Genomic DNA, 224,282 nt, shown 5'->3' on the forward strand with positions numbered 1-224,282 from the left:
CAATGGCTTCCCGAAGTTTTTCATCAGCTCTTCTGAATGCCAAGCAGTTCCAATTAATCAGAGATTGGCCCTGCAGGGAATACGCTGCTGCACAGCTTCCTCTTGGCTTTGCCAAAACACGATCCAGCCGCTTGTGTTTCTGATGAAGTTCTGCTTTCGGCTCTGGGTGTGGGGCTGTCACCAGGAAACACACGGCAGGGCTCTCCCTCTGCACGTCCTGCTGGGAGCCACAGCGGGCACGGGAGCGGGGCCACAGCTCCTCGTGGTGCTCTTTGACGGGCAGGATGATCAGTAAACATCGATTTTCCCTCTCTGCTGCGAGCTCAGCTGGGGATTTCAGTGCTCCTCTGCCGACTTGTGTGGAGCTGAGTCTTGATCAGGTTCTGCTGCAGTGGCACCGGCACTGCCCTTACCAAAGAGGAAATGAGCACTGGGAAGACAAAGCTGAGATTATGACAAGTAGCCTCTGATTTTGGGTCGTGAGTGCTCAGTTTAAGGAAATTTGAATGTTCTTTTTCTTGTAGATTACAGGATTTCTCTGGTTGTGATTGTTCCTCAAAGACTTTCCAAACTCAGCTCCCTAAAAATCCCTTTTCTGGGAGTCACAGGTTGCAACAGAAACAGATGTAACTCACCTCAGATATTTAGGAATATATTAGAAAGTAAGCCCCAAATCTTTGTCAGAATATTACAATAGACACTTGGTGGTTTTCTTTTTAAGCCCCAGCTCTGATAATTAAGCAGTAAGTGAAAAATTCAAATACTGCTTTTTTGAAAAATAACTGATAATACATAGTTTGTAGAGATCAGGCTTGTAAATTGTGAGAAGTCAAGAGGTTGATATTTCTATTTGATTGACTACTGTGTGGTTTAACTGGTAACTATTAATCAAAAATGAGCAATACCTTCCTTCCAGGGAGCTGGTTCTAATTGAAGTTATTTGTCAAATGTAGTTATTTGTCAAAAATATGTCCCAGCTACAACCTTTACACATTACACTTGGATCTACATAATCGTCCTTTTGGGAGGGAAAAGTGTGCTGGATTTTGTGACCAGCATCTCAAGGGACTTTGTCTTTGCTGAAGAGATCAGGGATGGGAAGTCAATGGAGATTCCTGTGCACAGTATTTATGGAGTTTTCATACTCCATGGAGTATTCCAGCAGCAGGAGGGGCCCGTGCTGACATTCCCTGCAGGTTTGCTCTGTGTACAAAGAGGACTTTGTCCCTAGATAGCTGCTCTGGTCACATCCCACTGTGGTTTCGCTATAAGCAGATAAAAAGTTTGCTGTTCATGTCACATGCAGCTGAGCTGAGAAGTGCCAAGCAGGGTCCAAAAGCCACCCTGGCTTGCTGGGATTCCAAGCTGAGGTGTGCAGGTCATTCCAAAATAACCCACGGTTTGTTGCAAGCAAGACACCTGGAAAAAGGAATTTGGCTTTATGTTTCAGCTGAGTGAGCTGGTGGCTGAGCTTCCACTGCAGGGTTATGGCAGCACTTAACAAAATCACAGAGTCATTCATGTCAGAAAACACCTTTAGGATCATCAAATCCAACTATCAGCCCCACACCACCTCCATGGTCACCACTAAACAGTGGCATGAAGTGCCACATCCAGACGCTTTTCAAACCCTCCAGGGATGGTGACTCCACCACTGTCCTGGGCAGGCTGTGCCAAGGCTCAACAACCCTTTCTGGGAATAGCTTTTCCCTAATATCCAACCCAAACCTTCCCTAGCACAACCTGAGACCACTCCTCTTGTCCCATCACTTGTTACCTGGGAGAAGGGACTGATCCTTACCTGGCTGCAGCCTCCCAGTTTTGCAGGGCTCCTCCCTTGGACAGCACTGTGTTTATTCCCTACATCTGGTTTGTTCCTTCCACAGCACAACACAGCACTCACTGGGCAGGCTGGGTACAGGCACACTTGATTGCAAGAATCAATCCAGTTAGCAATTTTTAAAGGCCACAGGATAAGGACACAAACTGAGTGACTTACTTGGGTTTCAAAGTCTCCTCTTCCCCAAATTGCAGTAGTCTATAAAATCATAGAACCGTGCAATGGTTTGTGTTGGAAGGGACCTTAAAAACTGTCTCATTCCACCCCCCTGCCATAGGCAGAGACACTTCCCAGGTTGCTCCAAGCCCCATCCAACCTTCCAGACAATTATATATATTAAGAAATGGTCATTCATATTAATTATATGACTATATCTATGTCCAAATGTGATGATTTATATGAATACATATGACAAATAATGACACAATATATTAATAAACTACCATTTTCATGTCCATTTCTCTCCTTCCTCAGTCCAGAGGGAGGGCAGGAAGGTGAACAACATCACATCTGTGCTCCTGCATCTTCGACAAGACCTTGTCATCATACTGGGGCTGATTCTTGCTGGACAGTGAAGCCAAGGGCTGGAACACCTCTGCTAAGAGGGAAGGCTGAGAAAGCTGTGGTTCAGCCTGAAGAGGGAGAGGTTCCAGGGAGACCTTAGAGCCCCTTCCAGTGCTTAAAGGGGTTCCAAGAGAGCTGGAGAGGGACTGGGGATAACAGTCTGGATTGACAGGACAAGGGGGAATCGCTTCCCACTGCCAGGGGGCAGGGATAGATGGAATACTAGGAAGGAATTCTCCCTGGGAGGGTGCTGAGGCCCTGGCCCAGGTTGCCCAGAGCAGCTGTGGCTGCCCCTGGATCCCTGGAAGTGTCCAAGGGCAGGTTGGATGGGGCTTACAGCCACCTGGGATAGTGAAAGGTATCCCCCGCCCAGGGCAGGGCGTGGGACAGGGTGGTGTTTCAGGTCCCTTCCCACCCAAACCATTCTGGGATTTTGTGGGTGGCAGGATCCCAGGGCCAGGTGTGCAGGGCTGGTGTTACCTGGAGCAAAGCCCCAGCACAGGGGCTGAGGGAGGCGGCTTTGGGAAGTGTGGGATGACCTGGGGTTCAGACCGGGCTGTGTCTGTGGGGCACGGCAGGGGGCTGCCCTGGGCTGCGGCTTTAGGCACCGTGACCAGAGCCCACTGTGCCTCTCACTGCTGTTCCCTTGGTGGTCAGGCTGAGCTCAGCTCTCACTCATCCCCTGCTCACACTGGTGAAGCAGCAGGGCTGGCTCCGGGACGGGGCGTTGGGAACCCCTCTGCTGCCAGCACTGCAGATGTGGGCTTTGGAACAAATCTCAGATGGACAAACAGCGCGGGACTGAGCCCACACAGCTCCAGGCACTTCGGCTCTGCTGTCGCTGTCAAATGCCAGAATGTGGGGTCTTGTTGCGAAACATCCTGAGTTCCGTGTCCGCCAGGTGTGCGGGATCCCCTGCCTGTGCACAGCCTCTCACCTTGTCGGGGAAACCTGCCCCAGGTTCCTGGAATCCCTGCTCAGCTTCCTGCGAGGCTGGGATGCTCCGAGCCCTCCCACGGGGTGGGCAGCAGGACACGCTCCCTGCGCCGGGCACGGCCCCAGCGGTGGAACAAGAGCAGAGGAAATCCCGAGAGCGCGGTGCAGAGCCCTGCGGGGGCTCAGCTGTCCACAGCTGCTGTTGTGCAGCCTCCCTTCTGGAATGTCCCCTTTCATCCCAGCCTCTGGCCTCCACTTGAACCCTCTGAAATCCCGAGCAGCCGAGAAGCTCTTTGCTCTTAGAGGCATTCAGATGGTCTCAGCTGAACCCCAGCAGCTGCTGCCTGTGTCAGGCACTTCTCCATCGTTTCTGCCCGGTGCTCATCCCCTGCCTTGTGAGGAGGTCGGCACAGCTCCGTGTTCCCCTGCCCGCACCTCCTCCGAGCCCCTCCCGGAGCTGCAGAAAGGCCGTGGAACTGCCGTGCTCGGTATCCTCCGAACACATCTCTACCTGGCTACTACATCCCGTTCCCAGGTTCCTGCCCCACTCCAGGCTGTCACCTCCCTGAACACCTCTGCCGCCACCTGGGATCTCACTGGCACTGTTTACAGTTCTAATGCCAGTCATCCATTTTCTCTGATTGGAAATACGAGAAAATGTTGGAAATACTCACAGTTTTTCTCCTGTTTCTCATCTGTGGTGGAAAAGGCTAATGAGAAACAGAAACAAAACAAAACCAAAAAACAGAAGCTTTTTCTTTCTTCTCAACTACAGTCCTGCTAGAGAAATTCCAGCTCCAGAGCTTTAGTCAATGTTGACTCTGGGTGTCCTGTCCCTCTCCTGAGGTCCCCAGCCTCCCACACAGCTCCTTCATCTGGTGACACCTGCCTTGGTGCTCTCTCCCACAAGTCTGCTGATCTCCTGCTCTTAAAGTCTTAGGTCTATCCACCATCCATCCATCCATCCATCCATCCATCCATCCATCCATCCATCCATCCACCATCCCTCCATCCATCCATCCATCCCACCATCCATCCACCATCCCTCCATCCATCCATCCATCCCACCATCCATCCATCCATCCATCCATCTGTCTCTCCCTCCCTTTATTTCCCAGTGACCTCCCTGCCCACAGACAGAAGGCCCTCACAAACCTCAGAACTTTAACTCTTTGTGATTAATTTTTAACTTCCCAGGAGAAGGATGATCTTGGTGGAGGGAGCCCAGCTTGGCATGATCCTCATTTCTGCTGTCATGTGTGAAGACAGATGGAGAGAAATACATCCAGAGGCCCAGAGCAAGGCCACAGAGCTGGAACACAGATCCCATGTCCAAAGTAATCCTGTCTGCAGGAGCCTACAAGAAGCCATTCCTTCTCGAGCCTAAAAAGGAGAGTGATTTCCTTCACCAGGTTTGACAGCAAGATGTGGGGTCACTGGGGAAATATCCACAGACAGATCCATCAGGGCTGAAGGCAGAACCACAATTAATATGCAAACCCCAACACCTGCAGAATCTTGAAGCACAATTAATATTATGTTGGAAAACCCAACACCTAGAGAATCTTTGATTTCCTAACACCAAAAATGTCCCTTTACCAAAGAGCTTACAGGCAGCATTATCTGGGCTGAGAAATGCAGGGCCTATGAGGCACCTTCAGCTGCTGTGACAGTAAATCGTGGTAAGAACAATTCAGCAAAAGCCTCGTCAGCCAGAGCCCGGGATGGAGCAGGGGAGTGGCACAAAGTCAGTTTTACACAGACCCCTATGGCAGCAGTTCTCCAGCAATAGGAGCCAGCTCAGCCTTTGCTTTGGGAGTTTATTAAGATAAATCCAGTGTCAGAGACTGGAATTTCTAATGAAATTGAATTAGACTAAAAAGTGTGTAAAAATGGAAATGGGCTAAAAATGCCATCAGACATTTGGTATTAATCCAACAGAAAAATGCCTATGATGCTTTAAAGGGAATTATATAATAATCTGGTCAAAGTAACAAAGCCTTTAAAGCATCCCGTGGGATGGGGATTCCGTCTGGATGTGGGATCCGTACAGAGATGAAGAGGAAATTCAGCTAAATGGCAAAGGTCACATGGAACCACCTCCCTGTGCTTGCCCCTCTGGGACTGCCCCTCTGAGCCTGCCTACACCTGGGCTCCCCCAGCCCCACACCTGGGCTCCTGCAGCCCCACACCTGGGCTCCTGCAGCCCCACACCTGGGCTCCCCCAGCCCCACACCTGGGCTCCCGCAGCCCCACACCTGGGCTCCCCCAGCCCCACACCTGGGCTCCCGCAGCCCCACACCTGGGCTCCCCCAGCCCCACACCTGGGCTCCCACAGCCCCACACCTGGGCTCCTGCAGCCCCACACCTGGGCTCCCACAGCCCCACAGCTGGGCTCCTGCAGCCCCACACCTGGGCTCCCCCAGCCCCACACCTGGGCTCCCGCAGCCCCACACCTGGGCTCCCATAGCCCCACACCTGGGCTCCCCCAGCCCCACACCTGGGCTCCCGCAGCCCCACACCTGGGCTCCCACAGCCCCACAGCTGGGCTCCCGCAGCCCCACACCTGGGCTCCCGCAGCCCCACACCTGGGCTCCCACAGCCCCACAGCTGGGCTCCTGCAGCCCCACACCTGGGCTCCTGCAGCACTGGCACAGGCTGCCCAGAGCAGCTGTGGCTGCTCCATCCCCAGAAGTGTCCAAGGCCGGGTTGGACAGGGCTTGGAGCACCCTGGGATAGGGGAAGGTGTCCCTGCTGATGGCAGAGGGGTGGAACTGGGTGGTGTTTAAGGTCCCTTTCCATCGAAATCATTCCATGATTCTATTCTCTGATTCTCATGCAGTTGAAGTTGTCCCTGCTCTTTTCAGGGGTTGGGTCCTGCCTGTGGTGGGTTGGCCCTTGGCTGGACACTGGGTGTCCCCAAAACCACTCTGTTGCTCCCCTCAGCTGGACAGAGAGAAAACAGAGCTAAAGGCTCATGGGTGGAGATAAGGACAGGGAGGTGTCACACAGCAAGGACCATGATGGGCAAACCAGACTTGACCTGGGGAAATGAGTTTAACTTGCTACAAATCAAATCAGAAATAAAAGCAAATGATAAAGCATCTTCCCCCCACCACTCCCTTCTTCTCAGGCTGTACTTCACCCCTCAGTTCTCCATCTCCTCCCCTCCAGCAGTGCAGGGGCGTGGGGAGTGGGGGTTACAGTCAGGTCATCACATGTTGCTTCTGCTGCTCCTTCCTCCTCCTCAGGGGCAAGATTCCTCACACTCTTCTGCTGCTCCAGTGTGAGTCCCTCCCAAAGGAGGTTCCTACAGGAACATCTCCAGCAAGAGTCTTTTCCACAAGCTGCAGTTCTGCACAAACTGCTCCAGTGAAGATCTCTTTCCACAGGGTCAGTCCTTCAGGAGCCAGCTTTTCCAGTGTGGGTCCCCTCCAAGGTCACAAGTCCAGCCAGGAAAGCTGCTCCAGTGTGGGTTCTGCCCTCCACAGGACCCTGCCAGGACCCTGCTCCTGCATGGGCTTCACACAGGGCCTCTCTTGGGCATCTCCCTGCCCCGGCCTGGGCTCCTCCAGGGGCTGCAGGTACATCTCTGCACCCCCATGCCCCCTCTGGGCACAGCTGCCTCGCCACAGGCTTCACCGTGGGCTGCAGAGGAATCTCAGATCTGGTGCCTGGAGCAGCTCCTGCTCCTCCTTCTTTGACCTGGGGGTCTGTTGAGCTGTTCCTCTCACATGTTCCCACTCCTCCCTGGCTGCTGTTCTGCAGGTGGATATTTTTCCCTGCTTCTTAACTCTGTTTTCCCAGAGGTGCTGCCACCATCATTACTGGCCTCAGCCTTGCCACAAGGAGCCCTCTGGCATTGGCTCTGCTGGACATGGGGGAGGCTTCCAGCAGGTTCTCACAGCAGCCACCCTGCAGCCCCTCACTACCAAAATCTGTTCATGCAAAGCCCATGCCATGACCTGCAAAGGTCCCTTCCAGCCCAAATCTTTCTGTGATTCCATGGCACAGCCCAGGCACATTTCAGCACAGCCAACACCTGCCAGGTGGATGTGATGTCTCCCTCTTTGGAACTTTTTGATTCCTCCACTTGCTCTCTGGAGCTCAGGTGAAACATTCTGCCATTGGTGGTGGGAGCAGTGTGTGCACCAGAGAGGTGATTCCATGACCTGTCATGCTTCCAGGGAAGCTCAGGGCTGGGCATGCCTCTGAGGAAACACGGAATCACAGAATGGTTTGGCTTGGAAAGGAGCATAAAGGTCACGCAGGTCTGTGCCCGTAATGGGTTAAAGCTGCAGCATTCCAGCCCACAGTTCCAGTCCAGCCCAGACTACAGTTGATTTCCCACAGCACACTCAGGTGAAGTCACACCTTTCCCTCTGTTCCCAGCTTTGCAAAGCCGGGGTGTTTGTGTTCACAGGCTGTGCTGCTCACCCGAGGAACCCAGTAGCAAGAGCAACAAAACAGTAATGGGCTGGAAAAACACTACAAGGACCCCCGTGGTGAATCTGCTGGGTCTCCAGACAAACAAATTCACACTCTGCACAGGACAGAGCGTTGGCTCCAGGGCTAAACCAGCCCATTCCAGGGCTTCTGCTATCCTAAACCCATGTCCTTCTGGTTAAACACTCCTCCCCTCCCCAGGGAGCTTTTGGTCAGAAAAACATTTCCATCTGTCATCAGGAGGTTGCCTGAATTGTTTGTTACTTAATAAATGCAGGAAAGAGTCAGCTCAGACTGTTACAAATCTAAAGTGTTCAAGTATGGAGCCAGGCTGGGAGAGCTGGGGGTTCAGCCTGGAGAAGAGGAGGGTCCAGGGAGACCTCAGAGCCCATTGCAGTGCCTAAAGGGGCTACAGGAGAGCTGGAGAGGGGCTTTGGACAAGGGCCTGGATTGACAGGACAAGGGTGAATGGCTTCCCACTGTCAGGACAGATGGGATATTGGGGTGAAATTAGTGGGGAGGCCCTGGCACAGGGTGCCCAGAGCAGCTGTGGCTGCCCCTGGACCCCTGGGAGTGCTCAAGACAGGAGTGGAAGGTGTTGCTGCCCATGGCAGGGAGTGGGAACAAGACCTTTAAGGTCCCTTCCAGCCAAACCATCCTATGATCCTAGGCTGAGTTTAACTAAAAAAAGGGTAAGCGTGACTCGATCATGTTCTCCAGTGGAGATTCTGATGTTAGAGGATATTTATTTTAACAACAGAAACACCAGTGCCAACAGCGAGGAAGGAGGCAAATCCAGGCTGGCACAAAGAGCAGGAAAGGCTCATTGAATCCATTTTAACTCCATCAGTGAACCAAAACTAAGTGTCTGTCTCAGCTTGACAATCTCCCACAGTAATTCCTGCATTAAAATAAACAGCTCCTGCCACAACACGGAATTGCAGCACAGGATAAGCTCACGGTTTTGTCCCCTCCCCACCCGTGTCGTGTTACGCTGTCACTGGTTGGACTCACAGACGAACTCTCCAGTTTGGCTCATGTAACGCCGGACACAAAAAGAGCTCATTCATCAACGGGATCCCAAGATGCTCTTGCAACATCACGGGGAAAAGCTGCTGCTTTGCCAAGTTTAGAAGGGGACTTGGTTCTCTTCTCTCTGCACCAGGCTCAGACATGTCTTAACAGATCAAAGAATTGTCATGGATAAGAACAGACACTCTTGTATTAGATAGAAGCAGCTCCTACCCTGTGAGGTTAAGGAAAAGGTTCTTCTTTTTTTTTAATGTAAATGCACAATTTAAAAATCACTTCTAAAAATAATAAGAAATCAATGTCTTTCTTAAGAAAAATGGGTCTGAGGAAAATCTTTCATCCCCTCCTGCTCACAGGACACTCAATTCTCTCCCCTTCCAGAAGCATTTGTAGACAGCTGGGTAAGGAGCCTGGACAGGGCTGTGTCACCTGGAGCCACATGCATTGTCCCATGTTCCTTTAGCAGCATACAGAATTTCCCTGCATGTCTCACCAAAGCTGCACAAGCGATTTCCAAAAATTCAAAGATCACTTTTGCCAGTGGTACCGTTTTTAGGACTGTGCCCTCAGCTCCTGGGCACTGGGAACAGCATCTCTGTTATCAGGTCTGTATTTGTCCAGTTAAGAGTGAACAGTCCAGCAAATACCTGCAAACAGCTGCAGCCATTAGAATGGATCCTCTTCCCACCCTCCTGCAGCATCATCCACCGGGATGTGTTCGATTCATGAGCTGGTCTGGGAGCCTGACCCTTGAATCACCTGTGCTGTGACCATTCCAACCTGCACGTGGCACAAGGATTTGTCCAAGGGATACTTTGAGTTTTCCTCAAAGAACTGTAGAGGGTTCCCCTTCCAGGGAAAGCATTTCAGAAAGCTCCTGGCCTGGAGCCCCAGGAGCAGCTGAAGCAGCTGAGAGAGCTCAGCCTGGAGAAAAGGAGGCTCAGGGGGGATCCTGTGGCTCTGCACAACTCCCTGACAGGAGGGGACAGCCCCAGGTCGGGCTCTGCTCCCAGGGAACAGGGACAGGACAAAAAGAAACAGCCTCAGGTTGTGCCAGGGAAGGGGCAGGTGGGATGTTGGGGAAATATTCATCATGGAAAAGTTGTCTGGCCTTGGTCCAGTCTGCCCAGGGCAGGGGCAGAGTCACCGTGCCTGGAGTGACTTAAAAGGCGTGTGAATGTGGCATATGGAGACACGGGTTAGTGGTGGCCTTGGCAGTGCTGGGGGCACAGCTGGACTCAGAGGGCTTTTCCAACTGAAACGTTTCTATGGTTCTGTGATCCTTAAGGAAGATTTGGGCAGGATGGTGCTGGAAAATCTGCCCAAGCTTCTAAGATTGTGTCCACCCCAGCTGTCAACCACAGGTCAGCTGGAGCCTTCAGGGCTGATTCAGCTACTGCAGGTTCATTTAGTGGCTGGATATTGAATTTCTGGACACTGCAATGGCTCTGGGCCAGAGAGAGGAGAAGGACGGCTGGTGGCTGTCCTAGACATGCTTCACTATCTCAAGCAGGTGAGAACAAACCCATCCAATACCCTGGGAGCTGTGGGCAGAGGTGGATTGGGGGGCTGTGCCCAAGTTCATATTCTTTGACATTAAAATGCTCATTAATGAGGCAGCTTGAACCGGATTCATTAATGGGGTAGATCAATGATCATCTCACAAAGCACCTTGGCACCAGAGCAAGGGCTCCCTAGCAGAACCTTGTGGAGCTGAAGTCACTTCTGGAGCTGCTGTCCCTGGACTGGTGTTGCCCCCATGGTAGCTCCTGGTTTGGGGACAAGTGCACAGCGGGGACTCATAGGTCCCTGTGACCCCCATGGGGGACACCCCTGTGGCACTGCCCCACCAGTCCCTCTCAGCCATTTCTGCAGGAATTATTGATGCTGCCAATGAGCATTTGGCTATTTGCACCCAGCAGTGCCTGGGGGTGGCCGGGCTGGTCCTGGTCACTCTTGCTCCTGCCCCACATCCCTGTGTGCCTGACAAACCAGCAAACCCAACCAGAGCCCAGGTCTCTTCCAAAAACAATTACCTCATGTTGAAGCCATCGAGCATGTGATTTCCCAGCCCGGCACTGAGAGCCTCCCTCCTCCAGAGGGAGAGGAGCTGTGCAGGAGCCAGCCGGGATTCAGCAGGAAAGGCTTTATCCTCTCTCCAAGGACGTGGTGTCCAAGCAGGACTCTGCCCAGGAGATGAGACTGCCAAGGCACCGTGCAGGAGGCAGACTGCACCCTTCAGAGAAGGAAAGCCCTTCAAACTTCAAATCTGTCTGAATTTTGAGCACCTTAAAACTTCAGATCTGCCTGGATTTTGAGTTCATTTCCTGGGGAATTGGCTTATTTCTCTCAGAGCTGTAAAAATATGGATGGATATTTCCAAAGAGGGAGTTTGAACTGGGGCAGAGGGGCTGCACCTGCCTGGTTTGGCACATTGAGGTGAGTGAATGTGAGGAAATCTCACCTTGGTGAGCCCCAAACTCCATAGAGCATCTAGCACCTGGCTCTGATGGGGACAGGCAGTGTGGCTGAGCTCCATGGCAGCAGGATCACGCTTTGTTCTGCTGCCAGGTTCTCGCCAGCTCCTCATTCCTTGTCCCATTTTCCCTCAGCCTCGTGATTCGGGGAGGGAAGGGGGGAGCAGTTCTGCTCGGTCACTGAGCTCCTGGCCCAGCTCAGGTCCCACATGGATGTCTCACAAGGATCCCCTTTGATCCCAGCACAGCCAGGAGGCTCCAGGAACGAGGACAGAGGCCACGAGCACTGCAGAATAATTAATTCAAGAGAAGGAACCTACTGGGAACTGCTGTCTGAGACAAATCCTGGTCTCGGGAGTCTCAAGTGTGCTTCTCCAGCCGGGACAGGCAACTTTGTGACTCGCAGAGCCTGGCTGGGAGCAGAGTTTCCCTGAAACCCTCAAGCTTCTCTTTCCTGAAAGCTTCTCTCTGCAGATTAGCAGATGTCTTTGTTGGAGCCCTGGGTCCCTGCCAAGGATTACTGTAAACACTTGGCGAGGTGCAGCCTCTTGGCACCCGCTCCGTGTAGGGGGAGCACAGGTCACCTCTCAGTGGCACTTGGGTGTTCACACTCACACAGAAGCTGTTAACTGCAAACAGCCCAGGCAGAGCCAACACAGCTTCAACTTGCATCCTGAAACAACACCAATATTTTGGTTTTTCCACCTTTCTTACCAAGGAGGAGTGAAAGGGTTAAGTGGGAGATGCTGTCCCCATACCTGTGAATTCCAAGTACAGATGGCCACCGGTGTAAAGACAAGGTCTGCTGGTGCCAAGTGTAAGACATGTGCAAGACCACAACAGAAATTGATGTATGTCAAGGGCCAGGCCTGAGTGGCCAAGAGTTCCTGCTGTGGCACTGGGAACTGCAGTGTGGGATCAGGAGAGTGAGGTGAGAGAAGCTGTCGTGGGATCCCAGAGCAGTCTGGGTGGGAAGGGGCCTTAAAGCACATCCAGTGCCACCCCTGCCATGGGCAAGGACATATTCCTCTATCCCAGGCTGCTCCAAGCCCCATCCTTGGACACTTCCAGGGATCCAGGGGCAGCCACAGCTGCTCTGGGCACCCTGTGCCAGGGCCTCCCCACCCTCCCAGGGAACAATTCCTGCCCAATATCCCAGCCAGCCCTGCCCTATGGCAGGGGAAAGCCATTCCCTGTGTCCTGTACCTCCATCCCTCATCCCTCCATCCGTTGCCCTCTCCAGCTCTCTTGGAGCCCCTTTTGGCATTGGAAGGGGCCCTAAGTTCTTCCTGAATCCTTCTCTTCTCCAGGCTGGACACCCCCAGCTCTCCCAACCTGTTACTGGGTAAGGATTTGATTGCAGCCACACAGGGACTAAGTGAGAGCTCCAGAGGATTCCCTCTCTTGGAGATGGTGTAAAGACCTGTTCGCCCAGAAGCCATCACTGGAGGACGTGGCCCTCCCAGGTGTGACACCTGCAGGACCACCATGATCAGCTCCAACTCCCCAGCTCCTAAGGCCACACTTCAACCCAACGCTCCAGCGCAGGACTGACTCTGAAGAAAACATTGGGCGATGCAGGAGAGCGCTGAAATCACTCATATTTGAAGAAAAACCTCTTACAGCAAAGGCCTGGAGCCCCACTTGTGACTGTCAGTACTGAGTCTGCCAACGCCTTAATGAGCAGCTCCAACAATTAATTACCTCCCCTGTAAAGAATGTGCTGTTTCCCAGTTCCACATGTCTCTGTTGGCCAACAGCTCTGGTGTGTTCTTCCTTTTCCCTGCCAGATGGAAGAACCCTCCCGTGTCAAACTTCTGCTGCCCCATGGAAACTCCCAGGGTTCCGGTCTTTCCTGAGCTGTGGGTGGCACCACAGGTGTGGGATCCCAGTCTTGCTCCAGGTTTCCCAACGTACTGATGTGAGCTCCCTGAGGCTGGCCGTGGTACCTCATCCCATTTCTAGGTCCTGATTTTCCCATCCTAAGTCAAATTTATAACTCTGATCCTACACATATGAACTGTGTGCAGTTCTGGGTCCCAACATTTGAGAAGGATGGGAAAACCCTGGAATGTGTCCAGAGGAGGAGAACCAAGCTGGTGATGGGCTGGAAGACATGGAGAGAAGAGGGCTGAGGGGTGACCTTGTGGCTCTGTGCAGCTCTGAGAGGGCGTGGAGATGGAGGTGCTGAGCTCTCCTTCTTGGGATCCAGGGACAGGATGCCTGGGAATGCTCAAAGCTGCACAGAGAGAGGGTTGGACTGGACATTGGGAAGCATCTTTACCAAGAGGGTGGTCAGGCACTGGGATGGGCTTCCTGGAGAGGAGGTCAGTGCCCCAAACCTGTCAGTGTTGAGGCATTTGGACAATGCCTTAACAATGTACTGTAACTTCTGGTCTTCCCTGAAGTGGTCAGGCAGCTGGAGTGGATGGTCCCTGTAGATCCCTTCAAACTGTCCTGTCCTGTCCTGTCCTGTCCTACCCATCTTCTTTTCTGAGTTGCAAAAACATTTGTGTGACCCTCTCAAACACTTTCTCTTCATTCACATCCAGCTCCCAGAGTGACAGCAGTGGCACTGGTCTCATGTGCAACCTCTGGCTTCCTCCCAGCATGGATTCAACCCCAGCCCCAGGCATCCCCCTCCCCACTGCCCCATCCTGCCCTGAGCTGCAGCCCCCTCACTGGGGCTGGGCTGGAGAACATCCCAGGGCAGGAGCCCAGCCCCATTCCCTGCTGGAGCAGCTCTATCTCGTGCCGTCCTTGGCCAGGTGGGACAGCATGAACCAGCCCTGCCCCGGGGCTGGTGTCAGGGTGGGGTGGCCAAGCCCAGGACTGGAGTCAGGCCAGGACCCATTCAGCACCTCACCCCCTCAGAAGGTCCCACTATCCATGATTTCTGTCCCTGCAGGCATCAGGGGTGTCACAGCAAGCTGGTGCCAAGGAAGAGGCTGCACAAGTTTGTCCTAACCCTTTTAGTGAGGAAGGCCAGCAGCCATGCAGGATGCTCTCCTGCTTCCCTGAGCATGGAAGAATGTAGGGAGGGGAGATCAGACCACTGTGGAGCAGTGAGGGGGTCTGAGCCTTTTCCAGTCGTTGCTGCCTGGTGGCACCAGGAAATAACCTGAGGAGAAACTTCCTGCGTGTTTGTGTTGGGAGTTAATGACTTCCTGAGCTCTTTGGTTGGCCTGCACTGACCAGAGCAAAGCTGTAGGCAGTGAGCAGGGATGGGCACACCAGGAAGAAGTCACTGGTGGCAGGGTGTCACTGTCGGTGCTGCCATCACAGCCCTGTGACCCCAAACACCCCTGGGAGTCACAGGGAGGCTGCAGGAGCTGCTGGCTGAGCCCTGGTAGGAGTCACTCACCAAACACTTGAATGGGTCTGGCTTTGTTTGGAGACCAGCAAGTCAGTACCTGCTTCTTGACTCCTTCCATCTCAAACATGTACCTGCTGCTCTTCCTCCTGTGCTTCCTGCTGGGAAGGTCTCTTCATTAATGATCTGGGGATGGGACACGGCATTTACCTCTGACACAAACCCGGGGGAGCCACAGATGGAGCAGAGGGTTGTGCTGCCATCCAGAGGGACCCGAGGAAATGAGCCGGCAGGAACTTTGTGCAGTTCAACATCTCTTTTACTTTCGTCTGGCCTTTGGGTTTTTCTAGATCAGACTCACCGTCCTTGTGTCTTTTCTGTGCCACACTGTTCTTGCTTTACCTTACTTCAGCAAGCTCTGGCTGCCTCATGCACACAGAGATCTGGGGAGGTTGAGCCCAGCTCCCTCTCAAACAACTGCCCTTGATCACTTCACTTTAAATCCACAAAACCCTTTTCTGCCTGGGTCCATCAAATATTTGCTGTTCGTGAATTCTGGTAGTGGGAAGTAAAGTCAGACAAGTTCTGGACTTTAGGGTCCAGGCAAAACCTTTTCCAGCCAAGCTGATTGGAAACCACTCAAGTGGACATCCAGGACCTCTGCTTGGCTGTTCTGTTTCTTTCCAATCTCTGCTGAGCTATGCCCACAGAATCCCCAGATGATCTGAGCTGGAAGAGACACTAAGGATCAGCAGTTCCACCCCCTGCCATGAACAGGGACACCTTCCACTACACAGATCAGTCAAAGGCCCATCCAACCCGGCCTCGAACATTCCCAGGGACAGGGCAGCCACAGCTCTGAGCACCCTGTACCAGGGCCTCACCACCCTTGATCTTGAGGCGTTTTTGGCTCTTCTGCACAGCCATTGACAGTTTTCCCAGGAACTGGAGCACAGAGGAACTGAAGATTCCAGTGCACTTGGCCATGTTCAGCTCCTTTCTGGGACTGTTCTTAAACAGCCAGGAGAGCCCCAGGCCCTGGATGCTGCACTGAGGTTAAAAACTGAGGAAGAGTTTTTAACATTTGCAAGACATTTTTTAATGACTGGTTGGGAAAGTTCGTGCCCTCAGGAGTCCTTTGGCTCAGATAACATGGTGTTGGATGATGAATGGATCGTTGTCATGCTGAGTTCTGCTGATCCCACACAGCTGAGCTCAGGGTGCCAGTTCGTGTTAGATCCAGGGATTTTGAAGATTTTGAGATAAAGAAAATGCCTATGTCAATTTTTGACATTCTTTTGGCATTGGCAGCCCAGGTGTCTGTGAGGGATTTTCCCAAGCATTTCACTGCATCTTGGATAGCTGGAAACCTGCCCCTCAAATTAGCATTCCCACTTGGAATGGCACGTCATTGCCTAGCCTGGGATGGGATGGAACAGAACACAATAAAATAGAAGAGAAATAAAGAAGAGTAAAATTAAAATTAAAATTGGGACGGAATGGAATGGAATGGAATAGAATAGAATAACTTTCAGGGGGGGAAGCAATACAGGGAGACTGTAATTATTCTTCAAAGCCTTTTTACTGATAGATAAATTTGAGCTGATAATTTTTTTTAATGGTCAGGATAAGCAGCATCATGTCCAGGGGCCATGGTGTGGTCTGGCTCCTCCTCCCTTGGCCCAGGGGAGGGCAGGGAATGTGGGGGCTGCTGCAGGTCAAGGTGTTCTGTGTTATTGCTTGAGACATCTGCAGAAGTAAGAGAGCTGATGGACAAGGAAGACCTAATAAATCACCTATTTCATGAAAACCACCAAGCTCAGAGTCCTTTAGGTCACATTGGTAGGGATGAGGAATTCTGATGGAACTGGATATTCATATGATGCAATACTCTTGGTTTCTGAAGCATGGACAAAGGTGGTTGGTCCTTCCAGAACTGCTTTGCTGCCTCTGCTTCTCATCCTGTGCTTTTGCAAGCCTCACACAATGCCAGGTGAGTGCTGAATTCCTCAGCAGATCCCAATGCAGGTCCCACTTCCAAGCACTGGGATGGAAACTTGCTCCTTCCTTCTTACAACATATCCTGAAAAACCCCCATTGTTTTCCTAGCAGTGAGGATTAGAGGAAATCTAGAAAATGTGATCTCTGAGGGAAGAGTGAAAGAACTGGGTTCTTTGGTGCAGAGGAGCAGAGCCTGGGACAGCTGGGGATGAGCTGACCTCCAGGCTCCCCTTTGCAGCTGCACTTCCTGCCCTTCTGGGATAACCCTCCTCCAACAAATAAAAGGCTGCCATGGAAAAGAAGGGAATAAACTGCTCTGTGTCTGCCTGGAGAGGATGAGGAACCACAGAGTGAGGCTGCAGTGAGAGCTTTAGTCAGACATTGGAGGCTGGCTGAGTGTAAACACAGCCCTGGGCCAGCACAGAGCGGCCGTGCCGGGGTTCTGTCAGTGAGAGGTTTGGGAGGGAAGAGCACAAATTAAACAACATCCACCATGAGGGGTTTAAGCTGCACTTACCCTGCATTGGATTGGGGTGAGCAGGAATTGCTCCAGGCACCCCTCCAACTCTGCTTGCTCTGCTGCTCTTCCCAACAGTCTCGTGGCTCCAGGCAGGTGAAAACTGCCCTCGGCCTGGAGCCCATCCTCCTGGACGTCTGGAGAAGGCATTTGCTCCCATCCCTGTGACCTCCCAGCACCCTGGATGCAGGAGCAGCACTGCTGGGCTGCCTCAGGCCCATGGCAGGTGGGGAAGGATGAAGAACCATGCTGAGGCCAGTGAGGAGGGACCATGGAGCTGGGTGAGTGTTGTCAAAGATCTTTGCACTGTAAAAACTTCCTTATTGCTCCTTTAAGGAATTTTAATGGGTGTTATGCACCGGGCTATCAGGGTAACAACTCCTCAACACTCTGCTTTGAAGCCAGAGTACAGGAGCCTGAGATTTCAGTGCTCAGCCTGGGCTTCTATCCCTTGTCACAGAATCCCAGGATGGTGTGGGTTGAAAGGCACCTGAAAGATGATCCAGTCCCATCCCCTTGCCATGGGCAGGGACACCTTCCACTATCCCAGGTGGGCCCAAGCCCCATCCAGCCTGGCCTTGGACACCTCCAGGGATCCAGGGGCAGCCAGACACAGTTTCTCTGGGCACCCTGTGCCAGGGTCTCCCCACCCTCACAGGGAACAATTTATCCCAGTATCCCATCTGACCCTCCTCTCTGGCAGTGAGAAGCTTTTGTCCTGGCACTCCATCCCTTGTCCAAATTCCCACTTCAGTTTTCTTGGAGCCCCCTTAGGCACTGGAAGGGGTTTCTAAGGTCTGCCTGGAGCCCTTTTCTCCTGAGCAGCCTGGTTTCTGCTGTTTTGGGCTGGCCATGGCTCAGGAGAGCGGGGATGGAACAGGGATGGATTTTTATCCAGGAAGCTGCAGAATCAGCTGCAGTCAGACCTGGTGAACATCTCAAGATGTTTCCCTTCTGTTCAACTGAGTCTGGTGGTTTTGGCTGGATTCCCAGCCCTCAGCAGCCTGGGGAATCACAGACTTGGATGTAAATAGAAGTGGCTCATAGTGAAGCTTTGCCATGGGGCAATTCCTTCCCTGAGAGGAAACAAAGCTGTCAGATGCTGCTGAGGGACACGGCAGCTCCACAACCCCTGATGCTGCCTCAGGCTCCTCCACCCTCTGCTCCCAGGAAGACAAACATCCTCAAGAGGATTCTCAGGAACAACCTTGGGAAAGATTTTCCCTTATGAGAAGCAAAGGCCTTGAGGACTCTGCTTCATCTGGGTTCTTTCACAAGGTGTCTGGTTCTGCACACCCTGACCTTAGAGGGGATGTTAATGTTCTCCAACTCTAAATGTTCATGTATTTGTGCAACAGGCACAGTGCAGTCTTGGGAAGTCTCATTTCAGTCTTCATAAAGCTTCCTGGAAAACTCCATAAAAGAAAACACTGTATCCACTTAAATTACAAAAGCCTGGGAAGTGAATATTCAGTTTGTTTACAGTTGGATATCCTCCTCCTTGGCTCCAGACCATAACAGCAATGTGTGTGTGTTGGGCTGGAAATTTTGATGTGTTGTCTAATTTTCTTTATTACTTCCCTTTTTGAAAAAATAGAGAAGAGGGAAGGGCACAGTTATCCCCTCACAAACGGTTACTGCTGGGGCAGCCCACAGAGCCATTTACCAGCAGGGGAATTGTGGAAAGGAGGAAGAGGCCCTGCCTCATGAAATAGGAAAAAAAAACCAGAGGAAGCTAAGAAAGAAGAAATGAAGAATCAATATAAATAACCAAAAGCAAAATTCATGTATTTAAAGAGAGACCAGACAGATGAGCAGTTAAAGCATCAGAGAAGAACCTGATAAAATCCCAGCACGGTTTGGGTTGGCAGGGACCTTAAAGCCCATCCAGTGCCAACCCCTGCCCTGGGCAGGAACACCCTCCCCTACCCCAGGGTGCTCCAAGCCCTGTCCAACCTGGCCTTGGACACTCCCAGGGCTGGGGCAGCCTCAGCTTCTCTGGGCACGCTGAACCCCCTCAGCTCTCCCAGCTGGTCTCCAGAGCAGAGGAGCTCCAGCCCTCAGAGCATTTTTCAGAAAAACCTGTGTTGATCTGTTTTGTCCTCATTTCCATCCTTCCATGCCAGGCAGAAGCTACCCCCAGAGATGTCTGTGCAAACCTCATGGTCCAGAGCTGTGGTTTGGAGGTGCCCAGACCCAGCTGGGTGGCCCTAGAGGCTGATGTACCACCCGAACTCGGGCACACCCTGGCACAGAGCTGCCACCGTGTGCCCAGCCCTGTGCTGCTCCAGGGCCACGCTCACCACTTCCAGCACCTGAACCTGGTCTGGGGGATTTCAGTGATCAGGGGTGGGGGGGATGCTGGAGCCCCCACAGCCCCTCCTTTGGCACACAGCAATGGGGACAGGGTGCCCTGGCTGAGCCAGGGTCTTATTTCCATTACCTGGACATCAGCCATGTCCCTTCTGCTGTCCTCGGTGACCTTTCCGCCATGCCACAGCTCTGTGCCATACCTGGAGCTGGCACATGGCCAGCACACACCCCCCACACCGACCTGCTCTGGCTCCCAGAGCAAGCCCAGCCCCAACCCCACCCTGCTGGTTTTGGGGGTCAGGTAAAGCTCAACCCAACACCTAACATCAAACCCTCGAGGATCTGGACACCTGGCAGGTGTCAGGCACAGGGACGTTCTCCACAGCCCATTTTCAGTTCATCACTGGCAGCACCCCAGCAAGAAGAGATCTTATCCCTCCTCACACTGGGACAAGAAGCAGCAGCTTCTAATGGGCTTTTCCTCCATTTTGCACAAAGCAGCTCCACTCCTTGTTTTCCTAAAGCTTTTAGGATTGTGTACAACAAGGTCTCCAGCCAGAGCTGTAAATCCCACACCTGTGCCCTGCAGATGAGAGATTTGGTTTGGGTTCAGATGCGGGTTTTGGAAAGGCCAGGAAGGAAAGTTCCTCCTGGGGGGAACAGCACCCTGAGCACAGGCAACAGGAATGGCACAAGTCCACCCCTGAGGACGGCAAACTGTGAGAGCCCTGGTCCTCCTCCAGGGCTCCCAAAGGACAGAAGCCTTTGTTGGTTTATTCTGGATCCACAGATGGATAAAAGCCCCAGCCCTTCCACTTCCTCAGCCTGTCTGAGCTTCTGTCTTCTATTACCAAGAGAGCTAAAAAAGATACTAGAAGAAAGTAACAAAAAATATCATCCTGAAAAGCCCTTTCAGGCCCAGCTGCTTCTGGGTTCATCCTCCTGCTTCTGCCAAAGCTGCCTTTTGGGATGACAGATGAAGGCAGTTTTTGGAAGGGTATCCACATGGTGTGTGCAGCCTCAACAGGCATTTCCCCTCTGGGAATAAATCATCATTTTCAGTTTTTTAACCCAGGATTTTAACCCAGATGTTTACCACAGGTTGGAGGAAGAGGTTGAAATTGTGAACAGAAAGTACAAGTGCTAAAGAAACAATAAATAGAGACTTTTATGGGGGTCTGGTACAGGAGCTCCTGCCCATCCCTGGGTGTTCCAGGAGGTGAACATTCATAAGAAATTCATGATGCACTGATCCTGTGGCAAAAGATTTCCCTCTTCCCCCAAACTGGACTCTAGAAAAGCTTTTGAGAGGTCACTTGATTCCTCTTGTGCTTCACATCCTTATTTAGTAACATTTAGATTGCAAAAGCCCTCTCAGATCATCAGGTCCAACCATGCCCCTTGGCACTGCCAAGGCCACCACTGGCCCATATCCCCAGATGCCACATCCACAGGGCTTTCAAATCCTTCCAAGGAAGAGACTCCCTCACTGCCCCAGGAACAGGATATTTCTTACACAAGAACTCTCAACTCCAAAATCAGTAGGACTATCAGGACAAAATAAAGGGGAGAGGCAGTGCTTGTGTGGGGAAGGAAGGACAAGATATAAAGGAAAAAAGACCAAATAAAGATACTGAAGAATAGATTCTGGAGAGCTGAGGGTCCACTGAGTCAGTGGTGAGACGGAGCAGAGATGCACCTGAGACACCACAGAACCCCAGCATGGTTTGGGTTGGAAAGTTTAAAACGCACCCAAGTCCCACTCCCTGGGCAGGGACCTCCCACTGTCCCAGGGTGCTCCAAGCCCCATCCACCCTGGCCTTGGACACTCCAGGGGTCCAGGGGCAGCCACAGCTGCTCTGGGCACCCTGTGCCAGCCAATATTTTGCCTCTCTAGAGCGCAATTGAACCACAGGTAGGAAAAGGTCTATTGGCAACACCAAATCTCCTGCCCCAGCCAGGAATCTCATGTGGTGACAACTCCCAGCACCTCCTTTGCTCTGTGATGGCTCGAGGCTCAGTTTCCCTTCCAGGCACTGGTCCCACACAATTACTGCAGGGGTTAAGAAGTCAGACAGCCACACTGCACAAGAGCAGCTCTACGTATCGCCCTCCCAGCAGCAGCTGGGGCTCCAAACACAGAAATAAAGAGAGAAGGAAGAGGTCAATAGCTCCAGGCTTTCTGCAGGGACAAGAAGCACTGGATGAATGCTTGTCTTGATTTTTTCTTGCTGTAACACAAGAGAAAACAATGACAGGATCATGAAGCTCCCAACCAGATATATCAGAGGCACAGAACCCTCCCTGAGCTTTTGGAGCAGGTTGAACAGAGCCCAGCCAGGAATGCTGGCGGTGAAAACATCACCTGTTCCTGTGCAGGAGCCTGGGTTTGTTCTCAGGTTCAGCTGCAGTTCTTCTTTCTATAAAGGCTAGGACTTTCCTACAGGATTTGGCTCCAAAGCCTTATATTTGAGCCAATCCTAATGAACCTAAAGAGTCAGGGCTGCCAGAAGAGGGACTGGACTGAGCTGAAGCTCCTCATCAGGGGTGTGACAATGGGGCAGTGCAGGGACATCAAAACTCAACCCTCAGTCCTTGGGCAGGACTTGCTCCTTAAGAGCAGCTGTTATCCTGATATTTAACAAGCAAACAGCCAAAGGGCACTGGTAGGTGACAGTCCAAGCACTGCATGGCTCTTGGGTACACCCAGGACAGTGAAAAGAACAAACAGGAGCAGCTTGGGGACAGAACCAGAGCTACCAACAGCTGCAGCCAGGAGCTGCTTCCCACCAGTGACACCCACGGTTCTGTGTGGGTGTCACTGTACCAGACCTGCCACCACATCGTCCGGCAAGTCCCCCCAAAGCCCAGTGGTGCCCACCAGGTGAGGCAGCCCCCAGGGTGAGCAGAGCCATCACCTCTGAAGGTCCCTTAGAAGGGCCCTCACAGCCTTCAGCTCATGCCAACATTAAAAGGCCCAATCCCCGTGGAAGGATCCATCCCTTTTCCAGCCTCCTACCCATGCCCCTGGGAGGGGAGGTCTGCAGCTGCAGAGGCTGCCCCAGGGGAGGTGTCTCAGCGCTGCCAGGAGCTGCTGGCACTTCACCGGGAAGAGAACCCTCTCTGGGCCAGCGGGTGGCTGGGCACTGCCACATGCCCTGCTCATCCCCATGGCAGCATTTGGAGCTGAGAGCAGGAAGCTGGAGCACCTGGAGCCCTCCCTGGGACTGGCACGTGCAGGGGCTCCACGGAGAGCCTGGAAACAAAACAGGGCATTCAGTGCCAACACCTGGCACAGCAGCATCAGGAACACTGCTGCATCCAAGGCTGGCATTCCCCCAGGGCTTGGAACAACATCCACCTTTCCTCCTTCTGCTTTTCTTGGCCAAATAGGGTGCAAAGATGTACCCAGCTGCCCAACAGCCCCCCAACCCCTGCTCCCGGGGCTGACTGGGCTGGCAGAGCCAGGAGGCTCCCTGTGAGGGTTTCTTGAAGTGGGGGTGTGTGACCACCCTCATCCTGCACCCCTTCCTGGGACACACAGGCACCCAGCCTCACACCTGCTGCTCTCAGCGCCAGCCCCGGGAAGAGGCTCCACTAAACTGTGCCAAAAAATACTTTATTTACAAACCACATTAAAATGCTACAAAGAATGTCCCATCGTGGCTCTGCTTATGGCTCAAGATCCTGGAGGAGGCTTGTAGAGCTCCCGCAGCAGCACCAGCTTTGTGGCCAGCAGGACTTCACGGTGGCCAAGGTGGCTCCTCCTGCCGTAGCGGGACAGCCGGGAGGCCTCCAGGGCCACGTCCCCGAGGAGCTGGGGGCTGCCCAGCCACGCCAGCACAGACGGCACCAGGCAGGAATCCCCAGTGGAACACCTCTGCGGGGAGAGCAACCAACAGCATCAGCACAGCCATGGTAGGGCAGCACAGCCGGCACTGCCCAGCTTCACTTTGGGATCATGGAATCATTCAGGCTCGAAAAACCCATAAAGATCAAACCCAACCATTCCCCCAGCACTACCAAGGCCATCATCAGCCCACCACATTCACACCTCTTTTAAACCCCTCCAGGGACGGTGACACTGCTGCCCTGCTCAGCCACCACCCGGCGTCCAGCCCGGGATACGCAGGGGAGCGGGTGGGATCGGGAAGCAGGAGGCTGTACCCCAGCCCAGGAGGACTCACCTGGTTTAGCAGCTTGCAGATGTGAGCAGAGTAAGCCACTTTCTTCTTCTGCCGGTGGAGGCGGAGGCAGCGGAGGCTCTGCCAGGCACATCCCCCTGCAGCCTTCGGGGCCTCAGCGAGGGCGGGAGGATCTATGGGGCTGTGCAGGGCAGGGGCGGCATCCATCGCTGCCATCTCTCTCACTGCTGGGGCCACACACGCTTCCCGTGGCTACAAAACCTCTGCTAAGAGAGAGCCGAGCAGGGGCTGAACACGCTACTGCCCCCACTCTGTCTTTGCCAGGGCACTAATTAGCATCAGCCAAATTACACACAGTAACACCAAAGCCACTCAGCACATTGCATAAACAAGGCCAGAAACCACCCCCTCTACAAAGCCAAACACTTCAGAAAAAGCAAAGCATAAATAAGGCATTTTAAGAGATGCCAGCTTTTTTTTTTTTTTTTTGGGTGGGGGGGTCTATCTTTCTGTCCAGCTCACCTCCGAAAACTCCTGCAGTCTTGTCCTCCCCCAGGAGCTGAGAGGGCGCTGGGATCGGCTGCCTATAACCAGGGGATCATTGCCTTCAGCTGGGAGGGGAGGGGCAGCTGCACAGGTGGGGACAAGGACAGGGATGGCCACACCACCCCACACCTGCACCCTGTCTCCTACGCTCAAACCAGCCATTCTTGCCCAAAATTATTCTATGTGAGGCTGCGTTTGCTTCCAGCCTCATTGCCCTAATTAGTATCATTAATGTAATTAGGCTGTGATGCTGAATCTGGGAGGACTTTTTGTGTGGTTTATTCTGCATTAATTAGAGGGGATTTCAGGGTTTCACCAAGCACCAGAGTGAGCAGAGTTTGGGGGACACCCAGGACCCAGGAATGCCGGGGGCAGGACCTGACCCTGCCGGGTGGGCCCCTGGGGTGGGGTTACCGTGGGCTCAGGATCTGCCTTCTCCCCTCTGTCCTGGTGGGGATCTCGGTGCAGAACCCTGTTCCGTGGTCTTTGTGGCATTGGGGTACAGCAAAAGAGGGTCAGTGTCTTCTGGATGTGGCCCCATCCTCAGGGGGATGAGTTTTTGAAGGTGGGATTCCCTCGGGTGCAGCCCCAACCCCACAGGGTGTTTGTGGGGGGTCCCTGGGGTGCAGCATCTTCTCCTGCAGGATACAGGGTGGGGCTCGGTGTCCCTGCAGGACACTGGGGAGAGGGGAGGGGATCCTGGGATACAGGATCTGTCCCGCAGGGAGGGGAAGGACAAGGTGTCCCCTGAATGCAGGATCCAGCCCTGCTCTGGGATGGAGATTCCATAGGCTGCAGGATGTGGCCCTGTGGCACTGATGCAGGGCCTGCCCCTGAAGGAGGAAGGGGGCGTCTCTCCAGATGAAGAATGTGACCCCTTGGCACCCTGTGAGGGGGGTGTGGGGGCTCCCCTGGGTGCAGGACACACCCCAGGAAGGAAGATTCCTCGGGGGGGACAGCAGCACCCTGGGGGTCTTATCAGGGTCAGAAAGTGGCCCCTTAGCACCCTGTGCTGTGGGGAGAGGGTCTCTCAGTGCAGGATGTGACACTTTCAAGGGCTGTGTTGGAGAGGGGACGCTCCTGGGTCCAGGACACAGCCCGGGAAGGAATTGTTCCCTCGCAGTCACATCCCCCCCGGAGCACCCTGCCGCCCTCCGCCCTGGGGTGTCCCGTGTGCAGGGCAATGGAAGTGGCCCGAGGCTTGTTCTGGTTCTCGGGTGCCTGGGTGTTGCAGGGGGACTTCTCGTGGGTTTATTCTGCATTAATTTGGGAGCATTCTGGGGTTTCAGCAAACACCGGCATGAGCAGGGCCTGGGGGAGCAGCCCGGGGGGTGGGAGCAGGACTGACCCTGCCGAGGGTGGTCATGGCGTGGGGGTTCCCTCGGGTGCAGGATCTGCTTTCTGCCCGCTGTCCTGGCAGGGGGTAGAAAGCACCCTGTATTTGGGGTGTGAGGAGGGCTGCTCTGGGTGCAGGACACACCCCAGACAGCATAGGGCACACATCACACATCCCCCATCCCGGGGCTCCCCAGGCAGCACAGGGCACACATCCCCCATCCCGGGGCTCCCCAGGGAGCACAGAGCACACATCCCCCATCCCGGGGCTCCCCAGGCAGCACAGGGCACACATCCCGGGGCTCCCTGTCCCGGGGCTCCCCAGGCAGCACAGGACACACATCTCCCATCCCGGGGCTCCCTGTCCCGGGGCTCCCAAGGGAGCACAGAGCACACATCCCCCATCCCGGGGCTCCCCAGGCAGCACAGGGCACACATCCCGGGGCTCCCGGTCCCGGGGCTCCCCAGGCAGCACAGGGCACACATCCCGGGGCTCCCGGTCCCGGGGCTCCCCAGGCAGCACAGAGCACACATCCCCCATCCCGGGGCTCCCAGGCAGCACAGGGCACACATCCCGGGGCTCCCCAGGCAGCACAGGGCACACATCCCGGGGCTCCCGGTCCCGGGGCTCCCCAGGCAGCACAGGGCACACATCCCGGGGCTCCCGGTCCCGGGGCTCCCCTCAGCCGCGATCCCCGCCTGCAGCGCGGGGCTCCCGCCGCCAGGGGGCGCTGCCGGCCCGGGGCGCGGGGCCCGCTCTGGCCGCCAGGGGGCGCTGTGCGGCCGGCCCCGCCCCGCCGCAGGTGACACCCCCACGCCCGGCCGGGAGCGCTCCCGGTCCGTCCCGGTCCGTCCCGGTCCCGCTGCCCGTTCCGGTCGCGTGCCGATCCCGCTCCTGTCCCGGCCCACGTCCCGGTCTCGGCCGTGCCCCTGGCCGCCATGGCGGAGCAGGAGAGTTTGGAGTTCGGCAAAGCCGACTTCGTGCTGATGGACGCCGTTACCATGCCCGAGTTCATGGCGAACCTCCGGCTGCGGTGAGTGAGGGGCGGGCGCTGCCCTGGCCCGGGGCTCGGCGGGTGTCCCCACACACGGCCGGGATGGACTCTGAGGGGGAGAAAGAACCGAAACCCTCCTCCTGCCTCCGCCTGCCGCCCCTCCCGGAGCGGGCACACCCGCACCGAAGTGTGCCTTTTCCTGTGGCATGGAGAGCCGGGTGAGGGTCAGGGGCTCGGGGTCCATCGAGCCCTGGGGCGGCGGCGGCTCTCAGTCCCGCTCCTGGGAAAGCTCCGTCCAGAGTCACCTGCTCAGTGCCCACCTCCCTCACGGCGCCGTGCAATGCTTTAGGAGCGAGGAGAACTTAAGGACTTTGTTTTAGAACAGTATGTTGTTGATCTTTGCCCGTATCACAGAAACGCAGGGTGGGTTGGGAAGGACCTTAAAGCCCACCCAGTGCCACCCCTGCCGTGGGCAGGGACACCTGCCCCTGTCCCAGGCTGCTCCAAGCTCTGTCCAGCTTCCCGGGATCCAGGGGCAGCCACAGCTGCTCTGGGCAGCCTGTCCCACTGCCCTCGGCCAGCTTTCTCGCCTGTGCTGACATTCTGCAAAGTTGCTTTGGAGGGGAAAAAAAAAAAAAAAAGGCAATAAAAGTCACCAAGTCCAAGGTTGCTGCATCCCATGGGGGACATTGCAACCGCTCGCTGGTGTGGATTTGCTGTGTTAACATTTCATGATTTTTTTATGGTTTTATTTCCCTTGTAGACGTGGTAGGTGCTGGGAAGATCCACATTTTCCTGCCTGTTCCCTCTCAAGCACAACTAAATCCTGGGCAGCACTGATAGAGGACAGCCGGGGGACCCTAAGTCTGCAGCTGCTTTCCACTTTCCGTTATAAAACATTCATGGGAGCTCCTCCTGATAAACTCCTATGCCCCTGCTTGTGCAAGGATTTGGTAATTGCCAAAGGGAAGCCTTTGGGATAAAAACGTGACTTATTGGCCATGTCCTACCCTGTTCTGCTCAGGTTTTCCTGCCTGGTCACTTGTGCTCTGGTGGGCGTTGGAATCAGTCCCTTGTCAGGCCCCTGGTGTTGTTGGATGCACTTGAGAGTGGCTCTGGCAGTTAGATGGGAGGTGTGCTAAGCTCCTTCAGCGGGCTTCAAACTATTGAGGAAGGAGAATACTAAGCTGTTTCAGTCAGTTGTGTTGCCTCCTCTGGATGAAATCTGCAAATCTTGAGATCTGGCTGCTTCAGCCACTGAGTGCTCGGGAATTTCTGTGCTACACAGCTCCAGGGTGTACCTGTGCCCTGGGATGCTGCAGGGTGAGGGCTCAGATCCTGTGGGGTATAATAAAAACCAGCATACTTTATGGTTTTTCTTTTCTTTTATATTTTGGATTTCTGTTTGGGCAGAGTGTTTGAATATAAGAAAATCATAATGAGAATGGTTAAGCTTTGAACGTGATTTCAGATTTAAATGAATTTTGCAGTACCTCTAAAAATTTCAATTTGTTTCTCATTTGTACACTCCATGACATTGTAATTGTATTAGAAAGGGCTTATATGGAATATGTTTGTAATTAGCAGGAAACTTATGTGTCACGATTTATTCCTGGGGTTTTATTCTTTAGTTAATGTGTACTAGAAATCTAAATGAAGTATTGGAAATGGATTGACAGCTTAAAAATCAATGTGGCACGTTGGTTGCCTTTAGGAGTCTGTTGAGAGGTGCCTTGCAGGGACAGACTTTGCTAATTTTCTATGAAGGGATGAGAAGAACAAGCCAGCAGTCCTGGATCCTTACAATAAATGTCCAACTTCATTTTTTTCTCTGTGCTGTTACTGATGGTGCCTGAGGGTGTTGCAGGACATCCCTGCTCTATCTGATACACGATGGAGGCCCCATTCAACTGCAGTGCCTTGGTCACTGGCACTCAGACCTACCCAAACCCAGGCTTGTCCTGTGACAGCAGTTCAGACTTGGGTTCTTCTCACCCAGCCCTGAGCTCTGCCTCAGCTTCGAGGTCAGCTGGTGTCTGTGCTGTGGACAGAACAAGCTTTTGTCAAAAGCAAATTGATACTGTTAATTTTTCTAACCTTGGTGCTGTCATCCCCTGCCTCTAGGTCTGTCTGTGCTGGGACATTTGGGAAAGCTGATGTGAATTTCCCAAAAGTGTGGCCTTTCAGTGAAGCTGCTGAGCCCTGCTGGCGTTGGGCGCTGTGTGGTGTTTTACAGCACTCAGGCAACACCTGCTGCCCACATTTTACTGCTCTGGAGAGGGCAGTTGGCTCTTGGTGCTGACCCAGCTGGGGACCTGCTCAAGGGCTGCTTGTGTCACTGTGAGATGGCAGCGTCCCCTTTGTGCTGGCCCTGTGCTGAGCAGAGGGAAGGAGCTGCTGCTCCTCCATCCCTGAGTGCCCGTGGAGGGTTTGTTCAGTTTACACTTGGATGGGCTCCACCCTATTCCATAAATCCAGCTTTCTGCCAGAGCTATTTTGGTTTGGGGTCACTGGCTGACCCAAGACGGGCTGTGCTGGATTTAGTTCCCTAGTGAGCCCAGATGTGGGTGGAATTGAAATCATACCAGTTTCGGTGCATGCAAGGATATTTCCCCAAGGATGTCTCTAGTGGGAAAAAGAGGAATGGTGAAGCTGCACTTTTCATTAGTGTAGTATTTGAATTTAGTGGTGTTGACATGGGCCAGATGAGTGTGCCTGGGGTAGGTGGGTGGGTGTAGTGTGAATTTACTACCTCATCTCCCAGCCACAGTGCTCATGCCCAATTATTTGTAGATTTGAGTGATAATTCAGCAGGGATATCACCATGTCAGTACCTTTTCATGGCTGTTTCTTACAGCTACTTAATGAATGTTTCTTTGGACACTCAGCAGTTACTGTGTGTTACACTTTATTGTAAATAAAAAGTCATCCTGTCCTTGAATTCCTTAGTCTTGAGTGCGCTTCATCCAAATGTCTGGTTGCAATTCTTAGTCATGAGAATAATTAAAAAAAAAAAAAAAAAAAAAAAAGGCAGGACTATGGGAATGGTCTGTGTGGACTCAGTAGCTTTATTTCTTTATAATAACCTCCCAAACTGTAACAGACAATTGTTTCTGGAGTGCTCATAAATCAGAATTATTAAAACAGCTGTATTTTTGTGGTTTGTGTGTCAGCAATTGCCCATCATCCTTTCAATGAGTGCCTGCTCATCTCTGCACTGCTGCAGAAGTAATTGGCAATTCTAATCCCAGGACATCAGATTAATTGAAGGACTCCTTAAAACAGGGAATCTTTTTGTGTCCAGCAGCTCTCAGGTCCTGCCACTGGCAGGCAGGTATTTATCTGTAGTCAAGTGTTACCTGCCATGAGGGGTGGGAGACTCTGGACTTGGTAAAACTCTTTATTTCACTGCTCTTGACTTAACATGACCATGCCTAGTCCCTGGCAGGTGGAGTGAGATGGTACTCATGGAAAAGGAGTGTTGATCTGGCCAGAGCTGCCCAGCTTTTGCAGAAATTGTGGTGTTGATGAAACAGTTGAGGAAGAGAAGCAGGAAACTGCACCGCCTCATTTTCTTCATGCCATAGTGAAAATTTCAAGTAGTAAAAGTTACAATTTTTAATTTACTTCCTCATAAGGAAGCTTATTTTTCAGAAGTATGAAATATTCTGGTTTATCAGGCGATTTCAGTATTACAGTGCAAAGACCACTCACAGTTCTGTGCAGCTTGCATTTGTCTTGACAAACAGATCAAACCTCAGAGTGTTAAAAATGGGATCTGTGGAATGCAAAGAGGGAGTTCTTGAATTATCTGTTGTGCAGCCGTAGCAATGCCCTTGGCTAACTTTGGCAGTGCAAATACTCCTCCCAGGGTCTCAGGTGTGTGCCAGGACAGTCAGATATGACCCATCCAGTCTGTGCTGGGCAGTAGGATCCTGTGGGGGCAAACCCAGCACCCTGAACTGGGAGTGGGAAACCACATGGAAATGCAGGGAAAAGCAATTACACAGGGCAGCATCAGGGCAGTTGGGGAGGTCTGATGTGAGCTGTGTGCTCGTGGTGTTTATTTCCCACATCTGCATCGTGAGCAGGTGTTACCTGACTCATCCTCTGCTGGTTTCTAGTGAGTTGCTCATTTTTCATAAGCATTGTGCAAATCCCCCTGGGAACACAATAGATCTGTGTCGCTGATATTAAAGAATTCAAGGATGTGTGAAAGGAAGACAGTGAGAGCACCTGAGGTAATGTGTAATGATTGGAAAATGGATTTGGGATTGTTTTCCTTTTCTTTTAAGTACTTCCAGCATGAAATCAGCTGTACTTGCTGGTGTACTGGACTCAGTTCCTGGTCATCCCAGCCCACCTGAGCCTGGAGTGGTATGAAGAACTATGGGTTAATAGTCCTTGCAGTTGTCTCCCTGTACATGTGGTGACTTCTGGCCTCCTGAAGCAGCATTTCATAAAAACAGAGTTCTGTGTTCACTTAAAAACACACAAAAGTGATTTTTCTAATGTTTCTCAACTATGTCACAAACCCCAGCATTTTCAGATTAAGGCAACAGTTCTTGAACTGTATTTATTGCAGGTCCATTTGAAACACAGACATTTGCTATGATTATTAATAGTTTTGGCATCAATAACCTATGCTGAAATCTGGTTCTCCTGAGAAAGTATTTGGTGCTGAGGGAAGTGTTTGCTCTGCAGGCTGGGCTGAGGCATGTGCTGGAGTCCTGGAAAAAGGTTGGAGCAAACTGAATGGGGAATTGGGCTTTAAATGCTGCAGAGAGATATCTCGAAGGGGTTTTCTTGAGGTAGTTGTCTGGAGGTTGTACCTTTTGGGCCTCTGTCAAAAAAACCCTGTTGTTTTTCTGGATGATGTGGTGAGTTGAGGCCATTCTTTAGAATCCTAAAATCACAGAGTAGTTTGGGTTGGAAGGGACCCTAAGGTTCCACCCAGTTCCACCCCCATGTCCCTTCCACTGGAGCAGGTTGCTTCAAGCCCCTGGCCTAGGACACTTCCAGGGAAGAGCTTCAGGTTCTGAAAGGCCAAACTTCTGTTCTGCCATTCAGTGTCCCCTAGACCTGCAGACTGGGTTGTTTTCCTTTTTCAGGTCTGGAAAAGCAAGCACAAGTTCTGGGGTTGAGCAAATGCTGTAATTTGTCCCCATCCTCAGGAAATGGATGTCCCTGTGACCCATTAGGAACAATTCCTAGCCCCGCTGTGGGTCCCATTTGGTCTTGCTTGGTGCCATGCCCTTTCTGCTCTTCCCTTGCTGAACCTCAGTTGCAGTTTTGGAGTGAAGGGTGCTGTCTGTGTTACACTGATATTTTTACACTGATTCCTTAACTTTTGAGCACCATCTTAAACATTCATATTTGGGGTTGAAATTGTGGTGGGAGAGGTTCGGCTTCCCATGAGGTAATAAACTGTATTTAATCCCAGCAGAGGAAATATTATGTGAATGCTTGGTTTCATTTGTGCTTTTCCTAATGAAATATTCATGCTTCATAAACAAGCTTTCATGCCTTTAAGCCATTTTAATTTCCTCATTTTAAATAGTTATAAATATTTGAATTGTTCATGTGGTGTTGGATTAAAGAGCTGCTGGGAGGAGGCTGCTTTCTCCCTGGAGAGGGGCATCTGCCTCTGGGCACTGCAGGACACTCCTTGCTCTACTCAGGCCAGCAGCAGAGTCTCATCAGCCCTTCTTGGCTTCCTCAGAGTTGCTCAACCTGCAGAAGCCGTCTCGTGTCACAGTTGGGAATGAATGGAATGAAAATTCCCCTTAGTCCATCAAAATCTGACTTACGAGGTTGGCCTGGGGCCAGCCTGATCTTCAGAGATGGAAAAGGCCATGGATCTCACTTAAAATGCAAATCCCAACCAGACAAGTAGCAAAGGAGAATCCAGGCCAGCTTCCCAACTCCACAGGGACTCTTCAGCCCATGGACACCTGGAGCTGCTGCAAGTGTGCTCCGGGATTCCTGACTGAATTCCCATGAACCAGGCTTTGAATGAGGCGATGTCCAGGCTGGAGTTTGTTTGGCCTCCATATGTGCTGAGTTTATCTGGTTTCACTGGACCTTCCTTAGCACATCTGCCCTCCCTGCCTGATGAAAGCCTCCTTAGAGGGAAGTTTTACAGGAGTCTTTTTATAGCAGCTGGGTGGGGGAGTGTTTAATAATTTTAGCACCTGGGTGTTGAATAATATATGAGGTTAGATTTATGAATGAGATCAGTCTTTCAGGGTGCCTTGTATTTCTGAATTCCGGGGCTGCTGCTGCTGCTGTGCCCCAAACCTGCTGGTCCTTCCTCCAGCTGCCTGTGGTCCTTGCCAGAGCACAGGTGACAGCATTCATTGTGGTAGGTAGCAGCAGCCTGGGGAGGGACGTGCATGGCACGTGGCATCACGTGTGAAATAAAAACCTGACAGAATCAATGAAGTAACCAGAACTGTGAGGGATTAGCTCAATAGGAAATGCTCTTTCTTGCATTTTTTTAAGTCTTTTTTCCTGTTGTTTACACAAAGTATATCTACGAAAGTCAGCTGGTAATTTAGGAATTCCTCAGCAGCCTTTTGGCTTTCATCCTTACTCTGCAATAATTTTGTAGATTCTGATGAAGTGCTGTGGGTCCTGAAGCTCCTCAGAGCTGCAGTACATCTGTTTGGGATGCTGTCAAGTGGAATCCTGTTCTGGTTTTTCACTACTCCATGTTTGAGGTGGCTTGTGTAACCTGCATCATCTTAACTGAAGTGATTTGTCATCATCTGCTGAGTTTCACCAGCTGCACATTGACTCCAAGATCTGCTAAACTCCTGCAGTAAATATTTGCTGATACTTCCAATAAGTCTCGTGGCCTCCTTTAGTCAAGAGTCCTTTGCATTGACTTTTGTTCAAAAATCTGCCTCTCCAGGTGGCTTTACTGAACTAACACTCACCAAGTCCTTGCATTTCTTTGACTCTTTGCATTTCTTCAGGCTAAGCAGGCTTGGAACACCACCTGAACTTAGTGATCTTTACTGGAATTCCTTTAGAGATGCAGATCTCACAAAGTATTTGGGGTTATACCATCTCTCTCTGCATCACTCAGTCATCATTGCATCTTTTTATGGAACGAAGCAATTCTGAGGAGGGGAGAAGGAAACAGATGTCTCCACGTAGTTTTTGCCTTCTAAGTGTGAAACAGGGGAGCTGTGTGTCTCCTGGTGGCAAATGCTCATTTCCAGTTCTCTGAAGCAAAAATACAATTTGTAAACAAGATTTCTGCTTCTTTGAGGGATTTTTTGGTGAGATGTGAGATGAGATCTCAGCTCCCAGTGCTGCTGTCACATGCTGAAGTTCCTGTATTAGACCAGGTGTAAAAGTGTTCTGTTGTGGTGTTTTCAGGTTCTGAAAGAACAGCCTAGCTGTGAGGCTGTTCTGTCCTTGGGAGTGAAAAAGGAGCATTAAATAGACTTAACTTTTTTGAAAATACTTCATTTTTCTTCAAATCTAAGCCATGAAACTGTTCCTGAGACGACCTTTGTCTTTGGCTTAGAATGAGGTTTTTCTGGTCTCTGAGCTGTTGTGTGTGGCACCCAGAGTGGTTCCTTTGGGTGGTGGTTTAGATGGACACCAGTTACTGTCCTGTTAGAGCCCAGCTGAGGTAGGGGATATCTTGGAAAGACCTTTTAAATAAAATAGCTGTTAATGATAAGCCAGAGGACCCAACCCTATCATCACTGATGGTCTTGCAGTGCTCAACTTCTCAGGCTCAGCAGCAGAACTGACTAGCACATAGCAAGCCTCCTCGTGCTCTAGCTCTTGGTGGTGGTGGTATTTTCCATTCTGCCCCCAAGAGCTTCTGAGCATTTTTTCTGTGCAGACTTCAAAATTTCTCCTTGAACAGGGCTGGAATATTTGTTCATCAGTTCTGTCCTGTTCTGCTGAAGCTGCCCATGTTTCCTGGCTGCCAGGATACTCCTGACCTTCCCTTCTGGCTTTAAAAATTGCAGTGACCTGCCCTACGGCTCCTACTTGCCCAGTAACACTTCAGAGAACAGTCTGTGTGACCACTGGCCTACTCTGATCCAGAGCTTTATTTCCAGAAAAATGGACCATTGGGTGAAAATACGGCATTAAACCACTTCCATGTCCCTGGGCAGCCACGGTGTCATTTCTCAACCTTGGATGTTTCCTGCTCTACTCTGGTGTGTCAGGTGCTGACTCCCACTGTCCGTCCAAGAAGTGTTCTGCTAATTGACCTTCCTTTCTCCTGCTGACTTCCCATATTTCTGTAATTGCAGTACCCTCCTGGTCATCCTGAGTGACGTCTCTCTCCTCTTTTAGTACATTCTGTGTGCAACTGGACACCTCTGCCCGGCTTTCCCCCTTGCTGTTGATGTCCCTTCAGCTCCCCAGTGTCATCTCTGATCTTGGGCTGATCTTCCCAGCCTTGCCCTGTCTGTCAGCTGGAGCTCCCTGGGGCTGGAATTCCCAGAGGAGTGAGTGAGCTCCTCTGGACAGCAGTTCCCTTGTTCCACCTTGTTGGACTCGATCCTTTCCAGACTTTTGCATCCCAGGTCAGGTGTTGTTATTCCTCTGTGGTGTGTCAGGCCCAAGCCTGAGCCATACACAGAGCCCAGTCTTGCCCAGAGTCACCTCACACTGATTTTTGTGCTCATTCCTTCTCTTGTGCCTTGACAAATCCCCTTTCCCACAGAGCTTGTTCAGAGTTATCTACAAAGATTGCTTTTGCTCTCAGTTCTATCTCCTTCACCTATCTCCTTGCCTCCCTCCTTTCCCACCTCAGAACAGCTTATCTCCTCCCCGTGTTTATCACTTTCTCCCACAGGACTGATCTGTGCCATGTCTGTCTGAGAACTTTCTGACCAGCGTTCCTGTGCTTTTCCCTCAGATGCTCCTTTTGGCATGGAAGAAATATAACTTCCAGCAAAGACGCTGCCTCCTCCTTCCATGTGTAATTTATGGAGCCCACACAAAAAGTGTGCCATGGCAGGAGGTTTGGAGTGCTGCAATCACTGGTTATCGTGTTCATCTGCTCAAGTCATTTCCTGGCTCCACGCTGGATCCCAGCCCACCGGAGTTCTTTTTGTCTTGGGTCTGGACAGAGCCTGCCCCGATGTTATCCTGCCTGAGGTTGTTCAAGCAGAAAATTATCTGATCAGAGTATCTCGATATGTTCCTGCTTAAGGTTGATGTGACTTAACTTGGGAAACCTGAACGCTCATTACATCTTCCTGGGAAACGAAAACTGGGGGTCTGTGGCAGGACTCAGCAATGTGCGGGATGCATGTGCTGCTGGAGCTGGATGTGCTGTTAGGGGTGGTGGGCTTAACTCCATCTCCAGAGACAAAGGATTGTTGGGAAAGATGGGGCAGGAAGGGCTTATGGATATGATTGTCTGGTAAGAAATACTGGAGATATAAAATCTGTGAGTGAAACAGCTTTGAGATGGAGGCAAGGCAGGCAGGAAGATGGTCATTAACTGGAGATAGGGTGAAGGACAGAAAACGAAAGGACCCAAGAATGCAGCCCATCTCCACCCTGCCAAGGCATCAAGGAACAAGTAGATAAGAAGAGTAATCTTTAGAGTTTAGAATGTAGGATGATATGGTAATTTAGTAGTTCTCATAGGTTGCATGCAAAGTTTGTAGGTTTTGTATCTTGCACCAGCTGGTCACTGTAAATTAGAATATTCAACACAAAAGGAGATATCATGTGTTGGAACAAGGTCCTTGCTCTCTTCCCTCTTCACCCCTTCTCTTGCCCGCTCTCTCCCTCTGCTGCTTCCACCTCCCTCTCTCCTCCTGCCCTGACCCCGGCACTCTCCTTACCTCCCTCACCTCATCCCCCCTCTCTCTCTCCCTCTCTCTTTGGGGCTTCCCTTCAGCCGAGGCTGGTGGCTGAAAGCAGCCCTCTTTACCCACGGCCCTTGCAATAAAACCACGTGTTTCTAGAATACCTCAGGTCTGCAGAGTTCCTTGTCCCTGCTGTCCACGGATGGCCCTCCAAAGGATTTTTGCCCTTGCCCCTGCATCTGTATTCACATCAAGCCAACTCAAGCCGTGTTTCACTGGAAGTTCTGACAGAATTAATCTCTGTTCTGGGGTCCCTAACAAGATTTTTGTCCCATTTTGATGGAGAGCAGGTGTGCATGGCTACTCCTCCTATGAATTATACTTTGAGGCACCAGCTGAAACTTTCAGCATCGGTTCCCTTTCAATATCTGCCTCCCATTACAGCATCAGTGCCTTCATCATTGCCCTGGGGTTTGTTTGTGGTGCCCAGGACAAACTCCCAGCGGGGAACTAAAGGGAACTCCAGCGCTTCACTGCAGCCCAGGGAGCTCAGCAGCCGGGTAGGAGTGAGAACCCATCTTTTAACAGCTGCTGGATGGCAGAAAAGGCTGTCTCACTATGAATAGCAAAGAAAAACAAACTGAAACAAAAAATCCCCTTTCCCACTGTAGGAGCTGCGCAGCTTTCTGTGGGGAGAGTTCCTCCATGGCATTTGGAGGGGTAAAAACTGCGGCCATCAAGGGCACAGTGAAGCTTTCATTCTCTTCATCACATCGCTGAGATGTTTTCACTAAAACTTTTGCTGTTATTCCGATTGCTGAGCTGCAGTAAATAGGTTATTTTGTTTACAAGAATGAATGATAAAGTAAATTTCACCTTCAAAAGAAAACTCCAGCTATGGTTCTTTGAAGGCTTCCCCTCCTCTGCCCTGTTTATAAAGGAACTGGATACGGAGTTTATAAACTTCCGAGGTGGGAAATGGGGCCTTGCACTGCTCCTTAATACCAGCTTCTTTGTGTGTTGGTGCTTCTTGATTCCGGGTGTAAAGACCAGGGGAGCGAATGAAAACAGGCTCAAAGAGCTGTAAATACATTTTAGGCCCCAGAGGAATCCCAAACCACCAGACTTGGAGCACCGGAGTTTCCAGTGAATGTGCTTAGAAAAATTTTTGCCCCTGCACCCTACAGAGAATGTCCTCCCTTGTTCACTTCTCAGACTGTCTGAAGGACACCGTGCTGCTTTTCCTTGTGCTTCCAGGGACAGAAGAACCCCGAGATTCTTTCAAAGCTGGATGTAAACACCTCCTTGGAACAGTAGCTGTTAAACTTTGTTGAAAAGTGCTTAGCAATGACAAAAAAATGTTATTTCCGAAAGGATCTCTGTAGCATTGAGGGGTATTTTTTTTTTTTTTTTGCAAATGAAAGTCCAAATTTACCACAAAAATGTCCCTGTAACCTCTTATAATTCAAAACATATTCCTTGCTTTTCAAAAGCACAGGCAAATTACCAGGGAGCCTTTCTAAAATAAGCCCGAGGTTGGATGTTTGACTTTGCGGACGGTGCTGCTTGATAACCAGCGTTTCCTTTTTTGAGTTTGCCTCTGTCGCAGGCAGCAAGGAGCTTTGCTTTGGGTGGTTTCTGACCTGTTCCAGGTGAGGAGAACACAAACAGTGCCTGTGCCGCAGTACTGGGATAGAAACAGGAGTATCCCTTTCCCTTATTTTCCTGATAAATGCAGCGTTTGTGTCTCCAGCAAAACAAACAGTGGAAATCTTGTCTTTGTTCTTGTTTTTTGGGCCGTGCTGCATCCTGGCTTTCAAGGATGCAGACATTCCTGAGCTAGACATCTCCAGTGTCTGGCAGCTGCTTCTCTGACTTCGCGTTGGTTACGGAACTTAAACCCCTCTGAGGAAACGCCAGGGAAAAGCAGATCTGTGTGAAGTGTAAAGCTTTTAACCCTGGTATGAAACCCAGAGAGCTGGGCTTCGTAGGAAACTGAAGGAAACCTAAACAGTTTTGAAATTATTGGGACTATTTGGCTTCATTTTCCCAATCAGTCGATAGAAAACATGTTTTCCATTACGGACTTACATTTTTGGAGACTTAAAGGGGCGCTGCTTATTGTCAAAACAAGTCTTGTTTTTCACCAAATGTCTTGTCTGCCCGGTTTGATTTTTGGTGCTGTCCTGCATCCCTGCAGGCAGTGGGGGCCAGCTGGTGCCAGGCTGTCACCTGGAATGCTGGAGTCATGGGTGCTGTGGAGTTTGGATAAGAGTGCTTTGTGCCCTGAGGAGCAGTGCCAAGCTCCACGTGGCTGGCAGGAGTGGGAAAGCCAGGAAAGAGCCATGGGGGACACCCAGCTCCTGAAAGATGCTACGTGTATCATGTCCTGCCCTGCAGGAAACCTCAAATCTCAAATCTTGCATAAACCTAAAGAATGCCTGATTGTTTCTGTCCTGTTTTTCTCCTGGGTTCCTGGATCTTGGATGCTCTCGTGGAGGAGCCAAGGCGGCACCCGCTGCTCTCTGGATGAGCCATTGGAGCAGGAAGATGTTCACTGTCCCCAGAGCTGCTCTGAGGGGATAATGTGGGTCTGGGGCTCTGCTCTCACACCACGGGCTGTGATTGACTTCAGGGCAGCCCAGATGTGTTGCTACTAAATTTAGGGAGAAAACTTTTGTCAGTCTTGGTCCTCTCCCAGGAGTTCTGTCCCTAACTGATTGGTCATTGGCTGCTCAGCTGCTTTCCTGAAAGGCTGTTTATGAGTTAGTGAGCAGACCCAGTGCACATGGACAGATCAGTTGCTCTAGAGGACAAACAAAAATGTGTTGTGTTGCAAACTTTGTGGCTGAATCATGGAAACCGTGGAATCGGGAGATAATATTTCAAAATGTTAAATTCCATCTGATACATTTTAACCTTCTGCCTTTCCCAGATTGTCCTTGTATCTAGAAAAAAACCCGGAAGTTAAATGCAGTAAACTCGGTGAATTTGAGGTTCTGTGGCACCTTGACCAAATGAAAGGAATCATTTGCTAGGGGTACATTTATTAATGTGCACTTAAACCACGATAAATCACAGGAGGGATAAGTGAACAGGTTCTTACAGGAAGACTGGCTTGGTCAGTTGTACAAGGGATGTGGGAAGATCAAACAGTTAAGTAGTCGGATCAGTACAGTATTTGTTGGGGTTTTTTTTATCAAGATGCCTTTACTGCGGCCTCTTTACCTGTCCCTGGTTATGTGACATCAATCTTGTGCTGGCAGTAATTCCCACAGGACTTTCCCATCCTTTGTGCTGTGCCAAAGGATGTTTCACCTCAAGTGCCAAAATCTTTCGTGTCTTGAAGAGCAGGGTAAGCCCCAGAACCAATCTGGGAAAGCTTTCAGGGGAAAATATCCCTCCCTTTCATATGCAGATGTACCGGCTTGTTTAAGACAAAGGAGCAGCCTCTGTTTATCCTAAATGAGGTACTTGATGTGGAAACTGATAGCACTAATGGCCAGATCCCAAATAATTTGCTGTGTAGGAAAATTGCCCAGTTGTACCCACCCATGTGGTCATCCCTGGGTGTCACATGGAGAGTGGGAGCCTTTGATTCATTCCCGGAGTAAGGGAGTGCACTGGATATTTTGCAAACTAAAAGTTTCTATCACTGAGGACAGAGATTTCTTTGTGTTTTGACCTGGGTTTTGATACTCTCTGTACCCTCCACTGCTATGAGTGCCAAATAGTTTATTTTTTTTTCATCGGGGGAGAAAGCAACTTGAAAAAGCATCGAATCCCACATCAGCTACAAACCATCCATTTGTCCATGAGGACAGGGCAGGAACAGTGTGATGGAGCAGCACGGGCACGTGCAAGCATTTCATGGTTTTGTTCTGCTCTCTGATGTGTAAACCTTTCAGATATCCTGTGGTTGTTTCCAACTTCACAGTGACGAAAGCTAAAAACCCCTTTATGAGGGTGAGAGTGGTTGTATTCTTTTTACTCTAACAGGGTGTATTTTAAGAAAAAAACAATAGTTATCATGATACATATGGAATAAATCACAAGTGGTGAGATTTATTTCTTATTTTTATGACTTGTTTTTTCCTCCCTGCTCAGTGTTGCTGTCGCTGCCACTGTCCCCTTGGGTTGTCTGGGATTAACTTCTCCTGCCATGGAGTTTCTACACCAAGGATTTTGACTTTGAAATTGCATCTTTCACTCAGAGGGGGAAAGTGGAGTAGTTTTCATTCTCACAGAAATTTTGAATGAACACTGGGAAAGTAATGGCAGCAGATGGATCGTTATGGAGTGAGGAATATCAGAATTGCCTTTCACAGGAATTGTATTGTCACACAAGAACTGAAGGGTTTCAGGAGGAATGTCCCTGCCCTTAGGTGCTTTCAGGTGCTGGTGTTAATGCCTGGGAACTGATTTGGCTGGAAAAATAATCTTCTGCTTCTCTGCTCAGGATCCCCAAGCACCTTCCAGGATGGGAACTGGTGGCACGAGGTGATGCTGGGGGTCCTGCTGGCACAGGGTGACAGAACTTCCTCAGCATTCAATTCCCACTGACCCCTTCCCTTCTCCTACCTGTCCCATTAGAGATCTTGGAGAGGCTCTCAATGGACACCTTCTTTTCTGAGCTGTTTTATCATAGAGTGTTAAGGGGTTGGAAGGGATCATTTAGTCCCATGATGGGCAGGAACATCTCCCACTGGACCTGATCACTCAAGTCCTCATCCAGCCTTGAACATTTCCAGAGTTGGGGCATCCACACCCTCCCTGGGCAGCCTGTTCCAGGGTCTCATTATTCCCAAATAAAAACATTTCTTCCTAATATCTAACCTGACTTTCTCTTTGTTCAATTTGTACCCATTCTGCCTTGTCCTGTGACTGCAGTTCATGACAAAGAGTCCAAATCCAGCTTCTCAGTAGCCGCTTCAGACACTGGAAGGTGCTGTGAGGTCTCCACACAACCTTCCCTTCCCCAGGCTGTGTTAATTGTGTTAAAGTTTCCTTTCCAGCATGATTTTCTTGGTTCAGCCTTGGAGGGCTGAAGGGCCCTGCTCTCAGCCACCCTCTGCTCCTCTGGGAGCCAGAGAGACCCAGCAGTCTAACCCCAGTGTCAGTCCTTGCTGTGCTGTTCATTCTATAATTATGCTAAGGATTAATCACTTTCTGGTGCTTCTGGATGCCACTGCTGTGTTTGTCACTCATTTGCTTCGGGGGTTTCCCATTTGCAGTGTAACTGGCCACTCTTACACATGCCTTGGATTTTTCTTGTTAGATTTGCCTTGAGTGGCATCACAGAGAAGTTGAAATAGCAACAAAAACCACTTCCTGTTAACTGGATACCATCTTGTCTCGCTGTGCCCTGCTTTCTTACCTGGTGTATTGTGGGATCTCACTCATTTGGTAGATCCCACTTATGAAGATATTTTAGGTGCTTTGTTCCTCTAATTCCAAATATAACCATCCTGTGATCTTAATCAACATTTGCTTTACAATTTTCCAGCTGGAAATTACCTCCCTGGCAGATGTGGCCAACACCAGTGGCAATGTGAAGGTAGCTTTTTTTCTGGTTATGGGCTTAGTTCCTTATTTTCTGGGTACAGATATGACTGTGGTAGGGGAGCACTTTGGGATTTCCTCCAAAGGTGACTCATGTTTGTCAGATCCACCTATAGCAAAAACAAGCCGGGCCATTACGGTGTGTATTATTTGGGCTACTGAATATTTTATCCAGTGGTCAGTGAACTTTCCGTGGTGGCCTCTATGGGTTAGTTTGCTTTTCTTTGCTATTTGTCCACCAAAGAGCATCAAAACCCGGGTGTGAGGGTGGAGGGACGTCCCCGTTGCGGGTTTTGAGGCTCTTGTGTTTGTAGCTGGGAGTGGAGATTGCCCAAGGTCACCTTGGAGAAAGCAGCGGCCTGTGGGAGTCCTGGTGCTTCATGAGCGCTAATTTCCTAGATAGTGCCGGCTTATCTCCATTTCAGCGAGAGTTTCGCCTTGCAAAACCCCGCTGCAGCCGGAGCTGGCCGTGGGTGGTGAGCTGGTGGTGGGTGCGTTTCACAGCACCGTGGAGCTGGTGGGACTGAGAGAGCGGGGAAGGCTCCGGGCTGCAATCCGCGGTGTGCGTTCCCCGGGGACAGACGGCTGCTCTCGGTCGGGCAGACACTGTCCCGCAGCTCATGGGCACTGCACCTCCTCTGAGAGCCTGAACCGTGCGGAGGTGGAGGGCAAAGTCCCTCAGGCCTCAGCCAAAGCAAGATCCTCCTGCAGGAACTTCTTCAGCGGTAGCAGATCTGCAGCTGGGCCTGTGATGGCAGCTGTCAAATACTGCTGTCATGAACTTCACACACATGGAATAGAAGTTGAACAGATTTGTAGCTGCAGATTTATTTTTTTTTCAGCTCAAGACACTCTTTCCGCTATTTCCACTCTTTTCTATTCTCCAGCATTTTGTTGCTGACCTCTTTGTCCACCAGCCTCTGGCCCTTTTTTAATAGTTTGTGTGGAGCCAGGAGCAGTTGCTTTGCCGTGTCTGTATCACGGGAGTTTACAGAGTTCCTTTTGAAATAAATGCAAGGTTAAATGGAAGACAGTGGTCTCCACCTACGGATTCTGTGGGTGAACTTAAACACTTGGATCTAAACAAAAGTGTGAGCTATACATTTCCCAGGATGAAATTGCCCTGGTTATGGTGCTTCTTTTGCTTCCCCCCTCCTCCCCCTGCCAATTTATAGAGTGACTTCCTAATATTTACAGGTATTACTTCCTAAAAGGAGATTGTTATCAATGCTTTAGTGCCCCCTCAGGGCTGCAGCAACATGGTGACCTAACTGGGTTCACCCTCCCAATTCAAATTCCTTCTGTCGAAACAGGAATAATTCCGTGGCTAGGGGAACGTTTCTGTCAGGATCCCACCTGCCTGGTGGTGGTCCGGCTTCCCTGGGCTGCGGAGATGGAGTCGGGGCCAGGAGGAGCTCTGCAGCCCTGGCACTGGGCTCCACTCCACCCTTGGAAGCTGCTGCTGCCCTTCCCTGGCTCTGGCAGAGCCGGCTGGGTTGTGTAACGCCCTGCAGGAGAACCGGCTCCGGGACACGGCTCCGCGGCAGTGATTAATCCGGGAAACATCTAACAACCTTAAATGGCAGCAAATTTATTTTGGCAGGTGGAGACTGAGAAAGTCCCTGCTGCCATGGAGGGAGTGTAGCTCTGAAGCGCTCGGATCACATTTTGTTTGTCCTAACACTTTCTCCAGTCTCAAACTTCTACCGCTGCACTGAAATCTCATTTTTACACATCTTTTTTGCCACGATTCCCACCCCAGGTCAGGGGTGATGTTTTTTCAGCCCCTCAGTGAACAGCAGAAGTACCATTGCCTCCTGCCCCAGAGGATGCAGCGCTCGTACCTGTGGGTGAGTGAGGGCTGGAGTGTCCCTCGGCAGTGACATGGGGACAGCCACAGCAGTGTGCTCACGGTTGTCTCTCCAAGCCTTACCAACTGGCACTGCAGATAATCCTGGATGTCCTCCGCGACACTGGGCAGGATGAAGTCATGTACCAGCCTGCCAGACCAAATACTTCAAATATTCTTGTTATAATCTTTCTGGAGGTGAATAAGTAATTGGGTTCATCTGAGAGAGTTCTTTAGGAATGCCCTGGATTAAGACTGGGGTTTAGATTTAGTGAGATAATAACCCACCTTTTAAAAGATTCTTGATAAGGCAGTGATAAGGGAGAATTGATTACTCTGAAAATTTTAATAATACTCAATATGTGAATTAATTTTTATTCAAAAGCTCCAAATTCTCAGCAGTTTTTCTGTATATTGTGAATTGGAATTTAGTTTTAACTTGAGGAATGGTTTGCTGGATTTTCTTCTTTTTTAATCTTCTTGTTTGCCAACATGAGTTTTGTTGGTGTACCCATAAATTTCTTGGAAGTTTGTTTATTTTACTGAGGCTTTGTTCAGGGCAGAAAGTACATACCTAAACCTTAATTTTATGTGCTCTAGAGAACTTTCAGCCTCTCTTTCAGATTGCAGTGGTTAGGTAGGACTAAAAATGGCTGTTTCTGTCATGTTGCCCAAGATGTCTGTGGCCCACACTGGCTGTGGTTATGGGGGTGTTCTTAATAATTAAATTATTTTTCTCTTTACCAGCTGGAGTGGTACTGGTGTTGTTTGCTTCCAACCCTGTGCTAAAGCAAAGACATAAGCAGGCAGGAACTGCACACCACTGAAAACCCTGAGCTGGTGTTTGTCTTTAAAAAATCCAGCAGCACAGATTTGAGACAGTCAATCTCTCTGCACACAGACGAGCTGTTAGTCTGGCAGGATGTAATTCCATTTTCCTGAGTAGTTTGATTTCCTTTTGGCCTGTCTGTGCTTCAGCTCGTCGCCGCTCTCGTGCTGAATTGGTGTTGACTCTAACATAGTTTTCTGAGTAATTCAAGCAAAGGATATTTGTGAAAAGATTGTGATTTGCTTTTATCTGTAGCAAATGCATGCTATCAAGAGAACTTATGAATGCTAAATTTCTAGGCCCATCTGTACATAATTTTCCAAGTCACATTTTATGGCTGCACATGATGGCTGCAGCTCCTAGTGCAGAGAACCAGCTGGCAGACACTGTTCCTTGGGTTTTAACAGGGTATGGAGGCACAGCCCACGTCTGACACAGCCCACAGACTGTCATGGCTTAAGAGTTCCTTCAGTTTACTTAAAATCCTATGGCAAGTCTCATTTCGGGCATGTTGATTTCCTCAGAAAGCTTTTGTTAGTTTGGCTAGTGGCCACATTATGTAAGTTATAATTATTTGGCCTCAAAGTAGTGATTTCACAGGGGAACAGTGTAAAGCTGGCTGTGGGCTGTGTGGTGGCAGCAGCATTGCAAGTGACACAGGTGAGGTGTGGCCATAAAGGCTCTGGCTCCTTGGTGCCTGTGTCCTGTTCCCCTCCAGGGGCCTGTGACTGTTCTCAGTGCAAACAGGCAATTCAGAAAACAACCAGGAAAACCTTTTTTCATATTTTCTGAAGGGCGTTGTGGCTTCACTGCTAAGTTCCTTGCAATTCTTCTTCTCATGGATTTGCTCCAAGAGGTGCCACAGCCTGGGCTGACTCCAGAGCAGCTCCTGGGGGGTGTCTTGGATGTCTTGCCCCCCTTTTTGTCTGGGTCTGACCAGAGCTGTGTTCAGAGAATCAAGCACTCTGGTTCTGCTGGCACAGTAGCCACAGCTGAGGTGTTTTTAAATCTGTTTTCCTGATATTGAAAAGAATTATTAGGGACCTCCTTAAATTCCCTTTAAGCAGCTATTTCATTTTCCTTGGTTTTTTTGGGTGGTGGTGTTGTTTTTTTTGTTGTTGTTTTTTTTTTTTTTCCTTTGCCCTAGATGGAGTCAGTTGAGGCAGTCTGGAATAATGTGTATGGAATCGACAGGCCATGTTCTGTCACACACAGCTTTCCTTTGAGATGACCTTTAAGCTTTGCATTAGTTGCATTTCCATTTAGGGAATCCTTGAGCTATTGGATATTATTGTGGAGGGAAGGCTGAGATAGAATCAGAATTTTCAGTGTTTGTTTTCTCATAGTAAATTGCCTTCTTGCGTGTCATCCAAGAGTTCACACAACTGATACTCCACAGTGGGCTGCTCTCAGAGGTGGCAGCAGCAGCTCTTGCACTGAGGAGCTGTGTGGGACAGAGTAGGGACACCCTGAGCACAGGGACAGGGGACACAGGAGTGCTGCCCTGCTCACACCCTGCTCAGGCTCTGGAGAAGGCAGGTCCCTGTTGGGTCATTCTGTCCCTTTCCCTCAAACATGGAATTCTGGGACAGCAGAGCTTGGCAGGAGCTTGATTTTGTCAGGAGCTCTGGCCTGTGGTTGTCAGTGCAACTCCGAGTTTCACTTTAGTGTCTAATCCTGTTTTGGAAACTCACTTCCTTTTCCTCCTCTTGTGCCATTTTATGGTTTAGATGCACTGTTCTCATGATGTTTCACTACTGTGTTCAGCATAAACTGTGGTTTCCTCTGAGTTCTCCAGCATTCACATCCCCAGCAGTGGGATGGTCCTGGGGCTCTGTGCTGCTCTCCCTGCAGCTCCTCTCAGCCAGCCCCTCCCGTTCCTTCACCTTCCTCCCCGGCTCTCCTGGCAGGAGCAGTCCGGGGGGATGCTCTGGCACAAAGATCCCTCTGTCCTGACAACAAAGAGCAGTCCTGCATTCCTGTGGGAACGTTTGAAGCTTCTCAGTCCTAAGACAAAGCAGGGAATCTTACCAACAGTGCGGGAATTAACTCGCTTTAAAGTGTCCAAAGCTTTTTGTCCTGTCTAAAGCTTTTGTGACTGGGCGGTGGCATCAGCTCTCATCTTGGGAAAGCTCAGATTAGTATTATGTGGTCTAAATACTTGTCATGTGTTTACTACTGAATTACCAGGTACTGTAGGGATGTGACTGCTGACAGACCACATTGGCCAAAGTGGCTGAGGGGTTAATTTTCAAAGTCATGTCCCTTTACTGAAGGTGCCAGCCTGACACTTGTTTTGCAGTGGAGGAAGGTGCAGGTCTTTCTGCTGCAGGGTTTTGTGGTCATAAGTCACTGAACCTAGTCTACAGCTATTTTTATTGTCTTCATTTCCTTCATCTATACAGGATGCTTGTGCTCTTAACGTCCTAGTTTTTGTTGTGATTCTCTGAGTGCCAGCTGTGAGGGAGGCACTGCTGTAATTGCAGCCCTGCCTGGGAGTTGCCAGCACCTTGTGTCCTGCTGCCGTGTCAACCTCTCCGTTTGAAACAGGCCCTTGTTTGGATGCCTCCCTGAATGATCTGTCAATAGCTGAAATAATACCTTGATCCCAGAGCGAGTGGCGCTGCCAGAAATGCCTCTTGCTGGCCCTGTGTCACAGCTAATAAATAATCTGTCCTGGTGCTCCCAAACTGCCCTTCCCGTGCCTCCAGAGGGCTGCTGGTTCCCTCTGCTGGGGTGGGCACAAACCACGGCTTCGTGATGGGAGCTCCAGAGCAGACAGCTGCCCAAATCCTGGCTGACTGTGGCCGGACTGCTCTCGTCACTGCTGTCAGCTGTGGTTTGAAGACAGTTGTCTGTAACCATTTCCCCCGCCTTCCCCCCCTCTCTTTTTTTTTTTTTTTTTTTTCTTTTAATTAAGCTTGGGTACAATGTGAAAGAGAGAGGCGGGAACATGAGGGGGCCATGAACCAATTCAGGGGTCAAGAAGCAGCAATAAAAGTGCTATTATGAATGAGCAATGGCTTGTAAAGGGCTCCAATCTGCTAATGTAGGTTACTGGGTTGATACCATTGCTTTAATAACGGTTCTTTAGTCTGGGTAGATGCTTTGACAGTCCTTTCAGCTTGACTGTGAGGGATTGGTCCCTTGTGAATTTTGGATTATTTCTCCAGGTCTCTTTTTCCAGTTGTAGAACCTGTGTAATAACACTGAGCTGCAGAGCACGCTGCTGTTCCTGATCAAACTGGGACGATCACAAGCTCAGTAATTGCCGTGGTGTTGATGTAATTATCACCCAACAAGCTGTAATTTGAAAATGGGCCCCATTGCATGGCCAGTGTGGTGCTGTAGTTTGGAAGCTTTTAAAATACTGATCCCTTTGTTTTGTTATGCAGTGCTTATATCTGATCAGCCTGCGATGAAAACCTCCCACGTGCCCTTTGCCTTGTAATTACACATTTACAAACAATCGATGCTGTGGGGAAAGTGCAGCAGGAGGCTGTGTTTAAATAAGCAGGACTGCACAGTGCAGTTTGTGCACGTGCCGTATGTGTGTGCTGGGCTGTGTATCAGCAGCTGGTCAGTGTTTTATGAAGTGCTGTCCCAGCACTCCGGGGTTTTCCCTGTGGAGGCTGCTGGAAACAGAAGGAAGGACTTTGATACCTTTGGAGAGACGCCAATGTTGCACAGCCAGGGCAGTCTCACCTTTGCTGCTCATACCAGAGCATCTTAGGTACCTGTTCCCCCAGGTCTCTTTGGGAACAGGGTTCAAACAGGTGATCAGGAAGGACTTTGGGAGCAAAACAATCTGAACCCACTCAGTTAAACCAGGGATACGAGTCCTGGCCTACACCTTAAAGCAGTGATCAGTATGCGAGGAGGCAATAACTGATCAAAAAGGATCCCACATTTCTGCAAGTCTCCCTGGTTCATGGAGCTGATGGTTTATGTTGTGTGTTGTTGGACTGTTTGAAACTGAAATGGTGCTTTACATTCCCAGTAACACTTGAGTGTCAGCACCCTCTTCTTTCCTGGCGTACTGGGGAGGATGAGAGGCTTAAAACAAGATAGTCCAGCAGCAGGAAGTTAATGTTTAGTTGTAGTAATATCTGGTTTATTTCCTGTACAGTTAGTCCTCAGCAGCCCTGGAGTGGGTGAGCTGGTTGCAGATTAACCCCAGTGCTGATAAAGGTGCACATGACCTCCATTCAGAGGCAGCTGGCTCCTGCCAGGGCACAGCAGCCCAGGTGTGGAGCCCGAGAGCGTGCCTCTGCTGCTTCCCGCTGGGAGCTGCTTCCTCAGCCTGTGCAGCTCCAGTTTGTGAGACTGCAGAGCTGAGGGGGCTCTGGGCAGAGGTTTTGGCCTTTTGCCACCATATTCCCTGAGCTGGAACCCTGGAGAAGAAGCTGCAGGGATCTGTCAGGAGGTGACCCCACTTCCACAGTGTGGGTACCATATAGGAGTTACTGATGTTGAAATCTCTTTATCCAGTCAGTGGAAACCTGGTCAGTTCAGGTGATGAATCAAGCCCAAAACTTGAGCTGCCTGAACGCAGGTATCCCAGGGAGGGTTTGTGGCTGGTGAACCGGGGCTGGCAGCTGGGAATGCAGGGACTTGGCAGTGGTTTGGTGAACCAGCTGTGGCTGCAGGGCTGCTCAAAGGGGAGAGCTGGAACCTGGTCTGCACAGGTCCCCTGTGGGAGCAGAGGGTGGGGCTGTGAACAGCTCTCCAGCGGATCCCTGTCCAGGACTGCTGCAGGTGGCTGCTGAAACCTCTGCTGGCCAGGGGCTGGTGAGGACACTGGGCTTGTGGGGGAACAGGAGCCTCCTGCAGCGATCACAAAGCTGAGGTAGCTTTTGTGAAAACAAGGTTCACAGCATCAGCGGTGCCCGGCGGGGGAAGTGGTGCCCCTGCCGAAGATGCTGGATCCCAGTGGATACAGCCCAATTATCCAGAATGCTGAGCCATTCATTTCCAGCTGAGTAGTGGGCTGTGAATGGCAGGGTCATGGATCAGCGCAGAGGGTGAGGAGAGGACACCGCAGGAACTGTGTGACACCAGGCACCGGCTCGGGGAGCTGCGTGAGGTGCCTGGATGCTGTGGGAGGAAATGTTGCTATGACTTCATAAGATACAAGCAGGTTTCGTTAAATAACTATAAACAGGTTTGTGTCTCTGTGTTTAACACAGGATAAAGGAGAAGAAATGGAGATAGTTAATGGGGTGTACAGTTACGAGTGGTTTGTGGAGGACAGTAAATCAAGTCTGATTTAATAAATTAAAAGTGGAAGCAAACCCCCAAACCTGAACTGATGGAATTACACAGTGTCTGTTATTTCCTCTCCCCCAGCCTTCCTTCCCTCCCCACTTCTGCTCCCTCCCTGTATCCTCACCAAAGAAAGGGAAGGAGAAAGAATTTAAGGCCTAACACTGGTGAAGCAGCTCTGGCTGGGAGAGGAGAAACGCTGAGCTCTCCTTGCTGGTTGGGCACACCGGTGGGTTGGTTGTTTGGACAGACTGACCCTGTGTCCTGGGGCTTCCACTCAGTGCTCGCAGAGGTCACACAGGATTCCTTCATCCTCAGCTAGTGAAGGTCTGTTGTTCTCTTCTCTGGAGCTGCATGAGCCACAGCCCAGATGAGATATTTCCAGAGTCCTCTTCGAGTGGTGTTAAACTCTTTTGGATCCCTGGTCTGTCTTGCTTGAGGTTACATCAACAGATCTGGACTAAGGGAAGGATTTTTCTTGTCTCAGGTTACTGGACAGTTTAGGAGGGTTTTTGCATGGCCCATTTCCTGGAACTGTTGGCATTTCTACTGCTGAACTGTGATTATTTTAGGACTGAGACAGACATTTCACTCCTCAAGCAAATACCTTCAAAAGATGACTCATGCATGCATGAGAGAGAAGGAGGAGGGACAGTTCAGTTTTACCTCCTCTGGCCTGGGACTTTGAAAGAAGTGTAGATAAGGTGATGGTAACTGTCCTTATCAGTATAATGACCTGTGCAGCTTATCAAAGCTGCTGATTTTCTATATGTAGGAGCATTTCTGTGTCAGTGTCAGTGCCACTCTGTACCCAGTTAGAGGCCAAAGAATGGTGTTTAAGATCAGTGTAGATATGAAGTGTCAAATTCCTTTGTTCTCCTGCTCAAAGGACAGAGATGTGAACAGGAAATAACTGAGCTTTATTTCTTTTCCTGTAAGTCTCTCTTCAATATATTTAGGAGGAAAAGAGTAATTTCATAAATACATTCCACTCTCCTTTTGACAAAAGCAGGATTTGTAGTAATTTTATTGGCACTGCATGAAAGTGCTGTGACTGAAACACTTGAACCCTGTCTTTATCTTCAAGTCCATCAGGCCAATGCCATTGGATCCAAAGCTACAGATGCATTTTCTGACTGGATTTTCGAAGTGACCATTTTATTCCTCAGATTCAGTCAGAAGAGTGTGGACAATATTTGTTAGGAGGAGCCTTGTGTAAATGTAAACTTTTAAAGTAATTTTACATACATATGTATAAAAAGAAAGAATCATGGAATCACAGGATGCTTTGGGTTAGAAGGGATCTCAAAGCCCATCCAGTGCCACCTTTGCCATGGGCAGGCACACCTCCCACTGTCCCAGGGTGCTCCAAGCTCTGTCCAGCATGGCCTTGGACACTGCCAGGGATCCAGGGGCAGCCACAGCTGCTCTGGGCACCCTGTGCCAGCCCTGCCCACCCTCACAGGGGAGAATTTCCTTCTCATATCCCATTTAACCCTGCCCTCCTTTACCTTACTGCCATGGCTACATTAAACAAAAAGAACATGAAAATACTATAATCCTTGAGGATTGGGATATGTGAGAGAGTCATGTATTAGTGACTATTGCATTACATTTTATACAACATCAAAAATGCCAGTTGTGTATGTTGTGGGTTAAAATTCTTGCATTTAAAGCAGAATTTCTTAAGTTCACCAAAGGCTGCTTTGGGGTGAGGGTGGCAGTTATTCTGCTCATGGATAGTCATGGATAAACTGATGTGTGCTGATAGATAATGATTGGCAGCTGTATTCCACTGCGGATTGCCACCTAAATGTATGGATTGTCAGTGCTTTCCCACTGACACAGCAAAATATTCTGAGAACTCTGAAGCACTCCATTGTTTCCAGAAGTCCTTGGAAAAGTGGCAGTGGAGCCATTCCCCTCATTTGCTATTCCCTGCTGGAAGCTGACCACTGAGTGTGTGAGGAGCTGATAGTGACCATTCCTATGTTTGTATTTATTGGTAGTTCAAGAAGATCTTAATTATTCCAACGACACGAGTATGGGTGAGATATCCATTCGTCTTTTGTGCGGCAGGGATGAGTGTGAGAAAGGTAACACAAACCACTTAATTTAAAAAAAAAAACTTAGAAAATAACATAGAAAATATGTTTTCCACCTAATAGATGACTTTCTGTTTGTAAAAAGTGTAAAGAGATTAGCAGTATGTGACTGCCAGACTTGTTGATTCCAAGTGTTTTTTTGTGTTTCATGCTGTTCTGTGGGGGCTCAGCAGCTGATTGCTCAGGGGAGAGAAGGAGAGAGGCAGAGAACTGTGCTTGGAGGAGGATGTGTCAGCTCTGAACTGTTAATTAAGCCAATTTATTAAAAAAAAAAAAAAAAGAAGAAAAAAACAACTAAATAAAGCTGATAGCAAAATGAATTGGAAAACCTGTGCTGCTTTTCCTGGAGATGCCAGTCCTGCTCGGCCGTCTCCCGAAGGTGCCCGTGTGTGTGTGTCTGAGAGCCCCTGGGTGCCCTGTACCCGGGATGTCATCGCCCTGAGCAGGGACAGCGGCTTCTCTCCCTGCTGCTCTCGGTGTGTGACTGCCTCTGCCACAGCTGAGGGTCACTTCGCCGCCACCCCAGGCTAAATCAGTGCTTTCACTAACGAATTAGAGGCTGAAATATCTTCATTAAACTTTTTGATAAACTGTGGTCACTGGTCTGACTTTTGGAGATTGTCATTAACTAATGCTCATTACCTGGCGATGGATACGTCACAGAAGCAGAAGCCTGCCTGAATCCTCGGGCTGATTTGTCCTTCAACAGATCCTGTTTTAAATAATTTCACAGGGCTCTGAATTCCACTGGCCTGGGATTAAAAATTTGATGGTGTGGTCAAAGCCAGCTTGGCTTGTGACAGATAAATTGAAGATGCTTTTCAGTTTAGCTGCAAGTTAATTCTGATTTGTGTGGTATTTGTGCTGTCTCACATGATTATTACTTGAATAGTCGTTCAGCTTCTGAGTGGGAGCTGTCTTTGACAGAAAAAAAAATATGTCAAATGTAAGGGAAGTAAATGAGCCCAATCTTTCCGGTGATAATTTGAACCGATAAACCAAGCAGCATGTAAATCAAGTAATCTGTTTTACTAATCAAACCTTTTAAGTTCTTTTCCATCTTGCTAATGTTCCCCTGGGTTATCTGTGTACAGTTGCCATTTAGGAATTCACTCCTTTTGCAGTGGATGATGAATGCATAAATAGCTCCTGCTGCTCAGCTGCTTTTCCATGCAAAGAATGTAAAGTGAGGTACTTCGGGCCACTGTGCAAATTCATTTGCTTATCTTGCCAGTTCTGCCCTGCACTTCCATACCCCATAAGGGTGTTTGAAGCATTCCCTGTGCTGTTCCTTCTCTTTTTGCTCTTTTGAAGTTGACTTTGAGTGAGAGGGAGAAAGCTCCTGATACTGAATCTGCCAGTTCAGTCACACTCAGGAATTTAAGTGGACCTGCTGCACCTGGTTGTAGTTAAAACCCCTTTTGTTTCCCACCCAAACTTTCTGTGAAATATTAGTTGCTCTTTAATTGGAAGAAGAAACCTTGTGTGTTTATTGGGCCTTTTCACCCTGACATGATCTGATCCCTTACAGAGCTTCAAGTTTTGTCTTCCTGCTCCATTCTTGGCGAGGGGGAGACTGGGAGATGGAGAAGATGCAGTTCTGTTCACATCTCCATTAGGGACATGAAGCTTTTCCAGTACAAAACAGAAAATACTTGAAAGAAAGCCCCAGAACAAACCTGAGCCAAATGTATATCCAAACTGGGAAGCTTTTCCTGACTAGCCATGCTTTCACGGGAGCACGAGGAAAAGTCCTTTCAGCCTGAGCAGTTCACGGACACCTTGTTGAAATGCACTTGCTTTGTGATTTGCGAACTTAATTTTCCCCTCCAGTGCTTGTGATTCTTTGTCCGTGTGCTCTGGCTGAGGCCGTTGATGTCTGAGAGGAGTTGGTGACAGTCTGGGGGTGGCCGAGGATGGCAGCTGTCCCTCACTGTCCCCGCAGCAGACCCGGCTGGAGGTGCAGTGTCCTCGTCTGCTGCCTGGAGGCTCCGTGGTTTGTCCGGCAGAGCCCTGGGCTGGCGCTGGAAGGGCTGGGACAGCTTCTGGGCCAAACCACGGAGCTGAGTCACCGCCACGTGCTCTAAGAGCACGGAGAAGCCCAGTGTGACAATCCAGTGTGACATCCCGGTGTCACTCTCAGCCCCGTGTCACAACCCAGCGCTGCAGCCAGGCAACTCACAGCCTGTGCAAGGAGTGTCACCCTTTGTTTTGGGGTGCCGTGGTGCCGATCACTGCAACAACCCCGAAGGAAGCCTCACGATGCAGAAACACGAGCCATTATTTGCATGTTTTGCATTATTATTTTTGCCTGCTTTGTGTGGCCTGTAGTTGTATAAATAAGGCACCTGGTTTATTTTAAATGTAACGTTACCAGAGCACGGAGCCGTTTTTTGGAGTGCTGGCAGATGAGGCTCTGTATCTTAATGCTGCAAGATGATTCTTGGGTTTTCTGAGCCCTGTCCCAAACAATGCTGCATTCAGGGGCTCCAGTAGCATCCACAGTGGATCAACAGTGGCCACGAGCTTAACAAATCAGAATATTCCTTCCCGGCAGAACAATGAAGCAGCTGAACATCAGCAGCTCCCGGCCAGCTGACTGCTAAAGGAGTCTCCAGGCATTCCAAAAACCGGCGGAATCCTGGGACTGTACCTTGGCACTTGGGCTTGTGGAGTGAGAAGAAGTGTAGTTATCACCTGTTAAGGTTCTGTTAATTGAGCAACACTCCAAGGGCTCAAGGGACAACTGGAGGAGAAGGGGCTGAATCTGTCCAAGGCTTCATGCAGTGCCCTCCCCACCACCCAAATCCATTCCTCCTTCACCTGCCCACCATGGCTTGTCCTTCCTTTTCTCCACAGCTTGGTCCTTCCCACAGCTGAAGATCTGTCAGGGTTTCCCCTTCATCCCCTCTAAACCAGATAGTTTAAAACCAAACACTCCTTCCCCGGTTTAGCCAGAGTGTGCACAGAGTTGGGACAGTGTAACACCAGGTATGTGTTAGAATATGGCTTAGAAAATAAGGTTGCAAATCATCAGTGCAGAGGCTGATGCAGTTTCAGGTGATGTTATTTGTGAACGGTTGTTGTTTCCTGAGTTACTGGAGAGTTGGGAGCAAGGAATAGGGACTCAGAGTCATGGACTTTGTTTTTCTGCATGTTTCTGGCTCTTTCTGCTGGGTTGAAGGATTTTATAGCCCTTCCAGCATCCCTCACAAGAAGGTGATTTAGAAGCATCAGCTTGCCTGGACACCACTGGGACAAAGCCACAGCTGCAGAATCCACACCCCACTGAACCAAGGCGAGGGAATCAGTCAGGATCTTCCTCATAGTGCAAATCTATTCATCCACCAGCCAGTGCCTGGTGTGTTTGCCCTCTGGGCAGGTGTTTTTGCAGTTTTGTCCCCTGAAATGCCTGAAGGTAGCAAATCCTTTAACACAAGGGTGTACAGTCCAACGTGCAAAGCTGAATTCCCAATACTGAAGGCTGGGATAATCATGGTGTGGCAGCTTACAGTTAATATGGACACGAGGTTTGGAAAGAGGAGGTAAAATGTCCTTTTAAAGTACCTGAGTGCTGTAACATCAGAGTGGAAGGAAAATAATGGATCATGGAGTCAGTTGTTGGTTGGTGCAGGAGGTCAAGTCTTCTAAATACATCCATAAAATAAGCTTAGCTTTATCCATCAGGGCTCCCTGGTCCTTGCAGCTGCCACTGAACTGCTCTGCAGCTTTCTGTCTCCAGCCTGTGCTGGCCAGGGTCCTCCATTCCCATTTTCCCTTTGTGTGGGCCTGTGTTGTGTTCTGTTTAATATTTTCTTCCGCCTGCCTGGCAGGATGATTCTCATCTCCCCAGATATTTATAGGTGAGCACTTCCACTTTTTCCTCCTCCTCAGTAGTTTTGTGAGTCTCACTGAAATGAGTTCCTCTGCACGACAGGCTCAGTGCTCCAGCTGGCTGGAGGTGTGATGGGAGCAGAGAGGAGAACCTACCTGACTGCTGAGCTTTCTTTTGCTTTTTACTGTCCCTTTAGAGGTTATGTGCTTTTATTTGGCAGATAAAAGGTTAGAGATTATGAGCAGGTGGCAGCCTCTTGTTTGCTGCTATCCCAAGCCTGTTCTGCTCTTTCCTGGTTAAATCTGGGCACCCAGGATAATTCCCCCTCAGGAATTCTCAGCACTCAGGTCACCATCCTGCCCAGAGCACAGCAGTGTGGTCACTGCACTCAGATTTTACCATGTCCTAGGCAGATTTTCAGGTGGAAACTGGGAGTGTTTCACTGCTCCACACGCAGGGAGCAAACTGCTTCCCTTACCTGTGCTGGCAGCGACTTCCTCCCTTGTGGGGGTTGGAATAAACCACAACGGGTTGTGTGGAGGCTTTCCAAAGAACTTCCCTTTGACTCATTATCTGTCTGGAGTCTGCTTGTGCCTTCTGCTGTGCTCCAGAGCTGGAAGAGGAGTGTGCAGGGCTCCCCTGCTGCAGAGAGCTCAGCCCGTCTGACGCAAATAGAAATGAAAGTTCAGTGACTCCTGTGTTTAGTGGTTTGGCATTTTTTCAGTGCAAGGTTAGCGCTTTATATTTAAGGAGAGGGATTTTAATATTATTCCTGATCCTACATCTCCTCGTTTTAGACTTTTTTCAGTGTTCATTAGGGCTGGCTTAGCATCCATCTCCCATTTCTCTTCCCCTGACCTTACCCAGTGGGTTTGCAGAGCTGGTGGTGACTCAAGGGTCAGCTGAGTTGGAGCTGAATCAGTCCCATCAAATTACAGACAATTTGCTTAAACCTTGGTTTCTTGAGGAAGATGTGGCAGTGGTCACTCGTCGTTTGCTAATTTTATTTAGAAAAAGGTGACATCATTACAAAGAACTCTTTTAACCTAATTGCCAAGCTGGCTGGAGGGACAGATGAATGGAGTGTTCCTCACCCTGCCCTGTCTGCTTCCTCCGTACAGGAAAGGAGTGGTGCAGAACACGCTCCAAATGGCATTTCCTATTTTGTTCAACTGGCAGCATCTGAGCACCAAGTCCATGCAAGCCAGCTGCAAGCAAAACCCTCACCTGCACCCGACATGAATTGAATTGCAGTTTTTCTGGCCCTCAGGGTGGATCAGAACCTTGTAGACATGCATATTTTGAATATTGGAGACTTGCATATTCATGATCAGGACAGACTTGGATCGTTTTCCTGGTGCAGGGAGGTTATACTGACTGGACAGTTTTTGGTCTGTTTTTCCAAGAGCAGCAGGGATATTTTAGCCATAGTTCTGCCAACACAAATCCTGTTTATCTGAGTGCTCTTGTGAGAGGCTGATTCGCTGTGAGACAGTTTATGAACAATTTACCCAGAGACTTGTAGTCCTGCTGGACAGCTGAGTTCATTTTGAGATTTACATAAAATAAAGTCTTTAAGCAGCACTGAACTCTCAGTAGAGAGACCTGGTATCACACAGGAAAGGCCCAAGGACCTGATGCACAGTGTGAACTTTGCTTTAGGAAAGTCACTCGCTTCCCAAAGCACGAGGAGAATGAGACTGTTCCCTTGGGTGAGCACAGGCTGCCCATTCTTGCACTTACAAACCAGGTAAATGTGGTTTCACTGCCAGAAGTCTGCTTAAATTCCCTTCCTTAGTGAACACATCCTAAAGGCCCATCCTTGGCTCTTCACGAACACAGGTTTTAATTAAATGTCTGTGTGGAGGTTTGCAAAGAGAATGGACTCAAATCCGGCAGTCATGGATTTTTAATGTATATATTTCATGGAAAAAAATGAAGGCTTGTTACCCCATTTGGGAGAGTAACCCAAACCACGTGGGGTGTTCACAACAGGAAAAGGAATTGTCCCTGCTCCACATACTGGGGGTGTGCAGCTCCTGGATCATTCTTCCCAAGCACAGTGGAGGAAGAAAAAGCTAAAAGCTGTGTGTTCATACTCAGTATTTCACTTTGTGTGTGAGTTCAGAAATAACCTGGAAACAGAGAAGAGTTTGAAACCATCAGTTTTGATTCTCTTACTCTTCAGTGGGACTAGCTTTGCTGCTGACTGGCACAGCTGAGGCAGCTGCAGCACTCCCCATTCTGTCCTGAATTATTTGCTTTTCCTTAACATTTCCTGTCGTTCAAGGCAGTGCTGCAGAGCCAGACCAAAAGCCATCTCAGTGGGTGTCTGTGCTGTGAGTGACTGAGCAGGGGCTGTCCTGTGGGTCTGTGAGCATCAGGAAGGACAGAGGAACACCTGCTCACAGGTAGAGCTTTGGTGTGCCTGAGGAGCAGAGTGTGCTGCCAGTCTGTGAGCAGTGCTGAGAACGGAGCAGTTCAGGACCAGAGAAGGGCTTTTTCCAGTAGAAAATGATCCAGAATATACCGATTCCTACCCTTCAGCTCTCCTAAAGAAGCAGCCAACCGGTGACGGGCCGTGTTTCTCCAGCAGATGCTCTGTCTGGATGTCGGACAGATGGGAGTGGCAAAGTGGGTTAGTGAGGAGCTGTTTGCCCAGCTCGGGGCTGGCATCGCTCCCCCAGGGACTCTTTGGCTTCTGGAGCAGAGGAGTTACGTGTCGATGATTAATTAGGAATTCCCTGGGTGCTGTCACCCGGGCGGGGTGGCTTTGTGTAAGTCCCGTCCTGCAGGTCCTGCAGATGTTGTTTGGGAGTGTGGCTTCCAAGTCTTGCCAACTAACTTTTCTTTATTTGTACTGAGTGCATTTGAAGTTGCATCATTTCCTCGGTAAGAAGTTTTATTTTTCACTGGAGTTTTTGTCAGGTGGGGGAAATCCTAAATGTGAGTGCTCTCTGGTGGTGGAGATTTCTGCTTCAGTGTTCCCATTTCTGCAGTGTATTTTCCAGGAGCCACTGCATGTGAATGTACCTTGTCTGGACTTAAAGATACTTTTTATCCCAACTCCTTTCCCTAAAAATAAAAAGTACAAAACAGAGTAAAAGCTTTTCTCTTGCCTTAGTGGACTTTTTTCCTAGAGAAGAATTTGTCTCCCTTAAAATGATTTATATTCTGTGACTCACTGGTTTTTATTTTCTCATTATCAATTGATCTTTTAATGAGGTAATAAAAACTTCTCATGAAAGAGCTGATGTTCCTTCTCAAAATAACCCACAAGGATTAAATGCTGCGAATGGCTTTTTGGCTGCCGAGCTGCTGGAGAGAGGGGAGTGAGGGGAGACTCTCACTGGGGTGCAGCTCTTCCCCGGGGGCAGCTCCAATCTCTGCTGCCTGTGACAGTGACAGGACCCAAGGAATGGCTGGAGCTGTGCCAGGGGGGTTTGGTTCGGTGTCAGGGGAAGGTTCTTCCCCCAGAGGGAGCTGGGCACTGCCCAGGCTCCCCAGGGAATGGTCCCAGCCCGAGGCTGCCAGAGCTGCAGGAGCCTTTGGACAGCGCTGCCAGGGATGCTCAGGGTGGGATTGCTGGGGGTCTGTGCAGGGTCAGGGGTGGGACTGGGTGATCCTTGGAGGTCCCTTCCCACTCAGCATATTCCATGGTTCTATGACATTGATACTGAAATGTTTGGAAGGGAACTATTGCAGGGAAATGTTCTGTTGCAGCACAAGCTGATGTTATTTCCAGGAGATACAAAGCAAGGTTTGACCACAGGGCTGTCACCCCCAGTGTGGGCCCTGGGGTTCATTTTCTTAAGGAACTTTTTTTGTTCAAGGAACTGCGCTGTTGTTGCTTTGAGTAAGGAACCCGCAGTTGTACATGGTACACCTCAGCACTGAAATGCCTGTGCTGGCTGTGGAAAGCACCAAATGGATCAGTGGTCTTGTTTTGTGACCTTCCCCTGCAGAGGAACCGTGGGTTTAACACAGCTCAGAGCTTCCCGTTTGCACTGCTTTCGTGGGTTGTTTTCTTAAGCTTTGCTGAGCTCTCCATGGGCAAGGCAGACCTCCCAGCAGAGCTGTGCAGCCAGGGAGAGAGCCCTGCTGTTCTTGGCCCGCTGCTGTGCTGAGCCATGCTCAGGGATGAAAAGGGGCTTTATCAGCAACCAGGGCCGAGGAGCTGGAGCTCCTGGTGGGAACATCTGAGCACGGCTCTGCAATTTTAACTCTGGTGCTCGGAAATAAAGAGAAATGAATTGGGATGTAAACGGGGGCATCACTTGTTCAGAAACTCTGTATCCCCAAAGGCAGGCTGCAGAGGTGCCTCTTTGTCAAGCCTGGAGACAGATCCTTCTTCCCCCTCATCTCCATCTGCCTTCTGCCACAGAGCTGAAGACACAGCTTATCAGAACCCAGTAAAACCTTTTAGAACTTGGCTTGGAGGCCCCGTGTGGGATCTGCCATCTGAGCTGAGCTGTGGGGAAGTGGCAGACAGGATGTGAGCCTGCTGCCTGTGCCAGCATCCCATCTGGAACCCCTCTGGAGTCGGGCTCGGCAGGGACAGGCTGGCAAGGGCCAGATCTGAAGGTTCTGCTTGGAGGCAGAGGGTGCTGGGCACTGCCCAGGCTCCCTGGGAATGGTCCCAGCCCGAGGCCGCCAGAGCTGCAGGAGCCTTTGGACAGGGATGCCCAGGGTGGGGCTGTTGGGGTGTCTGGGCAGGGCCAGGGGTGGGACTGGATGATCCTTGGGGGTCCCTTCCCACTCAGGACATTCCGTGGTTCTATGATTCACTCTGGGATGCTGAACTGTCACGGGAGGAAACTTAAACTGGCCTCTGGCAACGCAAGTTTACATAATTCATTACTTAAGGGAGAGGTCAGAGTAGGGTGCTGTGATGGTGGCTTGGCATGACACTGCAGCAGGAATGGCCTTTATTTCTTTATTTCTCCTCAGCCCCAACAACCCCCTCACCCCCTCTATGGCCATGAACCCTCCAGCTGCTCATGGGGCTTAAAACCGCATCCACAATCTGCTGGATCTTCATTTTCAGCAGCAGCAGTGCCTCGAGCAGCAGTTCTGTGCTGCTGGCAGGGACTTGGGAGAGCAGGCTCAGCGTTCTCTGTTGGGTAACTCACCTTTTTTGGGTGTCCATCTCCAGAAGGGGGAATGATTCTGCTCGTTGTGATGTCCTTGTGGTTTCCATTACATGTTGATGTCCCAGTGTGACTTGATCTCCTCAATACCAGCAGTGTTGTGTGGGTTTGTTTTTTTCAAGCTCTCCTCTGTGTATGCAGAGTCCCTCACGGGCTCCCAGCCTGATATCCAATCCCTTTGCGCTTCTACCTGTTCAGGATCTTGCAAAAATTTAAAATTAGGAGTATTGGTATCACTAGTTATGTTGATCTTATCTTTTCTAAAACATTACTGGTACCTTTCAAACAGCATATATCTCAACAATGTAAAATATCTTTGCATTTCAGGCTCATGATTGTTTTGGGAAATGTGTATCAGGACACTTTCAGTTAAAAGTGATGTAGGAACAAGAGGTTGTTTTGCAATTCTTGTGTCTTCCCAGTGCAGTGTTCCACGAGGAAGCTGGAGTGGGAGGTACCAACACTTCTAGAAAGTGGAATGCTGCTTGCTGAATGATATTTCTTGAGTTTTATTACACCTGCTAAAAACTGATGCTGCCAAGATGCTGGAGAAAATTTTCAAATGAACAATAGAGAATGTCAGGGCTGTCACCACATGGGGGTGGTAATAAATTCAATAAAATAATGCTGGAATTTGTGCCGGAGTCCATCAGGATTTGAGGCTCCCGGGCTCTATGGAGGGGTTCTGGTGCCATCTAATGTCCTGAGGTTTAAATACAGCTGCATTCGGGGATTGGCGCTGGCAATCCAGGGTTTGTGTGTTGATCCCTAAACCTGTTATCCTTTCTCCTCCTGGCAAGCAAATGCCGTGTGAATTCCTCAGCCATTAATCCGGAATTATTCTGAGCTCTCCTCATAGGTAACTTTCAATAAAATGGGCGTTTGTTTGGAAACGTCTTCTAATTTAAACCTTTGTTTTTTTTTTTTTTTTTTTTTTTAAGCTAACATTAAGTTATTTAAGTCTTGTTTCCAGAAAGAATCAAAGAGCCAGATGTGGATAGGAATGGTGTCGTTTAGGGTTGTTTGCACACTTTCTTAAGAATTTTTCCTCTGGTGTGGCAGCAGTGATGATACCAAAGTGTCTTCCAGCAAAAGGGACTCACTGCTAGAGCTGAGAGGCTGCAGTTCCCTCCTGGGCTTCTGTCTTTGTTGGCTTTCAAGTGTGATTAAACCTCTTCAGGGAGGGCTTCAGAACTTCTGTCCCTCTGGCCTGAGCTGGGCCATGGGCAACTACAGAATGTGACAAAAGAATTTGCCTGTAAATCCCCTTTGTGAAGCGGGTTAGATTTGCTCCTCACACTCGTGTTCACTTATTGTCAGTTGTAGAAACCATATCACGTATCTGGAAGCAAAACAGAGGTGGAAATGTCCTTTGTAGGTGGTGGAACTCCAAGCCAGCCCTGGGTCATTGTCCTTTTCCCTCCAGTCTCTGCTGCTGTGCCATCCCTGCTCGGGGAGTGTCCAGAGCCAGGGTTTATTGTCCTGTGTCCAGAGGGTGATGGATGGAAGAGTTCACCCGGTGGTCTGGGCAGTCCTGAACCTCTGCACTGGTCTGATTCTGCCTTTTGTCTGCTCTGGGCAGGTTCGAGAAGGGCCGGATTTACACCTTTATCGGGGAGGTGGTTGTTTCCATGAACCCTTACAAGAACCTGAACATCTACGGCCGGGACACCATCGAGCAGTACAAGGGCAGGGAGCTCTATGAGAGGCCTCCCCACCTCTTTGCCATCGCTGATGCTGCTTACAAAGCCATGAAGAGACGGTCCAAAGACACCTGCATTGTCATCTCAGGTAGGCTGGGAGAGCTCTGCATGGTGATGAGCACTTGATCTGTGTGAAACTCCAGGCGGAAGGAGAATAATGGTTTGGCTAATGATAGCGTTTTATAAAAGAAACTTCATTAATCTTAAAGCTGCTCATTTGCATTTGAATCCATATGTGGAGACCGGCACAATTATTTCTTATCTCATTCAAGAGCTGGTGCCAGCCAGGAGCTGGATCTGTCCCTGCAGAGGGATAATGTGAGCAGAAGCCCTGTGTGTGCTCCAGAGGATGACCTGGGATCAGGAGAGATTGGAATCAGCAGAACTGGGCTGTCTCTCCTCAGGAGTTGCTGATTTTCCCTGCCCACTGTTTGTTCCCTGCTCCATTGGAAAGGCCGTGGCTCCAGCAGTGGGAGCAGGGCTGGTACCAGAGTGATCCCTGGCCGGATCCTGGCACTTCGTTTCCTTGATGTCCCCGTGCTTGGGCAGCTCTGAAAGGAGAGAGCCCCGGGCTGGGGTGCTGAACAGTGGCCCCTTGTGCTGCTGCAGGCCAGGCTTTCTCCTCTAACAATATTCCTTTGATCATCTGTGTGCCAGCCCTTTTCCCGACCTGTGCAATCTCACAGCACAATTGCTCAAAGTCAGCCCAGCAGCAGCCAGGCAGGGTTATGGCTGTATTTAGAAAACGTCCCAAGTGCACACAAAGATTGCTTTAAAAAGAAAACATCAAACTGCCCAGGCACTGTTGGGATAGAATTGAGGTCTTCTGTCCAATAATTTGTTTTGCTTTTTAAAATCTGTTTGGTCACCGTGGTGTTTCTGCCCCTAGGTGAAAGCGGGGCTGGGAAAACTGAGGCCAGTAAATACATAATGCAGTACATAGCAGCCATCACCAACCCTGGGCAGAGGGCTGAGGTGGAGAGGTAAGGCCTGGGCTGGAAAAGAAGGGAAATTCTCCTGCTTGTGGATCGCTTTCTGTGGGCTCTGTAGCTCCATGTTATCAGATGGTCTCTTATACATGCTGATTTATACTTAACTTTTTCAGGTACTGCTTTTGCTCTGGGAATTTTGCAGTATTACTTGCTGAAATCACATTGAAAGGTTTATTTTCAAAGTTCAAACTTTCAAGATCAAAACAGCATCTAGAACTACCATCCAGCCAGTATCAACCATCTAATGGCAGGACTCAATGATCTTAGAGGTCTTTGCCAACCTAAATGATTCTAAATCTCTTTTCCTGGGGCAAGTTGCCTGAAATTTGGGTGGGCTAGAACACCATGTGGAGTGCAAGGAGTGTATTCCATGACCTTCCAGAATCACATGACTCTGAATTCCAAAATGTCCCTCTTTATCCTGGAGTAAAAGTTTTGGAGTAAAGAATCTATGGTGGCTTTCTGCAGAGACAGACTTAAGCCTACCCCAAATGAACTTTTGAAAATGACTTGAGAAAGAGTTCAGAAAATTTGTTTCAGAATTCAAATGTGTATAGAAAGTGAATTTCTGGTGCTGCTTTCAGGCTGGGGGTCTGGTCTTTGAACCAAAGAGCATTTTCTTCCTCTGAGGAGCATTGCTGACAGCTCCCAGCTGATTTCCCATGGGATTGCTGATGTCATCCACATCTGCCAAATCTGCCATCAGAGAGCATCACTGCTGTCATTGAATTCTTTTGAGAAATGGCTGTGAAAAAAAATCCCGTGGTGTGATGGTTGAAGTCTTATCCTACTCCCTTTTCCATCTATCCCTCCCTGCTGCAGAGTGAAGAACATCCTGCTGAAATCCAACTGTGTGTTGGAGGCCTTTGGCAACGCCAAAACAAACCGCAACGACAATTCCAGCCGGTTTGGAAAATACATGGACATCAACTTTGATTTCAAGGGAGACCCCATAGGTGGGCACATCAATAATTACCTGCTAGAAAAGGTAAGGCACCCTCCCTTCCACGGTTACAGCCTTTGCTGGAATTACTTTTGCAATCTGGGCTTTGCCAGTAAAAAGTTCCATTCAGACATTTACAGTAGGAGAAGTATGAGGGCACGGAAAATAAATCCAGGGCTTAATTTTTCCTCAGGAGTCAGGAAAGCCACTGCAGTGCTGGCAGCACCTTGCTCCTGGAGCACCATGACTTCCAGAGCTCACCAGCAACCGGGCTGGGTTACCCAAAGGACTTTGTGTGTGGGGGTGTGTGAAGTTTAATCTCAGTCTTTCTTTTGGATACAATTTACCCTCTGCACAGCTCCTGCTTTGTAATTCCTGTGCTGAACTCTCCCTGGAAAAGATCTCCAAGGCTGTAGGGAGCAAGTGTGCTTGAGAAGCGTTATTTTGGGATAATGCCATAGCCTTGGGTGAGCTGTTCGTAGCGTTGTCTTTATATACTCCGGGTGATCCTGAGCATAATTATTTTTTTCATGTCATTAAGTGGTGTCTGAAAACACTGGAATATGCAACACTGGAGAACTCAGGCGTGAGCCATTAACAGTTCTGCTGTGTGAGACATGTCTGGCTTTGATTATGTGTTTGACCACATCTGCCAACACTCTTTTTTGTTTGTGTTTCTTTTTTACTTCTCCCCTTATTTCCCTGAAGTCTATTTTCAGAATAAACATTTTATTTTAAAAAACAAAACACCAAATCCAAACATTTAACTTGGGATACTTTGATGTAGAAAGAGGGCTGGGACTGCAGCTGCAGTGACTTAAATCCTGATGATTTATTTATCCTGATTGTTTATTTCATATTCTTGACTTCTCCCAAGTTAAATTTGCTTCCATTTGAAAGCAGTGGAGGCTCTGGCCCAAACACAAGTGGTAACAGACAGTGGCTTTGCAGCAGGAACACACCAAAACATGGAATATCCTGGGCTGGAAGGGACCCACGGAGATCATCCAGCCCCACTCGTGTCCCTGCACAGACCCCCAACAACCCCACCCTGGGCATCCCTGTCCAAAGGCTCCTGCAGCTCTGGCAGCCTCGGGCTGGGACCATTCCCTGGGGAGCCTGGGCAGTGCCCAGCACCCTCTGGGGGAAGAACCTTGCCCTAAGATCCATCTTAAACATCCCCAAGATAGCTTTGTTCCTCATCACTCTTCATAGTTCAAACTTGTAGCATAAAATAAGGACACCTTGACTGAACGTCTGCTGCATTTAACCCTTTTTTGTGCTGTTTTAGTCTGGTCTGGAATGAGGATTCTGGAATGGAGCTACAGCTCCCTGAGACAAGGTCCTTGTGCCAGAGCAGAGCATTCCCTTGTACAGCTGCTGTCCTGGGCGTTTAGGAGTGGTGACCACCAGGCCCTGAGCATTTATTTGTAGTCACAGAGTTGTGGTTTTCATTTCCAGTGATTAAATCATTCTAGAACTAAAATGATGTTTTATTTGACTCTTCCATGGGATTCCTGGGTGGAAGTAGGACATTGCAGCTGTTACACAAGCTGGTGCTTTTGACTGTAGACCTCAAGCTTCAGGGTCACTATGTGTGTGATGGTGTTCCCGAGAGCCTGAGTGTGAGATGGGATGGATTTGGGGTGTCCTGGTGATGTGGGTGTCTGAGGGGAGGTGCTGATGTCCCACTAACACCCAGCTCTGTGCTCTGTTCCCCCAGTCCCGTGTAATTGTGCAGCAGCCTGGGGAACGAAGCTTCCACTCCTTCTACCAGGTTTGTGTTCCTTTGCTGAAGCAGGGGTTTGTCCCCAGTTTCCCAGACACTTTGGGCAGAGCACTCCCATGAGTTTTTCTTTCTCCCTCTCATGAGTTTTGCAGAAGGTTCCCTTTTGCAGCATCTTGGGTGATCTTGGGTTCTTCAGTTCTCTGCAGGAGCCTGGGCTGGGAGGGAGCCTGGGAAGATGGATTGCTTTCTATCCTCCAGTCCCATATTAACACATTTCCAAACTGAAAGGGAGGCTGACTAAACAAATATGGTAGGACATTGGACTTTGACTCACTGTTTTATTTGTAGCAAGTCTAATCCCTCTATTTTCTCCTGAGGCCTTTAGTCCAGATGGAAGTAATTTTATGACACCAAGTTGACTTTTTTTGGTTTTTTGAATGTTCTTTAATGTCTTCCACATTGTGTGGTGGTTCCCTGTGTGTCCTTTGGGGAGTATGGTCAGCCAATTAGTATAACCTTGATTCTGCACTGAGGGAGGGGGAGGTTTGTTTATTTTTTTCCCACTTTTTCAGTACTCCACGATGGCATGTTAGCACTTTCCTCACAGATATGTCATTTCCAGGAGGAAAAATTTTGTGTGGGCAATGTACTTTCCAGGGCACAGCTGTGGGATGGCACAGGTGTGATCAGGTCTTTGAGGGGTTCAGGCTGGTTTTTATACAGTTGTGACTGTAAAGGACAGTGATTTTGGGTGGCAGAGCCCTGCACCAGAGCAGGCCCTGCATCTTGCACATTGTGCTCCAGATATTGCAGCAGTTAGTAATACTTTCATTATTTTGCTTGTCAAGCAGATGAATAAGAGACAGAAAAAAGAAGGATTTTATATTTTTGAGTCACCATTTCTTAAAACTCTCTTCATGCAGCTCCTGCAGGGAGGTTCTGAGCAGCTCCTGCGTTCTCTGCACCTCCAGAAGGATCCATCAGCCTACAGCTACATCTGCCCTGGGGCACAGCTCAAGGTGAGGGGTCTGAGGGACCCAGGGACTGCTTAACATTGGAAATGCTGCTGGAAATGCTCCAAGCACTGCTGAGCTAGCAGAAGTTGAGATCAGTGGGGATGAATATGGAAAGGTGACAGTGGTGTGCTGTTTGTATTGAAGTTTCTGGCAGTACAAGATAAAGCATGAGTGTACTTAATATTATAGAAAAGATGTACCTCTATTCTGCTTAAAATATACAAATATACCTGTGCCTGCTGCATCTGTCTGCTTATAAACAGCAATAAAATGTGTTTTTAATAAATGCTGGGGTGGATATTTGACCCATTACCAGTGGCAGAAATTCCATGTTCCATAATGGGTACCTTAAACTGCCTTGTGGAGCAAAAAGCCAGAGGGACTAATTTTTTTGCAGCAGGATCTTTGAGTTAATGAAGCACTGAGTCTTAATGTCTGACTTGTCCTCAAGGAGGAACTCTGGACAGGGAAGAAGGGAACAAAACCATAAAGTTTTAGACAACAAGATCCTGGACACTTCAGATACACCTGGAGTTGTCCCTAATGTTGTCCCTTTGAAGCAGGGTCCAGTCCAAAGGCTCCTGATTTCCTCGATGCTTGTGTGAGATGCACTTTGGTACAGAAACCCAGAGACCTTCTCCCATGCCAGATGGTTCTCTCTGTGAGAGAGAAAAATGTGCATTGAAAACAAACCCAGGAGGCTGCAGGGAAGGAGGGAGAGGCTGATGTTGAGAGAGGTGGAGAACAGAGATTTCCTGCTGGTGTTCTGCAGCCTCTACTTAGAGGGTCTGGGACTGCATAAATTGTCCCTGTTCTTCTGGGATTTTTTAATGAACTCTTTCTCAGCAAATTCCACTGGGAAATTTATTGTGCTGTGCTGGATTTCTGTGTCTCCTGCTGCCAGAATAGGTGTGTGCAATGCAGGGTTGAGTGTCCAAGCATGCAAGATGGCATTGGAATAACCTGGGAAACCTCATGACAGTGTCTTGCCTCTAAGAAACATCAAAGTGCATCTGTTTCCCATGGGCTCGTGAAATCCTTGCTTCCTCACAACTGACTTCCATTAAATCCCCCCATTGCAAACTTCTCTCTCCCCTCAGTGTTCCATCAATGATGGGGCCGAGTTCAAGGCAGTTGCTGATGCCATGAAGGTGATTGGCTTCAAGCAGGAGGAGATCCAGACTGTGTACAAAGTTGTGGCAGCCATTCTGCACCTGGTAAGCTCCCTGTCCATGGGAATCCACCCCTGACCCCGTCCCTGGGTGTTCCTCAGGAGGGCTTGTACTGCCAGCAGCTCTGATTTTCCTGCTGCAGAAGCCCTTGGAAGCTCTGGTGGCAGGGAAGGTGTGTACAATTCACAGCTCCAGGGGTGAGAGGAAGTCCTTCCTTGAGCAGGGCACTGCAGTGATGCTCACATGTATTCCTGCATGTTCCAGATCCCAAACCAGGCATACAACCAAGTGCTGGGAGCTGTTGTATGTTCTGGAAAAGGAACTGTGGGGTTTGGCAGTGAGGGGCCAGGGAGCTTCTGTCCCTTTGTGCCCTCACACTCACCTTCACCACAGTGATTCTGCTTCACTTCATGGTGAGGGTTGAGCACAGGAAACACAGGAGACCTCTTAATTCTTTGTGTTCTGAGGCTAAGGAGATCCTTCCTTCTCGTGGATCCTTCTGGTAGCCACAGAGCTCCCTCCCCTCCACAGTGTCCCTGTAGCTCAGCTCTCGTGTTTCCCTGAGGAAGGAGGTGGGCAGGAGGAGGGTGACAAAGAACACCTTTGTTCCAGTTCCGTCTCCTCCTTGGGGTGGCAGTGCTGGGAAGGAAGGGAGCCAGAGCAGAGTGGGGCCATGCAGGCAGGCTGGGGGACAGCCTTTGCTGTGGATCACCACGGGGTGCCACTGCTTAGAAGGTACCAGGAGCAGAGCTCTGGTGGTGGGTGCTGCCAGCCCAGTGTCACTGGCACTGACCTCTCAGCTTCCACGTGCTATTCCCATTCCCTCTGTGGCAGCAGCACTGCCAGGGGAACTGCAGCCTATGGTCTCATGGTGAGCTGCAGTGCAGAGAAATGCTACATCCAGCATTTGCAGATATGGTGCAATTCCCTATCCCTGGACTCTGAATCTTGGGATGGTGTTTGATTAAATCTTGGGAAGTGTTTGATGTCGTTTGTCCCGGAAGTTGAGCTGAACACTGAGCAGGAATGCTTTGCTTTGAGAAAGCCTTTGCTGCTGCCACTGATGTTGGAGGTTTGAGGGTGTGGATATGCATGACCCACCTTCCTGTGTGGCAGGAGAGTTCCAGCCTGCAATAGCAGGTGGATGATGGATGGACTCGGGGTGTGCTGATCCCTGTTAGCAAAGGGCAGACAGAGAAATGCTGCTGATTGCAGGGGAACCTGAAGTTCTCTGTGGATGGAGACACTCCCATCATCGAGAACAGCAAGGTGGTGTCGGTCATTGCTGACCTCCTGTCCACCAAGGCCGAGCTGGTGGAGAAGGCGCTGCTGTTCCGCACGGTGGCCACGGGCAGGGACGTCATCGACAAACAGCACACGGAGCAGGAGGCCACCTACGGCAGAGACGCCTTCGCCAAGGTCAGTCCAGTCCCCTTCCCCTGCAAGGTGTGTGACACTCACCCAGACACATCTCTGCCGCCTTTGCCCGTGGCTTGAGGTGTGCAGCGAAGAAGGGCCGTGCCCAAGGAGGCATCGCTGCCAGAACTGCACGTGTTGCAGTGCCCAGGCCCAGGAGGATTCCTGGGTGGCTCAGTGAGCACAGGGCTTGCTGTGCATCCTGCAGATTTCGCTCTGAGCCCACGTGCTCCTGAGTTCTGTAGGGGTCTGTGGCACCTCCCCAGCACCTTCCAGCAGGGATCCAGCTCACACAGCCAGCAGTGCCAGGCACACCGAGGAGGGGACGGGCTGCAGGCCGGCCTGCCATCTGCAGATTGGTTATACAGGGAGGAATTTGCTGTGAAATGGGATCCTCAACTTCATTTTCAAGTTAAATTCAAAGAGTAGAGAGTGGAACTGTAATGTCTAGAATTCAGGTTGGAAACACAAAGTGGTTTGTTTTGTTTTGTTTTGTTTTGTTTTGTTTTGTTTTGTTTTAAGAATTATAGAATGGTTTGGGTTGAAAGGACTTTAAATACCATCTTGTTCCAACCCCCTGCCATGGGCAAAGACACCTTCCTCAGGAAAAGTGAGTGCTGATGGCAGGGGTGACAATTGTTCCTCCTCTGCTAAGAAATCAAATTGTAAGGGAGGAATGGATGAAGTTATGACAATCACTGATTATTAACTTGACTTCTTTTCATGAGATAATGTATTTATCCAGCTTCACAGCACGTTTTGAACATGAAGACTTTGAAGACACCTCTGCCTATAGAACATGATCTTTGTGAAAGGTGAACAGGATTATTTTCCTGTCATTGTGTTAAGTTGTTGGGTTTCTGTGACTGACCTCTCTCTTGCTCTTCACTATTGTTAAATAATTCTCAGGAATGGCACTTGTTAGGCAGCTGAAAAGCTGACTGGAATCAAATTAGGGAACTGCTGCACCCAGTGACCTCACTGGGATTTCAACTTGGTATAAATGAGTTTCGGAAGAAAAGAAAAGAAATACTTCCATAGAATATTTTCTGCAGTCAGTAGCTGCTGATTTTCAGCAGAACATGACCTGCAGCTTTGTTGGAGGCCTGGAATGAGCTGTGTTGAATTTCCTGGGAAGAGCTGAGGCAGGTGCAGGGAGGAGCCCTCAGTCTGTGTTTCCTGCAGGCCATTTACGAGCGTCTCTTCTGCTGGATTGTGACACACATCAACGATGTCATCGAGGTGAAGAACTACGACACCACAGTGCATGGCAAGAACACAGTCATTGGAGTCCTGGACATCTATGGCTTCGAGATATTTGACAATAACAGGTGAACCACTTTCTAAAGCCCAGCATTGTGCCCTCGACTTTCCCAGAACAATCATCACCTTTTTTTCTCATGTTTTTGCAGTTTTGAACAATTCTGCATTAATTACTGCAATGAAAAGCTGCAGCAGCTCTTCATTCAGCTGGTTCTAAAGCAGGAGCAGGAGGAGTACCAGCGAGAGGGAATTCCCTGGAAGCATGTGAGTGCTTTGGCAGGGGAGGGAGAGGTCGGTGTGAGGTCAGTGTATCAGCACAAGTCCTGGGTCTGAAGCTGCTGCACATGCACGCTCCAGTCGATGGGACATCTATGTTCCTGCCAGGCCTGGAGCTCCCCAGTCACCTCACCACGTGTCTCCTTGGGAAAATAAGGGACTCCAGGTCTGAAATGAAAGCTGCTGTGGCACTTCAGTGATGCCACACACGTAACTGTGGGTTTCTGTGCTGAGTGCTTATGGATTTTTCTAGTTGTTGATAGTAACACGTAAAAATCTTGACTTTTCCTGTTCAGCTCTCTTCAGAATGCCAAGGACAGGATGTGCAGTGTCACTGTGGTGACTGCACACCGCCGAATTGTAAGAGACATTTCAAAGGGCATTCTGCAGCAGAGGCCTTGAGATGTATCTGACAGGTTTGAAAAATCGCTTTCTTTGCTGTTCAGTGTAGGAGAGCAGCCTGCTTTATCTGGAATCAGAGATCTGCACATTCAGAGCTGACTGCTCCCTGCTGTCACACTGGCTGCTATGACCAGCACTGGTATCCTCCCATTTCTGCAGCCAAGGTCACCAACACCTCTGTCCTTTGTTTCCTGTAGATTGATTACTTCAACAACCAGGTTATCGTGGACCTGGTGGAGCAGCAGCACAAAGGGATCATTGCCATTCTGGACGATGCCTGCATGAATGTGGGGAAAGTCACGGACGAGATGTTCCTCGAGGCCCTCAACAACAAACTGGGGAAGCACGCACACTTCTCCAGCAGGAAGGTAACCCACAGAACCTGCTGTGCTCTGCCTTCCCCGTGTCCTGAGGTGGAGTGGAATGAGGAAAAGGGGTTTAGGGGTGTCTGGGTTGGAATCAGTGCGAGTGAGGGTGGGATGAGGAGCAGCTCCAGCCGCAGAGGAGCCCGGCAGAGGGAGCTCCAGCACACGCAGTGCTCCATCCCTTTATTCCGGGATAAAAGGAGCCCGAGCTCGTGCCTTGACATACCATGATGTCATCTGGAACCAATCGATGCTCTGGCTCGGCCCACGTGTTGTTCTTCCCAGGCTGCTCTAATACATAGTGACAGTGAAATTATTCACACTCCTGCATTATTACAGCGCCGTGATTTGGGCTTTTTTCATCGTCATTGGCTGCAGAATGTGCTCGTCTCCCTCTGCACCTCAGAGCACCCAGGCCCCTTGCCTGGCTTTGTCTGGCCTACAATGGGCGAATTAAAAGGCTTCATTTATTCCTCACTTGGCAGCAGATTGCAAAATGGTCACCAGCCTGATTAATCTGAGAATCTTTCACACTGAGTAATCAAATAAGGGCCTTTAGTTTATTGATGTCTCTCTACTCAGAAATGTTGTCTGAAATGTGTGGCTCAGAGTGCTGGTCCCCCCTGCTCCCTCGCAGCCCAGCACAATATTTTATGTAGGTCAGAAATACCAAATTAGCCTGGTTGTGTAAGATATGTGCTAAAGGCTGCCTCCGGGAGGCCTGGGATAAACAATGGATCTGGCTGGCGCTGTCTGAGAAGAAGCCAGGATGAAAGTAAACCAAACCCACTTTTTCCTCCCAGATGTTGCTTTCCTTAAATGCCCTTTTGCTGCAGCGCACCTGATGTCCCACCTGCCACGTGCACCCAAGCACAGGGAGTGGGACAGGGAGCTTGATTTCCAGTGTTGACCCAGATTTCACATCCCCAAGCAGTGACATGGAACATTCTGAGAAAACCCACCTGAAAACAAGTGTGAGGCCTGGCCTGGGTTTCTGTTTGAATGCAAACTGCTTCCTTCAGTGCTAGTACTGGTGGGATGGAGTCTGGGATCATCTGCAGTGGGGTGCTGAGAGAATGGTCCCGTTTCTGGAGCTGTCTGGTCAGTGGATGTAAAGAGAGGAGTTTGGTTTCTGTTCTGTCTTTGCTCCCACATGTGCCCAGGGGAAGGGGCTCTGCCACAGAGGGAGCAGGTGGTCCTTTAGTGCAGTGGCAGAAGGGGATGGAATTTCAGGAGGTGCTATGGGAGGCTATAAAATGAACATTTAAAAATAAAATCTGCTTGAGTCTTTGCCTTCGGGAGTCCCCTCCCAGCAAGGAGACATTAAAGGGCAGCATTACCAGCTGCAGCGTTCCTCAGCAGGAGGTGGCATTGTCAGAAACTGCCTGCACAGGCTAAGAGGGAGGCAAGGAATCCTGCTATAAATAATGTATATGGAGGGGCTGATGGATCTGCCTGGCTTGCTAATTTCTAGTTAAATCAATAGAGCCTCGAAAACACTGACCCATAAACCTCTCAGCATAATTATTATTTTTTTCTCCCCATCACATCTCTGCAGACATCCCAGCATCTCAGAGCTCTTCCTCAGTCCCACCCAGAACTGCTGTGGGAAGCCTGAGCCTTCCGAGCTAGCTCTTCTAACTTGGACTAAAACAAAGGGCTTGATTCTATCTCATGCCCTGCCTTTGCAGACTGCAGTGGTTCCATGCAGATCCTGTAAAGTTCCACACAGACAGGAGCTGTTCCCGAAGAGTTAAAGTGTGTGTGTTGGGAGCAGCTCCCGTCCCTCAGCCCAGTTCATGCTCCACTGCTCCCTGCAGAGCCTGCTGCACACAGGCTCCATGTGGAGAAGCTCTAGGGGGCTGTGGTGCCCTAAATAGTCGTGTCCTACTTTGTGTGCCCGGCTGCTCCGCGCTGCCGGCGCCTTGTCCTGGGCAGGGCCACACGAGCCAGGAGAGTGCTGGTTAACACCTCCACCAGCAGGATTTGTGGCACAGTGTTGTGTTCCTGGAGCATGGGGTTCCATGTTCCTCGGGTTTGTCTAATGCCAGTCTGGATGTGCAAATGTGCCAGCTGTTCTGGTTGCCCTTCCCAACACCACCGTTTGTATCCTCAACCTCTCCAAGTTCCAGTTCTTTTCTGTTGATGTTACACTTTGGAAGGATGAAGTGCAGTGACAGACAGTCCGTGAATGCCTCAATCTTCAAGTCGTGGAGAGCATCAATCTCCACAAACTGGTTGTGAAGGGAAGAGTATCAGAAGGTCCATTGCAGTCCACCTGATGTTGTGTCTCCCAAGACACTGGACAGTGGTCAATGCCCAAGTGAGAGCCCAATATGGGACAAGTGTGTACTGATAACTTGACATGCTCCCATTCTCCAGGGACCTGCAGCCCAGGAACCTCCTGGTCTCCTTAGTACAGTTTTTTGCTTGGTTTTTAAATCGGCAAAGAATTCCACAGCTCAGATACTCAAGTGAAGAGCTCCTTCCTCCCTGCTTCCCTCCCTCCTCCCTTTTCCATTTTACATTATACCTCTTGCCTCCTAGTTTTTAAATGGCAAAACACAGTTCTCTGTCTTCCACTACATCATCTCCACTTTTTTTGCCATCATCTCTGGGCATTTCTTTCCTAACCTGGGGAAGCTGAGTTCATTGGCTTATCCTCTCAGGGCAGTGCATCAGCAGGGTTTTGCCCTTTAAGCCTCTCCCAGTTCTCTGTTTCCTTTTTGAGATGAAGGAGGGTGGTTAAAATCTCTGTTGAGTCAGGAAGGGAAGGTTTGGGGCCCATCAGTTCCTGTGAACTTTGCCCTTTCTCAGTGGGATCCCTGCCCTGCTGGGGAGTCTCATTTGCTCGGCTTTGCCCTCATTTAGCTCCGCGTGTCTTCTGCAGCTCTTCCCAGGCAGCCCTCAGTGATTGAGTGCCCCCACCCAGCCCCACGACCTTCCCATTGCCCTCAGATTATGGCTCATTTCAGAGGCCGTGAAGGCACAGACTCAGGGCAGGCTCCCACAGGATTCCCATCTTTCCAACGCCTTGCTCCTGTCTTTACTCGAATGCTGTGAGCTGGCAGTGAGGAGCCTCATGGAAGGGCTCACAGAAACCCACCAGATGATCCAATGGACTTGCTGGTCTTTTTTTCACCATTTTCATTGCTTTGGCTAGGAAATACAAGGTTTGGAGATAATCACTCCTTTGGAAGACGCCAAACCAGCAAAGAACAAAATCCCTGGTTGTTGTGTTATGGCTCTTTCCAGCCTCTCCAGAGCTGTATGACCTTTAGGAGGAGCTTGTGCTGCCAGCTGTGCCCTGTCTGGTACCACAGACACATTTCTTTTGCCATTTGGTATTTACCCCTTTTATTGGCTTGTTGGTTTGAGCTGTGTGTTTGGGTGGCTGAAAAAGGCACTCCACAGCCCTGTGCTGAGAACAAAGCTGCAGCAAGAAAAATGGCTTTGTTTTCCTGGTATTGCCTCGTTTCTTCATTTTCTCTGTGTTCTGCTGCACCTTGGTCATCCATCAGCTCTGCAGCTCCTGGTGCTCCCTGCTTCTGCCATGCTGGACTTTCCACACCTCTGGGACCTCCTGGGGACCTTGGTACTCACAATCCTTGGGCTCCTCCTTGTGATTAATTTTGTGTAAAATAAATTCTCTTTTTTTCACCTGTTCTTACAGTTTGAGCCAATCTGTTTTGTGTTCTTGGACACAGGTGAATTTTTGGAGTGTATCTCTCTGCTCCTAATTATTCCTCCTGCTCTGCATTTCAACCATGCTAATTTCCTCTTTTATTTCTCCAAGACTTTTTGTGGATAGCAGATATCTGCTTATTGCCTTTGGTGTTGTTAAATGCTGCTTGCAAATACTTAATTAATCTCCTGCTCCTTTTGCCTATAACAAAATCCTCATTCTTATCTCATACACTCTTTTTAATTAAGCCAACCCTGATGGATTTTTTGGCTCCTGCTATTCCTGAAGGGATGAGTGTGTTACAGCCACTGCTGCTGAGCAGCTGCCACATGGGCACTGGACATCTTCTGTTGGACAGAAGGAATGGGACAGGAATTTGAGCCTGGAGCAGTGGATCTGCAGGGGGGTCCCTGCTTGAGGGGTGTCAGATGACCAGGAGGGATCTGGGACTGAACATGCCTTGCTGTTGTCACAGCAGTTGGCCCATTTCTCTGCAGAGGAGTTACACTGCAATGGCAAAAAAAACATAAAGGAACACTTAAAAAAAGTCATCAATTAACTCGTGGGTGCAATGTTTCTCTACAGGCATGAGTATTCTTTTTGCATAATGGTGTTTCTGAGATAATATCAATTTCTTCATTAAATTATAGGCTCTTGCAGCTTCATTTGTACAAGCACATGTTCTTACAATGCATCCATGAAAATATTTTCCAGTAGTGGGTTTCACATCAGCACATGCACATAGAAAGTGGAATTCCTGTAGTTCCAAGTGCTATTTTGAGGGCAGGTTGCTCTTCCATGGAGCTTGTAAATCCAGGGGTGGTGTTTTAATGTCAACCCATGGGTGGTATTTCAATGTATATGAATTTATTTCAGCTTTGTGCCACGGACAAAACGCTGGAGTTCGACAGAGACTTCCGGATCAAGCACTACGCTGGGGACGTGATGTGAGTTTCCTTCAGAAATAAAGTTACACCTTCTATTTTTGTCTTCCCAGCAGCTCTGAAGTGGTACAATATTCTGATTTACTGCTGCTTCTGGTGCAAGCCAGAATAGCTGTCACACACAATTACAGAGTGCAGACCTTGCTTATCAATTAAATCTTCTGCTGGTGCCTTGCTCTACAGAGTGGGAATTTGTACTTGGAGGGAAACAAAAGGAGAGCGAGGCGTGGGGGGTGAGGGGAGAGCAGTGCTCCAGGGGAAAAAAAAGGGGAAAAAGGCATCAGTGTTTATGCAAGAAAGCTACACTGAGCTAATAAAATCTGGTTTAGACATCTGTTTGGTGTGATTATATAACTCTGGCTTTAGATTCTCCAATCAGTTAGAGCAGGCTGGAAGCACAGGGGAGTGATAACCTGCAGGAGGGATCAGGGATGGAGGCTTGGGAAGTGTTTGCCTGGAGCCTGCAGGAACAAGTGCAGGAGCTGACAGCAGTGGGAAGGGAGAGTGAGTGGAAATTAAGGATGACATGGTAGAAACCATTTACTGGGAAAGCTGTTGTGTGGAATATCACTGGAGTCATTTAATGGTTTAGGATTTGTGTAGCTTCCCATGTCAGAAGAAAGGGAGTTACTGAGGGAATAATTAATGATTTTTTTTAACCTTTAATTTCCAAGGACAACTACTGTGATCAGACTGGAACTCATGTAGCACAAGCAGGTTATCTTCTGGTGTCTTTGCTGAGCAATTCCTGACAGACATCCCTGATTTCAGGGGGTTTTGGAGGAGAAAATACAAGGTGCTCTCTTAGTGGTTGAACCTTCTGAACTGCTAGTGGCTGACAAATGGTGTAAAAGAAAACTGGAATGTGGAAGATACCACAGATAGTTCAGACTCGGATCTTACATGGAGCCCTAAGACTTGAGGGTGGGGGGCCCTCCCCTGGCACAGGGTGCCCAGAAAAACTGCGGCTGCCTCATCCTTGGAAGTGTCCAAGGCCAGGTTGGATGGGGCTTGGAGCCACCTGCAATAGTGAAAGGTGTCCCTATCATGGCAGGGAGTGGAATTGGATGCCTTTTAAAAGGTCCTATTCCATGACTCTGTGATTTGAGGGTGGCTCTGTGCAGGGATTTGCAGCCTGTGGGTTGATCCCAGAGCTGCAGGTTGAGTGCAGCTTTCCAGTGTGGGATCTGGAGCTCAGGAAACATCTGTGTTGGAGTCACTGAACGGGGAGATTTTGGACCTTTTCTGTGAGGACAGAGCACTACCAGCCTTGAGACTTGGAGGAGAGATGAAACCCTGGAACAGTGGCCTCCTGGAGTGGTGTTCTGTGGGAACAGAGGAAGAAAGGAATTGAAAAGTGTGTGTGCATTGATTTCCAGGGGAGCTCCCTAGTCACTACTCAGAGGCTGCTCTGGAATTCAGACTCTCTCCACCAAGAGAGGAGCAGACTGCACAGATTGAAAAACAAACCTCAATTTCTCTAGGATTTAACACAAACACACACACTCAGTTTGGAGACAGAACCCTGAGTGTAACTCCTGAATTTGGGCCATCCAGCCCCTGTCCAAGTGCTGTGAGGTGTCTCAGGCAGCACCTGGAGCTCTCTGAAGCCAGGTTTGCTGTTCCTGTGCTGGAGGTGGGCCCAAGGATCCAAGTCTCACACTCTGCTCCTGCAGCAGTTAGTGGTAGGGTGGGAACAGGGCTGGATTAGCATCTGCTGTGACTGTAGGAGTACAGGGATGCTGATTCCACAGTTACCAGCAGCTCATAGAGGGACTTTGCTACTTTGCAATTAAGTCTGTTTTTCCTTTTCCTTTTTAGTTACTCAGTCACTGGATTTATTGACAAAAACAAGGACACTTTATTTCAAGACTTCAAACGCCTCATGTACAACAGGTAAGAATATTAATGAGGTGAATTTTAGTCTGATTTGTCAGAATCTTTTTTTGTGGAGTGATTGCTTCAGAGACTCAGGTTTTCAGTGATTCTGTTTTCAGTGTATGTGAATAAACCCATTGCTTTGGGATTTGATCTTTGAACATCTCCCGTGACCCAGAGGCTGTTAGTTGGATTTTTCAGGTTAAAGTCCTTATTCTGTACATGTTGTTTCTGTTCTGATGCAGCCTTTAATTGAACAGAATTTAAAGTGGTTTTTTTTGAAACCAACTGATTGTGCAATCAAGATAGTGCAGTTGCTTGTGCTGCCTGATTTGTCATTAACCCATTGCAGATTTCCCATCACTGCTCTGTCTGTAAGCAGTGCTAAAGATACTGGGAAGCTTTGGTCAACAACAGATGACCTTGGCCTCACCTAAAGCACCCTGTTTTGAAAGAAAATGGGGAGGGAGATCTGTTTGAATCCTTTCATGTCTGCAGTGATGTGAGAAGTGCAAACCATGAGGTCACGTGTTGGGCAAGTAAAAGTTGCCTTGAGAAGCAGATTTGAAATCCTGTCAGAATGTGGGTGGAAGTGCCCACAGAGGTGTTTTTCTTCACCTGGCATTAAACATGCCCTCATTTTGTAATCTGCAGCTTTCAGGGGCTCTGCTCAGAGGACATGGGCACAAGCACCCTGCAGTGGTGGGCACTGTTTACCTGTGCAGGTGTTAACTTGGTCTGCAGTCCTTTGGGTTGACTGGCTGTGCTCCCCTGAACAGTCCCACTGTTCCTGTTTTCAACACTTCCCACTGACCAGAAACCTTGCAAAATATTTGCTGTGTGGTTTTTTTCAAATTTAGCCTGGTTTCTGTGAAGTCTCTGGAAAATCCTGTTCTCAAACACCACTTCCAGCACATTAAAGCCTGTGACAGATTGGCCATTGGATTGCTGTAAATGTGCTCATTTTTTGTCTGTTCCTGAACTCTTGCCATCCATCAGGGCCAGTTTGCCTCAACCTGAAACCTTCAAAAATACAGTCTAAAGTGTACAAACTATTTTATATATCAAGAAAGGTGGAGAAATGCAGCTTGAACACAGGTGACAGGTTCTAAGGGAGGGTGGTGTGTGTCTCGCTCTCCTCTGTGTTGATTAAATTCTTTCTGTTGTGCCAGTGAGGCAGCCCCTGATGGATCACTCTGGGATTTTCACTGTCCTATTCCTGCACACCCTCATCTGAAGGGAAAATGTGCTGGTGGTTTTCCCAGAATGTTCAGCTGTAAGCCTGAACTTGCTCTGAAGAGCACGAGATGTTGTGCCCAGGAGTGTCACCCTGGCTTGAGTGAGGCCTGTGGGCTGGAAGCTGCAGTGGGTCTGGGTAGAAACCAACTGTTGGATTGTCAGTGGGGTGGAAGTGCTGGGAGACTGCAATTAAAGAGACTCTCTCGTAGCTCCAACCCTGTGTTGAAGATGATGTGGCCTGAAGGGAAGCTGAGCATCACTGAGGTCACCAAGAGACCTCTGACAGCAGCTACTCTGTTCAAGAACTCCATGATCGCCCTGGTGGACAACCTGACACTGAAGGTAAGGATTCCAGTTTCAAAATTGACTCTGACTTCTGATGAGAAGAGTGTGGCACCTCCCTGGAGAGATTCCCATTGCTGCCATCCATCAGGAGCTGAGCTGATCAAAGGCAGAGGAGCCTTGTCTGTGCCAGACAAGCTTTTGGCTGGGCAGGTCTCGAGGGAGGGTCGCCTCCATCCCCCATGAAGAAGCTGGATTTTTGGTTCCTCCGTGACCAGTGCATCTTTCACTCATAGGAAAACCAGTCTGTCCTAGATAATAATTATTGCATCAAATCACCTTTAGCAAAGCTCTTTGGGCAGAGGGCCCAGAGGATGCTGTTCATGGTGGAGAGATTCTCTCTGGCTTCCCATGTCAATGGGAATACAATACAGACAGACCTGCGTGAGTTCCTTCTTTCCTCCTCTTTGCCATGCCAGAGAGTGAGAAGGGAAAGCTTTTATTTCACCAAATATTTCAATTTTATGGTAGGAAGGCATTGCTTGGGTAAGCACCACATTGTGTGATGGAAGGTGGGAAGGGAATGCTCTGGGAAAGGGCTGTTGGAGCAGCACACCCAAGTGAGCACTGGGATCCCTCATGTGAGCTGAGATCCCTGAGGAATCCTGGGGTGTTAGTGGAGCTGGGCGGCCTTGCTGGAGTCCTGGCAATGGGGTACAGCCCACAAGAGATGAACAGAGAGCCCAGGGGGCTGGGGTGTGGTCACATTCAGAATAATTAAGCAATCGAGAGCAAAGTGCTCTGAGTGTCTGTGGGAGCAGAGCAAATAGGTCAGAGCATGGCCACCCAGTGCTGGCTGTGCACGGGAGAGAGCTGCCCTCACTTACTGTTTCCAGAGTTAGGACATGAAATCACACCTGATTTGTAGGGTCTCCCCAGAGGGTGCTGGCACTGCCCCGGCTCCCCAGGGAATGGTCCTGGCCCAGAGCTGCAGGAGAAGTTGGACAGAACTGCCAGGGATGCTCAGGGTGGGATTGTTGGGGGGTCTGTGCAGGGCCAGGGGTGGGACTGGATGATCTCTGAGTGTCCTCCCAACTAAGGATATTCTGTGATTCCATGATTCTGTGTTTTTGTGTTCCTGCACTGGAGTGGGTTTGATCTGAGCTCTGCAGGAGGGTCTGGGACCCCCCAAAGCTGCCTGGAGTTGCCAGCTGAGCCACCCCAGTGGGGAGTGGAGCCCCGGAGCTCCCCCAGAACGTTTTGCCTCAGGGCACCTGAGAAGATGCCCCTGTGAGCCCAGCCCAAGGCCAGGCCTTGCTAAAACTGTCAGTAGTCAAAACTGAGAGAGTGCCTGTGTAGGCAGAGAGGAACTTTCCTGGATGGCAAATCATGAGCTGTTGGAGCTGGGAAGGTGGCTGTGACCCTGTGGGGATGGGACAGACTTCAGTCTGCTTCCCAAGGAGTCAAGATTGATCTGATCTGGCTGTCTTCCAAATAATCTGCTGGCTGGCCCTGACCTGAATGTGGTACAGGTGTCAGGAGCAGCCAGGAGCCCAGGGAGCTGCTTTGTGTTGTTAGAGGAGCGGTAGTGGAAGGAAAAGTTTCTCCTTGGTGCTGCTGGCTGTGTTATTGTAGGTGTGGGGAGCCTGAGGCAGCCCAGGAGAGGGCTCAGGACAGCAAGAATCACTGGGGGTGTTGTGGGGAGGGCTGTGATCAGGGCACAGCAGGGAGCTGGGAGTGGGCAGGTTCAGCAGGCATCTGTGGAAAAGCTTTCTACCCTTGTTTATTGGAAAAGTTATTCCAGGCCACCTGGTAGGTGTAAAAATAGAATAGTCCAGAGAATGCTGTGCACTGTGGTGGTTTGAACAATCCCTGCAGATCCCAGCAGGACATGGAGAGTTTAAATCCCACCTTATCCATCTTGAGTCAGTGGGGTACCAGCATTGCTCACTGAAGGCTGCCTGGCTTGGGTGGAATTAATTTACTTCAGTCCATTTATCATCAGTATCTCCATCACAAATACCAGCCTTTTCCAGGGGTAGGCACAACCAGGAGCTGTTTCCAAGTCAAATTCACTGGGAGGTTCCTGTGTAGTCCTTTCCCATTCTTTACCTGTCCTAAACTTTCATTGAGAAACTTGTACTGAAGCTGTTGCTGTTTTCCTGGTTTTCTGTTGAATAGCAATGGACAAAAGAAGATTTCATTAGCATTGAGATACCAGTGCTGATGAGCATAATTTGGTGCTCCAAAACCAGATTTCATGGAGTCACAGAACTGTTCAGGCTGGAACAGCCCTCTGAGATTGAGTCCATCTGATCCCCAGCACGGCCAAGGCAACCACTGATCCCTGTCCCCAAGTGCCACATCCACACCTTCTTTGAACACTTCCAGGGATAGGGACTCCACCACTCCCCTGGGCAGCCTCTGCCAGGGCTTGACAAACCTTTCCATGAAGAAATGTTCCCTAAATCCACCCTGAGCCTGCCCTGGCCCAGCCTGAGGCTGTTCCCTCTCCTCCTGTCCCTGTTCCATGTGAGCAAAGCCCGACCCCCCTGGCTGTCCCCTCCTGTCAGGGAGTTGTGTTGGTGAGACCCATCCTGCAGCCAGGCTTGTGGCACTTTAAAGGGTCTAAATTTTGGGGAGGTTCCTTAGATAAGGCTCCTGAACACAATCTTTGTGTACTTCAAGCAATAAATCAGAGTGCAGAGAGCTTCTGTGTGGCTGCTCCACCCTGAGCATCTCTGTGAGGTGACTTTTGGAACAGTTAATGATATGCACATGTCATTAACAAGCCAATAATTGGGTATTCAGGCCATGCCAGCAAGATGCTGGTTATCCACAAAGAACTGGATGCTCTGTCTCAGGTCACTGCCAGTTTGGATACTTGGCTCTTCCTTCTGCTGGGCTGGAAGCACTGCTGGTGAAGCCACTCTCTGCTTTGGGGCCACCATCACTGCAGTTCCAGGTGCTCTCATCCTTCCCTGGGGCTGTTACTCATTTTTCCTGTGCTGAATTTGGGAATGAAGTTGCACTAGTGGGGAATCAACAGTAACACTGTGTGTCTGCAGGCTTGGACCCTGCAGGACTTTTTTGGGAAGCCCGTGGTCACAGCTGATGGAAACAGCTCTGAACACAGGGTTGCACAAACTGCTGAGATCTGGGATGTTGGAGGGATTAGGTTCCTTAGGGGAGGTAACACCAGGTCATGTTATTCTCAGCTGTTTCTCAAAACAACAAGTTGTAAGATAGGCTTGAATTTTGTGCAGCTTGAGCTGCTGGTTTATTGGCATCACCTGGTGTGTCCAGTGCAGTCAGTGCTCCTTGTCTCCCCTGGGCTGTTCTGTCACAGTGCTTCTCTGAAAACTCCTTTAGACCACATTTATGTGCTCAGTTTCTGTAGTCCTTGAACAGGATACAGCCCAAGAGCTCCTCTTTATTGATCTCATGCTTGGCCTCCCTGGAAAGCTGCAGGGCTTTTGGCTGTAACAAGAGTATCTTTAAACCCTTTCTTTGGGGGAATAGTCTCCAAAAGTGCCAATTTGATGGGCAGGAATAACAATAATCTTTGGATTTTATAATTGTTAATGCTAGAAGAGACATTTAATTAAGATCATTGAGTTCAACCATCAGCCCAGCACCACCAGAATATCAAAAGTCTGTGCCTACAGTAGCTGCAGCATTAGTGGATATTTAACTTTTCTGCTGTATAAAATTACAACCTTTAAAATTCTCTTTTGTTGCCACTCTGGTTTAAACGTGGAATTTGGTGGTGAAGCAGAGCTCTGCAGTCTCTGAGGGGAGGGGCAGGTGTTGTTATTGGGAGGTCTCTGGAGCTTCCCTAGGGTCAGTGCCATGGCACTGGTGGTGTTGACAGTGCAGGGGCTGTTCTCAAATCTGGTCTTAATTTCAGCTTCTGTAAATACATGTCCATATGGAGACACTGGAAATGTGGCTGGAAATGCCACACCTCCAGTCCTGGGATGGTTTAGGGGCTCCCATAACAACAAAAATTGAGGGGCTGGAGTGTGCCCAGAGAAGGGAACAGAGCTGGGAATGGGCTTCAGCCCCAGAAGGGGCTGAGGGAGCTGGAAAGGGGCTCAGCCTGGAGAAAAGGAGGCTCAAGGGGGACCTTGTGGCTCTGCACAACTCCCTGCCAGGAGGGGACAGCCAGGGGGGTCGGGCTCTGCTCCCAGGGAACAGGGACAGGAGGAGAGGGAACAGCCTCAGGCTGGGCCAGGGCAGGTTCAGGGTGGATTTAGGGAAAATTTCTTTATGGAAAAGGGTGTCCAGCCCTGGCACAGCTGCCCAGGGCAGGGCTGGAGTCCCCATCCCTGTAGGGATTTAAAAGCTGTGTGGATGTGGCACTTGGGGACAGGGATCAGTGGTGACCTCAGCAGTGCTGGGGATCAGCTGGATTCAGAGATCTCAGAGGGCTGTTCCAGCCTGAACAGTTCTGTGACTCCATGAAATCTGGTTTTGGAGCACACTGAGTTTAAATTATGCTTATCAGCACTGGTATCTCAATGCTGCTGAAATCCTCAGATTTCCAGACTCTTCTGGGCAAAAACTTCCCATAGGTAGAAAAAAGTGCCATGTTTTTTCTAAAACCAAACCACTCAAAACAAAAACTGGCTTTTCCTGTTGCTATGTGCCATTTCTCAAGAACACATTTCACTGCCCAAGCTCTCTTCTCTGTGGTGGATTATTTTGGGTGGCTGTTCTGTAAATCCTGGCAGAGGAAGCCCTGTGGCTGCCCCAGCTGTGACTGATGATCTTCTCTGGGAACTCTCTGGGTATGCATCTCCTTGTTTCTTTTCTTTTTTCCCTCCTCCTCTGTGACTCCTTTTGTTTGACTCTTCCTTCCATCTCTCCCCTCTCCTATCCAGGCTGACAGGCTTCACCTCTGCTAAGTTACAGTGTCACTGCTGTGACGGATTGGACACATCCAGCACACATTTGTCAGTCCTGTCCCATCCCTTCTCTCATGTAAGGAGCTATAAAGTAGAAAAGAAAACCCTCAAGAAGGAATTTGTTTAGTGTGCAATGGTTTAAAACTGCTTCGGTTTCTTTTTAACACTTAAAAATCTAAAAATCACTCAGCTTGATTGAAAAAAATAAAATTAGCTGCAATTAGACATCTAAAGAGCTTTCAAAGCTGGGGCCTTTGTGTCTCTGCATTTCAGTTCTTTCCTTTACAAACTGCAGTTTTCTGACAGCAAGAATGGGAGCTGCATAATTATCCCCCTGAAGAGCTGGGGCTGGGGGGATTGGAAGCATAGAATAATCTACTTTAGAATTTACTCCAGGAGCTGTCGTTTCTGAGAGGCTTTAATTACACTGTAATTGCTCTGATAGATGATCTCCTGTCTGTGCAGGCACTTCCAATTCCTGCTTTCCAAAGTGTTTCAGCCTTTTTATTTCGAATGCAGGCACAGTCTGTGCCCTTTGTGCTGGACCTGAAGTCACAAATTTGAGGGGGTTTGAGGGTATTTTGCATTTTTGAGTGGCAGAGCTGTGCCTGTGCTGGGGGGGTCTGTGGCAGCACTGAGGAGCAGCTGAGAACTGCTGCTGTTGTGTCAGCAGTGAACCAGTGACACTTCCTGGAGTTCATGCTCCGAGTGACACATCCAGAGAAGCTGTGGCTGCCCCATCCCTGGAAGTGTCCAGGGCCAGGTTTGAGGGCACCTGGGATTGTGGAAGGTGTTCTGCCCATGGCAGGGGGTGGCTCTGGGTGATCTTCACAGTCCTTCCAACCCAACCCATTCCATGGTTCTTTAGTTTGGATGCTCTGTTCCCAAGGCAGTGCAGTTCTGTGGATTGAATGTGGAATATTTGTGATATCAACCTCCTCGAGGGATTTAGATGAGTTATATTCACCCTGCCACCAGATGCAGCACAGAGCAGGTCTGGCCTGGCCTGGCACCAGCTGGTGTTGGTGACACTGCTCCTGACATGGAGAAAGGTTTTTCCCTCGTGGTGTGGATGGGGACGTGGCCCAGGGTGAGGATCAGCAGGATGGGAAGGGGAGAAGTGCTGCCCATTCACCTTCACAGCACTGGCCTCTTTCCCAGCATCCAAGTCCAGGTGTATATCCCACATTTCCCTAAGCACTTCCTTCCCAGTCAAATGGGAGCCAGGTTTTAGCAGATCAGGGCAGGCACACACACAGCAAGTTCTGAGAGCTGTCAGGAGACTCTGGAATGAATGAAGAGCCTTGGAAACCTTCTCACCTTCCGTGCAGAGAGGATTTCCAGGAGAAAGCCAAAAAAGTGAATATGGAAATATCTTAAATCTCTTAAAATTGTACCAAGTTATTATGTGTCACCTTTCTCTCCTTAAGGAAAGGAGAACAAGTGTTACTGGGATGGGCTGAGTGGAAGAGAATGATCCCTACAACTCCCTGACAGGAGAGTGCAGCCAGGTGGGGGTCGGGCTCTGCTCCCAGGGAACAAGTGACAGGAGAAGAGAAAACTATGTCAAATTGTGCCAGGAGGGGTTTAGATTGGATATCAGGAAAACTTTCTGACTGAAAGGGCTGTCCAGCCTTGGTGCAGCTGCCCAGTGGTGGGGTCACCAACCCTGGAAGTGTTCAAAAACGTGTGGATGTGGGACTTCAGGACATGGGGTTGTGGTGAACTGAAGGTCTGTGGCAAACAGATTTGTAGAGAAGTCTCAAAGCCTGGCAGAAGGCTCACACAGGATGTATCTGTGTGCAAACTCTGAGATAAAATATGCTGACTTAGAAAGGCCATGGAATAGGACAGACATTGCTGAGAGAGAAATGGAACTGGAAACAAGTTTCAAAGGATGTCCTTGTAAATAAGACTAGATACTTTGGAGAAATAGGACTATGAAAGATGTATTGTAGTAGGACCCACGAGGGATCATTTTAGATGATTGGCTTTAAGGCATTTACAGCATTGTGTGGGAAAAGCTGATAGGCCAAAAACCACTTGTAATGTATTGTAATTAGGAAACAGTTTGGCTTCTGATCGTGATGGCGTGAATTGTAACATCTGTGCTGTCTCACCCTTCACATGAGACTGAAAATGGAATAAAAGTCTTTAAAACACCTCTCAGAAGCCCCATCCCTGGGTCAGAAAAAGGGATAATCCCACAATGGTGGTGCAGGGTCAGCAGTTGAATTTGATTTCCAGCCTTAATGACTCTGTGAGTCTGTGGAGTGCCATGGCAGAGGAAAGTGCTCAGTGGAGGTGACCTTGGAGACGACCTTGCACAAAATGCAACTGTCCCTCAGCTGCCTGGTGTCACTCAGGGAGTCATCATGGAATGGTTTGGGTTGGAAGGGATCTCAAAGCTCATCTCAGGATCATGGAATATCATGGTTGGAAAGGGACCCCCAAGGATCACTGATCAGACTCCTGGCCCTGCACAGACACCCCAACAGTCCCACCCTGTGCATCCCTGTGAGCGTTGTCCAAATGCTCCTGGAGCTCCTCGGGCCCTGCCCATTCCTTGAGGGGTGTTGCAGTGCCTGATCATCTCATTGCACCCTCTGCCGTGGGCAGGGACACCTCCCACTAGATCAGGTTGCTCCAAGCCCCATCCAGCCTGGCCTTGGGGAAGGAGTGTCCATGGTGCTCCTTCCTCAGCCAAGCCCCTGAGGAGGGGGAGAGCTCTGGGCACTGCTTCCCTGGCTGAGGGAGAGGAGCAGTCAGGGCTGGGGATGGGCAGCTCCTGATGCTCCTGGGGAGTGCTGGAGTTGCTGGGAGAAGGGAGATGGCGCAGGAAGGAGATGTGTGGGATGCTGCCCACACATCCTCCTGTTCCTCCTGCGCTCCTCACACCCGTCCCTGCTCTGGGCTGCTGCTGGGAGGGTGGGCAGTGCCAGGATGCTGCCAACTCCTTGTGGGTGCTTGGCTCAGCTTTTGCTGTCTATTCCCACCCCAAGGACAGCCCTCGTGGAGAAATCACAGCCTGGTGCTGCTGATCCCAGCCTTAGGGAAGCAGGGAAACCTTCCAGCCAGAAGATCCAGTGGTTTGTGTCAGCTTTCAGGACAGGAGGCTCTGCTTTCCGAGGCCTCCCTCTCTTGGCCCATTCGTGGCTCACACTCATCCCTGGGCTGGTCCATGGTGCTGCAAAGCTTCAGGCTGTGTCAGGACTACAGGACAGCCACTGATGATCCTGTTCCCTCAGCATTACTGAAGGGAAATGGCAATTTGGGGCCTTTCATATTATCCTGAGATTGGGTAAGTGACCTCAAATCACAGAAATAAGGCTGAACAGACAAATCATAGAAAATAGGGCTGAGAGGGACCTTGGGAGTGCACCTAATTCACCTCCTGTTTGAGAATACTTCTGCCTGTATGTTCCTTTTGCAGGCTCTTCTCCCCACTGATGGATGTTCCCTCCTTCCCACAGGCATTCTGTTCCCGCTCCTTGTTTTCCTGGAGCTTAATTTGAATTTTTATACCATGGTTAAAGCCATGACTTCTTTGTCCTAAAGGCGAATGTTTGCATTCCTCATGTCTATCCTTTAAATACACAAATTCTTCCAGCAGGGGGGTTCTGTGCCTCCTCGGTCCTTCTAGGCTAAACCCACAATTCCTCTGAGTCGCATTTGCTGGATTTTTGATCTTTCTTGCTCTTTCTTGCCCTGATTCACATTCCCACTTGAACGGCAGTGCCCTGGCTGCAGAAAGAGGAACCCACGTGCTGGTGGCTGGTGTTTATTCTCAGGAAGGGCTGGGCTGGAGGCAGCTGGGTTTGGGGCTCCATCATTTCCATCATTCAGCCATGCTGGAACTGGGGGTGTTTTACTTGGCTCAGCACAGATAGAAGTGATGGAGTGACCAGGCTGCTTTTGGAGGTGCTGCAGGCAAAGCCATACCCAGCAGGGCAGTGAATTCCATGAATTCCATGGGTTTGTTATCTTTTCTGAGGACTCACAGTAGGGGAAGAGGGGGATGTGGTGCTGGTTGGGTGCTCAGCAGAGGCCAGTGGAGCTCCAGTGGGGATCATGTGGCTCCTGTGAGGGGTGATGGCAGGGTGTGAAGGGGGGTGACATTGAATCACAGAACCAGCCAGGGTGGAAAAGACCTCTGAGATCATGGAGTCCAACCTGTGACCTAACAGCACCTTGTCACCCAGACCATGGCATGGAGTGCCACATCGGGCTTTCCTTAAACACTGCCATTGTCACTTGTGTTCAAACCCTGTGATTCCTGCAGAGAGCCTGCTGGGCTGGGCTCCCGCAGTGCAGGAAGGGCTGTGTGCAGTGCTGTGCCGGGGTGACAGTGCTGTGATCTGTCCCCAGGAGCCCTACTACGTGCGCTGCATCAAGCCCAACGACAAGAAGTCCCCGCAGCTGTTTGACGAGGAGCGGTGCCGGCACCAGGTGGAGTACCTGGGGCTGCTGGAGAACGTGCGCGTGCGCCGCGCCGGCTTCGCCTACCGCCAGACCTACGAGAAGTTCCTGCACAGGTGAGAGGCTGCCAGCCCTGCCCAGCTCCTCGGGCTCTGCCTGCTTTCAGTCGGCTCCTGCATAAGCTGAAACAGATCCCACAGGACCCCGGATGCTCTGGTTCACCTGTGCCGAGGTTCAGCTGTGCTGAGGTGCTTGTGCTGCTCAGGTTCGGCTCCTTGTCTGCTGAAACTCGCTGTCTTGCTCTGCAGCAGGAATGTGTAATGAGCTTCTCCTGGGTATCACCCTAAAACCTGAGCTAATTAGCTGGTGTTTTCTCTCTGAATTGTCTAATTGTTGCAGCAAGACGTGGTGTGTCTGGGGGAGCATGTGATGGCACACGGTGTGACATTATGTGGGAAAAATCCCTGGACTTTAAAACTTGAAGTCTGGAAAGGGGGATGGTGTCATGACCTCATTAAATGTGTTTTGATTCTTCTTGCCCTCTTAATTCCTACCAGATTTGTGACAAATGACATGTTTTAGATTGAAATTTGTCTGAAGGCTTCACTAAATTAACGTGGGCCCTGTGAGTTCAGTCTGCTCTGATGGAACAGTGAAGGGAGTTTTTGTTCTGTTATTGAGCCAGGTGAGAAAATGGCTGTGAGAGTAGGAAAAAATTAAACTGTCCAAGCAGGTGGGATGGTATGAGTTAGAAACAAAGTGCTGGTGAAAGATCTTTTGCCATTCACAGTGGAGCCTGGATATATCATAATACCAAGGTGGAATGAAAGGCTCTGGCTTCTTAAATCCAGTCTGCAGCGCTGGGGATCAGTTTCCTGAACCAGTGGATAGAGTGTACTTTCACCTCACATGTGGAATTCATTACAATTTACTCTTAAGATTTGTGTAATCGCTATTAATATAAACAGCTGCTTTGTTTTTAATGAATGTTTGATAAGCTCTCGTGAGCTCCAGCCCCACAGTGTTTGCAGCCAGGAAACCAAATCAGCACATGGCAACTGCTTCAGCTTTTGGGCTGCTGTAGCAGAAATCCTGCCCGGTGCTGGAGTGGGATTTGACATCCAGAGTGAGGGATCAGACACTCTGTGTGTGTGTGGTGTTGCTCCAAGACTGGTCTGCAGTGGCTTTTCTAAATTAAAAAAAAAGGAGGACAATAAAACCAGAAAAATAAGTTTTCTTTCTGTAGGAGAAGAGTTTGTTGATATTTAGCCCTAAATCCTGTGTGGCAGTTGATATCTCCTCTCTCTCAGTAGGGAATGAAGTGAAGCACAGTTAAGACCATTATAAATGTCTTTCTCAAGCTTTCCTTGGATAAAGAAAACCTTCCTTTGAGCTCTGTGCAAGCCAGGCTGCCCTTTCCAATTTGAAGTATTTTCTGTGGGACCAGGAGAAGTTGTCCCTTCATGTGGTGATGGCAGTGTCCAGTTGGGTGACACACATGGCACTTACACAGATGGGGTGCATTCTCTTGGTTTAATGTATAAATTACCATTAAAAAAAAAAAAAAAAAAAAAAAGGCTGATTGGGTTTCAGGAAGGGTTTTGAGAGTGTAATCCAACCCTTTCCACATGGAGGTATCCATATGCCTGTCCCAGGCCATGTCAAACATAGCATGGAATCAACACTGAGCTGTGAGCAGCAGGCTGCAGAGGGGCTGTGGGGCCCAGCTGCAGCTGCACACCCAAAATTGTTCATTAAAGCTTCACCATGTACTGGCTTGCAGAAATCTTGGTCCTTAGAAGAGCTAGACTGGGGAATGCTAGCTCCAGGAGCAGCCTCATCCCTGTTGGGTGTTTCCATAGGGAGGTACAGAGGGGAAGGAGACACAAAGGTGTGGAAGGGATGTTCCATGTCTGAGTGACCTTGGGAGCTGTGGTGTCAGGGAGCAGATTTACCCCAGGCTCTGCCTGGCTATAAATAACACCAGGCCAGGACTGTGAGTGGCTGTGGCATCCAGGCCGTGCCCTGTGCTGCGGGGAAGGAGTTGGTGGCATTGTGTGACACGTGTGGGGACAACGGGAACAGCTGGGATATTCCACCTGCTGTGGCTGGGAGGGAGAGGGGCATCAGCACGGGGCTGTCTCTAATGCCTGTGGACAGGAGCAGGGGGGTTAACATCTGGGGCAAGTTTTTGGTGCTGTGACACTCCTCTCCTGAGCTCCTTGGTGGGGAGGCCTGATCCATAGCCTGGATCCCAGCCTGATCCATAGCCCGGGTCTGAACGTGATCCATGGCCTGGATCTGAACCTGATCCATACCCTGGATTCCAGACTGTTCCATGGCCTGATCCCAGTCTGTTCCATGGTCTCATCCCAGCCTGATCCACAGCCTGGATCTGAACCTGATCCACAGCCTGGATCCGAACCTGATCCATAGCCTCGTTCCCAGCCTTGTTCTCAGCTTGGGGGGTTGCACTGCCACTGCTTTGCTCTTTTATTTTTTCTTTTTCCTGACATAACTGTCTTGAGGTGAGAGATTTTTCCCAGTGGGTGAATTATTGCAGGAACATTTTCCTGATGAGAACAGGGAAGAGAATCCAGTGTGCAGCGTTGATGTCTCGTGTGTCCCTGTGTGTGAGAACAGGAATGCTTTTGCCAGCACGTGCTAAATCTTTTCCTGGGAGTCCGAAAGGAAGTTTTTAATCCTGTTTATTTGTCAGTGAGTTCCCTGTAACCCCCGGGGTTAGCGTTCCCTGCTTAGGGCAGTGTGCACCTCCATTCCCCCTCTCCACAGCCTGTTCCAAAGGCTGAATTGATGAATGAACGCGCTGGGATGTGTTTCCATTCCGGCTCTTTGAGGCTGTTCGAGCCTCCTGCGGTGCCACTGCTCCCAGGAAAAGGGTGATTGTGAAGCCGTGTCAGTGTGACTGAGAGCTGAGAGTGTCTGAAGCTTTGGGATTGATGTCTGCCTTGACTGGGGGCTTTGAAGTACCAAGTGGCTGAGCTCACGGAGTGCTTGTTTTATTTAGAACACGGCTGCGGCTTCCATTCTAGGGGAAACGTCTATAACAGCTCTTATTATGTCCATAAATCTTCTGCAGAAAATTCATTGGGTTTTTTTTGCAAACGCCTGTTCCCCTAATCAGCATTTCCTGGGTTGGTGAGTCTTACGGAGCTCGGGCTGATCCCGGTGCTTCGGGTTGGATTTGTAGATGTCTTAGTTCCAGTCTGCGTTTCTCTGTAGTGGAAAATGGAGTTTGGGTAGTGAGCATGGGAGGAATGGCTGGCCCACAGTTACAGGCAGTGTTTGCACAGACTGGGGCAGCCAAAGCTCCTCTGTGCAGGGAAGAGACAGAGTTTGTTAGAAATTACTCCCAAAGTGATGCATGAGGAAAAGATTATTTGCAGAGTTTTTAAATCCAGGTTTTCTGACAAAGCAATTGGTTGCAGGTGGCTTCTCATGCAGAATATGAACAAAACAAAGCTTTCCTTCCTTAAAAAAAAAAAAAAAAAGAAAACCAAAACAAAACAAATAAACAAAACCCAAGCAAACAAATAAAAATTAAAATTGGATACTGGAGGTGTGAAAACTGGAACAGACAAATCTGCAGGAGGCCATTGCTGAGATTGTCCCCTTGCATCAGTTCAGTGCTGATGAATTGAGATCCTCCCAGTATTATTTTGCAGCATCTCACAAAATCAAGCATCTTCTTTAGTCATTTTCCTTGTATTTTGAGGATCGTGATTCCTCCAGAGGACATCTTCAGACTCTTCCATCTCAATTTTATTTCAATTTAGTTGATTTGGGTTTTTTTTCTAAAACTGGTTGTAATTTGGCCTTTTCGGGCACCTTGGTGGCAAGTCCACATTTGTAAGTGGTACCTTTGAATTCCAGGTACAAGATGATCTCTGAATTCACTTGGCCCAACCACGACCTCCCCTCCGACAAGGACGCTGTGAGGAAGCTCATCGAGTGCCACGGCTTCCAGCACGACGTGGCCTACGGCAAGACCAAGCTCTTCATCCGCACGCCGCGGACCCTCTTCACCCTGGAGGAGCTGCACGCCAAGATGCTCGTCAGGATCGTCCTCTTCCTGCAGAAGGTAAACTGCAGAAACTCAGCTCGAGTTCCTTAAACCACCCTTGCTCTCCTTTCTGCCTCTCTTGCTGCACAGATCCCAGACTTCTGCGGTTTGGTCACTGCTGGATGTTTTCTCTTTCCGTGGTGCTCTCTGTAGCCTTGGTGTGGGGGGTGCTGTAGCGTCTAAAAAGTTGTTCATCACTGTTTAAAAACTTGCTTTTCTCAGTGGAATGAGGATGCCTGGGAGCTTGGGGGCTTTCATGGCTGAAGTGTATAATCACAGAATTCCAGTCTGGTTTGGATCAGGAAGGGGCCTTAAAGCCCAGCCCCACCATGTCCTGGCACAGGATGCCCTGAGCTGTGGCTGCCCTGTCCCTGGAAGTGTCCAAGGCCAGGCTGGATGGGGTCAAGGGGAAGATGTCCCTGCCCATGGCAGGGGAAGGGACTGGAGGAGCTTTCAGGTTCCTTTTGACTCAGACCATCCCGTGATTCTCTGGTGTCAGCACTTGCTGAAAACTGTGTCTGTACCAGCTAGATCTGTCTGGCAAAGAGCAGAAATGGTGGGGCTGACTTTGCCCTGTCAGGCCAAGGGGATTAGTTCAAGACTTTTAGAAACAAGTTTCTTAAAATGCTTATCTTCTGTGAAATTCTTGGAACCTGGGAAAGAACAGAACCTCTGAACCCATTCCTGTCCCTCACAAATACAAACTGCTGACAGATGGGTATAAAAACTTGACAGAGCAAATGCTCTGTGGGGAACACAGGTTTGCACAAACTCTCCAGAACTGAATGGGGAAGAGCCTGAAGGAGAAGTTCTCCCCTGGAAGCCCTGAGTTCTGTGGAACATTGACATTTGTGGTGTCTGCAGTGCATAGGGTGTAATTCCCTTCCTGGAAACCCAACCAGTTTGACCAGTGTGGGAGCAGAAAGCGTTGAGTCTAGGGTTGGTCTCGGTATTTGTTGTGCTGAATGGTTTGTCTTTAGTAGGGAATTCTGCAGCTTTTGTGTGCAGTGAGTTTTTCTGGGAAGGCCAAGCTCAGGCTGTGGAGGGTGCAGGCCCTGCCTTTCTCTGAGCTTTGTGGTTGGCTTTTGTTCCCTGTTCTGAGGATGTCCTGCTGCTGAGCTTCTGTGGACTACTCACCGTCTTCTCCTACCTTCCTTCCCCGGAAAGGGGAGCACTTTTCCATGAGCTCCATCTGGCTTATTCTCTTGGGCTAATCTTGGGCCCCCATTTCCCCTGGGGGGTGTTCCTGGATCCTTAGCTGTGCTTCCCTCTGCTTCCAGAGTTCTGGGGAGGAATCTGCTGCCTGGAGCCACTTCGGTGCTTTCAGGGAGGTCACAGCTCTAACCCAGAGTCTCTTTCTTCCCCAGGAGTGGGGTGAGCTAATGAGCTCCTTGTGGAATAAAGCTGCAAGGGGGACTGCTTGCTCCCAGGTGACTCCAGCTTTCACATTAAACCAGGGAGCAATTGAGGGATGACCTTTTTGCAAGGTGCAGCTGCTGGAGAATAATTTTAGAGCCCCGGGCTGTGTTGCTGTGGGAGCAGATCATGGCTCGGTGAGCTCCAAACTCCTCCTTCAGATAAATCTAGAGAGAGGCACAATTTTAACAGCAGCTTTGGAGTTTTGTGAGTTTGCTGCCAGCTCCAGAATTACATTGTCTGGGCTGGGATCTGGAGTGGGCTCAGCATCAAAGACAGCAGGGCAAAGGATTTCTTTGCCCCTGGAAGGTAAATACCTGCTTAGGTGTAATGGATCAACTCCTTTGCTCCACAAAGGGTTTTGCTGCAGTGAGTTTGTGTAGCATCAGGTGTAGAATAACTGTGGGGTGTCCTTGGTGCCACAGTCAGCAAAAATAATAGAAATTAAAATGCTGGTGCACATTGTCCTGTGGCTTCACAATCCTCTCTGCCCTGTGTTCTGCTCTCCCCGGGGTGGGAGGAACCAACATGAGTCTGCCTGAGGACTGAATCAGGACATGGAGGCATATTTTTGTTATTTTTCTGTGAGAAATCTTCAGGGAGTTCTAACTTACCTCATAAAGGATTTGTGGGAAAAAGACAAACTCCTTCTTCTGTGCTCAAGGTACTGAGGACTCTGGAGAAATCTGGATGTCCTCCTGGAGCTCCTTTCCTGTAGCTGAGCCCTCTCTGCTTTCACTCACTGGAGGTTCTTCAGCTGTGCAGAGAAGCTTTTCAGGGTCCTGGAACGAGCAGCTAAACCAAAGAACACTCAATGAATCATGAAATTATTAAACAGCCCATCAGCTAAAGAGCAGGTGTTGAGCTGGTATCTCTAGGTATGGATTAGAGACCTTGTACAGTGTTAATCTACCTGAAAAAGCTTGACTTTGTCTCCATTTCCAGTGTTTGTTTGCTGTTAGCTCTGCTGCCAGCCCTGGCTGGTCCCTCCCGTGCTCTGCTGCCGGCAGATGGGGCCGGTGGAGTCGGGAGTGCTGGAAAAGGGACAGTCAGCAATCAAAAATCAAACCAGAGCAGGGATCTGATGAGGCCTTCTCTAAGCTCTGAAAGCATCAAGGCAATTTTGCCTGTCATTTCTGTTCTCCACTTGCTTTCAATTGTTCGTTAACAACTCACAGGGAAATTTAATTCTTGGGGTTTTTTCTTTCTGTGGTTTGGCCTGTGAGCATCAAAGCCTGAGGGAGGCAAACTGTGAGCACATCTAGAAGGATTTGATTTTCTTTTAAATAACTGAACCTTCTGTTACATTGGAGTTCCTCAGATTTGAATCTGGGGAAAGGGAAGGACAAGAGGAGATGAAATGTGGTGTTGTGACCATGGGCACTTGTGTGACACAAGCTGAGGCAGATGAGGGGCAGCCTTAGAGCAGCTGGTCCCAGCCTGAGGCCCAGGGGTGTTCTCCTCTGCACAGGAATGAGTGTAAGTGAAAGAATCCACGTTTAGCAGATCTTTCTCTAGTGATGTGTATTCTGTGACTTATTGCTCTCCTGCAAATCACAAGGCTTTCCAGAAGGGATTCAGTAATTATCTGGAGAGCTTCATCATCCAGTGACCCTTAACCCTCCAAACAGCACTGCTGCCTTTGTGTAATGGTGCTTACAAGTTTGGTTAAATTGAATTAAACCTGACTTCTAGTTTAAATAGATAATTTTACTTTCTTTTGTTCCACATCTCTGCGTGTCTTTACCTTTAGATTTATCTTTCATGCTCCCTTTTTTTCCATGGTAAAATGTCAGTGAGATTCCAGGCTGTAATTTTCCTTCTGCCCCAACGCAGTCAGTGAGCAGATGTGATGTGATTTAACCGTGGCAACTTGCTGGCTGCAGGAGAATTCAGCAAGTGAGAGCTGTGTCCAGTGTCACAACCCCCATATGGCAGCAGGGACGTCACACCAAAGGGTCACTCCAGAAGCCTCAGCTGAGGTTGCTCCACGTGGTGCTTTAGGGTTTATTTGCTGTACCTGTGCTCCTGCCAGCTCTGTGATTGTCACCCTGAATGCAAATGGAGCAGCTCTAATGTTAATCATGCAAATAAAAATAATAAAAAAAAAAGCTGCCATGAAGCTCTGCTGCTTTTGCTGCCCTTGGAAAGGCTCCCACAGGCTCATTAGCTGTGCAGAGCAGAGCTTTGTTCGGGGAAGAAAGCCCGGGCAGGCGGCACGTGCGGGCTGTGCAGATGATGCCTCCTGTCACTATAATTTACTGCACTATTTCCGTGTCATTTTATCAGGCCGGCACAGCTGCGTATGGAAATCGCTCCCGAAATCTCCCTGCCTGGCACGGAGGCAGCAGGAGTGTCCTTGAGTGCAGCCTGGCCCCTCCTGGGGGACAGTGGGGCTGGGAGGGGCACTGCCAGCCCTGGGACGTGCCCAAGGTGTCCTCGGCCATCCCAGCGTGTCTCTGGAGCCTGGATGGGCTCTGCAGAGGCTCCGGAGCTGCCATCACCATGGCAACATTCCCCAAGCCTCAGGGAGAGCAGCGCAGAGCCGTGGCTGATGTGTCATCATTCCGTGTTTCACCTTCCTGCTCCAGCCCCAGCAGCCCTGGGAGCTCAGGACACAGGAAAGCTCCTCCATGGACACAGGGGCTGTTTCCTGTCAGGTTATGGAGGGGCAGAAGCAATCCAGTGGGGGCTTGGACCAGTGACCCAGATAAAAGGGATGCAGTGGATTTGCCTCTGTACTCCAGGCTTTTTCCATCCTTGTTTGTGCATTCCAGCTATCAGCAGGAGCAGGTCTCTAATGACATGTGGATTTGTATCCTGCACCCAGGCTTTAATCTGGAGAGGCTCTGGCAAGGAGGAGCTGTGACAGGAGATGCTGTGGCTCCTTCCTGAGGAGCAGGGGCTGGGAGCTGCCAGGACTGGCTGGAGGGAAGGAGGAAGAGCTGGCTCTGTCCCCTGCACTAACACTGACTGATCCCATGGCTCCTGTGCTGCTCCCCTCCCCTGAGCCAGGAGCATCCCTGTCTGCTTCCAGGGAAAGCACCGAGGCAAAAAATCCACCCTGCTCACCCCAGAAAATGCCAAAGCATTTTCAAAATACTTTTCCTCTTACCAAAAAAACTGAAAGAAAAGAGAGATTTTTCTGGCAATTTAGCCCCACAACGGCTCAGCTGCCTTCAGAGGAATGGTCATGCTGGCAAGAACTGGGGAGTTGCCTGTGGGGGAAAAGCAGCAGAGCTGGATCCTGCCCTTTCAGTATCAGCTGCCTGGAGACACCTGGATACCTTCTTGATGTCCTTCTGCTCCAGGAAATGCTGTGCAAACACTCTGTAACCTAAACAAGTGTAAATATCAATTATTGCTGAACAGGAGAGGAGGAGAGAGGGTGCTGAGGGTGCATCACTGTGTAAAATATGGTCCAGCAGATTATGGAGGGCAGGGAAACAGCCTGTTCCAGGGTCTGGTGTCCCACCTTGGACACCTGGAGCTTCATGGCTGTTGGAGTCACCTTAAAGCTTGGCATACTATTTCCAATACAGGTGGAGGAAAACAAAACACAAAGATAATCCCAAGCTCTTCCTTGAGCCTGTTACCACCGTCAGAGAGAATATTTGGGCTCTGATGAGTTGGCTGAACCAACCCTTGGCGGCTCTGATCTTGTAAATCATTCCAGGTTCTATCTCTGCCTTTCACAGTTGGAGAGGATTTTTGCCATGCTCATCCACGTGTACCACAGGCCAATTGGGAAGAGCAGATTCAGCCATTGCTGCTGATGCTTCCACATTGTTATCACGGGAGGGAATGAGCTTTTGTTGTGCCTGAGCTTTCCCTTCCCACGTTTTCAAAGGTTCTGATCTGCTGCGCCTCAAGGTGTCTTTAAGCCTGTTTCGACAGAGCTGCAGTGTGGTGTAAAAAAGGGCAAAAAGCACAATTAGGGGTCAGTGACTTGAACTTGGGAAACATCTGGATTCCAGGGGATAGCAAAAATACCAGGGTCACATGAGTGGGACCTGTAACAAGATCACTTCTGTGTGGATCTTCATTCCCAACAGGACACTTAGGGATAAATCACAGTCACTGGAAGGGCGTTTGTCATTTGTGCTCATTATGGGGCTTTGAGGGAAAAATAAGTGTACAGTGATTGATCTGTGTTTGCTGAAGTGCTCCAGAGGGGTTGGACTGCATGATCTCCAGAAAGCCCTTCCAACCCCAGCTGTTCTGGGATTCTGGGGGTTTCATTTCTTTTTCCCCATCATTCAAACTGCTGTCCCCAGCAGCAGAGCGTGTCTTAGTGGTGTTTGTGTAACATTTCCCAGGTCTTTGCATGGTTGGTTTGCCTGTGTTTGCTTTGTTCTGGAAAAGCTCTCCCCAGAGCAGGGCTGCCACAGCTCCAGAGGTGGAGCTGAATCCTCAACTGCTTCACTCAGGGGAGTTTTCACTCAGGAGTTGTAGGGTTCAGTTTTCTCTCACAATAGATGTAGGGTTTTTTTCCCTCAATATTTATAGGGTTTGTTTTTCTCTCTCAATAGATGTTTGGTTTGATTTTTTCCCTCAATAGATATAGGGTTTTCCCCTCAATACACGTGTGGTTTTTCCCTAAATAGATGTAGGGTTTTTCCCTCAATAAATAAGGGTTTTTCCTTCAATAGATGTAGGATTTTCACCTCAGTGGGTGAGGGTTTTTCCCACAGTACATGCAGGCTTGAGGCTCCTGCAGCTGCTGTCAGATGGAAGATCCATGGACACCATGGTTGTGTCTCCAAGAGGGACAACCAGGCAGTGCCTTGAGAGCAGCAGGACCAGGCTGCACCATGTCTCCTGAGCACTTCCTCAGTCCCACTGGACATTTGGATTTGGGATAACATGAGCTGGGAATGGGTTTTTCTGTTCACCAACACCCCCTGGATTTCTCTTTGCCATGACCCTGCAGATGTGTCCCACTAGGTTTTAGGTTTTGCAGCCACCTTTAGCAAGCTCAGCTGGAGCCTGCAGGGAGGGACCTGGCTGTGTTTGGGTCCCTGCAGGCACCAGCCTCGTGTGACACCTGCCCAGTCCTGCACCAGCACTGCAGGATTTCACTCAGGGCTGTATGCTGGGAAGGAGAGGGGAGGTGGAGAGGGATGTCCAGCTTCACTCCCACTGTGAAGCTGGAAAGGGCCTTTTTGCAAGAGCAGGGAGTGACAGGACAAGAGGGAATGGCTTTGAGCTGAAAGAGAGAATTATATTGGACACTAGAAAGAAATTCCTCTGTGTGAAGGTGGTGAGGCCCTGGCACAGGGTGCCCAGAGCAGCTGTGCTGCCCCTGGATCCCTGGCAGTGTCCAAGGCCGGGTTGGACAGGGCTTGGAGAAAGCTGGGACAGTGGAAGATGTGCCTACCTGTGTCACTGAGTGGCCTTTCATGTCCCTTCTAACCCAAACCATTCTGTGATTCCTTGTCTCTGTGGACATCTGTAACATCCCTTCTCAGTCCTCTCTTCCCATGAGAAGTGTCCCAGGTAATTTAATTTCTCCAAGTTTGGAGGTTGTTCTGTGTTTCTGGTTGTCCCTGCAGCCTTTACCAGCACTAAACACTGAAGGTGAGGAAATGGTCTGTAGTTCATTACGTTCAACATGAGAAACTCTTCCTTGAATTTTCAGGGGATGAGAGAATGTTCCTGCCTCATTTTAGCAGCAGCTTTGTTCTGGTGGTTGGAAACTTCTCTGATTCCCTGACACTGGAGCTTTGGCAGTTCCCATAATGTGTTGATGTAAAGTTGTCTTCTCTTTCCCCTGGCAGGGAGGAGCTGTGACAGGAGATGCTGTGGCTCCTTCCTGAGGAGCAGGGGCTGGGAGCTGCCAGGACTGGCTGGAGGGAAGGAGGAAGAGCTGGCTCTGTCCCCTGCACTACCACTGACTGATCCCATGGCTCCTGGGCTGCTCCCCTCCCCTGAACCAGGAGCATCCCTGTCTGCTTCCAGGGAAAGCACCGAGGCAAAAAATCCACCACATTTTCCTTCCTTGGAAGGGAAGCCGCCAGAGCTCCAGGAGTGTTTGGACAACACTCAGGGATGCTCAGGGTGGGATTGTTGGGGTGTCTGTGCAGGGTTGGATGATCCCTGTGGACTCCTTCAGGAGTTTCTGTGATTCCTGGTGTTGCCAGAGGCAGGAAATCCTGCAGGGTGCAGCCACAATTAACAAGGTGCCCTGTCAGGCCCATGGGACACCACAAAGGGCACCCATGGACCAGCAGCTCCATGTGAGGGGATGTTTGGGACTTTTCCAGGGCTGGGAATCTCCTCCCTGTCCCAGAGCACAGGGGGTGTTTGCTGCAGCTGGGGCTGAACTGCAGAAGGAGCTCCAGGAGGAGCCTGGAGCTGAGATGTGGCTGCATCCCACACCTGGGACCTGCTGAAGCACAGCTCCTTTGGTGATTTTTATGTTCATTATTGAACACGCTCTTGCTAGTGCCAGCTAATTAATCTCAGAGTGGGACCCTTCTCTTTTTCCAGCCTGTGGAATATTGTTGCTATTAAGCAAAGCAATAGAATGAACATTGTTCAGCTGACTCCTGTGAAAAGAAAAAACAGCTCTCAGCAAATGCAGCAGCTGTTTCCCCTCGCTGCTCTCTGAGGTGACCTGGGAGAACAGGGAGCCTTTGATTTAAACCCTTCACCTCCAGCCTTTATGGGATCCTCATTTACTCAAGGTGGGAAAAGGCAGCTCACAAACTGAGGCTGTGAGTGAGGTCTGAGCTGCTCCATCACAGCCCTGCTCTGTGAGGAGTGACCCTTTGGAGCAGTCAGGACTGGGATCACTGAAGATGGGAGCATTTCTCAAGGCCCTGTGGCTGCCATGTGTGTGCATCCCCTGCACTGGCACATAAATATTTATTAACCTTGCCACGTGAGAGCCTTCAGAGCTGAGCAGGGAGCTTCGTGCCTGCCTGAATTGTGGGGTTTGTTTGATTCTCAGCAGTTGGGCTGCCTGGAGGGCAAACCATGGGCTGGGGCACATGGAATATTGATCATGGAGCAGTCCGGGCTGGGCCGAAGGAGGGCGGTGGGAGGAGGTGTTTGTGGTGCAGCTGGAATGGAGGAGTTTTCCAAGGTTTGTTTCCTTGCAGAACTGCTCCAAAATAAAACTCTGGAGTTTAATTTAGCCAAACTGGGTTTGTTTGCTGAATTCCTGGGCATTTGTTTGTTCACTCATGTGTTTGGACTGGGAGCTGTGTGGGTTTTCTTCTGCACTCACAGGGATTGCAGGATCTAGGTCAAATCTAGATTATCCCTTTTTCCATGGGAGATGGACAGGCAAGGCAATTGCTGCATCCTGGGCCCACCCTGGCTGCTCTGCTGCCTTTCCCTCTTCTCTGCAAGGCCCATTTAACAGTTTTCCTTTCTTCTTTTTCCTTTCTCATTTTTAATGGCACGTTCAGAGCATGGAACAGCCTGCAGACAATGCATAGATTGGTGTGGAGGATTTATGTTCTGCTGAGGTGATGGATGTGATCTGGGTGAGGTTTCTTTAATCTTAAAAACTCCGTTGGAAGCTGGATGAGGTTATATAAATAGAGTCTAAAGGTGTGTTCAGAGCTCCTCTGCCATTCCTCTGAATTTTAATTTATTAAATTTTAATCAAAAAACATGTGAATTAAACATTCTTTAGAAAAGAAACCAGTCCATTCCCTTAAGCTGGGATGTGTCTTTTGCTTTGGCTGAATGCTTTTTGTGCAAGTCCCTGCTATAGAAGCTGCCAAAGCAGCTGCTGCACTGGGAGTAGTGGGATCATGCCTCAGAACACTGCTGGGATCACTGAACCCAGGGCTGGGCAGGAGGAGAGCCCTTGGGCTGGAGCTTTTCATGTCCCCAGGGGTCACTTCCACCTCTGGGGTGGCCTTAACTGAGGGAATAAAAGGGGCTGGAGGAAAGCTGTGGCTGCCCCAACCCTGGGAGTATCCAAGGCTAAGCTGGACAGGGCTTGGAACAGCCTGAGATAGTGAAAGCTGCCCATGGCAGGGGTGGGATGGGCTTGAAGATCCATTCCAACTGGGGTTTGGGACTCCATGGTTGATGTTTCTATGAAACATCTCTTTTAAAAGGCTGTGGAATTGGTAGAAGTCTCTGGAGAGTGGGAAAAAAAAAAAAAAAAAAAAAAAAAAAAAAAAAAAAAAAAACAAACCAACAAGGAACTCCCTCACGGGGAGTAGCTGTAGAAATAAATATTCTTTGTAATGGTCAGGAGTTTGAGCTGTGTTCAGACTCTGTTTTTCCAACCTTTTCCTTTCTTTCTATCCCTCTCTCTGTTCTCCCTTTAGTCCTGATTTCAATTTCCCTCTTAATTTTTCCTCCCCTGAATTTTAGGAGGACAAAGCATAGAGAAGGCAAAAGTATTGAAAGAGGTGAGGAGAGACCATGGGTGAGGGCTGGATGGGGGAATGTTTTTTGGTTTGTTGTTTGGTTTATGGTGCTCTTTTGGGGGGGGTTAAGCCAAAACCCCCTCATTTACTTTCCGTTTTCAACATCATCATCATCATCATTATGTCTCTGCCCTTGTCCGTGGTGTGCTCGTGAGCCCTTCTCTGCCTGCTCACACTGAGGAATCAGCACATGCTGCTGGTTATTCCCCTCCCCTGCTCTGTCCCCTGGGCTCTCCTCGCAGGGACAATCCATCCCATGTCCTGTCCCTCTGCTCCTGCTCCGTCCCTGGGCTGGCTTCTGATCCATGGCACAATCAAATGCCTTGGAGTCTGCTCCAGAGGGGTCACTTGCAAAACTCTCATCAGACAGGTTTTTTGGGAGCCGTGGCATCCTCCAGCCCCTCCCTTGTGCCCCACACACAGTTCCACCTCCTCATCCCTCTGGAAAGCTGCCAGAGCCTCCTGGGCTCCTCTGTCTGTGGCACTTGGCTGGCAGTCGGTGGCTCTGTGTCTGCTGGGTGGGATTTGGGATCTGGGGAGGCAGATGGCTCTGGAACTGGAGCTGAAGCCGTTCCAGCAATGTCACTCTGATTTCAGACTCCTTCTGCCCTGTGGCTGATTTTTCCTGAAAGATAAAGGGACTTTGCCTCTTGGTGGCTCCTGTTCCTCTGTCAGCTTGGGTGGGAGCTGGCTCAGAATTCAGGAGCTGTCAGGGCAATCTCAGGAGGTCAGGCAGGGACAAGGTGATCTTCAGTCTCATTCCCCTGGGAAATCAGGTTAACCAGCAGGGAAAGCCACAGCAGGGGGGATAGGGGAGTATGGATTTATTCTTGTCTGTGAGGGAGATGACACAGGGCTCTGCCATCCCAGGCTGGTTTACTCTGCCTGTAAGGACTCTCTAAATGCCAGTTCTGAAGCCCCCAGCTGGCTGGGATGTGGCTGGACTGAAGTGGGAATTAGGAGGTGCCTGTGGCTGTCAGGTCTCAGAGGGATGATCTGCTGGATCCCTTTGGAACTGGGCATGAAAATCTCTTGGATCTTACCTTTGGTGCAGAGGCAGAAAGGAGAGAAACAGAACCCTGGATGCACAAATCCTTCTGTTGGGGTTTGGCCCTCCTGGGCCCCCAACACAGAACTGAGCAGTGCCTTTGCAGCAGGAGAATCTGTTACAGGCCATGTGAACTTCCCTCTGGAAATTTGATGTGTTCAGTTTCATTTTACAGGGCCCAATGTTCTTGAGTTGTGAACTGGAGGTGGGGGACAATTGAAAAGGTGCACTGGGTAGAGCTCTCCCCATATTCAAACCTGAGGAAGGTGTGAGTTGTTAGGAACACTGCAGCATCATGGAACTGCTTGTTCTGGAAGTGCACTGGCACAGGGTGCCCAGAGCAGCTGTGGCTGCCCCTGAATTCCTGGAAGTGTCCAAGGCCAGGTTGGACAGGGTTCAGGGCCACCTGGGATAGTGGAAGGTTGCCCAAGGCAGAGGGTTGGAACTGGAGGATTTTTAAGGTCCCTCCAACCCAAAACATTCTGTGATTTCAAGATTCTGTGATCCTTGTTTGTCTATTCTGTGTTGTGCTGCTCACAGCTACACAAAGTACCTGCCCAGCAGGGAGTTTCCTGCTTTGACACTTCCTCTTATCCCTAAGATTGACCATTCCTTGTTTCTGGAAGGCTCCATGAGTCCATCAGCCATGTCACCATGGCAGCTCAGCATTACTGAGGGGCTGCTTTGAGCTGCAATAAGCCCTGCAGTGGAAAACAAAACCACCAAGCCAGAAAAAAGTTAATTTAAAAAATATTTGTCCCCCATTCCTTGGGAGACGTTTGTCCTTTCCTTTGACTGTTTCCTCACTTTTGAGGCACTGCCGTGGAAGGTCCTCACTGGCAGGGGGTTCTCCAGTTATGACAACTTGATTTGAGAACATGCTTTTCATTAATAGTTTGCTGTGTGTGTAGCCAGGGGCATGCCTGGGCTGGATAATTGGATTTGGGAGGCCAGTGTTTGTACAATTGTGACACCTCTTGCTGTGAAGCCAATTTCTGCAGTGATGCAGCTGATACAACATCGGGGCAATCTGTTCCAGCCTTTGTTCCAGGGATGTCTGACTGGTGGAAAAAGTAACCACAGCGAGAGACTTCCCTCAACAGCGTGTCTGCTTCCAGCCCAAGGAAGCAAAATCAAGACCTTGTTCTGTGTCTCAAATGGTCCGAGGAACAGCTGACAGAAGTGAAGCTCTGCAAAATCTTGAGCAGCTTACACGGATTTACTGTGTGTGTTCTTTTCTTGAGGTCCTCTGTAATGCCCAAGGACTGTTTCACTGTGGCCTGGAGCCCTTTGATCCTCATTTCTGTTCTTACTAAATTCAAAAACGAGAAGTTGGCAGTAGGGTTTTGCCCAGGTGATTTTGTTTGTTGTCCATACATCCCTTACAGGTACATTTTATGCCTCTTCAGTCTGTGCTTAACTAGCTCAAGCAATCCAAATCTTCTTTGCTTTCCTTTCAAAAAAATTCCCCAGTACTCTTTGGATGCTCAGTTTTTGGATCTTAGCTGGTGATTCTGTCAAATTCAGAGTTCAGAGCCTGCTCTGCCCCCAGACAAGGAAATGTCAGCTTTAATCCAACCTTACACACTTTGGGTGAAATCCAGGCCTTGTGCAAGTCTGGTTTAGACAGGAAGCTTTGAGCCTTGATCTCCCCAGCAGCTCTGAGGCCTTTGCGTGGCTGCAGCTGCCCCGGGTCTAAGCTAAAACCACCGTGGTCACCGAGTGTGGTAGCAGCTGAGCACAGCACGTGTGCAGGGGCTGCTGCCTCCTCCCTGTCTAATGGCCTCAAGGAATAAATAAGGAACGTGTTGTTAATTGTTTTATCTGCACACAGGGATGAGATTCTCAGTCCCAGCTCCCTGGGTTTGGTTGGGAGTGGTTTTTGAGTGGTTTTTGGGTGTGCTCAGTCCAGTGCTGCTGGTGTCTGCTGTGGCTTTTGTGCTTCCTGCTCTTGCCTTCCCTTCACTGTCCCATGTCCTGCATTGCTTCCCCAGCTCTTCCCTCAACCACTGAAATGCTCTCTGTTCCCACAGCCTCCCTGGGATGGGGAGGGGGCAGGGGCTGGGATGGAGCTCATTGCCCTCAGTCCCCTTGGGTGGGGTGGGTTGTTCTCAGAATCCCAGAGTGGTTTGGGTTGGAAGGGACACTAAAAAACCATCCAGTGCGACCCCTTTCCATGGGCTGGGACAGCTTCCACTAGAAGGGATGTTCAGCCTGGAGAAGGGGAGATTCCAGGGAGAGCTCAGAACCCTTCCAGTGCCTAAAAGGGCTCCAGAAGAGCTGGAGAGGACTTGGGACAAGGGATGGAGAGACAGGACACAGGGAATGGCCCCACTGCCAGAGGGCAGGGCTGGATGGGATAATGGGCAGGAATTGTTCCTTGGCAGGGTGGGCAGGGCTGGCACAGGGTGCCCAGAGCAGCTGTGACTACCCCTGGATCCCTGGCAGTGCCCAAGGCCAGGTTGGACAGACTTGAAGAAATCTGGGATAGTGGAAAGTGTTCCTACCCATGGCAGGAGTTGGATCTGGAGGATCTTTCAGGTCTTTCCCAACCCAAATCATTCCATAATTCTGTGATTCTGTGTGGGCGGGATTGTGCAGGGTCTGTGCTCTGTTCTGGTGTGTGAGAGCAGAAATGGGCTCCAATGATGAGTTTGATGCTCCATGAAGTGCTGGGTGCTCAAGCAACTGCCCAGGCTCTGCCAGAGCTCCGTGGGTTGTGTCTGTAGGGAATGGGAGACGTTCCCCACAGGGACAGCACAAGGCCAAAGGAGAATGAGAGAACTCTGACAAAGGTTGAAAGAAGAGAGTTCTCTGTTTTTGAAGGGTTTGGGACCCAAAATCTCTGCATTTCTCATTCTTTGGACTGTCTGAAGAGGAGCAGCCCCTCACAGCTCTGCACTGGTTGCTGTGTGAGCTCTTCCTGGCTGCATGGCAGGATTGTCAGTGAAGCTGTCAGGAGAACCTCTGACATCAGCTTCACAAAGCAACTGTGGTGTTGAAAACTGCCTTGGGTAATTAATTAATCCTTCTGTAAATAGAAGGCTTGATATGCACCAGCAGTGCTGTGGGATCTTTCTCAGAGGAAAATAAAGTCTGTGACAGGCTCATGGTGAGCAGGGAGCCTCTTGGCAGGTGCAGGAGACTCGTTATCCTTCCAGTTAAATTCTGCACGGAAAAAAATCCAGTCTTCTGCTTGGTGGGTTGTGTTGGAGGGTGAGTGTAGGTGGGGAGGGATCCCTGAGGAAGGTGCTTTGGAATGCCCATTCCTCTGGTTACAGGATGGAACCAGCATCTGCCTCCTTCCTCCTGCCTGGGGCTGCTCCTTGGGAGCTGGTGCTGTGCACTGTCACTGTCACAGTCACTGCAGCCTTCCAGCACCACTTCCCAGAGTGTCCCCTGGCAGAGGGTGCCAGGAGAAGCCCAGGAGCTGCTGTGTGTTCTGTTTGTGGTGCTCTCCAGGCATTAACACAATTCATTGTGACACTGGAGAAGCTGGGCCCCATCCCAGAAGTTTGGGGAATATCCTTTGGTTTGCATATTTGGTTGTTTTTCCACACGTGACCAGAATAGATATTCCCCAGGATATTTTCAGGGCAATCTTTTTTTCAATCAGAGTTAAAAATATTTCTCAATAATTGTTCTCAATTAGCACAGAATCATGGAATGGTTTGGGTTGGGAGGCTTAAAAGCCCATCCAGATCCACCCCCTGCCATGGCAGGGACACCTTCCACTACCCCAGGGTGCTCCAAGCCCTGTCCAACCTGGCCTTGGACACTCCCAGGGGCAGCCAGAGCTGCTCTGGGCACCCTGTGCCAGCCCTGCCCACCCTCACAGGGAACAATTCCTGCCCATTATCCCATCCAGCCCTGCCCTCTGGCAGTGGGAGCCATTCCCTGTGTTCTGTCTCTCCATCCCTTGTCCCAAGTCCTCTCCAGCTCTCTGGATCCCCTTTAGGCTCTGGAAGGGCTCTGAGCTCTCCCTGAGCTTCTCCTCTCCAGACGAACATTCCCAGCTCTCCCAGCCTGGCTCCATGGCAGAGGAGAGCCAGAGCAGCCATTTGATCATTTCCACGGCCTCCTCTGGATTTGCTCCAACAGCTCCATGCCTTTCTCCTGTGGGGATCTCAGTCACAAACCCAAAGCCTTTCAGTCATGTTCTACCATCAATTTGCTTGGCACTGGGAATTCCCTTCCCCGGCAATAAAACGTGGGGTACAGGAGGAGCGCGGCCGGCGAGCAGCGGTGCTCTGGCCGTGCTGAGGGCCGTGCTGTGTGTCCCGGCACAGGTGTGGAGGGGCACGCTGGCCCGGCTGCGCTACCGGCGGACGAGGGCGGCGCTGACCATCGCGCGGCACTACCGGCGCCACAAGGTGCGCGCCTACCTGCACCAGCTGCTGCAGCGCCTCCGCGACGTGCGCCTGCTGCCCGACCGCGGCCGCGCCATCGCCTGGCCCACCCCGCCCAAGGTGCTGCTCCGCTTCCAGGAGGCTCTGCAGGACATCTACCACAGGTACTGCCCCTGTCGCACCCGCTGCTTGTCCAGGGGTGTCGCTGGCTTTGTGGCCTGACCGCGCGGATAATTCTGATCCCAGATTCGCTGTTGAGTCACGGAACCCCGGGATGGTTTGGATCTTAAAGCCCATCCAGTTCCACCTCGTGCCATGGGCACAGACACCTTCTACCAAACCAGGCTGTTCCATAATGATAAAAACATTGTGTTTCCTTCCTTGGCCCCTTCCTGGCCTTTCTGGCTGGTTTTGAAAAGACAGAGCAGCTGCCCTTGTGTGAGGGGGAGGAGAAAAAGAACCTTCTTGATTTCCTTAAGACTTGTCATAGTGAGCCAGTGTTTTTCTGCAGTAAAGTGAGCGATGTTTCCCTTGTCACCCATGTTCTGTGTGCGGAACAGGTGTTTGTACCTTCATTAAACCTTCCAGTATCTAAAGGCTGGTGATTTTTTTTTCTCTGAGAAGCTCTAGGCAGACTAGTTACAATTCCAGTTTGAGAAATGATGTCATCTGACAAGTGGGGGAACAAGAGAAATGTTGGCTGGAGGAGCTTTCAGGGACCTCCTGTCCAGCCATCAGTTTGCAGGATGGTTCCAGCAGCTCTAGATCAAGTCAGCTTTGTTATTTTCCCCAGCTGTCTCTTTCAAGAGAGACATCCATCCACCCACAGCCTGTCTGGGGAGAGAGTCCTGCTTTCAGAATTACCTCAATTATCAGAAGTACAGAATTTTAGTTGCTAAAAAGTCTTTGTGTAGCATTAATCCTGGAGCTGTGCTGCTGCTGCTGAAGGCTGGGGTGTGGAGCAATGGATGGGCTGCCCTGCTCTCTTCCATGGTGCAGTTGGAACTGAGGGGCCAAATTCAGCAGTTAGAGGAGAATGGTGCTGTAAGGGAGCCCAAAAATTGGCTTGCAAACACTTTATTGCAAACAGATGCACCAGTGGGTGACTCGTGGGTGTGGGATGGGAGTGTGGTATCCAGACCTGTCAGGGTCGGAGGTGAGACTTGGCTTTAAGCCATCAGCTGACCTTTGCAGCTTTGGGAATGCCCAGGCAGGACTCTGAGGCTGTCCTTGTGGTGCTGCCCTGGCAGCAGGAGTCCTCCTGGGCGAGCTGCAGGCTGTGGGGCTGAGCCAGGCTTTGCTTTGGTGGCAGGTGGAGAGCGGCTGAGCTCATCCGGAGCGTGCCCCCAGAAGTGCTGCCTCAGCTGAGGGCCAAGGTCGCTGCCATGGAGCTGCTGAAGGGCCACAGGGCTGACATTGGCCTCCAGAGAGCCTGGCAGGGGAACTACATCGCACTGGTGAGTGACGGGGACCTGGCCTCGGGGGGCTGAAGGGGGAGATTTGGGGAAAGGAGTTCAAAGGGGAAGATTTGGGGAAAGGAGTGTTGGTTTCTTGGGAGGGGAAGTGCTTGGAAATTTCCTCTGTTTATGTGGGTTCAAAACCTTGACCTCCACTGCACAAGGAGTGATTTTTGTGAATCCTGAGCAGCACCAGCAGCATTAAAGCAGTGCCATCAGCTGGCTCTGCAAACAGGCAGAGCCAGACTTCACTGGGAGATGAAAATGCTGGATAGAATGGAAAACAGCAGAGACTGAACAAAGAAATTCTCTCTGGGCAGGTTTCATTGCTTGCCTTTGCTCCATCCTTCTTTGGAGCATTTTGGTGTGTCAAGGTTTGATTTCCCAAAGCCCAGAAGGGTGGAGGGAGCCATGTCCCAGCCATGTCTCTGCCAGCCCTTTTTCCTTCAGCACAAGGACAGTCCTGAGCCTGTCTCTGCTCTTCCAGAAACCAGACAGCCCCCAGAGCTCCGGCTCCTTCACCCCGGTGGCCAACGAGCTGAAGCGCAAGGACAAGTACATGAGCATCCTCTTCTCCTGCCACGTGCGCAAGGTAACGGGGCCGTGGGGGCTGTCCAGGACCAGGAGCTCACCTGGGGATGCCTGGGCAGCAGTTCAGAGCACTGCCAAGGAGCTGCATCAGGGAATTTTGGGTGGAGCAAGGCTGGGTGGCTGCTGGGGCCTCATTGTGTCAGAGGCACAAATATATTGTAGAGTCTCTGCCTACGCAGGGCATTGGGACTGGTCTTTAAGGACCCTTCAACCCAAAGCATGCCATGATTTCATGATAAAAATCACTTCATTCTGTATAACTGGTTTGGATCTGACATTTTTCGCAGCAGAATCGGGTTTTTTGTTAATTTGGTTGGAAGGTTTAAGCAACTAATTTAAAAAAAAAATAGACTTGCTTAATTGTTGTGGGTAGCTCCTAATGATGCTGGTTTGAAGTATCTGTCAGAGAAGGATATTTTGAATTTTACAAAGCCAACAGACAACCCCAATTTTAGTGGCAGGCCAGCACTGTGGATGTTCAGGTGTTTTTAAGAAGCTCTATATGCTTTTTATTTGTGGATATTGCAGTTGGTCCCCATGTGCACAGTTATTCCTTATGATTCTGCAGATCTACACAGTTCATTCTGCAGCACAAAATCTCACTTCATAATAAAACTTTGCAAGTGGTAGTGAGTTGTATTGCTTATTCAACAGTGATTCGTGTTTATAAGAATGGAAATCTCTAATTGCTTTCCAAGCCAAAAGTATTTCAGTGGAGTTTGGTGTTGCTGTGACCACGTTCTCTGTGAGGATGGGTCACTGCTGCAGTGAGTGGTTTGGGTGAGGGGTGGTGTCTGGAGTAAAGGAGGAGCAGGAGAGTCTGAACCCAAACTTCCTCTTTACAACCTCCCTGCACTTGGGCTGAACCTCCCTGAGGGACAGGGAAATGCAGAATTCCACTGGCTTTTTTCAGGTTAGACTGAGAACAAAGTAATTCCTCTTCTAACTCATTTAATGAACTGATACCAGTTGCAGTTTCTGGCTAAACTGGGATAACTGTAGAAGGGGCAATGTTCGGTTTTTAGAGATGTGATGATGGGAATTGTGGGTTTGGATGGGAATGGAATGGTGGAATGAGGGGAATCCTGGGGATCTGAGTGTGGTGGACACTGTGGGAGTTTTGTCTTGTTCACTGTCATGCAGCTCTCCAGCCTTTATGTCCTCGTGGTTCTCTTGCTCCTGGTTCAGCTCTCAAGGACAATCTCCTGTGCAAACACAGGGCAAAGCAGATTCCCAGATCCACACTTTATCCTGTTCCCTAACTGCCAGGACAGAGCTCCTGCCTTCAGGAGTGCCAGAGCAGCATTTGTTGGTTTTGGTGTATGGAGGAATCCCTGAGCATTCCAACAGGCCATGTTTCTGTACTGGGACTGTGCTGGAAACAATCCCATTTTTGTGGGGTTTGTTGCACTGAGATGCCAGCACTTCAATAGCAGAAGCAGAATGGGGATGGAATAGGTGCTACCTACCATAAAGTGGATTCCTCCTGAGCCTGAGAGGCTTTCAGTGCTCTCAGAGACAAAGCTTTAGCTGACTGTGGGTGCATTAAAAGGGCAGCTCAGCTGAAATTACAAATATTGCAGGGTTATACACACGCAGCCTTGTAGATTATAAATTCTCTTTTAACTTCTTTTAACTTTTGAAAAGTTAAATTGTTGTTGCTTTCTTCTCACAGAGAGGCAGGACTTGATCCCCTGCTGGCCTGCTCAGTTAGGGATTGCTGGCATGGCTCTGGAGCCATCAGCAGGGAAGCCCCAGCCCTGGCAGTGCCCAAGGCCAGGCTGGATGAGGCTTGAAGCGCCCTGGGGCAGTGGGAGGTGTCCCTGCCATGGCAGGGGTGTCACTGGGTGGTCTCTAAGATCCCTCCAAACACAAAGCACTCCATGATTCCATGGCCTCAGCGCTGCTGAGGACAGGGCTGCAGCGCTGTGCCATCCTCAAGGATGTGTGAGCCTGGTGATTCCAGGGCATCTCCATGTCACAAATCAAACAATCCCATCCAAACCCACGCTGGGATGTTGCCCCTCCCTGGGGGAACCCTTTGTCTTCCTGCTTGTACAGCCAGGAAATGTCCACGTGAGCCTGATGTGAACAGAGCAGGGAACACAAACAGTGCTGAAATTTGAAGGTTAACAGGACAAGGGTTTGACGTTTGAGAATTTAGCATTTCCCTTTCCAGGCCAGGCACTTCCTCAGGTCATCTGTTCTGGCCTGAGCACTGGATTGCAGACTAAGCCCCAGTGAGAGCTGCCGGACCAGGAGTGACTCCGTGCTCTGACTGCAGCAGCACAGGCTGGGACACAGCCTCAGCCTCCCTTTGCCCTTCACAGCAAACAAGTTCCATCCTAAGCTGTTTAAAATGAAGGTGTTTCTTGTCAGAAATCGATGTTCTGGCTTCGTGCCTCTTACCCCAGAGTAAGGGCAGTCCCTGAGTGACCCTCAGTGCTGGGGCAGTGGGAATCTCTCCTCATTGCTGCGTTCTTCCCTTTGAATTTTTAACAAACAAATCATCAGGTTTCTTCTCTTTAACCTTGATTTCCCCATGTCCTACCAAACCTTATTTGCCCAGGGTGGCACTTGGTGCTGGCTCGTGCAGCCTGGCCCTGGGCTCAGGGCAGATTTGTCACATCTCTCATTAAACCTGGTTCCTTGTGGGTTTGCAGGTTGTGTTTGTTCTCTGCTGAAAATTGGTTCACGTGAAGCTTTAACAGGGGCCTGAAGAGTGAATTATAGAAATGAAATTGTAATTATCAGGTGATTTCATCACTTCCCTTAAATAATTCTCCTGAACAAAGCAGCAATTCACAAAAAAAGGCTGCTCAAGTTCCTCCATGGTGTGTTTTCATGATTCAGCTTATTTGAGGATTCTTGAGCAAAAACTGCTGCTGCTGCTCTTCCCTGAGGCAGGAAGGTGTTAGTGGGAAGGTGCTAAAGGGCACTTTGGTGAGCTGGGCTGAATGTTTCATTTCTGAAGCAGCATCAGCCTTCCTTTGTGGCTTCTGTCAGGTCCTGAGTCACCAAAGCACGTGTGAACAGCAGTGTCAGGTGTCAGCTCTTGGAAATGTTCCATCTAATGCACTTCTTTCTTCACACAGAAAACACGTTGAGAGTATAAATACTGGGCAACTTGATTAGACACAGGCTGAGCCCAGAGCTCACCTATTTAAACACATGTATGAGTAGAGCACACCCTGTGACCTGTCAGATATGGGATTATTAAATTTGTTGTGACAGACTTTTTTTTTTTAGTTGATGACTGACATTGTTCTAATGAATCCTTCAGGAGGCATTTAGAAGATTCTAGATCAGGAAGAACTTCTTCCTGGAAGGTGTGCTCAGGCCTTGGCAGGGGCTGCCTAGGGAGGTGTTGGAGTCCCCATTCCTGCAGCTGCCCAAGGAACACCTGGATGTGGCACTCAGTGCTCTGGGCTGGTGACAAGGTGGCCTTTGGGCACAGATTGGGCTCAGTGGGCTGGGAGGACTTGTCCAACCTCAATAATTTTATGTTTCTAAGTCTAAGAAGTAAATTTATTCCAGGAACAGCCCTCCAAGTTTTGAGCAGCTGGTAAAGTTTTCTTTGCCTGTGTGGGGGCCCGATTCCAGCAGCTTGAGCTGAATCATAATGGGGGGCTCTGTTTGGAGCAGTTTTACAGAAGGGCTGTGAAGAGGCTTTGAAGCCTCTGTAGGGAGGGGAATGGACTGTGTGGTTGCTTCCCTGCAGTAGGTACAGGTAGAAGCAGGTCATTCCTGCCTACAGAAAAATCCACCTTTTCTGAGCATTGTGCTGCTCTTCACTTTTTCAAAGGAAATTCTCGAGATTTTTGCCTTAGGAGAAACCAAATGCATATTTCATGCAAACCTCCAGATTTTGTTGGATCACCTAGGAAACAACTCGCTCTCTTTATTTTCTTTAGAATAAGGCTTTTCTTTCCACTTTTCCCTTGTCATCTGTGGCACCAAGCTCCCCTGAGAGGCTCATCTCTCCCAAAGGCCAGTGCCCTGCAGTGTCCAGAGGCCACTGACAGAGACCTGAAAAACTGCCTTGAAGATTTTTCAGCTCTAGGCCAGACTTTCATTTCGCCCATGAGCTTGTCAGGAAACTAAATTAGGACTGATTCACATTTGGATCGACAATATCTAAATACAGAATGCCCAGAAGGTGCAGAGAACACAATGCTGGGAAGGGCTGTTCTCCAGAAGGGAATGAGCTGTAGCTGAGAACAGAAGGCATGATGTCCTTACTCCTACCAGCCCAGTAGTGGGATTTGCACTGGTGTGTGAGTCCCTTCTGGGCTGCTCCCCAGTGGGGCAGTTTTCCCTTTATCCCACAGCAAGTATTAGTTACATAAATGCCCTGTAGGTGCATGAGGCACCTGAAGTCTCTTTTGCATGGAAAGAGCTGGAAGGACATGAGAATTTGCTCCTCAGGTGAGATGAAGTGCTGCCCATCTCCTTTGGCACAATTCTTTAGCTGATTTTTAGTACTAAAACCAGGGGGGAGCCATGAGAAAGAAGTGGAATTTAAAACATGCCAGTAGAATTCAAGTCAGTATTCCACTGACTTGAAATACCTCTCTGGGGTGCTGGTGGCTGAAGGTGAGTCCAGGTTGCCAGAGACCAAGGACACCTGGCTTGGATGAGCACTAGTGTGGCAGCAGGACCAGGGCAGTGCCTGTCCCCTGAGCTGGCACTGCTGAGGTGCCTCATGATAAGGGCACTGAGGGGCTGGAGTGTGCCCAGAGCTGGGAAAGGGGCTGGAGCCCCAGGAGAGGCTGAGGGAGCTGGAAAGGGGCTCATCCTGGAGAAAAGGAGGCTCAGGGGGGATCCTGTGGCTCTGCACAAGTCCCTGCCAGGAGGGGACAGCCCCAGGTTGGGCTCTGCTCCCAGGGCACAGGGACAGGAGGAGAGGGAACAGCCTCAGGCTGGGCCAGGGCAGGCTCAGGGTGGATTTGGGGAAAATTTCTTCACAGAAAGAGTGGTCAGGCATTGGCTGCTCAGGGCAGGGGGGGTGTCCCCATCCCTGGAGGGGTTTCAAAGCCATGTGAGGACAGGGCTCAGTGGAGGAACAGTTGTACTCGGTGATCTCAGAGGCTTCTCCAGCCTTTTTGACTCTGAAAGCTGAATGTGCTTCCCATCTCTGCTTCCCAGGCAGCAGCCACAGCAACCCCTGTCCTGGGGTGGCTCTGGTGTCACAGCAGCAGGAATCTGCTCCCTTTGTCACTGGGGCTCGGGGCTGGGGCTGAGCATGGACAGCAGCCAGGCAGGGTCATGGCAGTGCACAGGGAGTGTTCACTGTGTCAGACTTCAAACAAATCACAGCAGATCAATGCCCCCAGCATTGATCTGAGCTATGAGGGGCAGATCCAGCCCCAGGGACTGAACTTTGATTCACCTCCCAGGATCTGGAGCGTGGGGAGCCCAGAGCTTCCCCAGATCCTGGTGGAGGAGCTGGTGCTGCTCCGCTCCAGCACCCGACGTGTGGCACCAGGCACTCCTAACCTACTTTCTCTGGGCCATTCAGCATTTCCTAGCCTTTAGGCTTTTTTCTCCCATTCATCTGCTTCCTAAAATAATCCTGGTTACTCAGCATCTCTTCCTGTGAAACTTCCCAGGCCCTCAGTCATGTTCTTCACCTTCTCTGAGCCCCCAGAGTCTCCTTCACACTCAGCCTGGTCCTGCACAGGCTGTTCCAGGTGAGCCCATGGCTCCCAGGACGTTATTCCCACGTTATTCCTTGCCTATGGCAACATTCTGCTTTTTCTGAGCTGCCTCATGTCATTTTGCCAAGATCTCTCCAGAGCTGTCTGCAATCATCCTCGGTTGCTTTTTCTGAGTCAGTGCCGTTAATGTAAAGCTGTCACAGAGCTCCCCAATTTGCATTTTTTGCCTTTATCTGCTCTGAACTTTGTCACTCTGCTGCTTCCTGACTGAGGATATTTAAGTTCTCCCGTTGTCTCCTGATTTCACCCTGGAAAATCCTATTTATGTTCATCCTCCTCGTCACGTCTTACCCTTGTCTCCCCTTCTCAGTTGATTAATAAATATCTCAGTGACTCTGATACACCGATGACTCTGGTTTTGCCTCAGTAAAAAACATTTTCTACTCTGTGTCCTACTTTCTTATGCTCTTCTGACAAAACTTTGCATCCTGCCTTGCTGAGTGTTTGGTGCACAGGGGCATCCAGCAGCCTGGGTGAGGTGGAGCTGCTGGAGCCAGGCTGGGAGAGCTGGGGGTGCTCACCTGGAGAGGAGAAGCTCCAGGGAGAGCTCAGAGCCCTTCCAGGGCCTAAAGGGGCTCCAGGAGAGGGACTGGGGACAAGGGCTGGAGGGACAGGACACAGAACAAGGATGGCCCAAAGCCTCAGGTGTGGACTGTACCAGCCTGGTGCAGCCTGGCTCTGCAGGGCAGGGATTCTCATGGGACCTCTGGGGTGCCAAAGCTCAGGGATAATGTGGGACAGCAGCCTGGGATTGGGCTCCCCTTGGACAGGGCTTGAAGGTGGCTGGAAGAAGCGTCTGACCTTGGTTTGAGTGAAGCCCTGGAATTTCCCAGGGTGCCACAGCTCTGCTGGATGCCTGGGAATGTTGCTCCTCTGTCTGTTTGTAAAATGGGATTACAGGGAACAGATTCCCTTTTCACTGGTCCAAGATCTGAGGAGAAAACCTGTTTAGGAGCTGTATGGGTTTGGGGTATTTTTGTGTGTGTTTTGGCTGGTTGTGGGTTTAGGATGTTTGTTGTGTGACTTTGGGGTGTTTTTGTGTGAGTTTGCAGGATTTTTGTAGTGTAAGTTTGGGGCAATTTTATGTGAATATGGGGTGTTTGTTAGTTTAGATGGGTTTTTTGTGAGTTGGGGGTATTTTTATGAGTTTGCAGTACTATTGTGTAAGTTTGGGCATTTTTGTGTGAGTTTGGCACTCAGCACTGCCCGGTTTCATTCCTGTGTTCCTGCAGTGATCAGTGGCACTGACAAGGTGTTTCTCTGCAGGTGAATCGCTTTAACAAGGTGGAGGACAGGGCCATTTTCATCACTGACAGACACCTGTACAAGATGGACCCCATGAAGCAGTACAAGGTGATGAAGACCATCCCCCTCTACAACGTGAGTACAGCACTGGGGATCCTCCTCTGGGGCTCTTTCAGGGCAGTGTATTTACTCTGTAGTTCCATTTTCGTATCCATAAAATGGAAAAGGTCCTTGGGTTGCAGTTTCTAATATATTTAATGCCTTTATAACTGTTATAGTGCAGTTAATGCAACCCCAAAGCATCAGGGTGGGAATGTTGGTGTGTCCTGGACAGGGCCAGAGTTGAGCTGGATGATCCTGGTGAGTCCTTTCCAACTCAGGGTATTCCATGGTTCCATGATTCTATGATCATATTAGCTTTTAATTTTGGTGCATAAAATAAAAGCTAAACCCCAAACTGCCTCTTACACTTCTCTGCTCCCTCTGTTTCAGTTTTCTTTGCTGTGTGCAGGATCCTGGCCCTGGAAGGGGTTGGCATCTCACAGCAGCTTATGGCACTATTCCCATGTCTCTGAGGGTTTGTTTGATCCTTCAGGTCTTGCTTGAATCTATTTATTTTTGATTTTTTTTTAATATTTGTTCATGTTTAATGTAAATCTTGCCAAAGCAAGACTCAGAATCGCAGTGAGGTCTGGCCTTGGGGGTAGCAGGGTGGAGCTGCCAGTGGATTATCAGGGATGGAAGGGGGTGGGCAGCACCTCAGTTCTGCTGCTCAGCATCCTGGAGCAGGGATTCAGCTGCCTGCTCATCTCCTTCAGCCTGAGGTGACAGTGCTCTGGTTATCTCCAGCCTTCAGAGCCTGCCTGGCTGCTGGGAAATGCCCTGCACATCTTTATTGGGATGTTTGCATTTGGAGAAATAACAAACCTGGCATTTCTGTGTTGCTAGGAGGGCAGGGACAGGATTAGGGTGAGGGTGAAATCTCATCTGCAGATGTGGAGGGCATGATTAGCTCTGGCTGCATCCGTAATGTTGGGTTTAGAGTCTCCTCCTGCCCTCTTTGCTGGGCATCAGCACAGTGTATCCATGGAGTAGCTACTCCCAGTAGGAATCCTGGCTACACCAGGCTGTGTCTCCATGGCAGTGCTCTTGTTTTGAAAGGAAGCTGCCCTGAGCAGCTGCAGGAGCTTTTCCTGGCTGCTCTTCTGTCCCAGCGCTGGAGTCTCCGTGCTCACAGGGGCTGGCAGCACATCCTGCTGTGTGCCCAGGGGCTGTGTGCCCGTGCAAAGCAGGGTGCAAACACCCCCAGCCTGGTGAAAACGGGGGTGCAAACACCCCCAAACTGGTGAAAAACAGGGTGTTGGCACCCTCAGCCTGTGAAAACCGGGGTGCAAACCCCCCCAGCCTCCCAGCAGAGCTCAGACACCCACACACTCACAGCCTTTTAGCAGAAGGGTTTTCCACTCCTGATTTTCCAGGTGTTCCTAGACAGGTGTTTTTTGGTGACATGGACAGGGTGGGATTTTGTCCATCAGGATTTCTCACTACTGGTTTCTCTACCTTTACCTTAACCACAGTGTCCAGGTCACTGAAATTCCTGACTGCAGGACTAAGGAGAGATAAATCTGTGCTTATCACAGGTTTAGAACAGTGTCTGTTTTACCTGTGTGCCTGATGGGTGTAAAGGTGCTGATTGCACATTTACAACAGCACAAGACCAGATCATTTGTTGGTCCCCTGGAACATTTCCCTCTGAAATCCTGAATACCTTAAAAATTAGAGGTGAGCAAGTCAGGTACAATTTCAGGTTATTCATAGAATATCTGTTACTAAGAAATGTCAGTTGTTGTTGCTTTTTCACCAATAAAAGGTGTGTCTAAAATAGAATATCTATTCGCACAGAGACCCCTAGGGCAGGCTCTGCAGTGGTCCTGTGTTGGCTATTTTGGCTGTATTTTGGCTCATTGTTGGTTGTATTTGTGGCTCAGTGTTTGTTGTATTTTTGGCTGTATTTTGGCTCTGTGTTGGCTCTGTGTTGGTCGTGTGGCTGCTTTGCAGTTCCTCAGGACAAGAGCAGTTAATGGTCTGTGCAGATAGGTCTCTTGCTCTGAGAATTCTCACATTTCTGCAGCTATAAATCAGTTTTACTGGTAGATCTGCAGTTATTCCCTTCAGTAACCTACCACAGGGATTCTTGGCCAGACAGTTTCTTTGACCTGAGCAGGAGTCCTTGAGATTCCAGGGCTCTTGGAGTGCTTGGCATGGGAGGGGTGGGCCCAGGAGGTCCTCTGCTGACCCATACAGGTTGTCAAAGTAACATTCCAGGATGGAAATTTGATTGAAACAAACTTTGGTAGGTTCTGTGGTGTAAAATTCCAGTTCTGTTGCCCACAGGCTCTCCCTGTACCTGCTCCTGTGTCCTGGGGAAGAGCCCCAGCCCTGCCCGTGCCCAGCTGGGCTGCTCCAGGGCTGGCGTGGGCACTGATCCTGCTGATGGATCCAGAGCCCCCTGAGCTGCAGGAAAGGGATGAGAGGAGAGTTTGGGGTGTCTTTGATTTATACACAAGACACAAAATATTTTATAGACTGATGAAATTGAGTTTGGATTGGAAAGGATCCACCCAGTGCCACCCCTGCCATGGGCAGGGACACCTCCCACTGTCCCAGGCTGCTCCAAGCCCTGTCAAACCTGGCCATGGACACTGCCAGGGATCCAGGGGCAGCCACAGCTGCTCTGGGCCCCCTGTGCCAGGGCCTCATCTCCCTCACAGGGAAGAATTTTTTCCTAATATCCAGTCTAAACCTATTCTCTTCCAGTTTGAAGCCACTCCATTTGTATTTCTCTTGCCAGGGTTTCTCAGATTTTACTCTGGCAAACAGTCAATCCTGTCGAGCAGTTGTTTGTTCCTTGTTGTAGTTATGTTGTATATTTGTTCCCTAATGTTTGTATTTGTGTTGTCTTTCCACTCCTGAGCTGCCTTGCACACTCTCCCCATTTTTCTGTGCCTGATCCCTCCTTCCATGGAAGCCCTTCCACCATGTGAGAGAGACAGTGGAAGGAGTTGGTCAGTGATACAAAAATTCCTTCCTTTTTGGGAACAGAACAATGGTTTGAAATGCTCTGAAGGTTTTTCGAGGAGCAGATGGGGAGCAATGACACCAGTAGTGATGGAGCAGCCCTGTCCTACGTGTGGATGAGTGTTCTGTGGGAAGAGGGCTCATCCTGCCCATGCACAGAGGTGAACCCAGCTGGAATCCTCTGCCTGCTCCCTCTGCTGCTCCCTGTCAGCGCTTCAGAAGCACCCTGTCAACACAGCAGCATCCTCAGGGCTGGTGTTTCCATGGAGATCTCATGGAGACAGTCAGCTGATGGCTGATACAGACACAAACTTGTTTTCAGCCAGGGAAATCACTCCCCATCTCCCATTGCCAGGTTTGCCTGGCTGTGGTTGGAGCCCCTCCTGTCCCTGCGCTGGGACAGGGGGAAGGGCTGGGAACTCAACCACCTTTGATTTGGCTTAGATGCAAGGAAGGAGGTTTTTACAGTGAGGGTGGCCCTAGCACAGGGTGCCCAGAGCAGCTGTGGCTGCCCCTGGATCTATGGCAGTGTCCAAGGCCACACTTGGCCAGGGCTTGGAGCAGCCTGGGACAGTGGAAGGTGTCCCTGCCCGTGGCAGGGGTGACACTGGGTGATCCTTAAGGTCCCTTCCACCCAAAGCATCCCATGACTCTGGGTGAGGAATGTGTCATTCTCTACACAACCTGACAAACAACAGCTTCCCTGTCAGCCCTGCTGGTTTCTCCATGTGGAGATGCTGCTTTGGGGGATTCTCTGTGTGGATTTGTCATCTGCCAGCGCTGACATTGCCTCAGAGTGCCAATACACTGTGACCTTTTTGTTGTTACCTGAATTAAAACCAAACAGGTAATGGCTGAGAGGAATTAAAAGGCACCCAAGCAGCAGAAAGGCTCTTGCAGCCACGTCTCCCCTGCAGTGGTGAATGTAATAAAGGATGTTCTGCAGAAGCTGAGGATTTTTTCCTGCTCTTCAAGCAGGGCCAATATTAATGTTGGTAAATACTGAGATAAGCACCTTCTCTGAAATGATTTCTTTTGTGTTGCACTTATTTGCTCACGGAGTCCTCACTCACTGTGGGGAGGGGTGAAATGGGAAGGTTTTGAAGGGCTCTTGGCCTCCTAACAGGGTTCTGTTGAATAATTAATGTTTAAATTGCCTTTTCAAATCCGACACTGTGACTTGTTCATCTTTCACACTGGCTGCACATTTAAAACCTTGATGGCAGCAGTCCCTGTGGTGCTATTGTGCTCACAGGAGGGTATTTAAGCATGCAAATTAATTTTAAGGGACACTATAAAGCCAGGCAGCTGTTAATGCCTGTGCATGAAGTGGAGCTTGTTTGGAAAGCATTTCATAACCCCAAAATAGCCTGAGCAGGGAATAAACTCCACCTGTGCTGGTGCAACTGGTAGCAGGAGGGTCCTGCCCAGGCTTCCAGGATTAGCAGCTGCTGTCCTTCAGTTCCTGGGGTAACAAACCAACAAAATCCCAGGGACTGGACCTTGTGTGGAGCCTCATCCCCAAAATAGGGCACAGACCATGCTGCTGTGGGCTGGGCTTTTCTGGGATGTGTGAGGCCTCCAGAGCTGCAGGGACAGCTTCCTTGGAAATAACACGTTGTGACTGCTGAAGCAAACCCAGGGAGCAGCCTGAGCCCCCAGGATCTGTGGGCTGACAGGAGTCAGGAATCTCCAGCTGGATTGGTGCTCACACAGCTCTGGGGGACACAGGAGCCTTTGCCCCTAAACAAGGGAATAATGAGACTTGAATTTCAATAAAATGGTTTATTGAAAACCCTCTCACTTGTAGGGTAATGGGGCTTCCCTCTGGAAATCCCTGGATGGCTCAAAGGAGCCCTTGAATGGACAGGGAAAGTCCTCTCTGTTCTCTCTGTACTCATCATCCTTTCACCTTTCTTGTTTTGTTTTGTTTTATCCCATTCATTATATTCTATTTACTTCATTTTATTATAGTTATTTTGCCCCATGTATTATATTCTATTTATTATATTCCATTTATTATGTTCTATTTGTTTTATTCTATTCTCCTTTCTCGGCTTTGCTGTACTTGCCTTTTGAGGTGGTTTTTGCCCTCCTTACACTTTGTTTCCCCAGCACAGATCCATTTTTTTGCTTTCTCTTAAATTCATCTGAGTAACCCATGGTCCCAGATTGCTCCTCCTAAAAACTCCCTGTTTTTTCCGTTGTGAGATGATGACAAAGCTTTTGATGAGCCAAGTGCAGTCACTTAACAGACAAAAAGAAAATGCCGGAAAATGAAAAAACAAGCAAACAAAAAACTCCAAACCCTTGCAACTTTTTATTTTGTCAAAACAGCCAGACCTTAATCCATGCCTAACCATGGTAATCATTGTGGCTTTGCAACTCAAATTCTTCCTAAATTCTTGTGTTACCTGCACATCACAGGGGCACAGAGTTGTTCAGGTTGAAAAAGACCTGTAAAATCATCAAGCCCAGCAGCAGCATCACCAACCACATCCTCCAGTGCCACATCCACGCATTTTCTGGACACTTCCAGGGATGGAGACTCCACCCTGCACTGGGCAGCTGTGCCAGGGCTGGACACTCCTTTCAGTGAAGCAATTCTCCCAGTATCCCACCTGACCCTCCCCTGGCACAGCCTGAGGCTGTCAGATCCCTTTGGTTTCCCAGCCTGTGTGGGTTTGAGGATGCTGTTGGGCAGACTCCTGATGAGTGTGGGGTTCAGTGCTGTCGTCCAGGGGCGGTTTTAGGGACAGCTTTTACCTGGGGCTGTTGGGAGAGCAGCTGGTCCATCCTTGGTGGGTGCCCCTTGGCCCTGGGGAGGGACAGGGGCACAGCAGGGACACGGGAGCTGCTGAGAGCCAGCTCAGGCTGGGGGTGACACTTCCAGGCGGGGTGGGGACACTCCCTCCCACCTCCCAGGCTGCTGAATTCCACGAAGCTGCTGTTGTTTCACCTTGCTCAGGGGCTGGGGCAGCACCAACCCATTGTCACCCCTCAGCTCCATGGTGGAGGTTGGGAGTGTCCTGGAGAGGGGAGAACCAGCCTGGGAGTGGCAAAGGCACAGGGAATCATGGAGTCATGGAATGGTTTGGGGTGGAAGCACCTCAAAGCCCATCCAGTGCCACCCCTGCCATGAGCAGGGACACCTTCCACAGTCCCAGGCTGCTCCAAGCCCTGTCCAGCCTGGCCTGGGACATTCTCAGGGATGGGACGTCAACATTTTTATATCAGCACACCCAACGTTGTTCTCCCTTTCTCTCCACAGCTGGTGGGGCTGAGTGTCTCCAATGGGAAGGACCAGCTCGTGGTGTTCCACACCAAAGACAACAAGGATCTCATTGTTTGTCTCTTCAGCAACGACCCCTCCAACGACAGCAGGATCGGGGAGCTCGTGGGAGTCCTGGCCAGTCACTTCAAGAGGTCAGTGCAGGGGCTGGGGCTGCTGGACACCATTCCAAAGTGTCACATCATCCCTGGAGTCACCAGTTGGAGCTGTGGTGCTTCACTGCAGTGCTGGGATAACCAGAGTGACCTTTGTCCTGGCAATTTTGGGACACACTTTTTCCCTACAATGCTTCGTTGTCTCTTCTGCCTTCCCTGTATGTGTGTGACAGCCACAGGTGTTTGGGGACAGATATCACTAAAGGTGCACTTGGAGTGTGTCACAATGGCTCCTGAGGGCTTCCTGCAGCAAACTCTTCCTATTTAAAATTAAGATGGAGTTTTTCTTTGCTCAGATTGCCCCCCTGCCCCAGTAGCAGCAGGTGGTTTGTTGCTTGAGCTGTGCAATGTCGTCTCTGCTCCCTGAAGTCTGTCTGTCTTGTCAATCCCTGAGCCCAAGCTGGTGATTGGCTATGGGGATATCTGGGATTGAGCTCCTGGAGCAGCAAGAGTCTCCTGGATCCCAGAGTGAATTCCAGGCTGCCCACACCAGCACCAGGTGGTGGCTGCAGCCACAGAAAGGAACTTCCAGGGAGAACCAGGGTGTGGAGTGAGCAGACCTGTGGGTTGTTCCATGGCTCCTCCAGGGGATATTCCCAGGAGGAATGATGCTGCTCAGCACGTGCAGCCTTGGCTTTGCTGTTCCCAAGCTCCACAGGACTGATAGAGTGGAGTCTTTACAGGTAAATCTTCACACAGAGCTGTGAGTATGAGGCAGAAAATGAGTGGGAATTTTGGTCATTTTACGTCCCTGGGTATTCTTCCATGAATTCGAGAAGATTGTGCTGATCCAGCCCCCTCTCACCACCATGGTGGGAAGTTCAGGACTGGCTGAGCTTCCAGAGGCAGGGGCTGAGTCCATGGAAATGAATTCTCAGCATTGGCTTAACCTGTTTGGGGAAATTCAGTGCTACAAAGCAACAGAAAACATTCTTTGGTTTTGCTTTTACTGAAATATCATTTCATGTCAAAGGCAGCTGCTCTTGCAGGCTCAGGAGGTTCTGTAAAGCAGTGCACTTTATTTGGGAATCTTGGAAGTCCCTGCAGTTCTTCAGGTGGCTGATGCTCCTCGGGGCCTTGCCAAGTTTCTGGTGTGGGGATGGGCTGTGACACTGTTGGTGACACTCCAGCTCCCGTGTTCAGTGTCCAAATACCCAAAATTGCTTTTCCTTGTGCTCAGATGGGTCCCCCAAGCACCAGCCCTTGTGTCTCCTGGCAGAGGGGCTTCATTTTAACAAAGGCTATTGTGACCATCAGCCTGAAACATTGCACCTCTCTCCTAAAGGTGGAAACTGCTGATTTCAAGTTTCTTACACTGTGTTAACAATGACATTTCTATCTTTAAAAAGAGTTAAGTTTAATCTAATGGCTGTCTGTAGAGGAATGACACTTAAATACATGTCTGTGCTGATCAGCTCCACTTAACACAATATTAGCATTATTTTAGTGCTTCAGATGACAAATCTCAGTACAGCTGGGTAAATGGGAGAGCTGGTGTAGAAGCCCATTTTTCTCCAACATCCAATAAAAGTTCCTGGATGAAGGGCAATGCACAGGACAACTTGCATTTAGTTTCCCAAATATATAAATGTCATGGTTTCTCTCTTCAAAGCAACATCTGTGAATCAAACCATTCAGGAATATATTCATGTTTTCCATCGTGTTCCGTTTTCCATCGTGTCCGAAGCTCCTGGCAGGGAATGGGATTAGCTGACCCCTGGCTGGAGAGGTGCTGGGGGAGTTCCCCCTGAGCTGGGATTAGCTGGGCTCCTGTGCCTCTGGCAGGGCTCAGGTTTCTCTGTCCCCTCGCTGTGAGCAAAGACTGGAGCCAGCAGGAAAATTTCGAGCCTCAAAGTTCAATTGCTTGGAAGATCCCACCCACGGTGGGGTTTAAAAGCTCTGATCCACCGGGGGCTGGGAGCAGCTCCTGTGGGTTCCAGGGTCCTCTTTGAACACTGAAAGCAATTTGCAGCCATCTCAGCACCCGTCCTGAGTCCCTGCTGGGAGGTTTCAGCAGGGCTGAGGTGTCCCAGGCACCTGTGCTTGTGTGGGGAGAAGTGATGATCCTTTAACTGTCGGTGTAATAAAACCGTGTGAGTTCAGTGCTGTTCTGTGCTGTAGGAAAGGGGAGGAGGAGGCTGCTGGTGTCACCTGAGCTGGGGACACCCGAACCTTCTCACTCAGATGTGTTCTATCAGGTTTTATTTTTTTATTCCAAACTCCTTGAACTAGGAACTTCAGTGATGACACATCTGTTTGGGAATTTCAGACATTTTTAGCAGGAAATAGCTTGGACTTTTCAGAACTATTATAGAGGTGGCATCTCTCAGTGCTGCATTCTGCAGCTGCTTTTGGGCACAGAGGATTCACATTTGGGAATGTTTGTCTGAGTTCACGTTTCTTTGCATCACCCATGAAAGCTTCATGAAGTTGTGTCTTTTTAAAGTTATTCCTGATAGGAATTCTCTTACTTTGAGATTGTGATTCACAACTAAGTGTTTATACAGAGGGAAACTTAACGCGAGGCTTCTGTGAGCTCTAACATATTTAATGGAGTTTACAGGAGTTCAAGTCACTCCTATTGAGTCAGCTGGATTTGGGGTTTTTTCACAATGCAGCTGAATTCCCAATAGAGATGATGGGAAGCTGGATGAGGTATTGATGTGGTGGCCACAGTAAGTCCATGTCTGCAAAGGAGTGTGTGGTGTCCATGAGCCTGAGTTCCCCAGGGTGTTTCCTGGCTCCCTCAGGGATGAGCATCTCCTGCCAGAGCCAGGAGAGCTGGGATCCAGTGAGTGCCTGCAATAGCTGGGAAGACCCAGTGGTCCCTTGCAGGAGCAGGTGTGTGAACTCTGGAGCATGTTCCTTGGTGCCCAGCAGGAAGCCGAGGTGCAGGGCAGTAACTCAGAGCTCAAACCCTGGTCCTTGGTTTGCCAAGGCTGGTGCTCTGGGAGCTCTGGGTGTGGCCACAGCCTCCCTCCCAGTGCTGGGGCCCGGAGAAAGGGATTTCCCCTTTCCATTTGACATCCTCAGGGCCCCTGAGGCTCTAGGAGGTGTCTGGAGTGATCAGTGCAGGGCACTGAGGACTTTCTGGGTGCCCTTCACCCGAGATGACCCAGTGGTCACCTCCCTGTGCTTTCCCCATGCCGTGGCTCCCACCTGTGGGTGATGTGAGCCCTGGGGGTGCTCAGGCTGCTCAGGTGTCCCCAGGGAAGGTCCCCGAGGCCCATCCTGTTCCCAGAGGCCATTCCCTGCCCCTGCCTGGCTGCCCACGCGTTGGGATCAGGGAGTGTCTGTCCTGCTCCCCAGTGCTCTCTGTGCCCTCATCCCCATCGTCTGCAGCCACAGCCCTTGGGCTCCTTCCAGGATTCCTGGAGGGAAGGGGGAGTTAAAAGAGCAGTCAGAAGCAATCCCTGCAGAACTCCAGCAGAAAATCACTTGCCTGAGGATAATTTTATATTTTCCATTGCGCTTTGGGACCTGTCAGCCCATTTTAATCATTTGTGTGCCCTGGATTCATTTTCCTTAGTTCTGGGCCCTTACCCTGGAGGGTTGGCACTGATGGAGCAGGAATTCCCACAGAGGGATCTCAGACTGCCCCAGGGGCTGTGGCTGCAGGTCCTGCTGCACACGGGCTCCTGGGATCCTCAGTAAGATCACATTCCTCCTGCCCCAGGTGCTGTCCTTGTGCTCCATCCCTGCCTCTCATTGCATGAGTGAGGTGGCAGCAGTTTCTCTGGTTGGGGAAGTGGAGAGGTTTGGGTGTTGGATTTAGTGTCACCTGCACGTGTGTCACTGTAACAGGAATGTGCCTCTGCAGGTGGAATTAATACGTAAATTACAGATGTAAATTGGGGGAAATCCATGTGTATACATAGATATACATATCCCAGAATCCTGGGGGGGGTTGGGTGGAAGGGACCCCAAAGCCCATCCAGCTGCAGCCCCTTGCCTTGGGCAGGGACACCTCCCACTGTCCCAGGCTGCTCCAAACCCTGTCCAACCTGGCCTTGGACACTTCCAGGGATCCAGGGGCAGCCACAGCTGCTCTGGGCACCCTGTGCCAGGGACCAGAATATCTGCAACAATTGGGGAAAAATATGTTTATATTCATAAATGTAGGAAATTCTATGTATGTACATCTATGTACAGAGATAAAAAAAAATCCTGAGGGAAATGTGTGTCCTCAGCCTTTCCAAAGCAGGTGAACCAGGCCCAAGCTTGCTGGAAGTGCCCAGGTTTCCCAGGCTTCCTTTCCAAGCCAGACTTGCCTGGGGAAGCACATCCCAAAACACCTCTGTGCCTCCCTCAGCACACGGGGATACAACTGGGGTTAAGGCTTTTTCTGCTCAATTCTGAGCAGAGCAGGAGCCTGGAGGGGAGAAGCAGAGTCACACCTCGGTGGGGTCCCACCTCGGTGGGGTCACCAGAGGCTGCTCATCCCTTGAGGTGGGTATAGGGAAACCCAAGGCTGAGCTGGGGCTGGAAGGGGCATCTCAGAACGTTCAGAAAAGCCTTTTTAAGAGAAAAAAAGAGCACTTTGACTGCTTCCCTGGCATTCAAAGCTTCAGCCACAGAGCTGGAACTGCTGCAGATTGGGGGTGAAGCTTTATTCCCCTCACACCCTGAGCTGCAGGAGTCGCTGTCAGGTAAATCCTCCCCAGAACTGCAGCACTTTGGGGAGGTTGGATCTGTTTGGTACAAAGAGAAGAACTCACAGATGGTTTTTTCTGGTGTTTTCTTCTTTGCACCAGTGGCAGCAAACAAATCTTCTGCAAACACAGTGAAGTGAGAGGGTTTAATGTTGCCATTATCTCAGAGGTGGTGTTTGAGGTGATGCTCCCAGGGTGAGCAGTGATTTCGTTATTTAGTCTGAAAGCAGAGAGGTTTGTCAGGGAGATGGAGACAAACACCTCATAAATACCCATTTTCAGGGGTTTGTCAGAGAGATGGAGACAAACACCCCATAAATACCCATTTTCAGCCCACTGTGCAAGAGCAGGAGCATTAGGTACAGTTTTGGTCTGTAAACAAAGCCAGAGGAGATTCAATTGGGGTGATTTTGATTGTTTAGGAAAAAATTGCTCAGCTCAGTGATGAGCCTGGTCTGGAACACAAATCATTTAATTAAAATAGATTCAAGATTTTTTTTATTTTATTTTTTTCCACTGATGTGGAGAGACAAACCTGTGGCACAGGCCCAGGAATCAGGTGATCAGGAGTTAAATCTTCAATTTGTTATATCAAGATGCTTTTTATCAAAGCTGAGCTGATTTTAATCAGTTTAAGATTGTACCTTTCTTTTAAAGCCGTTTACCTTTCTCTGGTAGGAACCTTGATTAACTGCTGAGATTCAGGGACCTAAGCCAGGAGCATCTTCTGGACCATGGGGACATTAATGATGGATTTTGGGGACAAAGGAAGGAGGAGGAGCCCAAACTGGTTCAGGAGGAATGAACACAGCTCCCAAAGCCTCTCCCTGAGGAAATATCCATGTCCTGGGGCAGAGCCTGCCCTCAGAGGAGGGGTGGCATCCCTGGCATCACATGAACCTGTCACATAAGCTTTGAGGAGATCCCTGAGCTGGTGGGGTCACAGCCAGGGTTGAGGGGTCATTTCTAATCATAATCCATTTTAGGCAAGTTCTGCTGGGTTTTGGGGGGTCCTGAACCCCCAGGTAGCAGCTTTTAAGTACCAAGTACTTGACCCTGCAGAAGGGCAGTGGCAAAGGGAAAAGTTTCCTTATACAGAACAAATGGGGAAATAAACAAACTGGAAAAAATGGCCTTATTCTCTTGGCTTGTCTTTGTGACTTCAAAAAAAAATTCTAGGCTTTAGCTAAGATTTCCCTTTGATTGATGGTGTTTATAAAGTTGGACAGGGCTTGGAGCCATCTGGGAGAGTGGAAGGTGTCCTGCCTCTGGCAGGGGGTGGCACTGGGTGATCCTTTAAGGTCCCTTCCAACCCAAACCATTCCATGATTCCCCGATAAGCATCTCTGGGAATTCTTCTGTCAACCTCACAGTTGTAACTTGGGTTACAGAAATGAGAGAAATGAGTTTTCCTTGGGAAAACAAATTAAAGCTTTGTTGTTTTGAGTGACTCCAGGGCACAAAGAGGTGGAATTACAGCACCCTGATGAGACTGTCTCTGGTTTAATTCTTTTACATCCTGGAAAACTCTTGTTGCAACTGAGTTTTTCCAAACACTTGTCCTGTGCGAAGGGAACTCATCAAGGAACTTGGAAGAAGATCATTCCCTTCCTTAAAACTCATCTTCCCACTGCTGCTGGTGCTCATCCTCCACCTCTGAGTGGGTCCCTGGCCAGGGGAGCCTCCCCAGCTCACATTCCTGGGAAAAGTAGTTTTTTGTTACACTTCCCAGTGTGTTCCTGACATGGAAAGAAATATTTGTGTCCCTCAGTTCTGGATTTGTGATACTGAGAACACAGTGAGCTCAAGGGAGGGCTTTGGGCTCTCACCAGGCCAAAGAGTTTGTGTGAATCCTTTATTTGAGTCCCAGCCTCTGCATCTACAAGTCAATTCTTGTGTCTGATAACATAAACAGTAACAATTAATTGTATTTCATGGCCTTCCTTTGAGTCCAGAGAGGTTCAGTGGTCACTTTTCCTTCCCTAATCTGCTTGTGCCCTGCTCCCATTGTGTGTCAGCACCAATTTTGTCCAAAACACTCTGGAAAGAGCAGTTTCTTCTATTCCTTTTTATCTTTTATTCCAGCATCCCTGTAACTTCAGTGCTTTCCCTTCTCTAAGCAACTTCTGGATGCTAAAGCTCCATGTCCAGGGTCCTCCTGGAGGGAGCTCTTGGTAAAAATGAAGTTATTTGGGCGTGAGGTGCTGAAAGAGATGGATATTCCCATGGGGTCACATGGGCTTTCCTGGGTTTTGTTTTGTGTTCAGTAGTCTTCCCAGGGCACTTCAGAACCGTGGATCTGAATCACTGAATCACTTTGGGAACTTGGACCCAGTTTTCCTCAGTTACTGTAATTCCTGGGAAATAGATCTGCAGTGCCCCAGAAGTCCTCTGCAGTGACCAGAGGTGCTCCCCAGAGATGCAGAAGTCCTCTCCAGCCCATCACCCCAGGGTGATATTATACAAATGATGTTTGCTCTCGCTGACCTTTTGCAGAGTTTCTCAGTTCATTCCCTGTCTCCATCTAAAGGATCTGCTGGGTTGAAGAGGTGAATCCTTTCCATCCTTGCAAAAGCTAAAGCACTAGGGCGAAACTGGATTTTTTGTGGATGTGGGGGATAAAAACAGCATTGAGATTGTCACAAGAGGTGAGACAGCCCTAGAGTAGAAAATTCAAAGCCTCCTGCACCTCCTCCTCCTCTTGCTCCTCCCTCAGGGTTTCAGAAGCCTCAGACCCCTAAATATGAACATTTTATTTCTAGAGCCCTCAAAATTTTCTGTCTCATTTTATGAGTCTCTGTCCAGCTCCCTGCTCTCCTTGAGACATTTATGATCAGAAATTAAAGCAATCAAGGTAATCACCTCCAAGGATCTGGGATTCCTGCATCCCACATCCCACAGCTGCCCTTCCCAATCCAGCTTCCCTTTTGGTCTGGGAACTGGGGATTTCCTCCAGCACAGGCAGTGATGTGGAAGGAAAATGGAAGTTTCTCATATTACAACCCTCGTTCTGGCTCTGGGCTCTGTTCAGTCTATTTATTCATTATAACAAATTATTATTTTCAATCTTGAGCTGCAGCTCTCGGCGCTCATTCAACATTTGAAAGTTTGACACGAATCCACACTTTTTTCTTTTCCTGGAAATATTCAAAACCCACGTGGATGTGGCACTTGAGTGATGAACAGAGTGATGGTGCTGGATTGACAGTTGGACTTGATGATCCTAAAGGTCTTTTCCAGCTTTAATGATTCCATGAGCCATCACCCCACCCCCTTTAACAACCTGACAGAAGCGGAAAGTGTCTCCTAGAAAGTGTTGGATGGTAGAAACATAGCCCTAAATCCTCTGCTGCATCCCAAAATCACAGAATCCCAGAATGGTTTGAGTTGGAAGGGACCTTAAAGCTCATCCAGTGCCACTCCTGCCATGGGCAGGGACACCTTCCACCTTCCAGCCTGGCCTTGGGCACTGCCAGGGATCCAGGGGCAGCCACAGCTGCTCTGGGCACCCTGTGCCAGCCCTGCCCACCCTGCCAGGGAACAATTCCTGCCCAATGTCCCATCCAGCCCTGCCCTCTGGCAGTTTGAAGCCATTTCCCATGTCCTGTCACTCCAGGCTCTTGTAGTCACTCTCCGTGTTTGCTGTTGGCTCCCTCGGGCCCTGCAAGGCCACACTGAAGTCACCCCTGGTCTCCTCTTAGCTGTCCCAGCCTTTCCTCCCAGCAGAGCTGCTCCATCCCTGGGATCATCCTGGAGCCTCCTCTGGGCTCTCTGCAGCAGCCCCAGGTCCCTGCTGTGCTGTGCCCAGGGCTGGGGCAGCTCTGCAGGTGGGCACAGTCCCTGTCCCCTGGTGCCCAGGCTGTGGGCTCAGCCCAGGACAGGGTTTCTGGGCAGGGCTGTGCCCAGCTGTGCCCCAACATCCCACAGGGTGGGTTCTGTGTGTGGCCGCCCCAGTGAGGGGTGTCCGTGGTGCTGATCTTGCCTTTGGCTGTTCTCTCCAGCCCAGCTACAGGGCCTCTCCCTCCCTGGGCAGATGGCCCTGCCTGGGCTGTCCTGTCCCTTCCCCTGCCCCTTCCCCTGCCGTGCCCATCCCCTCCCATCCCATCCCATCCCATCCCATCCCCTCCCATCCCTGCCCGGGCTCTGGTTGCAGCCCTGCCAGGCTGGCACAGCCCAGCTGGCACCACGGGCTGGGCACTGGGAGCAGCCCAAAGCTCAGCCACTCGTGGACGTTCTGGGTTGATTTGGGGAGGGCGTTGTGGTTCCTGCCCTGTGCGCCCTGTGCTGAAGCAGAGGGGTGTTGAGGTGGGAAGCAGCTCGTGGAGAGGGATAATCCCCCTGGCTGCAGTCTGGGTGTGCAGCCCTGAGCTGTTGCTGCAAACAGCCAGGTTTGGACCCACGATGGACACGGGGGGATTTTGGTGTCAGCACAAAGCTCCCGCCTTGTGCAGCCTCTGCTGTGTTCAGTGCTCAGCACTTGTGCTGCCACTGCTGTGAGATCCCAGCCCAGACCTGTTCTGTGTCCTCCTGGGCTGTGTCCTCCTGGGCTGGGCTGGGCTGACAGCACCAGGAGCTGCTCACAAAGCTTCAGGCACAAAAAATAGCTCACGGGAGATGCTCAAATATTACCAGCCCTGTGTTCCCAGTGAGACACTCCAGACTGGGTTTCCCACCTTGGCTCTCATTATTCCCCATAAAGGTCTTGGTGTGCTCCGTGGGCCAGAGCCTGAGCCAGGCTTAGGAAAAGCTTTGCCTTTAACTGCACTCCCTCAGTTTGGGGAGAGCTCTCAGTATCAGTCCCAAAAAGGTTTCTGTAAAAACGAGGTCAGCAGTGGTTTTCAAGGCCTTAGTATTTTTGGGGACATGGAAATTTAATAAAATAAAAAGGATCAGTAGGTTGGTCATGTCTGAAACAATAAGGAAATGATGCATTTTTCTCTTTAATATTCAAGGGAATATTAAATGTTGATATTAATTAATATATTGGATATTTGATCCAGCCACTTTTTACATTCTTACATAAAACAAAGTCTCATGAAAATGCACATTAACAAAGCTTTCCTGCTCTTCTGCTCTGTGGCATCTTCAGCAGAGCCACAACTGCTCTTTTCAGCTTCTTTTCCTCCCATCCTCCCCTGGCCCAGCTCATTGCATCTCCTGAGCTCAGATTTGAGTTGTTCTCCAAAAGGCATTGGTGTTTCTGTGACTGCTCTGTCAGAAGTCATTGAAATCCCAGGAAATTATTCTGTTTAATTACTTCAGTCAATTTAGTGGTTCTAATTAGTGATTTTTCACATAACTGAAGTGTTATGCTGAGAGGGGAGGTTTGGGTTTGGGTGTTTTCTGGATGATGTGGAGGATCTCACTGATAAAATCTGAATGTGCTGAAGACCTCGAGCTTGGGGCTTGGCATTTTTGGAAATGTCTGAGGACCTTTTTAATCAGATACTAAATATTTGGCAAAAATACTGGCTCCCAACAATTCCTTCTGAAGATGAGGTCAAATAAATTAGAATTTAAATGTGGCTGTACTGGAAAAACAAGGCAAAACTGTTTATTGCTTGTCAGATTTTAGAGTTTTTATTTTGGTGTTTTTTTGCTACAGACACAGAACTGAATCTGTGAGCTAAAGGTTTAAGGTCGTGCAGGCTGGAAAAAAAATCATATTCCTGTAAACTGAACAGGAAGGTGTAAAAACTGAAGTAGATCAACTTAATCTACTGAGCCTGGAGTGCTGCTCTCTGTGCAAATCCTCCTACACCAGGTTGTCATTTCTTACCCAGATTTCTGAGGGTGTTTGGTCCATGGCTCTCCTCTCTCCCCTTTGCTCTGCCAAATTCCTAAATTAAGCTGTGTTGGGTTTTTGATGTAATATAAGAAAGATTTGCATAAGTGCAGTTATGGTAATTTTGTGGTGAGTTTTAATGTGTTGGCTTCATTTCAGCCCTTCAGATCCTTAAATCACTTTTGATTTGCTGTTGCTTAAACATTGCTTTTTTCCCTCTTTTGAAAACAGATGCATTGAGGATGAGCCGAGGCAAATTTCTCATAAATCTGCTTTGTTCCTGGAGTCAGGCTGAGAGCCTTTGCTCCTGCCCAGAGCTGGGGAGCTGGCTTAGTAATTTATTATCCAAATATGATGTTTTAGTGCTGAATTAAGTGAGGGGAAAAAAAAAAAAAAAAAAAAAAAAAACCAGAGGAGTTCTGGTGTGGAAAACCCTTTTTTTTTTTTTTCCCCCAGTTTTTTCCCCAGATAAAGAATATTTACAGTGAGGATGAGGAGGCCCTGGCACAGCTGGGGCTGCCCCTGGATCCCTGGCAGTGCCCAAGGCCACGCTGGATGGGGCTTGGAGCACCCTGGGGCAGTGGAAGGTGTCCCTGCCATGGCAGGGGTGGCACTGGGTGGGTTTAAGGTCCCTTCCCATGGTGGGATCCTGGGATAATTCCCACTCAGAGCAGCCAGCTGGAGTTAGGGCTCCTCTCCCCACCAGATGCAGTGGCAGGATCCTGATGGTGCTGTTGTCTGTCCCTCTCAGACAGGAAAAGCTCTGGGAGCTGTGTTATTCCCAGTTTCTGTGCCATGCTGGGCTGAGCTCTGGGACCCCTTCAAGGTGGTTTAAAGAAAAAAAAACAATTCCATGGTGGAAAATGTCACCTGAAAGGATCTGGCCTGGAAAAGTGCTGCTGGCACCAGGCTGAGGGCCAGGGAGGGCTGGGAGTGATCCAAGTGCCAACGAAACAGGCTCAGAGCTGAGCTGCTGCCAGGAGGTGCCCCGTGCACATCCTGCTCTTTGGTGTGGCTGCAGCTCTGATCTCCTCCCCCAGCCCCATCTCCTGCTCTGGGGCAGCTCCTCTGGGCACACAGGAGCAACCTGCCTTCTCCTGGGGGTCCCTGAGGGGTTCCTGCAGTCAGAGATGCATCCAGCACCTCCGGGGTGCTCAGCCCTCAGCTCCTCCCCAGGGGAGAGCAAGGAGCCGTTTTCTCTGTGCCACGGTCACTGGGCTGATAAGTAGTTGGCAAAAGGAACTTCTTGGAGTCACAAAATCCCAGAATATCCTGAACTGGACCCGGGAGGATCATCAAGTCCAACTCCTTGGGGAGTTTAAGGTTTGTTCCCGTGCAGGGACAGGTATGAGTTTATTTGAGGGCCCCTCACCTGCCCACAGTCTGTGGCTGGAATGGGTGTGGAGGGAGTACCTTTCACTGCAGATTTCATCCCATTTCAGTTCATCCTTTCCTTCCAGGGTCTCATTTGGGAGCTGCAGTGCGGAGAGGGAAATGCAATTCAAGTGATAGAAACCAAATTAGGAAAAGCCCAAAGAGGACCTGGTGCTTCCACACTCAGATCCATCCAGCCTGGGCTCTGCCTTGGAGGTGGATGTGGGTTTGTGCTGTCAGTGGCCAGTTTTCCTTCCCACTGCTGGGGAATGCTGGGGTGGAAGGAGCTCTGGATATGCACCAGCTGTGGAGAACAGCCAGATGTTCCAGAAAACTCCTGAAATGCTCCACCTTCCCAGCAGCATCACTTCCTGAAGGTCCATCTCTGCTTGTGTCCCTGAGGCCAGCACGGGGCTGGTCACAGCTCCTCCAGCCAAGGCCTGGAAGCAAGGAGCTGGTTTTGTTTTCAGGGCAGGATGGGATGGGTTTAACTGTGCCTGTCAAACAGCAACACCTGACAGTGACACGGAGCTGGTGTCCCCTTGCTGCTCCCCGTGTTGCCCCTTCTGTCCCCTCTGGGGGTCCTGCTGCAGCTGAGCCGTGCCAGTGCTGGGGGGCAGTGACCCAAAAGTGTGCCCAGAGCAGCTGGGGCTGGGGTCCTGCTTTGGGGCCAGGGGGATCCTGTTCCAAACATGGACTATTTGGATCCAGGAGTGCAGGGGGCAGGGAGGGGGCAGGGAGGGGCCTTTGGGAATGGGGCAGTGCCCTGCAGGGGCTCTCTGCTCTGTGACACCCTGCTGCCTTGGCCATCCCTCCCTTGGCCTTGGCCTCCAGCACAGGGAGCCACAGAGGGATCCTCCCTCTCCCATCTCTGCCCCATCCCTACACAGCACATGATGCTCCCCAGAGCTCCAAAGGGCAGCTTTTTTTTCTTTCTTTCTTCCTTTCTTTCTTCCTTCCTTTCTTTCTTCCTTTCTTTCTTCCTTTCTTCCTTCCTTTCTTCTTTTCTTTCTTTCTTTCTTTCTTTCTTTCTTTCTTTCTTTCTTTCTTTCTTTCTCTCTCTCTTTCTTTCTTTCTCTCTTTCTCTCTTTCTCTCTTTCTCTCTTTCTCTCTTTCTCTCTTTCTCTCTTTTCTCTCTTTCTCTCTTTCTCTCTTTCTCTCTTTCTCTCTTTCTCTCTTTCTCTCTTTCTCTCTTTCTCTCTCTCTCTTTCTCTCTTTCTCTCTTTCTCTCTTTCTCTCTTTCTTTTTCTTTCTTTCTTTCTTTCTTTTCCTTTTCCCCTTTTTCTTTCTTTCTTTCTTTCTTTTTATTTCTTTCTTCTTCCTTTTCCTTTCTATCTTTCTCTTTCTTTCTTTCTTTCTTTCTTTCTTTCTTTCTTTCTTTCTTTCTTTCTTTCTTTCTTTCTTTCTTTCTTTCTTTCTTTCTTTCTTTCTTTCTTTCTTTCTCTCTCTCTCTCTTTCTTTCTTTCTTTCTCTCTTTCACCCTTCCTTCCTTCCTTCCTTCCCTCCCAACCCCACTGTCGAACTGAGCAGGGAGTCATTGGGGTGGGTGCTTTGAGGTCGGTTTCCTCACCACGAAAACCCTGAGAGGTGAGAAAAGGAATCTGAAAGGAAAGGGGATAATGCTACAGTTCCTTTAAATCCCTGAGCCCTAAAATCCCAACCTGAATTCCCCACTGTCCTTATCCTTCTCCTAAACACCCAGTTCTGTGCTGGGAGCCCAGGAGCTGCTCTGTGTGGTGCTGGTGGTGAGCCCAGGAGTACACAGCTGCTCTCAGGAAGCTGCCACACATTTTCTCCTGGAATTCTGCCCATCTCGCCGCTGTTCCATCATTTCTGTCCTTCCCCAGCGTTTCTCTCGGTTAAGGGCCCCAGTGACTGACAGCAAACAAAAAACAACAACAGAAAAAAGCCCCATCATGATCATATTTACTGGTGACCTACTTAAAATGCTCTTTCCTGCTGCTTTGGTGTGTGCTGCAGTGCTGCTGGCTCGAGTCTCCGGGGAATTGCTGCTGGAATGATAATGAATGCACGACGTGGCCCCTCGCTTGTTTAACTGGAGTCTCTCAAAGACATGGTTTATTTTTTATTGCATCATGTAGACTTCCTTTTTCTCTCCCACTTGTGATGTATTATTCCCATTTTTGGTCTCCCTGCTTCGTGCTCTGACTGCAGGCAGTGCTATTGTTTGAAGTGATGCCATTAAATCATGGGATGCCTTCATCTTTTGATAATTTTTCAGTTTGTTTTTCAGGAAAATGAGGCTTTTAGCTCTCTCCTGGAGAGTCTGAGCTGTGTTGTCAGAGGCTTGTGTTGAGCTTTTTTTGGTTTTCTGGTGAAAATAGTCTAGCAGAGGTGATTATTTATTTAACAAACCCTTTACACCTACTCTGGTACATTTTTGTAGGGTTGTTGTAAATGGATTTGCAGTGCAGGATGGGAAGTCATCAGCATTTTGCATATTCATAGAATCATGGAGTGATTAGGGAGCAAAGGGAATTTAAACCCATCCATTCCCACCCCCTGCCATGGGCAGGGACACCTCCCCCTGTCCCAGGCTGCTTCTTGGGCACTGCCAGGGATCCAGGGGCAGCCACAGCTGCTCTGGGCACCCTGTGCCAGCCCTGCCCACCCTGCCAGGGAACAATTCCTGCCCAATATCCACCTAACCCTGCCCTCTGGCAGTGGGAAGCCATTCCCTGTGTCCCTCCATCCCTTGTCCCCAGTCCCTCTCCAGCTCTCCTGGAGCTCCTTTAGGCCCTGGAAGGGCTCTGAGCTCTCCCTGGAGCTGCTCCTCTCCAGGTGAACATTCCAGCTGTCCCAGCCTGGCTCCAGATCAGAGGGGCTCCAGCCCTTGGAGCAGATTTGTGATCTCACCTGGACTCACTCCAACTTTTTAATTGCACCTCTCAAATCTTCCTGGTTTTCCTCTTTACCAATTCATTTAGAGGAAGGTTTGGATGTTCTTACTCACTCCTCAGTGCCCTGCACTGCTGTGGTTGAGAAGGACGGAGCTGTGTTTGCTCTAATTTGTGAATTTAGGATTGAGTGTGTCCATGGAATGCTAAATTAATCCTATCTTTGTAAAGAACATCATGCCCCATCCCTGGAAGTGTCCAAGGCCGGGCTGGATGGGGCTTGGAGCAGCCTGTGACAGTGGAAGGTGTCCCTGCCATGGCAGGGGTGACACTGGATGGGCTTTGAGATCCCTCCCAACCCAAACCATTCCATGGTTCTGTAATTCCATGAATACCAGGATGTAGGAATTCACTGAACTCATGGGATTACACTTGAAATGTTCTTTTTTGGTGACTCCAGAATCCTGGTGGGTTTATATCCCAGTCATATGGAGCAGGCTGTGTTTCCATGCCAGCCTAAATTCCCTGAGCTCAAATCCACGCAGAATTCCTAAACGCGTGGATAAAAATAAAATAAACTCTTCTTCATGTCTTCTGCATTTCCTGGCACCCAAGAACTGTGTTATTAGAGCCAAGCCCTGGGTTTAGATGTAAAAAATCTCAGGTTCTTGAACTCCATAAGGATCACAGATTCAGGTTGGAGAATCCTCCAAGATGTGAGTCCCCAGCACTGCCAAGGCCACCACTGACCCATGTCCCCAAGTGCCACATCCACAGGGCTTTGAAACCCCTCCATGGATGGGGACTCCAGCCCTGCCCTGGGCAGCCTGTTCAGATATTCTCCAGGTAATTGAGAGAATTCCTGTTTTCTCAGCAAACAAGGGGTTTATTTTCACAGGCTGGCAAGGGATTGGAGGTGCTGAGGGAACATTTGCCACCTCTCCTGGCCAGCTCTGGGTGACTGCCCTGTGCTCCCTTCCCAGGCCAGAACTTTGCCCTGTGCTGTCCCCACAGAGGTGACAGTAATTATGGAGGAGGCAGGACAAGAGGGAATCAGCTCCACTGTAAAACCACTCAGGGTCTGTGGAAATTAATTCAGTCTCTGGCTCCAGGGCACTGGCTCCGGTTGAGGCTGTAAGTGATGTTTAGTTCTCCTCTAAGTGGTGAGGAGGAGGAGCTGGTCAGGAGCATCAACATGGGAACAGCTCAGGGCTGCTTCAGGAGGAGGAACTCGTCCCTGGTGTCCCCTCAGTCCATGGCCACGGGGTCCCCTCCAGCTGGGATAACTCCCAGGAGATGGCTGAGCTTTGTAAAGTGAGTTTGGAGCCTTTGGAGTGGGTGTTGCTGCCTCCCTGGGGAAATTGGGATGTGTGTGCTGTTCTCAGGCATGACAGCCCTCATCCCTCACTAACCACAGAAATAAACTGGGATTGGCTGGAAGAGCTGCCAGAGGAGTTCTTGCCACAAAATGTGGCTCTCTGGTAGGGAGTTGGGATTACAGAGAGGAATATTGTCTGTCCAGGTCTGTGTCCATGGGAGTTCATCTGGGAACAGTAAATGGAATATTTAGAAGGACACAGATCAGGCAGGGGAAGGAAACCACGACACTGTTGTTGTCCCGAGAGTCTTAGCCACAGTCAGTGGATTTTAATGCCACCATCTCCACATGTCCCAGCTGTCCATGTGCTCCAGGGGCTCATTCCCCCTTACAAAGCGCCCAGAGCCTGTTCCTCAGTTTCAGATATTGATCAAGGCTTGTGTCTTATCTCCTCATCTGCTTTAATTTCAGTTCATCCACTAGAGCCTGTGGTATAAATTAATATTCCCAGGCCACAGGGTGCCTTCCATAAAGCATTTTTACATCCAAATGGCACCATACATCCTGTAACAGAGCTGTGATTCATGGGCTGTTGCATGGCAAAGCTGAGGTGAAGCCAGCTGACTAATTTATACTGAGTAATTAGTTTCTGAATTAATGCACAAAAGATAAATTTTTTCCCCTTCGTGCTTTTCCTTGTGTGAACTGAGGTGAGCTGATACTGGAGAAGGAAAGGTGATTTTTTCATTCTGCATCACTCCAGCCTGGTATCTGCTGGCAGCCTGAAGGGCAGTTATGGAAGATTTACAGGGATGGCTCCATCCCTGTGCCACCTCCTGGGAATGTTCATGGGCCAGGCTCCCTTCCAGGAATCCCAGTTTGCAGCCAGGCCTTGGGGACCCTTCCTTCAGCCAGGGCTGTGGTTGGTTGTGTTTGCAGGGACAGAGCACTCTGACAGTGATGTACAGCTCGAGAACAGCCAAGCAATCAAATAACCCTCTGTGCTGATCGTGGATCAGGGAATGGTTTGGGTGGGAAGGGACCTTAAAACCCTCCCAGTTCCACCCCCTGCCATAGACAGGGACACCTCCCGCTGTCCCAGGTGGCCCCAAGCCCTGTCCAGCCTGGCCTTGGACACTTCCAGGGATCCAGGGGCAGCCAGAGCTGCTCTGGTCAACCTCTCCTTAGATCCCCTCAGTGCCCCCAGCCCCTGGCACAGGAGAATCCTTTGCTCCTGTCCTCACGGAGATGCTGATGGGAGCAGATTTGCAGAAGCTGAGCTGTGGATGCAGCAGGATCGGGGCTGTCACCTCCTCCAGGTCCCCCCAGGTCCCGTGCTGATGACACCTCTGCTTGTGTCCAGCTCCTGCCTGGGGGTTCCAGCCAGCCCCAGCCCCACGGAGCCGCTGAGCCTGGCCTGGGATGGCTCCCAGTCCGCTGTGTCCCTCAGCCAGCCCCGCTATTTTTAGCCTGGCTTCCCTGGGAAACGGGGCTTTATGTGGCTGCTGTATCTGAGATCTGACAGTGAGGGAGAGACTTAGTGAAGATCATTCTCTGGGAGAATTTTTTTTGTGAAAATGGCTCGTTTTGATTAAAGAGACAAGCCCTGAAATCTTCAGCCGTCCAGGGGGGTTCAGCATTCCCAGCCCCTGGGCAGTCACTGCCTTGCTGCTTCCTCAGGCCTCCAGGAATTATCCCAGCATGGGGAAGGGAAGGGAAGGAAAAAGGAAATGAGAAAGGAGAGGAGAGGAGAGGAGAGGAGAGGAGAGGAGAGGAGAGGAGAGGAGAGGAGAGGAGAGGAGAGGAGAGGAGAGGAGAGGAGAGGAGAGGAGAGGAGAGGAGAGGAGAGGAGAGGAGAGGAGAGGAGAGGAGAGGAGAGGAGAGGAGAGGAGAGGAGAGGAGAGGAGAGGAGAGGAGAGGAGAGGAGAGGAGAGGAGAGGAGAGGAGAGGAGAGGAGAGGAGAGGAGAGGAGAGGAGAGGAGAGGAGAGGAGAGGAGAGGAGAGGAGAGGAGAGGAGAGGAGAGGAGAGGAGAGGAGAGGAGAGGAGAGGAGAGGAGAGGAGTGTTTTTTGGGTCGATTTATTTTTTGGGAAAGCACAGTGTAGTCTTTCTCCACTCTAGAACATCTCATGGGATGCCCTTCATGGCAGCATAAAAGATGCGTCTGAGGAGCCTCCAGCCATGTGCAGGATCCAACAGCATCTGCTGAATGAATCCTTTGCCTTTTTTTAATGTGGAAAAGAGGAAAGCAAAGCTCTTTCAGTGCCTGAGCCCAGTGACCCTGGGCTGCTGCAACCTTTTCAGCCACACACACACACACACTTGGGGCTTGTGTTCACATCCAAATCCAAGTGGTGACATTTCCTTCCCAGGAACTTTTGAAGAGAGTGAAATGGGTGATTAAAACACTTACTCATAGATTTCTCACCTCAAAGACCAGCACATGTTGTGTTTTGCCTTGCTCAGCATCAGCTGGAGAGTGAGGCAGGACAGGATCCTGTTTCCCAGAGCCAGGGAACATAAGGTGCATCCCCACAGCAGACATGACTCGTGTGAAGGGAGGGTTTAAGGAGACTGAAGCAGGGGAGGTGATTTTATATCCCTTGTGGTGTGTCAGGAGCCTGCCAAGGGCTGTAGATGGGACATGCAGGAGCCTCCTGCCCCTCTGCAGTGACAGCTGGGGACAAGGGGTGGTGTCCCCAGGGTCTCTGAAATGCCACCACAGCTCTCTGTTCAGGACCTTCATTCCACCATCCACCTTCAAACCAGAGGAGATGTCTCCAGCAGCTGAACAGGCCCCGTTTTGGGGCAGGTGGGACTGGGGGTGCCAATTCCCAGAGCCTCCATCCCTGCCTGGGTTTGCCTGAGCTGTGCATTTGCAGTGTGAGGAACGTGTTTGCCTAGCTGCTCATCAGGGCTGCCTTTGGCTCAGGCTGGAATTAATTTGCTTTCTAATAAGGAATTATATGAAGACTTTTGAATGTTAATAATCCTCTTGTGCCTTGCTGACAGCTGCACTGGTGCTGTACCCTGCAGATTGGCCAGGAGAGTCCTGAACAAGAGAAAGGAGCAGGAGGATGAGCTTGGAGCAGGGCAGAAAACACAGAGAGTGATCTTTAAAGGAAGCTCAGGCTGGTGCAGCCCTCACACCTGAGTGACTCAAGGAGGATTTGGTGCCTGGTGTAGCTCACACCCCCCTGCAGCAGGAGGTGTTGGGATGTGTCACCTCACAGTGACAGTGACAGGATCTCCCACTGCTGGGAGGGACCTGAGGAAGTGCAGGGGCAGGGATCAGTGCTGGTGACTCTGCCGGGGGCTTCAGCCTGACGTTCTCATCACTGAACAATAAAATCAAGGTTGGAGAAGCCCTTTGAGATAGAGTTCAGCCACTCCCCCAGCACTGCTGAGGCCACCACTGACCCTGTCCCCAAGTGCCACATCCACACAGCTTTTGAACCCCTCCAGGGATGGGGACTCCACCCCTGCCCTGGGCTGGGCAGCCCTTTCCATGAACAAATTTTCCCCAAATCCACCCTGAGCCTGCCCTGGCCCAGGCTGAGGCCGTTCCCTCTCCTCCTGTCCCTGTTCCCTGGGAGCAGAGCCCGACCTGGGGCTGTCCCCTCCTGGCAGGGAGTTGTGCAGAGCCACCAGGTCCCCCTGAGCCTTTTCTCCAACAACCAGCAGTGCAGCCTGAGCAGCCCCAGCAGCCAAACAGGCTTGATAAATGCCAGCTTAGGGAGCCCCAGGGCACCCCAGGGGAGGAGGAGTGGTGTCAGTGTGACAGACCCTGGTGAGACACTGAGATGGGTGAGGCTGGCTCATCACTGTTATTCCTGTCTAGGCTGTGGCCACATTATTTACTTTGAATAATTTGGAGGGGCCTTTGTATTCATGAAATCTGAGGCACCTGCTGTGATTGATGACTCTGAGGTTACACCCCAAACTGTTCCACCTCCTTTAGGTGGCACTGCCAGACCTGAGCTGCCTCTTTGTCCCCCCGTGGGCAAATCTCAGAACGACCTTGGTGCTCCTGATCCAGCCCAGGGAGCAGCACTGGCTGTGCTCACTGGGCTAGAGGGACTTCGGGGGAATGGCTTCCCACTGCCAGAGGACAGGAGTGAATGGGATACTGGGGAGGAATTCCCTCCTGTGAGGATGGTCAGGCCCTGGCACAGGGTGTCCAGAGCAGCCTGGGGTAGTGGAAGTGTCCCTGCCCATTGCAGGGGTGGAACAGGATGAGCTGTAAGGTCCCTTCCCACCCAAACCATCCCGTGATCTTGTCCACAGGATTGGGGGTGGGTTTTGTTCATATTTATGTGGAGAAAAACAGCAAAATGAATGACTGAACACAGAGGGGTCAGTGCTGCTGGCCCAGTGTCCATAAACTCCCTGGATTCTGGATTCCTCGTGTGGGGTCATGCAAGCCTCATGTCAGTTGTGATCACACATCTCCCATAGCTCGTAGCAATGTTGTGTTGTGGTTGTAGCTGGAGCTAAAAATAGAGTGGGAAAGGGCAGGATGGCCACCACTGACCTAGTTCTGGGGTTTGGTGTGCTTGGTTTTCTAAAAGTCAAAGAGATAAAAGCTGTCTGCCTGTCAACTTAGCTTCCAATGGATGCTCTGTCTGCAGGAGATTGTTCCCTGGTCAGGCAACTTCCCTCCAGGTTTGGGTAAAGAACTCAGCCACGTTCAGCTCCACACAAACCTGGCCACAGGCAGGAAGGAAATCCCTGAGAGCTTTAGTGGTCTCCTGTCCCAGCCCCAGTTCTGCTTTGTTGTCACTGCTGGGGACAGTCTGAGTCTCTCTGGGACAGCCAGAACGTGCAAGGGACACGTGGGAATGTGCAGGACCCCAGAGACCCCCCTGTGACCCCCAGTGGGGACTGCTCACACGAGGAGCCTTGGAAACTTGGCCATCAATTAACTTCAACTGCAAAGCTTATTCACCCAGAGAAAAACATCTTCAGTCCTGGGTCCGAGGTGGATTTAAGTGAGGAGAGGAGGGATCCAGATGCAGTCTGGAGAAGGCACAGGGCAGGTTGGGGTTACATTTGTTTTGCTCTCCAGGAGAGCATCCCTCACTCCCAGCATCAGGGGATGGATGAAAGCACCTTGCCTGAGGATTGGGTCCTTTTCTCCTAAAACCCACCCTTGGCACAGCAGCTGGTTCCTCCTCCCTGCTGCCCTCCCACTGGAGCCTCCTAGGGAAGAGCTGGTGCATTTGCATTCCGTGGTCAGTGCAGAGAAATTCACGTGTGCCAGGAGCCAGGCAGAGCCACGGGCTGGGTTTGAGCTGGTTCCCCCAGAGAGGTTTTATTTGGGTGTCCTGGCACACTGCATTCTGCATTTGATTCATTTATTAATGTCCTCCCTGTCTGTGAGGTTTAGGGGTGGAGTGGGGACAGCAGAGGGAACCAGGCTGAAATGCACCTCTGTTTTCAGAAGATAGAATTCTATTTCTGCTTTCAGTCCCAAATATCAACCATCAGCAGAGGAAGTTTGGGGTGACAGAGGTGAAGTGTGCATCAGCTTTGTGGTTTTTTACCAAGAGCTTATTTTTAACCATAAACTTTCCAGGGGAAGGTTCTTGTCTTTCCTCTGCACTTAATAAAGGTCACCCCTCCTGTCCCAGGCTGTGAATCCAGTGCAGAGTCCTGCTCCCAGCTGGAGCCTTCACCGGCCTTGGAGCTGCCCTTGACTTTTGGGGCAGCCTCAGGGTGAATTCCCAGGGGTTAAACTGAATTCCTGCCCATTAGGCCTTGGCTTACTGCAGTTTTCTCTGTGCTTTGAAAATCCTGTCTCTCACAGCTTATCTCCTTTCCTCAGAGCAGAGATGTGACCGGGCCTGGGCCTCCAGGTGGGATTCCAGGTGACTCAGCAGTGGCAGTGTCAGGGGAGATGGAGGCTGGGGGCTGTGGGCTGGAGGGGCCCTGCTGGGAAGGGGACAACAGCCTCCCCTCCCTAGCTCCATCTCTCACCCTTCTCTTGTGCCCTGCATCTCTGAGGACGGGTGTTGAACCCCACATCTCCCTCCTCCTCTCCAAAAAGCTCTGCCAGTGCAGCTGTGTCTGGATAAAGGTCTTTTCTCAGCCCGGCCTCGGTCCCTTGGTGCCTCTTCCCACCCCTTACTGAGAGCTCTTCCTGGGAAAGTTCGGTTTTAGTCTGAGCCTTCCTGAACTGCTGCCTCTATGGGTTTTGCTGCTTCCAGGTTAAGTAACCCTGTTCCTTGTGTCTAGACAGGTAGTGGGTGGGTTTCAGTGTGAGGGCAGTGAGTGGAGGAGCTGCCTGGAGCGCTGTGGGGTGACTGGCTCCTTTGGGGTGTGCCCTGCTTCAGCCAGGCCCTGCTGACAGAGCCCAGATGGGCTGCCTCTCCTTGTTTCACCTAAAGCCCTGGCATACTCCTTGTTTGGTTTCCAGCAGACTCAGAACTGCTTTTTCAAGGTACTTGCCCAGCTGGAATAGCCCTAAATATGCATCGAGTCCCAAAGCACATCTCTGCAATCCCTGCGAGCAAAGCACAAGGGATGTTTAAGCAGGGCCAGTATAAATTTTTAAACAGAGGTAACAAGCCAAGGAAGAGGTGGCAGGTGATGGAATGAGGCTGAGCAAAGAATCAGAGAGATCCCTGATGTGTGAGTGCCCTTTCTCCAGGTCTGAGGGACCCTCAGTGCTAATGAGCTCGTGTTGTTTTCTGTGTCACCCCGGTGCTGACTGTGGGCACTGCTGGTGCTGCAGGGAGGGCTGGGCTCTGCTCACCCCTCAGGTGTGGGCAGGGCATGGTGCAGAGCAGCTCTGCTGTTTAGCCAAGTCATGAATTTCAAACAGGGAAATAAAGAGGAGATTTTCTGCAGGGTGGTTGAAAGGAAAATGGCTTTATCCAGGCTCCTTCCTGCATGCCCCCTTCCCACTGACATCCCACTGGCCCTTGATCCTGGGGAATGAGCCGGGCTGGCTCTCATCCTGCAGCTCCAGGGCAGGTCATGCCAAGTCACAGGTGCCCATGTGGAAGTGTCCAAGGCCAGGCTGGACAGGGCTGGGGGCAGCCTGGTCCAGTGGAAAGTGTCCTTGTCCATTGCATGGAGCAGGAATGGATGATCTCTAAGGTGCCTTTCAACCCAAACCAGTCTGGGATTCCATGATTAAATGATCTTGGACTTGAAGACCAATCTCTAATCCCATTTCTTCTCCCAGAATGCAGGACAGTTTTAGCACCACTGTGGGTTCCTGTTGGTCTGTGTTACACAGTTCAGTGGGACACAGGGACAGTGTCACAGGGAGGAGGTTTCTGCACAATTCCTGGGCCTGGCTGGGCCTGCAGTGCTCACCCTGGGGTACAGAGAGCAGTGGGGCCAGTTCTGCAGTGATTCAGAAATCACTTTTCAGTGGTGGTTGTTGATCTCACAGGGTGTTGGAATGGTTTGAGTGGGAAGGGACTTGGAGAATCACCCAGTGCCACCCCTGCCACGGGCAGGGACACCTTCCACTACCCCAGATTTCTCCAAGCCCTGGTCCAACCTGGCCTTGGGCACTGCCAGGGATCCAGGGGCAGCCACAGCTGCTCTGGGCACCCTGTGCCAGCCCTGCCCACCCTCACAGGGAACAATTCCTGCCCAATATCCCATCCAGCCCTGCCCTATGGCAGGGGGAAGCCATTCCCTGTGTCCTGTCCTTTCAGGCCCATGTGAAATATTCCTCTCCAGCCTTTTTGTAGGTGAGGATACAGGATACCAATAAATCTGATGATCAAATTCATAGGCTCTTTTCCAAAGAGAGAGGAGGGGATGCAAAGGAGAGTGCCTGGAATGCGGGGAGGGGGTGAGGTTCCCCGTGGCAGCAGCCTCATGGACAGACTGACACTGGATCAGCACTCCTGAAATTTTCCTCCATGTAGGCTGGGAAATTCCAACATCAGCAGCTCGTCCCTCTGCAGCTCACCCAAGACTCATCCCTTTTGGCATCCCTTCGAGGTCGGTTGCCAGTGGTGTGTTACTGCATCTCCTGCTTTAGTTCAAAGGAATTGGGTTAATGAGCAGAAAGTCAGCCATCAAATTACACTGACACTTGCTTGCTGCCTCCTGGATTTCCCACTGCAGCCTCTTTGATCCCTGGGATGCAGGCAATTAAATACAGCAGCATTAAACACAAACCACCTCACACTGCGTTTAGTCCCTTGCTTTTGTAACGTGGTCTGCAGATGAGGCTGCAACAGGATGAGAGGGAGGAGGTAGGGGAGGGAGGAGAGCACAAATTAGTGGAAAACCTTTTGTCTTGAGAAATAAAATGGATCGGGAGACAGGCTGTAATATCCTAAAATCCTCAGGTACTTCAGCAGGCTGGGGGAAGGCAGCAGCCCAGCCTGGAGGAGGAGCAGCAGCTCAGGAAAGGACAAATCCATCAGGAGTGATTTGTATGTGATATGTAACTGAGGCTGGAGCCACAGTGCTGAGGGAGATCAGGACTGGGCTGACCCAGGGTGCTGAAGAGAGGCTCAAAGGAGCAGCATCAGGCTGGAGAAGGAGCTTCTCTGGCTGCTGTTGCAGTGTGTGGCTGCTGGTACAGGCCTGTGAGCAGGAAGGGATGCTCCCTCCATCTGTTGCTGGAATAACAATCACAGCAGTACAGACCTGACCCAGGAATCAATCCTGCTCTTTCCAGGGGTTTAAATATTCATTTGAAGAGGGTCCTCCCCCAGGAGCTGGGAGGGGGCACAGACCCCTCTGGGAGCTCAGGCCAGCAGCAGCATCCTCCAGCAGACAGCCCTGCAGCATTGCTGTGCTGACAGGGGCTGTTCAGTCAGGGAGTGCCCAAATTCAGTGTGCAGAGGGAGCCAGGCTGAGCCAGGCTGCTGCCGGCTCCTGCCTTGGGCTGGGGAGGGACTGTCACCACCCTGCAGAGCAGCACAGTGACCCCAGGCCCTGCCACATCTTAAAATTCTCTCCTGAACAGCAACCTCTGAGGAATCCTGGGGGTTGTTTTCAGTTCACCTGCTGACAGCAGCCACATCCTGCTGGGTTTGCTGAGTGTTGTCAGCTGAGCTTGAGAGACCAGGAACTGGAGGTTAAGGCCTGCCTGACAGTGAGAATTAGGAATGAGGGCATCCTAATCCTAACTCCAGATCTAGTGATTCCTTTCAGCATCATTAAAAATATTCAGGGAGCTTGTGGAGTGGGGCACATCCTGTAACTGCATGTGTTGGGGAAATATATTTTTGCAAAGAAAAGCTGTTCTGTTCTGCCATGACTCAGGCCTGGGGATTGGGAGCACAAATAGGAATGATCCAGCCAGGAGAGGACGTTCCCGTGGTGAGGAGGGTGGCAGAGGGGGCGTGCTGCAGCTCCACAGCCTCGCACAGCAAAGGAAAACATTTTTAGCTCATGCAAATGTTTCACTTCCTCCTCATATGGTGACTTCACCAAGGCCAGCACCGGAGATGGTTCTGTGAGCAGCTCCTCACATCCACTCACCGAGATGCTCTCTCCCTTGGGCTCTGGGAATAATCCTGGCAGGCTCTGGAGCTGTAGCCTGGCGTGGGGCTGGCTCCTTTGGTGTCACAGTAGAGGCAGACAAGACACCTTTTTTCATGCAACAAATAGCACCACTTTGTTGTTCACATTTATATTTATACGGCTTCTAAAAGCACTGTGTTTAATTCTAATTGGTTAGTAACTTTTTGCTACTCAGTTCATTGGTTAGTAGTTGCTCATGTATGTGCTTGCTAAAGGTTTTCTTTTTTGAGGATGTTTATATTCTTGTCTCGTGGTACAGAATCAGTTCTCACAGGTACCAGTCCCTTTTCACACAGGTGCAGATTCCTTTCCCGAGGTTCCCTAAGGAACAGGCTGATATGCAGGCTGCTGCTCAGGATCAGCTCAGGCTGGCCAGGTCCAAGTCCCTGGTGTCTGTGAGGCCTCCAGGGCAGCTCTTAGCTGTCACACAGTGTGTAAGGGCTGGGCATCAGCCCCTACAGAGGGGATGTGCTCTTCCTCTCTTGTACTGAATTGTCTCTCACAGCCTTCACTCAGCTCAGGGATGGAGCTGGGCTGGGCAGGGGTGGGATGGAGCAGCTGCAGCCTGGCTCAGGCCCTGCCTGTCCTGCCTGTGCCTCACTGTCCCTGCCTGTCCCTGCCTGTGCCTCACTGTCCCTACCTGTCCCTGCCTGTCCTGCCTGCTCTGCCTGCAGTGTCCCTGCCTGTGCCTCACTGTCCCTACCTGTCCCTGCCTGTCCTGCCTGCTCTGCCTGCAGTGTCCCTGCCTGTGCCTCACTGTCCCCGCCTGTCCCTGCCTGTCCCTGCCTGTGCTTCCTGCTCTGCCTGCAGTGTCCCTGCCTTTCCCTGCCTGTGCCTCACTGTCCCTACCTGTCCCTGCCTGTCCTGCCTGCTCTGCCTGCAGTGTCCCTGCCTGTGCCTCACTGTCCCTGCCTGTCCCTGCTTTCCTGCCTGCAGTGTGCCTGGCTCTGGCTCTGGCCCTGCGTGTCCTGCCCAGCTCAGTCTCCTCTCCAGCACAGCCATTCCAGCGTCTGTCCTTTCCCCTACCCACAGGGATGTGTTGGAATGGCCACAGCATCCCAGCACAGTCCAGGGGAGCTCAGGTTCATTGAGGTGACTCAGTTAAGGGTCCCTTATGTGTAAACACAAATTCAGGTTGTGCTTGATTGTTAGTTTGGTTTTTGTTGTTTTTTTTTTTTTTAAGCTTAGCATTGTGGAATATTTGAACCAGCTTTCCTAACTCTGCAGACACAGAGGTCAGGCTATGCCAGTTAAAACTCAGGATGTTTTCCTCCAGGTATCCCAGTGGGTCAGATGGCTGCTGGTGGCCTTGGGGGTGACCCTGTCACTTGGGCCAAGGGTGATGCCCTGCAGGGATCTCCTGTGACAGCCAGAGCAGCTTTTGTTTCAGCCTTTCTAGGAAAGAGCTGGAGCAGAGCCAGGGAGGACAGGATGGGGAGGGACAGTGGGGCTGGGGGTGCAGATCTGCTTCTCCCATGGCAAAGAGGAGGGGAAATGGGATCCTTTGTGCAGCACACGGTGACAGGGGTGCCTGGGAGGGCTGATGGGGATTTTGGGGTCCCCAGAGCAGGCACAGTCACCATGGCAACAGCAGCAGCATCCCAGGCAGTCGCTGTCACATTGCCTGGGTGATTGAACGAGTTCATCTCCAAATCCTTAACAGCAGCAATGATAACAATAATAATATGGAAATGATCGGTGGGCAAGGGGCTGGGGCACTGCTGCAGCCCCTTGTTCCATGGGGAACCACACACGGGATTCCCAGAGCAGGGAGGAGGAGGAGAGGAGGAGGAGAAGGAGGAGGAAGAGGAGGAGGAGGGGGAGGAGGTGGTGGAGGAGGAGGTGGGTGCCCTCCTGCATCCTCACGGGCTCCAAGGGAGGACATTGTCCCTCAGTTTTAGCTCCATGTGCTCAGCATGGAGAGAAGCCCTGAGCATGCAGATTGCTCAGTGCTCTGCAAACTGCCCTCAGCAGAAATGGGGGAACAGCACCAAAAAGCCCATTTCTGACAAGCCCCAGCAATCTGGGGAGAGGAGGGTTGTGGGGTGTGATTTAATAACAAAAGTAATTTTGCTTCTCAGACCCCTGCCAAGCTTTAGCCATGGCTCAGGCTGTGGGACAGGTGTGGAGGGATTTTACATGCTGAAAATCAGACTTTTGGTACAGAAAATTTTCCAAATTGAAACAAAAACCCTCTCTTATCACGAGGGTAAAGCATCCTTTCCAGTTATTGTATTTCCCCCCCTTATCTCCTGTATTTTCTCCCCCCTTGCTGGCCAGATCTACAGCAGGGAAGCAAATTCATCTCTGCATCTATAAAGGTTGAATTTTTTATAGACAACTAAATATTTTAACACATGGAGACAATAACATTCTCCTGTTAAAAATAAGCAAGCTCCTCCGCCTTAGTTATGTGGCAGTTACCAAAAAATAACATCCACTGGAGCACTCAGCTGCAATTTAAAAGTAAAATTAAAATTTCGTGGTGTTTGTCTGGTTTGACAAGATTTATTGCAATCTCTCATTATGCGGCAGGTTCAAGGGAACCTCTCCAGAGGACACAGAACAATTTAGAAAATGAAAGCCTGAAACAGTTTATTATTAGAAGGTGGGTTGGAGTTTGTAGGGCTCCTACACGGAGTTATTTCATCTGGTACATTGGAGATATTTTTGCTGAAGCCATTAAACCCTTGGCACACAAACCTGTTATTAAAACTGATTTAGGCTAAGACAGGATAAATACTTTGAACTCTATTTAATCGACTTATTTCACTTCAGAATTCAGTCTCGGGCCTAAGACTAAAGAGATTTTAATTCACAAATTTCCCCTTCCTCCTTGTTTGTAGGTGCCAGCTCCAGGTCCCCAGGGTCCCCTGCCATGGCCCAGACCTCACGGCAGGTTGCAGTGTAGGAATATTTCTCTTTTTCACTTGGATTCTGAGCTTCAGGGTGGAAGCATTTTCCTCCCTGTGTTGCTGGTGCTTCGTTCCATATGTGTGCTGCCCTTGCTCGGGACACAGAGTGTTCCCTGCCCTCCCCCAGGTCACAGCTCTGCCCAAGGTCTCACTCCGTGGGAGCTTTGTGTCCATGAGCAGGAGGAAACCTGGGCCAGGAGGAAACTGCTGCTCAGATAAACAGAGATCAGGCTGCCAGGGAATGGTCACAGCTCCAGGGAGCTCCAGGAGCCTGTGGACAGTGCATTCAGGGTGGGATTGTTGGGTGTCTGTGCAGGGCCAGGAGCTGGACTGGCTGATCCTGATGGGTCCCTTCCAGCTCAGGATATTCTGTGGTTCTGTGAGATTTAAATCTGGTTTTATATAGTCCATATTATGTTTTTATTGTCCTGGTTTTCCTCCTGCTCATGCCCCCAGCTCTCTCTGCATGATTTCCATGTCTGATGACAGCTCCACCTCTGTCTCTCAGCCCTGGCCACACACTGCTTTTCCCTGGGTGATTTTCTGTGTCCCTGCAATTACCTCCTGTTTGCTTGGACCTGAGGTGTGACATGAAAGCAGCAGTGTTTGCTGGAGGGGAAGTGATGCACCTGGGATGCATCATAATTCCTGCCTGGAACCCTTGGAGCTGCAGGTCTGGGCACATCCTGTGGGGAGACACAGGACAGGTTGGGCTGCCTCAGACGTGGCCACAGTGGCCCTTTGGCCAGGGCAGGGGACGGCTCTTGGGGGAAGGTCCTTCCCCAGCAGAGTGCCTGTGTCCCCTAAAGTTGAGCCAAATTCTCTTTTTTGTGGTATTTCTCCTTTATGGGCAGTGCTCATTTCTCCCCATCACTGTGATCTCTCTGCAGTTGTGCCCTGCTTTGGGTTTATTTTCTCCCAGGCAGGATTTTGGTGGGACTGTTCCTGTGTGCTCCTGCTCTGGAGCCTCCCTCCTGGCCCAGCCCTGGGGTTTGTCCTTGTCCCTGGCACTGCCAGGATGAGCCTCACCTTGTGTGTGAGGAGCACCAGGGGCCACCATCGTTTTCCAGAGCAAAATGATCCTTTGAGAAACCCCCAAAATGAAATGGTTTGAGGCACCAGTGACCATAATCTGTTTGGTTGCTTTCCAGTGGAGTAAGGCTTAAAAAAACCCACAATAAATTATTTCATCTTGGATATTTCATTATTTGCTTAGCAACAACTCACATGAATGTGTAAAAATGATTGAAGGACACAGAATCAGAGAACAGTTTGGGTTGGAAAGGACCTTAAAGCTCATCCGTTGCCACCCCTGCCGTGGGCAGGGACACCTTCCACTGTCCCAGGCTGCTCCAAGCCCTGTCCAGCCTGGCCTTGGACACTGCCAGTGTCCATTTGTTGATGCAAACAGGAGCTCAGCTGGTCAAAACAGGATCCTGAGCTTCCCAAAGAGCTCCCAAAGTGTGCTCACACTCCCCCCTTCCCCAGCTCCTGCCCGGGGCAGTTGTGATGTGCAGTGCTCAGAGCTGGGATCGCTCGGGCAGCTCAGAAAAGGCTGAAACTTGTTTCACATCCTCGATTCTGAATTTCTGCTGGAAACAAACCCAGGCTGGTTGCAGGGTACACAACAGTCCCAGTTTGGATTAGCTGGGATCAAGGCTGGAGGTTTCCTGTTCCAAAATCCCGTGGGGGTGGTTCAGGGGTATTGTCAGGGTGACCCCACGGGGAGCTGCTGCTGGAGCAACCTCAGCTCTTGGCATTGGAGGTGGCTGTTGGAGCTGAACCAAACATGGCAGAGAGGTTCTCTGCAGTTAATATGATAAATATTGATTATCAGCATCAAACAAGAAGATAGGATAATAGATTCCCACTTTATAATCCCCCAGCATTAGGAGAAACATGTCCAGGAAGTGGTTTCTTCTCTCCAGTTTCTTCATAAATTCCAGTTTCTCAGGTAACTAATTGGGATAATTTCCATCTTTGGGATGATGGAAATTAAAATACATATACATAAAATATATAAAATACAAAAAAAAATCCTCCCAGGTTGGGCTGAGAGCCTGGTGAGTTGTCCCCGGTGGTGCAATCAGTGCAGGGTTTGTGGTGCAGAAACTTCCCAGTAAATTAGAAGTGGGAAGGCTGAAAAATCCCAGCTGATGGGGGCTTTTTGTTCCTGTCCTGCAGCTCTTTTCAAACAAATGATAATACTCTGATATCTGCTGGTGTTCCCACCAGGAGTTATTGCTTCAGCATCCCAGCCCTGGAAATAGATGTGCTGGGGATGCTTGGGAAACATCTGGGCTTGGAGGAGTGTTTGCTGTACACTGGAAAAACCCCTCCAGATTCCTTTGCCTCCAGAATTCCAACTGGGCTCCTTCAGGACTGAGCTTTCACAGTTCTGCTTTTCAGCCAAAATCTTTTCTCTGGAGTTTCCAACTTCTTTTTTATCGACTTTCTTCTACATAAAAATCAGGAGCAAGTGTGGAGGTGGCTCCACAGGCAGCAGGAAGAAGCAGCTGAGATCCTCTCCCAGGGGTCTTCCAGGCCAGAGAAGCTGCTGGAAGGTGATTACCATGGGGGAAATCTGCTCCCAGGCTGTGTTCAGACCAGACTAAGGTGGTGGATGGTGCTGAGGTCCCTTCCCTGGTGCCAGTTGTCCCCTGCAGCCCCTGGGTTTGGTCCCTTGTGTCCCTCAGCTCGGGGTGGTTCATATCCCACATGTGGAGGTGACTCAGGGGGTGCAGGAGCCCAGGCCCTGGGCTGGGAAACAAAAGCTTCCCGTGCTTCAAGCCAAGCCCTTCCTTGGCCTCCATCCTCTGCTCAAACTTCAGCTCCTTCAAAAGCTGAGGCCCAGCCAAGGCCTTCAGAAGCAGCTCCTGCCTCATTCTCAGGCTGATTTCATCAGAAATTCTCAACCTGCCTGAGTCAGGGCTTGTGAGGGGGAACCTCTGGGGCTGTCTGGAGGCAGTCCTGAGTCGCTCTCCAGCATCACAGGAGGGTGTTAAGTGGAACATCTCCTTGAAGCGTGTGCTGTTTGCAAGGATAAAACCAGGGAGGTGCTGCCAACAGAGCTGGAAGAACTTAAACACATCATCCTCATCCGGAGAGATCCCATCAGAGAAAGATAATTCTGGGAAGATGTGTGATTTGGGAAGCCCTTGATAATCTTCAAAGAGGAAGATGGTGGCAGGTCAGAGGTCTGTGATCTCTCAAACCAGCACTTCCCCATCACAGCATTGTGCCCCTGCAAGTTCAGGGTGCAAAAAAGGGTCTCCCGACAACATGACCAGAGAAATTCTGTGTATTCATGGGAGGGGCCATTTTCAGAGTATTTGATCCCAGTAACATTTCCTAGAGGATGGGACTGGCTGCTGCTCTTCACAGGACGCAGAAAAGGATGTGATGAAAATGCTTTCAGAGAAGAACTAGAAAAGTGATTTAAAATGCAGAAAACCAAACCATGTTAGCACTTGATCAGGTCAGTCTGTCAGCTTATTGCTTCCTCTCCCAGCTGGGCTGAATGTTATCTGTGAACGCACAAAAACATCCTCCCCTTTTGTCCAGTATTTGTCACCATTTCTTCAGGGCCATGGTAGAAACTTTGACACAAAGTCAAGACATTTTTGTTCACTTCCCAGTCTTCCAACCTCAAACCATCCCATGTCCCATATGTCCCACACGTGTGCTGCTGCTGTGGAGGTGGAGAAGGGCTGGGAATGTCAGGGAATGCCAGACAGTCCCAGGAGTGAGAATCACCCTGCTGAACCTTGGGGCCAAACTCCAGCGGGATTTTTGTAGTTCATTCAGGTAAGATCTGCCTGGAATGCTGAGGGATGGTGACAAAGGAAGGGTCTTAGAAGTTTCCAGGCGGTGCCTGGCTCTGGAACAGGCACCAAGGGGCAGAAGGTGCTGCCTCACCAAACCTCCCCTGGTTTATGTTTGAAATGGGGCAGAGCCATCACTGCAGGAGAGGTGGGATGGAGGGAGCAAAAGCTGATGGAGCTTTAGATCTTTGGAGAATAGGGATAAAATTGTCTCTTTTTTCTTCCATGGTGCCATTTGTGTGGTTCCACAGGAGCTGAGCTGAGGGTGAGTTACTCCTGCCCTGCACCATCAGGACAGCAGAGGGGAGGATGTGGGGTGGAGCCCACCCAGGTGTCCCCCTGTCCCTCTTCCCCTCCTTCCCACCACGCTCCCAGCGTTTTGCTGCCCACTGCTCCATCTCTTGCTGGCCAGCAGCCACGTTCACTCCTTGATTTAAAACCCTGTCTGTGTGTTTGCTGCACTGGCCTGGGGCTGGCAGGAGCACAGATGGACCTGAGCAGTGTCAGGGCTTGGCTCTGTGCCTGCTTTCATTTTCACTCCGTGGAGGAGCCCCTTGAGCTGAGCTGTTAACCCACAGCAGCCCCAGAGCACATTCTGGCCACAGGTGTGCTTTTGTGCTCGGGTTGAGCAGCTCTGGTCAAAGGCAGCAGAGCCAAACACGAGCCAGGCCCTCTCCTCTCCCCTGTGAGGTGACACCTGAGCCTTTGCTCACCTGGGCAAGGTTCATTTGGCTCTGGGCAGCGCCAAGGAGTTTTCCAGCAGGAAAGGAGAGGAGCAGTTAAATGTTCCTGCCCCATGGAGTGCATCCCTGGGAGCACTGGCTGCACCATCCCCTCCCAGTCCCCCCAGCGGGCTTTGGCTGAAGCCACCCCAGACCCGTGTGCCCAGAACCCCTTAATTCCATTGGGTTTCTGGCAGAGCAGATGGGTGGCAATGGTGCAAAGAAAAAAGCTGTCTGCTCCCCCCTTTCTGCAGCCAGGGGGATCAATCCCCGTTGCTACAGCAACTGATTATTGACATTTATTAACAAAAAGCCCACTTATGGCTTGAAAGTGCTTATTCACAAAATCTGTTTGCACTTAAGATTATATAAGGAGGCACAGTCTGCTCTGCCTGACATTATCCAAACCCAACAACTCATTAAATTCAACCAGAGCTTGGGCAGAGCTGTGTCAGAGCCCTTTCCACTCCCGACCTGCCAAGCTCTGCTGGGGCTGATGACCCCAGTTTTCAGCTCTAAATATCCACTTATTCATTTCATTTCTCCTATCTACTGGCACAAGGGCAGAGGTGCTGAACAGATTGTTTGGAAGATGATTTTTCTGGACCCTTGATTTACCAAAGGCTTTTTGCACCAGATAATGAGCATGAAACTTTCACAGAACCACAGAGGGTGGGAAAGATCATTGAGTCCAACCATTGGTTTGGTCTCTGCTTTAGAGGATATTCCCCTTATTTTGAGCATTTTCTGGTTTTCCAAAGTAAAAGCAGAAATGTTAAAAGAATGACTTGAGGTAGGATTTCAGCTGTATTGATTCTAGGCTGAGTTCAGCTTGTAAATATAGTTCCCAAACACTAAATATAACTGCCAACACTTGGTAATTGTTCTTGTTAATACCTTGTGAGCTGCCAGTGATTTAGTAAAATCAAGTCGTTGATTTAACAATCAAAGTAACAACAGTGCTTCAAAATTCTTTTAATTTGAAGTCACTTTGGATGCTGCAGAATTAAGGAATCACGCTGAAAGTTTATTGCCAGTGGAGCTTTCTACAGACTGATCATTTTCAAACCCAGCATTTTGAGTTTGTTCTAGTGAAAGGGTAGAAAAAAGCCAGTAAATCTCTATGGCAAATTGGAAATGTTATTTTGGATTTTGAGAACAATGGAAATGGGAAGTATTGACTAGGCCTAGGTTTAATTTAGGTTTTAATTATCATTTTTGTGTAAGTAGTCTTTAAATCCTTCCTACAAAGCAATCAACACTCCAGAGGTAAAATTCCACCCCTAGGAATTGAGGAGGAGGCAGCTCAAAATAGCACAGCACCCTCTTCTCCCTTTTCTCCATGTCCTTGTGCAAGCAGGCAGCAGACAGCTCATCCCTGGTTTTCCTCTCCTTTGGATCCTGCAGATGAGGAGATAAAGGTGAAGAGGAGAGGCAGGAGCAGCCCCAGGCCAGAGTTCCACAAGCAGGAGGTGCCACAATCCTGTTCCAGCAGCACCATCCCATCTCCTGCAGTGCTCCTGGAGCCAGAGGCTCTGCCCTGGGTTTGGAGGCAGGGCTGTCCCCCTTTGCCAGGCACCACAGCCATTCCCTGCTCTTCCTGCTGCTCTTGCTCAAGAAGAGCTCAGGACATCAGGAATCAGCAGTGGCACATCCCTGGCTCTGCAGTAAATCCATCAACCATTTCCATTTTCCCAGTCGCTGCTTTTCCCTGTTCCAGGACTGGGATGTGGGAGGTGCTGCCCTGTGCAGCTGAGCACAGTCCCTGCTGCAGTGGGGTGTTCCTGGAGCTTTTCTCTCCATTCTGATTCCAGCATTTGTGAAACTGTTGATGTCTCGTGGTCCTGTGCCTGGAAGCCTCTAGGAAAATCTTAAATTCATCTGGATTAGGATTAACATCTCCTTGTCCCTAAAGGCTGTGAAGTGGCACGTCACAGGCAACAAACTGCCCTTCAGGAGCTGCATCCCGACACAAAAGTGGAATTTTGGGAAAATCCTTTTCAAAGTTGTCATTCTGTTCATGGCCAAACCATCCCGTCCTTTGCCTTCTGGCTTTCCCTCTTCAAATAAACCTGAGGAGGAAAAGCAGGTGGAGGCAGGAGCAGTCAGGAGCAGCAGAGTTCTACCAGCTCACATTTATAGTGGGGTGATGGTGATGAGTGAGAGCGATAGTGCAGTGATCACATCCATAGTGAGGGGACAAGGGAATGGCTCCCCACTGCCAGAGGGCAGGGCTGGATGGGATATTGGGCAGGAATTGTTCCCTGGGAGGGTGGGCAGGGCTGGCACAGGGCACCCAGAGCAGCTGTGGCTGCCCCTGGATCCCTGGCAGTGCCCAAGGCCAGGCTGGACAGGGTTTGGAGCACCTGGGACAGTGGAAGGTGTCCCTGCCATGGCAGGGGTGGCACTGGGTGGGCTTTAAGGTCCCTTCAAGCCCAAACCATCCCATGATCTTACCGTGCTCCTGTACAGGAACACACGCAGACAGTGACATTTGGGGAAGGTGGGATCCAGCTGCCTGCAGAGGCTGCAGCCTGCACGGCCAGGGCTGGCTTCGGGCTGTGGTCTCCTGTGGGAGAGGGGACACAGAGGTGCTGCTCGAGGGGACAGCAGCCGCTCTGCAGCTCCTCCAGGTAAAGCTGTGCAGCGTGGGAGGCTCCAGTTCTGCTCTCAGACTCGGCTTGGTCAGCAGGGAACATCGGGGATTTTCCAGCAGGCAGGAGAGAGCGATGGGATGGTTCTGGCTGGAGCAGGAGAGCACAGGGACCTTTCAGGCCAAGGGGAGCTCCCTGCAGCCCCTGGCGCTGTTCAGTGTCGCTGGAGGGACCCTGAGGTCGGTGTGGAGCCCAGGGCTCTGTGACAGCTCCTGCCCCCGGCTGTGAATTGGAGCCAGGCCCCAGGATAATTCCCCAGGGAAATCCTGCCTGCTTTGGGAGCTTCCCATTCCCAAACAGCAACTGGCTGCTTTGAAATGGATAGTGCATGGATAGAGGGGCTTTGCATAAATGGAGTTTTCTCCTCCTGCCTTCTGGGCAGCAGTTGGATGCGGGGCTGGGGGCTCTCAGACCTGTCTCCGGGGCAGAGATTCTCTGAGTTGACTAGAAAGGTACCGGTAAGTTCCCTGTAAATTCCCAGTAAAGTGCCTTTTCTTTCCTCTGCTCATTTATTTCACTCTTACGCCTCCCGTCCCACGGGCAGCTGCTGTGCTCCCATCCAAGGGCACTGCAGATGGGAGTGGGAGCCCGGCCTCTCCTGCCCGGTTCCAGCCAGGATGCCTTTGAAATTCAATACACCCTTAACTGTGCTTCCTGACCCTGTTAGCAGCTGCTCCAACTGTTGGGTCTCGGGCTCCTACTGCAGTGTGTAAATCCCGGGACACACGCTGCCGCCTGGATTTCCATGTGAGGCTGTTCATCAGCTCCTGTTACCACTTGCTGCTTTATCTCAAGTGGGAGTTATCTCCGGAGCAGATCTGGAGTGCTGGGGTTCAGCTGCACCCTTTGTCTTTGGGAGGAGAAATGGGATAATTAGCCAGCGGCTACCCAAGGGGCAGAGCAAAATCACAGAATCCTTCAGCTTGGAAAAGTCCTTTAAAATCATCAAGTGCAACCCTGAAATCCTCAGGGAGAGCCTCTTCCTCCTCTCACTCCACGTCTCTGCTTTCAAATGCTTAATCCCAATAATGGGAAGAGTTTGGATGTGTGACTTGTCCTCTTGGCACAAGAGCATCGAGTACCTGTTAATGCTGGATGGATTTGGAGTCACAGGACAGATTTGGTGTCACAGGACAGGGTATTTCTGGCGTGAGTCAATGTAGCCCCTGCTGGGGTGAGACAGAAGTACCTGCAGACAGTGAAGTGAAAGAATCAGTGATTGCAGTGATTGACTCAGGCTGGGGAGCTTTTCCCTGTGCACACAGCTAAGGTTAAAATCAGAACTTGGTAGTAATTTAAATATATTAAAAAAACCCCCAACCAGGCAACAGCATTTTAAGGTCATAAACATACTTGCTGAGTGTTGGCTGCAGCCTTGCCCCATGGGATCCCAGCAATCCCAGCTCCTGCTCCTGCATCCCCAGGTCTTCCCCTAGGACTGAACTCTGCTCCCATCCCTGCAGCAGCACACGAGGGTTACACTCCCAGAGAGCTCAGAGGCGATGGAGGATGTGAGACATCACAGATTTATTTCCGTTGGAAAAGACCCCCCAAGTTCATGGGAAGTCCTTGCAAAGGTTTCAGCACAGAAGTGCAGATTAATTATCCTTAATTACTCTGCCTTTTGCTGGCAGCAGCTCAGCTCTTGTGGAAGAGACAGAAAGAGCCAAGAGCAGCTCCAGTGAGTGACCTCAGTGTTTGCCCTGCCCAAGGAGCTCAGAATTATCTGTCAGCACCTCCTTTCTCCTGGTCACCAGTGTTTACACACGGAGCCAGTAATTCCAGCTGCTCCCCTCTCACACTGCAGGAATTCTGCAATAATTACAGACAGCAATTTAAGGGTAGCTGGTTCTTCCTGAGTGGAGTCATGGGAAGATGCATCCACCCAGAGTCAGGTGAGTGTCATCACCTTTGGGAAAGGCTGGTCCAAAAAGAGGCAGTGACAGGGTTTAGGTTTTATTAATCCTTTTTGTGTAAGTAGTCTTCCTCTGGCTTCCAACGGCCAGAGGACAGGGTCAGATTGGAATATTGGGAAGAAAATCTCCCAAGGGAGGGTGGTCAGGCCCTGGCACAAGGTGCCCAGAGAAGCTGTGGCTGCCTCTGGATCTCTGTAAATGTCCAAGGCCAGGCTGGAGCAACCTGGCACAGTGGAAGATTTCCCTGCCCATGGCAGGGGTGGGAATGGATCTGCTCTAAGGTCCCTTCCAACCCAAACCATTGTGGGATTCTGTGATCTCCTTCCAGCATCTGCTGCAAAGATGATGCTGCACCACAGGTGTGATTTCCCTGTGGGGCTGCAGGGCAGCATCTCACCAAAGCCCAGGAGGGATTTGTAACCTTCCAGGTCATTCTCAAGTGGGTTTTTCAGAGCCTGGCTCACTGAGCAGCTCACCTGGGCTGGCAGCAGGAGGTTTCTGTGCCCTCTGTTCCTCAGGAATCCTGAGAAGCTGTTGGCTCTCAGGGCTGGGGCAGGATTTTAGCACTGGAGAAATTTGCATGACTTCAGGAGGGTTTTCTCAGCTCTCAGGGTCTGGCAGACTCTCTCTAATCATCTGAACAAATCATTTGCCAGGCCACAGAGGTTCACCCAGCAAGGCAGAGCATTGCTTAATTCCCCACTTGTGGTGTAACAGAACGTCACTCAGAGCATTTGCTAAGATCAGGATGTGTGCCAAGAGAGCACTGCCCTGCGAGGGTCACACCTCTGCTCACTCCCTTTGATCCTCTGGCCTTTCCCACTGGGCTTTTGGTTTCCATGCCCTGTGCTCGTGTGTGTGACAGGTCTGAGTGTGGTGTCACCGTGTCCCTGTGTCCCCTGCTCCGGGGTGTCGTCAGCTCCTCTCCCATCAGAGTTCTGCCCCTGGAGCTGCCAGCAGAGAAGCTCTGGGCTGCCAAGGGGAAGAGGTCAGTTCACTGTGCTGCACACAGGAAGAGAGTCATGAGACAGAGCAGTTTCACAAAAAGATTGGGTTTCTCCTTTTTTTTGTACTGAAAATCCCATCAGCTGCCTCTGTCTGCAGCAGGATCCTGAGGTGCAGTGGTTCAGCTGGACTGAGGAATGTTCCATGGCTGGGATGTCAGTGTTTAGGAGAGTTCTGATGGGAGGAAGGTGCTCCCCGTGCAGTTGTGTCCAGCTGAAGGGTTCATTTGGCATTTGGCCCCCCCAGTGTGGGCAGAGCCCTCAGGCAGCAGCGATGGCTCTTTCCCCAGAGATTATTTCACAGTCGTGGCATTTTATCTTGTCACTGCAAAGGCTCTTCAGAAAACATATAGGGAGCAGATGAACTGACATGACAGCCTTGGAACAAAGAGTTCATCTGCTTCTGGGGGAAACATTTGCTCCACAACTCATTTTTCCCTGTCCACAGCTCAATTTCTCAAGTTTTCAGGAGCAGTGTGAACGATTTAACTGTGGTGAGCCTGGAGGAGGATGGAGGCTGATTAGGAACTGGGGTGGAGGGAGATATTTTGCTCAGCTGGAATGACTGCAGCAAAATAAATTCATGCTGAATGCCTAAGCCGTGATGTTTGATTTGTTAATGGCTTTGGCTTTGCAGGCATTTGGTTGATGTAGCAAATTTCTTAGTGCCATGTGCAGAAGTGCTGATTTCTCCCAGCACAGCTTCAAAATATGGAAGCAGAAATAGTGATAATTTTGCCTGCTGAGAGATGGAGCTGCTGATGGGCACCAGCTCCTGGTAACTACAGACAGGATCCGACACGGCTCAGGATTGTTGTTACTGTCCCTGTCACAGCCCTGGGAAGTGACCAGTGTCCCTCTGGGGCTGGAAACCTTCAGGATATACCAGGCTAGGTCATATTCTTAGATAAATTTATTTGTGTGTGCAGGAATTGATACAGGAGCATAAAACCCTGCACATCATCAGGTCCGTTTTCTTGCAACCTTGGCAGCAGCCCCGAATCCCTGTGGGGTGTTCGTGAAAGGAGTGGGATGAATCCAGAGGGATTTAGTCCAGAGAGCCAGAGGGTCCCAGGTTGTTTGGGATGATGCCCATGGTGCTGGAGTCGAAGCAGTGGCACTGCCAGGAATCACAGCCTTGGCTCTGATCCACAAGGAGCAGCAGGTCCCCTGTGGGAAGGGAAGAGGCTCAGAAATAGCATTTCAGGAAAAACTTGCCCTCCCTGCAATCAGAGATAGGAAGAAGGATCAATTCTCCTGCAGCTGAGGATGCAAACTGTGCCAGACAGTCATTAAAGGCATTTTCCTGTGCCTGGTGACGTGGCTCTGCTCTCAAGCTGCATCCCAAGCCTGCTCAGGAGCTGTCTGTGGTTATTCCAGGCACATGGAGGCTCCAGTGACCTCACTGCCGGGTCACAGGCAGTCACCAGCCCTTCGCTGTCCCTCTCCCTTCAGGCTGAACCCTTCTTGCACCTTCCTGAGGCATCACCTGGCCAAAAATGGGATGAGTTTCTCCTCAGATCATTAAAACCCTGTCTGATGGGGCAGGGATGTGGATCCAGCCCATGATCTCCAGCATGAGATCAGCTGCCTGCTGAGCCAGCTGGGTCTGGGCACATCCCGTGGGGTTGGCTGTGATTCCAGGAGGGGCAGCTGGTGACAGACACGTGGGTGTTGTGTGTCCACGTTGTGTTTATGGAGCTGCTGCTCTGCAGTAACATCTCAACGTGAAAATTAAAATGTTGTGCAAATGCTGAGAGCTGGGAGTGCTCACCTGGAAGGGAGAAGGCTCCAAGGGGAGCTCAGAGCCCTTCCAGGCCCTAAAGGGGCTCCCTCCTTAAAGAGGGACTGGAGACAAGGGATGGAGGGACAGGACACAGGGAATGGCTTCCCCAGAATGAGATGGGATATTGGGCAGGAATTGTTCCCTGGAGGGTGGAGAGGCCCTGGCACAGGGTGCCCAGAGCAGCTGTGGCTGCCCCTGGATCCCTGGAAGTGTCCAAGGCCAGGTTGGACAGGGCTTGGAGCAGCCTGGGATAGAGGAAGGTGTCCCTGCCATGGCAGGGGTGGGAATGGATGGGCTCTAAGGTCCCTTCCCAGCATTCTGTGACAGTGGGAATCAGGCTGGCAATGTGCATTTCCTCTCCAAACTCTGCACTTCTTTAAGTAAGAATCTCTTTGGTTATGCACCTGTTTTTCATGCCAGCTTTGCCACAGGGAAGAGCATTTTTCACATGATCCGACACACTTTTTCAGCAATTTCTGCAAATCCAGACTCCTCGTGGAGTGAGGAGAAAGAAAAGTAGAAATAGGTCAGGTATTTAAATAAGACGTAGTTGTCTCTCTTCACAGCAAGTTGCCTTTTTTCCTGCCTGTGTGAATTGTGCTAATGTATCAGGGAATAAAGAGAACAAAGGGAAGCAGAAGTGCCAGCGTTTTCATTCTGGGATTGCAGCCTCAGAGCCCTTTATTTTGCAGAAGTGATACTGAGACCACTCTGGAACATCTCAGCAAATGCTCCTGAAATAATAACCCCTAAATTGTCTGCTCAACCTCTCTGAATACACAAAATCCACTTAAAATCCTGCCTGTCATTCTGCTGTCACAGAAAAAATTGATTTCCTGGCTCCGAGCCTCACCCTTGGTGCCTTGCAGTGTTGTGAATGCATAATATGAAGAAAACAGGGAAATTTGGGTGCTCTCAGGAATTATCTGGCTTGAAATGCAGAGAACAGGCTGCCCTTGGTCGTTTGAGGTGGATTTGGATTTCTCAGCTTGGGTCTGTGTTCCAGGAGTGCCTGTGGCTGGTGCCACCCTCCTGCCAGGCTGGCTGTCACCTCGGCTTAGGCTGATCTCACTGCTCCTTCTCCTTGGAGAGGACATTAGGAATCCACAATGAAACTCACCTTTTGTAATATCTGCACTAATGGCAGTTCCTTGACTTTCAAGTTTTATGACGGAAGGAAAATCTTCCTTACAAAACTGCCCCAGCCCCTGTTCTCCCCAGGCTTTGTGTCTTCAATCCTGGCTCACCCCAGTGCTCCCAAGTGGAACAGGAATGATTTCCATCATGCTTGAAATTTGATTAGACTCCAAGTGTGTCATTGGGGTGCTGTAATGCTGATCCAGAGGTAATGTCAGTGCTGGTTCGAGCTGGGCTTTCCTTCATGGGCAGTTTTACCTGGTGGAGGAAGCCACTTTTCCTTTCATTATAGGGCCAGGGACTGCAGCCCAATCATCCTCACCCTTCCTGCCTTTCCTGAAATTTCCTCCTTAACCCACCCACGTCCTCATTCCCTGCTGCAGTTACTGCTCCTCTTCTCTCTTCTGCCGTGGAATTCTCCCTAATGACCATCCTTTGTGTTGGGAAAGAGGCCAGATTTCCTCAGGACTTTTTACAAACCAGCATGTTGGGGAAGTTTGGTGTAGATGAGATTCATCAGCCCTCAACACCCTGAGAACAGACAGCTGTAAGCTCTTCAGACATCATCATCCCTAAAACGCCATCCCAGGAGCAGCCAAACCCAAGTGCTCTGAGTCACTTCAAGATCAGGATCCTTGTTCCTCAGAGCCCTGGGCTCTGCTCAGGGATTTTTCAGCAGCACCAACCTCAGTGCAGGCTGCTCCTTGGCTTTTTTCTGACCCCCTAGTGTGTTTAACCCCCTTTTTAAGCCCTGCACATTTGCCGTGTCTTTCAGGCTTCTCCGAAGGTCCCTGGGTGTGCTCTTGCCCCAGGGATCAGAGGGAAGCAGCAGCAGGTTCAGAAGTAACCCCTGGCTGCGATGATGGAGCAATGAGAGATCTGCCCTGAGTCACCGTGACTGTTCCGCTTCCCCTTCCCTGTCCTGACCCTTCCCTGCCCTGTTCCGCCGGGCTGGGGACGTGTTTTGAGCTGCCCTTGCTTTGCCAGGACAGTGTGTTCGCAGGGAACACGGAGCTGCCTGCAGCGTCCCTGCTGCCGCGTCCTGCCCATCGCACGGGAGGGACAGCAGAAATCCCAGCGCTGGAACAATCCTGTGTCCCAGCAGTTCTCCTTCTGGCCGTGGAGAGGGGCGTTTTTAACAGGAGGGACCTCAGCGAGGCTCCTCAACATCAGGTTAAAAGCCTGTCATTAACTGAGGGATGATTCAGCTCCCCCTCAGCTGAAGTGTCACCGTGCGGATGCTGCGAGAGGAGGAGGAGGAGGAGCCGCCTTCCTTCGCTGGCACCGAGCCACGAGCACCCCCTTCCTCTGCGCTCCCATTCCGCAAGAGTCCCTGGGTTAAGGTTTAGGGCACGGTGGCCCTAAAGCCGTGGGGAAATGCCCGTGGGTGTCACCGTGTTCCCGTGGGGGGTGACCCTGTGTCGGGGTCGCTGTGACACGGGGACGGAGCCGCTCTCTGGAAAAAGCCGCAGCAGCGCTCAGCACTCTGTTTGCCTGTCGTTTCTGTGTCCCCTGAAGCTTTAGCTAATTTCTCTCTCCATTAGGAAAGGAGAAAAATCTGGGTTTTGGGATCACTCTGGAAGCAGGAGCCGTGTCCCGACGGCAGCGAGGTGACCCCGGCGGCCGGAGCTGCCTCCCGGGCGGGATGTGCCCGGAGGCCGGGTTCGTTCCCGCTGCTGCTGCCCGCAGCGGTGCGGAGAGGCCCGGGGAGCCGCTGGCAATTGGACATGATGTCACCGCGTCCTGCATTAAGTAGGTCACGGTGACACCCGAAAGCGCCCACGCCAGCGCTGTGCCACTGCAGCGAGAGGGCCGCCCCCAGGGCGCGTGAAAACCCCTCCGAGAGGGCGCTTCGTGCAGGATCGTGCTTACCGGGGCTTAGCCGGCTGCGGGAGCAGCGATCGGCGGCAGTAAATGACCCCGTCCCGCTGCTCTGCAGCAGCCCCGGTTGGCTGGCGGCGATGAGGCATCAGATGGGATGAGGGATATCCAGGTTGCTATAGCGACCGGGAGCTGCGGCTCTGGGAGCAGCGGCTCTCCATCATCCTTCCAGAGCCCTTCCAGCAGCCCCGAGCAGCCCTCACCCCCCACGCCCAGCACACACGGCGGGCACTGGCGGCTGCTGGATGCTCCGGGCCCTGATGTTCCCAGGATGGCAGAGCCCTGCCGGCACATTCCCAGCTCTGAGCTCAGCAGGGATGTGCGTGGAATATAACAGAGCTGAGCTCTTTGCCCTGCACGGGAGCACGGCCAGGGACAGGTCCCTGCACAGCCACCCTGGGAGCCACCAAGCAGAGCCCTGGGTGGGATGTGACATCCCTGCTCCCCATCCCCTCTGCCTGGCCACAGCCCTGCTGCTGTTGTCCCCGTGGCTCCCAGCCCCTGGAGCCAGGCAAGCCAAGCTGGTGACTTCACCATAGCAAATTGTCCTCTCTCTTATCCCAGCTGCTTCCCAGCAGTTTGACTGGCACAGGTTGATCCCAAGGAATAATGAGAAAAAAAGCAGAGAGCTTCAAAACTGTCCATGCTGTTTGTTTTCCTGTGGTGATTTTGGGCGATGTCTGGGAAGCTCAATGGCAGCTTCCCCCTTGTTGTGGCTCCAGACCTCTGCCAGGCTCTAAAAATACCCATTTAATTCACAGCCGTGCTGTGGGAAAAGCAGAGCTGCTCATCCCTCGGGATGGCTGGAGGTTTTCTCTGTGCTGTCTTTTTCCAGTGTAAAGCACCCGTCAGCTCTTCCAACCACTCCTTGCTACAAAATTGTTGCCCCTTGTAAATTTGAGTGGAAAACAGAGAAATAATCCCACACCTTTGTCCTCTCCATCAGCCCCCTGTACCTCACAGTCTTTCAGATGTTGAACAAACACATCCCAGATGCCTGAAAGGTGCTGGATTCCATTTAAAGTATTTTGAGTGGGGGAGGAATTTCTACCTTCCTTAAACTTCAGCTGGCAGGATTTGATCAGCAGCTGCTGAACAGGGCGGGAGCATCCTTTGAGGGGGAGACCTTGCAAATGTACCCCAATAAACGTGGGGTTGGTGAGTTCATTCCCCCAGCTGGGCCATGGCAAGGACCAGCACTGGGAAGAGAATACAAGGGAAGACTCTTGCTGCTTCTCAGCCTGCCCAGGAATTGAGTCCATGATGTCCCAAACAGGAGGCAGATCTGTGCTCATCTTCCTAAGTGCTCTTATTTTATTTATGTGCTGGTGCATTTCTAATGCCAGGCTCTTGGCATCACCCCCATGTGCTGCTTTCCTCTGCTCCAGCCAAGGACTTGGAATCATATTTTTGGCGTGGTGGTTTTTATAAAATATGTAACACTCCAGCATCCTGCGGCCGCAGTAGAGCCAGGAGCCGGATGAGCTCTGACTCCCCAAAGCTTTGCCAGGCTCAGAATAGCTCTGAAATGTGACTTAATTGGAGGCTGCAGAAGAAGCTGCAGTTTATCCCTGGTGCTGTCAGTGCCGAGAGCAGGGTGGGGTTGGGGAGGTGAAGGGGAGCAGCGTGTGCTGCTGGGCTGTGACGTGTCCCCTCGTCCTCCCTGCTGTCACTGGGAGCCACAGGCCCCACGTGCCCTGGCCCAACTCTCCCCACCCTTTTCCTTCCCTTCAAAAATTCAAATTACGTTGAATTCTGAAGAAATGTAATTGAACAGTTTGCATTGGAGGGGACCTTAAAGGTCATTTAGTCCAACCCCCATTCCTGTGGTGTGACAGGGATCAGGGAAGGAGCACTTTGTGGGTTTTAGAGTTCCCTCCATGGGGACATGGGGCAGGTCATCTGCCAGGATGTTCCCTCCATCATCCATAAACCCTGGCTGCCATGGGGGCGGGGACCTGCCTCCACCTCAGGGGGTTGGGAATTTTTTGTTTCACCTGCTGGAGGAAATGAAGTATTTAGCACACTATTGGGGCTTTCTTTACTGTTTTTTTAAGCTCCTTCATTACTGCAGGTTCCCAGGAAATGCCCTGTTGAGTAAGCCTGTGTTTTTCCTCCACAAAACCCCTGACCAGCTTTAGGGAGTGCTCATGGGGGGATAAATGGCATCTGGCACTGGAAGCTGATGGCACAAGGGGTGGGAAAACCTGAGACTTCTTTCCTTGAACAACAAAGATGAATTCCCAGCTCCCAGAGGGGCAGAACCTGGAGCCTCCTGTGCTGGGGTGGGCAGGGAAGGGGTGAATTTATACATGGAATGGTTTGGGTTGGGAGGGACCTTGAAGAGCATCTCACCTTGGGCAGGGACACCTTCCACCAGACCAGGCTGCCCCCAGCCCTGTCCAGTCTGGCCTAGGATGAGTTAATTAACCAGAGGAGTAACGAGGTCCAGGCATGGTTTTAGCTGAGCTCAGGGCCTCCTGTGCATCCCTCCCAGCCCAAACCCCCAGGGTCAGCTCAGGGCTGGGGATTCAGGCAGTGAGGCTTGGCCCTGGTTCAGGAGGATGGAACTTGGGTGGGGTTGTGATCCCTCTCTTGGATGTCACATGATAGGAACAGTGACATTCCCTTTGTACTCCCACACATCCCAGACTGGAGGAGGGGGAGTAGGGACACACCATGCAGTGGATACAGAGTGATGTCTCGAGCCACCTTTGGGGCTTTCCCACCATAAAATACTGCTTTGGAGTGCAGCCCCATGGCTGGGACCTGCCCCACTGAGCTGCCCCTGGCCTCTCTGGGTGTTTTACAGCAACCTGGCTGTTGGCCCAAGCTCCCAGAGCAGGAGAGCAGCCCTGGGAAGGGGAGGAGCAGCCCCTGCCCCATCACCTGCCCTGCCCAGGAGCACCTAAACCAAAGAGGGTTTGCTGGAAGAGACAGAAATATTTCCCAACTCGCCGGCATTCCCAGCACTCCCTGGCTCCTGAGGAGGGATGCACAAACACCCCAGGTCCTAACTCAGTGAGGAAGGAAGTGCAGCTCACCACTGCTCCAGGACCTCCCAGCCTTGGGATCAATGGGAATAAATGCATTTTAAGAATGAGAGAGCCAAATACCTAATGGACTGGGTTTGCATCTCAGCCAGAGGGGAAGGAATTCACCTGGAGGTGCTGCAGACATGTCATGGAAACAGCCCAGCAGTGTTGTGGCAGCTGCTGTCGTCTCAGAAAAGTGGCTTTTATGGCTCAGACACAACTCGAAGGAACCATCTCAGTGCAGCTGGCTTGGCTCTGCCATGGGACCTGTGTGACACTCTGCACTGGGAAGGGACACATATTAACAACTCCTGTTGCTCATTAAAAGGGCAAAACCAGCATTGTTGTCACAGCTCAGCAGCGTGATGATGAAATATGTGTCACTGAGCATTTCCCAAACCCAGGCTGTGGTTTGCTCTGGTAACTCAGTGTCAGCGTGAGCTGCACAGACAACACGTGGGCAAGGCTGAGCCAGAAAGGCTTGAAAGCCATTTCTTAAGTGGAGGGGTTGAGTTCTCAGGTCACAGTTTAGCCTGGTGCTTCTCCTGCACATTAACAAATTGCTTCAGAAGAGGTGATTTGCCCGAGCAGAACAACGAGGCACAAAAGAAATATACTGTAAATATTTGCTGGGTTTGAAGATGGGAAAAAAAATTCAGTGTCTCAACTGTCACTTGACTGCAGATAATTGTGAAAACTCACACGGTGAGGAAGGACCTGGCAGCTGTGTTCAGCTCAGTGACCTTTCCCAGCATCAAAATGCCTGGAGCACTTGGTCTGACCTTTGACTATGGAAATTCTCCTTTTGATCCTGACTTGAGATCTCCTTGGTTTGTGTCTGACTTTCTTTGTAGTCTCTTTTCCATCACTTTGATCCATCTTAATGTCTGATGTCTGCCAAGGCCACCTGGCTCTGAGGAGCTCGACAAGCCCAGAGCTCCAAGAAGCCAGTGACGCTGAGAGAACAACATCCTGTGAGCCCTGGGAGGCTTTCACAAGGCAGGGTTTACAAAGCTCTTGTGGTTTCAAATGTGTTCATCTCCCTCATGGCACGTGTGAGTCACAGACTGCCCGTGTGTATGTGTCTGTGTGCATCCTCTGCCTCCTCCAGAGGGGAGAGATCTGCACCCAAAAAGGGCTCCTGGTCCATCTCCTCCCCTCCTCAGGAAGCCGTGGGATGAAGGGAGCTGCCTGCTCTGCCTTTGGGACTCCCCTGAAAAGGGGTGGCTGGGTGGAGGGGGGTTCTCAGTACAGCCCAGTATTAATGTTAAAGAGGATGTAAAATCATTTCTGGACCACACAGGTCAGTAAATCACTGCTTTAAACCTCTTACAAGAGCCAGGGTGTTCTAACAAGAGCTGCATGGGGAAGGTGTTTTCTCCCTCTGAGAAGGATGGAGAGTGTCAAAGAGTCACAGGGGTGATGCTGTCAAAATCATCTGAGTCTTAGATAGGGAAATTTATGCTCAGAGTGTGTAAATCTTTTCTGGCAGTGGGACCTGGTCTTTTGGAGCTGTCACACTTGAGATGTGACTGCCCTGGAAGAGGCAGAGGCAAAGCTGAGGTGCTGGAGCTGCAGCTCTGGAATGAAATATCCACACAGGATTATTGGCATGTGATGGCCTTTGTGTCCTGGCTCCCTGGGGACAGTGGCTTTGGGGATTCTGGTGGTCACATGAAGAGTGTCAACCCCTCCCATGGAGAGTGTCAGCCCTTCCTGGGATCAGGGTGGGTGGCACAGAGGGGACACAAAAGGCACACAAGGTTTCAGTGAAGGTTTTGCTCCTGTACCCCTTGGGAATCCAGCTATTCCCATTTTTCTCCATTGAAGCTGCTATGGGAATAATTCTCTCAGTGAGGTCTGTAAGTTTTCCTTTGAGCCCATTACCCTCAGTATCATTGTCCTGCAAGCTGCAGAAACCCACAGGTGGTCGGGTGAGATACACTCTGATCCCTGCCCTGCCAGACACCCAGCCTGGGCCCTAAACCCTCTGGAGACAACACTTATCTGTCCCCAAGTGACACTTGTTGTAACTCAGATATGTCCTTGTTTATTACTCATCTTCCTCCAGTGTCTTTTTAGACCCTGCTCAAGAAATTCCTCCCTGTGAGCGTGAGGAGGCCCTGGCACAGGTTACTCCATGGCTGCTCCATCCCTGGAAGTGTCCAAGGCCAGGTTGGAAGGGGCTTGGAGCCACCTGGAGCAGTGGCAGGTGTCCCTGCCCATGGCAGGGGTGGCACTGGATGGGGTTGTAACTTGATGGTCTTTAAGGTTCCTTCCAATCCAAAGCATTCCATAATTTTATGACTCCATGATTGTCACCTCTCTAACACCACAGCCTGGAGTCCCCCCCAGCAGTGACACCACACATAGCCTGGAAAGCTGATTTAACCCTCCTTGAAATTTTCAGTATCCCTGTTTGTCTCCTTGGCTCTTGTTAGGAAGCAGAGCCTTGAAAACTGCCTTTTTTTAGACCTCTTGAGTTTCTCTCTCCTCACTTCCTGTGTATTTTCTTCATGCAGAATATAGCTGCTGCTTTTTTGGGCTCTTTTCTGCAGCCTCCCTTCATCTGGGAGCCTTTTGAATGGTTTTTTTCATGGCTGAACCCTCTCAAAGGCTGCAGCCGGGATCCAGATGAGGCTGCAGCACTGACTTAGATAAGGTGTTACCATTGTGGGGTATTCTCCATCCTGCCCCTCACCATCCTCACATCTTGTGTGCAGCTGCAGGCTTTTCCTGGAGCCAGAGAATCACAGAATATCCTGAGCTGGAAGCCAACCAGGAGCCCACAGTGCTCCTGCCTTTCCAGAAAGAGGCCTTGGTCTAAACTCTGGAAAGGTTTAGACCAAACTCGATGGTTTAAAGCAATCCCCTCTGGAATCCATCCCAGTGGGTTCATTGCTGCTGAGCCCTCATTTCACACTTGGTTGCACACTTGGTTGGAATCGCTCTGGTTTGTTGTCATGAAAATCAGGCAATTACTGTGCTGGCTTTGCCATCTCTACCCGAATTCTGCTTCTGAAAAGAGCTTATTCCCCACTCTATGATGGCACTGGCTGCATCCATAGGACAGCACCTCATTTAAAGATCCTGGGAAAGCTGCACAAAGCCCTGCTCCATCAGAGCCCTGTCAGAGGTGGGGCTGCAGCTCTGGAGCTCCCCATCCCTGCCTGGTGCTGCTGTCCCTGGGATGTTCCCAGCTCCCCATCTCTCTGTGCTCCCAGATGGAGCTCACAGCCACCAGTGGGGAATATCTCATCAGTGAGTCTTTGCTGTGTTTTCGTGCCTGGAACAGCTCATTCCAGGGTATCTGGGCTTGTTCTTAAGCATGGAATCATGGAATGGTTTGGGCTGGAAGGGACCTTAAAGCCTGTCCAGTTCCACCCCTGCCATGGGCAGGGACACCTCCCATTATCCCAGGGTTCTCCGAGCCCCATCCAACCTGGCATCTCCTGTGTTTATATTTATTTAACAATACATTTATTCAGCTTCTCAGCCTTACATCGTTTGTCCTCACCAGAACTCCCTCTGATCTTTCTGCACTCCTTCCCTTGCCCATTTCCTTCCCACCACGTGTTGGTGCCGTGGATGTTTCTGTGCTGTGTGCAGCTCTGACAGATGTCTGTGGCCATTTCTGTGCCACTTGCTTTGTGTTTCCCCCGAGGTCCTGGATTAAATGCTCAGTCAAAACTCTCGTATTTCATGGGCCAGTGATCTGCTTCCACTTGGAGTCCTCCTTTCTCTGCTGGTTTCCCTTTTGCCAGTGTTCCCCCAGTGCCTGCTCAACTCCTGCAGTGCTCAGGGGCTGCTCTGGCTGTGGGATGCCCCCCACACACAGACTTTGCTCATTGGGGTCTCCCACCAGAGCCTTTGACTGCTCCAGTGAGCCAGGAGAGCTGGGGAAGGCCCTTTGGGTGCTGGGATATCTGGGGTAGATGGAGGAGCAGAAATGGCCCAGTCCTGCAGGGTTCACTGAGCCAGGAAGAGGCAAAAAAGCAGCCCCAGCCTGGGATCAGCAGCTGTGGCTGGTACTGTTTGGCTGTCAGGAGAGGCTATTTCCACCCAAAAATATTCCCTGTATTGTATGAAGACCCGAGTTTGCAGGAAGCACCAACACCTTGGTGTTTATTACAAACAGCGATTTCTCTGTGGTTCATTACATACAGACATTCCCATGTGGTTCCCTGGCAGGATGGGAGCAGTGCTGGGGTAGGTCCCAACTTCCCCTCAGAATCTCTTTTCCCTGTTGCCCAGCAGCTTCACTCTGGGTTGCTGGGGCTGGGCCCCCTTCCCTGGCAGTGCTCAGCCAGCCCTCACACCCCCGTCACTTCTGAGGGGATCACTGTGGGTAAGAATTGGGATTATTTCCCAGGAGGAGCCTGGCAGCAGCGTCCATCACTTTGTCCTGATGGAGTTGACTTCCACCAGGGTTTGGTTACACCAGGGCTTGGGGAAGAGCCAGAGCTGCCATCAGCCAGGGCTGGCCTCAGCCACAGCAGTGCCTGGTGCCCACAGGGAATCCCAGAGTAGTTCGGGTGGGAAGGGACCTCAAAGCCCACCCAGTCCCACTCTTTGCCATGGCAGGGACATTTCCCACTACCCCAGGTTGCTCCAAGCCCCGTCCAGCGTGGCCTTGGACACTTCCAGAGATCCAGGGGCAGCCACAGCTGCTCTGGGCACCCTGTGCCAGGGCCTGCCCATCCAGCCCTGCCCTTTGGCAGTGGGAAGCCATTCCCTGTGTCCTGTCTCTCCATCCCCAAAAGGTGCTGGGATAGGTTTATGCTGTGAAAATTCCTTCTCAGCTCAAGTTTGATTTGAAGTAGGATTTGTCTCTGCCTTAGCTGCCATCAGGGTCCTGCTGAGCATCACTGATACCAAAGGGTATTTCTGTTGTGTGTTGGCCTTGTCTATGAGACACTTTGTTGTCTTCCAGGATTGTTCTGGTCCATCTCCATCCCAGCCCCTTCCTTTGGGATGTAAATTCAGCAGGAGCTTTGGAAAGCAGCTCCGCAGCCAAGCCGTTTGCAGCAGTGAGACTGGGAAGGTCTCAGTCCAGTTTCCAGCTGCTGCAGCAGCTGTTCTCTCCCTTGGGGCCCCTCAGCAAACCTGAGGACCCCAGGGCAGCCAGCAGCTGCCACCCCTCTGCCACTGCTGCTCCAGGAGCGAGGCTGCTCTGCCTGGTGGGCTGGAAACCAAACGGGAGTTTTCTCCCCACTCTCCCTCGCTGGCCTCAGACCAAGTGAGGAGCAGCAGCCAAGAATCCCAAGGTCCCAGCAGGTCCAGCTGCTCCTGGGGCTGGTGGCAGGGGTGGTGTCGTGGGGTGCCCAGCAGGAACACCAGGGAGGAGTTGGTCATCCCTGTGCACTCACAGATCCCTGTGGATTGCTCCATCCAGGGGCTGCCCTGAGCCCCCAGCAAAAGGTTTTGAGGCTGAACTCTCACGTGAAGAAAAGCAACATGTGATGAGTGAAGGAGCTTTGGCAAGGTGGGATCTGTGAAGTGAGAGAGGGAGAGGGGAGCCTTAATTTAATGGAATTGTCACATGTGGCAAAGATCAGAGCATCTCCGCACCCCTCCATCCCAGGGCGGCATTAGCCTCACTCCTGGGTTCAGCTGATTCTCCTCATCCCAGCAGGATCTGACACCAAGACTGATCCAGCCTCCTGCAGGTCTCACAGCCACAGGGCAGCCTTTGGATTCCCAGGCCCAGGTCTTGCGTGGGGTCAAAATTCAGGTTATTGACATTCCTCTCCCCAGATCCTCTGGTCACCTGCGACTTGCGGCAGGGGAGAGGAAAGTCCTTCACCCTGTTAGGGACACTTGATGCTGAAGTTCATCCCAAGGGGCAGGGATCTCCAAGAGGCTCCTCTGTATGTGCAGCTCACTTCACTAAGACACGGTAAAAATAGCAACCTAAGCTGGGATTGCAGCCTCAGCTCACCCAGGCAGGAGTAAATAACGTTAAATACCTGGGACAACTCTGCCAGCCCCCTCCAACCAGCCAAGCATTGTTATGGAAGTGGTGAAAATCCGAATTATTTGGGAACCACATAAAAACGCAGCTTAAAGGATGTGACAGGACCTGAACAGTCTGTTCATGGAAATGGAGTAAAAACTGCACAAAGGACTTGGGCTTTGGAAAGGCCCAACTGCACAAAGGACGTGGCAGTGGAAATGCTGGAATGGCTCAGACAAGGCAGGACTCGGGGTCTGGGAGCCGAACACAGAGAATGGGATCTCAGCACATCCCTCCTGGGTATTTGGAGCATCCAGAGAGGCAGCAGAGTCAGTGTCAACAATTCTAATCCACTCAGTGTTGTACTAAAAATGCTGGAAATACAAGAATTTGAAGTGTGGGTGAGGTCACAGGAGAGAATTCCCAAAGGCCAAGTCCCTGGATAGTTCTTCCCATTGGTGGTGGCTCATGGGGACAGATCTGCTGCGGGTTTTTCCTGCAGATCCCCTCTCCTGGAGGATCTCCAGGGGTTCTTGGCTGGTCCCAAGGGACTGTGGGTGGATCTGGAGCATTGAGTTGGCCTCAGCTCCATCCCAGCCCCCAGAGCAGCCAGGCCATCAGTGCAGCTGTGGCAGTGCTGGGTTCTTCACGTTTTTCATGGAAGGGACTCTTCAGCCCTGATAGAGATGCCCAGGGCAGTGGCAGAGGGATTTTAAAGCCACATGGATGTGGCACTTGGGGACGTGGGTCAGTGGTGGCCTTGGCTGTGCTGAGGGAACAGTTGGACTTGATGGTCTCAGAGGGTTTTTCCAACCTGAAGGATTCCATGGTTTATGATTTCTCTGCATATGGCACAAGGATCATTATTTGGGATTTAGGGCAGGAGCCTTTCTGGCCTTTAGCAAAGGGGGATATTGTCACCAGGCGTCCTGGCCTTGCTGTCCCCATGGCCCACTGGCAGCAACTCCAGCAGTCAGAGACAAACCAACGTGGGGGACAGAAAGTCCTGCTTCACTCATGGGAATGGTTTTTACTGCCAACAGTGGGTTTGGGGGTTCAAAAGCTGCAGGGACACAGTTTTGTCCCAGCCAGCTCAGTCCATCTGAGAGGGAATTGGGAACAGCCACCACCCCACGTGTGGTTGGTTCCTTTCACTGCTGTATTTCAGTCTCTGAGCTCAGCCCAGGGATGTCCCTGTCACTGCTGCAGGCACAGGGCTGGGAGGGGTCACTGTGGGGTCATTTAGTGGGCAGTGGCTGAGCTGGCAGCAGCCCCTGGACCCTTTGACCCGGCCTGTGCTCTGCTCATGGAGCTGAGTCCTCCCACCAGATCCCAACCCCAGAGTGAGAAGCTTCACTAGCAGGAGCCCAGAGCTGGGCTCAGAGCTCAGGCCTGGCTTAGCACAGAGTTTTGGGATGGCTGCAGGATGTGTCTGACCCAAAAACGCCTCTCCCAGTTGTGCCCATCCCACCCTATCCCACCCCATCCCATCCCACCCCATCCCACCCCATCCCACCCCATCCCACCCCATCCCATCCCATCCCACCCCATCCCACCCCATCCCACCCCATCCCACCCCATCCCACCCCATCCCACCCCATCCCACCCCACCCCATCCCATCCCACCCCATCCCACCCCACCCCATCCCACCCCATCCCATCCCTCCTGACTCGTGTCCCTTTCCCGGCAGGGAGAAGCGCGCTCTGCACGTCACTGTCACCAACCCAGTGCAGTGCAGCCTGCACGGCAGGAAATGCACCGTGTCCGTGGAGACCAAAATCAATCAATCCCAGCCGGATTTCACCAAGCACCGCTCCGGCTTCGTCCTCTGCGTGCCGGGCAATTAACAGCCCCTCGCCTCGGGCCGGGCCCGCCCTCCCCGTGCCTGCCACTCGCCGGGATTCATCGGGAGATGCTCAGTAGCAACTTGCCTAAAGCGGCCTCTGAAGCTCAAGGTTTGGGAAACCCAAATTCTGGGGGTTTAGAAAAGCCAAATTCACACGGAATGAAGGCTTTAAATAGCCGGTGACCTGTTCTCCATCTTACAAACCAGGCTGGAATATCTGGAAAGTGCTTCCTTTGGAATTAGTCTGAGAAAAAGAGTTTTTAGGTACTTCCACCCTTTCTTCCCTTTCCCACATTGATTCCTCAGCCCTCTCCAATTTTCCCTTCCATGTTCCTTTCCACGTGTCAGTTTTTGCAATACGATGCAGCCTCCTCCGGAGGAACCAAAGATACCCGGCTCAGGGAGTCAGGCTCTGCAGGGCCCCATGCCCCTGGAACCAGGGCCAGGCTGGGCAGGGAGGGCTGGCGACCCCCACCAGAGACACTCCACACTCCTCCAGCCCCTCCAGGCACACGGAGCTGGGAAGGTCCATGGACACACCTCCAGACCTGCTGTTTTCCCTGGGGAATTCATAAACCCATCCAGGCACCTTGGCTGGAGAGGGGACTTCCCAGTGCAGGGCCTGGTTTTGTTAATCCTGCATTGCTTTTTGCCTTAATTACCCCCTCCAAGAGCCTAAACCTGGTGGGTTCCCGTTGGGACCGTGTGGCCTTGCTGAATTTTTAGATGCTCCACGTGGCTTCGTGTCTGTGCCAGTGCCGGGGTCAGGGAGGGCTAATTGGACCCACGGCAGGGGTGAGCCCAGGAACAGGGGGAGCTTTGGGGGACCAAGCTTTGCACTATCCAACATTAACCTGACATAGCCCCAGCTGCCAGCTCCCAGGCTCCTTCCTCCAAAGAGTTTTCCTGGCTCTTCCCAGCAGTGGGCTGTGGGTGTCGGTCTCGTCCTGCCCGGCCCAGATAACCCCGAGCTCTGTCCTGATGGAGGGACGTGGATCTCCGCAGCGGTTTGTTCCCACTGTGCTGGGCACTGCTGTGGTTCCTGAGCAGCCCAGGCTGTTGGCATTGTCCCTTGGGATTGTCCTGGCACTGCTGGTCAGGTCAGGAGTCCCAGCCCTGGAGATGGGGGAGCTCTGTGGCAACCCCACCTCGGGGTCCCAGCCCAGCTGGCAAATAGGGAGCGCTTGTTTGATGGAGCATTTTGGGAACTAGAAAGCCTGGAAGAGGCTCCTCACTAACAAAAGGTTTCCTGAAGCCGTGCCATGGACAAGGGGCATGGGGACAGGTCGCTGCAGCCTTGGTGCCCCACTGCCACCCCCGAGGCCAGGGTGGGACACGGGCGTAGAGCAGCTCTGGCTCTGCATGAACTGGGACAAGCCCATGATGGGGAGGTCCCAGGCTGGAGCTCTCTGATTCCCGTTGTCCCTGGCCTTGGAGCAGCCCCAGCAGCACCCCAGCACCCCACGGCAGCCCCCGGTGCCCCCTGTCAGTGTGCAGTTCTGGGTGTCCGCAGGGTCCTGGGCCAGGGGCTCTGCCACAGCCCTTGGGCAGGGGACACCTCGAGGCGCCTCCAGCGCTGGGCCGGGAGGTGACACCGGCAGCCCCTGACCCCGCCACACTCACAACACCCCAGGATCGCCCCGGGGCCACCCCGGACCCTCCAGCGCCTCCTTTTACCCCACATCGGCTCCTCGGGAGGAGCGACACCAACGCCAAAGCCACGGGCCACCCCGCCCCTGCCGGGGACACTCCCGGCGTCGCTGTGCCTTTGGATTTGCACTTCTCACCTTCCGTGTCCTGGTGCAAACGGCCCCCGCAGCACTAACCCCGGGCAGGTGCTGCGGGTGGGATCAGCACTTTTGTACCCTTGTCCTTCCTAAAGGATGCTCGGATGGAATTGGGATGGACAGCAACAAATTGAAGGCTTGGGAAATTTCTCCTACCATGAGATGGCAATATTGTATGTGATGAAATGTGTCTTATAAAATATATTATCTGTTCCTGCTCTGGTTTTATATATATATATATATATAAATATATAAAATATATATATTCCTGATTTTCCCATAAATTAACTATTTCTAAATCGAAACTTTGATTCTCAGCCGAGGGCGATAATGCAATGAACCTTTTTTTTTTTTTTTTTTTTTAATAAATCGCTGATCTTTTATGTGTAAAAGAGCAGAAAAAAAGCCTTATTATAATGGACCTGGGTTTTGTTTACATAATTCACTGTAATAAACAATAAAAGAAAGCAATTAGTTGCATGCAGCATGGCACTGCCCGTTCCTGCCGGCGCGGGGGCTCGGGGGTGACGATGCCCGGGGGGATCAGTGTCCCAATATTCCGGTTTATCCCGACATCCCACCTCCCCCCTCGGGCTGACCCCAGCGCCGGTAACGCGATTAAAGCGGCGGCTGCCTTAAAGCCTCTGTCGTCAACACAAATCCCATTCCCGGCGTCCGAGGGCTGGGAGCGCAGGAAAAGAGTCGGCCACGAGCCGCTGCCATGTAATGGATGGTCAGTGCATTTTTATTTAATCAGCACAGTACAAAAATAAATAAAAATAAGGGGAGGGGATTAAATTACAGGCACACTGAGCCCCATGACACAGTCGGTCGGGTTATAAACCACACATACTTACAAACACACTATACACATACATACAAAATGAGACAAATATAAATTAATAAGTAACAATACCCACCAATTTGGTCAACAAAGATCTACAGAAGAGATTGCACTAAAAAAACGTACGTACACATGTATCATTAGCAGGGTCCAATGTACAGCCATGAAGAGCTTCAAGTGAAAAATCAAAAAATAAAAATAAATGGCACGTTATTTCTCCCTCTCGTTCGCCAGTTTAACGCCCGATGGACCAGAACTAAACTAGAACTGAGCACACGGAGAAAAGAAAACGATAAAACCCAAAAAGAAGGTCTCAGTCCCCAGGCCTGATACGGGAATACCGGCTCGAGACTGCGGTGTCGGGGTGGTGGCGGGTCTTTGTGCATGGGTGTAATTTTACAGCCATCTCTCGTTAAGGTTTTTCTTTTGATTATTATTTTTTTATGCATTTTTTCCTTTTTTTTTTTTCCCGAAGACACAAAATGCTCCTGTTTGCATGCGCAATACCACTGGAAAAGCAACAATGACAGAAGAAAGAAGGGTTTTTTTCTCTTTCCCCCCCGCAGGTTTGCAGTTCGTTGGGTTTGTTCTAGAAGAATTCATATAGCAGCATGTGGCGGCTCCCCTTGCTTGCACACTCAAGTAGATCCTTTACACAATACTCATGATCAGTGCACGATGGGAACAAGACATTTCACATTGATCTCATGAACAGTAGCGGTGATTCCCGTCACCCGGACCCGCTCGGGAATTCGAGTCTCTTCAAAGAAAATAAATAAAGGGGGGGAAGGATGAGGGAGGAAGGGGAGGTGGGGGGGCCCCGGGCCGTGCCCGCGTCTCTGTCCCGGTACTGCCAATGAGTCCCGACCGGGCCGGTTCAGCCGCCTCCGCTGGAGCCTTCACAGGAATTTTTTTCCTTTTTCCCCCGCCCCCCCCCACTTGGGCTCTGTCTCGGTGATGCGGTGAGCGGCCCCGCGGAGCCCCGCTCCGCTCCCGGCGGATACCGGCTGGGGAGGTTCTCGTCCCCCCATCCATGAACTGCTGGGATCAATCCGGTGGCGGAGCCGCAGCATCCCCGGGCCCGCAGCGTGGGGAGGGCGCGGCGGCTGGAAGGCGGCGGCACGGCAGGGAACCGGGGCTCTGCGCTCCGGTCCGGCCGAACCCCCCATGTCCCCCCGGGGGGGCAGCGGCGGCTCCTGCCCTTCCCCGCCGGGCGAATCTCCCCGGGAGGCGGCTCCGGGCCGGGCGGGCGCGGCGTGTCCGGGGGGCGCGGGGGGCGGCGGGCGCTCACCGGTCGAGGCCGATGAGCAATCGGCCCTTCTCCTCGGAGCCGCTCTCCTTCTTGAGGTCGGCGAAGACCTGGGTGAAGTAGTGCGGGTCGGCGTTGACCTGCAGCATCTTGGGGCTCATGAGGTCGATGATGGAGAGGCAGCGGTCCCAGAAGGCCTCCTTACAGCTCTCCACCAGGAAGGGCTTCAGCGGGTAGGAGATCTCGTTGCCCATGTAGGAGTAGGAGAGGTACAGGCAGGTGAGCAGCACTGCCTGCAGTTCGTGGTCGCTGGCCACCTCGGCCGAGATGACGTCCCGGCACAGCATGTAGAGGAAGACCACGTTGGCCGGCGTGATGAAGCCCTGGTCCTGCCAGCCCTGCAGCAGCAGCGAGCGGTCCACGGAGCGCAGCCAGAGCACGGGGTCGGTGGGCGAGAGGTGCTTCAGGCGGTAGCAGCGGCGGCACAGGAACTCGCCGAGGCAGCGCAGCAGCTCGCTGGTGGACGCCTGCACCACGACCCGGCGAGGGGTGGCGGCGGCGGCGGCGGGCGCGGCCGGGGGCGCCTTCTGCGCCGAGGCGAGGGCGGCGGCGGCGGCGGCGGGGGGCGGCGGGGGGGCGAAGGTGGCGAGGTTGGCGCAGGAGAGCGATTTCTTCAGGTTCTCGTTGTTGAGGTGGGTCACGTTGCTCTGGTAACCGCCGTTGGGCTGCACCTTCTTGGAGCTCTTCTTCTTGGCGGAGACGGCGGCGATGCGCTTCCAGGGCAGCACCGAGATCAGCGAATGCCGCTTCAGGCCCTTCTCCTTCGCGTTCTTGCTGTTCTGCACCGCCGTGTAGTGCCCCACCGTGGCCGCCCCCTCCTCGAACAGCGGGGCCTTCCGGTAGCTCGGCGACAGCGACAGCACCGTGCCCATGGCGCCGGCCGCCCGGCGGGCCCCCCGCCGCCCGCCCCGGCCCCGGCCCCGGCCCCGGCCCGGCCCGGCCCGGCCGGCCCCGCTCTCGCTGCTCCGCCGCCGCCGCCGCCGCTCAGCGCCGCGCCCGGACCCGCCCCGCGCCGCGCGCGCTCCCGCCGGCGCAGTCCGCGCGCCCGCCGCCCCCGCCGCCCCGCCCCGCGCCGACACGTGCGGCCGCCGCGGCAGCAGAGGCCACGCCCCCTCCGCCGCCGCTGATGGAGACGGCCGCGCCCACAGCGGCACAGGCCCCGCCCCTCGCGCGGCCGCAGGGGTAAAGCCCCGCCCCCACTCGCCTCCTCCTGGGCTCGAATGTCTTTGGTCCCGCCCCCATGACCGCGGGCCACGCCCACTCAACCCAGGCCCCGCCTCCCGCGGTTTATGAATGACGTGCGCCCCGCCCCTGGCCCCGCCCCCAGCGCGCTGCCCGCGGCGGGGTCCCGGCGGTGCCGCTGAGCCTCTGGCAGGGCCGGGCACCACACTGAGGGGAAAAGAATAAAAAGCAGTAAAAACATATATATATATATTTAAGTCACCAAATTAAGATTTAAAAGTCTTCTCCACCGGCATCTCGGAGCGGCACCCTGGGTTCGCACCCATCCCTCAGTCAGAACCCCGCACCGGCCCACGGCCGCCCTTCACCGCCGCTCCCCGCGCCCGGCGGTGCCTCTCCAGCTCCGGGCCGGGGGCTACCGCTCGTCCCGAAGGTACCGGGGCAATGAAACGCCCGGTACGGCGTTCTGAGGCCGGCTCGGTTTTGGGGGCCGCGCCTGCAGCTCCCGTAGCCCCGGGTCCCACGGTTCCGCCGGAGCCGCAGCCCAGAGCCCCCGGCCGGGACCGGGATCCCATCCCACTGGCACCGGAGCGCCGCGGGCTCTGGCGGGAGGCACCGGCCCCGCGAGGCTCCTCGAGACCTGCAGCGACACTCAGAGGCCGTTCGGCCGCCGCCGGGGCTGTCGGGACCGGCTCCGGCCGCGGGGAGCGGAGCCGCCCGCGGGGACCCTGCGGCCGGCAGCAGCGGGGGAAGGTCGGCCCCATCCCGGCCCTGCGCTAATGACCCAAGTAAATTTATATTCATTTATACCTATTTATGCCCTGCCCCGGTCCCGCCGCTGCCAATTCCACTCCCACAGCAGGGAAAGCTCAAAAAAACCCCCCAAAATCTCCCGTGAGGATTCACCTGTCCCAAAAACCTGCCTGTCCTTCAGAGCACATTCGATCCCCTGTGGGAGCCGGTTTTTCGGGGGTGGTCAGGACTGTCTGCAGGGCTCCTTCCTCTCGGAAGAAGGCTTTGCTGCACCATGGGGACAGTGACAGCCCAGCCTGGGCACTACTGTCGCCAAGAATTCCCTTTGTCCATTAAAACATCTCCCAGATCCAAGCAGCCATAGTCAGCTTTTAAGTTCAGCCTTATGAAGTTTAAGTCGAAAGGGTTAAAAACAGGTTCTAAAATTTGAGGGTCTGGATCCTAATTTTAATGTGCTTGGAGGTGCCTCAGAAAAGCTTGTTGTTCCAAAGGCACTTCCGAGGACTGCCGTGTCACTAAACCTCCCTGATCTGACACAAGGCACCAAAGCTGGTGTCACCACAGCCCTGCTGCATCACCCCGACTCCCGGTCAGGGCCCCTCAGCCCCGAGCATGGCCCTGGCAGCGCCTCCACTGTCACCTGTGGGGTCAGGATCCATGATGTCCCCACTGGGGGATGACAGGTGGACACAATCCCCAGCAAGGACACACACAGCGCAGAAGCTGAAGGAGGGCAGGGTTAGACGGGATATCGGGCAGGAATTGTTCCCTGTGAGGGTGGGCAGGGCTGGCACAGGGTGCCCAGAGCAGCTGTGGCTGTCCCTGGATCCCTGGGAGTGTCCAAGGCCACGCTGGCCAGGGCTTGGAGCAACCTGGGAGAGTGGGAAGTGTCCCTGCCATGGCAGGGGTGGCACTGGGTGGGGTTTTGGGTCCCTTCCAACCCAAGCTCTCCTGGGATTTTGTGGCTCCACGTCCATCTCCACCCCAACACCTGCCTCTGCCGGTACCTGCTCCATCATCTCTGCTTCCATGCATGAATTTCTCTTCCTTCACCCACAATTAGCACCTAATTCAGCAAATCCCATACAAATGACACATCCCTGGAGAAAATGCCACTTCAGGGGCATCACAGTGAATTGTACAGACATGTTTGGGGAAGTGTCTCAGGAATTAGTTTAAAACAAAAACTATTAAAACTAGAAATGCACTTCCCTGCTGCCTGTGATGTAAGAACAGAGTGAAACCTTTCACATTTTCCTGCCTCTGAGGGCAGGTTTCTTTCCTGCATCACCTGGTGTCCCAGGAGTTTCAGACATGAAAATTTAAGTTATTGTATCAATGACATCATAAATCTCCTCCCCAGCCTCTTGAGGAATCTGGGCCTGGCCTTGTGCAGAGAGAATCCAGCGCCAGCAGAAGGACATGATCAGGAAAGGCTGGAGGGATGAGGTGCCACATTAAATCCATTTTTCACCATAATAATAGTGCTAATAATTCTTCTTATTATTATACATTCAGTAGCACTAGAACTAGTTGTGCCAGGAACACATCATAATCCATGTATCTTTGGGGATGCTGTCCCAAACATTCCCATCTGGTGTCTCCAAAATATCGTCCCCAACGATGCTTCGGTGAGGGGATGATCCCACCCTTCCTTAAGCAAAGGGAGAGCTGCACCCAGCCCAGGATCTGCCCTCATGGCTGAAGACAGGAGACAGAGGTTTTTGAAAAAAAAACTTCTTTATTGGAACTCATCTGAACATCAGATATACCTGGTGTTGGTTAGCAAGAACCGTTTGTACATTTGATATTGATGGTGCCAAAAACCCAAACAGCGACTGACTGGAGGAGATGGAAATTAAAAATAATAAAATAAAATAAAAGATTGGAGAGGTCAAAATGTGAACAGAAAGGGGAAAAATCAGCCAGTCTAAAAGTCAGCGTGAAGGCAAAATATTTCCTGATAAAACAGAATCCTTTTACAAAATATAAATTTTGTAAGAAAAACATGGAGAGGGAAAGAGAGACAAAGGGGAAAGGATAAATAAAGATGAGCAGGACAGAGATGCAGAAGCTTACACTGCCCAAATGGCGTTAAAACTTACTGGAAACCTCACCAGAGAATGGAGCATGCTGGAATACACCGTGCTCCCGCCCCAGCACTTTGGGAGCGAGGAGGAAGCTCCCACTGGCCTGTTCCAGAGGGCCGGGCTGCCCCACCTCTCGTGGGGAGCCAGAGCTCAGCGCTGCTGCAGCAGAGGCACAGCGGGAGTCGGCTCCGCCGCTCACCTGCTCCTCCTACCAGCACAGGTGGGGAGGGAGGAAACATTGAAAATCTAAGTCTATCTGCAAACAAGAGCATGCAAGTCAGGCTCCAGGGAAACCTGCGCCGTTCCCTTCGCCGAGAGCGGCCGGCCGGGGCTGTGCCGACAGCTCCAGCCCGCAGGAAAATCATCGTGGAGCTGCTTTCGAGGGGGTCGGAGGCCTTGAGGGTGGAAAATAAACCAGCAGTCTGTACATTTTGGGTTTGTTTGGTTCAGTACAAATGGAATCAAGTTGGCTGCTTGGACACCGCCAGCACGTCTCTGATTTCAGGGCGGAGATGAAACAAACTGGTTTTGGGCACCTACTGGTAACAAAATGCTGTCCCTGCTGAACTCTGCCGTCCCTCAGGAAGTGGAAAGCACATGTTTAGGTAGTGTAAGCCTTTTTCCTTTTATTTAGAATACCCTCTTTGTTTAAACAATATTCCCCCCCCAGATACAAAGTTCGGCCAGTAAAGATTACATGGAAACTGGAACACGCATCGTCTGGAATACAAGATGCACCGGATGAGGAAGTTTAAAAACTTTCCGAGCGAAAAGTAGAACAAAGAAGAAAAAAAAAGTCTCCTAACATTTTCCCAAAGGTTTCACTCTCCTGTCACACACACTCTCCAAATGACAGCTAGCAAATTCAACTCTGCAAAGAGAAAACAGAGAGACGTCACTCGACAGGAGAGGGAACGAGGCTCAGGGACATGGAGCACGGCGGGGCCTGGCAGCGGCTCCGGAGCTCTGCGGCCTCCAGGGAGGCCCCACTCACCTATGTCAACTTCTTGGCTTTGTTGTAGAGCGAATCCACTACTTTGCTCATGTTCTGAATCGTCTCGAGGGCAGCCTCGTAAGTTTTGTCTACGGGGGGTTCGTCGAAGATGATCAGGACACCCTCGCCCTGGTCAAGGATTCCTGTGGGCACAAGCTGCTGTTACCACTGAGATGCTCAATGGATCACAGCTTCCAGACACCAGGAATTTAGGGATCTACCCCAGAAACACCCAATCAGCTGTGCAGGGTTTGGGAAGGGTTCATGTGTTGGGCTGGACTGACTAGATTTTGGTCAGGACTGCTTTAGCATTTCCAGAAAAAAATACATCCCAGAAAACAGCCTGAGAAGCCATCCAGGAGATGAACATTCCTGCCCATCCCCTACCATCTCCCTGCCTCCTCAGGCCCTGTGCCCAGCAGGATGGCTCAGCACAGCTGGTTCATGCTGCAGCTGTGCCCACGTGGGCTCTGTCTGCCCACAGTGCTCTGTGCCCAACGTGCTGCTCTCAGGCATTCCCCTGGCTCAGCCACATCCAGGGACAACAGAACCAAGAGCACAGCTGGTTCCTTGAGCAGCTGCTGTGGGCCCAGCCAAGCCACAGCACCCCACTGGGCCATGGGGTGCCCCATGGAATACTCCAGACACAAACAGCTGGGAAAGGTGATCACACCTCTGGTCAGCTCCAAGAGGGAGAGCCCAGCCTGGCCAGGCAGCCCATCGGGGTCCCACACTCTCCCTGGATGCTGTCACAGGAAGAGGGACCCAACAGAATTTCTGAAACTAACCCTTGGGTTAAGGAAGGTGGATGAAGCAGAAGAAGAGCCTTCCTGACTGTCACCTCCAATGGAGCAGCAGGAACAGCATTCCTGTCACTCCTGACTGTCCTTCCTGACTGTCACCTGTGATAGAGCAGCAGGAACACCATTTCTGACTGTCACCTGCACATCTGATGCCTGAGCAGGACCACCAGGTTCAGAGGAGGAACGGGAGTCCAGCCACAGCTCATGCAAACACGGGGCAGAGCTGAGGGATGCAGAGACTCACCATGAAACTTCTTGTCCAAGATCATCTGTGACAGTTTCCTTTCTACCTCAGCCTGAAATTGAAACAGAAAAATTAGAAGTCTCCCAGAACACAAAAATACATGAATTTTACTGCTGCACACTTGACAGCCCGGGTGAGACATGAGCACTGCTCAACAGCAGCTCCTCCTCCCTGAACGTGGCTTGGACACCACCAACTGCTTGAGATGCCTCAGGAAACTAGGGAGCAGCTGTTAATGAGGGACCACCAGCATGTCCCTTGTCCCACAGGTGACACTTATCTGTCACTTCACACAGACTTTATCTGTAGGGGTTCTGGAACTTTCTACCTCAATTCAGCAAGGATTTACACAAGAGCTAGCCAAATTTCATTTAATCCATGCAGGACCCAGCTGAGCTCCTGCCCAGCACCAGGAAGGTCCACAGGAGGCAGCTCCTCTCTGGGCAGAGAGGGCACAGAGCAGCTTTTACTCTGAATATTAAGGATGTGTTCAACACCACGAGCTAGTCTGGGAACAGACTGTGTGCCAGGGGAAGTTTAGGTTGGGTATCACAGAAAATTTCTTCATGGAAAGGGTTGTCCAGCCCAGGGCAGAGGTGAAATCACCAGATTTAACAGATGTGTGGATGTGGCACTTGGGGACACGAGTGGTTTTGGCAGTGCTGGGGGATTATTTGGACTCAATGATCTCAAAGGCCTTTTCCAATCTGAATGATTCAATGATTCTGTGGCCACAAAGGCTGAGCTCAGCTCACTTCCCAACCTCTGGCCTTAATGCCAGTACAAGACAACAGCACTCTGAGGTGCAACTGGCTGGGATTATGGCGGATTTTCCCAAAACTGAATCTGTCTGGGATTATCTGTAACGCAGTTACTGCATAGTCAGTGTGACAGACACATCCCTAATGACACTGCAGGGTGATTAGCTGGATCCTGGATCTTAAGGGTCTAAGTGAGGTTCCCCTGGGAACACTCAGGGGATTAAACACAGGGCACGGGGGAAGATTGAGCTGGTCACGACAGAGAGGAAAATCTGCCTCCAGTAAAAAGTAAGAGCCAAGACAGGGAGTAAAACCCATGGGAGGGAAGGGGACAGCACAGCAAAGTCTGGAGCACAGGAAGCCTTGATGCCTCCCATTTAGCTGCCTGTGTCAGAGTTTAGTTCCCAAGGGTGAGCTTCACTTGGAAATGCTATGGATCTCATCTGTCACCCTTCATAATCAGTTCTCAGTGACAAATGCCATCTAACCACAACTCCTCTGCCCTCTGAACACATGGCACTGATTTCTGGTGAGGTTCTTACCTTTGAGAGCTTGATGAGGCTGGATATGTGTTCAATCTATAAGAAAGACCAACATTTAAGTAAATCTTTAGCTGCACTTTGGACACACAACACAGAGGTTTGGGGCTCTTCCATGGAACTGCTCAAGGGCCTGGAAATGCTCTGGCCTAAAAATCTCCAGTGGCTTTTCTCCACTCTACAGCTTCAGGTCCTTCAGGTTTCACACGTGATTTTAACTTAGATGGACTGGACTCCTAGCGCCATTTCACTCTGAAAGGTGAAATGTTTCTTCTCCAAGACTATGGCACAGCCTTTCCCTGTCAGAGACCTTCAAAGCCAAATGCTGTCACCTTCAGGGTTAAAAGCCAGTCATCTTGCAGGGAGCACAAGAGAAACAGATGGAAAGGGCAGCGACTCTGGAATGTGGTTTTCCAAAGGCCCCCCCCTCAGCTGCCTCCTTTTAATTTTAACCCTGAGCTCTCAAAGGGCTGAACAGCTCAGAGTAAGAAGTGTTCCATATGGGAACAATCCCCTCACCCTCAGCAGCAGGGACAGAGGGACCAGCCCATCCAGGTGCTGCTGGAAACATTTACCTGTACTCTGGAGAAGGGTTCGATGACTCTGATCAGGTTCTGTTCCAATAAATTATCATAGAGCTTGGCCAGGTGAGTGTTTATGATGGGGTCGTCCCTGAGCTCCACCTTGTAGTCTGTCAGAGCCTGTGGGGACACGGCAGGAGGAAATAATTCCGGTAGCAACAGCTCCTCCAGGTCCTCTGAGGATGAGATCCCCTCCCTGCCCAGCCAAGTACCGGGGCTAATCCAATCCCTAACTTAGCTAAAAGCCAGCAGGTCACGACAGCCCAGCAGCCTTTCCAACATCTTTTATCTTCACCCTGCTGGAGCTCAGCGAGCCCCAGTCTCTGTTCACAGGCAGCAGAGCACAACAGGATTGGATCCTGACATGCAAATCTTCTCCCTGAGCTCTGCAGAATTCCTGCTGAAACCAGGAAACATTTTAGGAAGATACACATCCCAGTACATAGCACCTAAAGGAAAACTGCTTCTGAGTTGGCTGTCCAAAGAAAAATAAATGCAAAAAAACCTGGGTTCAATCAAGTTTACTCCCCACGCACTGAAAACGCAACTGTTTTGGGGGGTCTCTCTTGAGGCACTGTTGCTTTCTATCAATGTTTCCATGGTTTCCTGCTGTGGGATGTAACAGCTCCTACAACTTTCCAAACCTGGCATTTCTGACTGGTTTTTGCCCAGCCTGGCCACATCTTCAGTGTCCCTGACTCACCTTTTCAAAATCTGCCAGCGACCGGTTCTTGCTGGCCTGTGCCACACATTTTAGTGCTTCTGTCTGTGAGGAAAGAGAACCAAAGGAGGTTATTTTTTTCTGGATTCTCCTCTGAGGGTGAATATGCCAACTGTGCAGTACCCTGGGAACGTGCTTAAACAGCAAACCAGGAATGTTCCTTGTCACTGCCACAGGCAGAGGGAGAGCAGCTGCTGAGGGGAGAACAAGCCGGGCAGCTGCAGGACACGACCTGAAACATCTCCAGAGGGACAGAGCACCCAGGTCTGACAGCACCAGCTGCAGGCTGGGAGTGAGTTTGTTGATGGTTTTAAGGGAAGTGCACATTTTGGCACTTGCTTTATGAATGTGGCCATTTTGGGCCCTCCAGCTGAGTCTCCCCCTTTCAGCATGGACACTTCTCTGCTGAGTGACAGCTGCAGGGCAGCAGCTCCTATGGACACCCCACCATGGACAGCAACAGGGACGAGTCTTCTCTACCCCATAACTGAAATGAAGCAAAAGCCACATCCCCAAAGCACATTCACACCAATGGTGGTAATCCCAGCAGGGAATAGCAGAACGGAGCCCAAGCCGTGGGGGCAGGACAAGGACAGCCCAGTGCCTCTGGTGCACAAGGCCCAGGCTTCTGCTGCCCCCTCTTCTGGGACTGTCCTGTGCAGAGCCAGGAGCTGGACTTGATCCTTGTGGTCCTTTCCAATTGGGATATTCTGGGACTGCCCCAGGGCTGCTCTCTCCCTGCCCCCCAGTGGCTGTGGGAATTGCTGGTCAGGGTTGGCTCAGGGCACAGTGTGGGAACAGCCAGGATCCCCTGCTCCGGAGAGGAGCCTCCAGCTGCCACTCAGGGCAAAGGGACGAGGCAGGACTGGGGCTGCCCTTCCTGATCCAGGAGGGATATCCCCACGTCAGACCTTTCCACACACGTTTGCTCACTGAGCTCTGCTAATTCCCAATCCCATGTGGGCAGGGCAGCAGCAGCTCCTGCGTCACAGCAAAGCCCAGGCTGAGCCCCTGATGGCAGCAGGATCCCAGCCTGGCCCAGCCCCTGGCACACCAGGAGTGTGGCCCTGAGCCTTCTACAGGCAACCCTGAATTTGGAGGTGCCATTCCCAGCCTGGCACGTTCACATGTCAGAATAAGCAGTGGATTTAACACCTCCCTGACTGCCTGGCTCCCACCTCGCAGCCTTCCAGGTGTCCACCTGCTCAGCTGCACTGCCAGGAATGGATTCTCAGGACTGGCTTCAATGAAGTAAAAACAGTAACTCGGATTTAAACACTGCAGCAGCTGGTGAGAGCAGGGACACAGGACCTGATGGCATCAGGGAGTTTGTAGTTGAAGAAAAGCAGGAAGGAGAAAAACAGAAAATGAAGCGAGCAGCCCAAATTCTCTGGTTGTGAAAATCACTGTAAACTCTTTGAAGGCAACTGACTCCTGGCAATGATTCATGGTAATTTAATCAGTTCTGGATCTTGTTCAGGACACTCAGGAGTGATGGGTATTTTGGTATGAAAAGAGCAAAGTGTTTGACAAAAAGAATAAGCCAGCACTGAGAAAAGTTAAGAGGAAGATAGAAAGGCTTAAGTTTCTGTACCTGTCTTCCTGCATACCGCAGAGCAAGCTTCCCACTCACTAATGCTTGCACATCTTCTGGGCTGCAGACAGAGGGAAGGGAGCAGAGCATTTATACAGGAACATGGTCAACTTAAACCCCAGAGTACCTCAAAAATCCCCAAGTGACAGCAAAGTACTACAACCCAAATACCACCACACAGGAGCACTGATCAGGTGATAGAGACACTCCCTGAGCCCATTAGTTCAGAGTCCCATAAACAAAAAGCCCTTCCCCTGGAAATGCAGGAAGTGTTCTTCCCAGAACCATCTGCCACCTACCTGTTGAGCATGATTTTGCACAGCAACATGTATTTCAGAGCAGTGATGGCTTTGGGGTTGTCAATTGAATCATTGCCCTCAAACGCCTCATAAAAATATGAATAGGCTGTTTTCCAGTCCTTCTCTTCTGCTGCATGGATAATACCTGGGAGAGGCACAAAGAGGTTAATTCTGAGCATGACTGGGAGAGGACAGAACCATTTGATTGTTCAGTGCTTTATCTGTTGACTTCAGTGAAGGGAACCCTTTCCTCCTGTGCCTCCCTTGGCTCATCTCTATCAGAAGAAAATCCACACCCTCTCTTATAAGGACATTTTTAAACTAGCAAGTTTGGGGCACTTCAGGTAAGTGCCTGCAAACTGGGTCAGGAGCAATGTGTAATGGGTCAGGAACACAGTGTGAGGCTGGAACTGCAGTGCCTGGGGAGCTTATGGACCCTCCACCACTGGCAGCTTCCAAAAATGGGCTGAAAACACCAGTGTCAGGAACAATGTCACTGCAGCTGATACCACCTGAGGCAGAATTGGTGGTATCTTGAGCCCCACCCCCCCCCCAAGCACCATTTTCCCTCAGAAAAAAGCAGTATCAGACAAGTGACGTGTCAGGATGAGTCCTGGGCATTGTCCTTGTCCTGGAGGCCTCACCTGACTGCATGTCCAGCGCTGCCTGCAGCTTGGGGGGACAGTAGATGGCATTGGCCGTGGTACGTGCCGAGGTTAAGGCTGCTCTTGCTTTTGGCAGGTTGCTCAGGGCATGGTAAGTCTTGCTCTCTAGGAGCTGCACTTCCACCAGCAGTGCTTTGTCATCCATCTTCTTCAACTCCCGAAGCAGCTGAGAGCCTGGCAGAGGGCAAGGACAAACCTGTGACCTGCTCTGCATCAGCACCCACACAAACCAAGCCTCTCCAGGGGCCACCCATCCTGCCCCGGCAGTCAGGGCTTGGAGGGAGGGTCGTGAGGCTCACACACCCTGTTCTTCCAAGAAAAAGCCCGGGAGAGGGAATAATGGTGGGACAGTGCTAGTCCACAGCAGGAGGATGCAGCAGTTTTGTGTCAGAGGTGGTGTGTGGGCAGCAGAGTGTCCTGGAGGGGCTGGGCAGTTGGGATGGTCACTCTGGCACCTGTTCCCACGTGATTTCCCTCTCCCACAGGGAGCTCCTGCAGAACTGCCCCCTCTGCATCACAGAGCATCCTCAAGAAACTCCAGAGAACATGGGATGAGGAAGAAATGATTTTAACACAGGACATCTACAGGTCTGATTTAGGAGGCAGGAAGGGACAGCCTAAGAAATGCCAAGACAAGCTGCAACATCATGGCCTTGTGAGGACAGAATGAGTCAGTCCTAGAGGAAACTTGTCCTCTTCTTTCCCCCACTGAAGAGGTAACTTAGGGTGAGCAGATATAAAAACCTCCTCCTCCCTTGCTGTGCTCAGGAGCTGATAATCAGAGCTGAAACTGCAGAACTTCTCCCTGGAAACATCCCTGAGAGACTCTGCTTGCACCTACTCCCCACACCCATGGACACAACCACCTCCTCAGCCATACAGGAATGCTGTGCACAACGCTGACATCCTCACAGAGCATCAGAGCCTGCCCTAGAAGTACAGACCTTCCCAACTCCCCAGGCTGAACCACCACCAGCCAAGGGATTAAATTAATTAAGCACAGTTTCGGAGTGTGGCCTCTGATCAGTTTAAACCTGAGTTCATTATCTCTGTGCAAACTAGTTCTAATTCCAAACAGAATTCCATGAACTCGGCATTCTGATGAGATATATGTCACCTAGGTGACTCTAGATATGACACAGGCTCGTGCTACCACACAGGTTAAGGAGTCCTGGGTCCCAGGTGAGCAGCTCAGGCTGTATCCAGGTAATTGCTGCTCAGCCCTGGCAGAGCAGGCCCTGCAAACACCCCTCAGACAGCTTCAACATCACAGCTTAAACTTACTGACAACTTAAACTTCACTTAAAGCTTAAATTTCAATTACAGCTTAAGCCTCACTTACAGCACTGCAGTCATTTGCAAAATGAGCATCTTAAAAGCATCACAGGAGCTGTAAGAGGTCCTGCTTTACTTTGCTTTGGGGCAGAGCAGGAGTTCACTAGTTCATTACCATCCCTCAGGTAATGCAGGGGCAAATTCTTAAAGCCTCCATAAGGCCTTGGCTAATGACACCCACAGAGGTTTTGCCATTTCCTGGTTTTACTGGGGCTGTGTTTGAGCAAATTGGAAAAAACCTGCTTTCTCCCTTCAGCCTCCGTGGCCACAGCAGAGTATTCCAGCATGTTCCAGCAGCAGCCAAACCTGTGGCCTTCAGCTGGATACAGTTCCCAAAATTATCTGCACTGAACAAATCACAGAATCCCAGTGGTTTGGGTTGGAAGGGGCCTTAAAGCTCATCTCATCCCACTCTCAAATGGACAGGAACACCTCCCAGTTGCTCCAAGCCCCATCCAAACTGGCCTTAGGCCTAGGTGAGATGGGTAAGGATGGTGAAACAGAGAGAACAAAGACACCTCTAAGAGCTGTTATCACCCAGCTACAGCAAAAGGTGGCAGAACTGGACCAGCACTGAGAAATTAAAACCCAAATCCTGCAAAACTTCTCAAGGAACATGACACAGGCGATGGCTTTCCTTGTCAGGAGTAAATTAAAAGCAAAGATTTACCACCACCTAGTGGGAGCCTCACCTAGCTGCAGAGCTTCTTGGTACCTCTTGGTGTCGAAGTAGAGAGAGACCAGCCTCGCCTGGAGAACAGAAAAGGAACTGCTGTGAGGAAAGCCAGAACAGATTTGTTTTGTAAAATGCAGCTTTCCATTCTCCTCTGCATAGACTTCACTATATTAATCTGTATTTGTCACATTGTGTGGTCCAGTTGTGCAAGGCCTACTGCACAAAGAGTAAAACCCTGCATTTTTAAGGAGAATTTCAGTGTCATTAATGCCCTCCCCTGACACACAGAAAGATCTAAACAGCACACAAATGCTCTACTTTTACAGGTATTAAACGTGACAAGGGGATGATGCTGGTCCACGTGTTTGGGATCTGAGACATACCTCCAGAGCCTGGCGTAGGAAAGTCCTCTTCTCTGATTTGGCCCATTCAATACACTCTAAACACAGGTCAACCTTAAAGGGAGCAGAAAGAAATAAGTCAATTCTAGACATTTTGTCAGTGCCCACCCCAAATGCCTCCCAACCACACCAGAGGTGTCAAATGGAGGCATTTGGGGTAGGCATTAATGCTTCCCCAGAGTTTAAACCCACAGTCACGGTGTATTTTCAATAAAGAAAAATAAATTTCATGTGCTTTAGGGCCTAAATAGATCATGTAATCTGTATAAAGTAGCAGAGGTGCTGGGCTCTGCTTGGGGGGCCTCATCCATCATTTCAAAGCACAGCAAAGAAACTCAGAATCTTCCCATATTTTCCAGGCTCCGACTCTCTTGATGGATAAAGCAGAACTGCTCCATCTCAATTAGGTATTATCGTATCTTATCTGGCCAATAATACACAGTAAGTCATCCTGTTCCAGGTTCAGGAATCCCTCTTCCCAAAACCTCTGGATTGCAGCTTAATACTGCAAGCCTTGTCAGCTCCTTCTCACTGCTTATTAAACATGAACATTTTATGAAAAGCCATCATGAAGTTTCAATTTATTACAGGATGATAGCTGGAGCATTAGGAGCTGGAGAAATCTCCAATTTCACTGCTTTACTGGGCTCCTGGGAGCATTCTGGATGTGAGTTACCCTGAGGAAGCAGACAATCCTCAGAACATTTCTGAAAGATTTAAGATTGCTGCATCAAAGACCTCACAGGTTGATGTCATCCCTCCTTAAGGTTTTGGGTTTAGCTTCACAATATGCTCTAAAGTGACTATTTTGACTGACTTTTTATTATTTCCATCACTGTTACTCCAACCTGTGCCTCCTTTGCAACTGCATCTGAATGCAGTTTACACCAAATTGCCTTGAGAAAAGCCTGCAGCTGCTCATTTTCTCCTGACACTTTTAGGAGTTCTCCCTTCTCACCTGCACATCCCACCCCATCTCCTCTGACCTGGTCTGCTAAAGAAAGAGGAGGAAAACATTCTGTCACCATTCATCACCCACAAGCCACAAGGACTGAACAGCAAACAAGGGACATTGGCTGGGTTACCTGTACCAGATGATGACAGTTCTAATTTGGCTAATTTTGTGCTAATTTGGCTAATGAGACCATCACCTGCCCCTCAGCATGGCAGAACCTCTTCAGCCTGCAATCTGCCAGTCCCTGAGCACAGGTTTCATGGGGGTTTTGTCCCTAACCTGCTGCTCAGACCCTGCCTGTGCCAGCCTTGGTGTGGCAGCACAGCCCCCTGCAGGACAGCACAGCCTGGAAGCACGGCCAAGGTGCTCCTGTCCTTACCCCACTCCCAAAAAACCAACAACTGAGGGGAAAAAAAGGAAAAACTAAGACAAATGCATCCTATGGAGTTGATGAGAATGGAGTGAATACTAACTGGGCACTATCTTAGACTGTCTCTGGTTTTCTGGTGGAGGAGCTCATCCACTGAAGCAGTTGACACCTGGTAGCTGCAAAACCCTTTCTACTCCCACTTCAGGAGTAACTTCTGTGTCTCTGTGCACCAAAACACCCATCACAGGTGGGTCCATGTGCAATCCTGACCAGCCCCCAGCAGCTCCTCCAGTTCTGTGCCATCCCACATCACCCCCACCACTCCTGCTCCAAGCTCCCTGGGAAACAGATCCCTAGCACTGACCACACTACAAAATACTCCCAATGCTGCACCTACAATCACTAAGATTGGAAAAAGCCCTCCAAGATCATGGAGTCCAACCATTCTCCCATCACTGCAAGGCTACCACTGACCCATGTCCCCAAGTGCCACATCCAGTCAGCTTTTGAATCCTTCAAGGGACAAGGGACTCCACCACTGCCCTGGGCAGCTGTGCTAGGGCTGGACAACCCATTCAGTAAAGGAATTTTCCCAAATATCAATTCTAAACCTCCTCTGGCACAACTTGAGGAAGCAACATGAATCTAAGACAAATACCCATGGTGGGAGTCACTCCTAACCTGCAGCAGGGAGAGGCTTGCAGAAAAACATGCTTATGAATTCAATTATCTGATGTTTTATTTATAAAATACATCCAAATGCATTAAAAGCTGCTTCCTGACATGAATAATTCTTCAGTGAGAAGCAAACTAGGTCAGATAATGGTGTTGCAGACTTTTGAGGAACAGCCTGGTGCAGGGACTGCAGCCTCACCTCCTGTCCTGTGGCTGCCTCCATGTCCAGGAAGAGGTCGAGCAGGGACCGGACGAGTCGCGCGGCCTTGGCTTTGCTGATGGAGTTCAAGAAGGGCCGGACGTACTTCAGGAGTCCTCCCAGCTCTGCAAAAACCCCAAAACATGAAACACAACCCCCCCAGCCAAGAGCTGCACTGAGCTGGAGCAGCCACACGAGTACCAGCAGGGCATGTCACACCAAACATTTCTCAGGTGGCTTTTCAGGGTACAAATGGCACCTGCAGGGCAGCGTGAAGCAAACAAGGGACTGCACAGGGGACTGGGGGCTCCAGCCTCACCACAGCACTGCCTGTCACTGCAGCTCCCCAGTGACCACCAGCTGGAACTGCCTCAGTGTGGGGGTGGCTGGAGCCCCGACTGCTTTGCCCTGGAGAGAGCCAAGCTGAGGAGTTAAGAAAGAATTTTGTAACTTCACCCAGAGCCCCTAAGACAAAAGACAAACTTTCTAGTCACTGCAACCTGTCCGGAGACCCAACAAGCCCCCTCGGGATCTTATGTAGATCTGTTACAATTGATTGGTTTTGTACTCTTTTCCTCCCACCCTGGTGTCCCATAAAAATCCCTGGGTTTCCTCTGGTCGGCAGAGGTTCCTCGTCCCTGGACCCCTTTCACTGGTACCCTCTCAATAAAGTACCACCTGCGGAAATTCCATACGAGACCTCTCTCTCTCTCACCACGGCCGGCTAAAAGAGGGGCTAACTCACAAGGGCAGGAGCTGAGAGCACTGAGCTGAAATCACTGCTCTGCCCAATGCTGAGAAGCCCCTCTGCCAGCTGAGGAGCGCCCTGACCCCCCAAGGAGCTGTTTCTAGCGAGACATCCTTTGGGGTGGCTGTGGCTCTCTGGGTCCCAAGCAGCGGACCCCTCTACCACCTGGAATACCTCAGGCATGTTTTAAAATGTAAGGGTCTGGTAAATGCTTTGAGGTTTTTCTATAAAATGAGGGATGGAGTTTATCATTTAGGCGTGTTTTTATTTACTCAGTTTCATGCTTTAATCTGCCCCACCAAGCCAAGCCCAGGATGTTGGATCCACCTTGTGCTCCACTACATATTCCTTAACACTCCAACTCCACCTTCACCGTTACCAGACCAGCTCTGACCTCACTTAACTATATTTCTGCTTCTAAGTTTCCTCATTAATTCAGTTACAAAACCTGTCTTTACAAGAGGTAGAAAAAGGAAATGTCTTTTATTTATTGAGAAACACTGAAGTGTCATTCCCAGGGAGCAGAGGAATGTGGCAGTCACAGCACAGCAGCTCCAGCACTCAGAGCCACTCAGGAATGTTGAACGCGCTGGAACTGCAGAGCACAAGTGAAAAGTCTCCTACAACAAACACCACGTGGTTTTGGGGAGGTCCCGGCCAGGGCAGCTCCCAGTTTGGGAAGATGATCCTGTAGAGGGGCAGGGTTCAGTGCTGACTCATCAGCACCGGGGCTGCACACTGAAAGCACAGCTCTCTGCCCCAGATTTCCAAGTCTCACCCAAATATCAGGTGGATCTCACACTACTGTGTTTACAAGATTCCACAGAAAAGACAAATCAAAACAAAGCCGGTAATGAGTAATTCAGAAGTCTTGTACACCAAACTGGTACCTAATCTAAACTAAAATAAGAGATTAGTCTAATTTTATTTCAATTAGTATATGGAGGAGTATCAGGAGAATTTCAGTTTGGAAGGATTCCAATAAAAACAAATGTAAACAAGGGTTCTTCTGTATTTCATGTAGCAGTAATGCTAAAGAATGCTAATGCTAAATGCTGTAACAACATCTTATTAATATCTAAAAATTATTCTTCCTATTTTTGACTTTTTTAACCTATTTACTTTAAGTTTAATCTAGCCTGATACACCTTGTTTATCACACTCTTAACATGTGGAACTCACTTTTTTCTAATCACTCATAGTGATCACAGAATCCCAAGATGGTTTGGGTTGGGAGGGATCTAAAAGCCCACCAGTGCCACCCCTGCCACGGGCAGGGACACCTTCCACTGTCCCAGGGTGCTCCAAGCCCTGGCCAGCGTGGTCTTGGGCACTGCCAGGGATCCAGGGGCAGCCACAGCTGCTCTGGGCACCCTGTGCCAGCCCTGCCCACCCTCCCAGGGAACAATTCCTGCCCAATATCCCATCCAGCCCTGCCCTCTGGCAGTGGGAAGCCATTCCCTGTGTCCTGTCCCTCCAGATCCTTCTCCAAGTCCCTCTCCAGCTCCTGGAGTCTTCAAGGCACTGGAAGGTTTCCAAGCATCTCAAAGTGCAGATTTAGAACAAACAGAACTTATCTCAAATGTGATCCTCAGCTTTATTTCCCAAACTGCAGTGCAGGAGATCCCAACCCCAGCAAACCACAGATCCTGACCCCAGCAGAACATCTGGACTCAGTACAAGAACACCACAGGATGCTCTCACTGCCACACCTGCTTCCATAAAAGTTTGATTTTTCTCTCTGCCAGAGCATAAACAGGCAGCTTTTTCTACACTTAAGGTGCAGCTACTTTAACATCTCAGATTGCAACCTGCAGCTGACAGTCTTTACTCCACAAGGAACCTGCTGCTCCATGACTCTTCCACACCATCCTGTTCTGGGGTCCCTTTAATCTCCAGTATAACTCCTGGATGGAAATGCCAATCATTTTAATCCAAGGCAAACACTTTGGTCTCACACAGAGCAAACAGACAACCACAGACACTCCAACACATCAGCTCTTCACAGAACTGCTCTCCAGCATCTCAGTGGGAGCTGGGAAAGGTGGGCTCTGGATCTGTCTTGTTGAGGCTCTCCAAGATCCATCAGCTCTCAAGCACTACCAGGAACCTTCCTCCTGTGCATCCCTGTGCTCCACCAGCTCCTCAGGACCAATGGAATCAGCACCCAACACACTCCTTCCCACAGGAACTTCAGAACAAAGAAGGAAAACTCCAGTGGAACACAGTGCACTGTTTATCATCCCACTGATGTGCTCCAGGGCAGCCCCAGAACTCCACAGAAAGCAGATCCCAAGTCAACAGCTGGAATGCAGCTGTGCATTCTGCAAACTCCACATTCAGCCAAGCAGGCTCAAAGTTCCCACAGAAATTTCTCTCTCCTACCAACGTAACCATCAACTATTTTTAGGATTTTATTTTTCTAAAGAAAATGCAATGCCTGGTAAAGGGGTGGGATTGACAGCTCTGCAGGAGTGATGAGCAGCAGCTCTGGAAAATGAAGCCTGCAGCTCATCCTCAGGGAAGTGCTTCCACCAGCTAACACTCCATATATCCAAATTCCTTATCTAAGTTATTCCAACCCCATAGTTCTGTGAAATGCTATAAAAATCTGGAACTGTCACAAAGACAACTAATCCATCTACAGGTTTATCTGCTTGATAAGGATTTAAGGGGGTCACTTACAGTCATTTTTGAAAACGAAGACTGCGGTTCAGTGGAGTCACAGAATCACAGAATAGTTTGGGTTGGAAGAAATCTTAAAAGCCCATCCAGTGCCACCCCTGCCATGGGCAGGGACACCTTCCACTGTCCCAGGCTGCTCCAAGCCCTGTCCAACCTGGCCTTGGACACTCCCAGGGATCCAGGGGCAGCCACAGCTGCTCTGGGCACCCTGTGCCAGGGCCTCACCTCCCTCACAAGGAACAATTCCTTTTGAATATCCACTTCCAGGGACAGTGCAGTCACCACCTCTTGAGCACTGGAACCCCTCAAACCTGTGCAAGAAGTTCCACTGGCTAAAACCAAACCCTGTGCAGTGAAAGCCACAGAATGAAATCCCAGTGTCTGCCCAGCACTGGGGTCTCTGAGAGCAGCTTTACCTGGTGATGGTGCTGCTGCCCCTGACTCGTCACTCCTACCCAGAAAGCCCACAGGAGAAGGGACAGAGCCCTTCCCACAGTTCCAACACCACCTTAAGCCAGGGTACCCTTTCCTTCATCCCCCAGTTCCACAACTCCAGAAAACACCTCCAGATCCTCCTGATCTCCCTCTGAGCTGCACGCACCTGGCTTCTGAAGGACACTAAGTCCATTTTCTTCCCTCCAGAACGCACTCACTCTTTAATAGACCACAAATACATTCCATGTTTGCCCCATCACAACCCTGAGTTTGATGAGTTAACAGTATTACTTTCAACTCCTCAGCCTTCCCCTTGACAGAAAATAAATCTATCAATTACTACCCTCTGAGAAAACCCTGGAGCTCTTTATCCTTGTGCCAAACTTCAGCTTAAACTCAACACTGCCCCAAGCTCTGCAGAGGTGAGGAGGCCACAAGAAATCTGCCCTCAGTTCTGCTCACCAGCAGCACATCCACACTGACCTGAAAAGACTCAGATTTCCCCTTTTTAACCCAAACAAACACATCTCTGCTGCTGCAGGGCCCAGCCACGTTTGGTGATCTCTGCTGAGCAAACACCAGGGTGCAAAGGGCAGTGGCACAGCAGAGACACCCACACCGAGCTCCCTGACCTCAGCCAGGAAAGGGGCACTTGCACAGCAGCTTCCTCTGTCCTGCAGGAGCAGCTGAATCCTGTGCTGAAGGGTTTGTCTTTTTCCAGGGACACTAACAGCAGCCCCCAGCAGGAATGAGAGGTGGACACCGAAGTGAGGTGACAAGAACAGCACCTTTGTTTCCAGCACTCTCTCAGAACCACTCATCCACTGTTCCCAGCCCTGTCCAGCCTCAACCCACAGTGGGAGCAGGGGCTGGAATGCTCATTCCAGCACGTGTGATGTGGGCACAGCAGTGAAATTGCCCAGCCCCACAGGAGTTTCCCAAGCCCAGTGGGGACACCAAGGGACATTTCACAACAGATACAAACTATGACCTGGACCCGTGGCTGAGCCCTCACAGAGCTGTCCATGAGCTACTCCAAAGTTAGGCCTGGTGTCCCAAAGCTTCCAGTGGGACTGAACCTTCTGCTGGGTGCTCTCCCCACCCCGTGCCAGACTTGCAAGCAAACATTTTCCATTGCCCAGGGCTGCACCCAACCACAGAACACTCTGGGTACAGACACAGAGTGTCCTGAAACGTTCCAGGGGAAAGGCACAGCACATCCCTAAACTGCTGAGTGCAAAACAACCAACTGCTGCCTTGAGCTCTCCAGGAAACAGGAGACAGGAACAGACTCAAAATCATCACTGAACAGAGAACTCGACTCCATCCCTGTCCCCTCACACTCACAATAGGGAGACTGTCCCATGCAGAGCTGGGTAGGGGCTGCTGATGTAATGGTCCAGCAGATAAATCAATTGATTGTGAGAGGAGCTGCTAGTGAGAAAGTATTTTATGGGACAAACTTTCCCTTTTGAAACCAACCAGGAGACACCTCTCATGTCAAACATAACTTAGCAAAACTTTAGTCACTCATACTGAAACAGCCCCACATCAAAGAGCCACAGACTGAACGGTGCATTGTTTGGAACACTGGGCCAAGCAACACTAGATTAATATTTATGTTCTTTATTTGGTTTTTAGTTTCTGTCTTGTCTCTGAGAGAACACTTCCTGCCAAAAGCTGTTTTTCCAGCTATCCCACTAAGTAAGGAGACTAAATCTATTGGCTGCAGGATCTCTTGCCTGTTACCTCAATTCCTGATTTCAGGCTCACCTTCTGCCTGCCCAGTCTTGGCCAGCAACGACCCCAGCTCCAGGATGCTCTGCTCTTTGACTTGCACCGCCTCCTCATCATTTTCCTGGACATCACGTTTCACTGGGAAGAAAAAGAGCAGGAAAGTTGCCTTCAGTGGTGTTTCAGGTGGAAGATCATCGCTGCTGGTCAGCTCCCGGAGAGGTGCCCAAAGCAGGACCTGCTCCAACAGGCACCAGGGACTTCAGCCTGGCCCAAGAGGTCGGCCAAGTTTAAATCTAGTGCAGGGAAGTTTAGAGTCCTTTGTCTGCGCTCCACAGGGGCTTTACCAGCCCACAGACCCTCCTGCTCACTCCAGCCCCAGGTCTGAACGATCTCAGCTTGTCCAGCTGTGCAAGTGTCACTTACAAACAGCACCACACACCAGACCACACTGGAGCCACAGAACCAACTAAGAGACATTTAATGGCATTTCTGGGGTTGGACACTCCACTCTGGGATTGCTGATGTTGCTGCTTTGTGTATTAAGCTGAGATCCCGTGGACAAAATGCAGCACAAATCAGCAAAGTGAGGTGAGTACAGCCCTCCCCACTCTGGTGTCACACCCGCTGCCAGTGCTGAGTCCTGGCAGTGCCATCACCCTCTGCTCCAGGGAGTGACTCTGCTCCGAGGCAGATAAAGGGACAAATGACAGCCAGGAGCACAACCCAAGCGTGCACAGCACCAGTTCCATGAGTTATCCACCACAGTGCCCTTCTTTCCCTGCTACCACCCCCAACGCAGGGAGCTCCTCCAACTTCCACATAAACACAGCCAAAATCCAGACTCTAGGGAATGGAAACTGTGGCTCTCATCCCCTGAAATTCCCCACCAAAAGCGAGGGAAATTTGCTCTCAAGGACAAAAGCATCACAGCAACATTGTCTGGGCCACTGCTGATCCTCCCGACTCACAGCAGGGCTGTGAGTCCTGACCGAGAGCTGCACCGCCTACTGAATAACCAGCAAAACACGGAGGGACAAACAAACTCTGAAAGCCCTGACAGCACCTCCAGGGTCTAACAGGCATACTCAGCAAACTTTTCCCGACGCAGCAAAGTGACAGCAGGTCAGAGCATCTCTGCAGAGGTCACCATACAGCACAAGAATCAAGAACTTCTGGTTTAAACAGCAGTTTCGAGGGCTACACGCCCCAGCCTCGACCCTCAGACCAGGCAGGGTGCCCACAGCACCTCCAAAGCCCTGAGAGCACTGACACCTCCCCGGCGCCACAGCCCAAAGGGGCCTGTGCTGGGACACAGAGAAGCGAACCCCGAGGGAACTTCTCCAGCGAGGAGCGGAGCTCGGCCGCGGCTCCGGGAGAGCAGCGCTGTTAGGGCGAGTCAGCACCGGCGGAATGTCAGCGCTGCGCCGGCGGAGCGGCCCCGGCCTCGGGCACGGTCGGACCGGGCCGTGACACCCAACCCCAAACACGCCGCGAACCGCCCCGACCCAAAGAGCCGCGACACCCCGCCGGTACCGGCACCGCCGCGGCCCGCACGCGCCCATCGGGGATCTCGGGCCGGCAGGTTCATTCCAGCCGGACGGGGAGGAGCGGCCGGCCCGGCTCCGGGGCTGCTCCGAGCGGCTCCGCGGACACGCACCGGGCACTGGCCCCGCCGCCGGGCTCCCGGAGCGCGGCACCCTCTCCGCCCCGCACCAACGGCTCCTGCCGCCCGCGCCCCCACGCGCGGAGGCCGCTGCCGGTGCCGTCCCGGCGCGGTGCAGCGCCGCGGGGCCGGGCCCAGGCCGCGCTCCCGCCCGGCGCGCACGGTGAGTCAGCAGCGGCGGCGGCGCGGGGCTCTGCGCGACGCGGGGGGCGGCGGGGCGCGGGCGGCGCGGGCGGCGGGCCGGCGCTCACCGATGGAGTGCAGGATGCCGATGGAGGCCTCGCGGTCGGTGGAGAGCAGGGACTGTGCGCGCTGCAGCTCCAGCACCGCCGCCGCCGCCATCTTGCCGCCTCTCCGCCTCGCCGCCAGCACGGAAGCGGCGCCGCGGCCACGCCCCTTCCGCGCGCGCGGCATGATGGGAACTGCAGTCCCGGCGCGCGGGCGGCGGAAGGGGCGGGGACTGCGGAGGGGCGGGAAAGGGGCGGGGCTGCTGAACGGCGCCTGCGCCGACGGCAGGGGGCGTGGTTTCAGCTGAGGGCGGGGTGAGGGAAGGGGCGCGGCCTAAGTGGCGGTTTTGGCGGTTGGGTGGGCGGTGTCTAGGCGGAGGCGTGGTCTGGGGTAAGCGGGGGAGCGGCGGGGCCGGTGGGGGGCGGGGCTTTTGGCGGGATCTGTGCCGGGCACATTGATAGGATTGGGGCGTGGTCTGGGGTGGGAACGTGGCTTTGGCCAGGGGGCGTGGCAAGCAAAGGGCGCGCGGCCCGAGGGAGGGGCGTGGTCTGGGGCAGGGGCGGTGTCTTTGAATACGCGGGGGAGCCGCCGGAGACGTGGGCGTGGTCTATGGGAAAGGTGTCGTCATTGTGGGCGTGGTCTTTGAGTGGGCGTGGCCGATAGGGCGCCACTCGGGGGTCTGGCGGCGTCTCGTGGGGCCCGCGGGGATCGCGTCCCCGGGCAGGAGCGGGGGACACCGGGCCGAGGGAGCCCGGGCGGGACCTGTGCGGGGTCCTGGCTACCGGGAGAGCCGCTGGGGCTGGGAGGGGCGTGGGGGGTCCCACCCGGAACATCCCGCGGCTGTGGGACAGTGCTGGAGGGGGCTGGAGTGTCGGGACCACATCGATGCTGGCAGGTCCTGCTGGGGGGTCGCCGAGGATCCACATCCCCCCGGCCCCCACAGCGTCCCAGACAGCCTCAGGAAGGGAGAAGAGCCCAGCAGAGCCATGGCACCTGCCCGTGTGTCCCCGAGGAGGACACTGTCCCCATCGCACTGCCCGATCCACAGCGTGGGAAAGGCCCGTCCCGTTGTTCCTCCACTGTTCACACCTCTCCTCCCAGCCTTATCCTGCTCCAGGAGCGCTGCCGGCAGCAGGGGCACAGACGGGCTGGGCTGGGGGGAAACCCGGCCTTGCACCTCAGCTGGTCAGAAAAAAGCCCCCGAATCACCACCGAGCTCCCCAAACCCACCCCGTCCTGCTGCTGTCCCCAGCAAGAGCATCCCCCAGACCAGCACCTTTTTGTCACTGGAAAAGCCAATTTAATGCCTGAAAGGGTCGCTTTTATATTAAATGGAGAATAAAACCAGAACCTGCTCCTGATTGCTCCTGGGAAGTCATTTCACAGTGGGATCCTCCCGGAGGTGCCAGCCCTGGGACAGGCACAGGAAGGTGGCACAGAAGTGGTGGCTGATGTCCCCCTCAGCAGCCAAGTTTTGGTGGCCAGCAGGTGATGTTTAATGGGTCAGGGGTGTCTGTGTGGAACTGAGGGGCTGAGGGCAGCTGTTTAACCCCCTCCTCTGCCTCCTTGCAGTGGAAAAAGCCAGGGGAGCAGACGCTGGGATCGCTGGCACTGAGACCTGACCCACCCAACCCGAACTCATCACACTGATGGCAGCCAGATCCTGCAGCACCAGGATGGGTCTAGCCCCATGTTCCTCCAAATACCATTGAAGAAAACTCTCAAAAATTGAGGGATGATGTATAAAAGCCCCAAAAGGAGGCTTCAGGTGGGTAATGGAGCAGGGATTTTGATGAAGGAAAAGCCAGGGACCTGTGGGTGAACCTCAGAGTCCATAAGCAGGAGCCTGTGTGCACCAGGCACATCCTGGCATTCTGCCCACCCTGGCACTGAACTAGCCAGTGGATTTAATGAATCCACCCCAAAAAAGAACATTAAACAGGGTTTTGAGCACCACATTCACTCCTGAAACCCAGTGGGCACAGGGTGAGTGTGGTGGCAGAGGATGGTGCAGACAGAGACACAGTCCATCTATCCATCCCTCCATCCATCCCTCCATCCATCCCTCCCTCCATTCACACATCCCTCCCTTCCCAGAGGAGGCAGGCAAAGGCAAGCAGGTCATTTGCCATGCTGGGGGGTGATTTATTTTCCTTTATTAAAAATAATGACAACAACTAATAAAAATATTGAATAATGGGCCAAGATTGGGAGATTGGGCCAAGGGAATAATTTGTCCAACCTGAACCAGCTGTTTCGGGATAAAAGCAGTGGAAACAGAACGTGGGATCAGGCAGCACCATGGTCCTGGGAGTGCAGGGGTTAAACCCTGATGAGGGGATGCTGGGTTTTGGGGTGTTCTCTGATGGGTGGCCCCAGGTGCTAGGGGGGGACTCCCCCAGTTTTCTGTTTTGAAAAACAGAACCCCCTTCCCCTGTCCCCGTTGTTCCATTTGGGCAATCAGAACCGGACATGGGGGGCCGAGCTGGGCAGACATGAGGGCTCACCCCCAAGGTCCCCGGTGGTGGCTCCTTCATCCATCCAGACAGGGCAGGGACAATCAATGGCCTTTAGACCTCGCTGGCCCCATGTGGCTGTGCTCCCCAAGAACCTTCAGGGCGTCAGCAGGGACCGGAGTGAACACAGGAACCAGAGCTCCCCGCTGGGGCAGAGCTGGGGCCGGGCCGGGGACCCCCAGTGTGGGGGGGAGTGACCCCCGCAGCCCCGGGGGGGCATCCACAGCCCGAGGGTGTGCACGCGTGTCCCTGGTGCCTGGGGTTTGCACACACGTGTGGGGAGGGGGCACACGCGGGGTGCCTGTGACGGGACAGGTCGGGGTGGGTGGCACCCCACGTGGGCCCGGGGGTGCTTGGGGCCCTCCACACAGGTGGGGAGACCCCTGCACACACGCTCTGCTCTCCCTGCACATCCCTCTCCCCCCTGCACGACCCTCTCGCCCCCCGCTCCCCCCCTTCCCCCTCCCGCTCCCGCCCCATAATCGGCTCCAGCTGCACAAACATTCCCGCACCCGGAGCCGCCGCCGCCTCCGGAGCCGCCCCCGCGCCCGCCCAGACCCTCCCCCGAACCCCCTCTGGGCCCCTGGGCAGACCCTCCCCGGAGCCCCCCTGGGCCCCCGGCCGGACCCTTCCCCGGCCGGGGCAGCTGCGGAAACGAGTGGCCGAGGGACAGCCCCGGGCAGAGCCCTGCAGGACGCGGCTGGGAGGGGTCCTGGGGGGGCTGGGGGAGTCCATTTCCATCCATCCGTGTCCACACATCCATCCCATTTGTGTCCGTCCATCCCATCTGTGTCCACCCATCCTGTGCCTACTCATCCCATCTGTGTCTGTCCACTCCGTGTCCATCCACCAAATGGCCACCCGTTCCACACATGTGCATCCATTTGTGTCCGTCCATCCCTCCATGCATCCATCCATCCATCCCTCCATCCATCCATCCATCCATCCCTCCATCCATCCATCCCTTTGCTCATTCCATGTCCACCCATCACGTCTGTGTCCATCCATCCTGTGTCCATCCATCCACTCATCCATGCCCATCCATCCCTCGTCCATTCACCCTACACCCTCTGGATGGGCCCTGGATGTTGGGGTCCCACTCTCACCTATCCCAGGTTCTCCAGGAGGTGCACCAGGGTAGAGACGGGAGCCCATGCCCACCCATCCTGTGTCCGTCCATCCCTTATTTTCCAGGAGGGGTGCAGGGATGTGTCCATCCATCCCATGTTCTCCAGGAGTTACCCAGGATGGAGATGGGGTCCCACACCCACCCAGCTCTGTCCATCCATCCCCTACCCTGCAGGAGGGGTGCTGGGATGGAGCTGGGATGGACACCACATCCCTGGGTCCAGGGGAGGACACTGTGAATGACACAGCTCATCACAGCCACTGATGCCAAGCTCTCCGGGACAATGCTGGGATGTGGAGGTGGCCCCACATTCCCCACTCCCCCACCCTTCAGGTGTGACCCTGCACAGAGCCGGGATCCACACAGCTCCGGGGGCAGTGACAGGGCTGGATCCCACCCCCACCGCACACACCTGGCCAGGGTGGCAGGGTGGGGACAAGATCCTGCGCCCGCCTTGAGAGACCCTCCCCGCCAAGGCCCCCCGAGGTGCCGGGTCCTGTCCCGCAGGTCCCATCCCGGCGGCTCCGTCTCCTTTAAGAGCGGCGCGGCCGGAGCCGAATCCAGCCGCCGGCCGCCTGTCCCCGCTGGCGTCCGGCCAGGGCTCGGCCTCGGCCGCGGCCAGATCCCGCTCCAGCGCCCGCCCGCCGGGGACAACGGGGCCGGGAACAGCCGGGGCCCCGCTGGCACCGTTGGGTGCTGGTCCCTAGGTCTATGCTGGCTCTGTCCCCGTGGAGGTGAAGGCACACGGAGCCAGAAGGTGGGGACAGTCAGAGATGTCCCCACAAAGTCTCAGGACCTGTCATACCGAGTGATCATGGAGACGCGTGAACTGTAGCAAAGAGATGTCCCTTGTGTCATCCCTACACCCTGTCACCTCCCTCTGCCACCTCCGTGTCACTGCTGGGGACCAGGACAAGAGGGGCAGTGGCAGGGGAGGGGACAGGGGAGAGAATTGTGACCCGGGGCTGGGAAAGGGACAGTCTGGGGACAGAGGAACCTGGGAGCCATGGGGCCAGGGGACAGAACAGCCCCAGGAGACAGGACAGTCGCAAGAGGGACAGGGGACAGGAGAGCCTGTGGGCAGGACACAGCCCATGGTCCAGGGGACAGGACAGCCAGCAGCAGGGGACAGAAGTGACCACGGCCTGGATTCCAGGAGCACTGGGACAAGCAGTGCTGGGGACACCCCATGACCCATCCTTCTCCCAGTTCCTTCCTCCTTCTCTCTCTTCCCTGCAGTGGTCTCACAGTCGGGGCTGTGCCTGTGCTGGGACAGTCCAGGGCCGTCACCCCACGGCTGACCTGACCCCTGTCCCCATCCCCAGGAGCACGAGCCCCGCGAGCCCTGGTGGCACTGGTGGGAGTTGTGGGTGCTCTGGGGCCGAGCCGGGTTTGGGCGTTAATTGAGTCCCGCGGCGGCGGCAGCTGTGAAAACAGAGCGGGGCTCATTAGGGGACATCAAAGGTTCCCCCGCCGCTACGGGGACACGGCTCGACCCGGGGCGTTTGCTCCCTCTTCGCTTGGCTTAAAAAGGGAAGGGAGTCACCGGCCTGGGGACAGCCGTGCTCAGCGACGAGGGAGGGCCTCATCCCCTGTCCCTGGGGTTAGTGGCACTTGGTGGCACCCTTTCTTTGGGTGACATCCCCAAGGCGCCTTGGACATGGGGTGACCTATCTCTGGGGTCAGATGGGTTTGGGGTGACCCCTCCCCAAAGATCCATCACCTGCTCCTGGGGTGACCTGTCCTCAGGGTCACCCATTCCCACAGTGACCTGTACCCAGGGTTAGTTGTCCTTTGAGTAACCCATTCCCAGAGAGATCCTTCTTTGGGGTGCCCCACCCCTGGAGTGGCAGAGCAGGGGACAGAGGGGACACACACTGATCGCTGCTTGCAGACACCCTCCAGCTCCTCCTGCTTGGGCTGCAAACAGCCCTGAGAGCCAAAAACCTCCAAAACCCCCCAAAACTTGCTTGGAAAGGGCCACATGGCACAGACCTGGCACAGTCTCTCCTATTCCCACTCCATCACAGGAGCCTGTGGGGCCACGGAGGGGGGCCAGGGACCCCCAGTGGGTCCCAGCAGTGCCCGTGGGGTGCCCAGAACCCTCAGATCCCTCAGCAGCCCCAGCAATCCCAGATCCCAGCTCTGTTTTCCAAAGCCAGGACATGAAGCCTTTTAAAAAAATCTCCTCTCGGAGCTCCTGCATTCCTGGGTGGAGAGTTTACATTCCCCCCGTCCCCCGTGATCTGCGCTTCGCCTCCAGAAAACACAGCAGCCTTGGGGGGGAGCTGCTTTTTGGGGAGTGGGACGCTCCAGCCAGAGCCAGAACCCCGAGGGCAGCACCCCAAAGCTGAAGCACCCAGAGCCAGGGCTGGATGGGGCCGGGGACCCCCATGGCAGTGGAGATCCCCTGAAATGACACCCTTGGGGTGGGTGTTGAGGGGTGCAGGGGGGATCCCCATACGCCTTGGCAGAGGCTCATCCTGCCCATGCCACCACCAGAACAGAGAGCAGGAATCACCCCGCCTGATTTCCCATTTCCAGAGGCTCCCAAGGCCGGGGGTGGGGTAACAGTGGGTCCTGGGGTGTCCTGGGATGCCGTGGGTGCCAAGGGGATGCTGGGGGGGTCCCAACCAGCCCAACCCGACCCCCAAAATGCTTCTCCAAAGCACAGAGGAGGGGGAAAAGAAGCCTTGGATAAGTTTCTCCCCCTCTTCTCTCCCCCTTCCAAGTCATCGCTGGAAAATTAAACCGGATCCAAAGAGTTTTTCCTTTCCAAAATGTGCTGGAGAGGCGCTGCCTTAACCCCTTCGGCTCCCACTTCGCCCTCATCGCGGATTGGGATCTTTAAGGGGGTTTGGGGATTTTCCCGGGCTTTGCTGGGGGAAGGGGAATGGCGCAATGCCGCGGCAATCCCTCTTTGTGCCCCAGGGATCCCCAAATCCCCTGGAATGAGGGAGACAAGAAGCGCTGAGCCTCCCCAGGGCCGGTTTTGGGGCAGCCCTGGGGCCAGCACTTCGCGGCCAGGTCTCCCTCTCCATTTTGGGAAGAGTATTTTTTTTCATTCCAATTAAATCCAGCTGATTAAATCCATCCTTTCACCCCCCCTCCCTGCCCTGAGCTTGTCCCCCTCCAGCTGAAATTCCCCTACATCCCCCCTCCAGCATCTCCCAAATCCTGACAGATCGAACCGGAGTCGGGACCCGCTTCTCTCCGGAACCTTGGGATTGGGGGCCCACCCCAGCCAAACCCCTAATCCCAGAGAAAATGTGAGCTATTTCCTCCTGGGGGGGGAGCACAGGAGAGGCCCCCCCTCCCACTGCAAACTGAAAATTCCTCATTTTGGGGGGTTAGAAGTCTCCTTTTTCCCCTTTCAAAGTAGTTTGTTCCAGCTGGAGGGAGGCACTGGCTCATCCTCATGGGGCGGTGGAAGTGGGGGGCCCGGCAGAATCCATGGGGACCCCCACAATTTAATTATTGGGGGGGGGGGTTGGGTAAAAAAAGAAGCCCTTGGGAATAATCTGGCAAATTTTTGACTCATTTGTATTTGTGAAGGATTGTTCAAAAAGGGATTTGGGAGGAGAAGTGACCGGCCAAGTGGGGGGATCCAGGGAGAGCCCCCGGGGGGGTCGGCCCCAGCCCAGGGTCTCGTGAGAGCAAAGGGGTGGGGAAGAAAAAATCCACTTTCTTGGGGAGTTTCAAAAGGAGAGTGAGAAAAATGGGCTCGTTACTGGTTTTTTTGCCTTTTTTCACCCTTTTTCCGGGGGCCAGTGGGGCAGTGCCTGGGGGGAACCAGGACGAAGCGGGAAGCAGGGAGCAGGGGGCCGAGGGTACTCTCCCAGGCTTGGCAGGGTTTTTTCTCTTTTTTTCCTCTTTTTTCTCCCTTTTCCCACCTCTTTTTCTTTTTTCCTAATGCTTTTTCTCTCTTCGCTTTTTTAATCATCTTTTTCTCTTTCCCCTTCTTTATCTTTTTCTCTTTTCTCTCCTATTTTTTCTCTTTCCTTTTTTCTCTCTTTCTTCTCTTTTTTCTTCCCTTTTCTCCTTTTTCCCACTCTTTTCTGTTTTCCTCCCCTTTCTCCCACTTTCTTCCTCCCTTTCCTCCTTTTTCTCTAATTTTCTTTTTTCCTCGCTTTTCTCCTTTTTTCACCCTTTGCTGCTCATTTTCCCGTCTCTTTCTTTTATCCTTCCTTTTTCACTTTCTTTCCCTCTTTTTTCCTCCCTTTTCCACTGTTTTCTCTCTTTGCCTCCTTTTTCCTCCCCTCTTCCCCCTTCCTTTTCCTCCTATTTCTCCCTCCCTCTCCTCCTCCTTTCTCCCTCTCTTTTTTCAGACTTTTAAATAGAAATATGTAATTAAATTTACAAATGCTATTTACAGGTTTAATTACAAAAAAAAAAAAAATTCAAAGAGAAAGAGAGACACCCCTTAGACGTTAATAAATCTAAAAATAAAAAATATATAATAACTCCTCCCCCCCCACCCCCCAAAAAATATTTCAGGCCGAAGGGCGGCGGGGCCGGGGGGTCACACCGTGGTCTCGCCCTGCTTGCTGTTGGTGAGCCGAGTGTAGAACTTCCTCCAGGAGTGCAGGGTTTTGCCCGACCATATCCAGAACCCGGAGGTGATGCCCACGATCAGAGTCATGAGATACTTGATCATGTAGACGGTGAAGTCGGGGGTCATGCGGGGGGTGAAGTGGAGCGGGCAGGGGATGGCCAAGCTCTTGCAGTTCTGGCTGATCCAGCTGCGCTCCCAGTGCTCGCGGAACGCCTGCTCGTAGAAGTAGCAGGCGATGACGATGGTGGCCGGGACGGTGTAGAGGACGCTGAAGACCCCGATGCGAACCATGAGCCGCTCCAGCTTCTCCGTCTTGGTGCCGCCGTGCTTCATGATGGTGCGGATGCGGAAGAGAGAGACAAAGCCAGCCAGCAGGAAGGAGGTGCCGATGAAGAGGTAGACGAAGAGCGGGGCCAGCACGAAGCCCCGCAGAGGGTCGATGTTGTTGAGGCCCACGAAGCAGACACCGCTCAGCAGGTCCCCATCGATCTGCCCCATGGCCAGGATGGTGATGGTCTTGACGGCTGGCACTGCCCAGGCGGCCAAGTGGAAGTACTGGGAGTTGGCTTCGATGGCCTCGTGGCCCCACTTCATGCCAGCGGCAAGGAACCAGGTGAGGGAGAGGATGACCCACCAGATGGAGCTGGCCATGCTGAAGAAGTAGAGCATCATGAAGAGGATGGTGCAGCCCTCCTTCTTGGTGCCCTGTACCACGGTGCGGTAGCCGTCCTCCTGGAAGCGCTCGTTGCAGACCACCCTCTCCTCCAGCACGAAGCCAGCGATGTAGGCCACCGACACCATGGTGTAGCACCCCGAGAGGAAGATGATGGGTCGCTCAGGGTAGCGGAAGCGCTGCATGTCCACCAGGTAGGTGGTGACGGTGAAGAAGGTGGAGGCACAGCACAGGACAGACCAGATGAGGATCCAGATGCGGGCGAAGCGGATCTCGTCCTCGTTGAAAAACATGTGGCCATCAGGACGGGTGGGCTCGCAGGGCGCCGCGCAGTCCTTCTCCCCCAGGAACTTGTAGTTGAGGTAGCTGGGCACCTTCAGCGCCCGTGGGCAGTGGAAGGGGTGGTCGAGGGTGGCATAGCGGGGGGCGCCGGGGGTGCCCTGGCCAGCCAGAGGTGTGGCACTGGTCAGCAGTGCTGGGGAGCCGCCGTCCTCCGAGTGGTTCTGCCCCACACAGATCTGCTCGGCACCGTGCCGGGGGAAGTTCTCACATCGCAACCGCTCCGGCCACTGGAACCCAAATTTGTTCATGAGGGCCTCGCAGCCCTGGCGCGCCCGCTCGCAGATGGAGCGGCACGGTGGGATGGCCTGCTCCAGCACTGTGCACACTGGTGCGTACATGGAGCACAGGAAGAACTTCAGCTCCAGCGAGCACTGCACCTTCACCAGCGGGTAGAACTGGTGGACCTCCAGCCCCGCGTCCTCCTGGTTGGTGTGACCCAGCAGGTTGGGCATGATGGTCTGGTTGTAGGCAATGTCGGTGCAGAGCGGGATGGAGATGGGCTGGCAGAAGCCGTGGTCGGGGATGGAGATGCCCTTCTCACCGTGCAGCTGGGCCCGGCTCGGCGCCGGCACGCTCAGCCCCGCCAGCAGCCAGGCCAGGGCGGGCAGCACGCCGGGGGTGCCCATGGTGCCCCGAGCCGTGCGCCCCGATTGACCGTGCCCGCTGCCCAGCCGGACGGCCAGTCCGCCCGTCTGGGTCTGCCGTGCCCGGTGCTGCCCGGATGGCTCCCACAGCCCGATCGGCCGTGCCCGGTGCTGCCTGGACGACTCCCGGTGACTGGATACGCTCGGGTCCCGCCTGGATGACTCCCGGTGGCCTGATCTGCCGTACCCGGTGCTGCCTCGACGGTTCCCAGGGACCAACTCTGCCGTGCCCGGTGCTGGCTGGACGATCCCCGGTGACTGGATACTCTCAGGTCCCGCCTGGACGGCTAGCGGTGCCGGATCCCCGCACCCGGCGCTGCCCGGAGGGCTCTCGCTGCCCGCTGTTCGCCTACCCGGTGCCCGGCGGGACGGCTCCCGGTGTCCCGATCTACCGTGCGTGGTCGGACGGCTCCCGGTGCTCGGACGTGGCGCTCCCGGTGCTCCGCGGCGCTGCTCCCGCTGCCCGAATTTGGCGCTCGTGCTGGACCCGATGCCGAGTCCCGGAGCCGCGGGCGGGCGGTGGTGCCGGGAGAGCGGCGGGAGGAGGGTGCCGGGGGGGTGCCGGGGGGGCGCCGGGGGGGTGCCGGGGGGGTGCCGGGGGGGCGCCGGGGGGGTGCCGGGGTCCCGGGGCGCGGGGAGCGGAACGGCCGCACCGGACGCTCCCGCCGCCTTTGTGCGGGGCAGCGCCGCGTCCCCGCCGGGCGGGGCCAGCGCCCCACGCCACACCCCCTCTCGGCCCCGCCCCGCCAGCCCGGCCAATCACATTCAAATAGTGTGGCCGCCACGCCCACATGGGCCACGGGGCACGCCCACCTGGCCGCGCCCCCGTCCCGGGGGTCACCGCCCCCCCCGCAAACTTTTTCCGAGTCGTGCAAACTCCCCCCGCGGGTGGGGTCGGGCCGGGGCCGCGGGGAAACGGCCCCCTCGTGTCCCCTCCGTCCCCGCTTTGTGTGCCCTGCTGTCCCCTCGTGCCCTCTACTTCTCCCCCGTGCCTCCTGCCAACCCCCGCGTTCACTGGACCTCGGTGCTGTGCCCCTCCCCTGTCACTCTGTGACCCCCGAGTGCTGTGCACACCAGTGTCCCCTGCATCCCCCGCTGTGTTCCCTAGCTCTGCTGTGGCTTCTGCACTCCCTCCATGTCCTCTGCCCCCTCTGTGTCTCCTGTGAACCCTTGTGTCCTCTGCGCTGCTCAATGTCCCGTAAGACCCCCACCATGACCCTCCACCTGTGGGGGTCTTCCCTTGAAGCCTAAGACCCACATCCCCCCTGACGTGCTGCAGGGGATCCCCCACTGCCTCCAGGTCCCACCTTAGGGTGCAGGGGAGCAGGATTAGCGCCCATGCCCCAGTGGAGACCTCCAGAACAGGGTGCATTGGCCCCAACATCCCTTGTCCCCAGGTGTCAGTCAGGCAGTGCCACCGCCCCAGGGGTTGTCCATGGTCATCCTGGGGTGCTGCACCCCCAAAAGGCCAGTGCACAGTCAGGGGTGTCCCCAAATCAGTGGGGGGTGGTAGGAAACATCCTGCACCCTGTCCTCTCCATAATCTCACGCTGTCCACCCCAACTAGAGTGGTGGTGTGGGGTTGTGTCCCCAAAAACAGGGCAATGGGAGAGGCCTGGGGGACTGGGACACACTGGCAGGGACGGGGACACACTGGCAGGGACGGGGACATAGCGGACGGGTCTTGGACATGGCAGAGGCAGACAGGGATATGCCTGGAGAGAACCAGGACACACGGGGAGGATTCAGGACGTGCTGGGGGGATTTGAGACACACTGGGGGGGACTAGAATACACTGGCAAAACACTGAAACACACTGGGGGAGACACTGGGACACAGCAGGGGCATCCAGGACGTGCTAGGGGCATCCAGGACACATTTGATAGTGTTGGGACACAGAGAGGTCAAGCACAGGGGGCCACGGGACACACTAGGGGGTTAAACACACACTGGTGGGGACTGAGACACAAGGGAGAGACTGGGACCCACTCGAGACCCTCACCAGAGAACAAAACTGTAGACGATCACCCTAAATTTCGGCACCAGGACGGGGGCTGCCCTTCCCAAGGCAGGGGCAGCCGGGGGGGGGCTGTGGTGGGGAGCCTCCTGCCCCCGTCCGCCCCATTTTGGGGGGCTGGGGGGCTTCTGGCAGCCCCCTTTCCTCCCTCCGCGTTCTCCCTCCCTTTCTCTCCCTTTCCTGTAACTTAAGCTTTTGTTGTGAGCAGGAGACCCGGGCTGCCGTGAAAAGAGGGGGCCCCACCGCCTTTCACAGCGTAATTGAAACCATTGCGGCTCCTGGCCGAGGGGGAAGGGCGGGGGGGCTCCAAAATCAAAGCCTGGGGGGGAAAGACGGGACACACGATGCTGCCGGCCCCCGCTGCCCCCCAGCCTCCCCGGGCCGGCTGTCCCGGCTGTCCCGGCTGGCCCGGCTGGCCCGGCGGGGGCTCTGCCCGCTCCCGGGGACGGCGGAGCCTCCGGAGGTGCTGTGGGGTGAGGCGGTGAGATGGGAGCCAGGGCCGGCCGTTCCCGATGGGGCACCCAGGGGTGCTGCCTTGAGGCTCCGCCGTGTGCCCGGGCACGGCCGGGGCCGGTGGGTGCCCGGAGGGGCCGGGCGGGAGGCGGCGGACAGAGGCTGGCACAGCGCCGGCAGCGGGGGCCGAGCGCCGAGGCCGGCCCATTCCCGCTCCCCGGCTGCGCTGGGAATGCGGGCGGCTGCTGCGGCCGCAGCTCCTCTCGGCCCTGTGGCAGCAGGGTCTGGCTGGGTGACCCTCACCGTGTCCCCCAAGCTCACAGGGACAGGCACTGAGGGGTGCGAGGGTGTCTGCACAGCCACGTGGACCTTGGCTTCCTAAACACTGCGGATTTTGGCTTCTTTCCGGAGATAGGGGGATTTCACTACCAGAAGGGGTTGCAGATGCTGTCCCTGTGCTCCCCATCCTCCTGGGTGCTGGTGGCTCAGGACGAGAGTCCCCAGAGCCTCCAGGGACACACTGGGACGTGGCTGCACCCAGAGTAGGCACTGAGCCCTCCTGGGGAGGGCAAAACCCAGAGCAGAGGGCAAAACCCCAGCAGTCAGCCCTGAGAGGAGCTCTGGGTGGACCAGGGGTGTCAGGGGACATCCCAGGGAAGCAGCCAGTGGGGTCCTGCCTGGTCAGGGGTGTCCCCTCACAGGGACATTCAGGGTGGCCAGGGAATCCTGTTGATACCACATGTCCCTGTCAACAGGCACCCAGCCCCATCTCCAGGCCCTGCCAGGGGCATGAGGGGTGCTAGAGGGTGCTGCCCCCTCCCCAAAACTTCCCAGGGGGTTCTGAGGTTGTTGTCCTGGGTGGAGGGAACACTGTGAAGACAAGAACCAACCCTTGCACCCAGTGGGTGCTGCCCAGACTGGGCTTTACTGGGAGTACAAGGCCAAACCCAGCTTTTCCCCCCAGCTCCCCTTCATGTCCTCACAGAGCTGCTCAGGCTGGGGGCACCAGGAGTCCAAATCCTCCTACTGCTCCACTCTCACTTCATCCCAGTACAGCACTGGGGATGCTGGTGGGCACCTACCAGTCCCCTGCTCCCAGGACCCAAGGGTCCCCAGGGGGAGGCCCATGGGTACCACCACCTCCAAGAATCTGGTGGCTCCTGGGTCCCTCGTGGAGCAGGATATGCTGCCCGTGCAGCCCCCCTCCCTGGGCTTCCTCCAGTACCATGAGGTGCCAGGGTGCCTGTGGGGTCCTCCCTGCACCGACCAAAGCCAGGGATGGAGGACACAGTTGGAAACATCCGTGTCACACCCAGCAGCACCCCAGCCCTGCCACAGGCTAGTGGCCTCTTTCTGAGCCTCCTCCCTGGGGACAGGTACTCTGGGGGTGACACTGGGGGTGGCACCACATCTGGCACAGGCCCTCTGCATGGCCCCATGCAGGGCTAGCGGCCAGCACCATTCTGAAGGGCAGTATTTTGAGGGGGCACTGGCAGCGCCGGTTTGCAAGTAAGTGTCCCTTAGGGATTGCCACAGGGGATGGCAAAACAGAAGTGGGGAATGGAGGGACTGTGGCAGGCAATGCCAGGCAGGACGGGGCCCTCGGGGGTCCCCCAGGAGTGCAGAGGAAGGGAAGGGCCCCTGGCCCTGCCCTCGGCTTTGTTTCACACTTAAGAGCCTCTAATTAAAACCAGGCACAAAGGCCCTGGCTGCCGGCGGGTGCGAGGTGCCAGCAGAGGACGGGGGTCTGTCACCAAGGGAACAGGAGTGACACGGGGTCCTGAGCATAGGCACTGCGGGGCCCCTGTGCCTGGGCATGAGCGGGCACACGAGTGCCCACACACACACACACACACATACACGTGTGCACACACACACATGTGTACACACACGCATGCTCCCTACCCTGTGGGCCAGGGAGAGCCGTGCTCAGGCCTGGTTTGTACTGGTCTGAACTGGTCGGTCTGAGGGTCTGCAGCGGCTCCGTGCGTGGGAGGGGTCTGTGAGCAGCGCTGCCCGGGGGCCTGGGGCAGAGACGAGCCCTGGGCTGTGTGTGGGGCGAGCTGCCCTGGGGCAGCCTGGGGCACAGCTTTAGCCAAGGACCACAGAGGGTCCCCGGCTGGATCAGGGGGCTGCTGGGTGACCCCGAGACTGGCTGTGACGAGCTGGGGGATGAGCCCCCACCACAGAATGGGTCTGGCTACCTGGATCCCTCGGGGTGGTGAGACCCTAAAGCCGCGTATCCCCCAAAGCCACGCCCGGTGTCGGCGGGGCACGGAGCCCACCGGGGCGGGTGTGGGGAAAGTGGCTTAAGCACACCTTGACCTTGCTGGCGGGGGAGGGTTCCCCTCGGCTTGTCCGACACATCTCCTGCCAGCGCCGGCATTGAGAGCGCTCAAGCCCTCGCGCGGAGGAGCCGGCATGAAAAGGCAGCTTAGGCATCTCCTGCTGCGAGAGATGGATTAGGGGCTTCGGGGAGGCCGGGGGACAGCCAGCGCCACAGCCACCGTGCCGCGACGGCCGCGTGCCGGCGGCCAGGCCGCGGGGCTGCGGTGGGCACGGAGCCACTGCCCCAAGGCACCATCCCGCTGGGACACGGGGCAGGGCACTGGGGGGCCCAAAACGGAGAAAAGCGTGCGTGTGCAAAGTGCCGAGGGCTGTCCCGGCAGGGAGGGGACACCCAGGGCTGAGAGCCCCGGCCCCCCTGCGGGTCCCCCCGGCCCGGCCGCAGCTGTCACTGTCAGGGCTTGGGTATTTTTAGAGCTGTCCTGGACCGCAGTGACCATTTCTGCCCATGGAGTGCATGGGATCAGGGGAGGGGGGGGAATGGGCACAAATTTCCCTTTTTGCTCTGCTTTGGGGTTGGAAATGCCCTTTAAGTCCCCAGGGAGGCACCTGGAGCTGGCAATGGGTTCCCATGGGGCACAGGGACCCCATACAGGGGGGTGGGGTGGGCATGGTACAGCCATCTCAGCTCTGTCCCCATGCTGGGTTGGGGTCTGTGTTCCTGGGGCAGTGATACTGATGCCCCCACAGGGACAGCCTGGAACCCTGGACGTCCCCCAGGAACTGTTCCAGGTCTGTGAGGTGGAAGTGCAGGAGGGATGGGGTGCCCCCTGGCCCATCCGTCCCTCTCACAGGAACAGCTGTGCCCCCAGCTGGGGGCAGGGGACCTGCCAGCACCGGGCATGTGACAGGAGGTGATACAGCTGCTATTTATACCCTCCTGTGTCAGGACTGGGTGTGGGGACATCAGTGAGCCCATGCCACTGGCCCATGGTGACTCTCAGGGTCCCTTGAGTGCCCATCTGTCCCCCAGCACCAACAAAATCCCCCTGTAAGGAGGGGTGGGCTCAGTGCAACCAGAAGTGTCAAATTACATGATGTCACACAGCCATTCCAACTGTCCCCAGCCCACTGGGGACACAGACTCACCCCTGTGCCCAGTGGGGGCACAGAGCTGACACAGGGACATTGAGCTGTCCCCATGCCCAATAAGGACAGTTGTCCCTGTGCTCGGTGTGGACACCTAGCTGTCCCTGTGTCTGCCAGTGGCATGAAGTTGTTCCCAGCAAGGACACTGAGTTGTCCTTGTGCCCAGTGGGACACAGAGCTGTCCCTGTGCCAGTCCCTCCAGGCTAGAGGGTACCAGAGTGGGGCAGGTGTGTCCCTCAACCACCACAGGTCCTGGTGAGCACGTCCTCAGCAGCAGAGGCCCTTGGCAAAGGGACAATGCCAAGTGGGAAGGCATTAATTCCTGGCCTCCTTTCTGCTCCTGCCACAGCAGGGCTGGGGAGCACAGCCCAGAGAGGGTCCCACAGAGAACAGGGGCTTCCCAAAGAGGGGCCCTGGTGAATGCAGCACCAGCTCCTGGTCCTGCAGTGAGGGGCCTCTGCCCATGCTGGGGTCTAGGGTCCCCTGGCCTGGGGACACTGTGCCCCTCGAACACATCAGGCAGAGAGGCCCAGGGATTGTCCCAGCTCACCTCTATGGCACCAAGTGACACAGGCAGGGCTGAGAGGCCTTGGGCAGCACTGTGGGACCCAGGACCACCCTGCTCTGAGCTCAGCACCTTTGGAGTGCCAGGTTCCCAAAGTCCAGGCCTGCAGGGCTGGGTAACCCCACCCATGGGTTATGATGAGCACCAGCTTTGTGCACCCAGTGGGGTGGGGGGATGTTGAGAAGGGGCAAAGGACACCAGCACAGCTGGGTCCTGCCAGGAGAGCTGCCACTCTCCCCAGGTGTCCCCACATTCCCTGTTCCAGGTTCATCCCACCTGGCTTGACTCCTTGCAGGGCCTAGGTCAGCACCCTATGGTGGTGGGGGTCCAGGGGATGGCTGAGGGTCCCACTGACCACCCAGGTGAGGCTCCCTATAGTGGGCAGAGCCCCTGCACTGGGCCCAAAGGTGCCCACCCAGGACTCACAGGTGGACTGGGCTGCAGGACATTTGACCGAGTCACCCATAGGGCTGTTCCACATGGTATGGCCGGGCTCCCAGGGCAGGGGTCCGGTGCTGCCCACGTGGACCCACCTGGATGCTTTGGGAGGATGAGGAGGGGACCAAAGACCTGACATGGGACACCAGTGTTTTTGCGGGGAGCTGAGTAGAGCAGACAGGCAGAGCATCAACTTTCTCAGGGCAATGAGGGGCAAAAACTATGTTTTTGCCCAGTAAGAAATGGACAGAAACACAGCCCTCCTGCAATGCAGAAGTCCCAGCTCACAGCCACCAAGCCCTTCTCAGCACACAGGGCTGGCTGGTCCCAGGAGAGAGCCAAGGTTAGAATCATAGGATGTTAAGGGGTAGGGATGGACCTTGAAGACCATTTAATCCCACCTCTTCCTTCACAGGCAGCGGTCACTCCCACTAGACCAGGTTGCTCAAGGCCTTATCCAGCCTGGCTTAGAACACTCCAGGGTTGAGACATCCACAGCCTCCCTTTCCTGGGAGGTTTTCATTTCCAGGATATCCCGGGGGAATTCCCGCAGGGCTGCTGCAGTGGGGCAGCAGGCTGAGCACAGCATTCCCTCCTAACGAATGAGAGGCACATGTTCCCCGCAGGAGTTCTAGCAGCACAGGGCAACCTGGCTCACTGTAGGATCAAACTGAGCCTAGAACCACCCCGTGGTGCACAAAGCACAACCAGTGCTTCAGGACACACTGCCTCACTGCGCAGGGCACAGGTGTCCTCTCATGGACAGGTCTGGTGGCACACGGAGACTCAGAGAACACACTGCAGACAGCCCCGATCCCGAACTCTCCCTCACCCGGCCCTGACAGGCAGCAGAGGGCAGCAGGGCCCGGGCAGAGCGGCTGCTGTGGAGAGAGGAAAAGCAATGAAAGAATGGAGAGACAGATGGGATCCGTTTTTCCTGCTGTCAGGGGAGGTGGAGGGCCGGTGACACACGGCACTGTGCTCAGGGACAGCTGGTGACAGCTGTGCTGGGGGATGGAGAAGTAGAGACCTCTGCAGATCCAGACCCAAATCCTAGACCCAGAACCCAGACCCAGACTCCAAACGCAACTCTAGCCCGCAAATCCAGACCCAGCCCTAGACCCCATCCCCAGATGCCAAACCCAGCCAAGGTCCCCAAATCCACCCCACAGCCCCAAGTCCCCAGTCCTGGCCTCAAATCCAGACCCAGATCTAGATCCTATCCCCGACCCCAATCCCAAAATAGACCCAGACCCTAACCTATCACCTGCCCCAGCCCGCCGCTATTCCCCACGACACTGCTGCTTTGCCACTGCAGAGAAGGACAGGGCTGGGGCTGCACGAGCCGGGCACACATTTCCCACTCGGAGGCGAGGAGAGGCCCCCGCAGCCTGGCTGGAAGGCTGGGGCAGGAGCCAGGGGTACAAGCACGCCCCTGTCGGGCTCTGGGCTGCAGCGCGGGGCTGGCTCTGAGCACCGCGATCCTGCTCAGGATTTGTGCCGGGCACCATCTCAGGGCTGGGCGCGATTGCAGCGATCCCCGTCAGGACTCACACCGGGCCTGGGCCGGCCCCAGCGCTGAGGGCTCCGGCCCGTCCTCAGGCACGCCCCGCGCGGCCCCCGCTGAACTGGCTCTGCGCATGCGCCGTCCCAGCAGGCGGCACGGCCCGCTGCGCACAGCGGGAGATGTGGCGAGCCCGCGCTCCCATTGGCTTACACGACCGTCACTCAAACGACTGGGGCAGC

General features: G+C 51.8%; 4 protein-coding genes across 6 annotated transcripts; 1 reads left to right on the forward strand and 3 right to left on the reverse strand.

Annotated features, from left to right (window-relative positions):
• Positions 1-26,331: 26,331 nt before the first annotated feature.
• MYO1D (myosin ID) lies at positions 26,332-180,763 on the forward strand. Its single transcript, XM_066336663.1, has 22 exons — positions 26,332-26,499; positions 62,441-62,649; positions 63,451-63,544; positions 64,376-64,541; positions 66,220-66,273; positions 67,149-67,244; positions 68,342-68,458; positions 69,629-69,832; positions 71,015-71,160; positions 71,242-71,356; positions 71,968-72,138; positions 76,697-76,767; positions 78,586-78,660; positions 80,091-80,223; positions 89,442-89,608; positions 93,387-93,594; positions 108,729-108,952; positions 110,101-110,245; positions 110,733-110,837; positions 117,823-117,936; positions 124,151-124,305; positions 178,341-180,763. Exons 1-22 carry the CDS (start codon positions 26,405-26,407, stop codon positions 178,495-178,497), a joined length of 3,021 nt encoding a protein of 1,006 aa, XP_066192760.1. The 5' UTR covers positions 26,332-26,404; the 3' UTR covers positions 178,498-180,763.
• Positions 180,764-181,000: 237 nt separating this feature from the next.
• Positions 181,001-183,385, reverse strand: CDK5R1 (cyclin dependent kinase 5 regulatory subunit 1). The gene has a single exon (XM_066336664.1). It carries the CDS (start codon positions 183,306-183,308, stop codon positions 182,415-182,417), a length of 894 nt encoding a protein of 297 aa, XP_066192761.1. The 5' UTR covers positions 183,309-183,385; the 3' UTR covers positions 181,001-182,414.
• Positions 183,386-187,061: 3,676 nt separating this feature from the next.
• Positions 187,062-205,952, reverse strand: PSMD11 (proteasome 26S subunit, non-ATPase 11). Of its 3 annotated transcripts, none has more exons than XM_066336688.1 (14): positions 205,793-205,952; positions 203,915-204,016; positions 198,274-198,398; positions 196,057-196,128; positions 195,690-195,747; positions 193,642-193,836; positions 192,998-193,142; positions 192,699-192,759; positions 191,087-191,149; positions 190,378-190,503; positions 189,806-189,841; positions 188,503-188,554; positions 187,456-187,598; positions 187,062-187,332 (listed from the first exon to the last, which is right to left on the reverse strand). In XM_066336688.1, exons 1-13 carry the CDS (start codon positions 205,881-205,883, stop codon positions 187,456-187,458), a joined length of 1,269 nt encoding a protein of 422 aa, XP_066192785.1. In that variant the 5' UTR covers positions 205,884-205,952; the 3' UTR covers positions 187,062-187,332. The 3 variants fall into 3 exon arrangements, with proteins under 3 accessions (XP_066192785.1, XP_066192787.1, XP_066192786.1); XM_066336690.1 differs by lacking the exon at positions 205,793-205,952 and adding an exon at positions 205,412-205,607; XM_066336689.1 differs by lacking the exon at positions 203,915-204,016 and having other exon boundaries at positions 205,793-205,942.
• A 7,825-nt stretch (positions 205,953-213,777) lies between these two features.
• On the reverse strand, positions 213,778-216,168 carry FZD2 (frizzled class receptor 2). The gene has a single exon (XM_066337010.1). It carries the CDS (start codon positions 215,608-215,610, stop codon positions 213,937-213,939), a length of 1,674 nt encoding a protein of 557 aa, XP_066193107.1. The 5' UTR covers positions 215,611-216,168; the 3' UTR covers positions 213,778-213,936.
• Between the last annotated feature and the right edge of the window lie 8,114 nt (positions 216,169-224,282).

The sequence above is a fragment of the Sylvia atricapilla genome, chromosome 27 (genome assembly GCF_009819655.1).
Source record: "Sylvia atricapilla isolate bSylAtr1 chromosome 27, bSylAtr1.pri, whole genome shotgun sequence".
Lineage (NCBI taxonomy): Eukaryota > Metazoa > Chordata > Aves > Passeriformes > Sylviidae > Sylvia > Sylvia atricapilla.

Coding starts and splice junctions, on each gene's coding strand:
- MYO1D (XM_066336663.1), top strand. CDS start 26,405: ATGGCGGAGCAGGAGAGTTTGGAGTTCGGCAAAGCCGACTTCGTGCTG. Junction 67,245..68,341: donor GCCCTGGGGCACAGCTCAAG/GTGAGGGGTCTG, acceptor CTCTCCCCTCAG/TGTTCCATCAATGATGGGGC. Junction 110,838..117,822: donor TCTCCTGCCACGTGCGCAAG/GTAACGGGGCCG, acceptor GTTTCTCTGCAG/GTGAATCGCTTTAACAAGGT.
- CDK5R1 (XM_066336664.1), bottom strand. CDS start 183,308: ATGGGCACGGTGCTGTCGCTGTCGCCGAGCTACCGGAAGGCCCCGCTG.
- FZD2 (XM_066337010.1), bottom strand. CDS start 215,610: ATGGGCACCCCCGGCGTGCTGCCCGCCCTGGCCTGGCTGCTGGCGGGG.
- PSMD11 (XM_066336688.1), bottom strand. CDS start 205,883: ATGGCGGCGGCGGCGGTGCTGGAGCTGCAGCGCGCACAGTCCCTGCTC. Junction 204,017..205,792: donor CGGCATCCTGCACTCCATCG/GTGAGCGCCGGC, acceptor TTTTCTTCCCAG/TGAAACGTGATGTCCAGGAA. Junction 188,555..189,805: donor GCCTCATCAAGCTCTCAAAG/GTAAGAACCTCA, acceptor TTTCAATTTCAG/GCTGAGGTAGAAAGGAAACT.